General features: G+C 42.9%; 18 protein-coding genes and 3 non-coding genes across 35 annotated transcripts; 9 read left to right on the forward strand and 12 right to left on the reverse strand.

Moving 5' to 3' along the window:
- The first annotated feature begins 2,356 nt into the window (after positions 1–2,356).
- On the forward strand, positions 2,357–17,431 carry LOC125011642 (plakophilin-1). The gene is made up of 14 exons (XM_047590867.1): positions 2,357–2,713; positions 5,914–6,035; positions 8,975–9,151; positions 9,265–9,458; positions 9,616–9,757; positions 10,062–10,269; positions 10,787–10,955; positions 11,163–11,280; positions 12,762–12,926; positions 13,012–13,188; positions 13,556–13,709; positions 13,812–14,004; positions 14,094–14,178; positions 15,025–17,431. The coding sequence occupies exons 1-14, from the start codon at positions 2,530–2,532 to the stop codon at positions 15,076–15,078; spliced, it is 2,142 nt and encodes a 713-aa protein (XP_047446823.1). The 5' UTR covers positions 2,357–2,529; the 3' UTR covers positions 15,079–17,431.
- A 2,998-nt stretch (positions 17,432–20,429) lies between these two features.
- Positions 20,430–29,056, reverse strand: tnnt2a (troponin T type 2a (cardiac)). Of its 5 annotated transcripts, none has more exons than XM_047591035.1 (15): positions 28,883–29,056; positions 28,733–28,802; positions 28,566–28,576; positions 27,977–27,991; positions 26,564–26,620; positions 25,565–25,594; positions 25,296–25,453; positions 22,765–22,828; positions 22,479–22,595; positions 22,290–22,367; positions 22,097–22,207; positions 21,904–22,013; positions 21,721–21,811; positions 21,585–21,625; positions 20,430–20,678 (listed from the first exon to the last, which is right to left on the reverse strand). In XM_047591035.1, exons 1-15 carry the CDS (start codon positions 29,039–29,041, stop codon positions 20,645–20,647), a joined length of 1,146 nt encoding a protein of 381 aa, XP_047446991.1. In that variant the 5' UTR covers positions 29,042–29,056; the 3' UTR covers positions 20,430–20,644. The 5 variants fall into 5 exon arrangements, with proteins under 5 accessions (XP_047446991.1, XP_047446983.1, XP_047447023.1 ...); XM_047591027.1 differs by having other exon boundaries at positions 27,977–27,994; XM_047591067.1 differs by having other exon boundaries at positions 25,296–25,335; positions 28,883–29,039.
- A 225-nt stretch (positions 29,057–29,281) lies between these two features.
- Positions 29,282–36,383, reverse strand: lad1 (ladinin). Its single transcript, XM_047591021.1, has 14 exons — positions 36,165–36,383; positions 35,233–35,424; positions 34,514–34,793; positions 33,558–33,631; positions 32,653–32,800; positions 32,310–32,402; positions 31,915–31,958; positions 31,769–31,811; positions 31,587–31,630; positions 31,395–31,461; positions 31,161–31,295; positions 30,764–30,850; positions 30,028–30,140; positions 29,282–29,855 (listed from the first exon to the last, which is right to left on the reverse strand). The coding sequence occupies exons 1-13, from the start codon at positions 36,200–36,202 to the stop codon at positions 30,042–30,044; spliced, it is 1,344 nt and encodes a 447-aa protein (XP_047446977.1). The 5' UTR covers positions 36,203–36,383; the 3' UTR covers positions 29,282–29,855; positions 30,028–30,041.
- A 1,987-nt stretch (positions 36,384–38,370) lies between these two features.
- On the reverse strand, positions 38,371–43,771 carry tnni1a (troponin I type 1a (skeletal, slow)). The gene is made up of 8 exons (XM_047591451.1): positions 43,629–43,771; positions 41,511–41,542; positions 41,370–41,376; positions 41,233–41,274; positions 40,929–41,060; positions 39,792–39,881; positions 39,447–39,623; positions 38,371–38,859 (listed from the first exon to the last, which is right to left on the reverse strand). Exons 2-8 carry the CDS (start codon positions 41,522–41,524, stop codon positions 38,755–38,757), a joined length of 567 nt encoding a protein of 188 aa, XP_047447407.1. The 5' UTR covers positions 41,525–41,542; positions 43,629–43,771; the 3' UTR covers positions 38,371–38,754.
- A 2,972-nt stretch (positions 43,772–46,743) lies between these two features.
- phlda3 (pleckstrin homology-like domain, family A, member 3) lies at positions 46,744–49,088 on the reverse strand. The gene is made up of 2 exons (XM_047591476.1): positions 48,254–49,088; positions 46,744–47,327 (listed from the first exon to the last, which is right to left on the reverse strand). Exon 1 carries the CDS (start codon positions 48,687–48,689, stop codon positions 48,264–48,266), a length of 426 nt encoding a protein of 141 aa, XP_047447432.1. The 5' UTR covers positions 48,690–49,088; the 3' UTR covers positions 46,744–47,327; positions 48,254–48,263.
- Positions 49,089–49,819: 731 nt separating this feature from the next.
- Positions 49,820–56,230, reverse strand: csrp1a (cysteine and glycine-rich protein 1a). Its single transcript, XM_047591438.1, has 6 exons — positions 55,994–56,230; positions 53,372–53,484; positions 52,352–52,520; positions 52,136–52,265; positions 51,949–52,045; positions 49,820–50,286 (listed from the first exon to the last, which is right to left on the reverse strand). Exons 2-6 carry the CDS (start codon positions 53,478–53,480, stop codon positions 50,210–50,212), a joined length of 582 nt encoding a protein of 193 aa, XP_047447394.1. The 5' UTR covers positions 53,481–53,484; positions 55,994–56,230; the 3' UTR covers positions 49,820–50,209.
- Positions 56,231–60,334: 4,104 nt separating this feature from the next.
- LOC125011790 lies at positions 60,335–64,971 on the reverse strand. Of its 5 annotated transcripts, none has more exons than XM_047591130.1 (9): positions 64,885–64,971; positions 64,002–64,080; positions 63,701–63,910; positions 63,534–63,620; positions 62,429–62,682; positions 62,143–62,265; positions 61,520–61,660; positions 60,717–60,855; positions 60,335–60,635 (listed from the first exon to the last, which is right to left on the reverse strand). In XM_047591130.1, the coding sequence occupies exons 2-9, from the start codon at positions 64,051–64,053 to the stop codon at positions 60,421–60,423; spliced, it is 1,221 nt and encodes a 406-aa protein (XP_047447086.1). In that variant the 5' UTR covers positions 64,054–64,080; positions 64,885–64,971; the 3' UTR covers positions 60,335–60,420. The 5 variants fall into 5 exon arrangements, with proteins under 5 accessions (XP_047447086.1, XP_047447112.1, XP_047447104.1 ...); XM_047591156.1 differs by having other exon boundaries at positions 63,733–63,910; positions 64,885–64,953; XM_047591148.1 differs by having other exon boundaries at positions 64,002–64,192; positions 64,885–64,939.
- Positions 64,972–68,578: 3,607 nt separating this feature from the next.
- On the forward strand, positions 68,579–143,134 carry LOC125011524 (neuron navigator 1-like). Of its 2 annotated transcripts, XM_047590757.1 has the most exons (34): positions 68,579–68,945; positions 69,943–70,123; positions 73,908–74,788; positions 75,423–75,514; positions 83,884–84,708; positions 95,469–95,571; positions 97,728–98,054; positions 123,061–123,199; positions 125,529–125,832; positions 129,725–130,550; positions 130,638–131,159; positions 131,859–131,900; positions 132,204–132,352; positions 132,433–132,615; positions 132,731–132,810; positions 133,007–133,030; positions 133,243–133,320; positions 134,488–134,571; positions 135,547–135,655; positions 135,739–135,860; positions 136,003–136,011; positions 136,644–136,846; positions 136,941–137,103; positions 137,205–137,403; positions 137,483–137,571; positions 137,666–137,764; positions 137,872–138,043; positions 138,493–138,758; positions 138,843–138,994; positions 139,083–139,154; positions 139,262–139,467; positions 139,555–139,673; positions 139,755–139,943; positions 140,667–143,134. In XM_047590757.1, the coding sequence occupies exons 3-34, from the start codon at positions 73,914–73,916 to the stop codon at positions 140,760–140,762; spliced, it is 6,918 nt and encodes a 2,305-aa protein (XP_047446713.1). In that variant the 5' UTR covers positions 68,579–68,945; positions 69,943–70,123; positions 73,908–73,913; the 3' UTR covers positions 140,763–143,134. The 2 variants fall into 2 exon arrangements, with proteins under 2 accessions (XP_047446713.1, XP_047446714.1); XM_047590758.1 differs by lacking the exons at positions 68,579–68,945; positions 69,943–70,123; positions 73,908–74,788; positions 75,423–75,514 and adding an exon at positions 83,399–83,645.
- A 324-nt stretch (positions 143,135–143,458) lies between these two features.
- Positions 143,459–162,151, forward strand: mybpha (myosin binding protein Ha). 3 transcript variants are annotated; one of them, XM_047590918.1, is made up of 14 exons: positions 143,459–143,722; positions 145,461–145,520; positions 145,790–145,855; positions 146,348–146,482; positions 146,903–147,070; positions 150,503–150,591; positions 150,687–150,882; positions 151,386–151,525; positions 153,480–153,639; positions 154,343–154,479; positions 157,610–157,796; positions 157,939–157,991; positions 161,619–161,662; positions 161,745–162,151. In XM_047590918.1, the coding sequence occupies exons 1-12, from the start codon at positions 143,500–143,502 to the stop codon at positions 157,968–157,970; spliced, it is 1,593 nt and encodes a 530-aa protein (XP_047446874.1). In that variant the 5' UTR covers positions 143,459–143,499; the 3' UTR covers positions 157,971–157,991; positions 161,619–161,662; positions 161,745–162,151. The 3 variants fall into 3 exon arrangements, with proteins under 3 accessions (XP_047446874.1, XP_047446882.1, XP_047446890.1); XM_047590926.1 differs by lacking the exon at positions 145,461–145,520; XM_047590934.1 differs by lacking the exons at positions 145,461–145,520; positions 145,790–145,855 and having other exon boundaries at positions 143,460–143,722.
- Positions 162,152–164,275: 2,124 nt separating this feature from the next.
- On the forward strand, positions 164,276–174,176 carry LOC125011550 (titin-like). The gene is made up of 19 exons (XM_047590759.1): positions 164,276–164,530; positions 164,624–164,653; positions 165,422–165,466; positions 165,733–166,014; positions 166,098–166,361; positions 166,505–166,786; positions 167,863–168,129; positions 168,504–168,791; positions 168,915–169,187; positions 169,271–169,564; positions 170,608–170,901; positions 171,374–171,643; positions 171,759–171,873; positions 172,006–172,163; positions 172,273–172,374; positions 172,733–172,798; positions 172,974–173,033; positions 173,302–173,370; positions 173,470–174,176. Exons 1-19 carry the CDS (start codon positions 164,500–164,502, stop codon positions 173,532–173,534), a joined length of 3,255 nt encoding a protein of 1,084 aa, XP_047446715.1. The 5' UTR covers positions 164,276–164,499; the 3' UTR covers positions 173,535–174,176.
- apobec2b (apolipoprotein B mRNA editing enzyme, catalytic polypeptide-like 2b) lies at positions 173,875–176,010 on the reverse strand. The gene is made up of 4 exons (XM_047591325.1): positions 175,688–176,010; positions 174,900–175,080; positions 174,416–174,759; positions 173,875–174,300 (listed from the first exon to the last, which is right to left on the reverse strand). Exons 1-3 carry the CDS (start codon positions 175,942–175,944, stop codon positions 174,418–174,420), a joined length of 780 nt encoding a protein of 259 aa, XP_047447281.1. The 5' UTR covers positions 175,945–176,010; the 3' UTR covers positions 173,875–174,300; positions 174,416–174,417.
- A 1,907-nt stretch (positions 176,011–177,917) lies between these two features.
- On the reverse strand, positions 177,918–182,069 carry si:dkey-109j17.5 (zinc finger BED domain-containing protein 4). The gene is made up of 5 exons (XM_047590881.1): positions 181,308–182,069; positions 180,774–181,046; positions 180,392–180,651; positions 179,727–180,315; positions 177,918–179,361 (listed from the first exon to the last, which is right to left on the reverse strand). Exons 1-5 carry the CDS (start codon positions 181,455–181,457, stop codon positions 178,519–178,521), a joined length of 2,115 nt encoding a protein of 704 aa, XP_047446837.1. The 5' UTR covers positions 181,458–182,069; the 3' UTR covers positions 177,918–178,518.
- Positions 182,070–182,158: 89 nt separating this feature from the next.
- Positions 182,159–186,644, reverse strand: ccdc115 (coiled-coil domain containing 115). 2 transcript variants are annotated; one of them, XM_047591362.1, is made up of 6 exons: positions 186,335–186,644; positions 185,731–185,926; positions 185,152–185,255; positions 184,956–185,068; positions 184,679–184,870; positions 182,159–183,243 (listed from the first exon to the last, which is right to left on the reverse strand). In XM_047591362.1, the coding sequence occupies exons 2-6, from the start codon at positions 185,848–185,850 to the stop codon at positions 183,107–183,109; spliced, it is 666 nt and encodes a 221-aa protein (XP_047447318.1). In that variant the 5' UTR covers positions 185,851–185,926; positions 186,335–186,644; the 3' UTR covers positions 182,159–183,106. The 2 variants fall into 2 exon arrangements, with proteins under 2 accessions (XP_047447318.1, XP_047447308.1); XM_047591352.1 differs by lacking the exon at positions 186,335–186,644 and having other exon boundaries at positions 185,731–185,988.
- A 426-nt stretch (positions 186,645–187,070) lies between these two features.
- trnae-uuc lies at positions 187,071–187,142 on the reverse strand. Its single transcript has one exon. It is a non-coding gene; the product is annotated as a tRNA-Glu (tRNA).
- Positions 187,143–187,562: 420 nt separating this feature from the next.
- On the forward strand, positions 187,563–187,634 carry trnah-gug. Its single transcript has one exon. It is a non-coding gene; the product is annotated as a tRNA-His (tRNA).
- A 604-nt stretch (positions 187,635–188,238) lies between these two features.
- Positions 188,239–190,330, forward strand: LOC125011872 (EBP cholestenol delta-isomerase). The gene is made up of 6 exons (XM_047591338.1): positions 188,239–188,394; positions 188,901–189,201; positions 189,290–189,326; positions 189,424–189,554; positions 189,643–189,886; positions 190,067–190,330. Exons 2-5 carry the CDS (start codon positions 188,901–188,903, stop codon positions 189,861–189,863), a joined length of 690 nt encoding a protein of 229 aa, XP_047447294.1. The 5' UTR covers positions 188,239–188,394; the 3' UTR covers positions 189,864–189,886; positions 190,067–190,330.
- A 1,139-nt stretch (positions 190,331–191,469) lies between these two features.
- Positions 191,470–191,542, forward strand: trnaf-gaa. Its single transcript has one exon. It is a non-coding gene; the product is annotated as a tRNA-Phe (tRNA).
- Positions 191,543–191,869: 327 nt separating this feature from the next.
- fkbpl (FKBP prolyl isomerase like) lies at positions 191,870–194,895 on the reverse strand. 3 transcript variants are annotated; one of them, XM_047591200.1, is made up of 5 exons: positions 194,851–194,895; positions 194,724–194,765; positions 194,239–194,400; positions 193,846–194,144; positions 191,870–192,576 (listed from the first exon to the last, which is right to left on the reverse strand). In XM_047591200.1, exons 3-5 carry the CDS (start codon positions 194,396–194,398, stop codon positions 191,899–191,901), a joined length of 1,137 nt encoding a protein of 378 aa, XP_047447156.1. In that variant the 5' UTR covers positions 194,399–194,400; positions 194,724–194,765; positions 194,851–194,895; the 3' UTR covers positions 191,870–191,898. The 3 variants fall into 3 exon arrangements, with proteins under 3 accessions (XP_047447156.1, XP_047447148.1, XP_047447166.1); XM_047591192.1 differs by having other exon boundaries at positions 194,724–194,893; XM_047591210.1 differs by having other exon boundaries at positions 194,239–194,376; positions 194,724–194,880.
- An 18,493-nt stretch (positions 194,896–213,388) lies between these two features.
- LOC125011811 (protein Wnt-2b-A) lies at positions 213,389–225,296 on the forward strand. Its single transcript, XM_047591178.1, has 6 exons — positions 213,389–213,605; positions 214,665–215,324; positions 217,896–218,116; positions 220,797–221,074; positions 221,745–222,009; positions 223,972–225,296. Exons 2-6 carry the CDS (start codon positions 215,143–215,145, stop codon positions 224,199–224,201), a joined length of 1,176 nt encoding a protein of 391 aa, XP_047447134.1. The 5' UTR covers positions 213,389–213,605; positions 214,665–215,142; the 3' UTR covers positions 224,202–225,296.
- A 13,840-nt stretch (positions 225,297–239,136) lies between these two features.
- On the forward strand, positions 239,137–250,369 carry LOC125011579 (putative helicase mov-10-B.2). Its single transcript, XM_047590781.1, has 23 exons — positions 239,137–239,789; positions 239,888–239,990; positions 241,835–242,016; positions 242,263–242,359; positions 242,490–242,631; positions 242,712–242,964; positions 243,071–243,184; positions 243,563–243,731; positions 244,947–245,089; positions 245,453–245,626; positions 245,988–246,100; positions 246,229–246,425; positions 246,722–246,819; positions 247,198–247,295; positions 247,402–247,500; positions 247,618–247,720; positions 247,796–247,913; positions 248,235–248,426; positions 248,540–248,611; positions 248,938–249,063; positions 249,150–249,238; positions 249,338–249,450; positions 249,544–250,369. The coding sequence occupies exons 1-23, from the start codon at positions 239,656–239,658 to the stop codon at positions 249,609–249,611; spliced, it is 2,997 nt and encodes a 998-aa protein (XP_047446737.1). The 5' UTR covers positions 239,137–239,655; the 3' UTR covers positions 249,612–250,369.
- A 19-nt stretch (positions 250,370–250,388) lies between these two features.
- On the reverse strand, positions 250,389–268,176 carry LOC125011903 (rho-related GTP-binding protein RhoA-D). Its single transcript, XM_047591415.1, has 5 exons — positions 268,028–268,176; positions 255,918–256,073; positions 254,083–254,203; positions 253,466–253,596; positions 250,389–252,241 (listed from the first exon to the last, which is right to left on the reverse strand). Exons 2-5 carry the CDS (start codon positions 256,071–256,073, stop codon positions 252,068–252,070), a joined length of 582 nt encoding a protein of 193 aa, XP_047447371.1. The 5' UTR covers positions 268,028–268,176; the 3' UTR covers positions 250,389–252,067.
- Between the last annotated feature and the right edge of the window lie 9,296 nt (positions 268,177–277,472).

Below are 277,472 nucleotides of genomic sequence, written 5' to 3' on the forward strand. Positions count from 1 at the left end.
GCCGGCAGGCCTCTTACAACATATTTTGTTCCCGGTTGCATGACTTAACATCCATGCATTTACACAGAACTTATTACAACACATTATCACGCATTGATGAGTGATATTATTAAGACTCTCATGGTCGTAAATCCTGGATGTCTCAGAGGCTCAAAAGTGCAGAGGAGTCCGTGTTGTCACAAGCCGCTCGAACTTTCAGTACAACAACAATGCAAGTCGAGTCGCAGGACTTGATGTGACGCACAGTTGCAAAGGCTAAAGACATATTAATGTGTGTCGGATCAGATGGCGTGTGTTTCCTCACATGGGTTAAACATTCAATCACAGGCTGTGTGTGCTGTGTGTCAGTTTGTCAATCCATCTGAAAACTTTTCAGGAACTGTTTAAATACTTAGGCATTTATGTTGCGTATGTGTTGGAACCCTTCCAAGGCATATATGTAAGTGACGGAGCATCTTTACTGTGGTTTGACTTTTCTGGCTGAACTAGGAAGTGGAAGTGACGGTGCTCAGCATATATTTACCTTGATGTTGGCGTGCGCAGAGAAACATAAATGAAAACCTGTTGTCATGGTTCCACTGTCTGCGTATAATTTGAGGTTATAAACATCCAAAACAATGGCTCTTAGTCTTTCTGTTGTTTTTGGCAGACATTAGTCACACTGTTATCAGTGAAGGTTCCAGTTACCAACACCATGCAGCCAAACTGCGAACTGCGACACGCACATTTTAACTCCTCAGACTGGGTGTGGCTCTGGCTGCCAGTGTAGCATGGCATAGTTTACAAGTTACTCACAGTTTTATCTGTCCTTTTAAATCGGTAAACTACTCTGAACTGAATGAGTACATGACCATCTTCTGAAATCTGAGGGAAAACGGTGTGATTTGCCATTCTGGTGTAAAGCTATTGCATGTAATCAAACAACATCTCCTAAGCTTGCCAGCTCAGCTGGATTTGCACTGTCAGGTCAAATAAATGTTCGACTTGTTTTCCTCCCTCTACGATTTGTCAAGAGGCACCGAGTGTACATACATTGTCATAAGACTACACACACACTATATATATATATATATATATATATATATATATATATATATATATATATATATATATATATATATATATATATATGCTTCACTTCCTCAACTGAAGAGGCTCAGGGTGTGGTGGGAATATGTCACCTGCAGAAGCTCCTGCAGAGAAATCCGGTTATGCAGAGAACGTGTGCTTATACAATATTTTTGGCATTAATCATTTCATCCTCCCAGGTTTCATTATGTCTTAGGTGACAATTATCCACCATCAAGTGCATGCTAATCCAGCCCACATTAAAATGTATCTGCATGCAGATGTGTCTTGTGCACTTGTCTTATAAGAAATGCCTTATAATAAATAATAGTACACAGTTTTGACAGTATGATCAGTATTTGTGCAATACTTCTCTGCCATCTAAAGCAGTATTTCTTTTTTTCCTGATCACTGAAAACGTATTAGGGTGGAATTTGCCCATTTGTTTTTACACAGAGATCCTTTTGTAATGTTGGATACAGTGTTTTTAAATATGCCGTGGTTGTATCCCCAGATTTTGTCATTGAGATCTCTATGAAATCCTTCTAGCTTCAATATGGGACGGTGAGATTTTTAAGTAAAATTGACATTCTCTATTTGCGAAGTGAGAAATCAAAAATAAAATGATTTCATTTCACACAATTACACCCGAATAGAAGGGAGGGAGCCATCCTTAATATTGCCAGAGCCATATAACCCAAAATCAGAACTTCATGTGCACATGGCAGGCGCACCATTTCAAATCTATCATGAACAGAACAGTGTTATTTATTTATTTATAGAAAAGAACACAGGTGGGGGCAGACAAGACAAGGCTTTATTGGTCATCTAAGGGACATTTAGGGGTTAAAGTGATTGAGCAAAACGATGGAAAAATACAAGTTGGACAGACAAAGAAAAAAAAACGAAAAAAAAACATAAGCATAAATTAAATATTAATGGTACAAGGTGCACCAACACTTGTTGTTCCAAGCCTGAGTTAAGTAACAAGATACATAAAAAAAAAAACGAAAAAAAAACTTGACATCATGGAGCTCAATAGTATCATGAAAAGTGACAACTTTTAATTTTAAAAAGCCAAGGCGTGCAGCTAGTAGTGCGAAATAAACTACCATTTTTATTCCTTACTGGAATGATCACAGTGGAAACATGCTCTAAATGCAGGGAAGGCTTTTTTAAAAATGTATTTATTTTTTTTTTTCTTGGTGTGCTGCGCACCAGAATTGAGGGCGTTTGGCTGCTCGTCCCTTCACTCCACACCCTGTGTTTGTGTGTGATCACTCCTCTGTACTCCACGGGGCGCGGCTCCGAGGGTGGAGTCCACCGCCACAGCTCTGGGAACTTTTTAAGCCATCTGCATACTTGGCACCCCGGCTGCACTAGTAGCTGCGCTTCTTCGTCTCCTGCTCCTCCTGCGGGCCTGCGCTTTCTGGAAACGGACCGAGTCGCCCAGTCGGGAAGATGATGACTCGGGAACCGCTGCGGTCGGCGACGGCCACCGGGAGCGCGGAGGACACCTCGCTCGCGGTGCCTTCAGACAACAAGCGGGGCTCGAGACAGCAGCGCGTGCTGGAGCAGGTTCACTCCATCAAGAGGAGCAAGTCCAAACAGGGAAGGAACGGCACCATGTCTTCCTCTCCAACAAGTACGGAAACAGCTTCACATGAATATGTTACGACTTCCTCGACTCTTTACTTGTCTTAAAGTCTATCCTATTATAATTCGAATTACACTTGTCAGGTATTACTCAAGCTTTTCCGTGTTGTGAAAAGTGCGTCATTAAAGGTGCCGCGTAGCATCTTCCAAAGTGGCGTTACCTTTTATGCGGCAAGGGATATGCGAACTTCTGTACACATTTTAAATTCAATTCAATTTTATTTATACAGCTTCAATAACAATACTAATTGTCTCAGCCTGGAACCTCCAGAGCAAACCTGAAGGCAGCGGTGAGGTCGGCTAGGTCCACCTCCGCACCAACACTGAGTCTGACTGCTTTATTAAGTGCCATGAAGAAGCGTCCTAAAGTTGTCTGATGTGATAATGTATATGTTGACAAGTGTCTGAATCAGCACTTATGTTCTAATGGTCTACGTGTTTACATTTGTTTACCACTTAAGGGCAAGGAATCATAAATGGTGAATTTATTAAATGTTGATTTTCTGCATGAAATTTTAAAGTAAAAAAAAAAAGTTAATTTAAAAAAATGCACTACAATAGCATGCTGTGGTTGAAATTTAGAATTTCTAAGCATTTCAACGAGTGCCCAATGACGGATTAACCTGCGATTTTCCTGCTTGCCAGCTAATCACCTTCAATATTTTGTTTGCAGGCTTCAGGTGTAAACATGCAGTCTTATCAGGTCTAGTGTGAGACATCGAATGAGAAAGATGCTCATGTGGAGAACTAAGTGACAAGTGACTAATTCAGGTCGTCAAGGTGACAGCACGCACAGTGCAGTGACAGCGAGTAATATAGAGACGTGTTAGCCAGTGACTGGTAAAGCTGAGCTGAAATGTGTGAAATGTGATCCTCAGAGTTTCGAGGAGCAACACTGTCAAACTCTACTTATTTTGAGCTGTTGCTCTTCTGGTTAAAAACAAAAAACACATAGTTGTCGAAAATTAGATTTTAGTCTTTCAAAACAGCTGCGGTATTTGGCTTTAGTGCAAGGGGCTTTATTGAGCTTCAACAGGATTGAGAAACTAAATGTTTGCAGCTCGTGAAGAGAAAACAGGACCTCCTATTGAATTCAGATGTGATGGTTCAGACCTAATATTTCTTGGACTTCGTGAAGGTGTCAACAGTGCAGCAGTTAAAGGTGGTGTGGCGAAAATGACAAAGGCACGTCCAGCCTTCGTCAGAGGATTAGAAATGACAGATAGACAATAGATTATGTATGAAAAGCATAAAAAAATAATTTATTCCAGAAAACAACAGAAGCGCTGCTTGTGGTATATTTAGGCTTTGATCCAACATTTGAATTTGAACGCAACATGTGGTCCTAAAAATGCATAATTTTCTTTCAGCTTAAAAGTCTGTGTCGGGGAGAGACCAAATATTTATTTATTGGTTTATTTGTATGCACATTAATAAATGCTAAATTGCAGGAATTATAAATCGTAAATGAGCCAGAATTAGCCAGGAGGCTAGTTTCATCTGCTTTCCTTGGCCAGATGTTAAAAGGCAACCTGAAACATCAAATACAGCTCGTTAAAGAAAACAACAGAAATAGGCCAAATGACAGACAAGACATTAGGGCAAATCGAACACTCATCAACATACTTGCAACTGTTTGCAGCACGCAGTTAAGAGTTACAATTCTGCAGACAGAGGGAATCAAATATGACACATTTGGTGTAGAAAATATACTTTTAATAAATACTCTTTAGCTCAGTTTTTTTTGTTCTTTTGTTCCGTTATCATTATTGAACACACACCGAAACTTTTAGAACAAAAAGCAAACTTCTGAAATTCAGCCGAGGATCTTTCGGTGACAGTTGACATACTTTGAAGAAAAACAGCCACGGGGCTTGAGCTGCACACAACCCTGAGGTCGACAGGTTGCTCTTCACATTGAAACTGTCAAAAAAACATATATAATCGTTTGAACACCCTTCACAGCTTACTAGTCTCATGGAATAGTACTCGTTTGCGCTGCTGTGACGAACTATACCGTTATGGATTTTGCTTTCGTTAAAAAGGCCTGTCGCTATGCAAAAGAGCCGTCAACAAAATTGCTGGAAAGCCTTTTTTCTCATGTTTCTGAAGTGGCGCCAGTACTCTTATGGCTTCAAGGTGCTGAGATACTGATCTATGGCACTTCTGGAGGTGATTGCATTTTTGTACATAGCAGTCAGAGAGTCGAAGGTGGAGGAGAAGCATGTTTTCTTAACCACAAAGACGAAGCTAGGTGAGAGGCCACAGGTAGCTCTGGGTCTGCAACAAGAGCTCTCCTATCCTAAGAAATGTTTGTTTATACTTGTCATCTGTGATCTGAATTTCTATATTCCTCACAAGGGAGTTAGTTCTCAGAAGTGGGTATGCTTGCGTCTTTTGTCGGCCCTATCCAGAAACCGTCTAAGTTCAGAGAATATTTCTGTAAAGACACGTCGGTGCTGTCACCTAACCGTCATCGTGTTCGGGTTGCAGCTGCAGTTTCAGAGGCAGATGTCTGAAAAAATCTGGGCATAAAATTGAAACAAGATATGACTGTACGGTACAAAGAGCATGCAAGAGACAAAACATTAATAATTAAACCTTTAAGGCCTTTTTGTTAGTTTAGACAGTCGCTTGGCACAGCTAGACCACATGCGCATGAATCATCCTGCCCGACAGACAGAGCGCTAAAACATGATGGCTGTGTGCAGAGTCTGGGTATCCTTACGCTTAGGTGCAAAATCTAATACAAAGTCGATGCACTAGTAGCGATGTCATGTCTGCCTTGGTGGTTAATTACAGGATTGGCACACATGCATCCTATAGTATTTTTAAATGTCTACACTTTGTTATACTATACTAAACACAGAGGTAGAGCAAAGAGAGTCAGCATTTAAAATATTTTAAAGGGTTTATTCTACAGCTCTGCAACTCTCCGGCAAGCAGAATTAACGTACCCAGATATAAAAAATACCATCAATAAAAAAGTTGGGAACTTTTGTAATGCTGACGCCCTTTTAAAGACAACAAATTGTCGTTGTACAGGGTTTTGATGTGTGTTTTAGTGGAGGTGTGTTTCAGGTTTTCGTTTTGTTATATGTCCTACAGCCAACATCTTGGCTGTAGGTGAAAAAGGAAGATCTACTGGATTTGTCTGTATTTAACTCTTCCTCTCCCTTTTTCTTACAGGCCCAAATCCTCAGATGGGGACAGTAGATGGCGAGTTTCGATCGTTCAAATTCTCTCCATTCAAAGCGAATGGCACCTTCAGCCGCACCACCTCCACTATGACAACAGCAAACGGCAAATCGGTAAAAGTTCTCTCTTATCTAACAGGGTTTTGGATTGTTGATCAGAGCACAGGTTTTTCTCCCTTAAAACTGATGCTGCATTAAAGGACCGAACAGACGGTGGTTCTGCAGCGGTTGCAAATGTTTCGCAACTTCTTCTTCTTACACGACCTGCTCACAATAATCTATCACTATACGAGCACTGAGCACGTCTGCACCTTTTCCTCGCCGAATCTAATCCACACGTTCCTCCCGTTTTCAGATTTCTGTTAAACTCAATCAACCAACAGCATCAGGCTGAACGGACGTTGTGAGTGTTATTGCCTTCCGATGTTTATCTGCAAAGTAAAGACGTTTTTATTCCTTAAAGATAATCCTGAAACGCTGGAACTGGCTTCGAAAACTGGTGCCGTGCCAGTGCAATGAGCCATGGCATGGCTCTGCATGTTTAGTCCTCTTAGATTTCTGCCAACCATTCTGCCAACACTCATGCCAACCTTCGTTCCAACCTTACTGGTTTTCTTTTTAAACTTAGGTGTGAGAAATCAGATTTTGGAGACGTTATACAATCAGAGGGTGTTTCAGTACGTCTATTAATTATCCGCATGGGAGTGCCCTCAGTCAGAGGTAATTTATGACAGTTTTTTTAGGTGTTAATGTTGCCTGAAAGTCACGATGTGGGCACATGTCCTCTCATAACACTAATCCAAAACCAGTTAGGTGCTCATACGTGTGCATCGTCTCTTTGGTTAAATTAGGCTTTAACGAAGTATACACGCATTGTGTATTTTACCTGCGTGTGCGTGTGTGCAGAATGACACAGTCCTTTCAGTAAGAGTCAGGATGAGTTCAACTTATTTGCAATCTTGGCCTCCCAGCTTCTAATAGAAGTGTAATGCTGACTTCAGCATGGGAGTCATTTGTGTACGTGTGTGAATTTGCGTTAGCTTATGGACTGGCCTGCCCTGACCTACTGACTGCGACGTGAGGCATGTCTAGTGGTAATAATCATCGCATCATGAAATACGTCTCTGCTACGGTGTGAATGTCGAATTCAACCCCTGATACAGTACGTTACATTATTTTTGTCCATGTGAAGAATTCAAACAATAACAGACAATGGTCATCCTTAATTGCAGTTTAAGTTGTAACATTACCTGCAGTGGCCTGATGCACCCCCAAATATTAAAGTAATAAGATAATGTCTTTGATACACACACAGGTCTAGACATATTGGTAACCACTCCAGTTTCTGTTTGCTGAGACTTTATGGAGTGCCAAAATTATTTTAATCAGATCAAAGGTTCCCTGCTTGTGTTTAGGAAACTCATTTTTCAACCGCTACGTTAATGCGCCTGGTGCTGTATTCACTTAGTGTACGAATATGTTCATATGCCGTCATGGCAAAAGTGTGTTCCTGGAGACTTGATCTGGCACTCCCACTAGCCCAGTTCTCTGGTGGGTGGTGTCTGTGGGCAGTGTTTGTTAACACAATAGTGTTATTGGAAATCAAAATGAATGCCGTGTTGAAAGGTGTGTGGTCTGAGAACTTGCTGGCATGATTTGATTGCAAACCAGTTTCCAGTCGAGAATCTCACTTTGTTGATTCAGCAAATGTCAGAAACACAAACCAAATGGAAAACCAATGAAACTGAGTCACTGTCACCAAGGCTCCTTTCATTAGCGACACCATCATCCAAAATTGTTAGTCATATCATTTCAGTAAACAAGCATATCCTGCGAGATTTATGGACTCGTTTCAAATAATTGAAACTGCATTGAATCCAGCAATGCTGTAGTTTTTATTATTATTTTTTTTATTTTATTAATTTATTTATTTTTTTACTTGACTGCGTTCCAGGCAACACTGTGCCTTTTGTCTGTGTGCCTTGTGTTTGCTTTGCTGCATTTGCATCTTTCTCGTGTGCTGTTTGTGACGTGTGGAGGGGTCTGGTGCCTCAGCCAGGCTGTACCCAGGCGAAGTGAGCGCCACCGTAAGAGTGAACACGCTGTTCTTATAAAGCATTTGTTGACAGATACCTCCTTTATCACCATGCTTTCGTTGCTAGGTATAACTCACGTGCATAGCAGCTGAGCAACCTGTCTGGTTTGAATCAGCAAAGAGTCGGTACACAGACAGACAACTGTCTCGAATGTTTGTCTGTGCTGCCTGCTTCCTCGTTAGCCGATATCCCGTCCTGATGCATTTCCCTCATTAAAACTACAACATGTCCGCTGCTTAGAGACCGATGAGGATATTATCCTCAGCCAGTTTGTTATTTTTATTTATTTTTTCAAACGCGCCAATAGGAGATTAATGTTTGATTGCGGGAATGACTAATCAGTGACGCATTAGCAAGATATGTTCTGTCATTGTAATGGGAAAGCCTGAGTTAGTGTGTTAAGTATACACGCACAAACACGAGAACACGCATGCAAATCCAAAAAAAGGGGGAAGCAAATCATATATCGGTGGTAAATAAAGCGGGGGCTGGGCTGGTAAATGCATCAAGATTGCAGAGGCCATGTTTAACAGGAGCCCTCCCTGGGACCTGTCCACACAATGCACCTCTGTGAGAAACTGCTCGACTGCACCGGCAGTCTCATAATACAGCCAGTGTTTGTGTCCAGTGACAGATATTATGTTTCCTCAGTTTGTGTGATAGCTCGGTGTATTCTGCTACCCCCATGCAAACTGGAAAAAAGAAGAGGTATGCAGGGATTTTGTCGGCTCAAGATCTTTTGCCTTGGGGATGTCTTTGAAATCTGTCTGTGTGAAAAAAAACCTACTTTCTCCTTTTTTTTTTTTCTGCAGAGAAGCCTCAGGGTTATTATATTATATTATTATATATATATTATATTATATTATTTCAATACCTGTCATCCTTCAAAGAACACTGAATGAAAATGTTTTATTTACAGTAAGAAAACTTATTGAACCATTTGTTCTTTGTTTTCAGGCAACCAGTAAGAAGTTTCGTTCTCAATCCACTAAAGTCCCTTCAGGCAAATATCGGACTTCTGGCACAGAGGACTGGCAAATGAACAACTGGCGTCAAAGCTCCAATGGCCTGAAACCCAGTCGCAGTGACCCAAACTTGGTTTTTCCCTTTTCACCTGGCCAGGCATCTATCATGGTAACCCTTTTTATTTCTTTTAACAATTTTGTATTTATGTATTGTATTTTATGCAATACATAACGTAGAAATGCGCCAAAATAACATTGTAAACTTCTACTATTTTTTTCCAGAGACCCAAAGGACAGATGGTCCAGAACCAAAACACCCTTCAAACTCGAGTAAATAGATACAGCGTTTCGTCCGCGACCAATGGCAAACCGATGACCAACAGCCAGACGCGTTTTGTCCGATCACTGTCTGCCAACTCTCAAAACGACAGCAAGATGGGCACAGTGAAAACATCCAAACTAGAGCAGAAATCAGCGTGAGTTCACCTTTCCCTTCGACTTTCAGATACGGCTCATTATCTTTTAAATGACATCACAAAATAAGCCTGTGCTATTTGCATAACACGGAAGAGGCTAATTGCTGTAATTTTCAGCCTTCTCTTATTATCTGAATTCCCGTGCCTGTTTCCGCAGGGTAAGCACAGCAATGAGTTTCACGGACCTGACTCTGAACGAGGCTGTGGAGTACCTGTCCTCCGCTGACGAAAATTACCAGCGGCGTGGAGCCACCTTCATCCAATACGCCTCCTTCAACGAGGAGAGCGTCAAACCAGAGGTCTGAGCACTCGCTCCAAAGTATACTCTACACGCTCCTTTATGTAGACACACCCTCTAAGCATGTGCACAAACACTGTAGTGTTGGCTGTCTCACTGTGTAGTAAGGAAAGAGGAGGAGTGCACCACAAAGACCTTTGTGTAACCTACCTTAAGGGGGAAGGGAGGAGAGCATTTATCATCACACTTGGCTTCTACCTCTGCTTGTAATTTTCAGTGTCGTCAGTCTATTGCCACACCTTCGAGTCTCACGTTTTCTGTACCTTCTCCCCTCCACCGTTCTGCTCTGCTCTGCTCTGCTCCAGGTCCTAAAACTAAATGGTATCGGTCCTCTGGTGACCCTGCTGGAAAGCGCCAACCCAAGCGTGAGCCAGGCTGCAGCTGGGGCTCTGAGGAACCTGGTGTTTAAGGACAGAAACAACAAGCTGAAGGTTCAGCACTTTGGTGGCATAGCCAAGGCCCTGCGGCTGCTGAAGGAGACAAATTCTACTGAGACCCAGAAACAAATCGCTGGTAGGACATTTTATTGAGGCCGCACTACAAACAGTGTTGCGTGTTGCCGGTTACTCCAGGGTTAGGGTTAGAAGGGTATGTCTTATATTTAAACCTATATAAAATGTTTTGTTGTGTAGTCATCTGATGCATTGCATAGTTGTAACTCTTCACATGAAATCAAGTACCTGTTTTTGCTTGAGGTTTGTAAAAGAAATTATGAAGAAGAAAAAAATAAATGTGAGTGTGGTATAAAAAATTGTTCATGAGTAAGACCCCAGTGTTTCCAAACATGGTCTTATAGGAATACATAGTTTTTTACTTGATTCATTAGCAAATAAGGAAAAATAATGTAACAATAAATAGTATTACATCTGTTATTATTATTATTATTATTATTATTATTATAAGTATACAGCTTAATATACATCCAAATATCAATAAAGGGATAAGGCAACCCACACTGATGATCCATAGACGGGCTCATTCTGTAACGATCAGATGCACAAAAAACTTGTTTTCTTCTTCTGTCATGTAGGCCTGCTGTGGAATTTGTCCTCTGCCAATGAACTGAAGCAAGAACTTATGAGTACTGCACTACCCGCTCTGACTGAGAACGTGATTGTCCCGTTCACCAGCTGGTCGGACAGCACCGCCACAAGCCACATAGACCCAGCGGTCTTCTACTGTTCTACAGGATGCCTGCGGTGAGGATACTTCTTTCAGATCTGTACTTAGACCAGTGCCTAGTTCTGGATGCACTGAAGGGCTGATACGCCTTGTGGCATGAGTGATCAGTGAATGTTAAAGTGTTTTAAGTGTGTTTTCACCTAAACTGAAGGATTATGTACTTTATGAGATCAGTAATTGTCTAGTATGCAGTGAGTAGTGGTGAATTAATGGTATGTGTTTAGGAACCTGAGCTCTGGTCAGCAAAGTGACAGGCAGACGATGAGAAAAATCCCTGGCCTCATCGACTCCCTCATGAGTTACGTCCAGTCCTGTGTTGCGGAGGATAACCCTGATGACAAGGTAACCGTTTGCCACCAAACATTTTCCATCAAATTCTTTAAAATTTGATATTGTGTTTTGGATATTTTCTTGTCTAATTCCACACTGCTGTGACAAGGAAATTTACCATACAGTCTCTTATGTCTTAAAACATATATATATAATTCTGTGATACAATTGCTGTCTATTTAAATATCTCAGTTTCCACTTTTCTACTGTATTTTATTACAAGCTGCCATGCTTTGAGTTTGGACTCCGTTGGACAAGTGCAAACAAACAATCTACAGATGGGGACGAGCACTGGTTGACAAGTATAACAACAGTGCTTGTACTGTAGTTATACTTTAAAAAAAAACTGAGCACCGCCGCCTTTATAATGAAAGATTATTCATATGTTTGTCAGGACCTGCAGTTTTATGAGTGAGCAGGCGACAACTGCTACGGTTGTGTTCCTGTCTGGTGAAGTATACTAGCTTAGTTCACACGAGTCGCTCTGGATTTTAAAGCATGAATACACGTATGTGGACATGCTGCTGTGAGTGCATGTGAACTTTAAACTCGCCCATAATAATAATAATAGTAATACTACTAATGTACTGTACGTTCAAGCATATTCTGCATGTGTGTATAATTATCCTTTATGCGTACCTGCTAATTTGTAGACGTTTTGGGTATGGATGTGTCCCTAATTGTATGTCTGTGCTTGTGCGCTGTACACAGTTTACACAGTCTCCATTTACTGACGTAGTAAAGTATTGTAGTACAGAAAAAGAGGAAGAGTATGCAATATTTTTTACTCGCTGCCTCCATTACAAATAATTATTAATATTATTATCATTATTATTATTATTATTAATACAGATTCCAACTGAACTTTTTACATGGAGCTAAATAAAATGACACAATAAGACATAAGAACCCCCCGAAACATTAGTCAGAATATAAATATTGTCAGGTTTTTCCAGTTGGAAATAATTCGTTTTTACTAAAGTACTTCAGTAAACCCACATGAACAAGATAAACCAATGTTTTCTCCAGCAGTGCGGCTCATATTAATTACACCTTCGTGACCTGATGTTTATCTGACATGCGGCAAACATTTATTCTTACTGATTACCACTGAAATCCCAGTGCTAACGTTTGTCATGTAATTTTATTTTTACTTTATATTTGTCGTTATTTTTTTTCTTTTTTCAACACACTGGCAAACATGCACATGACTAGTATTCGGCAAAAAACGGCATAACTAGAGAGAAGCAAAATATTCTCATATTCAGGCAAATCATCTTGTTTCCAGAAAAAATCTGCCAATGGGTTAAGCTTTTTTTGCTTCACAAAAATTCTTAAAATAAGCACAATGTTATTAAAATGAGCACAAAGTTCTTGCCTCTGAACAGAATATAAGATGTATTTCTGTGATACAATTCCTTTTTTGCAGTGTAGATGTAGTGGATAAAAATTTGACAGTAAAGTCAAATAACCTTTCCTTTCCTGTCCTCTAGTCTGTGGAGAACTGTGCATGCATCCTTCAGAATTTGTCCTACCAGCTGGAGGAGATGTTGCCCGACAGTTTCAAGGACTATCAACCTCACAGAGGGGACAGTAACGACAGCAAGAAAAGTCCAGTCGGATGCTTCAGCCCCAGGAGCAGCAAGGCTCAAAATGAGGTGGGCTTCAAACACAATACTTTTTTTGTTTTTTTCTGAGACTCCATCAAATCATGGGCTCGATTCCTTTATCCTCTCTTTTCAGTTTCCCTTTGACGTATCTCGAGGTATGCTAGAGGACCGTGCCCCGTCAGGAGTGAGGTGGTTGTGTCATCCCAGAGCTTTGTCGGCCTACATGTCCCTGCTTGGCTCGTCCCAGAAGGATACCACCTTAGAGGCCTGTAGTGGTGCTCTGCAGAATCTCACGGCCAGCAAGAAAGTGGCAAGTACAAAAAAACATAATTACAAGGCTTAGAGATTCGCAACGAATAATACAAGTGGGATTATCTCAGACTGATTTATGACACACGGAACACAAAACCGACCGAGAGGTGGTGGCATTAGGAGCACAATGGTACAGGTCACAGCGTTTCTTACTAATGTGAGAAAGGGTGGAGTTTTTCTCTCCAATTATTCAGGTTTTTAGAGAAACAAGTAACTCAATGAAATGCGATTTAATCTAAGTGTTAAAGAGTTGCAAAGCTGGATTGTGAGGTGCTCCTGTGTTTCCGTGGTGTACATGTGGGCTGTTTGAATGAATTGAGACATAGGATCAAATATTTTTTTGTTCCCTCTTTGTCGGGTTTCAGGGTTCCCAAGTTGTGAGCCAGGTCCTAGTCCATAAGCTCGATGCTTTGTTTACCTTGGCCGTTTTGATGAAGTCGACCAACCCGACCCTCCAGAAGAATGTCATGTGCCTGTTGAGTAATATGTCTCAGACCAGCAGTTTGCAGACCACCATGGGTAGGTAGACGCATGATATTGAGAATGAATGAGTCATTCCGGGTTTGCAGGTACATTGACTTAGTGAGTGCACATAAAACTAATTTACTGTCTTCACTGCAGCAAAGCAGATTTTACCTGAGCTCACCGGCCTCCTCTCCCTCGGCGCCTCTCACATGGGAAAAAATGATGACACTATGGCAGCAGCGAACAACGTAGCACGGAGACTGATAATGGCAGACACTGAGTTCGGCAAGAAGCACATCAGTAGCGAAATGATCAATTCAGTGTCTAATTTCAGCGAAGAAGACGATGGGTGAGCTTTTATCAATATAATATCTCCAGATGTATTCAACTTTCATAGCAGTGACGAGCTTCAATGCCTGGCCCTATTTTCTGTCTCAGGACTTTTCCCAAAGCCAAGAAAGCTGCCTCGGTGCTGCTGTTCAGCTTGTGGAATGGAAAGAATTTGCAAAGCCATCTGAAAAAGGTAAAAAGTAGAACTGCAAAATGTGCGGATGTCAATGTGTTAAAGTCTCGCAATCAGCATGAACCTGTTGTTTTCCTGTGTTGGGTTAGCCCGTTTTCAAATTGCCTTGCATGAGCTGTGGGAGGCACTTTAAATGGGTGTGGGTGTTTATTATCGCTCCTCTGCCTTGCAAAGTCATTTTCCCTCCCCTTCTACCACACCCAAGACATCTCTGGATCCAGAAACAATTACACTGGAATCCAGGCCGACTGGTTTGCAGTCTTTTTCTTTTAAAGAGAACTATTAAACAGAAAATGGGAGAGGAGTGAAAATGAGGTCCAAACTGGGGTCAGAGGTGGAAGACAAGGAATATCAAACATTTTATTAAGATGCAACAGGAGTGCAAGCACCTATGTTTGTAGTATCATGAGAAGAGAAGAAAAGCTTAGACAAAGCTTGAGTGCGAGTGACTCACCGGAGGCTCCGTTAAGCTGCTGACGGATTACATTACTTCCCGAATCGAGGACAAAGTAGTCATATTTGACTTGTTTTTTTTCTCTCACAAAACTTACTTCATTTAATGGATTAATGAACTGATTGGTCGCCCAAAGTAACTGAATTGAACCTGTACACCTCTAACTCTCCAAACACGTGAGATTTTTTATTTGTTTTGCACCGAGAGTCAAATAAATAAGTGAAATGGGAGCATTTTGCAAACATTTTCCCTTTTCTGGAATGCTTTTATTTTAAGTTTCGAGCTCTAGAGAATATTTTGTTGTTGAAGTGCAAACTTTTATTTGTGAACATATGTGCGATGTGCATTTGTCCAACTCACTAAACTAATTTATTTATTTTTTTTTCCCACAGCTGGGCCTCGGGAGAACAGACTTTATCAAGAACTTGACCACAGATGTCGACTAGTTTGACTAGTGAACGTGAGCGGAATGGCAAAATGCAGCCTGTTATGTGGGAATTACTTCTGAATGCTTTCAGAGGCATTTATTCAGATTCAGGTTTAGAATCAGAACGATTAAAGCTTTTTTTTCCTGTGCCTGTCTTTTCTCTCTCTTTTTCTCCATGCGCTCATGTCTGTGCTTGCAGATGGAAACCGGCATGTTTAGACGGTGCTGCCGACACACCCTTGCAGAGGGGGCAGCAAAATAACAGTCTTCATTAATAACAGTTGAAAGAGCTTAGCAATTATGAGTCATTCACACATTGTATATAATCAAGAGTGCTTTTAATTTCATGAATAACCCCGCGGTATATGTAATTAATCTGGATATGTTTCTCTTTGTCTATGTAAATGGGTGCGAGTATTTTCGATAGATCAAGTGTGTGTGGACAGACGGTGTGTTCTGCAGAGAAATATTAAAGCAATTGTTCAGACCATGGGCTGTATAAAGATGGACGCCTCAAAAGTGTAGAACTCCCCCTGGTGACTGGCTGCAGTGTAGGAAATAAGCTCCACCTCCTAAATGTTAGTGGGTGGTACTAAAATACTCAAATATACGTGTGATATATATATATATTATATATATATATATATATATATATTATATATATATATATATATATATATATATATATATATAAATTTATATGTGTGTGTGTGTGTGTAATTTTTGTTTTTTGTTTTTTCCAAGGATGGTTTTTGTCATTTTAGGTAGTTAATATAATGTTGAAGCATGTTCTAGTGTCAATCTTTAGTAAAAGTTTCAGTTTTATTTATAACGCTATAAAAACAGGAGTTGTAAAAGACAAAAAAAAAGAGGGGGGATAATAAAAAAAAAAAACAAATACAGTGTAAAATCCAACATTTCCTTTTCCAGTATTAATTAAACGTGAGTGAGTCTGGCAGAACTGTGGTTGTGTCCTCTGTGCAGACTTTGGCTCCAAAGTTGTGCAAAGTTGGTGCCGCCCGTATCCCCGTCAGTTTAGCCAATGCCAGGAAAGATGGCGAGATGTCGTCCATATTTATACAGTCTATGGTTCAGACTCATGAACGGCATCGCTGTGAAATGTGTCTGCCCAATCTGTCATATTGTTGTGGTCTTGCGAACTTTGTACAAGAAGCTAAAAAGGGTGAAAATGTTATATTTGTGACCGGCTGAATCCAGTGGGTGTACATATCTTTTTCATACTGAATGTACCAGTCTTAAAGTAAAATTAAGAAACAAAACATTTGCAAGTTTCAATTTATAATGTTGAATGCAGTTTTAAAAAGACAAGCGGAACCTCTGCCCGCCTTAAAAGGGTAAAGGATGGTTCGACATTGGAGAAATGTACATGTACACGCTTTCTTGTGAGAGCGCGTCACGTCTGCACATTGATTATAACAGTCAGTCAGCCTCACTTTGTTTCTTCCAGAGACAGCACATCGATTTCAGTTTGTATTGGGTTTATGGGATGTGTAAACTCACAATTCGTCTTCTACCCCCGTGCCTTCTTTGTGCAGGTTAAAAAAAAAAAAAAAAAAAAAAAAAGTGTGGTTAGGAGGGTTAGTTAGTTTGGTCCTCTTATTTCCTATCTCTGTGCTGCACTGGAAGCGCTACACATCAACTCAACCCTGACTAGTTTTTGGCTGGATGGTATATAAGCATATTTACGAAACTCAATACTGGACTATTTGTTTATACCGCCTCACTGCTTTTTTCTCTCACATTTCTGTATGAAAAGACTGCCTTTTGAAATTAACAAAATGAATGTTGCATTTGTTTTTTCATTTTTTGTTATGGTTTGATTTGTAAACAGAGAAAGTGGATATAAAGAAAGACTGGAACAACATCTGGAGGCACATGAGATCACATTGACTACACCCTGAAACAGAAGTCATGAGTCATGTGTGCACCAGCCCAGGCTTTTTTTCTTTTTCTTTTTTATTTTTTTTTTTTTTTAAAAAAAGCTAGTATTCTTGCTGTTATTCATTTTAAGCTTTAAGGGGGCTTTACAGGGTATTTGCTCTCATAACCAAACTGCAGCCTTGTTCTTTCAAAACAGGTTTTAAATTTTCAGACCACTAAAATATTCCTGCCTTGCAATGACTTGGTTGGCAACTGTGGAGACTTGCCAGGGACACACGGTATGAGGCAGGTGCGACTGCTTTTATGCTTGTGACATAGCTGTGCTGAGGTTCCTTTGCCTTGCGGGGAGGATCAGTGTCAGTATTGCATTTGATGTATTTCTAGGTAAATGTGTCTGTTTGTGGCGGTTAATTGGGAGTATTCCATGGCGCTGAGTCTGTACATAGAATAAATAACATATTTGCAGACAACTTTGTAAATTGTGGTCTTTTTTTCTTCAACAATGTTCTTTAAGCATTTGGCTGTGATAACTAACATCTGAAATGTGTATGCCCATTTCATGCTTGTACACAGAGATCTGTAGTAACGAAGTAGAACTACTTCACTACTGTGCTTATGTACTAAAGTGCTGTGTCTACGCCCTACTTCCACTTTTACTTCACTACACACTTTCGATGAGTTCAATACTTTTAATGCGCAGCATCGTTGCTTGTCACTACCTTTTGCCAAACCCCGCCCCCAAACGGTCATTGCCCAATCATTGATACATAGATAGATAAAACATACGCCCTAGCAACTGTAACCATGGAAACAAGGTCCGTCAAGATGGCTGCCACCCGACCTCCTACAAGCAAAAATAAACAAGCATAAACGGTACATATGTCTGCTCCAAGGTGGCTAAAATGGGCTAATGCCATAGTGACAGCTAGCTAGCTAGTTATCGTCGAGCTAGCAAGACGCTCATACAACTGTATCTCAAAGTTATGGTTACTATTGGCGAATGTTAGTGCCTAACCTAACTAACGTTGGCTAGCTAACTTTAGCTTATCGTTGTGTTGGGTCTCAATGGTGGGAGCTCTCTCTAACGTTGTTGTTTTAAAGGTTGTTTACATCAAAGTTGAATATAGCGTCCAAACAGGCAATTTAAACTTAATTTGCTTTCATCTTTCATGTAGCATTTTGTGAAAAGACAGCCTACTCCTGAGGTTAGTGACTGTACATATACTCTGTCTCGTACATTCCTGTCCTTGTCCTGCTGCTACAGCCAAGGGATTGTGAGTGTCCTTTAGACTTAACATTTGAAACAATATAAACAACTCCAAAATTCCCTCTGGGAAATTTTGAAAGGCTTCTTACAGGGGTACCATTTCTGTCAACATGGGAATCAAACCCACAACCAGAGCTAATCAGATAGACACGTAACCATCTTTCACTGAGTACTAATATTGAGGAGCTGTAATCACACAAGTCACCTGTGTGTGTAACATAAATGTATAGGAGACAGGGGAAAAATAAAAAGGAAGAAACACGCAGTATAACAATAGGGCCTCGGTGCGTTGCCCCATGGCCCTAACGATATTGAAACTTTTGACCACCTTCTTTAATAACTACATAACACAATACTTGTACTTTTACTTTCAGTACTTTGGTAGTAAATATTAAAACAAACTATTTGCAATACTTAAGTACGAAAAATGTTGGATACTTTAGTACTTCCACTTAAGTGTGGTGCTTTACCCTCTGGAGTCCAGGTTTAATCTTTATATTTCATCTTAAAACTGGTTTACTTTGCCTTGTTTGGTTTCACTATTTTCAGCTCAACCTCACCTGTGTCATCTTACATTTTTTTTTTTACAAACTGTATTAAAACAATGGACCTAAAACCATAAAATAGGAAAAAGTTAGATTTTTCACTGTGAAAACCACAAAGATGTTGAACCACCCATTTTTAGAACTTAGAATGCAAATCTAAGTGTAAATTTCTAAAGCTTATGAACAAATTTAGCAAACAACTAAGCTATTTATAACTATTTCCATTAAAATGCAGGAAATGCATCACACATTTTTGTACAACCATTTACAAAACTATCCTTAGTAACCATTGGCGTGTCATTTCCTGATTGGTTGATGGGATACATGTTTCCATCAGTAGGAAAGGGTGTGTCATTTTTGTTTTGTTTTCGAGCAGTTGAAGCTGGTCATCGATCTCCGGTTGCTGGCGTTTTCCTTTTCACCATTTCTCTTGTGCGCACCAACATGACAGCAGTATTCAGGAAAAAGTGTGGTGTCTCATGTCACTTTTTTGATAGAATACTTGTACTTTTACTCAAATCTGGATCTCTAGTACTTTATACATGTCTGCTTGTACAGTAGAAGGACATGATGGAAGGCGCTGAAATCTGTGCTCACTGATTTCTTGTAGATGTCTGCAACGTATTTAGCCCCTGGTCTCATTCCTGAAGAGTTTTCGTGGCGTGTGTGCAGGCAGTTCTTTGACTAAGAGACAAACTATGAAAGCAATGTGAAAGCCTTCCACTTCACCTGCTAAATTTAGTGTGAAGGTCTGAATGAACGGGTTCGGTGAAAATTTTAAATCCCTAATGAATGTGTTTGTTTTTTCCCCAGAGTGAATGAAAGCAAAAAGACAAGTATGAAATAAAAAGCATTTACACTACCAGGCACGAGTATGGGATGGTGTGTCCAAACTTTTGACTGGTAGTGTATTAAAGTAAAAGTATTGTTATTGCTACGGGCATAGTTTCATATTTTGGATCTCTTGATTCCCCTGCACCTTGTCATTTCTGTTCCTTCCTAGTGACTTTGACTGGATGAGTGAGTTTGATCATGGTTCTTGGATAACTAAATAAATCACCATCTTTGTTTATTTTTAATCTTCAGAGCCATGTGACAGTACTTTTATCTTTCTTTGGTTCCGCTCATCAGGACGTTGCCAGTATCATGTCTCAAATCACCATCAACTGTTGCCCCTGCTTCATTTTATTCTTTTCCACAAGGACACGATGAACAGAACATTTTGCTTTCTTACCTTAAACATCGCCTGGGCACCATTTATAACCCACACTGCAACGCCAAATGAATTGCCAATACTCCATGGGATTTTAGAGGTAGCTTGAGGTTTCAAGTTGAAAGGAACCAAAAATAATACTAAAATAATAAATGTTAAGGGAGATTAGCTAAGCTAAAGTGACTTTGGATTTAGTTTGGCATCAGCATGTTTTGATAAGGAAGTTGGGACGTAGTATAAGGAACTACTTTTTTTTCTGTGTAGATTTTCCCACTGAGGTTCTGTGGAATGGAAATAAGGATCATGTCAGTCGTAGTCAAGTCAAAGCCTGTCTCTGAGCTGTTTTTTGCCTTAGGCTTTCTCTTACACATTTAGTCTCTTTATCTGTGCGCACGTAACTGCACACATACACACACTCTGACAGAGCAAAAAAGAAAGTGATGGCCGATGAATTGAGATGGTTTTATTTACATTCATAAATCCTTCCTCTCAGTTCAAAGGATGGGGGGTGGGAAAGGAGAAAACCACAGAGGGACATGAAGGTAAAATTTACAGTATAGGTGGTGGAATTAGGGCAATAGGAGGGGTTCTTGGGTGTGGCAGAAAAACCAGGCCTTGTTTTAAGGTATTAGTTGCAGGATGGGGCTGCTCATTTGTCCTATTTCCTCAGGCCTCTCTTAGTCCTCTTGGATCTGTTCCAAAGCAAAAAATAGGTGCAAAGTTTCAGGCACAAAAACAATGAATGTTCATTTAGTTTCCATTTTGAGCCCCCATCCCCTCTCCCTCCCATTCCAAGGTTGTCACCACTTATATTCAAACATTCTTTGAATGTATGTCTGACATGTGTGACAGGCTGACATCTGTGACCCGCTTTACCCAATTAGAGCAAGTAACAGCCTCGGGGACTCATGAGGTTTTCAAGACTGGTAAAATTAGCGCAGGGATGTCACTACGAGGTAAGCTTAAATTGAACCTTTCTATACATTGCTGCAGCATCTACCTCCTCTGTCAGGAACACTTAAAAACATTTGCCGCTTGTCTCTTTAAGACACTCTGAATGGCTGCTCTGATTGGTTGGCTGGCCCAGTCTATTTTCTTTGGTCTAAACAGAGGTGTCAAACATAAGGCCCGGGGGCCAAAACTGGCCCCCCAGAGGGTCCAATCTGGCCCTTCAGATAAATTTGCAAAAATTACACTGAAGAAATCAGTTGAAAATATTAGATAAAATAAGAAATTGCACTTGCACCCTGCACTTCTTAAGAAATTCATGGTTGTTCATTACATGTAGCTGTACTTTTTTGCACTAAAGCAAAGGGAAACATTTGGAGTTGTCCTCATTTACCAGTTAATAAGCTATTCTGTTACTGGTCTGGCCCCATTGAGATCCAATTGGGCTAAATGTGGCCCCTGAACTAAAATGAGTTTGACACGCCTGGTCGAAGACTTACAGCGTGAAAAAAAAAAAAAAAATCATTGCATTGGCGCTTGTAACACTACTTAAACAAATACACCAAAATTTCAGCCTTCTCAGGTGGCAACTCTGCCTTCTTTCTTTTCATCTTCTAACTCTTAATAATAATATCAGAGTTCATTCTCACGTTTTCTGATGGTCGCTCACACGGTTCCTCAGCACGTTAATCTGAAACAAAGAAAACATGCAAATGTCTCTCAAGCAAGGTCTTCCGCACTCCACGTCTTCCTCCAGGGATATGTCATGTCCTGTTGTGCACCCACCTCATACTTCTGCATGGCGAATTCGTACTGCAGTTCAAACTTCTCTGCCTCCAGCTGGTACATCCACTCCCACAGTTCCTTAGCTTTCTCCCTGTGAGGCACGAACAGAAAAATGAGATGGAACAACTGTGCTCGTTATAACAACAAATTCTACAGCATGTGACACGATATTTCTCCACCTACTTGAGTCTGTCTTGACTCATGTTCTCGATGTCCAGAGATTTGCGTCTTTCACTCAGGATCTTCTTCTTCTTCTCTCTCTCCGTCTGCCTCTTACCACTCCGTTTCTCTGTCTGTAAGAATTTTCAAAAGGGCTCATGGCTCTTACTATTTTAACTTCACGGAAAACTCCTCACTAAACCCTCCCCTTACTCACCAACTTCTGCATATAGCCCCCAAAGTGGAGGCTGGTCAGGGTTTTCTTCTTCTTTGCGTCATCTTCTGCCTTCCTCTTGGCCTCCTCCTCCTCCTTACGAGTTCTCTCATCCTGAAGAACGGTGAAACCAGAGAGGCCACCAGTGAAATTAAGGCAGCTGCATGGATTATGTCAAAGAAGAACACGACTTTACCTCAAGACGCTTCTGACGCTCTTTCTCTCGCTCGCTACGGATTCTGTGCTGCTCCGCTCGCTCCGAGCGACGCTTCTCCTGAATAGACAGGTCATCACATCCGGTCACAACAGATCTTAGAGCAGATCTGTAACACTGTGGTTTTGGGAATTGGTTCGCGTTTGATTGGCTGTTGTGAAGAACACTTACAATCCTTTCTTTGAGATGAATGATCTCTTCTTCTTCCTTTTTCCTGCTCTCGAAATGAACCTCGATCAATGTCTGGAGCTCCATCAGGTCCTTCTCCATCCTCTTACGATGGATGTCCTACAGAGGTAGTTACAGTTTAGCACTCTGATGTGTTAAGAGCAACACAGAATATGGGAGGAAAAACACACATTGATCTTTTGTCTCAAAAACTAAAAGGGCGCTTAAACAAAGGTAAGGTAATCCAAGGTAAAAAATACCTCTGATCTGTCTCCAATTAGTCACTTACATCAAAATCCACTTTCTCTCCATCTGGGATCTTAGGAGGAATGAGGTTTGGCATGCTAAATGGCCTGAAGAAAATATAACAGAGGAAATGGAGTAAACAACAGCGGTATTAAGAGTTCATATAAGGATGTCATTTAAACAGGAAAAGATAATATGATCACTGATGGGCGCATGAGGATCGAAATGAAAGCGTTCAAGATGCCAAACAAATGTCAACGTATTTGTCTGTGCATGCTGAATGTCAAGTCTGGACCTATATTTATTAGAACTGTCACCTTAACCTTAACGGATTAATCCGTCATCTGAGTAAAATTTTTAACGCAATTAACCCATCTGCAGCACAGAATGACTCTGAACGTCTCTGGCAACGGTTTTCGGGCAGTTTGTCCAAGTAGTGTTACTGTTGCGCATGCTCAAATGGGCGGTTGATCCGGTAGTGACAGGCAGCAGCTGATAAAGATGGAAGACGTTAAACAACACGTTGGACCTCTCCATGGGAAATTTGAGTACAAAAAAAACAACAACAAAAAAAAACAAGACGGGGCAGTCAACCAACATAAAGTATTATGCACACTGTACAGGATGGCATTTTCCAGTTTAAAATACCACATTAATGTGAAGCAAACATTTTTTTGGGGGCTTCTGCTAGCACGTCAGCTAACGCAGGCAATGCTCACTTGCAAATATCTGGCCACTCCTGCAGTCACTGTTCCGTGTGAGAAACTGTAACATGGTAAATAAGAAGCAGTCAGCTCTCCTCTTGGACAATATCAACAAGTTAATTGAAAAGGGAGGAATGTGGAGAAATGTTTAAAGACAGAGACAAAAAGTTCTGAAGCTATTTCAAGTGGTTTTGTTGAAATTGCCGAAGATTAGACAAGTGCATATATATTCTCTTCTATCTTGAGTCTGTTTGCTCATTCAAAATAAAACACAGTTATCATAGATTAAAAATTAATGATATGTAGGCCTAATTGCAAATAATCAAAAGTAACCCTGTGAGCACTAATATTTATATCCTTATGTGTCCTCTACTCGAGTAAAACCTGCTCCATACAAAGTTACCGTTTACAATCATAAATCAGAAGAAATGTCTATGATTCCATGAAATCAGATTTTAGAATCCTAAATGCAGCTACACATACACTACCACCACCTCTTAACCTCACCATTTAACACTTTGTTTCTTTAGTACTGGTTTAAATAATCAATTCAGCTAAAAGCTAATTTTGTGGCTATTCAGTGCTAAAAGCTAAGAAAGGAGATTCTCCACAAGAACATCATGGCAGATCATGGCAGAAAAAGAAACTAAAGAGAAGACTGTAAGACAGACACCAAAACAGCCTTCTTCCTGTTGGATTAGTGAGTAGTTTTTTTGCTACGTCTTGTGTGTTGGTGTACATGCTTGATGTTTGTCTGTGCTGCCAAAGATGACGACTTCCATCACAAGCCAAGTTAGCCAGCTTGGTCAAGTGTGAAATGAATGCAGAAGCAGCTTTGGATAAATGAAGTTTGATGTAGGAATTACATTTTCATTTCATTGGTGGCGGTGATTCAGTCCTCTGAAGACACGTACCACTAGTTTGTTTGTTTAACCGTTTTGACCGTTTGTGCCTTTATTGAATCATGTTTAAGTGAAGACAGGCCGTGAGTAATATGGTGAGATAGAGAGGATGGCATTCACCAATGCTGTGAGGGCTTTAGTCATGGTTTCTGACTACCAGTCAGGTGAGCTACAGCACTGGCAGAAGCCCAGCTAGGCCTTTCATTGCTAAGAAGTAACCCTTTGTGGCCTCTCAGACTATAATGCGTCTTGCTTTTGGAGTGGTCTTTGTTGGTTTACTAATCCCATGGCTCCATCTGTTCATAATCTGTCTGGCAGTGGACTCCAAACTCTTTAGCGGTGGTTTTCTGACCTTTTCCAGCCACATTAGCAGCAACAACTCTTTTTCTAACGTCCTCAGGAAGCTCCTTTGTCCGTGCCATCTTCCACATTTCTTTTCAAAGAAATCAGGGTAATGAACACCACCTTGGCATGATTACACTGAAACACTTCTGAACAGTAGGACTCAAATTTTTCTAAGAGTTGCACATATGTGTAACAGTGAGATATGTAATATTGGTAATATTGGCTTTTTCTCCTTATTTCAACAAATACACGTAAAAGTATACTATTTATATTTCCTTAGCTTGATTGCATCTACTTTGAGGACTTGTGTGAAGATCTGCTGTTTTGAATCTTTTTTTTTTTTTTTTTTTTTATGCAGAAATTCTGAAAAATTACGAAAGGCCCAATTACTACCACTCACTATCATTACCAAAGTCGCCTTTTGCTGTGGAAAGTGAATTTTCTCCAGTTTAACAAGCCAGAAACTTGGAATAAGAGAGGCCGCTGTTGCAACTGCTCATCAAAAGTTGCACAATGTTGCTCTAAATGTTTAAATCCTTCAGATGGATGAATACGTGTGTGTGCGTGTGTGTGTGTGGGTGTGGGTGTTTGTGTTTGTGTGTTCATCCATGGGCGTCACTTACTTGAATTTTGGCTTGGCCTCCTCCTCCTCCTCCTCTTCTTCTAAGAGCAAGAGAAGACGCAGATGACACATGTTCACCAAGGCCACACCAAAACATCTTCCAATCCTGCCAGGTATCTCCGGCAAGTACTGACAATGTAGTCTGTGTGTGTTTAACAGCTGGAATGCCAATTTAGCAGACTTTATTGTCATCGGCGTGACTCATGCTGTGCTTGAGTTCGCCTGTGTACAGTAGTCTCACAAACATTAGTTTAGATAAACAGTTGTTACCTCCTCCGTCCTCTGCTTCTCTGTCTCCATCTGAAACAAATAAAAACAAAGACTTTTGTGGGATTTTGTCTCTGTGTTTGATCAATGAGTGATGATTGCATCTCAGTTAATAGCGATTCAGGAATGCTGACGGGCAGGACGATATAGAAGAGCTCTTGGAGATAAAGAGAAGGACCACACTAGAGTGCTGGGGATTCCAGCATTGCTTGCTTATCTGTGACAGTATGTGTTTCAGAAGTGGGAATATATAGTCACATACTATAAATACACTTTGAAAGAGAGGCTGCCGAGAAACAGGTCTCAATAATGAGCAGTCTCTTATCAAAGCAGGCACGGTATTCGTGACCTCTAAATGACACTTTACCATAAACTGTAAACGCATGCCATGAGTTTTTCTTTCGTCATAAAGGGTTGAACAATTTCGGATGTTGTTGTGATGTTTCATGGAATGTGCTTAAGATGTATCACGTAGAAGCTGGAGAAGCTACTCGGATGAGTGGAAAAACGTCTTCCAGCCCGTTGCCTGTTTACACAGGCGATAATCGTATGCTGCCGATATGTCTAGAATTAACCTGACTAAAGTCATATGGTACCATTTGCCTATCTCACTCTCATCTGTCTATTGTGTGTTTCTGACACATCAGCTGACAGTTCAGTGGGCGTTTGCCAGTTTAAAGGAATAAATGACACGGAAAAGGATGAATTTGACTTTCCGTATGATTATCAATGTAGGGCTGGGAGGATACTAAGAAAACACGCTCATCTGAACTCCAGACCTGAACTGCTCACATACCAAAGTGAAACATGGCTGAGGTGTTAGATCATCTTACCAACTGTCGGGGACAGTCAGTTGAGCGTGACAAAATACATTAATCATCATCGTCATCATCGCTGTGCTGGGCTGTTAGGTTGACCCCGCTCAGTTAATCACTGGAAATATTCCAGACAAGCGCTCGGGGACAACCTCACAACTTGTTTTCCTCCCTGACAGCCCCTCACCTTGCTCTCCGTCAGCTTCCTCGTCTGCAGCAGGCTTGTCTTCCTCCTGCTGGGCCTCTGTTACAGAATGTAGTTGCAAAGAGAAGTGACATGACTGTGGGAAGATCTCACACTCTCAGGGCGTGATATTGACTCATTGCCTTATTTGAACAACTGGTCTTCCTTAGCAGGGAGATACAATGAGAACAGCTGCTCAACCTGACTTAATGGTCTGTTTTCTCTCATTCCTGCTGTGCGGTTGTTGAACTGACGCCGTGGTTCAGATAAATTAGACAAGAGTTTGTACAAACTCCTCTGACAGAGAGTGTGGGGCAATAATTGGAGGTCAGCTCAGAATGAGCTACCCACCTCTGGTATTTAAAGCTTGGAGCTCGAGGGCTGGTGAAGTGCTGTGTCTTTGCGTGTGTGTGCGCTGTGCGGGTTTTGGATCAGATAGCTGTGATAACACAACCCTGACTTGCAGGCGGTGCCATAAATAAAGCATGCGTTTAAGAGCAAACATCGCAAGCAAAGTAAAAAAAAACAAAAAAAATTATATTGTGGTGATGCTACTGAAATATTTCCATTACTGACAGTAGGTCAGTAAGAGTCTGACTTAGTGAACTTTTGTATTTGATGGTTGAGGAATGTGACAGACAGTCATAGTTTTATAAGGCAAACAAGGACAATTTAAAATAAATAAATAAATTTTAAAAAAGGCATATAAATGCATAGATAAAGAAATAAAATAATAAACAAGTAAATCCATATATTTTATTAATTTATGTACCTATCTACAGTAACTGTGCATGTTTATTATTATTATTATTATTTATGAATTGTATTGTATTGTATTGCTAGTTTTAGAGGATATATGGAAATAAATTCTGTGTGCTTTTGTAACCAAAGATTATTTGTAATTTATTTCATTTTTTTCTTTCTCTTCCACCCAATGTTTCTTAATAACAATGACATGTAATGTAATAATTTTGCACAGTGCATATTCACATAATAATGTTTCATCACAGTTAATTGGCTGAAGACTGAAGTGTGCACTGGCCACGTCAACAAAATCAGCCTTATATTTGCTGTCCATTCAGTCTATCTAAAAAAATTATATATATATATATAGATTTTCAGCAGTACCTTCCTCTGCCTCCTCCTCCTGTTCCTCCACCTCATCCTCTACCTCCTCCTCCTCTGCTGAGCAAAGCACTAGTTAGTACAGCCAGCAGCTAGCGAGGCAGCCAGCAGAACAAAGCACAAGAAAGAAAGAAAGAAAGAAAGAAAGAAAGAAAGAAAGAAAGAAAGAATAGCTTCCTTTCAAAGAGGTCAAGCAAAATTTCTTAAAATGTGAGTAATGAAGGTCACAGCTGATGCACTGATGACCCCAAGTGTCACAGAGCTAAATGTCAGTACTCATGCTGGAAATACCTTCAGCGGCCTCCTCTTCTGAGTCACGCAGTCGGGAAAGTACACAGAGAAAGATTAGCACATTGGAAATACAGGCGTCTGGCGAGGTTGATAGAAACACTTGTTATATGCTATAAAACCAATGATTCTAAAATAAATCGGAAGCAAAGCAAAAAAATAATAATTATAATAATAAGATGAGAATCATTAACACGTCAAGCAAAGAACTACACTGCAAGTGCTGATGCCACAATTTATGATGCGAACGCTTGATGCTGCACGTCTTAACAGCTTAGCAGTAAAGAAATACTAATTTATTTATTTACAACAGGTTTTAAGAGCCCTGACCTACAGCTATATGAATCATGAATGCTGAGCTGACAATACGCCAGGCAATTGGCATTTGATTTATAGGTGGATTTCACACTTTCGTTTACAGGAGATTCAGTTTAATTCGCGTGACGCTGGGGTGAGTCACTAACTCACCACTGTCAGGTTTCTATGTTCAGATCAGAGAGAACATTTGTCTAAACAGCAAAGGTTTAGTTTTTATCAGCACGTCACACCTGTAATGATACTGTGTATGTTGAGTGGTGATAGGAGCTCTTACCTTCCACCTCCCTGTGAAAACCAAACACGAAATTACTATGGATATCTCAAACACAAAAAGGTGACACTTTATCATCTCATAATATAAAACCCATGCGATAGATTTCAAACAGGGCAGATGTGCTCGGCGTGTTTAAACAGACACAATAGAAACAGGCTTCAACCTACTCCTCGTACTCCTCCACCACTTCCTCGTTGTCCGACATGGCGGGGCAGGTTCGGGTGTGCGGCGGTGAATCTGAACGTTAAACGCAAGCTCTGTAAGTCCACCCTGAATTCTTTTTTTGTTTCTCTCCCTTTTTGTTCTTCGACTCTTACCTGAGGACCAAGATGGAGTGGACGAGAGCAAAAGCAGAGGTCCTTTCTTTCACTAACAGGGATGCGAGGTGACCGTCCGAGGGCAAAGGAACAGAGTGAGTTGTGGAGAAGAGGCTTTAGAACCTCTTGTTGTGTTATTAATAACTTTTTAGATAGCATGTCCTCCACATTATCACCATTCCCATATAAGGCCGCCGGGTTGCAGTGCCCAAAAGATCCAGATAAAGCCACAGTCGCTCGCAGACAATGATTCACACACACACACATCCTTTTATAACATCCAGTATGGCACCTTACAGCTGACGAAACCCAGGCACACAACTCTTATCTACATCCCACCTGCTTCGAGATAAGCTAAAGAGTGTTTATTCATTTCAGAGCAGACTGTGACTGCACACGTTTGTCATAGTAAAACATTTTATTCCACAAGTCCAGATAATAACAAAACAAAGGCGGATTTCTTTTGGCAGATTACACGAAAGTCACAATTACAGCTCCGGTATTCCCACTACTGTCATTCAATAAACATACAGTAGGTATCATTAGCCTTAAGACCCTCACCTGTTTAAAGTGCTTGAGAAATTACACGAAGTTAAGGCATGCAGCTGAAGAGTTTGAAACAAATATCACCATCCTTTATCGCTGTCCGTGTCTGCTTTGCTCACCATGGAGCATTTCAGCACCTTTCTCTTGTATTTTAATGTTTGAAATAAGACGCATTTATACTTTAAGAAGCAATGCACGAGTGTATGAAAAAAACTTATAACTTTAAAAGCAGTATGTCTAAAAGTGAAACTCTCTCTTTTTATCCTGCCTGTTCCTCTCGTGCGCTTTGACACTGAAGAAGAAGAAGAAGAAGAAGGAAAAAAAAAACATGGGAAAAAACGAAACGAAACAAAAAAACAGGAAACAAATGAGTCAGTCATTGCATCCGTTTATCTTCCAGATCTTTGCGCATGCCGTACTGGAAATCCTACAAGTAAAGACACAGAGAGGATATAAATTGTTGCTGGGGGAATACATTTATGATTGCATAATCAAACAAAATAAAAAGTTCCATGGAACTGCACCTACCTTCTGTAACTGAAACTGTTTGTAAGTGCTTCCTGTATATATATAGATATAGATATAGATATCGTTCATACCTGTGGAGAATACGTCACTCTAGATTTTTTCCGGGGCTGGCTTTGGTCACGCCTTCCTCCCCTCTGTTCTCAAACAGGCTCCTCTTGCTTGTGATATCCACGTGTCTCAAATCCTACAAAGAGAATAGAATAGAATAGAATAGAATAGAATAGAATAGAATAGAATAGAATAGAATAGAATCTCCATTATTGCAATTGCAAAACACGGGCTGTACATTGCAACAAGATTTTTGTTTTGTTTTCGTATTAGAAATAATAACAGTAATAAAATGAATATATATTCCAACTTTAGTCAGAAATGAGCTTGAATGGTTTATAAATGTGTGTATGAATGTGAAGAAAACGATATAAACTGTGGATTATGACTATGGAATACACAGTTAAATAAATACAAGGAAATGAGAGATACACATGCTGAACAACTGCTGTTTCTGCTCAGATATAACAGAGGTTACAGTGCCCCCTGCAGTCACTGGTCCAACTAAACTCAACCCAGAAACTGTATGTTGTAGAAACTAGTTTGAATGTATGGATTAAACATATATATATGTCAATATAGAAAAGCTTCCGACACTACAGAATTAAAGAAAAGTTAAAAATGCCGTTGTTTCAAATTAATACCAATCATAGAGACTGCTGGAATCTTTTGCTGCCAAAACATGCCGCTGAAGGAGTACTACTGCCCCCTGGCTTCCATTTGTATAACTCTCTACGTATTGACACACGATTCACTTACAGGGCTGAGTGGAGATCCAGGCTGGGAGGTCTTGTTGAGCCAGCGGTTGATCCGGTCTGACATTCCTGAGGTGAAGCTCCTAAATTCCTGATAACGACCAACAACAGGAAATTATCAGATAATTGAGAGCACAAACAAGTCAAGCTACATCTTACATCAAACCAACTCAGTCATTATCTGACATTGTGGAACAGATGCAGCAGAAGGAATTAAATACAATCTTGCACAGCATTGTGACTTCACAGTAAAGTCAACGCTTTTTTTTGAACATTTTGAATGTAAAATGCCATTAAACTGTCCATTCTCTTGCATATGTACACTATCATAATTACTCAATTAGTTCTTTGTGACGTCACAGTGACCTTTGACCCTTTCAGCACCAAATTCAAAAACGTACTTGTCTGGAAACTCCAGGACTGGTGGCACTCTGTGCCGGCTGCTCCTTTTCAAAGATTCCTCTCTTCCTGGACACCTCCTCCAGCAGGAACAAGGTCCTCTGGGTCACATCTGGACTTTTCGTCATTTCTGACTTCTGTAGACATGTACGAAGCAGAGTCCAGAGAAAACCATCAGTGATACTGACAACTGGAGTAAGAACGATCCACTGTGCACCGCGGCCCGAGACTCTGACCTGTGCAGCCTGAGCCAGTCTCTCCATCTTCTCCTGGATCGATCTGGATGAAATCCTCTGCCTAGAGCTGGACAAAAACAGAATGCATGTGTCCAGCTGTAGTGACTCACGTTTACTTACTTGGCAAAAAAAAAAAAAAAAAAAAAAAAAAACAAGACACACAAATGCCAAAAAAAATAAATAGAAACTCACTTTCTCTGGAAAGATGACGGTTTATCTTCATCTTCTTTTTGGTCCTAATATTAAGATACAAACACAACTTTGTCACAGTAACACAACATCTATAATTTCACTTGTATGATATTAAAATAAATAAAAATATGAAGCCAAGGATCTATCAAGAATAACAAACTTGTGTAATTAAGTTATCTTACTGTGCTGCGCTCAAACTTCTTGCTGGCCATCCTCACACTTGCGCTACAGCAGAATAAACCAGTTAGCGACCAAACTGAGAAAAATGCAAAAACAAACAAACAAACAAAAAAACAGACCCAAAACAAGGACAAGAGTATTTCCTCACCTGCGCTGCAGCGGCGCACTCTCTTCTTCTTTCTTCTTCATCATCTGTGGAAAACCAAAGCCTGTGTGAGTGTCAGCAGTCCTTAACAGCCGTCCGAATGTCAGGAGCTAAAGACCTGCACTTCCATTTCTTCTTCAGTGCTGTGATGTGTCAGGGTGTTATCAGAGCATCCAGTCAGCAGTAAAAGCTGGTAAATATGGCTTCAGCTATTAGCATGAGTCCCAAGCCTGAGAGGCTCAAGCAAATTATCCTGAGCTGATAGTCCGACAGCTGCAAGATTAAACCGTGTTTTAACAGTCAAATGTGCAAAAGCTAATGTCAGCATTTAAAAGGCAGAATGTATGCATGCTTGGGTGTGTGTGTGTGTGTGGGTCTGTCTAGGTGTGTGTGTTTACCCTGAAAGATAAAGTCCTGGAGCTCTGTCTGACGAAGGCAGGTTTAGTCGTCTGTTCAAAGTTTCCATGGTCGGAAGGGCCATTAGCATTGGTCTGAAATAAAACAGAAATTAATTACTTTAGATGAGCTCCAACACAGATCAGATCAGGACTAATTATGTTTGAGCTGTGGTGGTTTGTTTCTCCTGATGCCAAACACTAACACTAGAGGATGCTGTTTCTTTTATTGGACTCAGAACTCTATTTGGCAAGCAAAGCATATAGACGAGATAATAATATTAATAATGTTGTAAATTATGTCACATAACCATGCATGTGTGTGTACATGTGTGTGCTAAACTACCTCCTGCATGTGTCCGTTCTGAACAGGGCTTTGACCTCCCCTGGGAGAGGTACAGAATTCTCGAGGCGACAAGGGGGTCGTCGGAGAGCAAGGACTCATGGGAGTTGTGCGCCCGCTGGGGCTCGTGTCGAGTGAGATGGAAACAGAACTGCAACACCAGAAACGTGAGTGAACTTACAAGACATATAAGAAAGCAAACAGTGATTCAGGCTCTATTAGCCAGATTTTTTATTGATCTGAGTCTGGCCTTCAAGGGATATTAAAGTTACTTAAAACTATGCTGTGGTACATTTACGTCATTACACTAAAGCCGTTGCCAATCAAGTCCTGACTTGACAAGTCACCAAGCTCTGAGTAAATCTAGTATTTTGTAACATAGTTTTAATTTTTAAAGGTGGTGCCCTAACTGAAGAGGGCAGCAACCATGGCAACAGACACAGAGTAGACTACAGCTGCTAGGAATTTGGTGAGGCCTGAGTAAGGTTCTAGGAAATGGCAATTAGGAAGAATGAAACTGAATCTAGGAGGCATCCAAAAATGTTTCTGATGTTTGAGATAAAAGAGGAAATCGTCAAAAGGACAATGTAGCTTTTACTTTTTTACTTTTGTTGAGTCATTCGACGAAGTAAAAGGAGTGTGGTGACAGTGTTTGTGTAATTACTCTCACCACCAAAAGGGGGCAATAAACAATCTGAAGTGCATCTTTAAAATAAATCTGAAAATATACTTTACTAGACTTTACTAAATATACTATACTACACTGCAATTTTCTCTTCTGCTTTAGTTTCCCAGTATATAATCGGTATTCTTCAGGTTTTCTTGATAAAACCTTTGATCTGAATTTCCGTAACGTCCATAATGACTAACCTACAAAGCGAACAATAGAACAAAAATTCATTGTCAACCTGACAAACTTGCGAGCCTTGCCGGATGAGGGTTTGGGATCAGGGCCTTTGCCCGACGACTCTCCGTTTTCGTGCTGAACAAAGAAACACACAGGGGAGACAACAGGCGGCATGAGCATTAAGCACACAGGCTGTTGTGGTCCAGAGACACACCTTGCATTACACAACTCAACAAAGTTATAACCTCATTTGCAGTCGTGCTGAAATAAAAAGGCCTGCACATAAAAAGATAAAGTTCAAATAATGACCTTAAGCACGCCTTATCAAAGGTTTTGAGGCGATTTGCATGATAACTCGGTTCTGAGGAAGAGCGCGACAGTAAAACACAGGAGAAATATTCACACAGTTCTTTTCCGCTCTATTTACTGTATCATGTTCTAGAACTTGTATCCTGTGGTATAAACAGACACATTTAAGACGTGTGTCAACACCATACGCTCTCTCTTGATATATTTCCAACATGAGTGCTTGGCTTTTGTTGTTTTTGCTGTGGAAAATGATTAACACAGCTCTCTGTGTGTGGCCTTAGCAGTTAACTGTGATTACCTTTGCTGCACTGTGGCACTATTGGGGGCAGTATGTTATGTCTTGGTGAGCCATTACTAGTTCGGTGTGTGTGTGTGTGTGTGTGTGTGTGTGAGTTAAAGAGTGAAATCATTTGATGTATTGCCATTTTTAGTCATGCTGGCATGGGTTCTAGTGTATTGGGCAATGTCTGGTTAGGATACCATATACCAAAGTAAAATTTATCTATGGTCCCCAGTGGATGTGTCCCTTTATCTTAGGTTAATATCTTGATAAACGCGTTGGATTTTCACTGGAGGGAAAGTGCAGGTGGAGTAATTAATGCCGACTGCATGGCTGTGACACTAATGTGATTAATACTTAAGGCGATCGAGTTTTTGACTGAACTTTCTGTCACTGTGCTGAACGGTAACGAGTTGCTCTTCTCTTACTTGTCTGCTTGTGCTGTTGGTTCTGGCGTTGCTGCTGGCGGTGGGGCTATAAGAGGCTGTTTTTGGGGGCGCTTGCGGCTTGAACACAGAACACTCCTCGTCGTCCAAGTCCCCCAGCAGCTCCACCCTGGCGCCTCCCCCTCCTCCCCCTCTGCCGGCCTCCGGGTCGTCCTCCTCCCCTTCCTCCTTCTGTCGCCGCAGCGTCTCCACGTGCCTCATCCTCCGCTTTTCGTCGCGGACCCGCAGCATCTCCACAAAGTCCAGCTGCATCTGCTCAACACTGACGACAGACAGCGCGCGCGCGTTAACGACCGATACGTGTGACGGATGGCTCTCCAGAAAGAGGCCGAACGGACCCGTCACTCCTGTGTCCGGTCAGGTTTCTCTGAAAGCCTCCTCTCTGGCTTCGAACACCACGTCTGCCCCAGGTCCTCAGCTGATGGGGTTTTTTGACAGCTTTTCAAGCTTTCTATGGAGGGTTTCAGGTGTTTTCGTGCGTTTGAAAAAGCATACAGGTGACACATTCCCGTGGGCCAAAACTGTATGAATCTTCTCTCTTGAAATTACACATTTCCTTTGATCATGCCCCCTTTTTAGTGGCTCACATGACAGAAACAGGAAAAGATAGACAAGGATGGCAGTAAAAATAGTACACGCCTACTAAAGAATCATGTTCAGACAATATATGAATCAAGCATCAGTTAAATAGTGAGAACAACCTGCTGAGGGGCTGCGACGTCTCATTTGAGGTCCCAGAGGTGCTGTCACCGGTGGATGCCTCTCTGGGTCTGGGGCTGGGGCTGGGGCTGGGGCTGGAGTCGTCGTCTGGGTCGTTGGTGTAGCTCTTCTCCCTCCTCCTCCTCTCCCTCTCCGCTTCCTCCTCGTCCTCCTTCGTCCATTGACGGGCCAGGCTGTGACGAGAGCCCAAATACCGACAAGTGTCACGGCAATTAAGGAACGTGGATGTGAAACAGAAAACGAAACGGAGGCGGAGGCCTTGGAGGCACGCGAGGGGAACATATGCGCGACAGCGTCTCGGGGAAATCCGCAGATATCCGTCCAATTAAAAGTTTGTTTAGGTTGTCGGAAAGAAGAGATTACGGCTGCAACAGCTGCTACACAGAACCTGCTTTACTTGTTAACCAGCTTTTACCTGAAGTCACAGTTTTGCTCTAAGCGGATTTAAACCATCCGTTCAGTCTAAAATTGACAACAAGTTTGTAGACACCTGTATTTATTTGAGTATGCAGACAGTTACTGAGCAACTGGAAGCCGACGTTTCCTCTCGGATGAGCACATTTACCGTAAGGTAAAATAGAGGCAACGTTTTCCAAGTAATCGCAGGACTTCGGCCTGATAAAAGCTAAACCGTGACATAGCATGTTATTTAAATATCACACCACAGCCAGGACTGGCTGTAATGATAAAGGGACCTGCGAGGGCAGATAACAGCACAAATTAGGTGAATGTTACAAGTGGGAATATTATTCATTTTATTTAATATAAGCTGCAAGTCAATAATAGTGAAGCAAAAACTCTATTACACTGACATAAAACATCAGCTGTCAGCAAGCGGCAGCTGCAGGTGCTGCTCTAAAGCACAGGTGTCACATTTTTCTTTAGAAAACCAGAGCGCCAGCGTTAATCTTACCTGGACAAGGCCGACCAGTTTTTCCTACTGATGGACATGTTAAAAGAAAAGAAAAAAATCTATATATGCGTAATATAAAGTTTCCAGGTGCACTTTTTATCCCAGGAGGAAGAAGTCGACTGACTGGAAGTCTGAGGGCGGCAGTCAAATTACAGTCAGCGCAACACAAAGCAGTCCACCTTTACCCCGCTGCAGTTCACTGAGGCGTCACATGACCGACAAGGTAAGCTTCCCACCTGACGGAGAGGAGGTGTGTGGGAGGTGGGCGGTAGGCTGGCAGTGGGAGAGAGAGTGAGAGATAGGAGAGAGAGAACTTCACCTTGTATGGTTGGAAGAGTGACAAATATGACATATGATGAGTTATGATTATGGCAATTTTACACACTTAGATAGACAAACCAAGCGTATTTAAGACTTCACGAGCGTAATCAGAAAACAATGAAGGGAAATTGTAATAATAGGGGTAATGAATAATATATAGTTACTACATATATATATATATATATATATACATAGTTTTTTCCAAATTATACAAATCATTTAACAAAAAAACATCAAACTGACAGTACAGCTATTCCAGCTGTTGACATGTTGAACTGGGCAGTGAGTGTCTTTCCTGTATTTGCTCTACTGTGTGAGGCCACACCCTGAAGCCCACTGCGTCGGACTCTGACCCAGGCTCAGTCCAGAACACGCGCACACGCACTTAACCTGCCCTGGCCTTGCGCCACACCTGAGCCCGCTGTATTCTGCGCATGGCACAACGGCACAATAAACAGGGAGAGACACTATCACCATACTTAAGTAAAGTCTAGCGTTTGATGATTTCCTTCCCTTACGGTGCAAGCGTGGGCCTCCTTCACTCATGTTTGGTAAAGGTCGTCTCAGCACATTAGGCTATCATTAAGATGCTAGCTCAACTCGTTTGCATGTCCCTCCCTGGCCAAAGAAGCTATGATGGCATCCGTGTCATCTAAAACCCTGAAGACTGAACTGTGTGTGTCTCAGTGTGGGCCTCACGTTTTCAGACCGGATCACTTAAATGGAAGTGGAGTGCATAGACATTCCCCCTCATGTTAATTTACTTACTGATCCATGACCAGCGCAGGCTGTTTGCATCCATCTGGATAAGAAGTTTTAAAATGAGAGAGGACACAGAGTGCGTTTTATGGACATGCAAAAGAGACCACAGCTAAAGAGGATTGTTTTACAGCTGTGGGAAACGATGTTCACCATGTAAGCATATCAGCTCAAATGACATGGCTCCGTTTGAAAAGCCACTGTGTGAAAGATATATTGGATTTCTTAGTTTACTTCATTTCCTTTTTTATGCTCTTTTTACATTTCTCTAATACAAGGTACCTAGGCTGTCTGTACGCCCAGTGATGCTTTGAACTAAGCTGTAAGATTAAATGCTAACTGTTTATAAAGGCAGCGCTAGCACACTCGTAGCCATGGACTTTACCAAAGAATCTTGCTCTTGCAAGGCCAGTGCAGATGGGCAGAATTAAATACAATGTACAACTGGGTTTATTAGTAGTGCGTGTATTTTTTTTCAGACGCCTGTTGCCTGTTGGACCAATTGAATGGTTTTTGCCTGAGAACAGAAGATGAACAAAGTTATAGCAGTTCATCCGAAGCGGGCACGAACAAAAGATTATAAAAATCCAACATGGCATGAGACGTTCCTCTAAAAACAAAAGCAGAAAATCATACTTATCTTTAAAAAAGTTTTATTGCGACATGTGCAATAAAGATTAACTACTGTCTTTGACTCTGAAAGTCAAGAATATTTTTCAGTACATGTCTTTTTGCTGCGGAAATGACCCACAATCTTCTCAACTACAATTGTATGTATTTAACTATTTATATTTAAATGCTTGTAGTCCTGCAAAGGGACGATAGCTGTAAAGAGGAGATCCTTCACAATTTTCTTTCCCCGAGCCCTTTTCCCTTAAGGACTCTTACTTTAAGTGTTAAAGAAGCATAAATATAATCGTGATTAATCCTGAGCATAACTATGGAAGCCAGCTATTCTCCAGTGTTGAACTTATATAATAGCGATATGCAAATTTGAAACCTCGAGTGCAAATGATCCAGAATGGAGTTTCAGTGAAGTGGAATTATTTTTAGATGAACTGGACATGAAAAATATTGACGTAGTCGCACACTTAAGATTTTCCATTGAAGGAGAATGGATATTGTATCAGATGTAATTTTTTTATTAATTTAAACACATAAAATGAGATTTTACTTGTGGCCATGGATCATCATTGAATATGGCAGCACACGTGAAAAGCAAAGAATGTTTTTTGAGTTAGTTTTTATTGGCACACAGCACAAGGTAATAGTTTTTTTTTTTTTGCAGGTTGTGTTTCTGTACAAATACTAATGTAAGCCTAAGTATCTGGGGTTAAGGTGCATTAAAAATTCAGTTAAGAGAACAAGTCCACATGGCAGAAAGAAACTCTTTCAGTGGAATGAGGACACCTCCCCACCCCTCCTACACTAAAGCACACGGTCTACAAAGCGTTGAAAAAAAAAAAAAAACAACAAAACAAACTATGATGTCATGTGACACTCTCTGGCTTCACTGGGCAGGACCCTTGGCGGCGTCGAACATCTTCTTCCTTCCCTCCATCCCCGACATGGCCTCCACATTCTTCCTCCAGTCACTGTCCTCCACTGGCCTCTTCTGCGGGGAGATAAAGTGGACAGTTGGAGGGGATTTATAAAAGACTGAGAACGGCTGTTAAAGAGGCTCGGACACAATCGCATTGTTGTGCCTGTGTCTTTTTCCGCCCATGCTTTCCAATGGGAATCCCCTGGAGGAGCGCTGAATAAACGTACTTGTTTAACTGGTTTAATTCATGTAATTCACTTGCAGATACACACACAGCCCCGCGAGCAAAACAAGCAGGCGCACATCAGAACAGGCTAATCTGCACACATACACACACACACACACACACTGACCGGTGAGCAGAATTAGTCATAAAAGCTGCTCTTCTGTGCACAATGGAGTCATTGTCTTGGGTACTGTACCTCCTCTAGCGAATGCACCCTCTCCGCCCTGCATTGGCTGACTACTCGATATCCCAAACACACCTTTCACACACACATTAGCGCGGTTTTCAGGCGTTCTTTGGCATTTTAAGCTCTGATGTCATCTGTGTATCCGAAACTAAGAAAGGCACACATCTTGCTCGGGCTGGTTCGTGTGTGTGTGTTTTTTTTTGTTTTTCGTACATGCTTTCTCTCTTTTTCCACCCGAGTACACACCTTCTCAGTGTCCTCTTTCTTGACTGACTTCAGATTGGCTCGGAGGTCCATGGAGACTTTGTGCTTGGAGCCCAGCAGCGAGCGGAGGATGGCGTCAGCAGAAACACGAACACGTCGAAGATTAGGCCTCTTGAATTTCCCCCTGAGGTCCAACACCTTGATGTTCAGGTCTTTAATCTGTTCGGGGACAGAGCATCGGGAGGCATTTACCTCCGCTAACGCGGGAGTTTCTCACGGTGCCAGCGCTGTCACTTCCTAAAAGTATCACTCACTGTTCACTCGTGTGATGTCACGTTAACAAAGGGAACCACGGGAAAGTGGACTGGGGAAATAACTTAAATGTACCTCACGGGTGTTGAGCATGACTTTGGCTTCAATGTCGTACCGCTCCTCGTCAACCACATCCACCTTAGCATGGAGCTCTCTGCAGAGATCCTATAAATTCAGCGCACACAGATAACCACACAGACAAAAGTTAAAATTTAATATATTATGAGAGAGATTGTCTGAGTGTCTCTGTGTCCTTGATCCGTATTGTGTGAGAGCTGCAGCGCCGTGTAGAGGTGGATTTGTGGTCTGTGTGCGCGTTTATTCAGGCAGTACTGTTCTGGAGGACTGGCAGCAGGGGCGTGCATGACCGTGCGCAGGGCTGGAGGAAGGGTAGGGGCGGCGTGAGCGATAACTGGCTGGCTAATGTTAACACGCCGAGATCCGAGAAGGAGATACGATCGCAAAAAAAACACAAAAGGCAAATGTTAGATAAATAGAATTGACACGAAGCATTATGATCAGACTGTAGGCCGTGTTTACATCAGTGGAGAGACCTCTGTGTTGAAAGGCCTGAATAGACTGCAGACTGCTCCATGTTTTGCTCTATTAGCATTCGTTTTGGCGTGGTCCACTGTGGTACGCTGCTGTTGTCGGGTTAGCTGGAGCAGCAGGAGCATAGTCAGAGCTAGTAGCGTCTCGTCTTTTTGAACCCTTCTCGTCCTCTCTACAGGTTCAACTGTAGCAACAGTGTACTAACACACTACTCAGATAACATTATTTTTGTTCTCTTTCGTGGATCGACACTCGGCCTCAATTAACTTGGGGTGTGTTTGTTTGAGTGCTGAGGTCAAATATCAACAAGCTTTCTGAGTAACGGCTGACGACACCTTTAATCTGAGAACGTTCACTGAATTCTTGGTGGTTTATTTAATGGCGACGTGAAAGAGGAGACTCACATGGCACGGAAAAACAAACACAAGTGTAAACTGTCTGCTGTGGCCTATTAGAGATAGAGATAGATGTCCATAGCTGAGGTGCTTTGGGCGAGGACCAAAAAGCAGAGTTGTTTCCGTGTCCACCGCTGCTCTAACAAACAAAAGTCTGCAAACTAAAGGGATTTGGAAGATGCATCTTTATTAGCAGCTTTTACTGGTTGCGAATTGCTGAGAACTGAGGGGAGAGAATATTGAAAAGTTTCTTCGAGGACGTTACCTGCAGCTGTAAAACGCTCAGTCCGCTGGTGTTTAGAGAAGAACACCTCTCGGCCAGGTACTTCTCTTTCTCCTCCTCTTTGACGAGGATCTCCTGCTCCAGTTCCTCCTTGGCCTTTGCCACCATGAGGCTCTGATGACGATATTAGAGACTACACATTGTCTTCACAGGCATCGTGAGACATTCAGGTGCAGGCACAGACGCTGAATGTTTAAAGTTATGTTATTTGAACATCTCTACTGCTCTCCTGTGGCTTAACTCCTGCATTACATCGTACTGTGTTTCGATCCACGATCTCTCTTACCTTGAGCATCAGCTTTCTAGAAGCTGAGATCTTTGGTTTCCTCTGTGTGGGCAAAATAATTCAGTACATTATCAGTAATGTGAGTTCTTTATATGCAGCTTGGAAATCTGAAGGATACTGTGTACACGCAGTCTTACCTCTTGCCTGAAAACAAAAAAATGGACATATTTTAAAAGTAAGTAAATGCCAGAGATGAGCAAAGCATAAACGCACATTTGCTTTTGTGCGTTTGTGTGAGTTAATGGTCTATAATAAGAACACAAAACCTGATCACTCACATATGCTCAGGCATCCTGCAGATGAGATCTCACTGTTGGAGAGACCGGAGAGATTAGGATCACACACTCATCACTGAACAGTTGTCACTGTTTGGTTATCAGCCTACGGTCAGATGGGCATCTTTCCGCATCTGTGTCTCCGACACTCTCGCAGCGTTCAGAGTATGTAAGCAGTCATTAGGCCGATAGCACAAAAACTCCAGAGACAATGACTTCTGCATTCCTGCAAGTTAACACTCTATTTAAACTCAATGGTAATACTTTACTGAAATGTGACCCGTAATACTTTTATGACAGCCCAGACTAGAGGATTAATTCTGTATCATCAGCGCGTTAATGTCAAAAGAAAAAAGTCACAGTTTCAGAGTGTAGGCGATGCTGAATACATGGGACAATTATGGAGCAGCTCAACTAAAAATAGATAAGGAAGATCTAAATTTAACTCTTGAACATCACATGTTGAGAGTACGCAGTTAACTACAAATACAGCTATGAAGCTGGAGTTAGATGGTAGGTGGTTTAAACAGAAATAATAAGGTAAGTTGATTATTTGGCCAAGTACAAAAATTAAATGAAAGAAAAAATAGTCTGCGTGATTTATGTGTTAAATGGTGATGGTAAAGGTAAAGGTAAAGGTTTCAAAGCATTTGGTTGAAGTCATGTAGAAATAGTTAGCTGTAAAGATTATGATTACAATAAAGTACCGCAAAAAAAAAAAATCTCTAAAAACACACTTTTATTGAAAACAAGAATACAAATCTGACTTGTAATTTTAAATACGATTGATAACAACTTCTAGGAAAAGTCTGTCTGAGATGGCAGTTATAAATAAAATGAATATTTTTTCCTTTTTAAATAAACTAAATACTTACAGAATAATTACAAAATTGCACAATACTGAAAGATCTGTCAATTACTGGCCTCAGATCATGACGCGTTCGGTGTCACATGCTCTTGTTGTACACTGAATGTGTGATTTAATCCAAAATTTGAAGTTTCAATCAGTGTAAATGATGTATTTTTTTAGTAAAATTGAGATAAAGGGAATGGTAGAAGATAGAAGAAGGTAGAAGGTCAAATATAAGATGGTTGTTGTTCTGTGGTAATGTGCCAACATGTGGTAATAAAAACCTTAAATTTAGCATCAAGTCAAGTATTGACCTTGTAGATGAGATCTGAGATCTCACGCGCTGATACGAGAATGTGTTTACTGTGCATAAGGAAATCTACGATAGAAAGAGTCAGCAGGTCTTTTTCAAAATCACTCTGTTGCTTCCTTCTCATGAAAAGTGATGCATTCAACAGGCCGTGATCTGAGACTTTAGTCTTCTTGTTAGTTCATCCCTGTGGTATTGTTCATTTATCCCTCCTCTCCCTTCGTGTCTGCGTCCCGCTCCCATTTTTAATTTTTGATTTGCGTCGAGAATGACGGCACATAAGGCCTCCTGCACAACAGGGTTACAAGATGCTCCGGCGGATTAGGAGCATTCCAGACTGATAGCCACCCCTCATCCATCTCTTCTGTGCCTCATCCACATCTTTCTCCTCAGGATTATCTGAGGGAAAGGAATTTAGAGTGGCCTTCCTCCCCAAATAGACCAGGGGACATCTGATAGACAGCTGTGCAGAGTGATTGCGTTCTGGGGTGCCCGGCTCGGATCAGGGGTTTACCACCAGTAACTCATGGATGCTTATAAACCTCTGTAGTGCAGCCAATTTGGCAATGCAAACTAACAGCACCAAGTGCTCTGAAAAGTTCACGTCAGTCTCTGATATGAATCTGCTTTGGATACAGAGTTAAACCCACTAGTATTGTTCCTATCTAGCACCTGTCCAGTGTTGTGACTGGGCCGGGTTACAGTTTACGTACATTAAAACACTTTTCATAAGTCTCCACTAGATTGACATTATACACTGATTCCATCACAAATTAGCACTGGATCTGTAGGTAGGTGTCATGTTGAATTACAACATTTTTTTCCCAAAAAAATAAATAAATAAATAAATAAATAGCTTGCAGAAAGTATCTATTCTAACTATCTTGTGTATTATTCATGTAAAGCAGACCTAACTCTGCTCCTAAAAAGGTTTACAGACAATACAGTGAAGAGACCTTACCAGTGTCAGAGGCAGGACGTGGCGCGACCACAGCAGAGGCAGGATGGACAGATCACAGATGAGCCCAGAGATTTGGTGTCCCCCTATTTAACTGCGCCACCCATTGTCTCGCTCTCCCCTTCTTTTTTGTTAGTGGAGGCTATTATTAGTCAAGCCCTCTTGTTCCGTTCATTTGTCTCTCGCAGATTCACGTAAACCAATGGGCGAACAATTAGAGTCTGGAGATTTGGCCTTGTGCGACAAGTGGGAGGACAATAAATCAGGCGATTGTCTAAAAACGAGAGCTTGCATTTGCCCTGGCCAAAGATTCAGCGACTGAACTATAAAGAATCGCTCATGACAAGAAATGTAAAAAAGAAGTTAAGTACAGACATTCATGGACCCAAGAGGGTGAACCCTAATGACTTTGGTGGTGAAAGGACTCCTCCACCAAGAAGTTTCTTTTCATAGTTTATGTGTGGATTGCCACAAAATTTGGTGCAGACATTTATATCATTGAGATGTAATGTAATTGTGTTTTCTGGGACCATTTTAGTTTGTCCATTCCAAACGTTTAAGAAAATCTAATGGATACGGTAAAGGACATATCTGCTAAACCTTCTCATGAGCATATTAGCCTCATAGCTAACATGCATGGTCAGTATTAAGCTCAATATACTGCTGTGTTTGAGCGTGGCTGTAGAGTCTCATTGACTCATACTTAAACCTACAGAAGGGCCAGACAAAATGCTAGACGCTTTGTTGCCTTATGCTTGAATAAAGTTGAATTCCATCTAGATTTTGACAACTCTGCCTGAGGGCTGCAACATAAAGTGAAGACGAGGCATCAGAGTACAAAACCATTAGAAATGACATTTAAAAAGTAAAAGCAGGCAACAAATGAGAGGCAGTGAGTCACGGTGCCTTCTGCTCTGTTAGAGCGTTGTCTTCCCAGGAGATAGCCGTACTTATCTCTTGATGCAAATACACTCCCAGCTGCATACAGTATGTAAACAGCTGTTGAAATGAGGGATAGTCGTCCTTACAAAAGTTTTTCCTTTGCAGCTGCATCACGTTCGTTTTTGTGGAGCATTTTCTGCAATGGAATGTAGCTGAAACAATCATTTTGTTTCTGTAAGAAGTGTGCACACAATTAAGTACTTCACATTCTGTTACTGTGGTAGTTTATCTGTTATCCTAACAGAATGAAAAATGTCCGGTGAAATACGGCACCTAATTTTAATTTGTGCCACTTCGCAGTATATCCTCTCATCCAAGTATCTTCTTCAGTTGTGAAAGACGTCTGTGGGTGTCGCACATCAAAAACTAGTATGACTGATGTCTGTTAATGACCAGATACTTAACTGTTGTTGAAGTAATTGTAGTTGAACCTGTTCTGATCAGTTTTTTCCTTCCCCAATGAATGGTATTCCTAGAAACCCATTCATGCTCCAGCTCCCCACCGATCTTTTAGAACCGAAGAAGCTGCTTGGATGAACGGCGAAACACCTTCAAGAAAATCCACAGGTTGTCCTTGTTTCACCTCGTCTTTTGGATATTTTATTATGTTCACTGTTTTTCTCTATGCCAACAACAGTCTGAGCATCGGCTTTATTGTGTTTCTCATCTTTAGTGAATGAATAAACCCAAGCAGCTGTAAAGAGGCATGTTAGTGTTCACTATATGACTGTTAAGTGGGCCAGAGCCCAGGGGCCCCCTAACCACCAACCCCCTGAAATTCACTTAGTGGTTAATGGTAAGTGAATTAACAGAAAAACTAAGTTAAAGTATGAACAAAGCCTGAACAAATCTCATCATGTCTTTTATCACATTTCCACAAGAGCATTTTCACCCTATAGAGGCCTCCTTATGGCCTGGCCTCTACAGACGATATGTGGGAAAAAAATGCAAATGCAAAACTGCTCACTGAACGCATTTTTATTTTTCTGGACCGCACACACGCCTGCTGCTCAAACATGAGTGGGTAGAGACGCGTCGTCCACTGAACAAGGGAGAGGCAGACCTCTAGTGGTTTAACACTCACACAGCAGCTCCATTTGTCGAATCCTACGAGGAGGTTGCAATGTGTGTGTGACACATCTCTGAAAAGCAATCTTGAGCACTTGGGGAATTCTTTCTTTCTGGAAGCGCTGAAGAATCAAATGGCTGCCCTAGCTGTGGCAACACCGGTGTTAACACAAGGAAAACACGCCGTCCAGTTCTCACAAACAAACCACTCAGCTGAACTGAACACTACCAGATGCTTTCTCTTTATGACGTCACAGGTGCGCCTTTATCTCCTGAGAAAACCTGACATCCTGTAGAGAGGTTATGATGTTTAGACGAGGAATTCCACTGAGTAGTGTGAGTACACACACACACACACACACACACACACACACACTGGACTTTATGGTTCTCCACAGCTCTCCTTCATATTCACTGATCATCCGTGTGTTTGCCCACACCCACACTGTTTAATACACTGATCCATCACTGGGTGTCTCTGCTCCGCGCAGTGCTCCCGATCCTTTGCTGACTCACGCGGTGTGTCTAGCATTGGGGTTTTCCACAGTAACGAGAGAAGTCGCAGCACAATCGGCCCTTTCTTCCTGAAGTCCTCCGAGCCACACACACACACACACACACACTCACACTCACAAACACGCTGCAAATATTCTGACGCACAAAACATTCTTAAACGAACAATATATGCTATTCCACGGTAACGAGAGTCTGCTGATGCTCACTAGGCTGAGTGGCTGAGTTTGGGTGTGCGCACATGCTCCGGTAGGTGAATATGTGTGGGTGGATGTTTGTGTGCATATGCCTCAGGCTCAGTGCGCCTCTCATTAGTCCTCCACGCAACTCAGAACAAAAGGTGTCCTGACTTTATACACGCAATAGCAGGAGAGCAACGCCATTGTGTGTGTGTGTGTGTGTGTGTGTGTGTGTGTGTGTGTGTGTGTGTGTTTTCCAGAGGCTATAACAGCAGAATTACCACACATCCGGGAACAGATGATGTTAGCAATTACTGGTCTGCACCTAAAATAAGCCTACCGTGTAGAACTAAGTGACTTTAAAGGTATGTCCCAGTGAAGAGAACTCAAGTATTTTTCATAAACAGAGACTCGGGTGACATGTACCTGCACATCAGGATTACAAAAATGTATTGTCACTTTTTTTTTTTCCACAGGTGTAATACTGTACACAGAACACAATGGTTTTATGAACGACGTACTTCATGTTTAGAAAGCCATGCAGATCTGGTTAGTCTGTAACAAAAACAAAAAAAAAATGAAGCAAGACTCAAAAAAAAGATGCCTGGTTCAGCTTTGCTTATAAAAAAAAAAAGTAACAGAATGTTGTAAAAGTATGTCCAAAATAGAAATATTTGACACATCAAGGCACCAAGGGTAAACAGAGTTCCAGCTCCACCGTTTCCTTATGTCAGAGTCTCCATATTGACCTCAAGCAATGGTGTCATGACAGAGAAAACGCTTATGTACATGGTTATCAGATTCTTCTACATTGTACTGAATGTGCTCGAGAGGGTACACAAGAAGAGTGTGACATTTGTTCTCAGTCCTTTGACCCATATTTACTGGTGGCTTTTTATCTACATCCCATCATGCTGTGCGCCGCAGAAACACGCCAGTGGACCTCGTCATCGCTGCCCTTTCCCGGTTTTCATTGGTTTGCTCCCAGGAAGCAGGAGTGCTGAAAAAAAAGGAGAAGATTTTTAATATTGACTAGTTCATTTATATATATTCCACCGTGAGGCAGCTGATGGTCCATCTGTACTGAGTTATATTACAGTTACCACGGCTACTAAGTTAATTTGGGCACTACTGCAGCTCTCTTAAGGAAGCGTCACTGTGGATTCCTGGACCGTGAGCTCATAGTTCATACTTACACGCTCGGTTCATGAACATTTGAGATTTCACTGACCAGTTTCAGTAAATAACTCGTCGCTGTAAGGTGGCCCTGAGTGTCCTCTACGCTCGATAAGAAAAGATGCAGAGGGGCCATTAGCTCTGGTCTCCACAAACGTCAATTGCATACATAAGAGAGCGTGTGCCCAAGCGTGTGTGGGTTTAAAAATACTTGGCTGCCTGGTGAAGGAGGGGCAGGCAGATGTTATTTTGGAGGCTCACATTGCATCGTAATTATGTCTTCCAAGTGAGAGAGGTTTGTGACCTCAGAGGACTGAGGTGCCATGAAGGCAGATGACCATAGTAAGGAAACTACTGACATGACTGACTCAGCGGGACATCTAAACACTGAAGTGGCACTTGTGAATAACTTTCAGTGTGAGTTTAGCTTGAGTGCTTCTTCTCAGCCCCAAGAGTCTGGTTGTTTTCATTCCACCACTGAACCAACTTGTTCCAGTGATGTGGACGCTTTCAACCTCATGTAGGGAGATTAACTGTTGAATCAGCTGGATTTATTTAGATACTCATTAGACTGAAAGGGATGGGGCTCTTTGTGATGTCTGGAGGTACTGAGCTGCCAACTAACTACTACTACAGTTTCAGTGGCACAAGTGAAAGTGTACCTACGACCAACTACAGGAGGGCGTGGTGCCACACTGTCCCACACTCACCAACATAATAGCATTTCATGTCAGCTAGAGATAAGTTTACCGTGGCCGAGTCAGAGTTCCTCGTCCTCCCCGGTGCTGCCTAGGTGGGATGTGGACAGGTGCCGCTTCCTCCCGGTCTGCACTGCCTGCCGGTTCTTGTAGCGCACCAGTGCCAACGCGATCTCCGCGTTCCACGCCGTGCCCTCCTGAGGACACCGAAAGTCAATTTCCTTTCCCGTGGCCATGACCACTGTGAAGTACACGAGCCCCCGCTTGTATTCCACGCAGTCCACCGTGGCCATGCGCTCGAAGAGGAGCTCCTTGGCTTTGGAGCTCCACGCCGAGCCCGGAGCATCGTCGTCGCCGCCGCCTTTGCAGTTGATCAAGCGCAGCCCCTCCTCGGTCAGCACGCAGCGCTTCTTCTTCCACAGCTGGAGAAGCCCGCTGCTGCGCTTCTCCAGCAGCCCGTCTCTCATCACTTTGGTCGGGGCAGACATGGCCACGCTGAGCCAAAAGACTTCGGAGCCTCGGCTTGAGATATGTTGAGTCTTCAGCAGCGGCGCGCGTCAAGACAGAGCCATTAAATGCGCGTCTCGTGTGATAGTACTACTCCAGAAGTACTCCCAAGGGATAGCATATCATTCCATTCTTAGTGATGGCCCCGTACGATAACTGTACAACACACGCTCGCACCTCTCCACAGATATCATATCATGCTGCCATAAAGTAGTCTACAGTCAGTGCGCAATGACAACACGCCGTGGAGGCTGGTAGGCTGGTCTGCCTGGATATGTTTGAACATGCCCGGCTCCTCTATGGACCTTTGCCCGTTCAGTAGCTCCCGCCTCCTCCCCGTGACGACAGGAGGAGATCAGGGCTGTTGAAACTCCGTGTGTGTGTGTGTGTGAGAAAGAGTGTGTGTATGAGAGAGATATAATCCAGAATGCACGCAGACATTTGTCTTCTCAGAACTGGTGTTTAGGTGTCTGTATAATTACTGGTAGGTGGGTTTAGGTTGAGCCACTCCCACTTAGGTAGCAGTGCACCTGTTGTGGAAAAAAACGAATACCCTACAACACTAAAACACCTGAAGAGACTAAAAATAAAACGACCTCAAAATGACAATAAAACTTTCAATGTGAATGGGAGGAGGAATACCGCAATAAGTTTGTGAGAGAGGAACTAAGTGAGAGAAAGAAATGCTTAGACTAATGAGAGTTATGAGTCAGTTAATGCAAGTATTTCCAGTTCTGAAATAGTAATTTATGAGTTTAAAGCACTTGACAGTGTTTGGGCACACTGCAATCATAAGTAATCAAAGGTCATTTGAAGTCACAGTTTTGTAGAGCACTGGTTCACCCTGGCAGATGAGGGCAGCGAAGCTGTACTTCTCCCAGATCTTACATGACATCTCATATCCTTATCTCATTCAGTCACATTAGTGTGCGGTGCGTCACTGCACTGTTATGAGTGGAATGGATGCAATGCACATGTGTCATTTCTTGAAACTTAAATACAGAAGCTCGGCCGCTACGCTGCTTCACTTCCCTGCCCCTTCCCATAGAGGGAGGGAGGGCGACAGTTTCACTTACAGTTTGGGAGTAGTTGAGAAAAACAAACACTGAAGTCATTTCTTTCAATTAGCTTTATTATCACTATCATGCTGTTTGAAAAGCATCACAGAAACATCGAGGAATTACTGAGACTGTTGTTTATCTTGTGATAGTGGGACTACCTTTTCTTGAAGGCCTCATAATTAGCAGATACCATTCATTTAGTGCATATTCTATTTATCAATACAGATTTTAATACATAATATTGCAGTATTAAGTGTGGTGTACGTGTCAGCAATGACTGTAACTGTGTAACTAACCGCCTCCGGCCTCTGGGATTAGGATGTTGGTGACATTACAGTTTAAATGCAGCTTCCTATCAAGCATATGTCTGAAGCACTGACTGTATAGGGTGTTTATAGGCGTAGCGTGACCTCTGCAGGAAGAAGGCGGTAGTGCAGCCTCTACTGAGTGTGCGCCAACGCTCCAGCTCCCAGTCCATATCCAAATCCCTTGGGACCAAAGTTTTTGCCGTAACAACCTGTTTGAAACAAAGGTAATGCCATAAAAATCCACATCATTCAGATTCAAACACTAGCTGGTGTCTACATTTCTGTCTAAGCTTAGGTTAAATCGTATTTGAAAGCAATGATTAGTTTAAAATGTTTGAGTTGTCTGTTGGCTCTTTGCTCCATTTGAGATGTTTTGATAGCCTTAAATGTAAGTATTAAATGTCCTCCCCACAGAGTTTGTGCAAGTTGTGTTATGTAACCGATTCACCGAGCTACGTGCAGATGCTGCTGAAGTCACGAATAAAGCTAATGGCTTTATTCTCAACTAATTACAGTTTTGCGCATGGCTAAATTAAAATGTCTTGCACCACACAAGCTAGTTTTCTCGTAGAGACTGGGATAATTATTACTGAATATTTTGAATATTATTACTTTCTTGTGTAGCATATTGCACTGCACCAACATGCTAATACATAGCTAGCTAGCTAGAACCTTCAGCATTGTGACCCCCTGATAAACTTCCTGTATAATAATAATGTAAATGTTTTTGTGTCACACTTTGGAAAGCACACATTTTGACATAAACGAAACAAAGTAATTGAATTTTCAGAGAGTTCAAATACATCTTATGTGGAAGTTGTGCTAATTTGTGACGTTTCCTTGATTTATGTCCCCTAGCAAGAGATTAGGCTGCACATTACCAATCATATACCAAGAGAAATATAGAAATAGATATTTTCCATGTTCATGACTGTTACTGAAGTCGTCAGCATGACACTGTCATGACACTGCTCATTAAAACAGCTTTTTATTTTTCAAATGACTGCTTCTTATGTATATTTTTATTTATCTTGATTTTGGGAAATTGTGTAAAAGGCGCGACAAGTGGTTGCAGTACATTTCTTTAATTTGAAAATAATAAATATCCAAGAATACAATTTTCCTGGCATACTCTTCAGGAGATTTAGTGATTTGAGACATGTTTGTTTTCTCTGAAGCTTTAGTTGACTTTAAAATCTGTCTCTGTGTAAGTGTGCCCTCTGCTGTTTCATTATGGAAATTACACCTAGACGCAGTTCATTTTCTTAGCAAGAGGCTGGAAATAATTAAGACTGGCATCCAGTCATGTACCCCAGTCATCTAAGTGCTGAAGTCTTGCAGTTGTATTGAAAGAAGGTTTGTTAATACTTTATGAACTGTTTCTTATGTGACTTCTCTTTCAAACTAATGCAGCTTGGGACAAAATGGATGAACTCAAATCATCTTGCGTGGCACCACGAGTTTGGACCAACATTGAAAACGGGTCTGACGCAAGAGTAGTACTGTTGGTTGCTCTACAATTAATCTACTGTAGGAAAAACAGTATCTTACAATAATGTGACTTCAGCTATTAGTTTATTCAATAATTTAATATGTTAATTCTATGTTTAGATTTATTTATTTTGGAAAGGACAACTAAAAAAAAACTCTTATTGCTACTGAACAGACATAAATATAATATAATGATTTTTTATTTAGTTAAGCAGTTTAGGGGATGTATATGGAATCACAGTTTGAGACCTATGTCTTGTGTTTATTTTTATTATTGGGTATTAATCTTGGAAAACAGTCACTGTTAAATGATTGGGCTCAGATTTTCTATGTGAATGTGTAGCCGTATATCCATCCTTGTGAAAACGGGGACGTTTTACCTTTGCAGTAGATTTCTCCATCCTTGTCGGCTAGTGTGGTTGACTCGAGGCTCTTCCCACATGTGGCACAGGTGAAGCATCCTATCTTGTGCCACGCCTGTAAGTAAATCAGACCACTTTTAGAAGTGTTTTTGCATGCGTGCACGTGTGTGTGCTGTGAATGCCTGTTTTTTTTTTTTTTGCTTACACTCCCAGCTCCGATCACTTTCTCAGCAGCGTACACAGCCTTTCCACAGCGGGGGCACTTGTCTGAACCTCCAAACTTCTGAGCCAGCTTAGACGGGTTTGGGTTGGTGGTGGGACGATGAGGAGCAGCTCTGACGGGAAAGATGGCAAAAAAATGTGGACAAACTGCCTAAAAAAAAAAAAAAGACATCAAGAAAGGTGTTTGTGTGTCGCTTACTCTTCATGTGTGATACCCAGCCCCTCTCCTTTGTCCATGCTGAGCGTCCCTGCTCCCTGGCCGTAACCGTAGCCCTTTGGTCCGTACTTCTTGCCGTAGCATGCCTTGCAGTACACTTCATCCATATGAACAGCCACAGTTGTGCTGTCCAAATTCTTCCCGCACACCACTGCACAGATAGGCGCGTTCACACACACGCACACCCACACCCACACCCACACAAACACACACACAGTGCAAAATGCATGTTATTTGTTTTCATATCTGCGCACATGCTGTTAATCATCATCGTTCATGTGCTTGGGTTGATTCCTGACTGTTTCCTTTTATGGCCCAGTTCTGTTGAAGAAGCATGTTCTCATCTAAATTCCATCACAGGAATGTTCGATTACAACACAAATAACTCCACTCGGAACTCTATGAGCCCACATCGTTATCAGGAGGAGAGAGATGGGGGACTTACTTGGACACATTTGCGGTTATGTTAAATTATGTGAAGTTATTTGAGTTTGATAGATGCAGTAGAATTTTGTAGTTTGCAGAAAATGCATGTGTATGTTTTACAGAAACAGTAGAAGCTAATTTACAAAGTGAAATTAAGTCAGTGGCCTTTTTAGGAGTTCTGCTCTCTTCAGTGTCCTAGTCAGTAATTTAAAATAAATCAAATGGGTTCAAGCCATTTATATGAAACTGGGTAACAATGCGTGACACTGTATTCCCATCTGTCTTATCTCTGCTGCTCATGTGAACAGATTTAATCTGGACAAGTGCAGAGGAGAAGGAGACGATTAACCAAGATGGAGTTGATTCGTGCTTCCACGTTAAGTATAGCAGCCTGTACACGAACGCACATATTCCTTTTTCCTTCCTACTTTTTATTCATTGACAGCACATATTCCTTGCATGCTACGTGTTCTCCGTCCACGCTCTCGTCCTCAAACAGTCTATATTAAGTCATCGTTACATGCGACCGCAGTGACGAACGTCAGTATCACAGGAAACAGCAATTGCCTTACTCACTGCAGAGGAAGCAGGACCTGTGGAAGCTCCGCCCATCACACAGCACTTCTTCTGCAAAGTAAACTGTCTTGGAACAACGGCCACACTTGTTTCCTCCTCCCAGCGGCATCCTTCTGCAAATCATGCAATGTCAACAAAAACACGTGCACTAACATTTTATGTCGTTTTAATTGTTTATGAGTCTGCAGTGTAACGATTATTGCTCTTTGACAAAGAGAAATCTGTCCAAGCCAGAGGCGGCAGAGACATGGTAGGAAGTAGTGAACAACTTGGAAAGAGACTAAAACTACATCAGAGATTCATAGATATGTTTTTTCAATGGATACGTTTTAAATGTTGTTTTCTTGAACTGGTTTTAGTGTCTGTGATTGATGTGGGGAACCAAGCCGTAAATAGAAAAACAGATGCAGGACTGGACTAATAAATTCAAACGAGCACAAACGAAAGTGGTGAGAAACGCATTCAAACATCCACATTTGGTCATCTGTAATTTTAACTTTGTAGCCAGAACCAGAGACTGTAATTTCACTGCTGCCATTTCTATGTGGCCTGTAAAGAAAAAAAGAAAAAAAGAAACCACAAGCCAGCAGTAGTAACATTTAAGAAGAATTACTTTTTTGTTATAAAGCAGGAAACGAATGCTGCTTCCACTGGAAAACTGGACGGAGCCAGTGTGGAAATAATGTGAAGATGTGACTTGCTGATCAGTTTTCAAGTCGTTTCAAGGACTTGGAAGATTGCGGCGCCTTGCCTGCTTCTAACCAGTGTGTGTCCCAGTACGACCCTCCCTGTCCATTCTGGCGTATCCACTTCCACATTCCTGACTGTGCAAACCCTCCCTCCTCCCTGACTGTGACTCACACCAACTCCTGTCTGCCTGTCTCACTCTGCATCACTCCTCCAGACCGTTACTCTTGCTCTGAGTTTAATGTCTGTTTTTTTTTTTGTATCAGACATGAAATATGTCCGATATGACGCAGCTACTGCACCAAGTTTAGCTACTTCTCTGCAGTAGTTTGATCTGAAATCTAAACACAGACTGAAAGTGTTGGGTCATTTCCTATCGCCCTTGGATACGTTTCCTGTTTTTTTAAAACAACAATGTTAATGGATCCTGTGACTAACAGAGTCACTGTTAAACTCTAAATGCGACACCCTTAAATTAAATATGAGTTGTTGACTGCCTCTAACAGAATGATATTTAATGGGAATATGAGGCATTTTAATGATGTTAAATCATAGGTGTGGTTTTCACTGTACATTAATGTATCTGTATCTAATTAGTGTTTCTCTTATTTACTGTGCAGCACAATACAGTTCAATAGTTCTATAAACCACAGCCTCCAAAATCAGAAGACAGTTGAAGAAGAAGAAAACCATTATATCAAAATGCATTTGTTTTCATTACTGTACCCAATGAACTGACAAGTATCTGTTTTTTAACAATACAATTAAAGCTTTACATATAATTTAGTCAGGATTTGAAGTGTTATCGTTCGTTTTAGCTTCAGCTCTGTGTTCAGGTCCACGTGTGTCGACGAAGTGAAATGAAACACGCGTGGTTCGTGGAAACGAGGGGTATAAGATGTGAAACCTAGAGGAAAATGAAAGGCCTCACGACCACAAAGACACCCAGGGGTACTTTGTGGGACTCTGTCATGTAAACGATTCAGTATTTTACAAGATTGGAAGCAGGGCTGAAATCCAGTGAAAGCAGAAAATGGCAGGAATGTTTTTGAACCAGGCAGTGATAGAAAAAAAAAAACACAGTGTCGGAGCTTTCTAGCAGTTAGGAAAAATATGAGTTGAAGTCTCAAATAACTTTCCAACTCACTTTCTGATTCTTGTCATTTTACATCAGGTTTGGAAGCGGTACAGTCAGCGAAGGGCAGAAGAAGAAGTTAAAAGTGTGAAAGTGTCACGATGTGAAATAATGTCTCCAGCTCCCAACTCCAGGACCAAGTTTACAAATCACAAGGTGAGGAAAAACAAAAAAAAAAACCAAAACAAAACAGGACAGAACAAGAATATGCTTAGTATTGTTGTCAGTGTCTGTAGAGATAAGTGGCCTCATATGACCGCTCATCTGGCGGGACAGGAGGGGTGACAGCTGTCAGTCACACCATAAAGGGAGTCGCATAGAGAAGTAGGAGGAAGCTGTTCCCTCTCGACAAATGAAAGTGTTGTTGGCGACGTTACTATGATTTAAAATCGGGCCACTTAAATGATCTGCAGAACCGTGTTCTAAGATGCGTTCTGGCACATCTTGATACTGATGGCTCTGCAAGTTTAGACATGTGGGGACAGTTGTGTAAGAATGCCAAAATAAATCGCTGAAGCGGTGGTAAGCAGTGTAAAATCCTTCAAATCAGGAAGTGCGTTCACGGATTAAACACATGTGACACCGTATGATTTCGGGCTAATTTCAGTCAGAGCTGCTTTATTCCACAATATGACTTTATGCAGCTGCTCAGTGATACCTGTTTACTAGCTTCAGCGCAGCAGGAAATAAATACACATTTTGCTGCGCATCATGCATCAGCAGAAAAGTAAAATAAAGATAAGATAAGACTTAAAAGAAGAGGAAACCTCAACAATCTGTAACATATTAACATTATTTACCTGCAGTTATTTGGTGTTGTTGCTCAGTGATGATGGGCAATTGAAGTATGACTCTGTGTAGCGTTAACGCAGCTCCAGGATATGTTCAAGAATCCAGCAATCCGAGGTTAGTGGGAGTAAGTGGGCTTTTAGCCTGCAAGAGAAAAGTAGGTCCTCTCTGAAACCTGAAGTGTTAGTTTGGAGCGTCGTCCCAGTGACACAATACCCAAGAACTGTGTTGGTATGTGCCTCTCCACTGTGTTCCAGATATGCTGACAGGGAGGGGCTTCAGACACAGAGAGAGAGAGAGAGAGAGAGGTGGAAGGAGGAACTTAGATTTTGACATTTGCGCACTTGATATGTTTTATACCTGAATGAATATAGGTACAAAAAATGAAAATGAGCCACTATATGATTTTGTATTTGAAATTTTGCTCTTTGCCCTCAAGCCATACATTGCAAATGTGCATGCATGATGAAGGTGTGTGAACCATGAAAGCCACACCTGTTTGGTATCAGAGTATGAGGACAACAGTCAACACTACTGGGCTGTGTGAACCGTGTGAACACATTGTTTAAACAGTTTTAAGTTCTCAGAATTTTATCATATCCAAACACAGGATTACTTTTATGCCTCCGCGTTGGGAGCCTCAGCTGTGGTCAGAAGCTTGATGTTGCATTTGTTTGTTCATCCATCCTTCTAGCCAACAATATCTCTGTATATAAAGCAGAGATGCTAAACTCATTTTAGTTTGGGGGCCACATACAGGCCAACTCCATCTCAAGCTGGCTGAACCGGCAACATAACAGCATGATAACCTATGAATGATGACAACTCCAGAGTTTTTCCATTTGTGTTAGAACAAAGAAGTACAAGTAAATTAGGATAGTATTTAGATTTAATAAAACATAATAATAAAAAAAAAACAAAATGTCAAAGGTCAACTTCCCTGCAAAAACAAGACTTGGCTACATAGAATATATCATATTAACTTGGTGGTTGTTGGTTTAGATAGATCGTTAACCAGCAGATAACTTGACTATGGTGTCGTGAAGAGCTGCGTTTCTTAACCATTGGGCCGGGCCGCGAGCGCCACCTAATGGGCCGCAAAAAAAAAAAAAAAAAATCAGTTTTGCATCTGTGGGCCGCGAGAGTCGCAATGCAGCTTCCCACCACTTGGTGGCAGTCAGGCGTCAACGTTGTTTAACACGCTGCTATAGCATCAGCAGAAAAAGCCCTTCATACACATCTGACAGGCTAGCAACAGTAACTAAGGGGGATGGGGCTTTTGCGAAAGGTCTTCTATGTATGTATGATTGGACTGTTGTGAAAGGTCAGTATTGAAGTTTTTTAATAGAAAACATGGAAATGAGAGTGATTCCAGTCCCCCGAGAATTTACACGCAAGGACAACCCTTTATTAAGTTATGTTTTGTTAATGGACAAAACGAAAAACTGAAGTTTAGCCGGCGTGTTAAAACGAAACATCCTAATAAAAGCAGCCTCTTGTCCTCTAAATGCAACTAGAAGTGAAGTTGCACTTTAATTAGACAGGTCCCGGCACATTTTATGTTTCGGACTGGCATTGTGTTTGACCAGTCTGTCGTGTTTTAATCGTTTTGTGCCGGTGTTATCAGCAAGTTTATCTGCATGTTTCGAGTATCAACAGCAGAATTTACAGTTCATTGAACTCGTCTCTCTGAAGTAGACTACCCCAGACAGGTGAACAAAGAAAAATAAGAATTTCCTGACCTTTTCCACCACGGCCTCACAATCCTCACAATTTGAGTCGGATTCATTTCAGGAACTGTGTCATCTGTCACTCTGGTACCCCTTTCATATCCAAAATCCTGACCCGGGTCGACTCGCCTTTGGTGAACTTTCACATTGCCAGAAGTCCCGGGTTGGACCTCCTGCTGTGAGAGCTGCGTGCCTGATTTTCCTCCCTCATACGTCATCACGTACATTGAAGGTTAACAATGGGCAGCATGGGTGTATGTTTTTAAGGCTTTCAGTTTGTGAATGAAGAATGGACGGTCAAACCCCCGCTCTTTCAAAAGGCTGCTGTTATTAAAATAAATCACAGTGTCCTTCACAGTGCTCGATATCTGTCTGATATCTGCTACCGAATCTCTTCGGATGCGGCTCACAGATTTCCGATTGCCATGATCGTTGAAAAATTGTGGAATATCGCTGTAAACGCTGTATATAAACAGAGTCGCACATGCATTACCCGACTGGTGCAATTTCCCAAACACGACGTAGGCCTAATTCACTTATGTGCTTCCATTAACATGTGATGTTAATGTAACAACACATTTGATTTGTTTGATTGAAAAAAAATGGACAAAAGTCTCTGCCCTCCAGAGGTGTTTTTGAGCTGAGGCTTCTACAATGATACAGTCTGTCAGGCCGTCGAGTGACAGAATCGAGTGTAACAGGCAGATACATCAACATCAGAGTGAAAAACCCGGGTCAGCAGAAGTTTGTCAGCAACAAAAAATATTTAAAAATTTTTAAGAAAAAGTTTAAATTTACCGTCTCAAATTATAGGAGCAAAATACGACCATTTAGGAGCAGTTCATTTATTTAATTTGAAACTTTTATTACTTTGAATGTATTTGTTTTATTTCCATGCCAAAAATTCTCTTCAGTTTTTTGAGCGTGTATCAAACTCTAAATATTGAGCCCTGAGCCTTTAGTTCTTAATTTGTTAGAATTGCTAGCCTGTTCAGTGTTGTATGTGCAGGTTTACATACACAGTATAAATAAATGAGACAATAACAGTGTATTGCATAATTTATTTCACAAGCTTTTAACTGTTAAACCATAAGAGGACTTGATTTAGATATTGATTACAAATCAAACCAGACTCAGATCAATTAGAATGAAAGTGTTAATAGTACTTTGTACCGGGAAAATCGGGCCCAGCAGTCATAAAAGTTAAGAAACCCTGGTACAGAGGGTGTTTGACATTGTTCATGATGGACCAGATTTTGTTGAAGGTTTTATCTGCCACCAGTGTCAGGGACTCCAGCTCTGCCCCTACCACAGACACCACCTTCTGTATCAGTTTGTCCTTCCTCTTAGTGCTGCCTAACCAGCTCACCACAGCGTGGAAGAGGACACTGGCAACGATAGCCTGGTAAAACATGTCCATGTTCCTTTAAGTCCTCACTCCCGTCCTCCTGCAGCACTCCCCAGTCAGTGGACTGGAAGCAGTCCTTCAGCGCTTCCTCTGCCTCAGACGTCCATTTCCTGAAGGAGTGTTTGGTGGTGGGTGGCCAAGTTGGAGCAGGATCAGATTGGGATTTCTGCAGCAGTGGTAAAGGTGTAACCCTGTATGCATCCTTCATGTTTGCATACAGAAGATCAGTAGTCCCACTTGAACAACAATCAAAGAAGACAGTGCCGAGTCCAATTGCATTTGATTAAAATTAGCATGAAGCATGAAGGTATCAGGCTGCTGGGTCTGAAGTCTGGCGACAGTTGTGTGGATGATGTCACAGGCAACACTGGCATCCGCTCGATGCCAATTCCCCGGGTATGTAGTGTGATCGGAGACTCACGGCTAAAAGTTCTTTATCATGGCAGCTCTACCTAGCAGAGTGGCTGTAAATGCAGAGTGGCTGCAAATGAGCATGTTCTGTGCTGAGAGCATCAAGAATGACCCTCACTTACTTTTTACTTGTTATCAAATTTAGTTTGATACTGTTTACCTTTTGAGACACTCCGAACTATCACAGTTTCAATCTGTCCAGACAATTATTCAATAATGAATTTAAACTACATGAAATATGATTCAATCGCAAATGACCTTCAGGCACTGATTGTTGAACGTCAATCAACTGGGCTTAATGGATGAGAAGGAATTCAGTGGCTGGTCAATGGTCAAGACAGATGGCAGAGTGGGTGATGAGCATCAAGCTCTGCAATGATTTACCTCTGCTGCCATCATGTGGTAATTGTGAATACTGTGAATACCTCAAAAAAGTTAGAAGTCCCACGTAGAGTGATGCTGACCTGAACGTGTCTCAACAATACTGAAAAATTTAGTTTTCTCCTTTGGTCCTTAAAAAACAAAGTGTCCCAATGAGACATATTCAGAAGTTCTTTATTCAGCATCAGTCCAAACCTACAATTATTTGTTATAGGGGCCAGCAAAAACCTTCAAGCCATTCATTCACTTTTCATTCATTCAGTTTTCATGATTCAAGCCTCCTCTTGGCTGTATTTGAATTAGCACTTCATTAAAGCTTATGTCAAGTTCATAGCATGCCATGCTTCACTGGACTAAAAACTAAGAATTGCCGTTAGAAATGCAAAATCTTATATGAACAAAAATCTTCCGAAGACGGCAAGTGATCAAACTAATTTTTATTTTACATATATAACAGTCGCCCACATGAGTTTAGTCTGCAGACATTTAAAGTGAACATGACTCCAGTTTAGTCAGAGCCAAAACTGTAGTGGTGTAGTATGCACGCACACAAATCCCTCTGAAACGTTTTGAATGCTGTGTAATGTCTTGGCAGCCTCAGCTTCTCGAAGCAAGTTAGAGCTGTGGGAAGCGTGGCCTCCACTATTTCTACCTTCATCTCCGCGGCTGGCACCTCCCACCCCGTCCAGAACTTTATGAGGTTCTTCAGCTCAGCTTGAGACGCTGTGTTGGGAGAGCAGCAGATTAGGCGACGCATGTGCTAAACAGACTTTTTAACAGCGCGTTAACAGCACTGACACGTACCACTCTCGATGAAGGATTTCAAGTAGCCAGACACTCGACATACATCCCAGACGTCAGACTCCTCCTCTTCTACTGATCTGTAGCTCCTCTCGAGCATGACGGTTATAGATGAAGGCCACGTAATGCAATCCAAGATCATCTGCAATGACACGCAACTCCCAGTCTATTCTTTTACACTCGTCAGGCATAACATTATGACCTATGCCTTTTGCCTATTGTGTACGTTCCCTTTGTGCCCCCAAAAACAGTTGTGACTGGGTGTTTTTAGTGGGAGCCTTTGATCCCCTCAACCCCTGTGGGTCAGGCTTGTTCCAGCGCATCCCACAGATACTTGATCGGTTTGGGATCTAGTGAATTTGGAGGCCAGGTCAACACCTTGCGCTGTTTGTCATGAGTTTTGGAGTTGTTCTTGTGTCTGTATCATGCGACATTCTTCTGGTGTCATTGCAATGGGGTGGGGGCGCCTGGTCTGGTCTAGGTGGGTTGTGCGTGTCTAGGTAACATCCACATGAACGACAGGTCTAAAAGTTTCCCTGCTGAACATTGTGTTGTCAAAGTTGAAAAATGTTATATGAGTGGTTTTAATGTTGTGGCTGATCAGTTTATGTCGATACTTGGGCAAAGAGGAGGAATACGGATACCACACTATATGTATTTTAAGAATTAAAACATCAACAAAAAAACAGGAAGCATCAAGTGTGTTGTTATCAGTGATTCAATTTTGGTGCTTCGTTTTTTTTTTTTTTTTTCTCTGCACAAAATGCCCAGTGTTGTTGCATTAGATGTGTGTTCTCTTAGTTCACCTGGGGCGTGACTTGTGCTTCAGACTCCTTGGGAAACAGGATCGGGATCACGTCCTTCCTGTGAATGAGAAGCGGCCACAGTTCCGTGTCCTGTAAGCCTTTTCGGAATTGATTGATTTGACGCGTCGTCTGCCCAATGACCTGCAACACACGGCACACAAAATGACTCTGTTTTGTTGCGGTAAACTGACTTGTGATTTAACAATACCAAAATCAGATGGATGGCACATGGATGATATGGAGAGTAGTGGAGTAGTGTAAAAATCTGTCTTAAAAGAAATCTCATCAGTTAAAATTTAAGGATAAACTTCTGTAAACTTTAAAATATATCTAGTGCCCTGTTTGAAGGATCAGTTCTATTTGTTGACACAATTTAGATGTCTTCTGATTTTGCCTGTATTGCCTAGAAAACTGACTTTGCTGTGGCTTTCTGCTGCACAATTAGTTGTGATTATATATCCAAAAATAAATATTGGAATGATTAAGCTTTCATGAAGAGTATTTGAACTACCGTGTCTCCTTAAACATGATTTTTGATGGATTAATGTAGGGTCTGCGTTCAGCACCAGTGTACAGAAAGCAACACGAGCTGTGAAGCTGAAGTAGAAGTACTTTGACATTACGGCATGTAACAGGAGCTTTTCAGACAGCCATTTCCTGTTGGTGGCATTTGGTGCTGGCAGATTCCACGACAGGCAGAGCTGATGGATGGAGTCACACTCTTTTAATTCGCCTTCTCCATCAAGCTGAAATAAAACATAATGAGAAGCACATTTTATTCACGCGGCATGAATAGAATAAATTCAGCAGATTGCATTTTTATGGGTCCGTGGCATCCAGCGACTAGATGCAGCTTTTGGAGGTGAAAAATAAATTTTGTGCTTGACCTCAGTTAATCCCAGGGCTCACCATTTTCACAGCGTCGCGGATGTCGAGGTCGGGGCAGTCCCTTATGGTCACAGGCGTGGACTCCAATGAACCTCCAAATAAAATGTGGATTACAGCCGGACTGAGTCCTGGGAAACAGGGGCCATGATGTAAGAAGGAATGGCCGACCATTCGGCCCGCTACGCCGAACATGTTTTTGCTTAAGAGCTGTTCTGAAACTGACGGGATGAGGTGATCGGACTCGCCCTCGAAGATTTTGGTGATTGCTGCGCTTCCTGCAACAGTGATAGACTGTGTTTCAAAAGACAATTCAGAGGATAAGGTAAATAAGAATTAATGAGAATAACGAAAATATACTTAGAGCGATTATACCCAGTATATGTTGTATGGAATAATAATAAGTGAAGATTTTGATACTTTCGTATTTTAGTTCTAAGAAGTGTTTTTTGTCAATCAAAAAACTGAAAATAATTGTTTGTGTTTGCATGTTTTGCAGATTTTCAGATTTTTGTGGTTCCCAAGATTAATTTAAAAGATTGTGTAAACAGATAATGCACAGACATTAAACATTAGACATTGAATTGGTTATGACTTTAAATAGTAGAAAGAATTGTTACAGTTATGCAAAGTTTTTTATAAGTATAGATTGCGGTCTAACTTGACGAAAAGACATAATCGGATGACTTTCTCAAGATCAAAGAAAGTAGGCTAATTGCTGGTGTTTGTGTATGATATGAATTTTTTAGGCCAAGGACCCCCAGGCTGTTGGAGAGATTAAGTAGGGACCCCCTATGTACTATATGTGTATTCAATATTAACACACACACATATATATATATATATACATTATTATAATTTTGCATTCAATATTGAGCTATCCCTTATCCTTCTACTAAAATATGTTGGATTCATGTTAACGTGTATTTAATGAAATTTAAATTTGTGGGGGAAATTTAAAAAAATATATACAAAAAATGTCTAATCAACCAACGACTTTGCGAACCCCCCTGCAGTACCTCCACAGAACCTGTAGAAGTCGTGGACCCCCTGTTAATCAGTTATCAAGTTGGTGTCATTTATATATGCGTATGCGTGTGCGTGTGCGTATGTTGTTGTTGCGTCTAACCTAAGTTTATATGGAATCCACTTATAACCTTGAAAATCACCGTTGACATCATGTGCCGTTCGACCCCACTTCCTGCGGCATCGTCACCTGCGGAGAAGCAAACACATTCGCGCGGGATTAAAAACGTCTTCCAGCCAGTTCGTACTTTGTCATTTACTAACGGCTACCCAGAAGTTTGCAGCGAAGCGGCGACGCCCACCGAACGCCTTCTCTGCTGTAGAATGCGACCAAAGCTCGGTCTTGCTCCTCCTTGTCTTGTCTGACGTCCACACACAGAAACAGACTCCTTGAATCTTTGTGCCTGTGGAGAAGCTCTTGTGAAAATAGCTGGCTGGCTTGTTTCGGGTCAGACACGGTTCTCCATTGTGGGACGGCATCTGAAATGTACAGTGAAATATTTGAACCACGTCCGTAAAACTCGAAGTGACGCTAAAGCAAAATGATCTCATTAAACAGCTCGTACTCTACCTGTAGGACTTTCCTCTGTTTCTTCCGTTTCTGTAGGTATTGACCTGATCATAATTGACAGTCCTGACTCTAGGACAGTCTAAGAGAACAGGATTTTTTAGTAAAGTGTGTGTTTTGGCATTTCCAGAAACAGGCCTGATTATAGGGCTGCTGTGACAGAGGTATGCAGCGTTGAAGCTTCTCTTGTGACCCTCAGGGAAGAGAAGAAATACTTGAGATTTGCCAACTGATACTCAGATTTTTAATCTGTTCAGATGTGGACAATTGTGAAAAAATGTTGTAAAACGTGTTAAACATGTTTCCCATTGGCGTTCTACGCTGCACAATTTTCTCTGAAACTTTTAAAATATTCCACCACCAGTCACATGTTTGGACACGCCTTCTCATTGCTTGATTCTCATAAATATTCCCTCATTTCACATTTTCTTGAATACCGAAAACTACTGTTACACGTCTATTTGGATGAAGTTGGCTTATAACAGAGAATGAGATGTAATGTGGAAAATACAGCACCGCGTACAGTTTTCAAGCACAGATCAAGAAAAAAAAATATCCAGACCCAAATTGTGGTTTGAAATAGAGCCAACATCTGTTTCAAGAGCTTTTTTTTTTTTTTTTTTTTTAGCAGTAGTCCTCAGTCTAAAATATCGACTGCATAAGGAATGAGCTGAGACTGATTATAGGAGTGTGGTCTGCTCTAAACTTCCTGTGACTTGTTTTGATTGCCCAACTCGATCTTCAAAATGTTATAGAATAAAACTTAAAAAAAAATAAACATAAAACAAGTCCACTCAGGTCTAAAATTGAAATCTGCCATTAGACCAAGAGAGAAGGAGACCCGTCAGTGAGATAAAAACATGAAGGAGGTTACAGCTGTGCTTACCTATGAAGATGTGTGACTGTCTCCTCTCTGTTCCCGGTGTTTGCTCTCAGAGCTGTTACAGGGTCTGGGTGGGAGCCTCAACTCCCAATAGTCAAAGCTGGTTTAACTTGTCAGTACAGGTGGTGTAAAAGGAGAAACAGTCCAGCAGCTTAGCCTAAGGCTGCTACTTTTCTTTTAAAGGGCACATTTTAAAGGTGACAGCAGAGAGGCCCTGTGCGATACTAATGGGTCACACACATACTAGAAAACACAACTTACAGCTTGTTGCTTCTTCAAGATGTTTTTTTTTTTCCCCCCATTGCATCAACCGGCTGTCAGTCTACGTTTAATGAAGATGTAATTTATCCGGTAACCTGTCAGTCACTCTGATCCTTACATGGGTAATTGTTCTTATACAATACTTATACCTATTAATACCTATTAATTGTTCCTTTGTAAGTGACTCACACAGCATCTAAAAATACAGATGAATATTGATACACATTCATTATTCTTCTACTGCACTGCCACACACAGTCCCACACAAATATGCCCTGATTGTAGAGGAGCTGTCTTTATGACACTGCAAACAACACTGAAATACACACCTGCATTTTTTGTAATGAGCCCATATATTGATTAATAATGAATTCCTGTACGTCTCTATGCACCCCAAGTGCTTTGACTGATTTCTGTAAATCACATTTCAGAGGAGTGGTACCATGTATCACATCATTATCATTAGGAAACACCCACCGTGTGACTATAAGCATGACAACAGTGGTGATCATTATTCGCTTTAGCATCAGCAGATGTAGGTGTCTCCTCCAGCCACGAGTCTCCCTTTGATTGTTCACTGCAGCTCTTCCAGTTTAACGCCCCGCCAAACTGTAATAATGACTCATAATTATCGCTACAGTTTTGTTTTTTCCATGAACTACTGAGTTGTTAGTAGTCAAATCAAACAAAAAGACTGACTTAGTGTCAGGTGTTATTGTTTTTTATACATAGTAGGATCTTTGGTTCTTTATGGTTTGTTTCTACATTGCAGTTTTAATAAATCCAGAGGAAGCAAAGTCAAATGACCTTACAGTAAAAGGTAAAATGTTTCTATTAACTACGATAATATAAATTGCTATTATACTTAACACGTGCGCTGCCATTTTAATTAGAATCTGACATATAAACCCAGAATTAGACCGATAGACAAGAGAGTGATGTAAAAAGGGCATCTTAAGGGTTAAGGGATCTTTATTGTACTTGCTTATCTGTGTCATGGGATCTGTCAAGGAAATTACATTACAAAGTTTTCACAAGATTTTCACAAGACTTGTTGAAAAAAATGAAGAAGTTACAAGCTAAAAGGATGAAATATATTAAAATATCTCCCTATGAAAGAATAAACGAATCCCCACAGTAGTGGCATGTTTCAACAGGCATGAGTGGCTTTCATGAGGGTCTTCCCTGACCCCTAACCAGGCCATAGGTTGACCCTGATGGAGGCCCTGAGCCAAAAAATGGCAACTTGTTGTTATATTTGTTGTGTTGTGCAGCTCTTGATCACTTCGTATTTGTTTCCCTGCTCCATGCACCTTGGAGGTGAATGAGGCCACAGCAGAAATACAGTAGAATATAGGTGTTAATTTAGGTTTAGAGTGCAAAGTATTTATTTAGAGCTGCCCGCTTGTGATTGGATAACCCAAGACACATTTTTGATATAAGGTTTGAACAGGGCGTTTGATTTAAATTGATTCCTCACAATTCATACCCTGTAGTAAAAGATGAGGCGCTCTGGCCCCATCTAGTGGCGACAGTAGTGCAGTGACACCGTGGACACAAACTTGTACATTTCAGATGGAGCACTGTGACAAGTACATATGTATTTCACAGCAAACTAGAGCTTCGTCTACACTGCACTAGCCTGTAATGTTTGTTTGTTTGTTTCCTCAATCCATCCTTCTTCTGTTTCTGCGTTTCTTTTTTTTTCGCTTAATTTTACACATCTCAGTGAATCTCCGCATCTGGGGCCCCGTGATCCAGACATACAACATGTTAGGGTTGCCCCCCCCCCTCCGCCTCCTTTCATCCCTCCATATGCCCCTCAGGGGGACAGTGACACAAGTGTCCCATTGTCACAACAGCGTCTGTCAGGGTCTGCCTCTCAGGGGGGAGGCCGTGCCTCGGGGGACATCAGACGATTAGCTATGACATTAACCCCTCCACCCTCCTATGCCCCTCGACGCACACACACACACTCTCTCATAGCAGACGCATGCACACTCTTACCCATAATCCTCTGTAAAGAGTCACTTCCCGTTTCATGAGACCCTGAGACAAAGCAACAGATCATGTGTGTGTTTTTCTGGTTTTTGTTTTGCTAGTGGTTGAATTTGGAGCGTTTATCCTCGGGTTGGGAGCTGAAAAAAACAGAGGAGCGCAACTCGGCTTTAATGTGAGTATTTGGAGGTGAGCTATGAAGTGAATGTTATCTACTACATGAAGGACATGCTGTATGTGTGGAAAAGGAGGAGGGGGGGGTTATATGTACAGTATCCATGTGTCCTGTATGTGTTGGGGGAGGTGCTGTGCTTTCTGTGCTCTCATAGCGTGCATCAGTTTATCACTGTTAGTTGGCCAGATTGTGTATTAATTATTGTTGGGCTGTTTCCCATTATTTATTGATGCACGTCTCCAGCAGAGACTTTCAGACCCGAGTCAATGCCTGATCAATATGTGATCAGGCAGAGAGCTCTCAGGCCTGTAGTGGTAACTCAGCACAAGCACAGGATGGGACAGTCAGAAATGAAACTGTAATCAATAACCACGAACTCCACGTTTATAGAAGGGATCATTAGAGACATATTTAAGGGTCTGAACCTGCTGTGGATCACAGTCCTCATTAAATATGCAGCACTGTCCCCTTGCGTCCGTATCAAACCGTAAGCCAGCGCAGCAGAAATACGAGAGGAGAGAAAACACAAATAATGGAGAGAAAGACGAAAAGAGAGAAAGAGACACTGAGACGGACATACAGTAAATGCGGCTGAGAAGAGGACTGCGATGAAAACAAAGCACAAGAAAAATCAGATTAATTTCCGTTTAACTCGAGATGAACTCAGCTAATCAAATCCGTGATGAAAATAATAAAATCTCACCTTCAATCATTCTAATGTAAAAAATCGCACGTTCTGAGCAGAGAGCTTTCTACAGCCTGTGCTTTATGAGGATGAATAGACAGTTCCTAGAAGCAGAGTTCAAGGTCAGATCTGGCGTGTAAGTGCGCTGCTGCTAATCTCAATTTGTCTGCGCATCTCGGTCCCAGCATCTGTCCTCTTATCTCCCTTATTTCTTATTCAGGCTCCCCTTTTCATTACAAGTGAGGGGCAAATTAGAGTAGTGACGGATGGACTGTCCCTCCTCCTTCAGGATGCTTGTTCATTCAAGAATACACACTCCTACGCACGCAGAAATAGACAACAGATGTGTTTGCGATGATGTGAGCGTACACAAGCGCCGTGCGCATTTTCATTTGTCCTCAGCACATCTATCATTAACATAGTGTTTTTCTTTAACTCCCGGCCACCAATTAGACCCTGAGAGCCGCATGATGTGTTTAGGCTATTCACATTTGCGGCTGCATCTGCTTAATTACCATGTATTACTCACACTATAGAGGCAGCCATGTGTAGACGCACCCACACACACACACAAACCACACTCATCCAGCTAATGGACCAGGCTTGTGTTTGCTGGATGGGGCTTATATTTCACCACTGAGAGGGAGGGACCACGGCCAACAGGTCCATTACCGAGGGGTGGTGGTGATGAGGGGAGTGAAATAAAAAAAAAAAAAGAGGGGGAAGAGAGAGGCGGGGATACGGCTGCGGGCGTACTGCGGCAACAGCGGAGCGGCATGACGCGATAGAGGAGTGGAGTGACGGACGGAGACACACAAACGCACACATGCTCGCAGCTCAGAGGACGGCCAGGCAGAAGTAGACAGAAGCAGGGGCTGAGCCAGACGCTGTCAGCAGCATACAGATAGGAGGAAAACTCACTTGCCGCTCTGTGGACCGATGGTGGTGAGTGAAGCCCTTGTGTTCGTTTTAACTGGTTAATGTTTTACCTCACGCAGTTAATTTGAGCGCTGGATCTGGTTCCTCGTCTCCCTCGTGCTCTCTTCACTTCTTGCAGAAGCTTTAAAAAAAAACAAAAAAAAAACACGTCTTTAAGAAGGAAAATGTTCATATTGTGTGATGGTCGAGTACAGAAAGAGGTTGGCAGACAAACAGGCAGCGCTTAACTGGGATGAAAAGAGGAGAAGCAGGGGTGTTCTATAACCGGGGGTGACTTGATCGACAATCAGCCCGTGTCAGCATTATAGGGTCTGTGTGACTCAGTGCAGCATCAGTGGCATGTATAGTGTGTGATGCGTGTGAGAAGCGTCAGTGCAAAGTGTTGGACGATCTGGAAAACAGGCAAAATCGTTTGTGCGCACTTGGTGTTATTTATTTGTTGGAAGCTTCTACCCTGTCCTGTTTAGTTTGTGGGTGCTAGCTTCTATAAAAAGTGTGTGTGGAGCTGACGTGGGTTAGACGAGCCTCTTTTTTTTTTTTTCCCCCGTCGTGAGTGATTCACATGCTTTGTAGAAACATTGTAAGACTCGAGTCTCAACGGGTGACTGCCTGTGGTCGTACCAAACTGCACTGGAACTCTTGTGACACCAGTTTTTGTCATATTTACGTTTTCGGTGGTCGTGAAAGGCTTTGACATCAAAAAACACTGAGAACTTGTTTCACTCAAAATTGGGCCTTAGAAGGTTTTTCAGACTTCTACTCTATGTTGTGGCATTTTTGGAGATGACAGACTATCTGTCACTGTGGGCCAAGTAAGTGGGTCACTGAGTCACAATAATATAAACAGTCTTTGGTTCATTGTTCCAAAAGATATTTCTATGGGTGTGTGGTGGAAGAAATTACTTATTTTTTTTTTCAAAGATGAGAACAGTGACTTTGAAAATGAGTCACCTCGGTGCGTCAGCCCCTGATTGGCCGAATCGGTCGTTCCTGTTTGTCACAGCTTCCTGCCTCGGTGAATGGAGAGGCGCTGCGAACCAATGGGAGAGCGGCGGTGAGGATGCGACTGTGATCCAGGAAAAAACAGTCCCATTGTTCCTGGGACGTCGGAGAAGTAGGACCTCCCTCCCCTCCCGCCGGCTCGGCCTAAAGACACACTGAAGGACTTGTTACTCCACTGACAGGTAAGAGAACTCATGTCAGAGAGCAGATCTTGACCATTTCGTCGTAAGCTGTTTGTGAGATTCAGATATGGTTATTTTTTATTAGATCTTGACTTTCCTCTTAGAAAACTGACTTTCAATGAATTCTGCCTGCACAGTTAGGGTTAGGGTTAGGGTTAGGGTTACAGACATTACTCTGTGATCAGTGTCAGCATGTTTTTGCTGTCATTTAGTCGTTTTTCTGTCATTACGAAGAGAATCACATTCTCTTATTTTAGAGTTTCCAGACTGGGTCACAGATGCAAACACAGAGGCACCGCTAATGTCCTTCAGTTAGCAGACAGAGAGGGCTGTGTTACCACCTCATGTATTGATTTTGTGATGAGTCAGAGGGTGTTCATCACAAGGGTAAGCTGAGAGAGAGGGTATACATGTTTCTTTGAGCAGATGTACAGTAACTCCGTTCAACCAGCCTGTCATGGGACAGAGCAGCTTAAGCGGTGTAATGTTATTATAAAACTGAAAGCTGGCATCTATGCTTGTGATGCAGGCTGTCGCTGTCCTTCACAAACCCGTGCAAACCTGATACCTCTGTCTCTCAGGACAGAAATTAAAAAGGTTTTTAAATCTGACAATGTAATTCAACATTTATCTATGGGCGGGAAATTAATTGTAAGAGCAGAAGTGTGGTGAAGGAAGAAGGTAGTTGCAGTTGCAAGCAATTTCCTGCAGATGTCAGCACTATCCAGGCAGAATAACTGAGGACACTGGTCAGATGTTGAGCCCCCCTCCCACCACCACCACCACCACCACACACACACACACACACACACACAACGACACACACACACACACACACACACACACACACACACAATCAGTGCATTGACTTGTGACCAAATAACTGTGATTTTCAAAGGGTTTTCTGCACCACGTTTGTGTCACAAACATCATGATGTTCTCCAAACCCCTTAAGCTTAATCACATTTACCTTCCTTACCTTCCTACTTAAACTGCGTATTAAATATCACAGTATTTTCTCTTAATGTCACTAAAAACCTAATAAATGTGAAATCACGTAATCAGCCACGAGGCTCGTATCCGTATTATCATATATATACTGTGAATGCCAGTCTGCTTTTCCTTTCATTAGTTGACAACAAGTGTGAAAGTTTATTAATCGTTCAACTGTTTTACTTTTCTTTGTAATTAAGTCACAATTTGAATCTCTTTGAGTTTTGGACAGATATAATGAAGGCGTTAATCATTGTTTGACTACTTTTTGCCATTTTATGGACTAAGTAATTGATCTATTTATCTCAAAAATAATAGTAAAAAGGTAAAAAACTACATTTAACTTTAAAATCTGATTTCTTTCATATTTGCAGCAGTTTATTAAATAAGGCTTTCATAGCCACCATTTACAACACTTTCTATATTTCTGTAACCATACCAGTCACACGCAGTTTGTCCCACAGCGAACGAGTCAACAAGCCAACAGTGCAACTATTGTAAAAGTATTTACGTAAGGGGGATGATACAGAAAGAACACATGACATAGAGAACATACCCTACAGATATTAGCTGACTGGGCTCTGAAATCAACTTATCTGTGAATGCTTCAGCCCTAAAATTCCCTTTCTCACAGCAGAAATTGGCCTCTTGTTTCTTTTCTCTCTGATTTCTGTCTCTCTCATGCTCACACACGGACATCACCATGGGCAGCTGAGCCTCTGTGTGTTCATACGTGGCCTGCTCTAGTACCGGTGTGACCCCGGCACATCCCCAGGGGAAAGGCCAATTACCATACAGATAGACACAGAGTCAGACCGCACCTGTGCTGCTGGAGATCCTAGCAGGGCTCGAATCAGACGCAGAGAAATTCTGATGCTTATTAGTGTCTGGACCTCCCAAGAGAGAGAGAGAGAATGGGATGGAGAGAAATGGTAGTTTATGGGAATGAGGAGGGGGAGGAAGTTAGCAAGAGGTATGAGAGGAGCAAGAAGGATGGATGATCACATCTGTCTGTGTTTACCTAATGCTGCATCACTGCTGCTGTGCACGACAGTCAACAGTGATGGAGCCACTAGTCCTAACCTAACCCAGTATGTCTGGATATTATAGCTTCATGGAAGCACCCTGTTTGGGTGTGTTTTGAGTTTCTAAACTGAAGCAGTCAGTCTTTTTCTCCACAAAAAAAAAAAAAAAAAAAAAAAGCTGTGTGTGTGTGTGTGTTCGGTGGGATCCACATGACACTGTGTGCAGTGCTGCGATTAGATGCACCGTTAAATAATCCAGCATTTTATCCTTGTGACTTAGACGGCTTAATTTGAGACATCTCTGCTTTACTAAAAACGGCTTCCCAAGAAGTTTCCTGGCAGCAGAATTTCTTCTCTTTGAGACGGGGCAAGAAGGCGGGTTAAGCCTTAAATCTGTGTATTTCTAAGAGTGTGTATAATTATAAAAAAAAAAAATAATTAAATCTGCCTCAAATGTGTCTTTCCGAAGTTGGAGTAGAAAGTAAAAAAAAAAAAGAATATGTACAGTAAATTAATAAAAAAAAAATAGTGCTTCATAGTGATTCATCAATTAGCTTCATACAAACAGATGGAAACTAGTCAGGTTAAATCAGCCTTTTTGTTTAAATAATACCTGATACAATCTGCTGCAGGACATCTTCATGTTCTTGCCACTAAAGTTCTTAATAACTTTGTGTATTAAGGGTCATTATCAGGCTGCAGAATGAATTTGGCACAACCTTAATCATCCTAAATCTAAAATAATTCCAAATTGCTTTTGCACAATAATACATGGACGGCTACATTTTACTCTCATTTATGTCTTATTCAAGTAATTCTTTTTTAAAAGCATTTAATACGCTCACTAACACAAAAACACCCTTAAAAGTAAAAACCTGGAAAACTAAAGCTCCTCAGCTCGTTAAATACTTTTTTGAGTTGCGGTTTGAACTGAACAAACAAACCAGTTATAAAGTTTGTGGCGACATCTCACTTACACGTCGAAGTCCTAAAGGTAGATTTGACAGAAAACTGTCATGTGACACTTTGTGAGGGAGAGCGATCCTTCTCGTTCCTCTGACGTTCACTTGACGTTTTTTCCTCCTTTTTCTCCCTCCCTCCCTCCTTGGCCGCCTCGCTTTCAACCTCACAGCCTCAGGACTTCTTTCCCTCCAGCAGAGCAGCACGAGGCAGGGAAATTAGTTTACTTAGTTACGGTTATTTAATTTTTTTTTACATATAAATGAAATGAAGTCACGCAGAACCTCGGCCAGACCTTCACAGATCTTGGAACGTTTGTCACTTTCTGTGGGACGCTGAAGACGCTAAAAAGAACTGTGACTCTCTGGAGACTAATCAGATCAGGTGAGGATGATCAAAATAAAAAAAAAAAAAAGAAAGCGGTGTGATTAGGCGGACTTGATTAGATGGCGAAATTCATTTATTTGAGAACATAATTATCCGAACGCAGCTGGTGGACGTTACAGTGAGCATGTGTCTCTGTGTGTGTGTGTGAAGCTGTTTTTGTGCTTTCAACTCCCAGCGGGCACATTTCTCCATGCCTCGCTGAAAATAAGTTTGACTCGTGGTTTACCATGAAGACTCTTGTCATATGTGCCTGATTCACATTACTAGAACAGAAAAACCTCATCTGATCTGAGTAGAACTTTAACAGGGTGTAATTAAACTCATAATGATTAACCAAACTTTTTTGGGGGACTGATCCTCTCATACTGTTTATTTTTATTTATTTTTTTATGTCTCTCTGTCCGTGTCCCTTCATTAAGGTCAGCATGAGCGCGGGAGTAAATGTGAAGTCGGCCTCCCGGGGGCCTCCCTCATCAGGAATCCCTCTTCCTCGCAGCCTGATTCCCTCCTCTCCAAAAGTAGATCCCCGCCGCCAGGCCGACAACCTGCCCAAACCCTCAACACAGACCCCTAAACACACACCCACGCACTCTCCTTCTCTTCGCCCGAGAAACTCCTGCATCCCCGGCCCCTCCTCCAGGGACAACCCAAGAGATGCGGGCTTGAAAGCTCAGCTCTTCCAGAGAACGGGCACCCTCCCCGTGCCGCAGGTGTCGCGCTCCGCCTACAGCAGCCCGCTCACGCAGCGCCGAGTACCGCCGCCGCCGCACTCCAAAGACACACTGGATCTGGGAAAACCCACCCTTGCTCACGCCCACTCGCAATTTCCACATGACGGCAATCGCAACAGAAGCGCCTTCAGCAATAAGAACCAAGCGTGTGGAGCGAACAACCAGCGCCCGTCGCTCCACTTCAGGAGAGCAGACAACTCGAATACTGTGAACACAGCAGACCTCACGTCAGCAAGAGAGGAAGAGCCTCCAGAAAACCGTCTGCCCCGATCCCCCGCGCTGAATAACGGTAACGTCCGGCCCGCTCTCACTCAGACGACGTACGAGCACGGCGTCAGAGGTCACGGCGGCTCCACCAGCCAATCAGACGAGGAGATGGGGACTCCTGAGGACAGCAGCCCCGCCTCCTCCCCCGGTCCCCTGCCGCTGCCAACTATCGCATTCGCAATGCCGGTTAACTCCAAGACGGGAACTGACGTGCAGGATCACAGCCTCCACGTGGAGGCTACGCCCGCAGAGGCGCACGCCCCCAGAGTCAACATGGCCACCGTGGCTCCCTTCAGCTACAGGTACGTGGTCTAAAAACAGAACCGCAACTCAAACAACAGTTTATCAGTCTCCCCGTCACAAGCCTCAGTTTACTGACCTCCTTGTAAATATCACATATCATTTCTTTCCTCATATCTCTTAATGACCACCCTCCCACTCGGGAACGCTAAAGATCGGCCCCAGAGGCCCGTTGTTCGGCCTGTTTCAGTCTAATTTCAGCCCTTCGTATTTCCTCCAGCCACATATTTGTGCGCACGCACACATGCGCACTCGAGAGTTTTCTGGAGCAGAGCTGATTGTTTAAGTGTCCTCTCGACAGCCTCTGGGCTGACACAGTATACTGTTGTCCACGCTCACGCACACACACACACACACACACACACACACACACACACACATACACACACACACACACACACACACACACAGTCTCTCATGATGTGGGATAAAAACAAGGACAAAGTGAATCTGATGTAGTTTAAAGTTAAAAAGCCAATGTTTGTGTTTGGTGTTTGTATTTGAGCGGTTTGTGGTATTTTAGTGAAGTCGCTGAATGAATTTGGACTGAAAATTAGACGTGTTTTTGTTGAACTTTGTGACATTACTGTAGGAGCTGCATGTTCAGTAACAGACGTGTTCATGACGCGTTGACAGGGTGCAGATACACGAGAGTGACTTTTCAGTGGATGAACTGAGCGACTGTTCCTCTGGATCCATAGAAGTTTGCTGTGACGACCTAATACCAGGTTAGACCCACACAATGACACACACCACTGTTTCTCTTTCTCTCCTCTTTCTCTCCTTAGCTAAACAAGTCTCAGTCCTGTCTGCTTACTAAGTATCAGGGCGCCAGGAGCCATTTTGGCAGGTACCAATGATGCCTACTTTCTGGCAGCCAGACATATTTACTACGACGGAGTCGTAAACGGCGTCAGACGGGACATGCCAGCGACTGACCTTTGGGTCTCATTGTGGAACCTGAATGGACTCAGTGAAGACTAAGGGACAACCATTCTTTGTCCAAATGTATATCTGTCACGCTGCTGCTCATCAGGCCTCAGGAGCCGTGTCTGAAGTCGCGGCGGTGTCATTTTGTGTGCGAGTCTCGGCCTGGGGCTCTGCAGCCTGCAGCGGCTCATCGGTGGGAAAGAGAGATGGGCTCAGGATGCTGGGATGAAGGACGATGACAGTGGTGATGTGGGTCAGTAATGGGATGAAGTGCAGCACTTCCCAACTCGCTGCCAGGCATTATAACATGCACGCTGGTTTCAGCTTCACCCAAGAGCTGCCATGGCGTTAAACCCATCCTCCTCTCGCGTGTTCTTTCCTCCCCTACCTCTTGCACTGTTTTTCTTTACCGACTCCGCTGACCTGAAAAGCCACAGTCCCAGCGTATGTGGCTTTGAGTAATGGATTGCTCTGCACCCACAGCCATAGTCATGCATTGCCGTGGTCAGTCTGTGTCCACGGATGTGGACGCGGCGGAGGGATATGACTTCCAGGGCGTAGTGAGTCAGTCTTGTGATGTGGTGTCAGTCAGACAAGAGGGGATAGGCCGCCTCGCTTTAAGATGATCTCAGAGTTAGTGTGTGCAAAGCTTTGGTAATGAAATAATTCAGCGGTTTTGTTGCACCGCATGAATTGAGTAAACGCCGTGAGAATCAGAACCTCTTCACACTGTTGTCTCCACTAACACGTACATACGCAGAGCAGCAGTTCCTTCCCTGTGAATGTACAAATCCTCAAATTAAATCCACTGGAATCGATATTTCAGCCATGCAAGCAGAGTAGCTCCGGGGTTGATCATGTCAAGGCCTATAAACTTTGCTGTATAACCTGCGAAGCAAATAGCTTCAATATCAGGCTCAACTGCACATGATGTCCGGTGGTAAATGTACAAGTACAAGACAAAGCACCTTAGCCCCCAATACTGTCACCTCTCTACCTTCCCGCACTTTATTTAACTTTATTACAGAATTATTATTATTACTATTATTATTATTATTATTATTATTATTATTATACATTTCAAATGTGACAATTGCCGTGATATATCTGGTTAGGATTAGGGTTTGTTATTTGCTTTAGTGAAGCAGCCGAGAGCATCCAGACAAAGAATAATCACTGCAAAGAAGAAAGAGAAAATTATGGTACAGAAAACGTAGGCTCATTCATATAGTATTAGTATGAATAGTATAAAAATATATAAATATCTTATTGCAAGCAATATTTAGTTTTTTGTTGGTCTGCCATGTCTGGCTACCAGAATAGAGCCATTTGCAAATAAAAGCTTTTTAAAACCTTTTTGGAGGTTTCCACCAGCTGGCTGTGGAAAGGGGGGGATGGGAACTGGTGGTGGACCAGCCCCAGTCTTAAAAGGCCTCTGGCTGTCTTGGGGCTATGGTTGTGGTACTTGTAATTGGTCCCTAGCAGGCGTTAGAAACAGAACCAAAGTGTCTTAGGCTCCTCTGAAGCTGCGTTTTACATGGAGGGTGGGCTGACACCGTAATAACAGTAATTTAGGGAGCGGAGGAAGGGAGGGAGGCTGGGTGGAACACCAAGTTTAGGGAAGGAAGCGAGAACGAGTGAGAGGGTGGAAGAGGAAAAGAGAGGACCAGTGAGGTGGATTTCATTATTTGTAAGTAAGACGTAGAACAAACACAAAATATGTGCACAGAGACGGAAACACAGATTAAACATTGGTTAAATTTTGACAAATCTGGCCTAAACATGACCTGCTTTGATAACCGTTATCCTTAGCGCTCATCTTAAAAGTGGTTTCCCATGAACATTTTCCATATGCTTGCAGCATATCGGTGGTAACATAATCAGCTCTTACATGTTCTTTTGGAGACACTAATGAAGACCCGAACATTTAATGTGACCGTGGCACCATGTGCTCTTTCAATTAGACCACAGACCTCTTGACCTTATCGCTCTCTGGAGACGTGCATTTGAGCATGTGCTCGTATCCAAGCCTGTGTGTGTGTGTGTGACAGTACACAGATGGTGTTTGAAAGACAAATTTGATGTGGACTCTGTATCATTTTTCATCTCCCAGCAAGGGGTATGGCCTGAAATTCCCAATGGACCCTCCACGAGTCCCGGCTCCTCTCATTTATTCTCATAGTAAACTTACAAACTCTTAGTCCTGTTGTCCGTCCTATTGCAGAAATCAGTAAAAAAACAAAACAAATAAGTCATTATGCATTGGTTCCTTGGTTACGTTTGTCAGCTGTGAGTGAGACTAGCAGTCACAGACTGGCTGTGACGCCGTGCGAATCCACATACTCGCATAAATCATCCGCCCACCAGGACAAATCATTTTCTCCGATTTTGGGAACCACACCCGATTACACATTAACATTAGTTCTCACTTTGAATACACGTATGATATCACTACTCTGAAGTGGGCCGTATATTGACTGACAGATTAAATGCTTACCCGTTAAAGCTGTCAGCATATACAGTGTTAAACAGCATACGTTCAGGTTCTTAGCATCTCATGCCTCACTTTGGGCCGTCCTCGTTTAGGCAAGCACATTTGGAGGCGGCTTTCACTATTGGACGAGGCAAGGAAATCTTAAGTAATGAAGGTATAAAATCAGCTTGCCGTTGATAAACATTAATGCATGCCGCCCGTTTAATGCCCTCGCGCGGTTTAGCGGGCAGCATTTCGATAACCCAGACTGCATCTACTCTTAGACAGTGCCTAATCCTCTTTGGTCAATCTAATCAGGGGAGGCATATGCCGGGTTGGCACCGGACAGTGGTGCGCGGTTTAATAGCTTTAGGAAGATGATCAGACATAAGAATGGTTTAGATTATGTCCACACTCATCATCGGGAGTGAGGCAGTAAGAACTATTTATGGTTTTGACGGAATGCCCCGCTCTGTATTTGACCTGACCTTTGACCTTTTTTCGGGAGTTCAATCCAGTGTCAGGGGCAGCCGATATTTACGGTTCAAATATCAGATTCATGTGAATAGAAATAGAAATCCACACGGACGCGCAGAGCGGCTCCTCATCGCGCCGTCATTCGCCCTTGCACAATGGAGCAGCCGAGCTTGATGTGGCAAGGACAGAGCCGCCACCTCCTCCTGTCTCCTCTCCACCCTCAGGGCCGTTTCCTTACAATGCATTAGACACCCAGTAAGGCGCAGCTGCATTACAGAGCCCAAGATGAAGGAGGAGGAAAGAGTGGAGGGAGAAGGGTGAATGAGTGCAGGCTCAAGATACTTCTTGACCTGTGGGGTGGCTCCTACCCAGGGCGTCCAGTTAAGTCATTCATGTGTGTAACCTCCCTGCTGTGTTGGACCACACACGCACACAGGAATGGAGTCTATTTGTCAAAGTAATAACACGAAGCCAGTGCACAAGCTTACACTGTAGATTTTTGGATACTTATATTATATACTATACATTTTTTTTTTTTATATATTTGCCTTCTTATCAAGAGACGCGCAAATACACAAATAAACACACACACACACACGGCGGTGATCCATTGCTACTGTCTGCACACCACGCTGTAACCAGGCAACTCCATTCTCCGCAGCAGAGTATTGTGGGATACCCCTGGGAAGTGTGCTGAGAATGTCAACACTGAGGCATCTCTGAGGGAGCGTCTACAAAAAAACACACACTACCCCTTTTTTTAAAACAAAAACAAAAACGCACACGAATTGATTTCCTCCTGCCGAGATCCCCAAGATTGCAGGTCTGATGTTTTTTCAGCTCTCAGCTGTGATGTGACTCATGATGAGTGTGCGACATTCACCCCAAGAGAGAGAATGGTGTTTGTTCTGGATTAGTGTTTGTCCCTCTTGGAGTTTGTGTGAGTAATGCTGCACTATTGTCACCCGAAGTTGAATTTCCCAAATGCTTAAGCCGGTGACTCACGCTGTGCATCACCGGCACTCAGCCAGACTGCCATAGAGGTGTCGCTGCGGAAAAAACTTCATCTCTTACTCACAAATGCAGTTTTAACTCATAGTAGGAAGCGGCGCACTGTGCGCATCGATCAGGCTGCCATCTCAGTGTTTAGTGTGTAAACAGGACATACAGTGTTGTACCAGCTTGTGTGTGAACGTGAGCCTTCCCTCGTGTGTGTGTGTGTGTCATGGTCTGGTATTCTTCATTGTGTCCTGTAGGCCCCATGCGTTAGCGTGTTAGCGGACATAAGCAAATGTAGCAGGAGTGGCGAGGCAGCGAGGCAGGATATCCCCCCTCTGTCTTACAGGCTTCCTTTGCTCCTCTGGCACACATACAGAGATCCTTCCTCACCCGTCCTCTTCCTCCTCTTCACACTCTCCTCAAAGCCTCGTTTTCTGAGTTATAATTTTCTCCTTTAACCTCATCATTATCATCCAGTAGGCTCCTTTCACCTTGTTCCGATTTGCTCCCTTTTCTTTTTTTTCTTCTCGCGCACACAGTCTCACTCGCTCTCGTCACGCTCTTCTCACCTCACCGCCCCGTTCGCACTTGTCTCATCTTTAAAGCGAGTTGTGTTTCTTGTTCCTGCGCACAAAGAGGCAAAACAAGAGGAACAAAGAGCGGGGTGCGTGACGACAGGGAGTGGGTGCAAGTGAGAACGCATGCCATCTGCTTTGGCCCGAACGGGAACGGTTCCTCTTTGAGTGGAAGGCGCTGTGATGCAATTAGTTACAACCAGATCTGCAGTGCTTCGCTCTTCGCTCACAGTACTTTTCCTTTCAACGCTGGAGACCTGGTGTAACCTCGTAAACACGCATATAATGCGCCACTCAGTGTCTCTGAGTGCGTATCCTACTGGCTACTTCACATGACCGCTCTTCACGAAACATAGTGGCCAATCTGTTCCAAGCTGTTTGGAGATGCTTGTGCAAATATGCTCATGCAAAAATACCGAGACACTGCCGCTTTCTGTCGGTCTCTCTCTTTCTATTTCGCTCCGTGCTTTCAATCTGCCCATTCATCCCCGTATCTCCTCTTTGCCTGTCTCACTTACCCCGTGATTACCTTTCTGCTTAAAAGTGCCTTTATGCGTGTGCGCGGAACTGTTTGCCTGTCATCGTAGCAAATTTCCTAAAGCTTCGGCCGCCGTGGTCAGCCCACAGATGCGCACAAACACTGAATGTAAAAGGCCGCTATGTGCTGAGAGCGTAGGCTAATATTGAGCACTGGCACTCGCACTCTGAAAGTTTCAGCTCCTTTGATGTCGGACCAGATCGCTCTGCGCGGTCCGACTCCGTGCACAGGCAGCGTGCTGTGCAGAGCGAGACTTAAAGGCAATAAAGGGAAATAATATACAGTATGTTTACATCGGCCGTATATTAAAGTGATTTGATGGCGGTGCCAAAGAGACGAGTGCTGGAACAAACAAGTAGCTGTGTGCTGCCAACACGCTCTTTAACTGTGTGTATACGTGCTTCCGAGAGCATTGACACTTTCGAGACTTTCGAGCCCCGTGCGCATCTGTGCACCGCACAGACCTGCCTTGTACGCAGCCGCTCACTTCGGAATAACCTTAATCCCTCATCAGGGAGGTATAAGAGCTGACGTACAGCACCTATTAGCCTTAAATTACATCCCTCAACCCGGCTACTGCCCTGCTAGCGAGCCCCCCAGAGCCCCTATAACTGTCACCACACAGCTCTGGCTTCAGTGTGGCATAACCACCCCAACATTGGCCCTTTATTAAAGCGCGCTGCTTCTAATGAATGGCTTTGACCTTTACACAATTAAGCAACCAATGTGCGTCTGTGTTGATGTCTGTGTTCGGCTCCCGTATTGAACGCGTTCATTCAAGTGGACGTTACGTTTGGTGTAAGCACGAGTCATTTTTAGCTTCAGTGCGCGCCGGTTTGGGTACTGTTAAAGTTGTTAAAGTGCCTCTCTAATACTGAGCGTGGAATGTGAGCAAACAGGAGACTGTTTGTTTTCGCTCTGGTTTAGTGTCAACCGATTTATGCAAATGTAACAGAAAACAGCGGGCTTGTTTGAATAGTCCTAACAGTTTTAGGCCTGATAGCATCGTAGCTACGGGCCCTGCTGCTGGCAAGAAGTGAAGCACATTAACGGTAACACAGCCAGACCGTAAACACTCCACCTGCAGGATGCATTGCTACACGAAAAACAAGTTGTACTGCAAACACTTTTCTTTTTATTGATTGCTAATGGGCCCGTGATGGACTTAAAGTTAATTTTATACCCCGTCATCCTGGATACTTGTAATGGAAGTAAAAAAAACAGAGGAGATATTATGACATCATGCCGTTTATCTTTCTCCATTCCCCCTTTGTTGTGAGGAGAAAAAATAAGAGCTGATTCTGTAGGGCAGATAAGAGTGACGGTACAGAAAGAAGGACACGAATAAGGAGGCTGAGGAAGAAGATAATCCCGTTCCTTGACTGAGATGGGATGTCCAGAGCCATGTAATGTCGTAGCTGAACGTGCCGAAGCTAACCCGGTGCCTGGGCTGGAGCGATGCCTCGTCTGCGCCTGTCTCATCAATGTGACACGCTCGTAGAGGAAGACCCACGCACGCCCTCATACGCGGAGCGCAAGACGGACAGAAATACAGACATCAACATTCATTCACACGCCCACATGTGCTCGCGTGCTCCTTTTAAATCACTGCGGTGGCATAATTATTGTGCTGATGAACGGATAGAAGGGAACGTGATGGATCTCCACCCTGCTAACTTAATGGCCTGTACGTCTGTATTAAGTAGCTGGGGGAGGGGGGGGGGGCATATTGAAAGGAAGGGAGGAAATGAGGGAAAGAGTGATGGAAATGAGCGGAGAGGTAATACGAGGCAGGTGGGGGTTCTGTGACGACCATTTGAGGTCTGTAGGCTACTAATTGAAGCTGGATGTATGTGAGGGACTGGTAAATGGGTATTCTGCTCCTCTAAGCTGATCCTGCTGTCATGCCTGTTTTTCAGATAATTTGAATCAGCTTAATCATGGGTGGGCTTCTGGTGATTAGGACACATAAGAAAATCTGAATTTGAATGGCTGAATAGAGCAGCTAATGTGATTATGACTGATTGCGCTGGTTTTATGTATGTGGGGGAGAGGCTTTCATTTTTAGATAATTAGAGTCAGAATGTAAATATGGCTTCGTCTCCTTTTTCATTTCTTCCTCTATTTAATGTGATGTCCTCTTCAAAAAGAGGGAAACGAATAAGAACAATAGGATTAACTGACAGAAAGTGGATAGGATTCATTTCAAGAGGAACCCCTCTTGTAAAGGATGCGATAAAAAAAAAAAAAGGAGAGAGAGCTGTTATTGAAACACAGGAACAAGGAAGAGCTGAGTTTATACAAGATGCTGGTAATTTATCGTCAAGCCCTTATGTTCGCACTCGCTGGTGTGCGGCATAACACAGCGTCTGTGGTGTGTGTTTGAGAAGGAGACAGAGAGAGAGAGAGAGAGAGAGGCAGTGAATCAGCCAGTGGGAGGAGAGACGGAAAGCGAGAGACAACGAGAGCGAAGAAGGGAGGGAAAGAGGAGGAAGAAGGAGAGGGAGGGTGAATGAGCCAGCGGGGGTAGAGCGAGTGAGCGAACGAGCGAACCAGCAAGCGAGGGAGAGGTGGAGGAGAGAAAGGGGAGGGGGGGGGGGGGGGGGGGGGTGTTGCTGCTGCTGCCGCTGCCTCTGCTGCTGCTGCGACCGTTTCTCCTGTCAGTCGGCTGCTGCTTGCCTGGAGAACAGGAGGGAGCTCAGAGCAGCGGAGAAGCAGAGGGGCACGCGGTGGAAGAGGCTCGTCTGTGTTGGGTTTTATTCTGGCAGCGCTATTGTCATCTGTGTGGCTCGAGAAGCCGCGGACACGCCGCGAGGGAATATATTTAGGCAGTGGACACGTATCTGCAGATCCATGGATTATCAGCAGTGAGTAGGACTGTCACTCTACTAACCCACTGTCATTTTCAGCAGAGGGGGGAACCCACAGACTCACACTGCGGGGAGTCTGGCTCCGTTCTTGACCCGGGGGGTAAAGAGGGAGAGCAAACCAGACAGCCTTTGTGCTTTTTACACATTTCTTTGTACCCGTCCTCCTTCCTTTTTCTTTCTGTCGGGCTGTGTGTATTCCAGTGTGTCACTGATGCTGTTGCTTGGCTCTCTGCAGGAGGGATGCTGGAGGCTAATGTGGCTAACATTAGCATGACGGCTAAGCCCAGAGAGCTGGACCTCAGGTCTGCTGCTGTCTCCTGCCAGGACATTTCAGCCCAGGCCATGGCCTCAAGGAAGCCACCTGCCAAGCCCTCCGCTCTGCCCCAGGGGCCGCCGCGTCCTTCTGGGTCAGAGCTCAAGGTCTACCGGCCCACCTCTGGATCTATCCCCATCCCAGTCCCCAATCCGACAGGGCTCCGAAAACAGCGGTCACTTAGCAACTTGTCTGTGCTCACTGACGCTGAGAAGAAGCTGCACCTGTACCAATCTCCCCGGTGGAACGATGATACAAGCAAGCCCAACGCTGGTACCAACAAAGCCGGCCAGACTAAGACGGGTCAGGCAGGCGGCGGGAGACAGCCGCTCTCCCGGACACTTTCGAAGTCAGAGCAGTCTCTGTTCCAGGGGAAGCCCAAAACGTTCTGCTCCGCGGCTGTGACTTCTAACGTGGGCAAGCCGAGTAGAATCCCTGCACCTGGTAAACCACGGGGACCTTATGCTGAGGTCAAGCCCATCAGCAAGGCCTCTGAGGCGGGCCAGACTGCAGACATAGACCCTGATGATCATCCAACCAAAACTAACTCCAATGGAGCTAGTAGTACTGGAACTAATGGTAAAAAAACAGGGGAGAAGCCGAAACCAGGATCTCTGTCGACAGAGGACAAGAAAGAGAAGAAGGGGATGGAAGGAGAAGAGGATAAGGGCTTTCTAAAGGTGGACCCAGAGTTGGTCGTGACGGTTCTGGGAGACTTGGAGCAGCTGCTCTTTAGCCAAATGCTGGGTGAGTCTGCTAATTTAATCACAATCTCGTTATTTTGATATCACCATTAATGCTGCACTCGTTAAAGATAACGATAGATGAGAGATAAGGATTTGACTTCCTCTGCTCTGCTCCCCTGTGCTGTCCTCTCCTCTCCACACCCAAATCTTTTCCTCCAGCTCTCGCTCTGCTCTAGCAGCAGCATCAACAGTGAATTTTAAATGAGTTCAGTCTCTATTGCAGCAGACCACAACATCAATGTGTTATTGAATATTGAAGTGGTTCCCACTATATAACATTTACAATTCTCGTTCTGGAGGTGGTGAAAATTTTCCAACAACCGTTAAGCTCTGTAAAATAGATCCTGATGCTGATAAAATAGATATGTGTACGAGCAGCGTGCGCTCCTGCAAAGCAGCTGAAGTAAGCATTTCCAGAGGGCTGACATTGTTGTGATGTTGATTCATTACCCAGCACTGGAGTGTTTTGTCCTAGTCTCATCTGACCCACTGCCACAGTGAGCTAGATTTACATTAACCGTCAAATGAGAGCCCTCTTCCGCTCCCATTATGCCTCCATCTCTCTGTTTTTCCGCGTCTGTCTCGACACCCCTGCTGGCACGAGAGCGCGTTCTAAAATTAAAAAGCAGTATCAAAAAGCGTATCTCGCTGCTGTCGCCGCATGCGCTTGTCTAAGCTGCATGTTTCATGTTTCTGCATGTGGGCTGGCTCGCACCAAAATCAGCCATTCGTTAATAAACGCCGTGTGACTGGGGACCGGCGGGGAGTGTGTTTTCAGTCGGTAAATAAAGCTGCGTAGTGCGCCAGGCTCTGGTCACAGTGGGCCACATATTTAGCCTCGCACCACTCCCTCCTCACCCTCGTCGACCCTTCTCTCCCTCCTCCCCACTGGCTCCATTGATCTCCGGGCCACTGACAGATGGTCAGTATCCACCCCACCCCAGCCCCACCTCCTCCTCCCCCCTGTTACTGGGGGCAACGCGTGGGAGGAGAGAGGGGAATTTGAGTGGGTGGTGGCACGGGCAGGTAGAGCCGGACGTATCGCTGCGGATGCGCTGGGACGCGTTGTGCGTTCAAAGTTTTCGCATCTCGGGGGGGGGGGTTGTTCTGCGAGAATGACGACTGAGTTTGTGACTAATAGGTCAAACCGGGGTTTGAATCTGCACCTTTCATCCATTATTCATTCACGCACACGCACACAGACTCTCTGCCTTCCACTGTTGCTCATTCCCTTTCTTTCTTTCTCGCAGTGGGAGCAGAAAGAGAGTGAGTGAGATGATCACTCACTCATCAAAACAGTCTCTGTCTTCCTCTGCATGCCCTCTTTTTCTCCCCTCGCCATCCTGTATCCTTCAGCTCAGCACCGAATCGCAGCATGGATAACCTTGCCCCTGCAGCCTGTGTGTGTGTGTGTGTGTGTGTTTGTGTGCTGTATGTGTGCGGTGTGTACCTGTGTGCCCTTGTTCCTTGTTGCGATGTTGCTGGCCACACCAGCAGCAGGCGGACAGGTAGGGAGGAGGGTGGAAATAATAGAGGGGAAGAAAGTAGATGGAGGAACCTGCTAAGAATTGAGATTTATAGGATGAACAGACAGAGACAGAGATGGAGGGAGAGGGAGCGCCATTGGAGCAAAACAATGGTTATAGCCGTTGACCTAAATTTCTGTTTGCCATCCCAAATACAGCCTACCACAGCCAGGGAGAGGTTTCGTCATAGAAGCCCCAGTAGGTGTGTTTGCCAGTCGTGTAAATTTGTAAATTTGTGTGTGTGTGTGTGTGCATTAGGGAGAGGTTAATTGGAACTTGGCCTGTAGCTTGCAGCTGTGGGCTCATCCTTTATTGTATCTACTTCTCCATTTCCGATGGGATGCTCGGCTAATTGGTTTCTGCTCTGTGTGCTCGGTCATAGGAAGATAGATTATGGATGTTCAATGCATCATTCCCAGCGATCCACTCCTCCTCTTCCCTCATAACATCCCACCTTCTCCTCTTCTGCATCCCGGAGATATTAAAGCTGCATATCCCCGCACTATCATGGTGGATCAACCTTCGTTTGGCCATAGTCTGCTGCTGCGGAAGCTACATGTCAGCTGCTAACTACAGGGAGTAATATGTGCTTGTCGTGTTTTGTGACATCTACCAGCATGCGCTGTGACACTGTCCTTTCGAGAGTAGCATTCAGGAGCAGACAAAGGTAACGTGAATGCCATTGCCATCCATGAAAAAAGGATAAACGTCCTACACGCTCACACACATACAATTTCAAGGTTAGGCCAGTATGTTTATATTGTGAGTTGATTTGGGATTAGTGTCAGTATCATCTGTTTCTCTTTAATCGGACATACGTGTTTAACCACTGAGCGATGATGAAGAGCTTTTCATTAATTGGATTTAGAGAATTACTTGACTTGTGTGTGTCCTCGCGCAGCCGCTCTGGACATCAGGAAGGAGTAATTCTCCCAAATGCAGCTCGTATTACACGATATCCCATTAGCGGCATTACAATCAAGGTTGCACTTATTAGCGGAGGATGATGAACTCCATTTGTGAAATTCTTGTCCACTGAAATGAGTCCACCTGAGTGGCGTCTCGTAAAGCATATACAGCGTACGCCGCCGGAGCGATCTGAAGCGCTCAACCTCGGACGCACGCCACTAATGGCGCCTCCCGGTTCCGTCCGAGCGCCCGTAATGAGGTGTGTGTGAGAGGGTAAGCTCCCTAAAGCAGTGGTCTTTCCCAGCATGGGGCAGGCACGGTTTAGAGACAATCCAGCGAAGCACCCGGATTAGACCTCGCATAAAGATAATGAGAAGATTCGACCCCCGTTCCACTAATCACAGATCTATCACCCTGAAAAAGGCCAGCGATAGAGACTAAAATGAATTAAAGATTAGAGCCAACAGGACATCTGTTTGGTTAAAGATTTTAAAGGAGTTTTACCGTACAAAAGATCGGATGGAGAATATAGATCGAGGTCAGGAGATCGGAGGTGGTCTCGGTTTTTGCCGAAGCCGAAGACTCGGCGGAACTAAATGTGACTCACTGCAACATGGATGCTCATTAATGCCGCCCTGACTACCAGTGTGCTTGTTATTTTAGTGCACTCATTGTCTTGTGTGTTGTGCGTGTGTGTGCGGGAGGGGGGGCATGGTTCCTCTTGCATCCTCATATCTGCGAAACAATAAACTTTACTGAGAAATCGACAAAGCCCGAGAAGAGAAGAAGGCCCACACAGACGAACGCGCACCCGAGGCGGTTTGAGACAACTCAACAGTGCAGCGGGGCATAGCCTCAAACCAGCGCGGCACCCCAGGTCCAAAGCTCTCACATGCTAACACACGCACATTCCCTGATACACCACGCTCCCCTATATTCATCCTTTTTTTGCCGTGACAAGGTATTTTTCATGCTCAGTTCTTCTATTGTGATGTGCAGTGCTGAGTCTCTAATGGGATGCGGGTGCGGTCGGAGCGACCAGTTTCTGCCCCGGGCTTTGCTGACGGGAGGATTCAGGGCAGTCGTCCTCCCGTCGAGGAGGTGGAGACGAGCCAAACAAGCGCTAACGCCCAGGGAAAGCGAGGAATAAAGCATCCCTCCAGATCTTTCCATCTCTTCCCCTTCCTCTCTTTCAACCGTGATGTGAGTTGACGGGTAGCGGTGTTCTGTCACCAGTCAGGCAGCAGTGAGGATATTTCTGGTGCGAGTGTTTCAGGAGGAGGACAGGGGACATCTTTTTTTTTTTTTGTGTGTGTGTGTGTGTGTGTGACAGGGATGTTGTCAGCTGGAGGATTCATAGATAAAAAGAAGTGGTTGCGTGCGCGTTACGAAGCACGTATTCGTTTTGCATTCGCTCCCTCCGTGTGCGTTAGTGTGTGCGCTTACAATGCTTTGTGGTCAGTCTCCGAGGACTTAATGCAGGAGCCATTGCATTAGTGCTGTCTGCTTCCTGCCATCCTCTTCCTAAATCATATTAGTGCTCTCTGTTTTTATCTCATCAGCTCTTACACAACAGCACACATGCACGCTGCCTATCACTTAAAGGCGCGTAACTTATTTTATTGGTGTGAGGATAGCATTCAGATAGACCCAGGCGACTATGGAAGGGCTGTATTATGTCATATTCGTGCTGATGTTTGACGGTTTAAGTGCTTATTGATGAAACCTGAGCACTCTCCCTTAACTTATCTAGAATGAGTGTCACAGCAAAATTACCCTCTAATTGCAGCTTGGTAAAACAAGCAACTGAGCAAGTGTTTTTCTTTGATAGCATGAAGAAATAATATTATATCCCCCTTTAAAAAAAAAAAAAAAACACAGAATCTATTCATGTATATGGTTTATATTATGCGGTATGCAGCACTTTTTCCACATTTTCCACATGTGATCTCAGTTATTATGTCGTACATAGCACTTGTGTGTGAGAGCGAGTGACATTTAAACAGATGGAGAGTTATGCGGGCCACCTTGTGATTGAGGAGTACTTAGTGCTCATCTATTCCTGTTCTGTTTGTGTTTTCCTCTCATGAAAGGCCTCAGATAAAAGCGCCCATTGTTGCCGATCCAGCTCCCTGCATCTTCGAGCTGCTTTAAGGAAGCGGCATCGGTCGCACAGACTCATACGTCTCAGTCTCATGACAGAGCTGTGGTCGGTGGCAATGTTACGATCAGCAATACGCGATGAAACTCAACCAACAAACAGGGAGCAAACGTAGGCGCCCCTCGGTGACCCTCGTTGTTCTTTAAATAAACATGTATTTAATTGAGCCAACTGTTGCATATTTTGCTATTTTATGCCTCCTGAGGTCAATGGCCCCAGATTTATTAGCGTACAAGCGTTTGCTTCACGACAACATTGGATTTTCAAGAATCTTTTACCATGATATGTTAGGTATTCGACTCACTGAATAGAATCATGGATATAAGCGTTTCCTCTGTATAGGGTGACTGGGCTCAGCCTGAGTGATAGGGTGAGGAGCTCAGGCGTCCGGACATCCGACCTCGGAATAGATCTGCTTCACGTCAAAAAAGGGCCTGTTGTGGAGGTTCAAGCATCTGTTGAGGACACATGCTTGGAGGTTTAGTGCGCAGGGCCAGCTGGGAGGAGAACCTGGGGTAGACACAGAAATTGCTCCAGGGTTTGAATATCTCGAATGTCCTGGCAACGTCTTGGGATTCTTCAGGGGGCACGAGAATGCTTTGGATGAGCAGATGAAAACGTGTATAGATGCCATACATGTCACAATAACAAACGACACGTACCATGACAGACTTATGCCGACGGACACTGCAACAGTTAGTCCGCCAGTTCATTAGTCTCCATCCCTGCACTTCCAGTGTATAAAACAAGAAAAGAATCCACATATTAAGTGGTAAAATCCACGATGACCCCGGTGTAAGCCACCTTTATGTGTGAATAGTTCTATTCATCTGCTTTATTGGCAGAATTTTTGCAACGTTTTAGTGCAGATACTTAGCTACTTAATTGCTGTCATCAGTTCTACTGTATCACCCATCCCCTCGTTAACACTGCAGGCTCCGCGCACAAGAGTGCAGGCTGCATGTGTGACATGTGCGAGCAGAGCTGCGGCTGGTTTTAAGTAGATTGTAAAATACAGTTCCACAGGAAACAACCCTCTTGAACAAAAATACACCCAAACACTGCCACACGTTATGGTCTGCCTCGGCTCATTGCTGGGTTTATTCAGCATGTGTGTCAGTAAGTATGTGGCTGACTGCGTGCTTCCGTGAGTGTGTGCGCGTGACGCTATCTGCATTTAGATTTGTTCAGATTTAGAATGGAGTTTCCCTGTGTGCGCAGGAAACAGAGGAGATGCTTCTTCTAGGTGTTTGAAGCTCACGAAGACAGACACACGTGTCCATCAAATCGAATGGTTGTGATTTTCCTCCAGGTGATAATTCTTTGACAGCCTCATCTGCATGCCATGTGTGTTTTATAAGTGGTGTGTGTGTGTGTGTGTGTGTGTGTGTGTGTGTGTGTGTGTGTGTGTGTGTGCGCCTCCCTTCATCTCTTAAAGCGCCTCTGACATGGTTAATCTCATCCAGCGCAGCTCGCTGCAGGAGAAGCATTCACGTCCCTCTCTGTGTTTTGAATAAGGAAAGAGGCGAGATGTTCTTTTAGGTGTTACCTCGCCAATGTCTCGACCTTATTTTCCAAGAAAGTAAACTTCTCTTAAGTCACTTCCGAGCGTCCTCATCTAAGCGGACAGCGCTGCGACTTTTAAGCAGCTTGAAGCGAGATTAAAGTTAAAACGGTTTTAACTGTGTTTTGCTAGTTGCTGCACATACGGCGTCACCCTGGATCTATATTTGATCATTTCATCTGTCCCTCCGCACGTCCGCAACTGTCTGAAGTCTAAGGCAGTTGGTGCGTTACTCATCCTTCCCTGTCGTCTCTTTTGTGGAGCGTACTCCTACACAAGGATGTCCAATTTTAAACGGATTCCAGAGCGAGCCGCGCAAACTAGCCCCGGCCATCTCCCACTGTCTTAAATGTGCATTGGCACACTAATTTTTAGTTTCACGGGAAGGTCGGCGCATCATTTAAAGCGCTTGGACCGACGACCGCTTAAATTTAACGTGCACAGAATCGGCCCTGTTCTCTGATGTGCTCATCAACCATTCATGTCATATATCAGATGTAATCTTCAAGGGTTTTAATATCCTGTTGTGACATCCCCGTGTAGCAGATGCAAACCTCAGTGCGCATATGTTTATGCATGTGTGCAAGTTTGGGGATGCACATTTGGGTGCTCTGGTGTGTGTTTGTCCGTCCTGTCCAGATGTGCAGGAATGGCTGTATGTTGTAATACTTCCTGTTTTGCAAACGGTCTAAGGTCAGCTTAGGGCTGCGATGCCAGACTGAGTCAATTCAAAGCACAGGGGAAACAATTCAGAAAGAAACTGGTCCTGTTGCAATAAGTAATCCATTTTAGTAGCTTAGTAAGTGCAAACACACATTGTTGTGAATATCATAGGCTCCGAGTTTGTCTCTTGTCACCTTGAACCTTCAACAATAACACAAACCGCAAAGGTTTTACTAGCATCCTGTTTGTGTGATTCTCGTTTGTCACTTGTCAGGAATGCTGTAATGATTGTCTTTGAAGCAGACCAACAGCCACTTAGGCTTATAGACTATTTTAAAGACGTACACCGCTGGAGATGTAGCTATTTCACCGCGTAGCGCCGGTGATGCTCCCCCACGCCCATCGATCATGCGATAAGCGTAACGTGGCCCGGAGGGAGCTCGGTGACACTAACGTATGTGCACACACGTGGACAGGACGGAGACGGATGAACTCCGGAGGGAAGGAAGGAAAGAATAGAAACGGAGGCCATTACTCAAACCCTTCGTTCATATTCCTCCGAGCCGAATTTCTCGCCGGCCAAGATACACCAGATTTAGGAGCGCGCATTTACACCCTCTACACCTCTAAATTGAACCGCCATATCCACGCGGCGCATTCGCGAAAAAATGGCAGACCGCTCCCGCAAGGACGGAGCCATTAGCGTCTCTGCGGGGAGTTTGTTTGTTTCTGATGGAGAGGAGAGTCAAGTGACCCAAGAGAGGAAATCAAGTGGACAGCAGTTTCACTCTCTTACTCACTCTCTCCGTCTGTATCAGATGTAGCAATGTTATAGCTTCCTCTTCTCGTATAGGATAAAATATGATGTTATAATGCGATTAGTAGGCCAAAAGCAACGATGCATTCATCCCATAAATTGTTATTCCTTGTGCATCTAACACATCCCTCCTCTCTCCATCAATGTTATCATTAAACTATTAAAACCTTACTGTTGCACTGTATAAACAGGTCTCTTTCATTAGTAATGGGCACAAGCACTGTCATTAGTTTTGAGTTACATAATCTGCCCTGTCGCTGAAAATATGGAGGCGAGTATTAGTCCGCAGCTGAAAATAGTCCCCGACGAACCCAACAAAACGCTGAGCGCAGTGGAAACGTCTACAGTTTCTTTCTTTAGGGTTCGGAAAAACAAGCTCTTAAACTTTGCTTCCAATTCAAAGGCCAGCGATTCTTTTTTTATGGACTCATGAGCTGACCACACACAACAAGAGAGAAAGGGAACGGATCTTTTTCTGGTGGCTGTCTGGCCATCTGTACTTTCCTCGTTTACATGCACACGAGTCTCCCTTCCTTTTAGTTTGTTTTTTAGTCGTTTTGACTGACGGCAGACTCGCATTAGCATGCAGAGATGACCCTGCGTATAGAGTGCGCGCGTGCACTTACAGCAAACACTCTAACTCCAACTTGCTGACTCTCGTTTCGAGAGTCTGAGTGGGCCATTACGAAAGGCGCCTCGGTCGGTTGCGTAGCCTCTTCAGGGCGGGAGTGCGTTTTTTTGAGTGTGCCCAGAAGAGGCAGGTGGAGGTACCGTTCCCCACCAGATACACGCGCGCAGACGCACGCTCGGTTTAAACCAGATCAGTGTAATTCGTCTGCAGCCCCGGGGAGCTGCCAGGCTTGACAGGGATATTTGCATCCCTAATTCCCTCTCCGCCAACTCTACGCTCCCTCCCCGTGCCAGCTGGGACCACCAGGACCAGGGCAGAGGCGGGACAGGAAGACAGACGTGTACACACAAACACACACGCACACAATAAAGCAGACCGTATCAAATCAATTTGACGCCAGTGTTAAACAAAGCTCTTGTTCGGGGTAATTAAAATCGCCCAGTTAAAGCCTGATTGTGTGTCAGACTGTTTCTCCTTTTGCATGTATTAGTGGTTCTTTGTTCCCGTTAGACCTTTATGTGACCATATGAACAAAGCTGAACATTTTAAAGCTGAAACGTGGCTCGTTACATCTTTCACATGAGCACCCACACAACAAAGAAGCACTATTTCTGTGTAGATATTTTTCAGCACATTGTGTTTGAGCTGCATCACAAGTTCTGCATCACAATTACTTTATCATCTCTCTATTGAGCCGCCTGTCCCCAGGGCTGCTTAATCAATTGCCTATGCGGCCATTCTCTTTAGGAAAAATCAATCCAGCTTCATATATTGGGTCTGGTGTAGTTGTATCTCAATGTGCGTGTGTGCGTGTGTGTGTGTGTGTGTGCGTGTGCGTGGACCCACCGTGGCATATCGCAGCGTTTAGTCTGCAGCTGCTGTTGAGATTGACACCTCCGGCAGTTCATGATTTGCCCCCCTCGCTCATTAGAAGGGCCTCTCCTCTTCACCTCCTCACTTGCCAGCTGGACTGATTCATGGCAGTGTTGGTTGTGAACCGTGCTCTCGTGTGTGTGTGTGTGTGGGAGTGGGATCGGCGTCATATGTGTTGGTGGATTTCTTCAGTGTATAGAATAGTTATATAAAAAAAAAAAAATCAATAATGCCTTATGGTTACTTTAATAAATTAGTTTTATCAGCATCTACATTCTGTGTATTCTGTGTTATTTATTTAATATTTAATGCAAAATGCATGAATGTAATCATAAAGGGACATACAGTAAATGTATTTCCATCTGACCCTGTACTTTGCTTACGGTAAATTTGCCATTGTTCTTATTTGTGAGTCAGCTGGCCACTTCTAATGGTCCATTGAACTGAACCTCAGAGGTTAACAGACTGACCCATGGCTTCCCATTACACTTTTATTACCAACCCCTCATCCTACATAAATACGCACCAGAGAGTTGGAGAGCGCGGGTGAAGGTCATCTAAATGTTTATGTATCATGTGTGTGTATAATATTCCTAGTTCTTAGTGCGCCATCTGAGTTATATATATCCGATCCTAATCTGAATATGAGCCCAGAATGTGTGAGGATCAGTTTATATTAATCCCAATTTAATATTGGCTCATTCCTGAGCCCTGGATACATGAATTCTCTGTCACCGTATCACACTACGGCGTCGATGAGTTCGGCCAATTTGAAGTAGCGGTGTATCGAGTGCTTCAAGATGATTTAGGAAATCTTATTGTCTCTGATTGCATCCAATCATCCGACCCCCTCCGGAGCGGTTTTTAAGAGGCACGCGTACACGTCCGTGCAAATGCATCAGCGTGGCAGGATGGCCCAGCGTGAACGGCCCAATCCGAGCAGATTACAGCATATTAGTAAGGAGTGAGACAAATGCGAACGTGTCCCCTGGTGGGTTTTACGGGAGAAAGGCTTTTTGGCTTATTCTGCCACGGAGCGATCAAGGGGCAAAGGGCCACGGGGCAATCAGCGGGCAGCGGGACATTTTGACAGAGGTTAGTAGCAGAGGAGGAAAAGTGGCGTCCATCTATCCGAGCAGGCGGACAGACAGGTGGCGGTGGCTCTGCACGGAGTGCTACTAGAGTGTGAGGCTATGTGGGTTTAAAGACTCCTTCTGTTGTTGTGTCAGCCTGCTTCATATTTAATTTATTTTGCTCCACCGCTGTCTAGAAAAACAACATTTACCACTGCTGCTACCACCGCTTGTTACTGTCATCACTTTGTCTCCACTGCTGTAGATTTATCTCCGAGGTTTTGTTTTAATGATTCGCTGAAATCCTAGATTTTCACCGGGTGAAGGGATTGAACGTTATATGATTACCAGTTTTAAGAGGTGAGCGTTTAGCATTTAGCGGGAAACTTCCACCATGTAATGATTCACATTTGGTCGCATCATTTATCATCATTAACCCTTGATATTGGAACAGGTGGTCACTGTCCTCTTTTCACTGCAAAAATGAAATATTGTCTGTGTGCATGTGTGTGTTCATGTGTATTTGTTTTGTGCCTGTGTGCAGACCCAGAGTCCCAGAGGAAAAGGACTGTGCAAAATGTTCTGGACCTACGGCAAAACCTGGAGGAAACCATGACTAGCCTGAGAGGGGTGCAGCTCAGCCACAGGTCAGCCACACACACACACACACACACACACACACACACACACACACACACAATGATAGAAATACAAAGAAGAAAAACAAAAAAAGGGAATACCGAGCAGCAGAAAGAGAGCATCAGTCGAGATGTTGAGATTGTTATTGACATTGCTAACAGTGTATTGGGGTGTGGTGGTTAACTGCCTGCAGGCAGATCAATAACAGTTTTCCTGATAGACCGGTAGCTGTTTGTCTGTCATTTCCCGCCCGCTCCGCTCTCACTTCGCGTTGGTTAATATGGAGCAGGATTAGCTCAAAGCTTACTTCAAAGCCCACCCTGCCAATGCACACACACAAACACGCGGCTCTCATTCATGCACACAATGAGACAAGCAATGATTCTGGGGATTAATTGCACATGAGCGAGTCAGCGTCCTCTTCCTTTTCCTGCATCCTCCGCTGGTTTTGGCTGCGCGCGGCGTGTCTTTAGATTTTGTCCTTGAGAGCTTCCCGTCCGCCTGCCCCTCCACGCGGCTCCCTGCAATGTACCCTATCTCCGTCCCTCAGCGGGAGCGCCCTATGCGAAGAGCAAATCAGCAGATGGTTCCCTGCTGGAGTACATTTCCTTTGCCATTCATACTTTTGCCGTACTGTAATAACCTTGAATCACTCCGCTGCTGTCCCCGAAGACATATTTAGCTGTGAGGCGCACAGGCTGTCTATGAAAAGTTTAATGCGCAAACAAGATGTCATAAATCCTGTGAAGAACGGGTGTTTGGAGTTTGCGATTTGCATGAATTAAACAAATGGATTGGTGAGCAAGCAAACTGTTTTGTCTACACATATTTTACTTGATATATTGTATATACATAACATGCAGAAAGCCTGTGAAAATCCGTCCTAACAGAATGAGTAGCGTCTCCTGTGTCAGCCTCTCTCCTCATCCTTTCAGCCCGCTCCCCTGAAAGACGCCTGTACTGGCCGTGTTTGATGATTCTCTCTCCTGCACATGAGATTAACTTTAATGTAGTAGGAGAATGCGCGCGCTGTCATGTAGTTTGAGTGCTGGTAAATTTTAATATGCTAATTCCTGTCATTCTCAGCCCAGGCGCTAAGCAGTGATGTGCGGTGCTGATTTGACTCAGGAAATGGTTTAGATGTTAGTGTTTCTCATAGACTCACAGAACTGTGTGACGGTGTCGAGCTTAACGAGAAGCACAGAGCAGCATAAAGGCTTGTTTGCTGATGGGAAAAGGCATATTACTTGCATGTGTGCAAATATGTAAGAGCATGTTATGCACATGCACATACAGTATCTGATCCTTTAGCCCTTTGAGTATGTTCAGTATATATATATTTTTATAGTTGTGTCCCACTACAGGGAGGTGTGGAGAGGTGATTGGGTGAAGGATGCACACCTTTTTAAGCAGAAACATTCACTTCCTGTCTCCTGAAATTGTGGCCAACATTTTCAGTTTGTTGGGTACATTTCTATGAACTTGTGTTATTTTTACCACCTAAAGCATAGCTCTTCAACGTTTTTCAGGCCAAGGACTGCCAAACTGATGGAGAGATTAAGTAGGGACCCCCTACCTACTATATGTGTTATGTATTAAACTCATTCTAGTGCTATTTATAAATATACATTGTTATCATTTTATATTCAATATTAAGCTATTCAAATAATACACAGGTTCAAATATTTTTTTTATATAAACGCAATATATATACATGAAATGAAAAGATAAAGAAAATAAAATCAAGTGATCCGTTTTGGCCTCTGCCAAAGCTGCACTATTAGCTTCTGTTTAGCGTAACGCGTAATATGCAGTCCCGTGATTGGCTCAGCAGCAATAGGGGCGTGGCCTACTGTCTGCAGGCAGTTTAGATTGACGGGTTTGTGCGCTGTTGAGACAGCTCCTGTGTGAGAGGAATGCTGGTTGAAAGATAACGTCTTCCGCCTTTATTTATTCCTTTACTGAAATATGTTGGATTCATGTTAATGTGTACTTAAAGAAATTTAAATTTGTGGGGGAAAATTAAAAAGACATGTAAAACAAAAGTCTAATCAACCAAAGATTTTGCGAGCCCCCTGCAGTACCTCAACAGACCCACTAGGGGTTGTGGACCCCCTGTTGAAGACCCATGACCTAAAGGATGTCTCCTCTGCTCTCTCCATAGCTGTGTGGAGGGGACCGTGGGCTACGACAGCGACGAAGCTGCCGCCTTCTCAATTTCCAGCCTGTCAAATCGCTCCTCTCCGTTGTCATGGCGCCAGGGTCAGGCCAGCCCGCGGCTCCAGGCCGGCGACGCTCCGTCCACAGGCAATGCCCACTCAGAAGTTCCTCTCCGGATCAGACACACCTCTCGCATCCACCTCATCGAAGCTCTGGACACCTCAGATCCGTCCCTCCTGAAGGGAGATTACCTCAGCGACAGCGACCTCGGCGGAAAGAGCCCTAACGAAGACGATGAAGATGATGATGATATCGATGATCTGGGGAATGGGTGAGTTTGTTTTTCTTATATTTAATTTTTTTTTTTTAGCCCTCCTTTAATTACCTGAACAAACTTATTTTACATCCTTTACATCCTCATGGCCCTGAAATATGTAGAAAACCAGACACGTGTATCTCATAAATAAACGTTTATCGTGAGGTGATTTCTTCAACCTGCCAACTGTTACAACCATAGTCAGGTCCACAGTCTGCGGTTTGCCACGCAGCGAGGCCTCGATCAGCCACAACGCATCACGAGAACCCCCCCTCATAGTGTTTGCCTTGACCTTGTCAGCTGTAGCAGCTCGTGCAGCTGGCTCTGCCATAGTCAGAGAGCAGCCCTCCAGCGGAGTCCGACAATGATGTCACCATTATCGAGCCCCCTCGCAGAGATCAGCCTGTCATTCAGCTGCGAGCCTTGCACGTGGAGGACCCCTCACCATGTTGGCACACCAAGGCACGCTGGCAGAACTAGAATGCAGATGTCTTTGGAAATCTGGTAACTTAAGCTGCCCGGCCAGAGACGCCAAGGTCAGAGTGATTTTTGTTTTCAAGTAGCCATGGGATCCTGGGATCAAAGGATTTAATGCTGGAATCACATCAGAAAACAAAACACGAGCTATTTCAGCTTCAGAAATCATCAGATATGTTTGCTGCGTTGTGCAGGGGTTGTATGTTGTTAAGGCATCGTCCCACATACACACCTTTCTGACTCATGGAGACAGCTGACTGGTCCCTGTGTGTCTGTAGTAGCAAAGACTGAGAAGGTTGTTAATCTTAATGTGAACATTTTTGGGCGTCTGTCTGGTTGCCATTGATGACATTGTGTATCAGCTGAATCAGGGGGTCAGGTCCCAGGAGTGAGCAAGCTGTTGTTCACATTCACATTGTTATTTACCAGTACGTTGTGACTTGGTGATTAGTTGAGCAGCTTCACAAGATTCTCATCAATACACAAACAGAAGAAAGAATGTTTTCTTGGCTAGTTTCGGAGAACTCGCAGCTCTTGCCCCAATAAGAGGAGATTTGACACAATGATTTTAACTGGGTTGTGGACACAGCATCAGGTTTCACCAAGCAACTCTCAGCACAGTGAACGAAAACACATGATCTCATTGTAAACTATGATTCTGGCTGTGTGTGTGTGTCTGTGTGTGTGTGCGCGCAAACTACAACAACTTGAAACTAAAAAAAGGCCTGTGCTGGCCACGGCTTGACGTCTCCATAGTAACCACAAAAATGCGCTCCTCTGTCCCCAGGAAATCAATTGCAACACTGTTTGAGTCGCTGCAGCGTTATTGTCTATCTGGTCACGGCCTCCAATTAGCGGTGGTGCAGGTTTATGTTATGGTTTGTGTGAAGAGACCAAACAAAATCAACAGTTGTCGGCAGACCATAAAAAAAACAAAACAAAAGAAAACACAAAGACAAAGAGACGAACCGAGCAGAGATGAAGACAAAGGGGAAGCATTTTTATATGCTCAAGATTAAGTGAACTTATTGTGTCAGTGTTGTGTTATGATGTCTTCAATAATCTGTACAGAAACATTGAATCCAGGGTTTGTACAAGCGGTGTCATATTGTAAACACATAGAACCTGACTGTTGTGTAGTGTAACTAATGTTTTTTTTTTGTTTTGTTTTGTTTTAATAATTAATCCGACCCATTAAAACCTATTAACAAGTGTATGAAGTATCATAAATGTCAAACAAGCTCCAAGAGACCAAGGAACCTAAAATGTATTATTTAAAACCAGGATCAAATCCACACATTAAGATACTGTAACCAGTAAATGTATGTCACTTTAGTATTTTGAATAAAACTATAGTTTCTAAATGCTTAGAAAAAATATTTTCAGTTAATTTTATGCTGACTTATTGATCAGTTTATCTGTTGAGCTGGCCTTGTAGGCTGGGGTGCAGGAGGCACACAACCGCACAACCGAATATTACCACTAGAGGGCAGACTGGGGCTTCTGTTCCCTCCACACCATAAAGGCTTGAAGTACCCCCATGTGGAATTTCTCTCCTTTATCTTATAATTTATTACACATCCCTATCCATTATGCATACAGATACTACCCCTGTCATACAGAGGTCACAGTATAGTACCATATCTCACCCCAGCATATATTATACATTGGATTTCACCTCATACATTATGCATCACAAACACATAGTCTACGTTCTTTGTTTGGGTTTTTGTGTCTCTTGTCTTTTCGTTCTAGTAAATGTAAAAGGAAACGGCGTCATAAAATGCTAATTTCTCCACGAACATATGTAGATGACCTCACTCATTCCCAAATTCACCGTGACTCACGTGAGTTAAGACATGAGTCACGTTCGTACATATAAAGGTACGTTTATATGACCTGGCTGAGCGCAGACCCTATGCACTCACGCTCTGAGTCATGATCCCTGATATCTGACTTCCTGTGCTTTTCTAGCCGGGGCCTCAGTTTGTCTGATGAGTTTCACTTAACATCTGGAAGCAGACCCCCACCATCCCACCCCTCCCACCCCCACCCCCACCCCCACCCCCACACACACTCACTCTCACTCACGCACACGTCATTCTAACCAGGAAACAGGGAGAGGGGCAACCACGGGGAGGTCATTCCCCTCAGAGTGTGTATGTGTTTGTGTACTTAAAGTCGTATTAGGGTGCGGTACGACTTAATGTAAGTTGCGGCGTTACACGGTGTAAACTGTAGCAGATTTAACGTCTCAAACATCGACTTTTATTATTGTTTTTGTTATTTTAACAATGACTTGCAGCTGCTTTTTAAGCCCGTTTTACATTTTCTACAACAAGCAGACGATTTGAACAAGAAAACTCTTTGGTAGCATGAAGAAAATTAAAAAAAGGAACATATAGGAAGCTTAACAGCTAAAGTGTTATTTTGTAAAGCCAATAAATAGCTACAGGACGTTGTTTTGTGTTTGCTGGGTGGGTGATGTCTTGGAAACCCGTGTGAAGAAGGGTGTTAAGGGAAACTGTGCCATTACAAAGAATGAAAGAAGAAGAATTTCAAGCTGCACCAGTATAGTTTCACTTTCACGTCTCTTTTATAGCTTTTAGTTTTGTTGTGAGCAGTTCAGTGTCTTGAAAAGGGCTGGCTAAATTCAGTGTTTTCTCAATTTTTATATATATATATATATATATATGTCTTCAGATCAACACAGTAGAAGTGTTGAGGATGTAGAAACACAATGAGGAGGAGATATGGAGTGTTTTGATATTTCAAACACCGGGTAATGGCTTCTTTGTGGGATGTATATAACCACCCAAGTAAAGCATAAAGTCTAGATGCGTAAGGACTCAGAAGATATTGATTTCCATTGTTGTCTTTGAAGTGGCGATAATGGCCTCTACATGCACACATACAGACACGCGTGGTGGGTGAGTGCGGGTCTTGTTTTCCGCCCCGCTGGGCGCAAACGCTTTAGCTCCTGGGCTGACGAGCTCCCGTCCTCGACCGCCTCCCACTAGTAAACGCGCAGTCTCCATGGTTACGCCGAGAGACAAGGCGGCTGGCACTGCACTAAACATCTGAATTATGAAAACGTCTGTGGCGGAGCAGGATGAACACACACACACACACACACACACATACGCAACACTTTAAGCTCCCTGATGCGTTTCAGAGCTCTCTGGTTTTAGGTGTTTTGATTTAGTGCTGTGTGCTTTCTAGTGAAACGGTAGTGAGAGCTGAGCGAGTACAGAGAAGTGAAACAGGAATGGGGATTGTTTAAATAGAGAAGTAAGATGTTTTGAGAACACGTGGTGCGTGGTATAGAGTTAGATGCCCTCAGTAGATACTTCAACCTCAGCTTACAGAGGTTATTATGTGGCCCTTATCTGATGCCCAGCTGACCACATCAATGGCCAAGCACTTTTAATTAGGTGTAACTCAATAGACCTTGTCATTACCTGTGAATCTTATCTCCTGTGGTCTGGGTGGGGGTATGAGGTAGTAAATGAAGACCATACTCCCATGCATACTCATGTGTTTATTTGTGTGTGTGTGTTTGTGTGTCTTAGTTTTTTTTCTCAAGCTCAATCTTGCTGTGCACTGGCTCCACCTACTGGCCATGAGTGAGAGCTTCATTACATACATACATAGATACATACATATACTGTACATGCACAAACACACGTGGAGAGCCTAATGCAACTTGGCACTGATTAATAATTTCTCCTCTCCCACATCTGGAACCGCCTTGTGTTACAGGTCTCTCTCTCTGTCGACGTGGTCCTCGTGGAGACACGGAGGTCTTCCCTCTTGCTAAAAGCCAGATCTTTACACTGTGACTCACGCTGCGGTCCAGTTACAGACCCCCTCCCAAAAACACAGCACAGCCCCGTTGCCCAACTCTAAATGTTATTACAACACGGGCTGTGATCAAAGCGGGCCCTAATGAAATATGACGAGGGAAATGGAATATTTTCTTATGTTTAAGACTCACCTATAGTGCACATAGTTAATTTGAGACACATGATTAAAATCGTTCACATCCCTGGAGGTTAAAAGTTGGATGTATGAGAACGTGACTCTCAGGCGACGTTTTAGGACCCAGTGCAGTTTGAACAATGGTGTTTAATTTGATCTAAATAAATGAAATCAGATCTGATATCTCTCTTTAGTATTATCTCACCTTTCATATAATGTTGTTGAACTGTTGTTGACAGTTGTCTTTCTGAGGTCATTCCAGTTGGTTTTGCATTTTGCCAGCGCACCACTGTGACTGTATCCATAATGCTGAATTATCTGGGCTTTTGTACAAACAGTGTTTTTCAGATTATGCTAGAAAGGTATGTAATGCATAGTATCAAACATCAGGTTTGCTTTAATAATTATGACGAGGAGCAGGTATTTCAAGTCAGTGCTTTTTATGTGATTGTTGTGTATCACACAGTCTCTTGAGTTTTATAACATAAGCAAATGAAAGAAAACGAATGGCTACCTGGAGATTTGGAGAGAACAGAGTGCTGAAAACCTAAAGCAACACGGTGAAGTGAAGGCCGCTATTATGCAAAACTAAAAAAGCCAGCCAGCTTTCTATAGTTCCGTACTTTTTTCCATCTTTGAGATTTTTCCATTTCTCACCGTGCCTTTCTCCCGTGTGCACACGGCAGCGTGTGTCAGAGATGCCCACGATTCACATGAAAAGTTGATGAGAAGCAGCTTGAGGTGTGTTTCAGGAGGTTGACGGGCCGTGTCTTGCTTCCCCTCGCGCTACCTGCTCTTCTCCCGGCCTCTCCGCCTCTGTAGGGTCGCTCCTCTGGCTCTTTCTGCTCAGTGCGGCGTGTAATCAATTACTTTTCCTGTCATTACGGAGGGAACTTGACTGAGCGGAGGGAGCGCACTCTTCCTTTGTTCCAGCACGTGCAGCCAAAACACTAGAGAGAACACCCACAGAGAGCACACACGCAGACACACAAAGGCACCATTTATTAATTAATCTGAGCTATTCACCACCGTCACATGAGCAGATTTAAACCGAGACATGTGGAGATTTTGTCTCCAGTTCAAGAGGGGAAAAGCACCTTACGTCGACACTTTACGCGGCACGTTACGTTTGGTTCACACCTTAAACATGTAATTTATCTGCTGGTTATTCTACTGAGAGGGGCGATGATGTAACCAGCTCCAGCTGTAACAGCAGGACACTGCTGACAAACAAAAAAGACATTAATCTGTTTGTCTGCTAAAGTGGCAGAGAGACACATCGCCCACTCATACACACATGTAGAATTATACACACACACACACATACACGGACACATTAAAAGATTTAACAGAGAGTAACATATGGGGCTTCGGAGGGATTTGCAGTCCCAGAGACCCCCCTTGACACCTCCCTGTTTCGGTGAGAACAATGTCCTTATGTACCGTATCTGTCCTCTTGTGTTTGCTCAGGCTGTTTGAGCCACGTTGGTTCATTATTAACTTTCTTAATTCACTACACGACACTTCAATGTTGACTCTGAGGTCAGACAAACTGTACTTGAATGAGCCTTTCTTGTGCTCGTCTGTCCGTCCTTTTCACTGTTGCTGGACAAAATATTTGCTTTTGCTTCTTTTGTTTCATCCTTCACTCGTACTCACGTACAATTACTCACACACTCACAGACACACACACACACTTGTGCTGGTGTCCAAGTGGGCCGCATTCGCAGGAATGCTCGACTTCTACTCCCGTCGGTCTCCATGGATATGTTTAGCTTGACTAGAGGCCATTTCATTATTGTGAAACGTGCCGATGTTGAGCAACAAACACATGTTCTGGATCGGAGCTTGGGAACGTGCAATTACATCCCTTGGACGGATTTTTCCCACATTCTCATTTGGAAGAAAAGAGAAGTTTTTGGGAAAGTGTGTGACTACAAGACAAGCGATGTTGCTCTAGATGAAATTTCCCTTGAACTCCTTTTATCATCTGCGCTTTTGCCAAAACGATTGTGCTCCATCCCTCTCGAACCCGTTCATTCCATTCGCACACCCACGAACCCCAGCGAAAGCCACGGCCACTGTCACGGCTACTGTTGCCTGGACACCCCGACCCTCCCCGTGCTGAGGCCTGGTAAATCCCTACGGAGACGCTATGGCATAATCCCTCCTAATCCCTGGCTTCCTCTTGTGGCAGGGTTCAGGAAAGCATGAGAGAACTTCGGGGACTCGGTCAGCATTCTGCAAGGACAAGGGGGCGTGGGCAGGAGTGTTATGATGACTATGGAGTGTGTGAGCGTGTGCATGTGCAAGGACCCCCGCATAGTTCAGAGGGGTGTGTTACCATGTCAACAACATAAGCAAAGGAAAGGAGCGGAGTGTGTGTGTGTGCGTGAGTGGCTTCGGCTTCTTAACTTACAGGGGTCAAAATGTCACCGCTTTTGCCCGATGACCAATTTCACCCCATTTCCTTTAAGGAAAGGGTTGAATCCTGCTGTTCCTGGAGGAGTTTTGAGTCCGCTTTGTTTTATTTTCACATGATACGTTCGCACATGACCTACAGAAGAGATGAAAAGGGGTCTGAAAACAACAACTGATGGAGAATGTGATACTAAACCAACACGCGTGGATATGAGCCACACAGACTTGACGTCACTGAGTCAACAGACGCTTGCTTTTAAGAATTTGTCGGAAGAGAGCGCGACACACAAAATCTGGATCCAAAACTGAGAATATCTGTCTCTGAGATTGCTTCCTCGGTCTTAATATAATAGATGGGAATGGATTTTTGTTTAAGATGCTCACTGTAACACCTCCTTAGCTTCAATCCTGAATAATTCACAAACTTAGCTTCGAAGAACTTGCGTGTGTGTAATCTCTACATTAGAAGCCCCCTACTGAAAAGCAAATCCTTGTTCTTAAATCCTCTGCCATGTTTTTATCCAGTCCCAGGGAGAGATGCCACAGTGACACATCAGATAAGTTTTAGCCACTCTAGCAGCACGGCTTGTCCTTAACAAAATATCTCTGCATTTCAGCCTTAATTTGTCTGGTACTTTGGCTTGTGATCATCTACCTGCAAAACTGAAGTCAACAACTCAGTGCAGCGCCAACTGGTTAATGTTAGCATAATATCCAATCACATTAGGATTGCTAATCTGTCAAGACCGTTGTGTTTTTGCACTGTGGTTGGTGTTGGCTTGTGTATTCTGTTGATTAATAAGTCACTGGAGCACTGTTTTTAAAAAGAAATTTGAAAAGAGATTTGTATTATTCACTTCACTTATTCACTTTTGTGGCAGCGCAAACATGAGACGTGTAAAACCACAGGCTTTTAATAATTGCAGTTTTATTGCACAATCTTGCTCTCATCCATATTTTACTGTACATCACCGTTTTCAATGGAAAACGAGCATTTTTCCTGCTAAGAAGAAATGAGTTTGAGGAGATGATCAGATTCATTCCTCAGAAGATTGGTTCCCACAGTACGAGACAACCTCCCCCACACACACACCAACCTTGCTAACCTCGCGCTCTCTCCCTCCCGTCTTACATCTGTACGGCCTTTAAAGAACGTGCTGTAGGGGGTAAATGAAACTGCACGGTAAAGGACAAGCTCTTTAGGAGCTTTGGACGGGAGCCGTCTCCAATCTACACTATACATGCACTACACTGCGCGCATTCAAACATACACTGTGCACACTAAGGCCAGGCCTTGGAAGTTTAACAGTGGGGTGTGATGGGGGTTTGTAATGCGCATAAGAATTAGCCCTGCTTCCCTCCCATTGACTCCCACCGTGTTATTCTCTTGAGTTGTTTCGACATTAGTCACACACTTTTCTTTCTGCCCTCCTGCCATCAGTCTCCCTTCCTGTTCTCCTCATTACTCCATCTCTTAATCTCATCCTTTCAAGTAAGCACCAGTTCTCTTCGACAGTGGACATAACCTCATTATGAGGTCTAGGCTGAACTGGCTGCAAAAACCTCTTGAGCTATATTTTATTTTTATTTATTTTTTTTGTCTCTGGAAAAAGAAAGCATCTTTGAAGTCAGTTTGTTGAGCACTTCAACTTCATATTGTTCTCATAAGACCAAACCTCAAGAGTTTTAGAGCAAGAGCCTAATAAGATGGTTTTGGTGGTCCAGATATGGAGGGTCCCTCAATTAACCACAGGAGTACCTTCTCAGGGCCGGGAAATTCTCTTTGAGGTTCAGCTTAGAGTTCCTTTCAGTAAGGTTTTCAGCATTCAGACGTTAGAAAAGAAATCGCCCCGTTGTTAAGGAACTACTAGACTGAGCATGCAGGCTGGTATGCAAGCCGCATTTTGGTCATTTGCCAGAAAATAAAAGAATGTGTGTGCGTTGACATATTGCTTGCCGCCGCACATATATATTGTACATACGAACAATGCCGCGCACATATTTCAAGACTGAGACACAGCAATTTTCTGGAGTGTCTGATGAAGGACCGGTTGAAAGCTAGTACTTAAGACGTGCTGTTCAACCACGTTGGAAAAGAAATGTGTTGTTTATAGTCATTCCAGACTTACTGGAAGGTAGAGAGGAAAACCAGTCTTTACAGAAAGGAGACCCAATATCGTTGAAAATGGGGGCATAAAACTGCGTATATTGTTTGCAGAAAAACTGCACATTCGGCGTCTGTTGCATAAATGAAAATGACAATTTCATATACAGAATATTAATAAACCTAACTGTTTTTCAACTTTATATATCTCAAAGTTGGAGTTAACCAAAAAAGAACTTGTCAGGCAAACACAATAAAAACCATACTCTCAGTGACAGAGGTCGTGGTCAAAAGCAAAAAAGAAGAAATGCGGCAATACCTTGTGTGAAATTCTCCCAAAAACATTGTGTTAATTTTTAGCACCATTGCTCACAAGCTTATATAGAGCCTTTAATTCTCCCACACGTGTTGGAGGTTCTTGTGAGACGCTCTTAATAATAGTAATTGAAGGACTTTGTTAGCGAATGTGCTTTTTAAAGACGTCTGTCAGACGATGACGGCATTGACCGCGACCGAGCGAGGGGAAACAAGCGCCGCAGTGCGAAGTGTTTTTTGATCGAAAGGGTGATAGTTAAACAGGGGTAGACGACAAGCTGATAAAATAACAGAGAAAAGCGTGTTTGTAATAATGTATGAGTGTTATGAATCTGTGTGAGGGGTTGCTTTAGCTTTGTTTACATTCTGCACGCGGCTTGGCAAGCGTTCGCATGCGCATCTGTGCGCGCGTGTGTGTGTGTGTGTGTGTCTGTGTGTGTTCCTGGTCTGATAAGAAGGGACGATCTTTCCCAGGTCTCTCGTCTCTTTCATCAGCTGTGGAGTGACGGGTTCCCAGGGTCGTACGGATGACCCTGCCTGTGTGCTGTCATTACACAGTTACATCACCGCCTAATTATACCGGCCTACCACACCAATACGCGCACTCACGGAGCTTGAAAACAAGCACTGTGGTCTTGTCAGATGAGTGAAAAGGAGGTGGAGGTGAAAAAAAAAGAGCCCCCTCTTTGATGAGGGAGAGGCAAACACACACACAGAGAGAGGGGAGACGGAGGAGCATGTCTGGACATGAGTCAGCGGTCGAAGTAAAAGCTGGCCAGACGGATGCGGCGCCCCGTCCAAGTGACCTCTCCAAAAGCTTGGACGAGGGTCGGCATAAATAAAGGCAAACGCTCTTGCTGCCTTAAGGAGGGATTGTGAGTGTGTCAGTGTTGTTGTTCTGCTAGGCAACAACGGTGGCAGAGGCTCCGCACACCTGCGGTTCAGCGTGCCAACGTGCCAGTCAGACCTTTAACGCGCGCACACAAGCGCGAGCACTGTGCGCCCACCTGGCCCTGCGTGGTACGGGCGAGCGGTGGCCTGAAGAATCCCGCCGTTGTTCCCTCCTCACTTAAAAAGGGTGCGTAAATGGTCGCTCTTTTCCCTCTCTCTCTGTGGGTGTTTGTTTTCCCATCTCCTTTTCTCTTACACTAGAATTCACGCATTTTCTTTCTCCTGGCTTTGGAACTAAAAAGGACACTGTTAATTATCTCCATCTCCCCCTCCTCCTCTTTCTGTCTGTCTGTCTGCTTGTCTCTTCTTTCTCGCCCTTCATTCAGCCGCTGAACAGAGCCAGCAGACAGGCAGATCTATTCACTGGGGTCCACTCAGTACTTAAAGTCTTTAAACACCACTGGAGGGATGTGAGGGTGCGGAGATTGTGGGGAGGGGGGGGTGGATACATGATACCCACTCTACTCCTCTGCAAGTCTCCAATAGCCAATACACGCTCTCTTACAATAGAAACACAGGAGTCATTTACCCTCCCTGCTTCATTACATTCTGATTGGGGCCTATTTACGCCACCAATGGTTTGGCTCTTAGCCAGGGCTGTTGAAAGAGACTGATGTAATAAATCAAAGTGTGTAAGAGTTGCGTGGTTTTGATGACATTTCTGAGAGATATTTACAGTGTGTGATGTCACGGTCGCTGTTTAACTGGGGAACATCATTCTTTTTGGTGACGGTTCACGTCACTGTTGTGGTTTTTATCTGTTGTATTCATCGAACAGCTGCTCTTCCTGGTTATGGCGCAGATTAAGGTTCTGCGTACAATGAAGAAACCATGACCCGTTATTAATGATTTACACATGTTGCGGTAAGCTGTGGGTTAGCAGTTTGATTAAATAGAAAAATAGATGCTCTATAGATTTTCTTTCATATGTTTTGGACTTTGAACAGTTGGATTGTCTTTCTAATTCAGCAAAGACTTGAAAAGGCTAAAGGAGGATTACTTGGTAAATGATTTACTGGGGGGGTGTTTAGTCGGTGTAAGTGGTGCTGAGAGACAGAAGGTTAAACTTGCATGAAGGAAGACATGGAATGTGATAAAACAGTAGAAATTGGTGCTGGTTTATAAATGTCCAGTAGTAGACTGCACCTTAGACTGAAAGGTAAAAAAAAAATATTTTATCAAGGTTTGTACAGAAACCTTTGTGAATACTGTCGGGCTGTTATGGGAGTGAAAACTTTGTGTTATCGATACTTAGGAATAAAGTGTGCAAACCTACTTATTCCACCACTGAAGTGGATATTAAACGCCAGCCGCCTCCGTTGCATTGGTGGCTATCGGCGTTGAGTGAGTGGGCGCCTTGCGCGCGGAGCAGAGATTTTAAGAGTGCGAAAATGCCTTTGACATGTCGCTTTGGGGAATTTGATGACTGTGCTTGTGCTGCGGCTGAATACGGCTTGATGCCTCTGTGCGCGTTTTGGTAAAGGCGCAGCTGCTCGCGATCAGCGAAACGGGGCCGAAGGAGGTGGAATTTGGGGTGTTGCCTTTTCATCCGTGCCTCCCTCCCTCCCTCCCTTACTCATCGCCTCACTCCCTTCCTCCCTCCGCAAACGCGCGCGCGTGTGTGTGTATGAGAGAGAGAGAGAGAGAGAGAGAGAGAGTGGAAGCACTGCGGGTAGTGAGTGGGTCAGTCAGTTGACGCGGCTGACTCTCACAGGCGGCTCCCCCTTTGGTTATCAGCGGCGGAAAGCACCGGGTGGATACTTTCTCTTTCCGTGTGCATCTCTACTGCCTCGGAGCCACGGGAACGGGATATGCCAAGCGGGAACAAAGCGGCGTGAAAGCTGGACGGTTGTAGAATGAGCGGGCGCGTGCTGAACGGGAAAATGCTGCAGCTCCCGGCTCCGCAGCGCGCTGGGAGGACAATGCACTTTCTGTCAAGGTAATGGACGAGCTCGTGTGTGACTGAGGATGCAGCGAGGAGCGAGAAGCTGACTGACACGCCGACGGCACTGGTTTTGATTTCTTAAACGTGATGCGACCGAGCGGCCGGTCGGATCGCTGTCAGCGTGGCGCAGAGTCTGTGCGTAAAAATCAGCAGCGCGTCTCATTGATAAAACTCCCAACAGCTGCATGGTGGCACGTTTCGTTATTGTGAGTGGCATGCGCGCAGATCCAGCCGCTGCGGGATTGCGTGTATCAGTCTGGAGGCTGAGTAAAGAATGGGCTTTTATGGATGGAGCTGCTATACGTTACTGTGTGGCCTTTAGGCAGACCTCAATGCGCATAGCCATATGTTGAATCAGCATTGTGTTCTATCGTCGGTACTGTCAGACTGTTAAGCAGCATCTCGGGCAAATGTGGAAACCAAAGAGTCATTGTGTACGCGCGTAAAGTGCCCGCATGCCCTGAGTGTATGTATTCACGCTTTGCTCTCATCTCCATTGTTTTAAGCTGTGTGCGGTGACAACTGGTCGCCGGTGTTTGGCGTGTCAATCAGCAGCCGCAGGTATGTGGGTGTATGTGTGTGTGTGGGTGGGTGTGTTCGCATCGATCCGCTGCGGGACTGGACCGCATTCTACCGAACGGCTGACCTACATTCTGACTATACGACGCCTTCTCTCCCTATATGTGCTGTGATTGGGTGGAAAACCAGCAAGCCTCCTCCATATCATCTTCACGCCTGCCATGTGAGAATTACTTAGGTATTTGTCTGGATGTGTGGGCTAATCTAGGCCAATTAACATGTACACTGTTGATGGTGGCAGAGAGAGTGTTGTTATGAGGCACAGGCGCATATTTGGTTTTATTTATTCTCAGGAATAAAGCAGGAGTCCACCTAATTGCTTTACAGAAGCATTATACAACGTGGGCAGACAGAGATGCTCTTAGGGTATTGATTCGATTTGTGGTTGGGGTGGGGGAGTGGTTTGGGGGGAGGCTGATGTCAACTTTGCTCTTTTTGGTGGAGTGACCCCTATAGCTTCCATTGACCTTTTATGTAAACCCATTAGAGCAGAGTGGCCTGATATCAGGGCTTTAGTTGCACACAAACACACACACACACATAACAGATACCAGTGGTTTCAGTGTTTTCACACACACACACACACGCACACACACACACACACACACACACTTACTTCTGAGTCCCCCAGGACAGTTTTTATCTGCGTGTTTGCGTTGGACATGTGTGCTTAAATAGACTGGCTGTCAAAAGACAGATAAAGGCTCAAATACATAACAATCGAGGCCAGAGGTGGTGTTGGTGCGCGTGTGAGTCGCCGCACGTGTGAGCGAGGGGGTGCGGGCAATCAAACATTAAACATGCATCACGAGCGAAACCAAGTCCAGCCAACACAAAGATTTAGTAAACCTTAGTCATACTGAAGTCAATCCAACATCAACCCAGAGTCCGTCTCTTTGCGTGTAGTTTGTGTATGCGTGTTGCCGTTGAGCTGGACAGCCTGCTCGGCATGACTTAGCTCTATCTTGATCCTCCCCTGGTTCACATCATCACCCAGGCTGCACTTTTTCAGGGCCGGTGAGCTCACTCATTAGCGTGAATCACACCCAAATCCTCTCAGTTTCTTTTCATCAAATAAAAACGGGAACTCCAGTCGCCGCGATGGAGGCCAGGCTCGTGTCACGGATGATGTCATTTAGGTGTTTACGAGAAGTTTGGTCACTTGTGAAGCAGCAGAATATAGTTGTTATTGTAACACCAGCCATGGCCACAGCACAGTGATTAATAAAACCCTTGTCTATTAATATGTCATAATTAACTGATCTGCATGGAGGTGCACAGTGTTACTACCTGTTGAAGACGCCTTCAGTTTACAACAACAACAGGGTGAAGTATCTTTATGTATGAAAGTTGATGAAAGTTTCAGCTTACAAACATCACTGTTTTCGTTGCACACAAAACCAGATGTTGTCTGTTGTGCTGGAGTTAAGGGTCAAAGCCAGATTACATTGTTGTGGAAACACACCTTGCTGACTCAGACACTTGATGTATTGGTAGGGTCAGCGGCATTACGCCCTCATTAATCACGACGCATGAACAGAACCTAATGCTCAGCACACAAACATGTCCCAGCAGGCGCTGATAATCTTTAATAATGCCAATTAAGTGACATGAGGGTGTTGTCTTTTTTACTTTTAATCTCTTGTTCCTGGGCAGTTGACAAAGGAGAAACCCGTGACGGATTATATCTGAAACCGTCAAAAAGACACAAAGGCCTGGTGTCATTTCACACGGCCGCTCACTCTTGATGTTTTCTAATTGGGGGAATAAGTTTACTTTCCCTGCCTTCAAGGTCATTAGGGAGACCTGGGAGTGAAACAGCAGATGCTTGTAACCTGTGCTTGTAAGACACATGCGCCTACATGTTTTTTTATTGTACACACAGGAGCCAGCGTTCGCAAACAGAGCTCATATTTTCACTGCGTGGTGCCCCCTGCGGTTTAGTGAGTTACTCTGTTACATCAAAGCCAAAGAAGGACTCACAGCCAGGCCACAGTACACCTTAACAAGCAGCTGGGGACGAAAGGAAAGTTAAAATGCTAACAACAGTGGCCATGGAGAGTAATAAGCGCAGGATGTCATTTCCACTTGATACTAAAAGGAGTTTTCAAGGAATTGTAGAAAAGCTCAGTCAGTGTCTTGTGTGAGTTCTTCTGGGTTCAATGCAAAGTGAGATGATTCCCATGGTTTGCGTCGGATCAACAAATAACGACGCTGCGGATTTCGTTTTAAAATTAAACCTCCGGACCCGTCATTTATATGCCCGTGAATGCACGCGCGTCCATGCGGTGGTATGCGTATGTGCGTCTGCATATGTTGGAGGATTAGGGAGTGGGACCTCAGAATACACTCGCTGGAATGTGAAGTGTGTGTGTGTGTGTGTGTGTGTGTTTTGAGCGGCCCGAGGGTAAGGAATGTCTCCCAAACTCACTGTAACTACTTTTAAGTGGCATGAGCGCAGTGCGCGTGTTATAAGTGACAGCAGGTGATGGGTGAGGGCTGACTCCAGGGTGCGCCTCCAGGCCCGATGGCCACATATCTCGACGCACGCGAGTACAAAAACAAAATCACAACGACTCGTCTGTTCCCCTTAACAGCATGGGAGTGAAGTGTGTGTTTTAATAGGTGTCTGCTTTATCTCCGCCAGCAGAAGTGAAAGAGTATCCCTGCTCCACTCAATGGGCCTTTCATTCATTTCTGCTCAGGTGGTGTTTAGACAGCCTTTGGCAGGTGCTTAGTACTTTAGCTAGATTTGTAGTCTCTTTGTTTTGTCTGATATGATTTAAAGAAAAGCTGTTTTTTTTTCTTTTTGCTCTGTCTTATTTTTTCTATATGTCCATCTTTCTTTCCAAAGTATTTTCATTCTGGCTACTCAAGTGTCATAAGCTCACAATCCAGGGCAAGTGGTGGAATTATTTGATTTAGGTGTTGTCAGTTTCAGACAGGCAGTTTCAGTGTTTGGGCCTGTACCAGTTGTTCTAGCCGAGGCATTTGGTAGCCGCAGCCCTTTTCGCATTAACAGCGTCTCACATGATGCTGATATTGTAGTCCCTCCATCTGCTGCATGTACATGACAGTGTTTATTGTGGCAGGATGCTTCCCTGTTTTGGCACATTGGATAGTATTCCAAACAATCTTCCGTACTGTAAATGAATACCTAACTCCCTCTCTATTTGGGACACCGGCGGTGGTTTGTGCAACGTTTTCCCTTCCCAGAACTCAACTGGTTACCTGGATCACATTTCACTGTTGTCAGTGTTATCTTTGACACGTTTCATTGAATGTGTGTTTTCAGCTCATCCCCGCACACAGCTGTCTGCTTGGTTTAAACTGCTCCAGGCCTCTTTTTTGCTTTACTATATTCTGTTGATCAAAAGGCAGCTGTCAGTGGAAGTGCTTGTATATGTGTTTGTGCTGTTGCACATGTCTGCAGCCGCACAGCTGCTTCACGTTAGCAGCAACCTGGACGGAGTGTGCTCCATTCAAAAACCGGCACCTCCCTCTCTTTCTCCCCGTCCTTCGCCTTCCCTTTCGTCCTTTCACTGGTCCCCCTCTTTCAAACCAAAACATCCCCTGTGCGCAGTTAATTCACACAGCCGTTAAGTCAGCTGACGTGTCTGGAGGGAGGCCAGAGGTAATTCTACCCCAGGATCCAACCCCTGTCCTGGGCCTCAGAGTGCCGGGGTTCCCCTTGTGAGCTCCTCCCCGGTTCTTAGCCGTTGAGTTGGGTCTGGGAGGCTCTCCACACTGCACCCCAGACTGAAGTACTTATGAAGGTGATTTAAAAGGCCATTCCACCTTGTCCCAGGAGTGCTGTCCCTATTCTGCTTCCTGCTGCTTTCTGAAGAAGAGAGGGACTTCGGAGGTTAGAGTTTATTGGGTCACAGTAGAGCCCTGCCAGTCACCATTTAAGGTTCATTTTTGGACACTCTTTGACTTAATTAGTTGTTCTTTACACACACGCTTGACAATTTCCTTTACGAGCAGCTTCTGTATGTTAAATAGGGTTTAGTTGATGCATTGGTTTTTATTGTGACTTCTCTGAAATTCCCCAGAGCAGCTCTGTTTAGACTGGAGGCGGGTAACCTTTAATCTTTAACCCTGTCTGTGGTGACTAAGAAGAAGCCAAGGACACAAAGGAGACAAAAAGGAAGGTTCTTGCCTTTCAAGGACTCATCTGCACAGATCTCCTCACTCCTGCTGCTTTCCTTTTTGGGGCTTCCAGCGTGAGAAGATCAGGATGACCCAGGGGCGTCAGCGTGATGAACATTCACACATTTTTTTTTTGTTCCAGGAGAATTTCTCCACACGGCGTTCCTTATATGAAGGTTGGAACCTGCTGTTTGAAATGTCCTGTTTTATTTCACAGGACTGAAACGGTGCAGAGCCAAGTCACGTTTTCAGAGGCAACGTGTTGAACTCTGAGCAAACTTCATCCATCCACCCCGGGGGAGGTCACGAGGAGAAGAGAGATTCAGAGATAAATTCATTGTCTGAGGAGGATCTCGCTGAAACAATTCTCTTCTTAAACGGAGCAGCCACCTCCCCCACGCCAAGACAAAGGAAATATAACATTTCACTGACCAGGATTTCTGATGTATCCTCCAAGTGCTTTTTTCCAAGTAAAAAATTTCCATCCATAAAGCCCCGAGCATTTGTAGAATGTGTCACCGTCCTTGCTTGGAAAACTCTTGGAAAAGAATGATTTACCTCAATATTCTTCCACACACACGCGCGCACACCTTGGAGCCGGTGACTCGTGGCCTGGCTGGCTCAGCCTAACCCTCAGAGGAACGGTGACTTTAGCAAAGCTACCGTTCCCACCAGCTACCGACATTTCACAATTCTGACAGCTAATTCAAGCTCCACTCAGGGGACGGTTTCAGTTTAGTGCGTCTGATGCGTGTGCGTTTCGTGTACGTATGTGTGTGTGCGTGGCCGAAGCCCCGAGGCCATTTCCGTCAGGTGTGTGCCTGTCAGATGCACAGCGGAGTTTTTCCCCTCTGCTATGGCCATTTAGGGGCGTGACCTCTTATTTCTTTGTGCACACACACACACATTTATACAGACACGTTCAGCACCTTTAGCCGAGCCCCCCGGCCCTTCTCTGATCCTGGTGGCAGATGGAATTAGCAGTAATTACGAGCTCATTAACTCCAGCCTGTTCTGTAATCCCCTGTAATGCCCAAAATACTGCTGTGTGTGGATGTGTGTGTGTGTGTGTGTGTGTGTACACAAAAGACTGTCCATGCAGCTACTGCACATTGTTCCCCTCCACATCATGGAAACCAGACTGAGAGGAAATAATAATTAATGCCGAGGAAGAAATTAAGTTCTCAGTTTTAGAGCGCACCCAAAGGTGGGCTGCTTGAACAATCAAATTTTTTAATTGGGCCTCGTCCATGATTTACTGTATGTGTTTAACGATACAACGCAACGGAGGGACTGTTCTGGGTGGCTAATTAAAAGCCACTTTCAATGGCGGATTCGCTGTAAATTGCCCTACAAGTGCCCCAAGCATCCAGACAACCAACACCGTCGCACAGTTAAAAAGTGGTTGAATCAGTTATTTATCAGTGAGACCAAATGCCAGCGCACCCGCGTTTTATAGCGGCGCGTCTTTGATAAGAGCATATCGTGACACCGGATTGCGGCAGATGGCTTCGTAATTTATGGAAATAAGTACATGAAATAACGTCCACAATAAATCTGTCTGCAGCTCAAGTACAATAAAGCGTAGTCTTCAGCGGACGCATGTTCACACCGTGTTGCATCTGCACGGTCTCATGTGTCAGACTATCTCGAGGCTTTAAAGATATAACAAGTGCCTGCGGAGGGAATTCTTCCATGGCCCTATATGGTTCTGCGGTGGTGGATAATCCTATGCAGGAGAACCCATCTTAAAAACCTTTTGACCAAGTGTTTTGAATGTTCAGTCACCCGAGAAGGATATTTTCAAAAGCAGCTCAGTCTCCGCTTTTTTTTTTCTTTTTTTTTTACACACACATTCGAGTGGAAACTAACGATTTTATTGGGGCTGTTTGCTATTATCCACCAAGGTGATTCATAGACCTGTGTGTGTGTACGAGCATGTGTGTGTGTTTGTTTCCCGGTGATAAGCTGTTGAAGTGGTCCAGGAACCCACATTGTTAGCCATCTGTGCACACCAACCGTTTCTCCTTCATTCAGTCTTATCAGGTAGATGCTGAACCACACACGTTTAACGACAGCTCATGAGCGTAGCTTGATTTTTTTATTTTTTATTACAACGTCTCAGGGTTCGGTTTAAGACTTTTCGTTTCCCACATGGCCAGCGCCTCTGCAACTGTGTTGGTAAAAAGAAACACCGACGATGGGCGTGGCAGGTCACGCTGCACTGCGCCGCACTGCAAAGTAATCACTCAGTTGAGCGAGAGTGTGCGCTGATATGTGTTTACACAACTGTCATTGTGCGTATTTGTGAGAAAACAGTCGGTTGAGTTTACATCCTGTTTCATGGGACCTGAATAAACCTGTAGAGGATGTTGAAGCAGACAGCCGGTTGAGTTCCTCTTTTTCTTTTTGCAGCTGACCTTTTAGTTTAGTTCGTGTTTTATTCTGGCGTCAACATTCAGTCATCTTTACACCTGCTGCCACTGAAATGTGGGGATTTGAGGATGTGTCGTCTGATGAGTTTATTTTACCTGTTATTTTTTTATATATATATTTAAGCAGATGTGTCCACTCGCTGTCCAATTCAGTTGCCTCCCCTGCAGCTGTTTGCTTCCTCTACATGCTGATCCGAGATGTATCTGCCAACAGTGAGCTGAGCTGTAAAGACAGACGCACAGGAAAAGACAATGCATCTCAACCTATTGCCATCTTTCAATCGGAGCCTCAGATATTTAATCTTTAGAGGATTTAACGATTTCAGCAGCCCTTTCATGCGTTGCCCCCTCTCGTTTCTGAGCCGACTGTCCAGTGCCAGTCTGGCAGTGCCCTACTTTCCATTTGCCTGAGAAGCCATCCCTGCGACCAGCAGCCTGTCTGATTTAGCCATTTTGGGTTCTGCCATGTGACGCTGTGGATTTTAATAGGAACGGAAAGTTCCTGTCCACCGTAGGGCTCCAGACACACTTTCCATGCATTTACACAAATGGGAGAGACTTTGTCCAAATATCACCCTGGACAGTACGCATTTAACCCCATGGAAGGGGAAAAAAAATGTCGAACCATTTTATTCCAACGACATCTGTGTTATATTATTCACTAGACCTGTTAATGTTCCCGTATCATTGTGTACAAACTAACACCTCCCAGCAGTCCAACCATCCCTCCAACAAGTTTAATAGCTGTTCCACGCCAGCTCCTGATTGGCCACATTAGCTGCTAATGTTGCTAATTAACAGTGACATAATTAAGCATTCACTTTCACTTCAACTTGCTGATCCAGTGTAATGTGCCTGCAAAGATACGGACAGTATAATTGAATACCAAGATTGATAATGACATTTTGCTGCCTGTTGTTATGGATGTTATTGATGCTACTCCTTGGCTTTGCATAAGTGCACCCACATTCTCTGTAATGTCTATTGGCTATTCATCCGCTAATTAGTTGATTGTTTTTATCATTAATTTGTGTGAAGTGCAGTCTGCCTCCCTTTGCCATTTACTTCTCGTAAACAGACGGTGCAGCGAAGGCAAGAACTACTTTTTTTTTGTCTGTAAAAGTTTGACTCCACTCATCCCCAGCAACATTCCTGCAAATGGCCTCCCATGCAGTTTTAACAAATGTTTGTTTAGATGGCAAGCTTACCAACTGATACCGTTAAGCGCACGACTGGCAGGACTCCAGCTCCCAGCGAGCACTGCCCCCACAAACCGCAGGCAAAGCTGCTTTGTCTCTGCAGTGGGTTTTTCTTCCTTATGGATGTACCGTCTTTCTCGCATCACTCAACCTCAGAGAGGTCAGACAGAGGAGAGGAAAGGAGAGGAAAGGGTAGGAGAGGAATGGAGAGGAATGGAGAGGAGAGTGCTCTCTTAGCGAGCTGCTAAAAAGACCATTCACGGCGAGATCAGAGCAATTAGCTCCACAGTCTGAATGGAGGAGGAACACAGAAGCCTCTTAATAAAAGCCTGCCATTTAGCTCTGCACCAGCTATTCAGATATTCTCTTGATAGCTCGCGAGGCTCAGTGTTTGCGTGGGTGTGCCGACACTCTCTGCAGACCACTAGGAACAAAGAAGTCGTGTTTCTGTGATAGGAGGATGCTGTTTATATTGACCATCACGACCTCTATCAAAATGGCAAATGACACAGAAATATTTAAAATATTTTCTATTCCTTACTGTTTTTTTTTTTTTTTTTACCAGTGCAGTTATAGCATGAAACCACTTGTGCGCAGCTCCGGTTGACGTTACACAGTGCGGACATGTGGCATATTCTCTGCTCGGTGGGATGCTGTGGTTTGCACATGGTGCACTGAGAGGAAAAAAAAAGAAAACTGTCAGGTGGAAGTGAAGAATGAGCTTAATCAAGCGCATTCTTCACTTAATAGACATTTATTGCGGCCTAAATCAAATCAGCATTGATATTCGTTTCGCTTACAGAATTACTGTCAATAGAAATCATTTTTCAACGTCCCAATCTGTTTATTTTCCCTCCGGGGGTGTTCTTTTAGCCAATCCAAAGTCACAAAAGGCCAATGAAGTTTAACATCTGTCAGCAGGACATGCAGATGTGGCTATTGCCACGGGTTATAACCTGTATTTTAACAGAATCATCCATAAATTTTATTTTTTAATTGCCTTAAGTCTGGTGGTGCCTTGATTTAGGTTTGGATAATTAAAAGAGTGAAAAAAAAGTGATAGGGAAGTGATTCGTCTAGAATAGTGCTTGCTCTGAGACACCAGCTAATATGCAAAAGAGGTGACGGAGATGAATGTGGTGCTAATATTATCCCTCGTTCTCTGCAGCTGCTGCTGCAGAATGAAAACGATAAGGCGCGGGGAGATGTATAAGATGATCCTCTTCAGCGAGTGCATCATGTTCCTATGAAGTTGAAGAAGTTTTTTTTAATGTGCCATCCGCAGCCCTTCTCTTTCCACCATAGCGCTGTCTTTTTTTTTTTTAATGCCCCCCCTACACACACGCCTCTTTGCCCTCTCGAGTGTCCTTGTATTTCATCGCCCTCTTTTCGAACTCCCTCTTACTTTCATCTCACAGAGTAGAGGACCATAGAAGTGGTAAGAAAAGCTGAATGACAGAGGATCTGGCTTAGCTGCTCACTGGCCCACTCCTGTTGAGAATATCAGGGTTTTGGCGAGGGAATCAGAAAACTCCGTCTCAGCCAAAAGCCTTTGGACTGACTTCGGCAGACAAAAAAAAAAAAAAAATCACTTGAAGCTTAAGATCTTCTACAGATATCTCCTAAGCTTTTGGATCTTGGGCTTTCCTGCTCGCAGATCTGAGAACTGTGAGTCATTGACTCATTAAACATCATTTGTGTGGATCAGACCGACTGCAGTTCAGCTCATTGCCAAGGAGGTCTCACACACGCACCGAACGATCATTTTTTATGTTAATTTTGGCCCCGACATCTTCTCAAGTCTCATTTACTCTGAGGATAAGAGCAAAACAGCTTTTAATGAAATGTCCCTCCACGGCCTGATAGATCTTAGATTATTATTTTATGAAGCAATGCAGAGTTTCTTTTGTATGATTAAAAGACATGTTTTTTTTTTCCGCTTCCCTATCCATTATCAACACACTTACTTTCAAAAATCAGATGAAACCCTCTGTTGTAAATCCTGTGCACTCATCTATTTAACATATTTAGCTGCTGCTCTTCAGGACGTTTGACCTCTGACCGTTTCGCTCTCTTCTGTGGGTTCCTGTTTTCACATCTGCCCGGCTGAGTGACACCAAACCCAGAGGAGACGGTGTTTGTTCTGTTTTATTTTCAGTTCAGAGCTGAATTATTCATCAGTGAGGATGTTATCATTCACAGAGCCGCTGGTGGACAGACAGATAGCTATGAGGTGAATAACTGGATATGAAGTGTCTCAGAAGTGGAGACGAGCGGAGTTGATTCAAGGATGAGTGACACGTGCTCGAGAATGGTTCGAAGTTTACTGGTGCCATTTTTGCCCTCGGGGAAATCTAGTCATCAAGATCAGCTTTCATGGAAGGATTATGTCCGTCTCAGAATGAATTGTAATCGGTTATTGAAATCATGTGCCAAAATTAAAAGACATGTTTTCTGCATGCAACAATTTTCATTGTATGATCTACGCTGCTGTTTTCGCTCATAAAACAAACAAAAAAAACATCTTAAATCTTGAATCGAGTCATAAATGTTGCAGTGCAAATGTAAATGATCAAAATCTGTCTTTTCTCTTATGCCACATCTGATTTGGTTTACTTTTTTCGTAATGGTTTGTATTGAGACAAAAAAAAGGCCTAGGTCTGCTCTAGGGATGAGTCTGTCCTAATCTTGAAAGTCGCCCTTAATCTTCGCTCTGGCATTTAGACAGAGCTGCCTGACAGCCACTTCAGACGCGAAATCATGTCTGCTCTTTTTTGTGTCAGATTTATCCACAGGCTAGACAGCGAGGGCTCCCCCCGATTCCTGACATCAACTCCCGCAGGGTGCAGCGTGACCCATACAGGCACCCAACCGGAAGGCCCTCACGGCTTTCCCCCCACTCCGTCCTCCCGTCCTCCCCTTGTTTAACTACATATATGACCTCATTAAACAAGCCCATGCTCTTAACTTGATTTACAGTGGAGTAACAACATCAGTCTGACCTATTGACCCTAATGAGAGCGGATCCCAGCCGCCTAACTTCCTAAGGATGACCCATATAACGGATGCAGGCGCATGAGAATGCACATCCACGTACCCCAACACACCGCACACGCGTGCCTCTCCTTCTCCGTCCCTGAAAAGATCTGATCAGTCATTTCTTTATATGAGCAAAGTTAGCAAATGGCTGCATATTCTGTATCTTTCACTTTCAGGCTGAAAATGGGGAAGCATCATATGATACCTGTGTAAGAAAACGAGGCCACAGTTCAGTTACAAGTTTAATGAGCATATAAGAAGATGAAGTAAATTGTTACAAAAATAAGAAAGTAAAGGGGTACGTGAAATAGAAATCCAATAAAATAGTAAATATCCTTCTTAAAAACAACACATATACTGATTGCAACAATTTCTTTTTGAAAACTAACCCTTAATTTTTAGTCTGAATTATAGTAGTTTCATGAACGCACTCCTGAAACACACTAAACATCACAAATGGCTGATATGTAACAGTCCGCAGCACTGAAATACAAGTAGGGTGTTTACTGATTCATTCTTACTCTAACTAATAATAAAACTAGCCCACAACCTGCCTGTGTGAGGCACTCTCAGAACAATTTCTCCTCTGCCAAGTGGACAGACTTCACCGTCCCGCCACGGCGCTGGATGCACTCGTGGGCGCATGCATCGCTGTATATTCTCCTCGTGCTATTTTCGCATGTGTGTGGGGGCTGATATGATGTCAAGAGCACTCAGAATTTCAGCCTGCCCTAGTGTTTCAGCTCGTGCAGAGTGAAAGTTGGGTATTTAGAGCAGACAGCGTTTACTAAATGAGGTCTCTGAATGTTTAATCAAAAAGACAAACTGCGAGCCAAGCCCCTGGCGCTAACGAAGCTGCGGTGCGGTGAAATATCCACTCAACAGTGTTTGTTGTGCTCCAGTCAGATATTTGATACTTTGAGTGATCTAAGCTGGGGAAGACAATAAGCTGCTGTACGCCCTTGGAGTTAAAAAGGCTGACCAGTCGGAGGGGACTCACAGACACAGCCCAGATTTGTACACCAAAAATAGGAGCACACCTCTGTCATTGCCTCGGTTCAACCTAATTAGTGCACTATAGTAACTCATGCATTTAACATAAGCTGATGAACCCGTGCCTTTGACCACAGATGGCAGTGTATTTGTTAGATGGGAGTTTGTCTTCCTCTTACCTACTATACGTGATGTTATAACACACAGGTTCCCAGCTGTTTATTTAAGACCCACTTCCACAGTCTGGTCAGTTCAATGACACCACTAACCAGTGTTTATTTTCCTGTATTATCAATTGTGTGTCAAATATGTTGACCCATGATGTTGCTTTTAATCATGAGGTCATTTCTACCCGTGCAGCTACTCGTCTGCATTTCCACATGCTTTGAATTGTTATCTGATATGTTTTCTTTGTCCCGGTTTCTTTCAGTTGGGACGAGAGCAGTTCCATCAGCAGTGGACTGAGTGACGGCTCGGACAACCTGAGCTCCGAAGAGTTCAACACAAGTCCCACTCTGAACTCCCTCCCTACCACTCCCATCGGCTCCCGCAGAAACTCCACCATTGTGGTGAGTGACACACATTCTCACGCGCGCACACACAAGCCTAATGTAATGCGCACACACTCCGCTGTCGGAGATGGATGGATGAGAGGTGTGTCCGTGTTGGTTACAGAAGCATTGATGGAGCTGTTAATCCACTCAGGTGCTGATGAGGAGGTTGAATGATGTGTCGTACACAGAGGACACACACGCATACACTTAACAGGCAGCGGAGACAAAGGCCTGATTAAGTATTCTACACACACCAATAATATTTATCACTCTGCCGGGATCAATGTTTGCTGCAACAGATTCTCTGCAGACGGCGCAGCTGCACTGTTCCGGGAAGCTTTCGGTCTTAAGTGGCAGCTTTGAAAAGAGCGTGAAGATGATGGACTCGTGGCGGTCAATGATCCACCCAGCACATAACAGCCATGCCAGAGCTTTTAGGAGCTTCTATTATGCCGCTTATTTAGTCAATTGGAGGCTCTGTTGTTTAAAAGTCCTGTTCACAACTCCGCTTGAATCCTTTAAGATCCATCTGTAGCTACATGGGCTCCAGTTTGAGGGTGTTTCGGCAGACTGTCTGATTTAGGTCACACCTCCGCAATGTGGTATATGTGACTAATGTAGTGGGATTTTAGAGGGAGAGGGAGACAGTGAGAGAGAGAGAATCAGTGTAACCATAGCAACCGAGGCACAGGGATGCTGAGAGTGTGGGCCTTTGTCTTCTCTCATGTACTGAAGGACAGGTCTAAGGCAAAGCCATCTGCACACACACACACACACACACGCACACACACACACACACACACACACACACACACACAGACACACATGTGCACACACAGGGCCATCTGCAGTCCTGCATCCGGGCCAGCGAGCCGGAAGAACCGGGGCACCTCCCTCCACGCCTAGATGCAGGAGTCATGGCAACCATTACACCCCATGGCATCATCACCATGGCAACCGACCAACCATCACATCATCATGCGCCCCACATTGTCTGATGCACATGACTCCGTGTCTTTACCCCCTTCTGTGCTGATGTTTTTTTTTTTCCTCTGTCTCTTTGTGTCCCAAAACCATTTACCCCCCCCCACCCCCCCCCACCCCCACACACACACACACACGTCTGCATCACTCCACATTTTCTCTTTTCATTTCTGTTGATTTTTTAATTCCCCCTCATATGCAGCTCTGGCTTTGCATGCACTCCCACGTATCGTATAACATATTCAAGAGGGATGTGAGGGTGGTGAAGAGGAAGATGATGGGACAAAGGGAGCGCAAGCAAAGACGACAGTATGAGAGAGCATCAGATTAAGAGTGTAGCATACTGTGTGTAGGAGAGGGATCAAGCGCTGAAGTCATTACACCTTGTTTTACCTTCTCTCAGCTTCTGTCTGTTCATTGATTACACGTGTCGTGCCACACTATGTGACCATATGTGCATCTCGCCCCCCTCTGCTTCAATAATGAGGGAATGTGTGTGAGGAAATTGCAGTGTTTTATCTACAAGCTCTAACAGGACACACACATGGCCATACAGTGCACTCCCGCGCATGCCTCCTCTTTATGTCATGTGAACCTGCCCATGGGGTCTATTGGTTTTAATAAAAACAGGAATTCATCATATGAGTGCTTATGAGAATCACTGGGTGCAATGTCACAAACACACACACACACACACACAGCCTCATGTCCATGCCCCTTCCTGATGCATTGTGTAACTGTTGCCCCCCTACAGAGGAGAGAATAAGCTGCCTTGTGAAACTAGTCATATCCGTCCTCCCTTGGTGTCTCTCAGAAGACCTTGCCTCCACCGTAACCTTATTTTCACATTTCCTTTTGTGTAACATTTGACATTCTTCCTTATTGGATTATGTTTAGCCTGTGCTGTCTATTGTGTGTGTTTCATTTAATATTGCGTGGCGTATGTGTGTTTGTTATTGCTGGGCTGTTGCTTCCCCTGCTGTCTCAGTCCACTTCTCTTTTGAAGTTCTCCAACATAGCATACAGTAGGGTTTATGTAGACGCAGAGGATGAGACGTCAGTGAGTGAGTTTTAGGGCTGTGCGTTCCTGCTCGGATTCATGGAGATGAGGCATGGCCCGCTGATCGGTCTGAATCAACACGTGTAAAATGCTTACATAAAATACTCCGTTTTGTATAAATGTACCATTTTATGTCGATTATGAGAGTGTTAAACCCCATTTAAGGGTTTGACTTGCAAAAGCTAAACAGCCTCCTAGAGATATACAAGTAATTGCTCTCTCCGTGTTGTGTGAGATTACACACACTCCCTTCTCCCTTTGACACAGCGCATCTAATAGCCTCTGTCCGTCTCTCTCTAGATGCGGACCGATGCGGAAAAGAGATCTCTAGTGGAGAGCGGCCTGTCCTGGGACTCCGATGATAATAAACCCGGCCGCAAGAGCCAAGGCGGCGGTGTCTACGATACAGGAAGTCTGAAGTCTGAATCGGCCAATAAATGGAAAAAGACGCGGCCGCACGGGGACGGGCAGGAAGGAGGGAAGGGTGAACTGAAGAAGCCCCAGGCCCTGGGTCAAGGAAATGTGTTGAAGAAAGGAAGAAACCCACCGGTGGGAGTCACTTCCCCGATCACACACACCTCTCAGAGCGGCCTGAAAGTGGCAGGTGAGTGGAGACATTTACACACACGCGGTGACAGTAATGTGAAACATATATATATGTGTGTGTTTGTGTGTGTGTGTGTGTGTGTGTGGAATAGATATAGCTACACTTGAACTGATTTCATAACAGCAACAGAGTGACACATTGCCCCCGCTGTCTTTTAATATTCCTTCGCTCTCACAGTCTCACACCCACACACAGTCACAGACACACTCTCTCTTTGTCGCACACATTCATCCACAGCTGCAGCCCACCCTCCGGGCTTTTGGAAAGTGGTGCCATGTATCAAACGCCCATCACCACCCACACCCTTCCTGCCAGCCAACCACACACACACACACACACACACACACACACACACACACACACACTGACCAACAGTGTTTTTTCTTCCTATCCGAGCTTTATTTATGTGTTGAACAGAGTGAATTTATAGCACTAAAATAAAGGCCTTTAGAGAGTGAGTCTGCTTCTCTTAGCTTAGCTTAGTGTGTGTGTGTGTGTGTGTGTGTGTGTGTGTGTGTGTGTGTGCGTGTGTGTGCGTGTGCGCTCAAACCCGTCTGAGATTGTGCCAGCCTTGGTGAGAGTGTCACCCATCACACTTAACTAACACACACAAAGAGCACAATGATGGTGATTGTGCAGCTGCATTTTAAGCACACCATCTGTGTGCTGTTTACGTAAGCACGCACACACACTTACACACATATAAATAAGTGAAACAACAGGATATTATTTGTGGCGTTGTGTGCCAGTTTAGATAGTCGGGGTCTGTGTAACAGTCCTCTTTCTGTGGGACTGTCCCGTGTTTGCATTGCCAGCTGTTGAAATGACAGATATGCCAAACAAGTGTGTTGAAGCAGCCTGTGATCGGTGTGCCGCACTGTTATTGTTGTCGACGTCAGCCGTATGATTCTGTTATCGTGGCTACCCAGTCCTCCCCAGAGTTTGAGACTGGAAATTAAATCTGTTGATGCGGTGAAAACATGTTTTTGTAGAAAGTTTTTTGTAGTTCATCAGCGTGGAAGAGATGGTGAATTCAGCCTCGTGAGGCGAAGACCTTCTTAGAGCTGAGTTGAGTTGAGTAGAAAGTTGGTGTTGCTCATGCTTGAGCTCAGTTCATCACTGAGGTTTGGCTGTGCATCTGCGTGCGTCTCATTTCTGATGTGTCTGCATGTTTGTGGCATTATAGGAGACAGACAGTGTGTGACATTTATGAAGGAGCAGCAATATATTGAGTAGACGAGGACCGCGCTCAAGTTCCATATGTCTGCATGTAGAAGACGTACTATAAGCATGATCCACTATAAACCAACTATAGTGTATGTTGCTGTAGTTAGTCTATGGGATTAGTGAATAATTTTCATTGTGGTTTGACCGACTGATTATTTATGAATCTCACTGATGAATCATCAGCAGATAGACAGCGATAAAACTTAAGTGGTGTTAACGTCACTGAATGTCGCGTTGTGTCTGACAATCATTTCAAATTAAATATAAGAGAAAGGAGAGCAGCAACTCTGTGTTTCTGAGGAGGAAACATGCTAGCTGGGGAGCATGCTAAAGGTAAGGCTAGCTGAGTGGTTTTAGTAGTTAGTACTAAGGCTAAGCTAATCTCTTGGTTGAAAGTCACACGGTTGTGCGGTGGCAGCATGGAGGGGGGTGACTCCAGGACGCTGTTACTCACTGTTAAGCCTTCTTGAGGTGTCGCCGGCCTAACTTAACGAAAAACCCAATGACGTGCGGCATACGTACTGCTGTTAGCTAGGCTAGTTAGCCTGTGTCTTCTTGTTGGTTGCTAGTTGTTAGCTGACTGCTAGCCTGCTGGTTGGACTGGGCTTCTTAATGTGTTTGGCTTTGGATATTGGCACAAGGGGTTGTAACATCTTATCTTGTGTAATAATGAATGTGTCCATATGTTTATTCAAATAATTATAAAATAAATAAATACTGAACTTGTTCTTTGGTCATTGAATGAATTTGTTACTGCTGTTTCAGTGCTAGTCTTTCCTGGAAGAATAAACTCTTCTCTGTTGCGCTATCCTCTCTGAGGGTACTGTATGTAGTTGAATTTGTGAAGCAAAGGAATTTGAGTCATAAAAAATGGAATGAACTCAACCTGAGAATTAAGGAGTTAGAAATTAAATAGATTTTTTTGTCCTCTGAGATGTTGTTGGATTCTTGGCTCTGCTGTGTTTTTCTAGCTTTGAGTGTTGCCTCAGAACTAGAGGTGACACTTTATGGCTGTTTTTTTCAGTTTTATTTTTTGGATGTGTGGATGCACTACCTAGCTGCAGGTGTTTGTCATCATGTCAGCTCCGACTGTCAAATCCTTTCCTCGCATGAGTTCGAAGAGACTCACACCTGCAAGTGCATCCAGCCACCCTCTGCCACCGACGCAAACCCGTGACTCTCACATACACACACAAATAAACACTGCTACTGTGTCTTAACAACCACAAATATGGTGACACATGGTGACGTGTGATGGGAGGCCATGTCAGCAGAACTGTTCTGTCTGCCAATGAGGCGGTTAGCGTTCTTGGGAAAAATGGTGAGAATTATAGATGGGAATATTGGTGTGTGCGCTTCTATATGTGCGCATGCATTAGCATCTTCATTCCCTCTTTCCACTACTCCTCCCTCCCCTTCGGTGGTTTTGGAGTAGGAGACGAAATTTTGTGAAAAATGATTTCTCTGTCTGCCACTCTGTCTGAATTTCGCAATTTAAATCTCAGTTTTATCCGACACGCAGACCTCTTGCGTCGAGACGTGTCATGATTCACTGTCGCTTCTACACAGCACGTCGAGCTGTGAGCTTCACTGTCTCCAGAGCCGGTGTCAGTAAATCAGGCTTCATTTATGTCAGAAATGAACACGTATGGCGTCAGTGTTTCACTGCCAACATTTGTGTTTTTTTTTCTCTTTTCAGCTTAATATTTTTGAAACTGGCAACGTTGCGGTTATACAATGGATTGAGTTTGCGACTTGACATGTAAACCCAATTTTCACATTTAGAAAAGAACTCAGAGCGTAATGTGTTGTCAGTGTCACATTCCTATAAGATCCAATCACTGAGAGCTGTCAGACGGTGAGTGTGTGTGTGGTATATATGTGTCTGCCCCTATGTGTGTGTGTGTGAGTGTGTCTGTTGCGGCCTTATAAATACTCTTAAGTGACTCCAGATGTCCCCAGGCTGCACGCCGGTGGGTCTCATTCAACAGCAGTTCTTTGACTCTGTTAATGCCTTGTATATAAACCTCACATAACAAGTCCCATTAGATACAAATTAAGAGCGTGGGTAGTGTGGACTTGTGTGGGCTGTGCGTACAGTCCACATGTGGCTAATAGACTGAGACTGTTATTCCCTTAATAACTTCCAAACAAATCTAATTAATTTGCCAACGTTCAGAGCGGGACAAACTCCCACCCATTTCACCAAAATATCCCTCTTACAATGCTCTTTATTATAACACGGAGCTTTCCAGAGCGGAGAAGTTCAGCGGTACTACACGTTTTGCGCCCGCAGACGCACTTCGTGAACATGAATACCACTTTTCCAGAGCGTTGCAGCGCACGTTAATCTCAGCACTCCACAGCTGTGACACGGACACGTGCATTTACTGGAAAGCTAAAAAACTAACTGGAAAAAGAAAACTGTTTTAGTTCATTGGGATGGAAAAGAAGAGTAACTGCGTGATAACAGTGTGTGATGGTAAAGCTGGCTGTGAACCCGGTCTATTAGCTGCCTGTCTCCTCTGGGATTTGTTTTTATCAGCAGACAGTCAGACCTTGTAGGTGTTCGGATAAGATATTGTGTCTCAGCAAAACCAGACACTGCTTTATACTTTTAAAGTTCTCATGAGTGTTTTCTTTTTCTTTTTTTTGGCTCTAGGTACAGTGAAATCAGATGGGAAGCCCATGGATAAGTCTCGGTTAGCGGTGAAGACTTCAGGTCTACAGCGCTCCTCTTCTGATGCTGGCAAAGAGCACCGAAACGGCACTGGAGCTGGTGAACAACGTAAACCTCCATCCGGCCTGGTCAGGCCTTCGACCGGTGGAAGCTTTGGCTTTAAGAAGCCCACCACGGCTACCAGTAACGGCACGAGCAACGCCAGCGCGACCTCTGTGTCACATACAGGCGGCAGCACCATACCCAGTGGCTCTGCGACAGTGGGGAAGATTCCCAAAACATCGGGTATTCCTGTCAAGCCGGGGGCCGGCGGAGGGGGACGTAAGACGAGTCTAGATGTTTCAAGCAGCGACCACAGTGGTTTTCTGTCTCCGAACGCCAGGACGTCTCTCCAGTACCGCTCCCTGCCTCGCCCGGCCAAGACGAGCACCCTGACTCTGACCCGACCGAGCTCTGCTCGCCCAGTGAGCACCACCATGGACGCGGGCTCTGGGCTAATGAAGCCCTCCGCCGCAGCCTCCCAGGGCTCGAGGCTCAAAGAGCCCGCCTCGGGGTTCAGCTCTGGAACAGGGCTGAGTAAATCAGCGGGACGTGGGATCCCGAGTCCCAGTCCAGTCAATCAAACAGACAGGGAGAAGGAGAAAGAAAGAGCCAAAGCTAAAGCTGTAGTGTCTGACTCTGAGTGTGGAGGTGGGTCTCTGAAGGCCAGTCCTGCTCAGACCCCCTCAGAGAACGGAGGGAAACTACACGGACTAAGACCCCCCAGCACTGGCAAGAGCTTGGATCTCCCTTCACCCAACACACACAGGTATGAATATTCATATTTTAATTTGCCCAGACTCAAACTAAAGTATCAGTGTGTTTTATCATCTACATCGTCTCTGTGTGTCTTTAGGTTATCTGGTGTGCGTAGCCTGGCAAAGCCTCCATCAATGGCCCAGCTTGATAAGCTGAACTCCAACAGCCTGGAAGTGGGGATTCAGGATGCCCTTCCTCCTAAGATTCCTCCTTATTCTAAACTCCAAGAGCTGTCTAGTTCCGGAGGCGGCTCCAACAGCCCTGGCCTGACCCCCAGCCCCGCACCTTTACTCAATGTGAACTCCTCCGTCTGCTTTTCCAGCTCGGGCATAGGGTTAGGACCCAGGCAGGTCACTTCCCTCGGAGTTGAAAGGAGCGAAGGGAGCACCTCTCCCCTGCTTTACCCCCGTATGTCCGGGCTCCATCGCAGCATGGAGTCCCTGCCACTCCAGATGAGCCTGGCTCCAGAGCCGAAGGAGAAGGAGAAGGAGAGAGGGAGGGAGAGTTTAGTAAGAGGTTACACCACCATAGAGTCCAGGGACAAAGAGCGACAGGAGGACAGAGGACCTCCGTCCAGCTGGAGCTCTGGAAGTAGAGTGTCGCTGACTCTCGCAGACAGGTCAGTTCAGTCCTGCTTTAATATGATCTTTTCATGCACAGGCAGTACATCAGCCCAGCCATATCAAAGCAGCCACATAGCTCCACCTTCTGGTCGGACGAGGAACTGCATCGTTCATTGCCAAGGGATGACATGAGCGATCAGAAATAGATTTAGTCACACACTCCCCTCCTCTTATTAAACCCTGCTCATTCTGACAAAATAAATAAATAATAATAAATAAACAAGACCAACAATTAATTTTGCCAATGGAGACCAAATCTATTGGAGCACATTCGTATTTTTTTCTGACTGCAATAGCGTTTAGTGAAGCTTGAGTTTTTAATGAGGAAACCAGAGACAAAACATCCTAAATGAGATGCTTTATTTCCACAAATTATAGAAACATAACTAATAAGTGGAACAGTTCATGCAGTTGATTTAATGAGAAGGCAAAAAGTGTATTTGCATATAAACTCAAATGACTAGTAAACCACATTAACACACACACACACACAGACTGAGGGGTCTAGCTGGTCTATTATTACTATAGACCTGTTATCAGAGTTGCACCAGCCCCGCTGACTGAAGTCATAATTACGGGCTGACACCAGCTCTCTGCCAGTCTTACTGAGCTTCTTTGTGCCTGCTGTCTGTTCTTGAGAGTTTAATAACTCCCTACATCAGTGCTTAAATAATGACTTTGTTTAATCTCCACAGTTCCCAGAGAGACAGAAACACACTGCCAAAGAAAGGTTTAAGGTAAGTGGGCACACGCTACACACACACACAACACAACATCACCTAAGGCTGTCAGCCTCTCCTACTCTGATGCATTTTTTGGCACGGTGTTTTAATTGTACACACACAGAGACGTCACTGATAACATTGTGTTGACGCTGGCCGCGGGGCTACAAGACATCATTTTCTGTCGCGCGCAATCTTCAAAATTGGATCTAATTGCGTCCTGCTGGCAACATTTCATGTGTTTCTCCGCTCGGTGTTTTTGCTGGAGATGCTCCAAACCGACCACCTTGACGCTGACATTGTCCTCTGTTTGTGTAGTTTCAACAGTGCCTCCCAGGTTGAGGAGGAAGGGAAGGAGAAGGGAGAGAGGAGGCACTCTCATACTATTCTCAGCATGACCGACTCGCTCACTCTTCCACTGCTGTCCTCACCCACCTCCCTGCCCCGCACCTCTAAGACCAGTATGGGTGTGTATGCAAAGACTAGAATAATTAAAGCTTCACATTTACCTCAATCAGAACTGTAACTCTCTTTCCTCTGACCCCAGTACCCAGCCCTGTTGGCGGACCTCCGAGGATGACTCGATCCAACAGCATCCCCACACATGACGCCTCTATGGAGCTGTACGGGGCATCGCCACTGGGCAGCACTCTGTCGCTGGCTGAACGTCCCCGCAGCATGGGAATGGTTCGCTCCGGATCCTTCAGGGACAGGGAGCCCAATGATGAAGGTGCGATGCCTGTCAAATCTTAACCTTCTGTCACGTCTTGTGGTTTGACTCCATCACGGTCTCTATATCAGCTGCTTATTGGTTTGTTTTTTTGCTGTCAATGTTTACCCTCCAGTTCATGGGTCCGTGCTCTCGCTGGCATCCAATGCCTCGTCGACTTACTCTTCGGTGAGTGTGGGCGGCGTGCATACTCAGGTAGCTACAGCGTGTATGTATGTGTGTGGATGGATGAATGGATGGGTGTGTGTACAGTGATGCTTTTCTCTCTTTTCTCTTTTTTCTCCTCTCCTCTCCTCTCCTCTCCTCTCCTCTCCTCTCCTCTCCTCTCCTCTCCTCTCCTCTCCTGCATCTTATCTAACATCTTGACTTTTATTCCCCCTTTCTTTCCAAGGCTGAGGAAAGGATTCAGGGAGAGGTAAGCGGTTTCCTTTCCTGCCCCTTTCTCCTTCTCTCCGTCTCATCTCTTTCTTTCCCTTTCATCCATCACTGTCATCCGTGCCGTCTGTGGGAGTCTGTCATTCATCTCATTTCATGAGCACCATCCACTCTGTAAAATATCAGCCTTGCCTCTTCTGCTGCGGTGAATGTGGCTATTTCACAATGCACCGTCAATGTTTTTCTTCACAGCAAATCCGCAAGCTGAGGCGAGAGCTGGAGTCTTCCCAGGAGAAGGTGTCCAACCTGACCACACAGCTGACGGCAAATGTACGTGCACTTTGTCTTTTACCTCAGAACTTGACAACTTCCACTTATTTTTTTAAATTTCCTAATTAAATTTCTTACATAAGATTTCTTTAGACACATTTAAACTATGGAAGGAATTCCCTAAACTCATTCCTATAAAACAGTAACTGAAAGTTTTGTTTTTAAAACACTTGGAAGTCCACCTGCCAACCTTTCACCTCAAGGCGACCGAAGAATTAGCAATCTCATTTTACACCCTCAATAATCGCCGCTCACCTTGACGAGCTGTCCGCCTCAGCGCCTTCGGGGCTGGAGTAACCGATACACGCAGAGGCGCCACAGATGTTGAACAATCTGCGGCAGAGGAAGAATGAACAATATCTGAGCAATATCCAGATTAGAGGTTGGAGGTTCCAGCTTGAATAAATCAAATCATTAATCAGAATATATGTTTTCTGACATGTGTAGCAAGGTCCCCTCCTTCGTCGACCGTCTAGTCTGCCAGAAATATAACAGAAGGATGTAAATATAATATATATAATATGAAACAGCGTTGTATGTCGGTCCTGGATTATATCTGTGCTGTCACAGCAACTTTCTTATCAATGCTTCGTATTGCTAACCTCCTCATGAACTACACACACACGGGTATCGCACACTCTCTTTCTCTACTCTACGACATTGTGCGACCCCCTCGTCAGCGGTTTCATTTGCCCAGTTGCAGCATTAAAACATAACAGGCATTACGCACGGCTCCATGCATCAGTCACGTCTATCTTTGTGCCTTCCTATTTTTCATTACATACTGTTTGACCTTATTACCCGAGGGCGGCCAGCGGGTCAACTCAGATGCGCCAAACAAAACCTGATTACGTGCTGGATTAATGACTGGGCTGAATCCATTATTTCACTGTATTAATACGTTCTGTAAAGAAGAATAGAAAGTAATTTTCCCGTCCTCCTGTGGGCTGAAGTGGGCGTGTGAGAGCAAGATAAGGGAGGATGGAAATTTCCTACAAAAGACGTCTTGTTCGGCCCCATATATGAGGGATAAAAGTTGAACAGTTACAATTACTTGTTTAATTCGTTTCTTAATACCTTATCTTCTTCCATGTTGAGTCCCTCCTGCAAATTAATGTGTCGATCTCTTGGTGATTGTAATAAACCATTTTTTTTTTTCCCGAACAGGCGAATCTGGTGGCTGCCTTCGAGCAGAGTTTGGCTCTGATGACAACTCGGCTGCAGAGTCTTTCAATAAGCCACGAGCAGAAGGTACAATCACAGCCACACTATCCTGAATTCCACCGTCACGCATGTCTTATGAGCGGTCAGCTGAGCGCTAACGTGGATCGAGGTGACTTTGATCGCCGCCCGCAGCCGGAGCTGAATGTAGGTTAGAGGCCCGGGCTGCGGTCACATAATGTGAACTGGCGTGAGAGGACAGAGAAGATCAATGGACGAAAACCTCTCAAGGCTGAACGATAAGCTCAGTCTGCACGTGCACTCAGAGCGAACATCGCATTCCTGGATTCTTCTGCCTTTGTGTCTGTTTTGGTGTGAACGACCTGCTCGGAGCCCGAGGCGGCGTTCGGTGCGCGGAGGAGTCTCTCTCGTCGCTTCATGCTTTGCTGCTCCCTCTGAAAGGCCTGTCTAGACCGCCCCAGAAAATGTCTTTGTTGTTTGTGCCAGCGCACTGACCTGTGCAGCTCAGCCTGGAGCGCACACTCTTTAACCTTGAGGAGATGGGCCGGGTGGCTCCATTTAGAGCCGAGTGGGATGGACTTTAGCAGACAATAAGCAGTGCAAAAGAGGCTCTGTTGTTTTGAACTCTGTGTCCTTTTGAACTGTTCACATTGTTAGCAGGGATCAAGCCCGCCGGGTGTGTGAACTCATACTGTTAGTTTGAGGGTTTTTTTTTCAACGTCAAACAAAATTACTGTCACATCCGAGAGACCTTTAGTTCATACATCTGGAGCAAAAATGGGAAAAATCAAATAATGCTGGTGATTTAGAAAAAGACTAATTCACAATCTGGATTCCTCTTATAAAATATATCATTATACATTACTATAATGAATATTAATTATAGAAAGAAGAATTTAGTACATATTAAATACTTCAGCTGAGATGGGCTGAGATATATGTGAACTTGACTATTAATTGTTTTTAATGGATCTGTTTTTTTCAGTAGTATATGTCTTACTCAAAAAAAACAGCTCGATGACATTTATCTAACTGTCTGTGCAGGACTCAGAGCTGTCGGAGCTGCGGGAGACCATCGAGGCTCTGAAGACCAAGAATGAAGAAGCTCAGGCAGTCATACATGGAGCCCTAAACACCCCAGATAACATGAAAGGTCTGTGTGTCAACCAGCTCTTTCTCTCTCTGCACATCTGCCAGCACTGCAGTGCTGATTATTTTTTTGTTTTTCATTTCCAGATGTGAATATGCGCCGTCAGAACTCATGCGAGAGCATCTCCAGCCTGAACAGCTTGACCAGTATGTCGAGTTTGGGCAGCTTGAAGGACCAGGACGCCAAGAAGAAGAAGAAAAAGAGCTGGGTAAGAATGAACGGAGTCTGTTTGTTATCATCACGGCCGATGAATGTCAAATGTTTGTCTCCTTAATGAAAATGACAAAGCAGCGTGGATGAAGTATGACCAGTCTTTCCCTCCTCTGTGTTGTGTTATTTTGCTGTTTCAGGTCTTTGAGGTGAGTGCAGGCTTTGTGGGATCTTTAAAGCTTCTATTATTTAAAATCACATATGCATGATGGACCGTCTGAGACCTCAGTGCAGTCCTCGAGTGCCCTCCATTTCTGCTGATTGTGACCTCCTACTCTACTGAGTGGCTGCCTGAATCGTGAATTATTCATTTGAATAAACAGCGTGGCAAACAGCAGACACGATGTTCCTTTAAAAGCGCGCAACTTAATCATCAACGTTTAATACATGCAATCTTCATTTTTACCATGCTTTACTGTGTATTTGATCCCTCCGTATGAATATGTTTTTTTAACCGACATCCAGTTTGACTTAGTCTTTACTGACCCTGCAGCGCGGCACTAAATCCAGAGCAAGTTGCGGAAAGCGACTGAAATCTTAAAGGAATAGTTTTTAATTTTCTAGACCAAAGTAACATCCCTCTCATATTTATATAAAAACATACTGTAGTTATGGAAAGTGTTACGTGCTTTAAAAACTGAAAAAAACTATTCCTTTAATGTTTAGCATGTGTTAAATTAACATTTCTAACACTTCCTTTTCGCCTCCTCGTGAATGCTGTGATCCACTGAATTATGGTTTAACTCTCAGCTTATCCGTCTGCTCTCCTGTTTCTGTGCAGCTGAGGAGCTCCTTCAACAAGGCGTTCAGCATTAAGAAAGGCTCGAAAACCTACTCAGACATTGAAGAGATCGCCACCCCAGACTCCTCGGCTCCCAACTCCCCGAAGATGCTTCATGAAGGCGGAGAAGGAGGAGAAGGAGGTGAAGGAGGAGAGGACCTGCCTCCATCTCTCAAAACCTCGGCTTCTGCCATCTCCTCCGTGTAAGTGCAAAATGGCCTAAGCTCGATAGTGACATTTTATGAAGTAAGAGTTTGTGGGTGTCTCCCTCTGACAAGAGCATCTTGGCCCTTTCAGGATCATGGAGAGTACAGAGGAGGGAGACAATGAGGAGACGGCGGTATCAGATTTACGCTCAGAGCTCTGGGTGAAAGAGAGGGAGCTGACAGACATCCGACTCGAGGCCTTAAACTCTGCACATCAGCTGGAGCAGCTCCGTGATGCCATGAACAGCATGCAGGTTAGTTTCACCCATCTTCTGTAACATACATCCACACATGTGTGAGTAATGCTGTGGTTATGTGTCCAAATCCAAATTAAAACGTTCCTCTTGTATTCTAGTCAACGGTGGAGAACCTGAAGGCAGAAAATGACCATTTGAAAACAGGAAGTCAGCTCCACCTCCCCAGCTGTGGCCCCACCTCCTCCACCTCCCAGCCTTCGGGTCTGGCCTCTCTGATAGGGCCGTCACTGAGACAGCCGATGAGCATATCCCTCACCAAGTCCTTCAGCCACAGTCTGAATGATTGTAAAGAACCAGGTAAGAGACAAACAGGACAGTCAGCTGTGTTTACCAAACACACGTGCAGCACGCATGAAATCCTTGTGTCCTCTTCCAGAAGCGTCTCCAGCCGACACGTTAAGTGCGTCTCCTCAACGGGATGAGGCGTCGGCACGGCTGCTGGTCCGTATTGGAGATCAAGCAGAGGTAAACGCAGAAGATCTTTTAAAACATCCAATCATATCCAACAGCCTCAAATCTTACACAACTTTTAAATTGTGTCCTCTTCCTGTGTCTGTAGGACAGTAAACAGCAGCAGGAGTTCTACCTGGGCTCAGTGGCGGTCAATGCGAGGACCGACTGGGCTGCTCTCGACTCCCTCGTCGCTAAGACCTTCAAAGTAAGTTCTTGTCTTTCACTGCAAATTGGTTGGTTCAAAACGGTCTGATTTGATTGCTCAGTTTTCTTACATCTTGATTGTGCTTATTTTGCGTCTCTTTTCTTCAGGACTACTTAAATCAAGTTGACCCAACAGCCAGCCTCGGTCTGACCTCTGACTCCCTGCACATGTACCAGCTGACCCAGGGGGTACAGAGGTTGATAGGAGGAGACAAGCCCCAAACCTCACCTCACCGATGCTTCAGCAGTGGTCCCGCTCGAATCTTTGTCACCTTGAAAGGTCAGCAGATAAATAACTAATGCATACGATGCTTATATTTACCTGACGTGAGTCTGTACGCACTTCACAGTTACTGGTAAACATAATCTCTCATAACTTCTACAACTCAAAATAATAGTTTATTTTATCAAAAAGTACAGAATTAATATAAATATTATAAGTGCTGGAAGTAGATGGAAAGAATTATTATCTCAATAAGGTAATTTTTCTTAAATTAAACATTATTTTGCACAATAAAATGGTAATTTTGATTGTTTAACAAGCTCAAATGAACCTTTGGTAAAATGTCCAAAATTTCCTTAATGTAGATGTAAGGACAATTAGAGCTATAATTATATTAATTATAATTATACAGGACTCATATATTTAATTGAGCCCTGCTTTTTCATGTACTTAAAAGTATTATATGCTAAATGCTTCTTTTTCTGCTCCTCTTTGACACTTCCTAGGTCTCAGAGAAAAATGTGTTGACTCCCTGGTGTTCGAGACTCTGATTCCTAAGCCCATGATGCTGCACTACATCAGCCTGCTGATGAAGCACAGACGTCTGGTCCTGTCTGGACCCAGCGGGACAGGGAAGACTTACCTAGCTCAGCGTCTGGCCCACTACCTCCTGCAGCGCAGCCGCACTGACTCATCTGAGGCCGACCACGAGTCCTGTCTGCTGGGCCGCAGCGCCACTGTCACCTTCAACATGCACCGGCAGTCCCAGAAGGTAAAAGCGGATTTCTGTTAGCCCGTTTTAACGCGAAGTCTTCTGTTTCCTTGAGTACGCATTCGTCGCTCTTCGCTTTCACAGGACTTGCAGCTGTATCTGTCAAATCTAGCAAATCAGATCGACAGAGAGAGCGGAGGAGACGTTCCGCTGGTTGTTATCATAGACGACATCAGCGATTCAGCAGCCACCACTGAGCTTGTTAACGGAGCTCTCACCTGCAAGTATCACAAATGGTAAGTGAGTCAAACTTTAAACTGTTACTGTATTTCCCTAAAGAGTTAAATTCATGGATATTAAACGTGATCTACTCTGTTGTTTCAGCCCGTACATAATCGGAACATGTAATCAGCCAGTGAAGATGAGCTCCAACCACGGGCTGCACCTGAGCTTCAGGTGAGTCAGATTAATCTCACAATATGTCCTCTTGGCGTTTACACTATTTAAGGACCGACAAATCTCCCACGTCAAGTGAAATAAACATTTCTGGCATGTGTCCACAGGATGGTGATGTTCTCCAACAACGTGGAACCAGCAAACGGGTTCCTACTGAGGTACCTGCACCGTAAAGCCGTGGAGGCCTACCAGGAGGAGGAGCAGGACTCCGCACGCCACCAGGCTCTCCTCCGCGTTCTCGACTGGATCCCTCAGCTCTGGTATCACCTGCACACTTTCCTGGAGAAACACGGCACTTCAGACTTCCTCATCGGTGAGAAAAGAGCAGACACGCAGAGAATAAACGAGGGCATTCTCAGTAAGAGAGTGGGAAGTAACAGGAGGGTTGTGTCTCCTCCAGGTCCCTGCTTCTTCCTGTCATGTCCGGTGTCGGTGGCAGAGTTCAGGCAGTGGTTTATTGATCTGTGGAACCACTCCATCATACCGTACCTGCAGGAGGGAGCCAAAGACGGCATCAAGGTGAGCACGCAGACATCTCACTGAAGAGATTCCCCCTTAAAATTGTTCCCTTTTTCAGTGGGCTTGTGTCTGTTCTCTCAGGTGCACGGACACAAGGCAGTGTGGGAGGATCCAGTGGAGTGGGTGAGGGGCACGCTTCCTTGGCCCGACGCACAACACGACCAGTCCAGGCTCTTCCACCTACCTCCTCCCAGCATAGCTCCACTCAGCGAGGAGAAGAAGGCCCCCAAAGATACACCCCCACCCAGCACTTTGGAGTCAGACCCACTGGTGAGCAAACGTTTTGTGTGGAGATGAGGACATATTTTACTAGTGGGAGCACCTACTCAATACACACACCTTGTTTCAATAAAGACATAAATCCCTAATTATTCACACAACACGTAGAGTATCTGTGGACTTTTCTCCCTGAAGAATTCAAACTATCATAAAGAAGTAAAAATGGACTTTTCACTGTGCTTGTTCTGGGCTGGTGATAGTCCTGGTTTTAGAGCTTACTAACTTACTAAGAGCTCAATTACTCAAAACACGCCATACAACAAAACAACAACTAAAAAAAACACCTCACAACAATCTACAAAACAAAAAGGAATCATATCATACATATAGTACGTATAGTACAGGACCTAGTTCCAGGTAGCAGTAACACTGGAATGTAGTTCTTCACATCATTCAAAAATGGCCGGAAGGTCAGTAATATATCTACTTATATTAGAATTACAATTTACATTAGAGTCTTTGTCTGTTCTTCGTAAATCATTGCATTGCTATTTCATATTTATTCATTTCATTTACTCTCACACTTTGACCTGCGGCATCAGTTTTTTGCTTATTAATTAGACAAGTAGGTAATAGTCATTAATACAAAAAATACTTGAAGTCAGGGTTAATGTAATGTAACACCAACATAAGTCATATTTCATATACCCAAATCTACGTCTGCCCGTGTGCAGTTTGACTCACTCTGCTCCTCTGCCTCCTCCTGTTGCCCAGATGGCCATGCTGCTGAAGCTCCAGGAGTCGGCCAACTACATCGAGTCTCCAGAGAGGGAGGGCTGTCTGGACCCCACTCTGCAGGCCACACTTTAAGTCCACTGTCAATTAAGCTAAAGGATCTACGGACTCCTCGTTGCGGCCGAGCTGTCCCAATGAGAATTCAAAGACTCAATAATGAACTGTATCGTGTGCTCAGTGAGCAGTCACAAAGCTAAATGTAAAGGATCTACAGAGACAAAGACAGAGAGAGATAGCTTATGGACAAGGGGTTTGCTCAGCCCTGCTGTCAGAACATCGGAGAGACAATTGCTTTCACAGGAAGCTGTGACGATCAGGGAAAGACTTCCACTTGTCTTCTCTCTGCCCCTCAGTCTGTCCCAGATCTGTTGAATCTGCAAGTGCATGGTGACCGGAATAGTATGATGCAAAATATTACCTATAATCCTGTTGATCAACACCCATTTCTTTCTTTTGTTCGACTGCCATAACCTTCACTTCCACTACCGGTGCTTATAGGTTTTATCTTCGAAGGCACAAACTTCTTTTCAGACAGATTGAACTATGTGCCCCCCAGCAGTATGAGCATCATTCGACAGCCAGCCAAAATGCACTTTATTTTCTACTTGTCGTAATTGGATTTCAAGAGGCTGCCTGTCAGTGATTGCATATCAAATGGGGGGGAGGGAGGCAGAGAGGGAGGGGACCGTCAATTTTGCCCAGACCATGCAGTTCATCAGTAAATCCTCTAGATGGCAGCATTTATCGATGGCTGCCTCAGTGCTCTCCTGGTGTGCTTTCTGTCTTAACCAAGGTGCTCAGTAGAATTATAACACACGCTCAAAAAACACCACAATAAAAATGGCCTTGAATGTTTTTAGTATCAGAACTGTGAAGCCGTGAGATGCATGGGCAAAAGGAAAGAGAGCGTCATCATCCGTGGACTCAGAAACTCAACGCGCTGTCTTGTAAACACACACTGAAAATAATGATTTAAAAAAAAAAACTGCTCGTTTATCTAGTCTGCCAGATCGGGCTAACATTTCTGACTATGCTTGCCTATAGTCTGTATTTAGATATCGGTTTAAAAAACAACAACACGAAATCCTCTTGTAACAGCTGAGGATGCAGCAATCAAAGTCTTGATTTTGTAGGATTTTGTACTGAGTTGTCTTCACTGATCGCCTGTACACAGCAGTCATCACCTAAACCCGACATGACATTAAGTGAGGTACTGAGGAGTCTCTCGTGACTGTTCATCATTCATCATCCAAAAAAAGGAAAAGGAGAATATTATTTAAAAAAAAAAAAAAAAAACTGTCCTGATTACAGTTACTCTTTATATCGTCGATTATTTTATAAGTTCTCAACTCACATATTATTTTAAGTTACAGCAAGGAAAGTACGATTGAATCGGACATTTAAGGGGCCTCCTCCCCGTCTTTTCCTTCAGTGATTTGCACATAAAATATCTTAAAACGTAGTAGATTGCAGTATTTATTGATCACATGTTGACTGTTATTGCGAAGAAGAGCAAGGAAGAAAGCATAAGAAGTAACCCACAGGTAGTAGAGACAAACCTCCCAGCTTTGTGCCCCTCGACCCTGAAGTACCTCAGACTGCCATATTCTGTCTACTTTCCTGAGAAGGTGCTGGTGTAAAGTAGAGTCGTGATGCCTAAGTCTATCTGTGCCTGAAACACAATTTGGCCTAAAGCTGCTTATGAGCTGCCGCCACCCAAAGGCCTCGATTTAGAGGAGACGCGATGGCTTCCTCTGACCTGCTCTGATGTCATTTTCACCTTGATGCCCAAATCTGGGTGTAGAGTGGGTTCTCGATGTGGACCTAATGGCAGAGAGTCGTCGTGATGAGTAAAGATGATGCGTGTGTCGGTTAACTGAATGAGAATGTGTATCGTAACTGTGTGCGACGTGACACCGTTTTAAAGGCTTGTCGTCGTTGTGTGGAAGCAGCGCAAGGACGGATATTAGCCTGGAGATGTAAAGTCGACGCATGTTAAGTCCCTGCTGTGTTCCCAAAGTTTTCTTTCATTGGACCTACCACACTTACCACAGGAGGGGTTTTTAATAACTGGATATCTTCCTCTTCTCACATCGTTTTTAAGAGCGGACGTTTGTTTTTGTTGTTGTTTTTTTTTCTTCTTATGCAGATATTTGTAAAGCTTTCCTTCTCTTTTGTACATGACATCGCTATTGTAAACACTGTAAATAGTCACTGCATCTGCGACAACAATCACTAAAACCGAGAGAGATCTATGAGAAAGCCTGGCCTCTGTATGCAGAAAACGTCCCTTGCGGATTTTATTGTCTTCCTCCGGCAGGAAGGAGCACTTGGCGCAAAAAGCGGGCTTCATAACGGTTGTGTGGCATGTCTCTATAACCACATCAAATCCCATATGTCTAACATTGCGCAATGGACACAATAAAATCATGCCATTCTTCACATCACTGCTCGGCTCTGACATTTATTCTTTGTCCACTGGAGGCCGCTGTTGCTACTGTATGAGATCATCAATATGTTTGTCTTATTTGAAGCGGTTATTTTTGGGCTTAAGTGTGAGTTTAATTGTTAAAAATCATACATATAGAAAGATGGATAGAAAAATAGATGTGTGTTGCTGGCTTCAAAATGTGGCTCCATGACTTTGCCCAGTGGTCCTAGCACCTACCGAGAAGAAGATGACCGAAGTAGGAGGCGGGTATCAAAGTGAGGGGATGGGTGGAGTTGGCTACGAGCCCCCAACTCTCACTATATATGTTACCAAAGACCCCCCCAAGCTCCTCATCCAGAGGACTGGCCGTCTGTTAGCACGATGCCGGGAAAACCTGCACCCATCAAGAAGTCCCCCGCCAAGAAGGCTGCGGAGAAGGCGCCCGAGCCCGCCCCGGAGCCTGCACCCGCCCCGGAGCCTGCACCCGCTCCACCTGCGGAGGCCGCACCTGCGGAGGCTCCACCTGCGGCGCCCCCTGCAGAGGGCGAAGCTGCTGCCCCCGCTGCAGCAGAGGACACCCCGGCTGCAGAAGGAAGCGCTCCAGGTATCGGGAGAATACCTCTAGGAAACGGAACAGGATGTTAAACTAACGTTTATCAGTCGTATTACATTTAAAGCTTATATGGTTATTTTAATTTTTTTTTTTTTTCTGGAGTTGCTGAATCAACTTTTGAGTTAAATTTCTTTAAGTTGAAGACTGCGAACCCAGCTTTTAAGGTCCCACTGAATTTAGGCTGATTGCCAGAAACATAACATATAGATCGAATATAGTTCAGTTCTACAGCACCTCAAACTTAGATGACTATGCATGACCATAAATATGAATCTAAAAATAATTAAATAAGAATTTATATATATATATATGTATATATATATATATACTCTTTTTTATTATTATTATAGTCCACTAACTTTAATTAGGCCCATCCAGTAAAACTGGATGTTTTGTGATTTTCCTTTTTTTCCCTTTTCTTTATTTGCATGCACCTGTTTAGTCGCAACACGTGGGGTTTCAGTTTCCAGAGTGGCATGGATTGCAAAGAAATGTGGACCTATGACGTGCTGTCACCCACTTTGTCACATAACATCATGACATAATTTGACCATGACCGCAAAATACAGCTTGTAACATGAAGCAGAAGATTGGAATATAACGTGCTCTTTGCACAGTGTTTTGGTGCAATGTGTGAACAGTGATGCTATGATGATTCTACTCAGTTTTACTAGAAAGTCGTAAATGTAATCTCCGCGCATGCTGGAAATAGAGACTCAATAACTCTAATCTTGACCAGCCTTGAGAACAAACTGTCAGTTTGTTCACAGTGAAGCTAAATCCAGAGCATGACAAGGTGCGATCTAAAACTGACATATAGGTTTCGTTAGCAGTTCGTTAGTAGCTGAGGTTTTGTGGTTTTGCCACATTTGTAAACAATACTGAAGGGGATTTTAAACAACTGCAAGTTTTATGCCTTTCACAACTCGAGCAAGGGGCTAACTATCTCCTGCAGGGCTCATCCTGAGCCAGCATGTCAATGAGCTTTTAATGTAAATCACAGAGATATTTAACATATTCTGGCAATTAACTAAACAAGTTGCAGCACCGTGCAGGAACTTGATGTAAGAACTAGATTGCAAGACCTACCAGTTATATCTACCGCCCACGTACTGATGTTTAATCTGTCTGTTTTTTTTTTTTTTTTTGCCTTATGTCATTCCTCCTGCATGCAGCACGAGTCTCTTCTGTTCCGTTCACCAGACGTACGTCAGTGGTGGGTTTAGCTGAGTGGTCGATATTGTTTTTACTTACTAACCTTGACATGCAACCCGTTACTTCAGCTGAAGCCCACCCTGTGACAGATTCATAGACTGACAGTAAACACATACCGCTGATGGTCCACACACAAGCTGTAATGCAAGATGTGTGTGTGTGTGTGTGTGTGTGTGTGTGTGTGAGAGAGAGTTACACCGTGTTCATGACCTGTTGTGTTGACTGATTTCTCTGTCTGTAAACCTGTCATCTTTCTCTTCGAGGAGATTTCACACATCTGCACATGGTTCCAAAATTGTCTTGAGGACTGTTTTGTTTTGTTTTTTTTGACGCTCAGATCCTTCTCTTCTTGTCCTTGTGAACATAGAAAGCTTTGCCTTCACTGCTCTACCCTGCGGCTCGCTTCAGTGGAGCATATCTTGATTGCATTAGCTAGAAAGTGATTGATTACCTGCACGAGTACAGTCACGATGTACACCACTAATCGGCTTCCCTAATGGCATTTCAACGCTAGCTGCTGCTCCCGCTGCTGAGGACGGTGCCGTCGCTCCCGCTGCAGATGCTCCGGCAGACGGTAAACATAAACCACCACACACCCCAGCATTAAAATACACTTGTGCTATAAACAGTGATTACTGCCAAAATGCCATCACTCAAGCCCTTCCCAGCTGCGAGGGCTGGCCGACGCGCCACAAATTTTCCCTGTTGTCATTTCAGCTGAAATTTTAAAATGTAACTGAAGTTCTGAAGAGTTACATGCTGAAATGCCACCACACGGAGAAGATACTATGCATTTCAATCAGTTTGTTTCTAAACATTAACCTCATGCTTGTTCAATGGCAGCTGCTCCAGCAGAAGCTGCTGTGGTTGAGGAGCCACCAAAGGCGCCCACTCCTCCACCACCCGCAGGTAAAAACCTACAGCACAGCTCTTATAGCTCAGCCCCGCGTTGTACTGCCGCTCAAGGACAATGAGGTACAGGGACTTATTCATGCAATTTTACATTTTAAAGCTCTTTTAAGATCATGTGTGACATGGGAAAGTATCAAATGTCTTTTTTTGAGGAGCTGTAAGCAGCGAATCGGTGACATTTTTGCGTGAGGCAGCTTCATGGTGTTGCGCAGGCCTCCAAAAAAGCTTAAAAGCGCATCACTTTCAATTATGATTTTAGACTGTTTTATTTTAGATCACCATTTTTGCAGTTTTTGGTATTATTTTTCTTTTTTTAAAGGAATATTTAGAGTTTTTGACTTCTTGTTGGGCAAATTCAGAGTGTTTTCTGTTGTCTTCCTGAGGCTGGTTAATTATGAAAATAACTGCACATGAGTCATGTGGCAGAATAAAAAGTGTGTGCATTTTCACATTTCCGCTCACCTCTTGTCCACATCATACTGTAACCAGTCCCCACCAGCGCTCCTCTGGAGGTGTCTGTGGAGGATGTGAACGACTCCAGCCTCACCATCAAGTGGAAGGAACCGGAGACAATAGGAGACTCCGGCTTAGACGGATACACCATCGAGTACTGCAAGGATGGAAGTAAGTCTGCATGTATATGTGTGTGTGTGTGTGTGTGTGTGTGTGTGTGTGTGAGGCTGCCGGCGAGGCTGCACCTGTCCCCAGAGTGTCAGAGGGCAGATAGACTCGTAGCCGGGTCCAGGCCGTATACGGCAGACATCAGTTCGCCGGCTGTCACTGTATCTCCTCACACCGCTTTTAGAAGCACTCGTTTGCTCAGATGACAGCATGCCTTCTGTGGTTTCATCATGGTGGCCAAAGTGTCCTTCTTATGGGCAGGTTGTTTGTAAACTTGTGTCGACAGATGATAAACCACTGAACGCATCCAGTTTACGGGTGTTTTACAGTTTGGAGACTGAAATGCACAAACGTGTTTAAAATAAAATCGTATGAATGAATGTATTCTCCAGGGTGTCACACGAACTCTGTGTTTCCCTACAGCTACAGATTGGGTGGTGGCTAACGAGGAGCTGACCCCAAGTAATCGTTACTGCATCAAGAATCTGACAGCCAACGACCTGCTGCGTGTGCGCGTGGTGGCTGTAAACCCCGGCGGACGCAGTGAACCTGGGACTCTCGCCGAGCCCGTGCCCATCCGCGAGATTGCTGGTGAGTGGCAACCAATGTCAAAATGTTCACCGGACCACTTCCAGGGCCGGGTCTGCTTACAGGGAAACTCCACAGAGATTAATGACGCAGATAAAAACAGGCAAAACTTCAGGTTGAGCAAGACGCCGTATAAACCACGTAAAAAGTTCTTGTAATTACCGCAAATTGTGTCCAAATTTAATCTGTGGTTATTCTTAATATGGAAGTGGCTGCGACTTTGTCTTGATTGAAACTATTTATTTCACGTGCGTAACTGTGTCCAACACATCCAAAAAGTTTCTTTGCAAAAGTCTGCAAAGCTTTTTAAATGTCTGCCTCCGAGCTCTTTATCAGGAGCTCTCCGATGGTTGTAACTTATGACCTATCCTTAAAATACTCATGTTGCATCCAGGGCGGTAGAGGGGGTATTAAGAGCTGTGGCCCCAGACGGACTGCGCAGACGCATGCACATAAATCCCCCAGGTGCTGACAAGTGCTTTCATTAGCTGTAAATCATGATTTCACTTGTTCCTACGGACGTCGGCGGCGGGGCTCACATCATCGATATGACAATCAAAGACTGAAAATTATTCGTTTTCCTTGACTAAATTTTCTCGGCATTTCATACAAATGAACAATTAGAAAATGCCTACGCTAAATATACATTAGAAAGTAATATCCAAACTCTCTGGCTTCTCGCACAACACAGTGATGTTTAACATGCATTTAAAAACGCCAATAATGAAACTGATTTAAATAAATAAAGAAAGAAAAGAAAACCTGATGTGTTTGGAGTCTTAAAGCACACGATAGAGTGAAGGCACCATACATCTAGTCCTCAGCATGATTTAATGGCCGTTTCAAACTGGCAGAGGGAAACGTTTGGCTAATGAGCCATCTGGCAGCGGTGTTATTTATGGACATAAACTCAGTCACTGCAGCCAAACCGTCACGTTCGTTTAATTTACGACACTGCTGCTCCGGCTCCTGTTGTCTGACGCAGGTGTAGCTTAAGGACGTCATAATACACATCAAACTGAAAAACTAATTGGGATGTTAACGCTCTAGAAGCCGGGAGATTATATATGCTAGATATCGTTGAAGAAATAATGACGTTATGATTTGACTCTAGTCTCTGCTGTGCTTAAGTAGAGTACAGCATTTGAGTTGAGAGTTGAGTTGAGTTTGAGAAAGTCTTATACGGACAAGGTGTCTCCTTCTCAAATGTGAGCTAACTGAACACAAATGGCGGTACAAAAACTTCACCTCCACCCTGCAGGTCCTTATAAGGGCCGTCAAGTACTAAAACGTTAATGAAAGTTAATGATTTTTAAAAGCACTTCAGTAAGTTTAGTTACATCCTAAATTCTGATATATGGATGCGGCTCAAATTGAATTCAGAGTAAAATCTCACATTATTATTAAATTCTTTTTACAGTATCAAACGGTAGAAGTATAAAACACAACAAATATAACCAGACATACAATATCAGCTTTCATTCCTGACTGTCTCATATGCGGTTACAATTAAATACCAATTTTACTCCATAATACATCTTTTTTTTCCCTGAATGCATACACAAATTTACACATTTTTGGTCATGCACACTGCAGATTTTCCTAATTTGATTTTATTGGCTGCTATTCCCGTTGTGCTGAGTACAAAATGTACGCGCGGCCTCAATATTTAACGGCATCTACAAAAGCATTTTGCGTATCGCTCCTTCTAATCCGGTCGGTGTTGTTTTTAGGGTCAGGATTTTCCGTCGGGGCTCGCGCTCGGGACGCACTGACAAGTCAACCTGTCAACCTGAGCTGTTGGCCCCAAATATCCACTTCCTGAAACACAGCTTACTGTCTCCCGGGGTGATTCCTGTTTCAGGTTCAAACTGCTGTAAACAGGAAACACTCTGAAGGAGAAACGCGGTCATGCAATCAAAACCACTGGTCGGCCGAGGGGAGGGAAACATGAGCCTAATTGATGGATTGTGGGTGGCTTGTTGCTGGTAAATTCAGCTGTGTGTCAGTCACGTATACAAGCTCCTGGTGAAAACACACTGAAAGCCTCCCATAAAGACACTTTATCCAGAGATTATATATGGTTTGCAGGCGGCATGCTGGATGCGGCAATACCAGCGACACTTCTGGGCATTGCTAGAAAGTGCGCTCATTAGCAGGGATTAATGTTTGAGCCAAATTTGGGGGCGGGCCTGATCTCCTTGGGAACCGATGGTTCAATCAAAGCCTGCACAGCAGCGACGTGTAAAGGGACCAGGGAGGATGAGACACACTGGGCAAGACACCAGGTCAGATTTAGAGTACCACGGGGAGAAAATGCGACAGTGTTTCTGGAGGAAGATGGACAGGAGGCTGATGGGGCCTGAGATAAGAGGACATTCTGAGTGGATGATGAGAAGCGGGACGCGGCACGGCGAAAGAGGGAGGGGGGCAGCAGCCTGGTGGTTTTATGTATCCTCTAAACCCAGAGAGCTTTTCAGACATTTGCTGCTTATGCAGAAACATGCGAGGGATGCTGTCGCTGATACTTAGCACCTGGCCCGAACGAAGCCGTCCAGCCTCGCAAATCCCCAACTACGATGCAATTTCACCCATATGGTATGATTTTAATTACAGCTCGAGCCCACCAGCAGGATATAGAGTTGACCCTAGATGTGATGCTGGACTCCTTCGCTCAGTGGAAAGTGTCGACATCTTCCTGCCATTTCTTTTTGCACGACAGAGGGGAGCACGTGTCAGGGTTCATCTCAGATTTTCTTGTCACCAGAGCTATTTTTAGGCGGAGGGTCTTCCTCTTTCGCCCCTCTCTGCCCAGATACTGTACCTTTCCCCCTTTCCCTACCCATGTAATTTCTGTGATTTAATTTGTGAATAGTGAAAGAACTGTGTCCGATGGTTTACTCCGATGTGCAGTGACTGACTAATAACTGGAAGTACTGTAATCAATTTAATAATTATTATGATTATTAAACACATAGACATTTTGCTTAGTTTACATACTTTGAAGTATTCCTAAAATTTAATGAAAAAAAAAATCTACAGATTGATTATCAGTTGACTAATTGGGAAGCCTTAAATCATACATCCTAATCATCACATTTTAAAAGACTAAAATTAAAATAAATACTTATACCATCTGTTTCACTGGCACAACCACTAAAATAAGTTTTTCTCTTATGAGTTTGCTTGTGGATTATATTTAGCCTATTCGGTCATGTTCTCTCCCAGCTTTGCCTTGCAGTGGCCGGTCTATTTCCATCTTGTTGACCTGCCATTTTGTGTCCAAGTGACCCCACGTTGTAGTTTCGTACAGGACGTGTTTGTGAGCCTGGCCGCTGGGTGATTTATTGAGTTAGGGTTACACGGCCTATGCGGTAATCAGAATACAGAACTCAGATGGGGCAGAAAATTAACGCGCTTTGCTCGACTTTTCAGACCGTCCCAAGATTCGCGTGCCGCGCAGTCTCAGGTCCCGTTGTGTGAAGCAGGTTGGAGAGCAGATCAACCTGGTCCTCCCATTTCTTGTAAGCTGACACATCAAACCACCTCCCTATACAAACCCAGCCTCAGTCCGTCTACTCTGACTTCTGATTCGCTTTTGTTTTTCCCAATTCCCCAGGGAAAGCCTAAACCTGTAGTGTCCTGGCTCAAGGACGGTCAGCCTTTGGATGCAAAGAGGGTCAACATCAGGAACAGCAACAAAGACAGCATCTTGTTTATCCGCACCTCTCAGAGGGAGGACTCTGGTGATTATGAGATGTCCGTAAAAGTGGACAGCTTTGAAGACAAAGCCACCATCACCATCCAGGTTGTGGGTGAGTCCCTTGCCCCCCGTGGCAGGATTATGACGAACAGACGAGCGCCAGATACATGTAAACAGTGTGCAGCACACATGCTCCGACAGAAATTCAAAGCATTAGTCAACATAAATGACACCTCTAACAATGGTGCCCTTTGACCCGGAGTGACAGCTGCTGTGGGTTTAATGTATGGCGCACTGTTCACGGCATTACAGTCAGAATATCTGGTTCCCTTTGCGCCTTGTGTTGTCGGGTGCAGACACATGTCAAGCACACTAGTTATAATTTATTTATTTTCTTAGATCTGTATGTATAAATGATAAATAAGACAACACCAATAAAAGAAAACACACAGGATGTACATTATCTGCATGGGTGCCTTTTGCAGACACAAACACAACCAGGACAATGCACTGTAAAACAAGAACAGCAAAATTACTTTGCTTTAAATGTGCTACATGTAAAAATAAAGTGACTTCAATATTTTATGCGATACTTACAGTAACGTGTCTCCTCAGAGCTGCCCGGTCCTCCTGCCAGTGTGAAGCTGGTGGATACCTGGGGCTTCAACGCTGCTCTGGAGTGGACTCCTCCCAAGGATAACGGCAACTCCGACATCACTGGATACACTATCCAGAAGGCCGACAAGAAGACAAATGTACACATTTTTACACCAAATCACTGCAATACATACAATAGTGGGAGCAATAACAGTCCAGTTGGTTCCTCACATGACACTAGACAGACATGTAATGTACAGCGGGTGAAATAAGTATTAAACACGTCACAATTTCTCATAGTAAACATATTTGTAAAGGTGCTATTGACATGAACCATTTTACCAGGTGTTGGCATCAACCCAAGTAATCCATACATAGAAAGAAACCAAAACAAATAAGTCCAGAAATTAAGTTATGTGTAATAATGTGAAATGACTCAGGGAAAAAGTATTGTACACACTTACTGATATTTATTTAATACTTTGTACAAAAGCCTTTGTTGGTAATGAAGCTTCAAGACGCCTCCTGTCTGGAGAAAGTGGTTGCATTCATTGCTCAGGTGTGATTTTGGTCCATTCTTCCACACAAACAGTCTTTAAATCTTGAAGGTTCCGTCGGCCTCGTCTATGAACTCTGATTTTTAGTTCTTTCCATAGATTTTAAATTGGATTCAGGTCAGGTGATTGGCTGGGCCATTCTAGCAGCTTTATTTTCTTTCTCTGAAGCCAGTTGAGCATTTCCTTGGCTCTGTGTTTGGGATCATTGTCTTGCTGAAATGTCCACCCTCGTTTCATCTTCATCATTCTGGTAGATGGCATCAGATTTTTCTCAAGAATGTCTCGGTACATTTTTCCATTCATCCTCCCTTCAGTTATACGAAGTTTGCCAGTACCATATGCAGAAAAACAGCCCCACACCATGATGTTCCCACCTCCAAACTTCACTGTCAGTATGGTGTTTCGGGGTGATGTACAGTGCATTTTGTCCTCCATACAAGGTGTGTGTTATGGCATTCAAAGAGTTCAGTTTTGCTCTCATCTGAGCAGACTATGTTCTCCCAGTATTTTACAGGCTTGTCCAAATGATGTGCAGCAAACTCTAAACGAGCTTCAACATGCTTTTTCTTCAGAAATGGAGTCTTGGGTGGTGAACGTGTATACAGGCCATGGCTGCTGAGTGCGTTGCTTATTGTGTTCTTTGAAACAATTGTACCTGCTAATTCCAGGTCTTTCTAAAGCTCTCCACGAGTGGTCCTCGGCTCTTGGACAACTTTTCTGATAATTCTTTTCACTCCTCTGTCAGAAATCCTTTGAGGAGCCCCTGGTCGTGGCCAGTTTATGGTCAAATGATGTTCTTTCCACTTCTGGATTATGGCACCAACAGCGCTCACTGGATCATTGAGAAGTTTAGAAATCCTTCTGTAACCAGTGCCATCAGAATATTTTTGCAACAATAAGGTTGTGAAGGTCTTGCGAGTTCTTTGCTTTTACCCATCATGAGATGTTCCTTGTGTGACACCTTGGTAATGACACACCTTTTTATAGGCCATCAGTTTGGACTGAACCAGCTGATATTCATTTGCACTGACAAGGGGCAGGATGGCTTTCTGATCACTGATAGATTTCAGCTGGTGTCTTGGTTTTCCATGCCTGTTCAATACTTTTTCCCTCTGTTACTTTACATTATTACACATAAATTCTGAACTTATATGTTTTGGTTTCTTTCTGTGTATGAATTACTTGGGTGGCTACCAACACCTGGTGAAAATTTCATGTCAATAGCACCTTTAGAAATACATTTACTATGAAAAGCTGTGATGTGTTCAATACTTATTTTACCATCTGTATGTTGAACCATTCAAGCAGTTTATCACACACAGGAAGGTAATTGAAATTCAAAATTACATAGTTTTTGTCAGCATGTAATATTTACAGATCTATTTATTATGTCATGCATTATCATAGATATAAATAGCATTTTACTTCAGGTACCTAGCTTGTTAGCTGTGCTAAGTCTGGGCTCAGTAGCTAGAATTCTTAACTGTCAGCATGAAGACATCAAGCTAATGTTTCCTGCTCTGATGTGACCAGTCTGCTCTGTCTGCGCCTGCAGGAATGGTTCACGGTGCTGGAGCACTACCACAGGCTAACTGCCACCGTCTCAGACCTCATCATGGGCAACTCGTATTCCTTCAGGGTGTTCTCCGAGAACCAAGTGGGCATGAGCGAAAAAAGCGCAGTCACCAAGGAAGTGGCCACCATCCAGAAGACAGGTGGCCTTCTTTGACTTCTCTTGAGTCTAGTTTGTTTATATGATGAAGAGTTTTAGCCGCATTGCTGCGGTATGAGTGGACACTTAAACTTTAATGAGCTGCAGTGAGTCTGTGAGTCAGAAGACTTAAGTGGAAATGGCTTTGGCACTGCTTTAAAGTGGTAGCTCTCTTGGCCAGAGCTCAGATATTACTGATATACACTTTAAGAGGCTGCGAAAATATTAAGACAGCTGGCAGTGCTGTGTGTGCTTCAGTGTGACTGTGTGCGCACACATGGCTGAGTGCTAGAGTGTGTTTAATATATACCTGTACCAGCCACTTGAACAGAATACCAGTAGTGATCTTTGTGCAAGTACTTACAGAGCACAGAGAGTGGTTAACATGTAATGTGGAAGAGCACAGATGAAGGCAGAACTTATGTGTAGTGTTTACTGGATATTATACCTGCAATCTGTGTGTCATCGAGACCCAAATGCTTTAGTTTTCTGCATCCTTGAATGTGAAAGTGGCAAAGTGAAGCAAAATCTAGGTGGAGTTACTTAAAAACAGAAGAGTCTTTGAGCAACCAGTGCTCTTGTGCCTCATATCTCATATCCGCAGCTGCAGTGCGCCCAGACATCATGAGTCATGTATTACTATCCTGTCAATAGATAATTACCAACCGTCACCACTGAGATCCTCATGTTGCATTGCATGTGTGCAGGCATTGTCTACAAGCCTCCTGAGTACCAGGACCGCGACTACAGCGAAGCACCCAAGTTCACCACAATGCTCAGCGATCGCGCCGCCACCGTGGGATACACCACCAAGCTGCTGTGCTCTGTCCGTGGGTGCCCCAAGGTCAGGCATATATTGCTAACACCCCTACTGATCTAAATGTTTCTCATCATCAAATATCATGTTCGTGTTGTGTTGTAATGGTTTACTTCCATGGCGCGGCCAAAAGCAGAGTTGCAGCACAAAGACAAACGCTTTGCTGAGATGTGGTCTGAGACAGCTAAATGACCTTCCCATTGCTCGAGAACAGCTTTGTTCTTACTTGTGACCCTCAATAAATCGTTTAAGGGTATGGTGCACTGCATTAAATGAGGTATTCATGTCGCAGCTAAAGAGATCTGCTCCAGGACCAGGGCAGGGCTTGCTGAAGTATGTCTATGTGAAGTTTCAGTATGTCTCTCACTGTTCTTGGCGGCCACTCCTCTGGTTAAACTTATCTTTACAGTTGTCTGACCGATGCAGACAGATTAGGCGGCAGGCCAGGGTGGAAATGCAGCTGATTATTCGTCCTAGTTGTCCTTGGCTTCTCACCAAGCACAGCAGTGGCCGGGCAGCCCAGGCATGCCAGACCAGTGTAGATGAAACAAATCCAGCAAACTGATATGGCGCACCTGATTTGATTGCGCTCATGTTAAACCAAGGAAAGAAGGATTGATGTGTAACGGATGGAGAATGGCTCATAGAAAGTTGTTCGAAAGATAGATGAGAATGTTCGGAAGCCAGAGTAAGGACCGGGTTTTTATTTTTACGCTAAAGCTCGTCACACCCAAGTGAGTCTTTCTTGTCCGTCCCTGTGGACCGTCCTGAGTTCAGCAATCAGAGCAACAAGAGTAGCAGCTGTGTGAAAATGTATCCACAGATCATCTGCAGGGGTCCATGGAAAAAGAAGCATGTAATGTTTCATACTCTGAATGTACATACATATATATATATATATATATATATATATATATATATATATATACACCTATAACTGCTGTCACAGATATCATAGGTGTCGCATACGGTAAATATAATATGCACACAGTTTCATATCAGTTCCTTTTTCCAAAACATTGCCACTCACTTACTGGTGCAACCACCTCCTCTCCGTTTTCATCTCTTTAAATAAGTACTGTAAATGAAATCATTTCGCACTAATTGGGCTGTAAGTGTTTTGCAGCATGTGTTTATTGAGTCACTTTCTCTTCCTTGGCGTGGGGTCCGCGGCTTGTTAAGAACTGTCAAAGAGGTCCTGCTGAAAGGCATGTCCAGCAATGTGATAAGTTCTCCTACTGGCTGCGATAAAGGGCTGCACATATAGAAGCAGACACCGCATTAGGAGCCGAGAGGGGAGAGATAAGCAGGGAAGACGAAGAAGGGACATCGATAAGGAGTATGGCCTGTTGTCCTGTCATGGCTAAGTGGAGATGTCGCTGTATCACAGGAGAAGGTCCTATTTTTGCCACCCATCCAGACTGCGTCCCTTATCAGTGTAAATGACTCTCTCTGTGACAGTCACACACAGATGCCCAAAGACAAACATGGTCAGACAGAAAAGACACAAAAGGGAGGATTAACTAACATGTACATGTCCTGGTATATCTACACAACCAGCAAGTACAGCTGCCTTTGCTTTAGCCTGCACCAGAGAGATGAAAGTTATCTGTGCAGCATGCGAGCATACAGTAGCCGGTGATCGGATCTAATTGCAAACATGCTATCAATAGAACTTTTTTTACGCCAGATATCACTTGATCACTTGATGTAATAGCTTCGTGCTATTGAGGTCTATTTTCTGCATGTTAGTTCTCTGTTGTGTCTTTCAAGAACATGCAATGGAACTAAACCTCATTGATATTACCCACTGTGCCAAAAATATCTGCAGAAAAAAGGGTCTATGCTAACATGGTGATGTATAGTAACGTGTAATCCCTGTTAATTATCATTGTTTAGTGTGTTAGGAACCTCACTTTTGGACAATAGCATTAACACAAAGAAGAACTGAGGCTGATGAGAGATATGCAGGTATTTTGTTATGAACTGGTTTCAACTTTGACCAGATACATGTGTTTGATGGAAAGTTCACTGACGATGTTAATCATAGGAACATGATTGTCTGAAGCATCTTGCCATCATCAGTTGCTTTAGTCATTGTCTGAGTTTTATAAATGCATGTAAAGAAATGCATGGAAATGCAACCGATAGTTTTAGAGATGTTTCAGTGGTGGTGGGTTCAGCTTCCTTTTGTGTCAATCATCATGTTGGTCTCTAGTTCTGCTGTGCCTGTCCTTACAATGCTCTCATAAAAGAAGTTAATGAAAAATGCCTGCGCCTGTCATATAAATCCCCAAGTCTCCAATAATGACACCATTTAAATGCTCTCAAAATGTTGATTTGCAAAGACCTCAGCAAATATTCAGTACTTGTTATATGAGCAGTTGGCAAATGCACCGCCCTCCTGCTAACTTAATTAACAAACTACTTTGCAGTATTTTCTTTCATCATTCACCTGTTTGAAATTCCTGTCGGCCATTAGGAGCCATTTGGAGTCCAAATGCCTTCGCCATGCAGATATGAGGAGCTGCACACCAAACTGCCAACCCTGCAGTCACCAGATGGTCCTCTCAGGGATGCAGTGCAATCATTGTGATCATATTAGAGATGCAGCTGACTCAGTAGATAACATTAGTTTTCACTTTGTGGATTAGTTTTACTTCACAAAAAATAAAAAAATAGGTCTAAATGGAAATATTATGATGTCAAAACCATTTCAATACAAGTCACTTTAATGTGTGAGCCTTCAGTCTTCCTCACCCAGCAGTGATGACGGTTGGAAACAAACATTTCTGAAATGTATCAGCTGAGGTGTAACTCAGTAACCAGAGTCTCCCCCACATGGAGCTGGACCAGAGTAATACATACGAGGTCAGGGAAAGGACTTGTGTTACTCCTACTTTGCCCAACTGTCAAACTCAGCACGGACAGTCTGAGCTAAGTGGAAGATGAGTTGTCAGCAGATTCTACTCGTGTGAAGCTGTTGATCATACACAAAACTAATCAACAGGCTTGTTGTTGAGATTGTGACGTCTGATTGATTTGGATGTCTGATGTGATACGGAAGGACTGACTCCAACTGTCTTATTGTGTTTTTGTAAACACACAAAAAGCTAGGACTAACTGAGTTTATAAATGCCTCCTCTCCTCCTCTCAGCCTAAGATCGAGTGGCTGAAGAATCAGATGGTCATCGGTGACGACCCCAAGTATCGCCAGCTCTCCAACCAGGGCATTTGCTCCCTGGAGATCCGAAAACCCTGCAGCTTTGATGGTGGTGTGTACACCTGCAGAGCCAAGAACGCCCAGGGAGAGGCCACCGTCTCCTGCAAACTGGAAGTCAAGCGTATGTATCTGCGGACAACCAAAAGACTTTAATATTGTAACAAATGATTATAATGGCTCACAGGAGCTGTAAAAGCACTCTGGTGTATAAATACACTTGAAAAACTGTTGTTAACTGAGCCTTCATGTTCATCTCCCAACAGAGGTTTTCCTTGCAGAGGAGAAAGGCAAATAAAGTCATCACAAATCTACAGAGGTAAGGAACAGAACAGCAAAAATAAATAAATAAATAAATAAAATAATGACAATTAATTAATAAATAATTACAAATGAAACAAACACTGAAGCAAAGGTAGAAAACACATACGGATGGAGCAAGGACCGTACTGCACTGTGGTTTTCAAGCTAGCGTAGCAAGTTTATTAGCATTTAAGGATCATCGATGTTCAGGAGGAGACTTTTTCTGAACCCATGTAGCATGCAGTCTAAACATCTCATCTAACCTGTGATGTCAACCAGTGTTGTAGAGTGTGGATTGAACACAAAGTCCTCCCCTGTTCTTGGGTCTACATACGTGTGTTGTCTGTGTCAATTTGCTGCCATTGCCATTATGGATGTCTGTTTTGTTCATACTACAGATTAGACCATCCTTTATGAAGCATCTCTGGGTTCATAAATCACCACTGTAAATTAAATTATATCCTTTAATCTGATTGCTACGATCACTGTGGCAGACTGATAACGCTCCTGCTGCTGAATAACCATCAACTGTACGTTTAATTAAATATCATCAACTACTTGGTCCATCCCTCCTACTCTTGTTTTCCCTCCCCTGTGCACCTGATACATTGCGAGCCCTGCTTTTGGATGTGATAATGTGCCAAAGATTAATGCGTGTCAGAAAAAAAACGCAGAATTGAATGTTTTTACAGCTTTCGTGTTTCTATTAATACCCCTCAATATTGCGGCAGCCACATCCATGTTTCAGCGTTGCCCCGTTTTGAATGCTCGAGTGGTGTAGTCTTTCAAGGAGTGCCGGCGGGGCTTTGTCCCCAGTGTTGACAAGAAAGGATTCAGCAAAGTCTTTTAAAAAGCACAATGTGATGAGAGAGGGCAGCAAGAAGGGAGAAGATATTTGAGCGGGAAAGCGTGAGATGCAATTGAACATGACGTACAAGGTTGTAAGCATTTGAGAGTGGAGGATAATGGTTTACTGCAAAGGCCATACCGCTGGTTCTTTTTCCAGCGCTGTGAAACACAATCACGTTCCATAACTACCTGCTGTACATTCAGAACATGGAAGCGAGGGGCCACTTACATTAATAATTTTTAGATTGCAGGTTCTCTCCTCCTGTATTAGCATTTAGTGTTTAGCTGAACCTCTTTTGATCACCGGCCAATCAGAATTTCCACTAGCCAGATTTTTTCCGGTGAAAATAATAGGGTTTTAAGAACATTTAATTTCCTTTTCATTTTGATCATTTCCAAGTTTGGGATCAAAAAAAGTCAGACGCTGTCTTGGACTTTTACTGCCCTGACTTTAAAATCATTAAAGTTGAGGCAGTAAGTTATTATTTGTTTTTTTCTTTCACGTACATGCGTACATGCGTACATGCAATCCTTACAAAACATGACAACATTTTCGTGATCAAACACAAACAGGACCCGTCTGCTATTTAGCGTTTCACATGCTCTGTCGATATTCTCATCCCCTGCCTCCTTCCACTTCTCCCCCCAGATCTCTGTACTACCACCGCTGTATTTAGTTTAACTTAACTTTTTACTTTACTCTTTAGCATGCTTCCTGCTCTCACTCCTAATCCATTCATTCTTCTTCTTATTCTTTGTGTTGTGGTAGACACTCCATTTGTTTCCATGGTTTCTCGTGCTGGTTGCACTGCAGACTGTCGCTTGCCAATGAGCGTCTAATACGTAGCATTATGGTTGTGTTCATGAGAAATGTAGGAAGTACTGCCAGGGGGACAAATGACGGAGAACAGTGGACTGACATGATTGCCTCGTGCATCACGTTTTTATTGACATACGCCAAAATACATTTTTACTCACTAATTTAGAACCCTGATTGCGACACATTACAACGAAATTATAAAGTGCTACTCCATATGGTGTAGAAAAACTAATCTAAAGATATATATAAAAACAGTACACATACAATAAGACAGTACATAGAGATAAAAATCAGTGAAGCGCAAACTTGTTATTTCACATATGAGTGTTTAGTGATTTTATGGCCCTAGGAAAGAAGCTGTCCCTGAATCGGGATGTGCCTGTTCCAATTTGTCTTAACCGCCTTCCGTCTCTTAAAATACTCGTCAGCAAGTGCAACAACAAACTTAACAAGCCAACTCAGCGTCTGTCTTTAATTTGCGCAACACAGCAAGATTTAGCCTTGTCCAGCTTTTCTTTTTCTCCACCTAGCTTTCAGCGTCCATGTCCTCTTTGGTCTCTCGTTCCCTGCTACAGTGTCCATATTGACAACATCCACAAAGGCTCCTCTTACAGTCAGCTGAAGTCCCAGAGTTGAGGGACAGTTCAGACAGCACCAGAGAAAAAATCCATGTACTATCAAAAAATATTGCAGCATGATAATGATTTGCATTTCTACTACTATCTTTACTATTTTTTCTTTATACTGGAGACACTGATGTACAGCCACAAACAGGGCACTAGTCTGTTTCCATTCATATTGACACTATATAGAAATTTGGCTTACAAATGACCAAGTAATAATCTTTGCATTTTATTGGTTTATGGTTCAATTGTGAACTTGAAAATCTGAAACATAAAGATTTTAAAAACTGTGGTATTTTATTTATTTATTTAATTTAATTTAATAATATGTACCAGGATTTGACCTTTTATAGAATAAATAAATTGTTGGTTTAGTCCCTAGGTGGGATTTGTTGACAGTTGACATCAATTATAGTTGGAACCCATCACCAGAATGCATCTCAGCGAGACCACAAAATTATGTCGTGTGACTCACACGGGATGTTGTCATTGCAAAACATAAGAGGAAGTACATTTTGCACTCAGGCAAACCCCAGCCGCCACAGTCAGAAGAGGACGTTGGTGTCATTTTGGTAGTTAACCTTGGATATATGGCTTCAGATCGCTGTTTTAGTGGTTTGACATTAACAAGTAAACTGGATGCGGTTGCCGTGCCGCATGCATGCTGCCAAGCTGACCTTCAGTGCTGTCAGGGACACAAGTGTGTTCACACTATACTGTAAATGGGGTCACATGCCTTCCTTACCCACACCCCCACCCACCCATCCTCCCCACCTCCAAATGAGTGATCAGATCTTAATGCATCCTCTATGTCTTTGGATGCATTCAAACAAGTATTTACAGCTGTCCTCTTGTGATCACATTACCAAAAGAGCGTTATCGTGCCAAGTGTAAGTGGCACCCTCCGAGTGACGTGATCGTGCTTGTGATTCGGTCGGGATGCAGTCCCGTAAGGAAGCCATACAAGGAAGCGTTTTCCCCTTGGGAGGGCCCCGCTCAAGGGGAAAACGAGGGATTAGGCAGGGAGCACCTTTGGGTGGGTGGAAGGTAGTGGTGATGTCAGCGCGGCACTCCACAGCTTCTAAAAATTGCTCCAGATGATATGACACGCAGCCAAACTCTTCACATTACCATGAGTCAACACAGCCTGTGAAGTCCTGTGAGAAGAAGGGAGAATGGGCTAAGAGGGCAGAAACCGAGCCAGATAATCCTCAACGGAAAATACACGGTGGATCTCTTTCTCCCTCGCCTACACAAATGCACACTCGCATTCAACCAGGACATTCCTGGTTGCAGTGATTATGAGCTCCTCGTGACCCCATTTAACCTTCTTGTATGATCTTTCCATCAGTGCCTTTTCAAGGACCAGCAGAAATCCAGGTCTTATATTTTGAGGTGAGTTTGTGTGTTAAATTTCGTTTGTGTGCGCACCCCCAGAAATATCATAAACCCTTCTAATCCTTTCTGTATGTCTCAGAGTGTCTGAGGAGGTGAGAAAAAGCTGTGGCTGGCTGTGCAGCGATGTGTAAATAATGAAGCAAAGGACGGAACGACTCGCGGACATCTCCATATCCATTTCCTTCACTCCTTCGAATATTCAGGGAAGACTCACACCATCTCACCCATCCCAGCTAGCCAAACGTTGTATGTTATTTTAGTTGGTTAGTTGTACGTAAGACTGCATTTGCCTGTTTTTTTTTTTCTGACTGCGTCCATTTGCTGTTTGTTACAGTATATGTGCTCAATAAAACAGTGAATCCTTGGATATGCTATTGCAATGATTGTATGGATGTTTAATAAAAGTTGTATTTTATTGTATAGTATGTGGATTTCTGCTGAAGTTTCAAAATGCCTACAATAAAGTGACATGTGGTTTTAGACTTGGCGCTATTTGAGGATTTATGCGTTCTCCAGCGTTGTTTTCAAGTGGCATGCTTGATAAAAAATAAATAAATAAAAGCAAAAAATATATATTAAAATCTGATGCACAGCCACACGGATAGGTTTGGATTCATGACGTTTCCAGATATTCAACCCTCGCTGTGGGTTATTTACAGAGTTGGAATTTCATTCTACTCAAGATATGATAGAAGTTAAATGCCATTTAAAACCAAATATGAACTCACAAATTCAACACTGGTGCCTCTGATGTGGTGAACTTATCTTTTAAATGAATATTAAACACCATCTTGAGACTTAAACACTGACATTAAGAGGTTTTTAGCATCTCACATTTATTTGAAATATATTCACCCTTTAACTCTTTATGATGTGAGAAACCATATATGTTTTTTACTTTACTGTTCTTGAAGTGAAATATTTTGAAATTTTTCACAAAAGTAAAAAAGCGGTATGCCCTATAAAAACAACTCTAGGGTTGAAATTTATTATTTCCAAGTATGAGTTCGGTGAGTGCTATAAACAGTTAACAGAGTTAAGGAAGGACACTGGGAGGAGGGACTGTGTATGATTGGACGAACTTCACTCTGATACCACAAGGGACTGCTGTGAATTCGGAGTCTCACGTTCCTTAAAGTGAGTAATTAATACCCAAAACATAGGTATGCAGATGAGTGCTCCTTTAGAAAGCACATTATTTCCCCACAGATGAATGAAATTTGCTCGCCTGTGTTGGCAAACATCCACCTTCCAGCCACCAAACGTCAGTCTGGAGCCTTCCCAGGCTTTCTTGTGTATTTTTTCCAGCCATGTTGCGTAACTTGTAAACGAATGTGGTGCAGACTTCTTACATAATCTGACGTTTTAATGGTCAAAATAGTGTTTCTTCCTTTATATCACTGGTATTACTATTGAAAAACAATGCCGCACAAAGATACAGGAAGCAGCAGCTTTAATCATGAGGTGTCAATGAGTAACATCCATTTCCTTTAAAGGAAATATTTATATTTTTGTCTGTTCATCACCTGACTGCTGGAGGCTTGAGGTTGACAAATTTTGTGTAATTTTTATAGTCTTTCAGTTTTCTAGCTAAATAGGATATTGCCCCACCCAGTGTTTATACACAGCCACATCTATTGTTTTGGAAAGACTATGAAATAAAACAATGGTAATGCTTTTTATTTTTATATAACCTCTCATGTTGTGCTCATAGTGTAAAGAAGTTACAGATATGACGATAAATCAGAAGACTGAATCGTCAGTATTCAGTCTTCGTCAGCGTGAAGATCATTTTTAGAAGCTGACGCATATTTTATTTTGGGGTCGATAAAACACGTGTGTCGACTTAAATACGCAGGACGAGATTAATTCGCCATTACACTATTTGTGTAAAACAGTTGTGCAGACTCTGAAGCAGGACTGGAGATGAAGTGATTTGCTTTTGTTATACTGACACCCTGTGGCCAGAATGTTAATTAAAAACTTCTGTTAAATTAAAACAGGAACAGAAACCTGTTGCTTCAGCTAACGCAGTTTGACACAAGAACCAAGCCGTAACAGGTTTTTACCACAAAGAAGAGTTTGATAGTTCTATAATTGAATTGTGACAGTAAATGACGATAGCTGACCATTTACAATAATCTGTGTGTGCATTTATATGAGTGAGAATTAAGTTCCTGAGTTAAGTTTCTATTTGCATCTCTCTAGAGAGATAGAGAGACAAAAAGACATCTTTGTCACTGTTTGTGGTTTGTAGGTTGGGTTCACACCAATGTTTGAAAAAAAAAGAAAAAAAAAACCCTGTAGCTTCCACCCCAATGCCACAATCACGCCACAGGTACAGTCCAGAGCACTTCACCAAAATTAAATGGAAACTTTGGTTTCAGAAATATCTTTAGTTCTTCTAGTTCTGTCGCGAGAGAGGACTAATGTCTCTTTACAACATAAAACACACAAAACAAATAACTGGATGGAAAAAATCCACATTCACACACACTCAGCCTGTTTTTTTTTTTTTTCTACAGTCAGTAAATAATAATAAACACAATTCGTTTTGCATGTCCTTTCCTTTCCTTGAACTCTCTGTCATTTTTCAGCAGAACTTCTGTTCAAACTAAATGAGAGCAGCAACATCTGAGTGTGGTTTACCAGCACATTTCCTGTTGCTTCAACACACACACACGAAAAGCAGACGTCAGAAAGACAGGAAAGCTGCAGCCTTGAGGTGAGTTTAGAAATCAACTTGTCACTCACACCCATCGACGCTTCACAGCGAAGCACATATATGACTCAACTCGGCAGCACAGCCTCTACATGTGCAACTCAATTGGAAGATGTGGCTTTTTGAGGTCTCCTGTGTCCTATGTAAGTTTTTCAGCGTTGATTTTATGAAGAGTATTCAAGTATTCACGCAAATTCAAGTCCATTTTAACCGTTCATTTTCACCTCTTTTGACAGATTTGGCGGCTGTTTGTGCAGCACAAACTGGTAAGGAAGCGATCGCAGCACACGGTTAAGACATCTTCATGTGTGTGCGAACTTTAGTTTAGCATTTCTAAAGCATTCTTAACAGATTTTCTTTTTGACTACGTTTTTTGTTCGTGTCTGGGAACATAAACTGCTGTGTTCAATACACGTTTGTACAAGATAAAAGCTGTTTAGTAACTATACTAGGTTTATAATAAAGGAAGTAGCATGAGTTAAATTTAATATGAGGAACCTGAAGTACTTCATTCTCATGAGTTTTGCAGTTCCCACATTAGATGCCCGCAATTTGCAAAGTTCTATTTCATATCTCAGCATTCTCTAATGGCAACGCTAGGTTTTTCTTTTAAATTTTTCTTGTTTTGAAGTTCTTGAAATTTCAGTTCTTGAAATGTAAGGGACTTTGTACTAAAATGCACTTTATTGTCATGCCTTCCTGTTATTCTCTCCACCCATTACATCACCCTCTTATGTAATGTAACACAGGCTATTTTAAACAGACATGCGACGTTTGTTTAAATGGGTATAGACCTGCACACCCGTATGGTGGTTTCATACAGGAACACTCATTTAAGACTGCCGTTAACGTGTCATGGTTGCCGGCAGGATGTATCTGACTGACAGTCATGTAAAAATGAGGACAATATTGCTGGTTTCCTGTGCATCAGTTCTACGTGCAATACAGGCCGTTTCTGCTGATTTCTCCACTTCAGATGTAGATAAAAGCTCACATTTTGATCAGATCTAAATTTGACGTTCTTTCCCCCACAGTCTCTTCACCCACTCAAACACAGGCAGTGACGACAACCCCGATTGGTGAGATATTAGTTCCTGAAATCAAGTAACACATTTTGTAATGCTGCAAAGAAACACCATGTCTGTTAATAATAACGTAGTGGTATTCCTTTGATTTTAGATAGAAAAGAAAGTGTAATACATCCTCAATATATGAAGTGTATTTCAATGTGGAAGTTTTCTTTTTTGCTTTACTTTTTTTTTACTGATATACATCAGTGTGGTGTATTTCTTGTTGTTTCTGGTTGGTGCCATGTGTGAGCAATAAAACTCTCTAAATCTTTCAGTTCCCCCCAAACCGGAGCTAAAAACGCAATGGCTTGATGTCTTCGCCTATGAAAAAGTGACGTTCAGATGTACTATCAGTGAAAGCCTGGATCGGACTTTCGTCTGGAAGAGAGATGGAACAGAAATAACTACAGGTTCAGATCCAAGTTTGTCTTTGACTGAAGATGGATCTGTGCTTACGATCACTGCGACTCCGCTACATGCAGGAAGTTATTCCTGCAGTGTTAGATCAAAAAACGTTGAAGGACCAAGTAGTGAATCACTGACACTCAATGTTAATCGTAAGTTTTATTGCCATTGATCACCCACATTTTATCTCTATTGTTAAATGTTTGACTTAATTTTGTTTCCTTTGTCTGGAAAGCGAACAAGCCCAAGCCCACTATTCGCAGATCTTCAAACTACGACGAGATGTTCCCCGGAGAATCTATCAGTTTCACATGCAGCATCGAGGTGTCCACTGGATGGGAGTACCTGTGGTACCATAATGGACAGAAAATGGATACAAATGGAAACACATATCCGATATCTACTATAAATGATTCTAACAAAGGACAGTACCACTGCAAAGCTAGTAGAGGATCATTCTATACGGACAACAGTGACAGTACATCTCTGAAAGTCTCTAGTAAGGACATTTGCCGTCATCTGTCATGTTCCAATATGTCATAGCCAGTTCTTTCACACTCATCTATATTTTTGGACGCATTGCATCTTTCATAATGCAGCTGATTGACTGAATATAGTTTTAACTGGACTTTTTCCTTTCAGACCCACCCTCACCAGTTCTGAAGCACCAGAACCCCTGGCTAGATGTGTTTGAAGGGGAGACGCTGGAGTTCCGCTGTGAAGTTGAAGGCACTGGCTGGACCTACATCTGGTTCCGCGATAAACACCAGCTTCAAAATGGCCCGAACATAGATGAAGATAAAGGGATCCTCAACATTGGTTCAGTCTCTCAAACGGATGCAGGAAACTACATGTGCAAAGCTCAAATTATATCCCGGGGAGTCATCACTGAATTCAGCAACTCAGCCAGTGTCATAGTATATAGTGAGTTTTCATACCTTTGTAACTTATTACATTCATTTTATACAGAGCAAGATGTCTTAAAGTGGCTATATTTGTTGTATGAAGACACGGCGTTGATGGGTGTGAAATCTAGCTTCAGCTTTATATCAAGTTTGGCTTAAAGGTCATTGATCAATGTATTCAATCCCCCACCGGTCAGCTAGCTTGCTTTAGATCAGTGTAAACACCTTGGGGCCACACTTAGAATCTGTCACCTTTTGGCAGAGACAGGAGAGCTGTGTTTGGTTTTAGTTGACCAGCTGCTGGGTAGCTTGGTATTTACAGCACAGACACACAGCATCAGGGTGAGACCAATCTTCTCACCTCTCTCCAAGGAAGAAAGACAGGAAGCTTAGTTTCCTCTTAACTTAGATGTCATGATTTGAGCGGCCAAGGTGATTTGTAGACTTTATGAGTACATCTGTACAGTCTATTGCTATTCTATACAAAGCCACTCTAACACAGTAGATGACACATTTAAATCTGGATTCATTTTCATTATCAAAATATTTTAGTAAACGTTGTGATGTAGCAGTTTTCACTGACAACTCACAGCAAGAGGCCTTCCTGTGTGGAGTTTGCGTGTTCTTCCTGTGCTTGTGTGGGTTTTGTACGGCTTCCTCCCACTGTCTTAAGTGCTCGTTAAATTAACTGGTCCTTCTAAATTAGCCATAGGTGTGAGTGTGAATCTGAATGTGAACGGCTTTGGGTCTCTCTGTGTTAGACCAAGGCAAAAGAAAATGTCAGCGTTTGATAAACGTGGGACAAAAGGGTGAAAAGATGGAGCGGCAAAACCTACGTGACTGACGCGCAGGAGGTGTTTGCTCAGTGGTCGCTGACTATCAGAAATGTGTGAATACGTGTCTGACGTCACAGAGACACCTCTGCTACAACATTACTGGCATCCAGAAAAAAAATAGCATTTAGGACAGAAGAGTTCTATTTAATCGCAGCAGTTTGCACATGTGAACCTAATAAAATGAGTGTATATGACTGCACCCCAAGCTCTGAGGCACAGCGTTAACAGTAACATGCCATGAACTGTCCATCTGTTTCAGAAACCATACCGACTCCAACACTGAGCAAGGTTCCAGCCTTTGACAAGATGTATTTCGGTGAAATGGCGACATTCACTTGCAAAGTGGATGTGGCAACTGGCTGGACATATTGGTGGTACTTAGACGGAACGCAATATCGTGATGACAAGGAAGGCAAAGAAGAAATATTGAGTCTTGGGCCTTCAGATGCAGGCGATTACACTTGCAAGGCCACCAGAGGCAAAATATCAACAGTATTCAGCGACAAAATAACACAAGTCGTTGTCGGTAAGTAAAAACAATTAATATATTTGATTGCACATGGCAAACAAGTTCTTATGAAGTTGCTATTTTCTTACTGCCATAAAAAAAAATCAAATGTTTTGAATCGAGTGAAAGAACATTTTGGCTGCGCCTTGTTTCCGTTATTTTATTTATTTTCGGTTGAAACAGGATGCTGTGGTGTGCCTCTGCAGTGGGCAGTGTATGTATAAAGGTTGAGTTCTTAAAGATAAAAAGACAGTTTGCATGAGGGGCTATTTATTAGCGCAAAAAATTTTACTTGAAAATAAAACTTCTCCCTATTTAGAAGAAAACACTCTAATATAGGAAATAACTGCGGCCTTATACAGAGGATGTGTCATCTGTCCCTCTCTCTTTAGAACCCCCTGTCCCAGCTCTGAAAAATGTGACCCAGTGGTTGGATGTGTTCCCCACTGAAAATGTGACGTTCAGCTGTGTGATGCCAGAGAACAGCCCCTGGACGTACTTATGGTTTAAAGACATGGTGCAGATCCAGGCTGGTCAAGACTGGTCTTTTAACCCGAACGGAGCTCTTACCATCGCCTCTGCCTCAGCTAAACATGGGGGAAAGTATACATGTAGAAGACAACTGCAAGACAGGGCTGTCATCAGCAATGCTAGTTCTCCACTTACTCTCAGAGTATATGGTGAGTCTTTTTCATGATTTTTGTGTTTTTTTTGTGGCTAACGCTTCTTTTTTTTTTTTTTTTTTTTTGCATTACATTATAATTTTGCACACTTACGGCAACAGCATGTTTTCCAACCCTCAGATCAGAAACCCACTGTCAGTCTGACGAGGGCTCCCGCCTTAGATGTGATGTTTCCTGGAGAGCAAGTCACCTTCAGCTGCAACATTGGCTCGTCATCTGGGTGGGAATACCTGTGGTACAAAAACAGCATTCCGGTCAAAGCATCAGAAAGAAGCTATTCAATTAACCTTTCTGGAGCAGCAGACAGTGGACCCTACACATGCCAGGCAAAAAGAGGCAGTAATGCTGTCTTCACCACTGATTCGAGTCAAGTTAGCCAGCTTCAAGTTAAAGGTGAACTTCTGTTGACTTTTTGGCTATTTTATGCCTAATTTAGAATTAATGTCGTTAATGTGTTTCTCTCACTCTCTCTTTAGAAATTCCCGTCCCAGATTTGGACAGAGATAGCCAGTGGCCGGATGTGTTCCTAACTGAGAGTGTGAAACTGAAATGTGGGATGAAGACTCACTCTGAATTGTGGACATATACATGGTACAAAGATTCACAGGTCATTGAGGCTTCTAACCATGTGTCTTTTGACGAGGACAGAACTACGCTGTCCATCAGTTCTGCTTCACCCGAGCACAGTGGAAGCTACAGATGCTCAGGAAAGCTGAAGAGGGGACTTGTCAACAGCACGTCTAGTTCAGAACTACGACTTAAACCTCGTGGTGAGATATTTTTCTTCTTTTTTTTCCAGTTCAATTCAAATAGTTTGACTTTCTGCAAGGGAGTCATTTTCAGGAGTTCGACAAAACCCATGCTTACGTGGACACTAGTATTCCACTGATCTAAATAATAGCAAAATCTGAATCAAAATGCCTCATGTAACCACACCAATGGTATTCATTTTTATTTTAGTATAATCTTACCTTTCTTTTCCCTTGTGGTGTTGCTTTCATGTGCAACTAAGCTACTGCGACTAAATAATTTCCCCCATGGATCATTAAAGTCTATCTGAGTCTAAGTCAGTCAGGCTCGGCTGACTTCGGCTATTGGAGGTTAATAACCACACTTCATTTGGTCATGACTGTCTGGTTGACCAAAACACATTATTCCCTCAGGTTTCGCGAGGAACCGAAACATGGCAACAACGAGTTGTTCAAATAGGTGTTTAAAAAGATTAACTCGGAAAGGATCTAGTGTACGTGTTTGCTGAAAACCTGGGTCCACCTTGGTCTCTCATGGTCACCCTTTTTCTATCGAATCAGTTGTCAATAAAGTTAGGAAAGTTCGCCCTTTGTATTAATGCCAATGTGAACACTAATAACACAACTCAGTGCATGGAACCACTTTGCACGTGTCAGAGGAGTTGCATTCTCACTGATGTTGGCTCTAATTATTGTCCATGTAGACACACACACAACAACAAGGCCAATGCCACTTTTATATCTGTCATGTTCAATCAGAAGCTACATCAAGGAGATAGTTGATTTGCAGTTTCTGAGACAGAGAAATATAATATATATATATATATATATATAAATGTGATAAATAAATGTATATGTATAAGTATACAAATGTAGTAAATGTAGAGAGTGGATCCTACACATGCCAGGCAAAAAGAGGCAGTTATCCTGCCTTCACCACTGATTAGAGTCAAGTTAGCCAGCTTCAAGGTGAAGGTGAACTCCTGTTGACTTGAAATTTGTGGCTATTTTATGCTCAATTTAGAATTAATGTCGTTAATGTGTTTCTCTCACTCTCTCTTTAGAAATTCCCGTCCCAGTTTTGGACAGAGTGACCCCGTGGCCGGATGTGTTCCCAAATGAGACTGTGAAACTGAGATGTGGGATGAAGACTGACTCTAAATTGTGGACATATACATGGTACAAAGATTCAGACGTCATTAAGGCTTCTAACCATGTGTCTTTTGACGAGGACAGAACTACGCTGTCCATCAGTTTTGCTTCGTCCAAGCACAATGGAAGCTACAGATGCTCAGGAAATCTGAAATACAGATATGTCAGCAGCACGTCTAGTTCAGAACTACCACTTGAAGTTTATGGTGAGATTCCTTCTTTTTTTTAAAGTTCAATTCAAACAGTTTGACTTTCTGCAAAAGGGAGTAATTTTCAGGAGTTCGACAACATCCATGCTTACATGGACACTAGTATTCCACTAAGCCAGAGTGCCCAGCATAAAGGCCTCGGTACAAATCTGTACCAAACGTTTTAACAGACAAACTGTGGCAAATATTTAGAAGATATTAAAGTTTTGTTTTCTGAAGCTTTATAGTGACAGACGAGCATAATATCAGTGCGTCAGACAGCATACCAGTTCTTAGAATAATTTATTTATTTTTTTGTTTTCTGGGAAGGAAGTAGACTTCAGCTTATGCAAATAGTGGTTTATAACACTGTGTGCTAGTCTAAAGCCAACTTCTCTTTACTCTGAACTGTGTGATGTGATTAACGTTTAAATGCTTTTACATTTCTTCTCATTATTGTTGTTGTTTGTTTTTTTTTATCAACCCTCAGATGAAAAACCCAAGGTCACTCTGATACGGGAGCCTGATTACGATCAGATGCACACTGGAGATTCCGTCTCCTTCACCTGTCACGTTAATGTCTCCTCTGGATGGGAGTACGAGTGGCATAAAGGTGAAAGTCTGTTTCCCACATCTGGAAACCAACACAAGATCGAATCTGTTCAGAAAAAAGACAGTGGATCCTATACCTGCAGAGTTAAAAGGGGGTTGAAATCCATCTTCTACTCTCGGAGTCAGCCTTCAGTCATTAATGTTGAAGGTGCATTTTTTTTTTTATTATTATTTTTTGGTTTGTTTGTTTGTTTTTAAAATTCTCCTTAAAATGTTACGGTGTTGAATGCGTGTTATGACGGTTCGTGTTGTGTTTGTTCCAGAGCGCCCGCAGGCTAGTTTAGTCCTGTTGACTGGCTGGTCAGAAGTCTTCTCCACGGACAGCTTGGTGCTGAAGTGTGAGGTAATGGAAAGCCAAGACAACTGGAACTACACATGGTAATTGTACTGCTACTACTACTACTACTAATAATAATATAATAATAATTACCTGTCCTGTGTGGATTGTCACCTTTTCTGAAAATTGATCAGCAACAAACCATAAAATTCAACGACATCAAATTAAAACAGGTACAAAGAAGAAACAAAAATTGCTGACTCGCACTCCGAGAAACACACAGTTACACCCCAGAATGACCCAGATCAGAGTCACTACGTCTGCGAAGGCAACCGCGTTGGGAGACCTTCATATTCAAAAAAAAGTGATTCTTTCAAGACCAAGAACCTCTGTGAGTATTACTTAAGTCTGTGACTTTTTTTGTTTTTTTCAACAAATATGCTGTCAAACTTTAACTCTCAGGTTTTCCTCATAAAATTGTTTTTACTCATCATTTGTAGTGTTGAAGAGGAGGGTGCTCCTTTCCATCTCTGGCTGTCTCTTCTTCGGCATCATCGGCGTCTTTCTCGGATGCATCATCCTCCGAGTCTTCCGCAAACCAGGTTTTGCATTAGATCTGCAATATTATAGTGGCTATAACCAGTGTTATTGTAGTTATAATGGAACAGTGGCAGATGTGTCAGACATAGCTCGATGGAGCCAGATGATCAGCTACCTGTCTGGCCGCCAGCTTTAATATTTAGGTCCCCTCACTCTGCTCTTATAGCGTCTCATAAATATCTCACAAATGTCCACTGTACACTATGTGATCAACACCACACAACAAACAGACAAAGTAGCAACTAGCCAGTTAAGTATTTTGTGGCTAAAGAGCAGTTATTTCCTGCGGGTTTCAAATAGCCTTTTTCATCTAAAGTCGAACCCACAATGAATTTACATGTTCTTGTTTTGGTCACGCAGCCTCGAATGATGATAAGAATGAGGAGGACAACCTGTTTCTGACTATGGCTCAGCAAAAGGGCTGTGGTATGTTGAAACCATCTCTCATTTTGGTCATCTTTTCCAATTGAAAAACCGCATCTATTGATTTCTGACGTGCTTCAGAAATACGTCTGTAAAAATAAGGGTGGCCGTTCGAGTCTGGCATTCATCGCTTCCCGTTAGTGCTTGTATTTATGCTTTTTGCTTCCGTCCCCTGCAGATGCACCGTGTCCCCTGGCTGTGTACATCACTGATGCGTCACTGAACGCACCAGCTAAAGGTAACAAACTCGCAGATAATTAAAGCAGATGACTGAAGAATAATTAGATGTACTGCTGCAATTGATATATTTTCTAAATTAGTCAATTATTCACTGTTCTATAAAATGTCAGAAAGAAGAAACATCAAACTTAATTGTCTTGTTTCTGTCAATAAAAAATAAGAAAATCAACAGGCAGCCGATTTAAGGAAGGGACTTTTTTAAGTTATTTGCTTAAACAAGAATTCAGTGGTCACTTTAGACGTTGACAATTTCTTCTTTTCTGCAGAGGGAGACGAGAATGGCACAATTTGCAGTGAAACAACGCCGTTACCAATAACCACGCAGGAAGACCAAGGTAATTAAATAACTTACGAGTGCACTTTTTTTTTTTTTTTGTAATGAGTACCTTTCTGCCACGATGCCTTAATGGATCCATCTCTCCACGTCTCTTTAGCTGTTACACCTGACAGCCAGGAGACGACGGAAACCAACGGCGGTCTGCTTTCCTTTCAGAAGTGAGTCATCGCTGTTCACAAGTCAACGGCCCTGTGAGGCTTTAATAATAATTACACATCAGGGAATTACATATTTGGTCTGGGACTCAGTTGTACATGGTCCAGCTTTTGGCCTCAGCTGTGCTTTGACCTGAATGCTAACCAGGGCCTTTAAGTATTAGGAGTCATGACTTGTATGTGGACAGGTGAAAACTTTGAAACTTTGGAAATTTTGGAAACTTTCCTGCAGCACAAGATACAATGTAATTAATTAGAGAACTTATGAAACTGCCTTTGATATATCACAGTGTTCTTGACCAGCAGACTTGTTCTGCACACAACATGACTTGACAGCACAAAACTGATCAGGAATTGTACATATTTTAATTTGGTGTTGAAGACACTTGAGTAGGAGGTGTTATTTATGTGTTAAGTGTCAATTGTAATCGCTGCTTTCAGTTACTGTGCGCATTGTACATATGAGATAACGTGTTAGATTTGTTAGTGTTTCAATACTCTGCACAAACACCAGATGTCAGTAGACAGTCTTCTCCAAACTTTTGTCTTGTCCCTGTAAAACAGCCATTTGCATACTGTGTTTATCTAGGGTTTCATTTGCGTCTTCTGTATTCCTATGAAATTATCAAAATAAAAAGTATAAAATGAAGCCACTGGTGTTCATTCATACTAATATCGGTCTGCACCATCAGATGAGACTGTGAGAAACACGGGTTCAACCAGTGGGAATTTCACAAGCAGGCCCATTCAGTCAGTGAGGAAATCTTCCGCACCTGCAACAGTAACAAAATCCACAAGGAAAACTGAGTTACTATCTTAACAAACCTTTTATTGACCCTAGAACAAACTCGTATAGGCCCACTGCAAACACAACTCTCACTGACTCACATCTACTTGAGGATATCATTCAGTTTCTCCATATAGTACTCGTAGTTTTCCTGACAATCCTCCCACGGCGTGAAGCTCTGGTCTTCCTTCTCCACATACATTTCCCAAACGAGCATGAAGTCGGTCGGCTTCATCATCCGCAGTTTGCAGCCGGCCCTCACCAGGGCCCGGAGCCCTTCGACTATCTCCGGTTGCTCCCACTCGAAGAGACGGGAGCAGAATATGCAGAGGCGAAGCTTTTTGCGCTGCTGGAGGATGCTGGCCAACTTGGCTGCGCAAGCTACACAGGGACTGGATGATACGTACCACGTGACATCATACTCTTGGGAGGCGTTAGGAAGCACCTAGAAGGGAAGGAGTGGTCAGTAGCCAGAAAGGAGAAAACCTGACTTTATTTTATTAAGAATGGTGCAAACCAACACAAATCCCACCGCCCTTGTGCATAACAGGATACCATGAACAGCTGAGTGAGAGCCTTCATTACCTGTTGAAAGAAGGCCTCTTCAGCATGAGCTGTGGCATGTTCATCCTCCATGTAACCTTTCAGGGGGTCTGCGGTGCCTCCTGCTGTGTCCACTCTGAAGCACAGTAGGGTTTTGTTCCTCCCTGACGAATACTCTACGTTCCTGAACTGAAACTTGAAGTAGAACGGGCTCATCTGTTCCCTGGTGGATAGGTACAGCGAAAGTTTTCACAAATCTAACATCAAGCAGCCTGTTTTTCTTCTCTGCGAATGCAAAAGCATCAACGGCGTTAGCGCGGTGTGCACAAAGCGGCCTATCGGCTGTCGCCTCTCATCGCGGTGTTCACTTTGATGGAAGGTGACAGAAGTGGCTATCAGAGGGAAAAGGCTTTGAATGTTTTGTCGCAGTGAAAAGTAAGGAGGTCTCTATGAATATTGCAGCCTAATAAATCATCCCCGGGCCTGTGAATGTGCCAGGCTATTTATGATTTAAGAAAACACATGTTCCACCTGCCTTCCTTTCTTAATCTATTGTTGTACTCCTGATGAAGAACCACACGGGTGACACAAATAGATCCTTTGTAGCTTTGGTATCAATCAGTAGAGACAGTGTGGAACAGATGCTAGCAGGAGACTGATCTTTCTCTGACTCATTCCTATTCTTACCAGTGGGTTAATAAGACAGGCAGCGGAAAAAGCCATTAATATCTCCTGAACAGTATTAATACAAATGCATGACAGAACATCAAGTAAGGGTTTCAGAACAGGTAAGAAGGACGCAGTAACTCCATTTGTTTAATCTTACCCACCCTGTGATAATCTCAAACGGTGGTAGTTCTATGGGCTCAAACTCTCCATTTTCGCCGGCCTTCGCCTCTGCTCCTGTCGCTTCTGCACTTTCCCCATTCGTCTTCTCCTCGTCTGTCTTGGCCTGCTCGGGGGTCTTCTCTGGTTTCGTCACAGCTTTTTCGGGCTTTTTCGTGGGCTTCTCTTTCTCATCGTTCGCTTTGGTTTCCACCTTCTTCTCTTTCTTCTTAACACTCAGCCGGCTGTTTCTGTCCGCCATGATTTTGTGCAAGTGGGTTAGAGCACTAGCCGAGCAGAGGGGTTGAAAGAGAGAGAGAGAGAGAGAGAGAGGGAGTTGGGGAGGGAGAGAAAGAGGGGAGTCAGTGTAAGTGGAGTGATAACCCTAGCGCACGTACAGAAATAGATCCTATTGTGTGTTAGGTTGGAAGTCAAAACATGTGCATGGTCTGGCTTGGGCAGGGGGTTGGGTGACTCAACACACCGCCTCCACTTTCCATGACCTGGTTATTAAAAGGCCAAAGTGCAACCTGAGATTCAAAGCCAGCCAGAGAAATGTGGAAGGCAGTGGAAGGCTATACTTAAATGTTTATCCCCACTTGCCAGATTAAGAAAGAGAAATACTATGTTCTGTGCATAAATGTGCAGCCTCAAAGACTGTAAGCGGTACCTCTTTAATCCATTAGGCCTTCAAGCTGTCATCAGGCCAGCAACAGGCAGGTTATTAATAACGGTACTTGGCTGTGTTTCTCTGTGTATGGGGTAACCAGGGCTTTCTAGATACTGAACACCACTTTTGTTTGTGCCAACATGTCCCGCAGCCCATTAGGCACTAGGAAGGCCAGCTAAAGGGCACCCCAAATAGGGGAATATTTGAAGCCGGGCAGCGCAAACAAATGTAGAGTGTAAGTGAGCATTAGCCTCTGTGCTATCAGAAAGAGTGCAAGGGTGTAGCGCGGTCTAGTGTGCACGTGCCCGTGAACAATCAATCTGTGAAATCACCCTGCATCAATATAGTGCCGAGGCCATTTTGTGGGGGAGGGGAGCAATTGGTTTTGTGAGGGCGTTTTTTTTTTTGCGTGCGTGTGTGTCTATGTGCGGATGGAAAATGGCTTTCTGCACTGGAGATGTAATAACTTGAGGCGTGAGGGAGAGGACGGGAGGGGGGAGAGGGAGAGGGAGGGAGCAGTTCAATTACAATTTCCTCTCCTCCCTTGGCCTCCCTCTCTGCCAAGTAATTCATTTCAGAGGCAATTACCAATAGGACTGCATCCCAGCCCGGTCGTCTAACTCAAATGGATGAGCTGTCACAGCCAGGGGGAGGCAGGGAGAGGGGGGAGGGAGGGACGGCGAGATGCCTCAAGCTGCTCCATATAGGCGCACAAACAATAACACACCCATGGAGTGAGCAGAAAACACACATTACGGAGATGAACGCGCTGACGCTTCCACACAAATATCTGGCAACGCATCCAAATCCACAGAGACTTCCTGAGGTGATAATCATTAAGATCACAGCAATCACTGATAATTATGATCTATGAGGGAAGTCTTGCTATATCTCCCACAGATGGATGCACTTGCTCTGAAGTGGTTTATAATAATAATAACAACAAAGACAGTTCTATGAATCTGTTTTTGAGATCGGTGAAAAAGACCCAAAAGTCTTGAGACAGTCGTTATTAACTGTTGCGCTATTATTACAAGTATTCATCTTTAGACAGGCTCGCTGTTCCTTATTACTTCCAGATCAGTGCATTAGAAAACAACCGTGCAGTAGATGCATATGTGCAATATATCTGTCAGGATGCTGACAATAAGGTTTGTTGAGACTAGTTGTCTGTGAGCAAAAAAGGCTGTGTAGGCTGTGACTGCTGCCTGCCTGCTGACTCAAATTTAACTGTAATGGAATTATTGCAATTACCCTGCCTCCCCACTGGCCCAGCCCAGAGAGTAACAGAAACATACACTGCCACGTTCTGCTTCAAAGTGGTGCCCGGTTTTAAAATATTTCCGTGAGGTCAAGCGGAGCAGCTGCGTAACCAGCCCCCGTTCTCTGCTCGTCGTCGCGGCACACACACACACAGGGTCAAACTTATAATTCACGTCCTCGGCATTCAGAAGCGCACATGAAACGTGAAGTGCCGGTAATGCAAAATAAAAAGAAGGGCTGACTGTGTGTAATATAAACGCGTGTGCACAAGTGAACTAACGTCTGCGAACTGCACAAACCTCTGCGTTAGGAAGTGGAACTCATTTATTATGAGGCACACGTACATAGAGAAAAACAACAGGTGGGTGATGCACTAACGTACTGTTTAGCAGTTGACGCCTTCCTTCTAAAACAACATCAGATGCATTAATTGCATTCATCTTCTATAGTTGTATAGCAGTGAAAATAAATCAGATGCTACAGTGTTGACCATTTGGTTATTGTTGGTAGGCTGGTGCAGACTGAAGCTGTGTATTGGGTGGGGAAAACACAGAGTGCGGTCTTGTGGTTGTCCGGAGACCATAATCAGACAAAATAATGTCAAAGTAAATGGTTTAACATTGATCTGCTTCCAGCCCCCTCGGTATACAGCATGCAGTATGCAGGCTACACGGTATGCAGACAGCAATCCACACCTACTATAGTCTGGAAAACCCATTTCCAGAATGGAAGCTGAGTCACAGTCTTCCTCGTGTCAAATGATGTGCAGTATGAGGACTATGTCATGTTGCTAGCTCAGTTTCCATAAAGCGGAACAGAGGTTAGTATCCAAGGAGAAACTTTTACTGCAGACGTAAAATCTTCATTCGCTATTAAAGTACAAGAATAGCTCGACTTTTAGTTTTAGGTCCATAATAATCTGTAGTTGGCTTTGAGGTAGATGAGCGTCTCCAGGTTCTTTGGTAAGCCACAGCCTCTCTCTGGAAGCAGGTAACGCCCAGCGGTAGTGAAAATGCTCTCAACTACAGTGCCACAAGCAGGTATGGTAAACGCCCTCTTGGCCACCTGTGCAAGCAAAGGAAAGTCAATGGCCTTGCGCCGCCAGTAATGCAAAGCCTCCTCGTCCGTGGGTTCCTCGCGCAGGTAGACGGCCAGCTCCTGTTCGAGGCTCTTAGCCTGCGTCGCCGGCCTCTGCTTGATGAAAGAGAACAGCTTGCAGGGCCGAGACAGCGAGGAAACTGGTGATGGAGCTGAAGCGGGAGGAGTCTGGGACTGAGGATGAAGGTCCGTGTTGGGGTCGACGGGGCTGGAGGCCGCTGAGTGTTTGGATAACTCCTCTATGAGAACTTGTCTGTGCCAGTCAGGGTTGCTGCTCCAAGTCAGCTTGAACTGGGGGTCCAGGGTGGTGGCAGTGATGTAGAGGGGGTTCTCCAGGATGGGGACCAGCAGGCGCTCTACGGCCTGGCTGAGCCCCACCACGAGGGAGGGGCAGTGAGGGGTGGATGTCTCAGAGAGATGCTTACGGAGGCCAAGAACACATGGAAGAGCCAGGCTGACGGATACGTGTCTGTCAGCCGGCATGTCTGCCTGCCTGTCGCCGTGCACCATGTCCCAGGCCTCGGTGAAGGGCTCCAAAGTGTCAGTGAGCTCCCTCAGCAGGGCTCTCTCTGTGACACCCAGTGCCAGCTCTCCTGGGCCACTCATCTCCTCCAGGAACTCCATTGAGTCCAGCAGCCGCCGAAGCACCTTCATCAAAACAAACGATAGCGAAATAGCTCTTTTAAATGTTGAGAAACACACTCTTCTTTTGGTTTTAGCAGAAATACCAGCATTTCTTAGTCAAATAACTTGGAGGTTAAAGAAAAGTCTATGGGAGCTTTTAAGTAATAGTATTTTGGATGCCCATTCTATACAGTTTCCAAATACCCTTCCTATTTGTAAGTATACATTGGGAACTGTGTGTCACTGTGTCTGTATCTTGATAAGTGGTGATAAGTTGTTATTATAGCATGTAATGAAGTGTCTATATACTGGTTACAGATTCAAAAAATGGAGGATTTTAGCTAAAAGTGTCACCTGCATATTACACATGATTTAATAATATTACATGCCTTCAGCTGAGCAGCCCAGTCTCTTGCTGCATCAGGACCATTTCCCGGTCCTCCCATCATCAATCCCGAAGCATCAAACACCTGGCTGAGTTTCTCAGGGGGGACAGCAGAGGTAATGTAGTTGTAGAAGCAGGCAGCCTTGGTCAGAGTGGAAGAGAGCTGCGGACAGGTTCGCAGGCCTTCTTTGACACACTGTTCGAGAGAGCGAGAGAAACAGTCCACCCGAGAAACGCCCAACGACTCCTCCCATTCCTCTTCCTCTTCGCGGTCACCGTGGCCGTTCTTGATGGCGTGCTCCACGTCGTTATCGGTGTCCACATCCTCGCCATCATCTCCGCCTTGGCCGTTAGCGAGATGAGGCGAAAGTAGGAAGCCGGGAAGACAACACGGCTTTACCGTTCTGCTTGCCAGGAGGGGGTCCGCAACCACACGGAATGCTCTCCCCGACACGCCGTGGGAGTGACACACTTCATCAAAATCTGAAAGCACACGGGTCCCGGAGTTGCCCCCGTTCAGTGGAAGGCACGCCAGCAGAGCCGAGCGCATCTGCCAGTCAGATGTGAGAAAATGGCAGGTGACACCGAGATACCTAAACAGAGAGAAGATGATTCATTAGTGAGGGGTTCAAAGCGAGCAGGAACTTTTGGTTTATTTTCCCTCCTCACCCTGAGCTGGCTCCAGATAAGCCCCTCCACAGATCCAGGCTGAGGCTGAGGGCGTGTGCTGAGGCCAGAGCCTGACGGGTGGCCAGCTGGGCCTGGTAGGCATAGGCTGGAAGGAGCTGGCTCTGGATGTAGTGCTGGGGTTCAGGAGTGTAACGTGGCTCTAGGAGCTGAAGCAACTCTCTGAAGCCTTGATTTTCCACCATGGACACTGGCTGCAGGTCACGCACAATCATCTTAGCTATAGCCTCAGAAATCAGAACCTACGAGACAAAAAACAAATAAAACCATGCTTATTATAGCATGTGCCATGACAACCTATATGCAACACTTGTTGTAGGACGGTTATTTGAGTTTAAAGTGTTGATGTATGCACAGCACACACCTGCCGTGGGTCATGTCTGTCAAACTTGGTCACCCCTGCTCCAGAGCCTCCTCCTACTCCTCCTTCAAGAGTTCCCATTCCTCCAACGCCTCCTCCTCCTCCTCCTCCTCCACCACCTCCTCCTCCTCCTCCTCCCACTCCAGCACTGAGGGGCAGATTGTAGCGAGCATTGCCTCCGTTGGTGGTGAAACTGTGCAGTGAACCAGAGGAGTAACCCTCTCTCTTCATGTCCTTCCTTTTCACAAAGTCATCATACATGGCCTGGTGCTTACGCTGAATGGGAGGGACAGAGGGGCAACAGGGTACTTAACTGAAGTGTATTCATCTCTGCATCATGTTGTTTTGTGTACATTTCTGTGGAAGAATACACTATGTGCAACCCCCACCTCCCCATGCAGAGAAGCAACAGACTGTCTCTCCAGTCAGTTTGATCCTCCTGTATACATAGCTGCTTCGGGGACAGCTGTTTCATCTGATAAGAGTTGGTAATTTGTCCCTTTAAATCTTGCACACATTTTGTTTGGAAATAATTACCTTGAGATGCGTGACGAAGTTGGACGTGACGCTCCTCTTCGCCTGGATCCTGGTGCCACAAGCCTTACAGTTGGACTCGATTTTACCATTTTCCCCCTCAAACACAATGTTAAAGTAATCCAGGATAGAGACCTTCGAAACTGACGCCATCTGATCCCACGGTTCCTCCGCTCCGGACTGAAATTAACTTGCGATCAAGGGCAATCTGAGGTTGAGGTATCAATCTCACCTCGCCTCCGATCATCAGCGCAGGCCGGCGTGTTTACTCGCCGATCCCTTATCAGACATCCAAAAATGTTGCTGCCAGTTGCGCAGACAAAAGAAATCAGGATTGCAAGCAGGAGTTGCGTCGCCTGCGCGTCCGAAATCGGCCACAATCGGGGGCTACGCTGGCTGCTGCTGCGGATGCCTGGAAACATCAATAATGTGATAGTGAGGCCACATCCGTTTGTTCTGCGCTCCCATCCGTCGTTCGGACGCAAGTGGAGGGGAGGCAGCGAGGTGTGCTTCATGGAGACATATGCACGGTATTATAATTGGACCAGGAAGTAACACAATAAACGGGAGTTTCGTTTCCCATCTCGACAGTTTCCGGTAATGTTCGGCTGTCCCCAGCACAGCTGATTGAATGAGAGGGTGGTGGCGCTGGGACAAATGTTTTCAAATTAACTCATGTCGGTATCATGAGGGAGAACGGTTTCCTCCCGATACTGTAACACGTCCAAAGGGAATTTGTTGGAATAAAAACACATATTCTAGTTGCCTCTTGTATTTGTTCGCACAAAACAGACAAATAAAAATACCAACACAAATTTCACACATTTTAAAAAGCTTTTCCGCAACAGATTTAAGACATTGCAAGTAGTGACTTTATTCATGCGAGTGACGTCTGGTTTAACTTGGTTTATACAGAAGAAACAATTAAACGCATAAATTAAATTAGATGAAATCAGATCAAAAGGCAGATGATTATAAAAATGTCTTACAAATAAATAAAATCTGACATCTTGTCGGGGGAAACCCATAACGAAACTAAACCAGCCTCCTGAAGAGAGACATTTTAAAAACATACATGTATAATGTAGGATTTAAAAAATAAAAATAAAAAATGCTATGAAAATTTAAAAAAAACATGAAACATTGATACTATATAACTACTACAATATAATACTATTAACCTGAGCTTTGCTAATTTCTTCAGTTACTCCACAGACATGCTACTACTAGTTATTTTAATTGGTTATTTGGTTTACTTACTTATTATTGTACAATTTGGGGTTTTATAATCAATGTCTATGACCGCATACCTCGTGGAAAAGCAGCACCATCAAAAACTAACAAATATGTTTTTTTATGACTACATTATTACCCTTTTACAGCAAGCATACAAGAATTTAGGGAAGATGGAACTCACATTTTTTTATACTTCCTAATTAAAACCATCGATAAAGGCCATATTATCAAGTAATGAAGCCAGTAGTTAGAGCTTATTAAAGGGGCTTCTTAATAGAAAGTGATACCCAGCACATTTATTAAAAAAAAAAAAGTTTGTCTATGATTCTTTCTGTTGCGGTCTACAACAAATTCAGAAACACATTCAAACCAAATTAGCTACACATTTACCAGCACAAGATGAAACATGTCACTGTTAAATCACAATGCAGGAACTGCTTCGTTCGAGCTCCATTTCCAGTTCCACCAGGACCATTGTCGTGGAGTTCATTGGACCCTGACACAGAATCTACTAACTCTCTGCGGCTGCCGGAAGCTTTTCTCCAATCGCCTCCTGCTTTGACTCTTTAGCCTGCCAGATTGTCCAGCCGAGTCTGTGATCCGTCTCCCGGAGTGTGTTTGCTTTTCAAGGCATGCTTCAGCTCCTGTCTAGTGTTCAAAACCGCGGTCTGGAGAGTTGCAATCTCAGCGGACAGATCTATCACTGTAATACGACAGAAAACGAAAGAGAAAAGAAAACGACAAAAAGGATTTGTCAGCAGAGAATAAGTTCTCCAGTAAAACAGTAAAAACTTAATAATAATAATAATGATTCTTTGTATACACAGTATGTAATATATACACACAAATTGATTTTTTTTCTGGACCTCAAAAAAATATTTTAATTTACTTAAGCGTTTTAGTACACTTCTCTGCAGAGTGCTAAAGCAGCAGGAGAGCTCTTTCTGGCACCTTCCAGAAATAATTATAATATAATTAAAAATAATAATTGTTAATAATGCTGTTGCATGCTCTCTAAAACACTGCACCGTGAAAAATATATGCAAATAGATACCACACGACAAGAGCAAACCTGAACTGATATGCAAAGCAAAATGTTTTCAGGGGACACAGAAGACTAGTGAACTTTTTTTTTTTTTTTCTTAAATTGCTTTCTGTGCATGTTGCTCTATTGGTGCAGACAGTTTCAGTGCTTTTCATAACTGCATTTGTTGTTGAGGTCCCAAAGCCCCTATAAAAATAACTTGAGGTCATATTGCAGGTAACGTGCGTACGTGTTGGTACATTTGTTTTGTGTCTGCAGTATTTCACTGGCAATATCTAGCACATGAATATTACATCATTTCGGTAATAGCTGCACAGTTTTATATTGACATTTTTTCCTTCTCTTAAATTTAACAGAACGATGGCACTCAGCTTGCGGTGCTCAGTGGGCCCAAGAGTACAATGAAATCCACAGTAAACTCTCTTCTCAGAAAACACGCCCTCGGCCTAATTCACCGATCTTATTGAGAGCAGAACTGCTTCCTGTGTACCAAACCACAAGCTGAGGTCCGTCTAGCCTCATTGTATTTGAGAGAAGGGAGAAATCTCCAGTGTCAGTGTGTTCAAATCTCTCACACTAAACCAGTCTGGATGAATCAACAGCTGCAGAACAGGGGTGTCAAACCCATTTTAGTTCAGGGGCCACATGCAGCCCAGTTTGATCTCAAGCGGGCCGGACAAGTAACACAACAGCATAATAACCTACAAATAATGACAGCACCAGATTTTTACCGTTGTTTTAATTCAGAGAGGTTCATTGTGAAAATGTTCACATTTAATAAACTATTTTATCAACAACCTGAGATTTCTTAAGAAAAATAAGTACACATTGCTGCCATCTGTTGTTAGTTCTGGGTTTCAGTGTTGTGTTACGTCCAAGACTGTGACAAGAGTGGTGTGACCCCAAGCAGAAAAAAATCCAAATAGGTGCCAATTTTATTGAAAAAAATGCTCTTAATGCCAAATTGGACACTCTGGCGGGCCGGTTTTGGCCTGCACGCTGTATGTTTGACACCCCTTCTCGACAGAAGTATCTTAAAACCCATATCATAACATAGATTAATATAAAATTGCTTGGACATATAAAGTCATACCTTGCTTGAATGATGACTGTGCTTGTTTAAGAGACTGTGGCACCAAAATCCCAAACCATCTCAGTGGATCTTGCTGAGGATTCTGGTCACTCTTTTGTACTGGATTTACTTCAGGAGCTTTCTCGCTACTTGTGTTCTCACTTGCGTTTTTCTCTGTTATATCCTTTTTTGATTTATTTCTTCTTCTGACACCTGTGAAATCAAATAATATTATGAGTAAAACAGTTATTAGTTTACCATAGATATTAACTGTGTACATTTTTAAACACTACATCACCTTCTTCTTGAGGTCCAATATCCTCTACAGATTTTAAGTCACTTCTAGACTCTTTACTACACTTTTGTGCAAGTTTTTCAGTGTTGAATTCCACCTCACCATTGTCCAGCTCTCTGAAATATAAATACAAGTCACAAAAAATTCTTTCCAAAACTGAAAATGCAGCTTCGCAAGTGGGAGGCTTAGGTTTGCTCACTTAGCATGAACACAGACAAGTGGCTCCATTTCACTCGCATACTGAAGAGCAGAGACTTGTTTGTTTCCCATGGCATATCGCGCCTTAGTCATGGAAAACCATCCCTGTGGGAGAGACAAAGTGGAAACTTTACATATTGCAGAAGTGTAAAAATGTGTATACGTGGAAAAAAGTACAAGGCCTCAAACTTTAAGAGTGTGGAACAGAGTCAGATTAAACTTCAACCATCAGCAGAGTCTTGCTAATAAATATGAAAATAATTAATAAATAAAAAATTGCCAGTCCAGAAGACTTATTAAATCTCACTCACAGGTGACTTTACAGATAGAGGCACACATTTATTTATATTCCAGAAGCGCCAAATTAACTAATGTATACACAATATACACAATATGTAGATTTAAGGATACATTTGTTAAGATCAACGAATTATAAACATGTAAGTTAACGATAAAAATCTACACATCTGAAAAATTAAAATCCGTTTTTTTTTTTAAGCAAACATCTATGTGGTTACAAAAACCGATTGTAGGCAAGCAACAATTTCCAATCTAATTCAAAATAAGCTCTCGGCGATACCTGCTCTATGAGAGAGTTGAAGGTGGCTCGTTTCTCCTCCAGTAACTCGAGCTGATCCATGAAATGAAGCAGCTTTTCATCCAGTAACCGAGAAGATTCTTCCGCTTCTAGCACACCCATGGTGAGTATTTACACTATCCCAAATAAAGTCTCTTCTTTCTTTCCGTCCGTGTAGCAGTTTGATATCAGAATTAACCTGAAATAGATCCCAACAGATTATAACTACTTCCGTGCTACGCATCACGTGACACAAGATACACGTGACTTTCGTCACACGTCCCCAAGACTTCCGTAAAACAACGAAAATTTTAAATAACATTATATATTATTGATCATACATTTACAAGCTATATAATATATATTATATATATATAATATAAGTTTGAACATCTAATATGTTTATGCACTTTCTATGTATTTCCATGTACTACAATACTAAAAGAACTAAACTATTTGGAAAAAATGTTAGCTGATAAGTACCTTCCTGCTTCCTAAGTGTAATAATTTTTTGTCAAGCATTTTGCTCCTTCAAAAGTTTTGATATTTAAAAGTGCTATTGAACAATTTATGAACATAATACAAAAGAAAAGAGAAGTTCCCATACCGGGAGTCGAACCCGAGCAGCCTGGGTAGCGGGAGGGCGAGAGTCTGTATCTTCCCCTCCAATCACCTAGTCCCGTGTCCATCTTTGCGCTCGGCCAGTCACTGTAGCCATTGTCCAAAATTGCCGGGGCGGACCAATCGCCGCCCGCCGTCTCCATCTTTGCTCTCGGCCAATCCCTGTAGCCATTGTCCAAAATTGCAGGCGGACCAATCGCCGCCCGCCGTCTCCATCTTTGCTCTCGGCCAATCACTGTAGCCATTGTCCAAAATTGCAGGCGGACCACTCGCGGCCCGACATTTCCATCTTTCCGACGGCCAATCACGACGGCGCTTCTCCAAAATTCAACCGGCCGGCCTTCACTGCTACAGTTGTAAGAACATATTCTACTACACAGGAGCTGCTCTTGAGTAGATGGTTATCATATCTCTGTATTTAACTTTATTAAAGTTGTCGAGAAGACGCTTGAGCGGAGGAATCCTAACCGCTAGACCATATGGGACCGTTACACATTCTTTGAACACAAATATTTTTAATGGGTGTATTTATTGAACTCAATTTCACTCGCATACTTCAAACTTTAAGAGTGTGTAACAGAGTCAGAATAAACTTCAACCATCAGCAGTCTTGCTAATAAATATAAAAATAATTAAAGTTAAAAAAAAAAAAAACTTCAAAATTGTGATATTTAAAAGTGCTATTGAACAATTTATGAACATAATACAAAAGAAAAGGGAAGTTCCCATACCGGGAGTCGAACCCGGGCCGCCTGGGTGAAAACCAGGAATCCTAACCGCTAGACCATATGGGACCGTTACACATTCTTTGAACACAAATATTTTTAATGGGTATGTATTTATTGAACTGTAGCGAAGTTTTTAATGTTGCTTTATGCATATTTTCTCACTTTTTATACAGGCGTATGCTATGCTATGTTACACATAGCTAACTTTTAGATTTGCTCTGCTGCAATGTATCTTAGCTCAAACACAACTTTTACCTTTGACGAAAGTGTACCGTTAGTTTTGCATCGCAAATGACATCACATTTTGTCAACTTTGCTGCTTAAATCTACAACGTTGGTCTACAATCCTTGTATTGTAGACCAGAGTGTGATACTCTTTAAGTATCAAGCTGCGCATTTGCGTCAACGAATTCCTATGTAAAGCAGCAGCCATCTCACTTTCATAAAACATTCTGAGGGTCTCGCGCGTATGTCTCCCGGTAGCTCGCCGTGATCGTATAGTGGTTAGTACTCTGCGTTGTGGCCGCAGCAACCCCGGTTCGAATCCGGGTCACGGCAGGGATAAATCCCTGGCACGGCTTGGGAGCTCATGTTTTTCTTTCTTAAAACACTAAAGACGACATATAAAGTTGTACTGTTTATTTAGCGGTATGCTGCAAGCGCTACTAACAGCGCCAGGTCTCGATTTAGACTATTGGTTTCTCTGGGTGTGTTACCCGAGTATTTTAGTCTCTTTGCTGTTATACTATAATCACACAGTTCATGTCAAATCACTATTTATTCGGTTTGCCTTCATTTGGAAGTTTAAGTTATCCTACGTTAATTTAGGTGTATATATCATTGTGAAGATGGGACAATCTACTGCAAAAACAGTTTTGTTTTCCCTGCAGAAAACAGAGCAATGTCTCCCATTTATCTTTCGTGTATTACAGATATATTACATATAGCGATTTGGTTACTGTTACCATTTTATTTCAGAAGCAGTAGAGATTTGACTTTGCCCACTGAAAGTGTGGGTGGGTGGGGGCAGAGCTTTGGCGTTTGAGGCGTGTGCTCATTGGTGGCAGTCCACGGGAACGTCCATGTTCCGAGATGAACAGCCAATCACTGAGCCAGGATATGCCACGTGACATCACATGGCACCAGGTCTATAGATACAGATGTTTGATTGGTCGTTGTAATCACAAGCTATTCCAACATATTGGGGCGAACCCTTAGTTTTACCTGCCACCTGAACGTGTAGTTGCGGTACTATTCGGTACAGAGTATCGGACGTTGCACTGTGTGTAGCAAGACATCTGTTTTAGACGCATCACTGGTAAGAAGAAACGCATCTTTTGCTCTTAAACTTTAGATGCTACTTCGTCTTATTGATTGTTTATTTTAAATTTATTGATACTGCACATGCGCAGCGAAAAATGCATTGTAGTGAAGTGTAATTCAAAGATCACTCAACTATCAAATAAAGCGTTACTTCCTCCCCAGCTGAGCCCGACAGCTGTGGCCACACTAAACCGGGCTTTGTTTTGCCTGCTTTCATCTCGTCTTTTCGCCACAATCTCATATACTCATAATAAGTCGCAGTGGAGCTGTCATGCGTTAAATAATATTTCTCTTTCTGTTGTCAAACTGAATGAATGAAACGTGACCATTCAACTTTAGCAAACAGTCACTTCCTACTCCTGCTGCTCTGGGCAGCTAAAATCCTGATTTTAGACAAGATAAAGACAATGGGTGTACTGCCTTTCCCCTGTTTATGTACACTTAATTTCTTTCTTTTCTTTTTTTTTTTTCTTTTTTGCTGATTCTCTTGTTTTCATACAGATGATGGATGCCACCGCAGATAAAGTTCGTCATCCTTACTGGCCACGGAATCTTTTGATTCCCACCTACAGGGCCAATGATCGGTCTATGTCAGAGATTCTGGCCTTCCTGTTTTCTGTGTCTGGTGTGTTCCTGCTCGTGACCTGGCTGATCACAGGCCGCTCCGGCAGGCTGGGGACCGGGAGGCGTCTGGCTCTGTGCTGGTTCGCCGTTTGTGGTTTCATCCACTGTGTCATAGAGGGCTGGTTCTCTGCGTATTATGATGTCATACCAGGAGACCAGAGCTTCCTTTCACAGCTGTGTGAGTATTAACAGGCAAAGGTGCATAAAATGTGATGCAACCTTGAAGTTCATTTTGGGTCAGTGTGGTTTATGTTTTTCTTTCACAGGGAAGGAGTACTCTAAAGGAGACAGTCGATATGTGATGTGAGTTCATATTTGCACAGAATTATTTTTGAAACTTTGTATAAAAACAAAGCTTTGACTTATTCTAATAATTTATTTTTTTTTTTTCCCCATCTAGAGCTGATAACTTTACTGTTTGCATGGAGACAGTGACTGCTATGTTGTGGGGGCCATTCAGCTTTTGGGTCGTGTACGCCTTTTTAACTAACAAGCCGTACAGGTTTGTTCTGCAGTTGATCATTTCAATAGGTAAGAGCATGTAAATCCAACCAAAGCCAGCTGTTAACAGCAAGCTGTAATCATTTTTAACTTCTTTATATGTTGTTTCTGACTTCAGGTCAGCTGTATGGAGCCGTGCTTTACTTCTTCTTAGAGCACAGAGATGACTACGCTCACAGCGAGTTTGGGCATCCGATCTACTTCTGGTTCTACTTTGTTTTCATGAATTTCCTTTGGATCGTCATACCACTGACACTCATTGGGGATGCATGGAGACAGCTGTCAGCAGCTCAGATACACACAGACAACACCAAAACAAAGAAGACTAAGAGGAACTGAGGTGTTATGTCCTGCAGATACAAGTATGTACCTGCACTTACTTAAAATAGCATGTCTTACTAATTACATTAAATGCTGACATAATAAGATAGAAAATGAACCACACCAGATAAGATTATGAAGACGTTTTAAAGATAATTATCATTTTACTATATGTAATAAAACTAAAATGACTAATCATGTTTTCCTCTATCAATGTGTAGGAGTCACTAGGATATACCAGACCTGTAAACCTCTTTGCACACCTGTGAGCTGATTGTTCACCAAACCTGTGGGGGACCGAGTAAAAACAAGAACAGATACCTCTCATTCTTCTCAGTGTGTACGTACCTGTGATGGACTCTGTTGGATGGAGGAAGTTCGTGATCTCCTTCTCTGCCTTGATCTTGGTGGACGCCAGGATTCATCAGTGCTGCAGCTGCAAAAAACAAAATATTTGGTTTTCATAAATGTCATTTTTTGGTCTATTTTGTGTCTTCTTTCCAGAAGAACTGGAGGTGATTATTGTAAAAGGAGTTATTTGATGATAACAGACGGTTTAATTGAGTGCAATGTGATAAGGTTTGGGGAGAGTACAATCAAAATCTGCTGAAACCCTATTTTGACATCATCATTGTTTGTGTTTTGATCACTTCTTAAGTAAAAGTGTTTAAAAAAAGCTTTGAATTATCCGATTACATGTGTTCCAACCTTTATAAAATATGCTCTATGCAGGTCTGACAGTCATTATCTCATTCATATATATATAAACCTGTGTTAAAGCCTTTTGGCTGCAGGTTATCACAGACGATCTCTAGTCTCCCACATATGAAAAATATCATTTTCACTCAGACAAATGCATTCTGATATAAGCACTAAATTCCAGCTTCGTGAAGGTTATGGTATTGAGCATCTGTTTCAAATAACAGAGAGAGATGGTGATTTAACTGTGTTTTCATTTTGGAGGCTGAGGTTTGAATTGAATGGTGCTGTGTTGTGTGAACACGTTTGTTTATGTTGGGAGATTTAGTGCAGGACTGTTGTATTAGAATTAATTTGTTCTGGGTAGTGTTCTTATTTACTTACTTACGTTTTGAGAGTATACCTTTTTATTACACCACCTGGCATCTGAATTTATTATATTTTACCAGTTGGCGTTATCATTAATGTAAAGGGGGGAATTTGGTCAGGCAGCTAGTTGGACGACTAATGTTCTCTCTACAGGAAATGTTTCTACGATATAGCGCTTTTCAGTAATGTACTGTTTGACTGTGTGACCGGAGCATATTACATTCCCTGGATTTAGTTATCGACTAAAAACACTCTCGTATGTGGCTCCGATCACGTTATCCATTCAATTGAGTTTAATCCCCATTCTCCGTGCGCATTTGCACCACCGCGCGTTACAACGTTTACATGTTGCTCACTATCTTATAGTTCTTTATAACATTTCACATTATGTCTTTCCAAGATCTGACAAACTAAAACGCTTTACTTTGTATACTTGCCAAGTATCCTGGTAGTAACGTGTCAGGCCATTCTAAGATCAAACAATAACTGTGTCCTACATTACGCCACATTTCACTAGAGTACATTTTTAAAGAGACAGTACAGTTACAGTAATCACGCCGAAATAGCTCAGTTGGGAGAGCGTTAGACTGAAGATCTAAAGGTCCCTGGTTCGATCCCGGGTTTCGGCATTTTGTCGCTACTACACAGTACTCCGTGTACTCTGTGTACTCCGTATGGCGAAAGGGCGACATCTTGTGGCTGTCGAGCGTTCGTGCAACCGACTCAAAGGTGCCCTGACGTTGCTAAGACACATACAGCTACATACTGATGACCTTACTTTTAGGCCCATTCAGGTATTATTGAAAACTTATATATATATATATATATAAACATACACCCACAGATGTAGGAAAAGGGCTGCCAGTGTCATGAACGACTCTACCCACCCTGTTTATGGACTGTCCACCCCAACCCTACAAAGCATAAGGTCCACAAAAAACAGAGTCAGTAACAGCTTCTTTCCAAAAAATCGACTGAATTTATTTCATCTTGAGCTGAACATTTTGCTGAGCCTGAGTCCCAGCTGTGCATTTGTTTCTTTTTCTCTACTTGCTATGTCTTTAAGTGCCTTTAAAGCAGCAGGAAATTCTGGTTGTAGCTCCAGTAGTTTCCTAAACGCTTGCTTGGCCTCCTCCAGCTCATTCAACTTCTGGCACGCTTGGCCCAGTCGGTACCAGGCTTTAACAGCACCAGGTTCCAGGTGAGTGGCTTTCGCAGCGCTGGCCTTAGCCCTCTCTGGTTGGTTCAGTTTTAGCTGGCACAGGGACATGTTCGAGTGGAGTTCTGCTTTGATGGTTTTGAATTCAGTAGCTGACGGTATCTGTTGTGTTTCAGCGGTAGTGTTTGTGTCTCTGTGCTCCTCTGCTTCAGGTTCGTGTCCTTTTTTCTCCACCTCTCTAACATGGCCAAAGAGGGTGATGAGGAGTTTAAGGGCCTGGCTGTAGCTGTGCACAGCTCCCCACACATCTCCACTCCTGAATCTGACTCCACCCCTCTGCTTGTGTGACTTCGCCCACTCCCATTTTTCACCAGGAGACATTTCCCAGGATTCCTTGCCTGGTGTGAACGACTGGAGTTCCACTGTGGCGCATAGAGGAAGGTTTTCATCGGATGTTTGGGGAACAGAGACACTCGGTCCATGTCCCACTGGAGAAAGTAATATCTGAGCAAAAGAGAAAGATTAGACCCGCTGTATGTTTACACTTTTACATGATTGAGGGAAACAAATAAAAGCAAAACTTCATACATATTATTAGTATGGACCTCATACATCTTGATGTATATCAAAAGCAACTAAAAAAGAATGAAGTGAATTATAGACATGGAGGTCGTGACAAACAAATGTTACTGTCTATTTGCTACGACTTGTGAAATTCCGAAAGAAAACTGCTTGTTATACTGTGACGCACTTGATAAACAAATAAATTACTGACAGTGCGAATACATTTTATACCAGGGGTCGGCAACCTTCAACACTCTGTGGGATCCGTTTCCCACAGAAAAGAAAACACCGGGAGCCACAAAACCGCTTTGACATCTAAAATGAAGATAACACTGCATATATCGTTTTTACCTCTATTCTTGGCCTATGTTGCATTTATGAAATGAAATTACTGCTACAGAGAAAACGAAATTGCATTTACGTAACATAACAGGGATTTATCCACGGTTAGCTTACCTGAGGGACGAAAAGTTCAGTAAATAGCGGACTGGACCTGCCGAGGGGTGTCGCACGTCGGCAGTTGTGACGTATATTTTGAGCGACAAAAAATTAAATACATTTTATTTTAATGTTAAAAGATCACCATCAATTCAAATTTAGAATTATATTTAAAAAAAACTAACGCACTAAAATAAAAATACATTTGACTTAAATACTCGATAGCAACTAGTAAATGTGCTGCAATGCACTGTGGGAGTTCAGTGTTTTTTGGTTGTTTGATGTTACGACCGTGAGCGTGGTGTGGCATTCAGTGTCATTCAGTTGTTGTGTAGCTCTCGCTCGTTCACTGATGAGTGACTAGTTGCCGCTATTCTGAGGCAATTAGCGTAAAAAAGTGAACGGCTTTGATCAGTGTCCTTGCTCCGCACCGCTCGCCACAGAGAGCCGCAACAGAGGAACGAAAGAGCCGCATGCGGCTCCGGAGCCGCGGTTGCCGACCCCTGTTTTATACTGAACATTTTTTTTTTTTTTACATTTTTAATAAATTGTGGACATGAATGGATCCATTATTATTATTATTATTATTATTATTATTATTATTATTATTAAATTCTGTTCTATGTGATAAAGCTAATGGACACTGAATTTCCCCTGGGATAAATAAAGTATCCATCTACTCTAATCTAAATTAAACAGACTTTACAGACAGTAAAGCAATCAATGCAATGGGCGATTTTTTAACCTTGTCAAAACATGATAAATTCTTACCTCCCATTCCTCTCCGGCTCTCATCTGCTCCAAACATGCTTCTGTGATATCGCACTGACCCTCTCCCAGCCTCACCGTTGTCCACTCACCCAGTGGGAGCTGCAGCACTGACTCTTGACACCTCAGTAAGGGCGTGTCCACCGGTTCTCTAACATCTGTGACCGAGTGGTTTGGTTCGACGGATGGCTTCTCACCAGATTTTTCAGATCCCGAAGACTTTGCCTCATCCATGTTATTTGTGAGCTGCACCCTGACTCGACACAGAGAACCCAATCTTGGACAGGAGGTGGCTGAACATGCTATAAGAGAGAGAAGACATTGTGAGCATATGTGAGCTTCATCACCAGATAAATAAATAAAGGTGCTAATTCATATTAAGTAGTAGGATCATACCGGTAACATCTCTAGTATTAGAAACAGTCTGTTGACTGTCATCACGTGTTCGTTTTTTCTGGACCTTCCAGAGGCCGCTGGGACACACCGACACCCAGGAGGTAACTTCGACACCATCATCATTACCTCGTAGTGTTTCTATAGGGTGAACAGGTTCCATTTCTGGGTTCATAAAAACAGTCAGACACGCATAAAAGATAATCTTCTGTTCAGATATCAATCTTAGAGCAACAAGACAATAAATACTTCTTTACATTAGGAATTAGCTTTTAGCTCTAAGCGTTAAATCACGTCACGTTACTGTTATGAATATTTCGTTAAGATACAGACAGTTAATGACAGTGTCATTTAATTGTGTTGCTGCAACACACATGTAGCTATAGCCAACATTATTATGGTTATATAAGTATACGTAAAGCCTAAATAAACACATAAACAGGAATTAAACCAACGTTAGTTACTCTACATAAGAGAGTCTGTCTTACCTCACACACATGAAGGATAAGAACCATCAGGTGTAACAGCAGCTAGAGAGTAGTGAACAGAGAGGTGGAAGTGGTGGGTAGAGAAAAAACAAACAAACAAACAAACACACGCTGAGGACTCACTTACTTCCTCCCTCTCTTCTTCTTCTTCGCTTCTGTCCGCTAGAACTTCTTCTTCGTTGTGTTTAAGGAGACGTTCGAAGCTACTAGGCACATTACTGCCACCTACAGCACCACAGCGCAAGAGCCGCTGATTCAACTGCGACACACGATTCTATTGCTTTGACATTTAATCGGTGGGCTAGGCGAATAAAAGAAGCACTTTAGTGTGACTTCATTTATATTTTTTTCACTAGTGTGCCTAATGTTTTGGCATGTGAGTGGGGAGGAGAATATAATTAACTTCGCCCACAAAACCTTATTTCTCTGACATTATTATTACAATGTACTGTCTCTTGTCTGTAAACTATACATCCTGTCATAATTCGGTTTGATATACAGTTTGTGTCCTGCCAACTCTCAAGAATAAAAGGGTTTCCAAATTATATCTGTGGCGATTATGGGATTAACACACAGGAGTTAGAGCACAGTTTTGTATCTGGCTACAGATTACTAGAGCTGTTAGTCTAAAAGACACAGACGCACATAGAGAAACAATTTACACCTCTCTGTGTGTATTGACCTCTGACTTGTACCACTCACGTTTAAGGCCCGTGTGTTAATCTGTCCTGTCAGTATGAGTTAGGGCTCTATCGTTTGAACACTGGAAGCCATTAGGTCTATCAGAGGAGTACAACGCTGGGAAACCAACCTGCCAGAGCAGGAAACAGAGAGAGAGGAGGACAGTTGGCTGAGAAATATGAGGCCTGTTTGACCCTTAATGACGATGAGACGAGGCAATAAATGTTCTGCTGCTCAGATTGCATCAGTGGATAAGAAAGAACCTTGCATGTTTGTTTTTTTTTTATTAGGTTTTTAGAGGTAAAGACTTCACATACTTCCAGAAAAGTTAGAGTTCGTGAAACAAACTTAAAAGAGGCTTAAATCTCGGGGAACAAATGGAAATAATCACAAATATCACAAATAAAACATGAAATAAAATGTGCCAAAATACAGTGGGAGCTAATCATGTTACTTGATAAGAAGAAAAGAAAAGGGATATTTTCTCTGCAGGTGTGGCATTGAACTTAAGACTATTAAAGTTTTATTACAGCTGAAATATAATTTGAAGCATAAGTTAAACGCTTAAAACTAAACTCTCCAGTAGGGGTCTCTCTCTCCCAACGATAGGTAGTTGTAGTGGCCGGCTAGTAGATGTAACCAGTTAATTAATTCACACTGTGAAGCGGAGTCCTTTTGGAATATGCTTAAACTGCTGCGGCTTTTCAATATGTTTACTACCCAAACGTACAGTCCAGACTCAGCAAGGGACAGATGTAAGGGAAAGGAAAAAAAAAACATAAAAGTAAAGAAATACAGATCAGGGATATAATTTTTTTTTTTTTTAAATGTATATCTTTGCTTAGTCTTAATTACATTAACTTGTAGAAGTAATAGTGACGTTGAAGTCTGTGTAAACAATGTTGGCTAAACTTTTTCTAAAACTTGTGACCATAGACCTCAAATTATCTGAAAATATAACTCATTATTGACTGATGTGCCTTTGGTTATAATACAATAAGACAAAATACAGTATAGGCCTGCAAAGTGTATGTATTTCTCCCTCTCTCTCTTTTTTCTTTTTTTTTTTGGAAATATGAACCGCATCTTTCAAGCACATGTTTCATTCTTCTCTTTCATCCTGCAAGAGAATTTGACATTTGAACATTTTCAGACGAGAGCTTTATATCCTTTGAAGAAACTGTCCAACAAAGACACCGACCTTTCTATTTTGGGCCTCTGTTATGCAGCCTTGTGTATCATTTCCACGTCATAAATAGTAATGTAAACAAACAAACAAACAAACAAACAAAAAACAAATAAACTCAATCCATGCAACAACAACCGAAAGAGTGAAATTCTTCTTGCACTTTTGTTTCGTATTTGTTAGGTTTTGTGTGATGACTGATACACTTTCTGGCTGGGAGACATTACTGTCAGTACTCTGGTATGAGAGTTGAGAAGAATTTGATTTGAAGAGCCAGTAGAGAAAACAAAGTGGATGGTTTAAAAAAAGTTAAAAAGTCAAAATCTGTATTGAAGAGAATGTGTTTCAATCAAACAGAAAAAAAGCTAAATTCAACCAGCGTGGTGTAAGGTTTGCTCTAACCTCTGTGGCCACAAGTGCTAGTTACAACACTGTGTTAAAGTCTGCGCAGTGAAGGGCAGCAATACACTACTATTAAATTAAACTACTAATAAATTAAACTGTTATAAAAAGGATTTCAAAGCAAGACAGATGCATAAAGTACAAACTCTATAAAAAATATATATATTTGAATGTAGTTAAATTAAATTAAATGTAAGTTTCATCTATTGCAATACTTACCGTTGCAGGTCTTGCTATGTTAACAGTTCAGTGTATAAACATGTACTTCTCAGTTGTGGTGCGAGTGGTTAAGAATTCAACACAACACAAAATGCCAAAACAGTTTCTCTCTCACACACAAAACCAGGACATCCACTCACGCTTTAATCGCTCTCCATGTGCTACCCATATCACCTCGTCCTCCGCAGCTTCTTCTATCTACCCTCTCCTTCAACCTCATCACTTTCCTCTTGGCTCCTTCCAACTTCCCAGCTGGCTTCTTGTGAAACATCACTGTGGGTAAGTTCAGAAGCATGTATCCCAGGGCCGGCCGAGCTGCTCAGCGTTGGCTAGAAGGCCGCGCATCGCAACCTGCCAGGGAACAGCTGCGGCGTCGTAAGCCAGGGCTCCGCGCTGGTGTAACCTCCACTAGCCTGTCTGAGAGGTTCAGCGTGCGTCATCTGGGGAGAAGGTGGAGTGTGACAGGTGAACCAAAAAGACAAATGTAATGGAACGATAAAGATAGATAGATAGATGTCGATAATGTCTAACTTTCTACCCGTGTTTGTTTTTTCCTCCTGAAAGCGCTCCTAGCTCGCCTGTAATCCCTCTATCACACATTCCCTAACACTAACGCGCACACACACACACACATGCACACACACACAACCTCCACGACCCTAGCCGGCCAGAGGCTAACTCATAAACAGATCGGGCCACACGACAGGGTGTTTATCCCTCACAGCGAGACGGACTGCTGCACACACCGCCGTCCCTGCGTGAATGTGTGAGTCCGTCGGCTAGTTTTACTCCCTCTGGGCCGGTTGTCGTTTACAGAGAGCAACACTGACAACAAACTCAGGCTTCTCACTGTAAACTGAGCGCGAATGCAGAACTTTTATCCTAAGGGGTTCCCACACTCCACATTAGATAAATTAAAGGGTCGCCAAAACTCATTAAGCCTCCTCCGTTGTATTGCGCTCAAAGTTGAGACGTCAAACGTTAGCACAAACTGAAACCCCCACAAACAACACTGTCAAAAACTTGTGAAATTGTATCGGAAAGTCTTAGAGATGACACGGTAAAGTGTAAATGTTTTCAGAGCCAGAGAAGGGTTTGATTTATTGAGGTTTTTGACTCAAGTGGAGATCAAGGCTGATCCTACGACTGATTAGAGACATTGAGACAACAATAGGGTCAAGAGAGACAGATGGGTATCATTTCATCACTACACCAATATATGTGGGATATTGTTTCTATCACTGTCATACGCACGTTGCTTTTACAACAATCAATAAAAAAAAATAAATAAATCTGAGCCGGTCTCAGTGCATGGCTTTGTAATTCAGACTGACTGCCAGCGAAGTTGCACAAGAAGTAAAATATGACTTTTCTCTTCCATCAGCGGTGATGGAGCAAGTTGCCAGGTCAAGGCCATTTATCTACATTATAATGTCATGATGAGATTGCTCCAAATGCATGGGAAAAGACAGGCTCCAGGTTTTAACTCTCGGGGTAACAAGACAGGCCGAGCGTTGAATCATTGTGTGGCAGACGCAGCGTTAACATGCGAACATTAAAAAAAGTCACAAAAGCAGCTGAGACATGTGCATCAACTGCCATTAAAAATGAACGCATCCACTCCATGTTAACGTTTTAATAATTAATTCTGTTTAAGTGTCTTTGCTTTGTTCCTAAACCAAGAAACAACCTCAGTGCCAAAAACTGCACTTCCTCAAATGGCCACTTGAGACTTACACCAAAAGAGAGTCAATCTCTATAGAAATAGAGCAGAAATAAACATGTTTCACAATGGAATTTATACAAGAATAAATGATTTACGTATACCTCATTTAAAAGCACTGTATATTCCTCCAACTCAAATGTTTCTATGTCACATAATCTTATATGATTGCATTTTACTGCCTATTAATTCTGCAAATAAGTGTCCAATGTATGTTAATTAGTTGAAAATAAGTTGGTTAACCACGTGTAACACCAAATTAGGTGATACATAGCCAAACAGACCAGGTCAGGACAAAAGCTGCACGGTTGACGGGAAGACAATACAGGGGTTTAATTAAAGGAATACACATTTCAAGGCGTGGTTGCTTGGAGTGACAGGTGTGTGTGCCGTTGCGAGCTGTCTGTCCAGAAACATATCATAAGCGCAGAATGGGACGAAGATGGCAACAGCTGGAAACACCACACTGCTCAGCTTCAAAACAGCTGTGTCCTGAGTCATCTTACACCTGAATTCAGATTAAAAGGAACTTGTTTAACTTGCGATTCAGTGTTTGTGATACACATAGTTTCCTCTCCTTTCGCCCCTTTCGTGAAGTGAAATGATTAAATCTGCTCCCTCCCACGAACAAACACACATGCACACATTGTGTGCCACGATGCTGCCATTACTGAACACTTTTGAAACACAGCACGCTAATATGAATGTACCCACCAGCAATATGGGGAATCTGGCATTAAGTATGGGTAAATTAGTTTTATCTGGAGCATTAAGTGGCTCTTTAACTCCATTATATTGCTTCTCTGGGGGCCACTTATGGAGTTGGACCTGCAGAGCTTGAGTAGGAACCCACTGAGGGGAGGAGATGGCTATCAGGAGCCACGGGGCAGATGGGGGGACCGTTTTTATCGACGCACACGATGTAATGGGGTCTTCCTGTGAGGAGGCCTGAGGAGATTCTTTTGACTGTACTTTCATGTGCTCATTTGCAGCACTGTGTGTGTATGTGTGGTGTGTGTTCGTGTGATCAGAGAAAGTCACTGTGAGCCATTAGACCTCCGCACGCATACTAGCACACATCTGGATATACTTCTCCTCAAACTATTATACCTACATACAGTTTGGCAGTCCACGTGACCTTTTAATACCATCTAAGATAAAGCCACCTCATACACCACCACCAGTTTATTGATGTTCGATACCAGCGATTTCCTCTCTGATCCGATACTGAGCAAAATTAAGGCTGGTATCGGCGATACCAATCAAATACCGATACTTAGTGTACATACACCAACCGGCAACCTCCCGGTCCGAGTGATGAAGCCAAAGCGAAAGTGCAAAAAACTGCAGTTCATCGAGTGGCCGCTTGAGGCTGCCTCCAAAGGGGAACACATCCCCATAGAGCCCCATGTTAAATAGTCCAACTTTACAGCAATATTAAACATGTTTACAGACCGGTACAAAAAGTGGTCAATAGTTTATTTCACTATTCATGACAACTGTACGGGGGTAAATGTTTTTCACTCGTTTTTAACTCATTTGTTTATTTTTTTTTATTAAAGTTTCCAATTCTGCAAAATTAAGTGCGTACCCACCAGCGGTAACCTGAGCCAACAGGTAGAAGAGAATTGGGTGGGCGGGTCTCAACGTCCAACATGACCTTCCACGTCCATATTTGGAATATCCGCATGTGGGTGGAGTTAAGCTCATCCACGGGCTCCGCCCACTTCAGGCTTCATTTTTGAGGTTCAGAATCCAATGGGTGACGTTACGATGGGTTTGTCCAAAGTAGATATAGAGTCAGTGAAATACACCCATGTGTCTGGTAAACCTAAGAAAAATATGCATTTCAAATCATAGCGTCATAAATAATAAAACACATTAGAGTAATTTATTTGTTTATTTTAAACTCAAAATGTAGTGGCCTCATTTGCTATACAGCCAAGCTAAAACAACAACAGAAAAACAGAAACAGGACACAATCATACAAAATATGTGAAAGTGGTGTTTCAAAGACTAAAAAAATAAATAAGCTAAATAATAAGACAATTAAAATAAATTACTGTTTAACTATTAAGAAGTACTATAAAATTAAAACGTGCATCTTGATTCTGTGCCTCGTATTCTGTGTTGTGGTTTAACCGGAAGCGTTTCACAAGGTTTGTCGAGTTGCCAATAGCTTAGTTACTCTCCACTGTGTTCCTACATTACCTGACTAAAGTATCGAAAGTATTGATATTTTGATTTGAGAATGGATATTAGATCATAAAGGCTTGGTATTGGAAAAATCGATATTTCAGTATCGATCCGGACATCACTACCATCACTATCTCCATGCACACTTGTCATCATGTCTTGTCTCTAGTCTTACTGTGTCCATGACCAGTAGATAGCAAATTCATACGGATAAAGAGTGTTATTTTGGCATGGTTTATGCTAACTATTTGGTGAAAGTAATCAGTAGACTGAACATCAGTCTCTAATAATGCAGCCTGTGAGTAATGTAAAGGTTTAGTCGACACATTCATAAAGATTTTACAGCTGTGTTCAGGTGAGGCCTCGTCTCTGAGGCCTCCAGAGTTAACTCTGTGCAGGTGGGACATGCCCACCTGCATGGTTAACTCTCTGTGGTTTGAGAGACAGCAAATGGCGGAGAAAGAGAGAGTGAGAGATGGGCTTCAAAAGAAACAAATTCAGAGACTCAGAAATCTCTTGGCCAGCTGTTTGGATCAGGGTATGAGGTCCAGTGAAGGGGTGAGGGCCTCTAATTCAGACCAGCCCGCAGTCAAAGTAACAGTTAGCATTTCTGTGGTCTGTTAACCGGTGGACCGGAGCATGTCCTGTCATGTGTGTCTGTCAGTTACACTCGGTGGTGTCTCTGTGTGGTGGGACAGACATGGGTTGTTTGTCTTCTACCTGGAACGTGGTGGCACTAAAATAAATAAATACGTTACTAGCGGTTATAGAGAAGGAAAATGACTTTAATGATATTGTGAATATTGTTGTTATTGCTATAAAAGTTGTCCAGCACAACAGGATAGCAGTGCGACTGAACAAAGTCCAGAAAAGCAGTTGGACTGAATTATTACTATCATTTAAGCGTATTTCTTTTCTGATACATCATCCCATAGTTTCTCCTTCCCCACAGTGTGCGAGAGAGAAAGAGTGATGTGTCTACTGTAGGTGATCCAGGTCGCTGCTTTGTTCTGTGCACTTGAATCTAATTATTTTAACATATAAAGAGTCCTGCACTAAATCTTAGCTTCATTAAGGTCCTGGTATTCAGCATTTGTTTCCAGTAACTGAGAGAGCTGTTGATTCAATTGTGATTTATTTTGAAAGTTGTGGTTTGTAGTACTATTGAATTGTATTGTGTTGGACTAACAGAAGAATACTAAAAATGAGAACATTTTGTGTTTTATTCAGAACAGCACCGCAATTCTGACCATCCTCCAAAACGGTCATACAGTTGAATTGACACCCTTCCTATGCTGTTATCATGACGGGGGACTGAAGTGGGGAAGTGGTGCCATCCGTCTGATGGAGAACTTTGGTCCTTCAGATTGTCAGGGCCAGTCCCTGAAATTGAGCTGATGCATTGATTGCTTCTAATCTTCCCCTGAATGGGCAGTGTCTTAAACAATAGTATGACCACCAGGCATGTTAGCCCTCAGTGGTTAAAAAGGTTAATCTAATGTGGAAAACGCTGGGGGGGGGGAAAAAAAACAGTCAGTCCCTCTGGGCCTTCAAGTTAAAATGTCCAAATGAATTTACAGCAGAAATAAACACAGCCTAGTACACAGAACTGTGTTGGAGTTAGCCAAAGTCAGGCACTGCCAAGATGGCGAGCTTCAAAACCTCTCTTCAGTTTCACAGAGCGTTTGTTGATCTACAGTTTTTTTTCACATTTTCCTCTAATTTAAAATGAAATAAATCAAATCATCTACGTTGAAATTAAGACCTTTTCTAAAAAAATTTCAGTATGGACGTAGCCTGGTGCAGAAAAATATAGGCCAGTGTGAGGAGAGGGCAGTAAAGCCAGCACGGGGCAGCCCACCCATTGCAGTCCAACATGCGGAGGGCAGATGTATAGGCGTGTGCACAGGGCTTCTTTTAGAGTACAAAAGGTTGGTCTAAATAAGACCCAGCTGATGTTGCCGTTTTCTCCTCAGACCCGGCCCTCTCGTTCTCCGGTCCACCATCTCTCACTCGTCTCTCTAGGCCTCTATTACTAATCCTCTCGCACCGTTTGACCTATGACTTGGTGCCCATACTTTTTCACATCTCTCCCCCCTCATTTGTTCTGCTCTAAGCAGGTGTATCTGTGGCAGATCTCATGGGAACAGGTAACATATAAATCCATGGCAGCTCTGACATCTCACAGTCTCTGGTTCCCATTTGGTCGGACGCCCTGCAATCAGTCACTCCTCTGCTCTTCTTCTTTACTCTCTTTCCTGTTCATTGTTCTCATTCTGGAGACGTTTCCAAAGCCTTGTGAAGAAAAAATATTAATATCATGTGTTTCACAAACTCTCACGTCCAAACCAATGATATCTTGCCTGATCTTCCCTCCTTTGTATTTTATTCTGCAGTGTTAAATTGACATACAGATTTAATGGTAACATGAGCAGACTCGGTGCGTATTATTACTGACAGCTTGCAGCAGCAGCAGCACTGGGAGGGACGAGTTCCCGCTTTGTTCTTTCATCTCCAGTCATATCAGCCTGATCAGTGAAACTGCTTAATGTGGACATGTGTTTTTCCCTGCTAACAACCTGCTACAGGGCACAAATACACACATGCACACTGAGCGGGAAAGAGAGCGTCTGTTTTAAATCCCACACAGAACAGACAGATAAGGCAGCCTGTGGGATTTACAAGACCTTTAATTTGATGTTCCTGCAACGTCATGTAAATTCTCTTGCAGCCTGCCTCTTGTAGCGCAAACACCTCTCTTGATATTCGATCCAACCGGACGACGGGGGCAAAACTCAGTTTAAGTAGATCACTGGTGACTTCCGAAGTAATGCTACAAGGGTCAACTGAAATAAAGCGTACAAGCTGTAACGCAATTGTACAAAACATAAATGAGCCATAAAAACACGCTGAAGCTAAAAGGAACAAAGGGTTAACTATATAAAGGTAAAGTGAAACCTGGAAATGGGGGGAAACAGGTTAGTTTGTCTCTGTCCAACAGTAAAAAATACATGCCAAACTCCAAAATATGTACGTAAAAGTGTATTGTGCGGATAAATCTCAGCAATAAAATTACTATTTCTCAAAATGTCAAGCAATAATTTACATCATCATTGTGGATCTTAAACCTAGAGTTGATATATTTCACAATAATATTTAATGTAGGCTTTAGGGATGATGTTTTAACGGACAAATGATCTTTAAATTATTAAAAGTAGCATTTTGAGTAGTATAGTATGTCAGGCACCAGTTAAATGGCTGAGTGAGGTTTGGAGGTGAACAGAGGGGGGTAAGGCCAGAAATAAGAAATTGCTGAAGTAGACTGAGTGAGAGAGCTCAGTGAAGAAGCACGGAGAGGAGCCCTACGACCACCAAGGAGGACCCTGGAGTTCAATTACAAGCACATGGTGAGATGTTCAGGCATTGAAACGTTTGTGTATGGGGACTGGGGTTGGTAGACGAGGCCAGACAAGCATCAGAAGACTTCCTGGGGAAGCAGGGCTCAGGTATCTACTGTAGAAAGAGCAGTTCTTGCAGGGCTGAGCAAGACATTCAGCCTCCAAAATGAAAGCTGCATTAAAACAACGCGCAAGTCTCCACTGATGGTCGTGACAACAACAAAACTCCAGGAAGACCTGGTTCACATCATGGTTCATCATTTTAAAAAAACAATATTGTGGAGCAATATGAAGTACTTAGTTATACTTAGTTGATAAAACTAGCTTGACCTTCAGCAGTAACAACAGTAAAATGCGATTTATAATGTGTCAGTATGCAAATGATTTATAGTTCGCTCACAGTTATTTAAAATAAAGCAGTAATTATTTAAATACCGAAGTCTTCTTAGTTGCTGTCTACAAGCCAACAATGATTGTGCTTATAGCTTTCAGATGAAAAGTACAGCAATGTGTAGCAGATGTCTGGATATGAATTCAGAATGCCATCATCAGAAGATTGCTGCTAATGCAAACCGAACATCTACAAGTCAGTGTTTCTGGACAACGTATCAGTTTTAAATTTTCAAAGGAAGTAAATGTACAAGAAGGAGCACAGAAATGCAGGCAACGGTGTCTCTTTTCACGGTGCCCTGCTGAATAATATCGGATCATGTTTGGTGTCTGAGTGATGCAAAAAGTTTGTCTGACTCCTTTATTTAAACAAAAAAAAAAGAAGTTTGTTTTCATTGCTTAAGAAATGCGTTACCGCCAGCAACAACAGTTGTCGCCAGATCAACAGGACCTGAAATGATCGAGATTGACACTTGGTATTAGATAATACCTATGCTAAGAATCTAAGTACTTCCAGCAGTGTCTAAAGTACATTGAAACCAAGTGAAGGAATCAAGCCTCAAACTCTGTGATCTTCACCCTCTTCTGACACCTGGCAGCAGCAACCCAAGAGAGGCTTCCAGGTCTGATCTAAGCCTCCGTGTATCTTGCTGTGTGTTAGATCTCAGGAGACCACGAGAGGGCCCGTCCATCACACTGAGAGAGCATACTAAGAGCAACATTTCACTCTGACAGGCCAGGACAAGTGCCAGCCTGCTGCCAGCAATTGGCCGGCTTTTACTGGACTGCTTCAGGTGGCCACAACACAAGTATTGATAAAATATGGCGTGAAATCTGGTGTTCTTCACAAAGAAAGTGTTTTCATTTTGGTGCCAGTGGTCTCTTGCAGGTTTTTGACATTAGCTTGGCATGAACAAAGGATCATGGAGCTAGTAAGCCAGTGTCGCTATTTCACGCAGGTCAGTGTGTGCAGCAAAGGCTGTAGCCGGGATTGAAACTGTCAAGTGTGTGGTGCTTTCTTTTGGTGTGTTCTTTTACATTACGGTAAAATCAATAATGCAAAATGTATTAAGCATCTTCCATCCCAGCCAAGCTGAACTCGAGATAGATGTTTAGACCAGGATTTGAAGTGGCAGGAAATTGAAGGCAAGAGACAGACTCACACAGTCTTTCAGACATGCCTGCTGGGCTTGAAAGAACACACAGGATGAGCTGGCTTTGACCTCGGTGACATTTACAGAGCAGAAAAATGAAGAAACTGCATTAACATTCAGCCGGGCTGAAGAGATGCCTTAAACTTTTTCTCCTAATGATGCTGTCAACCATTACATTCACAGAGATACACAGAGCAGATCACATGCTTTCAGCTCTGTGTCAGCGGTTTCACTATCGCCACCGGGGACAACGATGGCTGTTTGATCAATGAGTCACTGTTTCAGCGGCGCATCGTACGGCCATGCGTCACCAAGTGTACACAGATTTGTTTGGACGTCTGGGATGTCGAGGTAGTCTGGTCCAAGTTCACTTGCTCGTTCATGAGTGTCTGTTTATGCAACATAAACTATCTGTTACATCCTGTTGATGAACTCATCTTAGATTCCTCATTTTGTACAGTAGCATGCTTTCATATTTCAGTTTCTGAGTCAAGGGCTTGTGTATGCTCCACATACAATACAGAGTGTCACTCGGCTGAGACTGAGGAGAGATATTTTGTGAATCCGTGAACTGATTTCCCAGTGGCACGGTTACAAATTCAGTTATTTTTTTTCATTTCACAACACAATTGGATACCAAAGCATATTCATCACAAATATGAGAAACAAAAACCGAGTTGCAGGAGACAGATATCTGTGACGGTGGCCTTTTTCAAGTTAATCTTTTAGTATTTTAGAGTTTTGCTGCATATGGGGAAAAAATGACTCCAAGTCCAAGAAGTCCCCTTCTTGACTTGATGCTATTATGAGCCGATGAAAGCATAAAACAACAAATACTTTTGAGTGAATGGCTGGAGGTCAATTTGAGATGTGGATGGTGGACCACGAGTTTCCGTGAAGCATAATAATATGTGGAATAAATTGATGACATGTCTGCTTCTACTCTATTGAGTCAGTTCCTTTCTTTACATGAATTAACATGTTTATTTTCCGTCAATCAAATAAACAATTGATCGAAATGTGGTAGAATTCTGGTAGAAATGTGTAAAGTATAAAATTCTCATGACAAAGTGTTTGGTATTCGTCATTTAGTTTTGTTGAAACGTGTTATGTTACCACAGCTAGAGCAAGTTTATTTTTTACATTATTGACAATGATGGAAAGCTAGCAGAAGATACCTTTGAAGTTTTAAAGGTTAAATGTTTTTTTGTTTTTTTGTTTTTTACTGAAGCTATATGTATTGTTACTGTTTGTGCAGGGGTAACTAGTCTCTGTCTGAGCCCCTTGATGTCTGCTGAGTCCACTGAGACTGAGAGATTGGGACGAGTGGGGGTGACCACCATGTCGGACTCCTACCTCCCAGCGTGTGTGTGTGTGTGTGTGTGTGTGTGTGTGTAAGTGTGTCTGTAGTACAGAATGCCTGGGACTAAACCACATTTGATTTTTATACGCTTGTGGCTAACAGGAGCCAGATGTAGCTGGGAGCTTACCATCGAAAAACAGTCATTTCTTCCTCCGTTTCGGTCTCTTTAATGAGATGTACGTGCACGCTTTGCATGCGTAAATATGTCTAAATTAATACATTAACGTCATTTCTAATACTCTGATACTCTGTCAGGTCGTATGAGCTGCGTGCTTGTGTAAGCAACACCAAAGACAGGATGTGTCCTGTGTGACTGAGAGGTTGCGAGAGTGACGGGATTCATGATTTCATCACACGAAGATAAATGAAAGACAAGAGATCAGATTGTCAGAGGACTTTCAGTTCTCTGGACGCTCAACCTGGCGCCGAGACACAAGAAGATTCATGAAGCATCGTTGAGAGGTGAAGCAAGAAAATTACCGTGTACTTAGATGTTCACATTTCTTCTGAACAACAATCCTGATTTCTTTTGTTCCTTTGGCAGTGTGGGTAGAGTGCTGTTGTAACACATGAGGGACCTTCAGTGGCGTATGTTTAAGTGTACTGATGGAACACATGACTGCACTGCAGTTTTAAACTCCTAAGACAGTTCTTAACATTAGCCTTAAAAAAACAGAGAAATAGATCCATAAAGAAGGGTTTATCAGGTTTATACGTATGCAGCATGTCGCTATGCCAACTGCCAGCAAGCTATGTCTCTTCAGTGGTTTTGGTGGCAAATAGAGGGAACAAGTCCTGGAAGGTGTGTAGTTCTGGGGAAGTTAACGTCAGGATGCCCCCTGAACTTCATGGTCCATCATTGGATCATTAGGAAGAGTCATCCAGTTGTAATGAAAAACAGAATATGGACGGTATTGCACCACAATGTCAAGGTCGGTCTCTTCTGAATGTATTCATAGATTAATACTGAAAAACAACAGAAAGCGAAAAATCAGCGATTGAGAAAGAAGGGAGAGTGTTAATTGAAAGCGAATGTGTCTGTCCTGGCTGCTGGTCAGAGATGGGCTGGGGTCCCAGTTGGCTTCCACTTCAAAGGCCCTGCCCGCCTGTCTCGAGCGCACCTGCAGCCGGTTAAACCCTGCTCTCATCACTCAGGGCGTGGAGGGACCTCTCCTACAACTTAGAGCCCTCAACACACATCCTTTTGCCAAGAGGCCACGATGGCCCACACTCAAGAATTCAACCAAAGAACCAGATAGCCTGTACAACGTTCACTACAGAACTGACCGTGAATCTTTCTGTGTGACTGCTTGCACAGCATCCCACACAGCAGGGCTACTGCAGCTTTAAAGAAAAGCTCCATGCCACCTCCATTACAGGCCACATAAACCCCATGTAACCTCCAACACAGAGAAAATATGTATAAGTTGTAATCCACAGAGAGTCACTAAAAAGGGCATTTTGTTCTCATCAAATAACAACCCTAATATCCCTACGTGGATAATCTCTCCCAAAACACAAATTAATATATGATCAAAATTATCAGATATATTTGTATTATAATTTAGACAACTTCTATATGGTTTATTCTTATGTAAAAGCTCCCCAACAGGAAATTTGTCCTCACATATATTGTGAATAATGTATAAATTAGTTAATCATGACAGAACAAATTATAATTTCATCAATGGCAAATGTGTAAGTGCAAAGAGAATTGCAAAGAGCAGACACTAAGAAACTTTAATGTCAATTTGCATCTGAAGGAAATGCCTTGTTCTTTAGCTGCAACAAATCAACATTGTCCTGTTAGCTGCCAGTATCTTTTTTAATCTGTCATTTGGTGGCAAGTAGTCAATCAGAGCTGAGTTCGCTGATACATCCACCTGTTGCTGCTAGATATAAGTTGATGAAAGTGACATGAGAGAGACAACATGTTGACCATTGGATCCTTATAATATGTACAACAGGTACAGCATACTATATATTGCAAAAGGCAAAGAGAAGCATTGAAACTGTACACCAGATGAGCTGTGTCTAAAATGACAAGCTTTTATTTGCATGTGCGAATACACAAGTGCACAGCCTCAAATGAAAGGTAAAAACCCCTGACAGTTGTAGTAAATGATACTGATACCATCTTGTGACAATGAAATGTTCTGCCGGGAAACGTTTGGACCTGGCAATCGTATGGATGTTGTTTAGACATGTACCACCCACAGAGACCAGACCAGGCACCCTCACCACGTAGCAATGACACTCCTTGATGGCAGCAGTCATCCCCCAGCTGGATGCAGCCTGACACACGCACAAAAATAGTTTAAGAACAATTAAAAAAAAACATGAAAAACAGCACAAGGCGTTGACCTGGCCTCCAATTTCACTTGATCCCGAAATGATCAAGTATCTGTGGGATATACTGGAACAAGCCTGATCCACAGAGGCCCCTCCCCTCAACCCACAGTACCCAAAGACCCCCACTAACAGCATTCTGTTACCAGACACCACAGGACATCCTCAGAAGGTCCATGTCCATTCCCCGGTGAGTCATAACTGTTTTGAAGGCACAGGGGAGACACAATTTTAGAAAGGCGGTCATAATGTTATGCCTGATCAGTGAATTCACAAGGTTTGACTCGCTCTTTGTTCCGAGCAAAAAGTCGACCAACAGAAATGTCTGAATGTCTGATTCAGAGTTCAGTTCACCTCAGCTAGCCACCATGTGACCAGCTGCCCATGACCTGCGGAGCACGTCACGCAGACAGTTCCCCACTAAAACAGGAAACTACTCAGCACAAACTCAGTTCCACTCAGAGGGAGAAAGGACAGTGTCTGTGCTGCAAATCTGACCAGCATCCATTGAGGTACATTTCAGCTTAGATTATTTTAAAACATTTGATTCTTTGAAATGTTAACGCTGTGAACGGATAAGGAGAACAGATATAATATGAGTATTTCTGTCTGTGAGTGACATAGTCCCTATCTATGTATCTCCAACTGGGCTCGACTGTTTCCCACAGAAGTGTTTGAGATGTGTTGAACGTCAAAGAGGCCAAGCTGCCCTGGATATCCCTTTGATGTCGTCCGTATCACCTGCTGTACAGCCATAGTCTCAGTCAATCTTTGTGTCTGTGCACGTTCGTGTGTGTGGATGTTTCAAACCCATCCAGCATGACGATATCTCTCATGATCTCATGATATCTCTAGTTCACAGGAGCCATAAAATCTATTAATGACAGGCTACCCTGAGGATCAAGAAAGGAAGAGTCAGTATGCAAGCGTTAGCCCTGTAGAGGCACACCGTGATGTAACATGAGGGTATTGCATTGCATAGCGACGGTTACGACTGTGTGTATTCTTTACAGCACAAACTTTCTCTAAGTGTGCATGCCTTTTGCTGCACCTTTTGCACTGGGGGAAAGTGGATGACAGCGGGCTCTGACACCTTCTCTGAGAGCCAGCTAAACATTTCAGAAGCTTGTGGTGTTCCAGTGCCACTTTGTTTGTTCAAGGCAGTTCATCTCTGTCCGCAGATCTAAATTTACAAGACAATAAATTATCACAGATCTGCTCCTCTGGCTTGCCCGCATTCATGTGTGCACACAGGCATCGTGGCTCGCCTGTCCCTGGGGGACTGTATATTTTTAGGGCCCATGTTGTAGTCTGACCTTTCATTAGCTTTCAGGATAATGCTACGGGATTTTCAGATGATTATTATCTAAACAGCCACCCACGCCTAGTCTTTTATGTCCCCACAGCTATTTAACATGAGGAAACTATGGTAGTATTTAATCCATCTCCAACAGCTCATACTGCAGGAATTAAAACATAATCGAGACAGTCTGCAGAAGACATTACACGCATCACTGGTGTTGGGTCAAATATTAAAAATGTTGGAAGTTTTAATCACAGGCGACCTCTGGTGGCCGTTTGAGCAATGACAGCTTTCATATAGAACCACAGGAAGAAACTGTTTGTAGGGAGGAGGTTGGGGTGGATGGCTGGGTGTACAAAGAGCCCAGTTCTCAATCCAACCCCAATAGTCAACTTTTTGGCCATAATCATGTCGTTTTAGTTGCATCAACATAAGCGCGATGTATCTAAACCCAAGAATTGAAATACTCCTGAGTAACAGCTTTCGTAACTGCATTGGAAAGAACTGTCAAACTGTGTCACGCTAGCAGGGAACCCGGACGATAAAGTGTTCATAAAGAAAGGTGGTGATAAACAGCGAGAATGTCTCAGGGGGGACAAGAATACGAAGATAGTACTTTCTTGTGGTTTTAGACGTTTTAAAATGCACATTTTTATAGAGCATCCACGTGTAGAGGAAGTTGGGGTGAATGAATGGATCAACAAAACATTGAACACAAACATGGTTTCCCATCTTTAAGTGAACTTGTGACCAATCGCTAACATTAACTGGTTATTTATTTACTTTTCTCTGTCTAAACCAAGACAGACCATAACCATAAACATCATAAAAGTGATTTATACACACGGGTCGTCTTGTCAATAGGAGCCAGATCATAAAATGTGTTCGTGTGTTGGTCTAGACTCTAGAGGAGGTAAACAAACATAGCACTTAGTTTAGTATATTACGAGCTAGAGATATTGAGAAATACTGTTGGAAATGATATAACTCCCCAACTTTAACTTGATTGAGTGCACCTCCTATTTGTCTTAGTCCCTTTTCCACCTGTGCCCCTTTGTGTCCCATCGGTATGGGAACTGGGCCAGGCTTGGTGACAGGCTCCCTACTCCAACCTGCCAGGGGAAGAGAATACACACTGAGCTCATCGCTGGGCTGTCTGACTGGTGGCAACCCACAGCATAAATCAGATTCAGAATCAGATCACTTTATTAGTCCCACAAATGCAAGACGTTTTTGCAATCGACCTGTCAATAACAAACCAATACATTATAAAAGAGATAAACAGTACACAGAATGAACACCCACAGTCGGGCATCATTAGTCATTACATCAGTAGCAACCGCAGCCAGTGATGGCCCAGCGGGGCAAGATGCAGGATAAATAGTTCCCGGTTCGTTCTGCATATGTGCATTTAGCAGCCTTATAATCCTCACAAGACACACATTACTGGGCCATTAGTCCAACTCTTCCACCTACACCGCATGCCATTCAACTGATTCCCTTTTCTAACTGCCACCTCCCTGTCAGAAATAATCCTGAGTAATTATAATGTATCAACACAGAAATCAACTGGATTAGCCCAAAACCCCTGCCTCTGTAAATCTCACCTTTATCCCTCGTTCACCCCAGTTCAGCGTTTAAACATAGCCCCTGTCAGTACTTTTCCTCGGAATAGACGGTTGCCAGATTGGACCCGGTACATCAGGGCAAACTTTTCCTCCAACTGACAAGGAGGCACTTGACTCTGTTATTGTTTATGAAGAGAAAGCTGGGGTCAAGTTCACAGGCTGGGAATGAGAAAGAGAGAGAGAGAAGGTTGGTTCCAGCTCCAGCCCCAGGAGAGAAAGCATAACTCAGCCGTGTTTGTGCTTCCCTAATTCCTTTTGATTTAGCAGAAAATTGTGAGTAAAGCTTCAGCGCCAGAGAGCTTAACTTCTTTGCCTCACCTCGCAGCCACTCAGAAAACCTGTACCCGCTCTAGGTTTCAGTGTTTTTGCATGTGCTTGTCTCAGAAAACAATAAAAAACGTGTCTCATTCTGAGCAGCAGCCCGTCTGGCGAGCTCTAAGCAGAAATACAAATGTCTCTGAAAGGAGCTTAGCTTTAACGGCAGCTTTGCCATAAACACTGGAGCTGTTTTCTCAAGCGTTTGATGAAATAGCACTTTGCAGCAGCTACGGCTAATTCTAATAGTTTCAATTCCGACAGGGATTTTCCTGATTTGTTTACTCCTTCGTTAGTATTAATGGGGTCAGCTGAATCAACTGAGGCATTCTCAGTCCGGTGTCACAAACTCGCTGAAGTTCAGCTCCGTGCTGATAAAAACTGCTGTCTCTCATCAAGCCAAGAAGCGTTTTTTATTTTTTATTTTTTTATTCTGTGAAAGGTCTGTGGATACTGAAAAATATATATATTTTTATATCTGTCAGGACCCATTCAAGGACTGTGGGAAATATCAGAGATTTCATGATGAAGCCTGGAGACAACAGGAAGAGACACAGAGAAACTTGGGAATAAATGTAAGGATGGTTTAAATCCAGAGACAATACTGCATTTGTGTGTGTGTGTCTGCGCACGTGTGTGTTGGTGCATGCTTTATTCCAACGCTGTCTCAGCACTCTTGCTCGCTTTCACATGTGGTTCATATTTAAGCCACAGTCCTGTTCCACTGGACTATTTGGCTCTGTTCTTCTGGTCCCGCATTCCCTGCTTTTTCCTCTGACTTTCACTTGTAATGCGCTTTATGTGATGCACGGCTACACAGAAAATCCATATTCAATTCGTAAATTTTAGCCAAAGTAATCACTATGCTTACTTCTTTATCAGGCAAAGCATGTGTTAATATTAATATGATGTTTGGAGTACAAATTCATGTTAGAAATTATGATCTATACCCCTTGAATATTAAATGTTTGGTTAGAATTATTAATAACTGACAATAACGCTGATTTCATGTCTGACAATTTGAATTTTTTTGTATTTGAAAAATAACATAACCTCACATGTCAAAACTTTAGGTGCGCTAGTGAAAACCAGTGCATTTTAATGCATCAGTCTGCACTCGTTCACTGAAACGAGGTTTTCAAAATAACAGGAAAAATGTTGGAAAACAACACAATACAGTTAAATAGTTAAATACAAACAACAGCCTCCAAAACAATTAAAACACAGCTGAATCAACTGCTCTCTCAGTTATTTAAAACAAATCCTAAACACCATAACCTTCATGGAGACTTTGTTCACGACTCTTATATTAAATACGTTTTCACTAGTGTACCTAATGAATTGGCAATTGAAGTCTATATTGTTATAATATATGATAATCATAATGTTAAGTCCATCAATGATATGAATTTCTATCTGTGGTTATACACAGACTGTACTTAATACCATTGTCTCCACATCAATAGCATCTTTCCAGCACCACACACACCTTTCCCCATCCATCTCCTTTTAATATCTCCTTGCTAGTCAAACTCTGTAACCCCTGCCTCTGCCCAATGAGCGAGAGGAGCTGTCAGCAGCGAACCCTCCCTCATCCCCAACCCCCCCTCTCCCTCTCTCTCTCTCCCTCTCAGCTCGGACTCTGTCCACCGTGCACTAATAAAGGAGAGGTCCGGCGTGAGCATCTGATCCAGCAGAGAGCCACTCAGCCGACAGAACCGCTGCCGGTCCCGCATCTAACGCTCCTTGACTCCAGCTGCGATTCGGACCTTATTTATATTTCAGCCTCTGCACTGAGCGAAACCTAAGGATAAGAGTTCGGGGGGAGAAACTGACTGCAGACACTTGTTGCTCGCCTCGTCAGGTAAAACTCCTCCCGGGGGCAGCCAGAAGAGAGTCTGGTGCGCACATGGCACCGAAAACGCGCTCCTCACTGTGCTGACAGCCGCGCATCATGGAGCCACACACTGGATAATGAGGCCTACCTGTATGGGTGCTTAACTTAGGCTAGATATCACCATCTCTACTGAAGTAAGGACATTTCTTCAGATTTTTTTTTTTCCTAATATTTCTGTGGGTTACGTTTGGGGGCAAAATAAAAGAGAGGAAGCCATGCTGGGGTTCAACAGAATTCTCAGCCTACGGGCAGCTCGGATTCAGCGCTGTGGTTCGCAGGGAGCCAAACTCTCACCCCGAACCTCTTCTTGCCAAGGCGCCGGTGCCAGTTCGAGGATTTATTGTGCGTGTCTGTTGCTGCTGCTGCTCGTGACACCTCGGGTGGACACTTCATGGTGGTGAGTCTCCATCCATCCATCTCTTTCTCTTTCTCTCTCTCTCACAGACACAGGCCTACCTGCCTACCTAACGTGATTTACTGAGGCAGTCCATTTTATTACAGATTTCTTTAAAAAAAAAAGATATATGTATTACTTACGCTTTTTAATTATTAATTTAAAGCGGTTATTATAATGCCAGAATTAACAGTTCTAACTCTACAATAAAGATACGGAAATGGCACAAAAAAGTAAAATTCCTCACCGAAACGAAGTTGGGACTCCTGCCTAATTTTGGGAGGTTTCGTTTGAAACTTTAAGGACTGAAACTGCCAGCAAGTTTTGACAACTACATTAATAACTCTCTTTTTTTATTTTTAACAAATAAAAATTTTATTGAATTCAAATTCAATTCAGTTCAATTCAATTTGGATGTTCCAGACAGATAAGCCCAGTTTGAGGGCTGTTTAACTGTGTAAATAAAGTAAATAAAATAAATTTCTCATAAATGTTGCTGCGTAAAAGTGGTCAAAACTTGGTTAGTCTTTATCTCATTTCTACATATAATTTTGCAAATAACTTCAATGGATCGGGGTTTATTACAGACCTTCTATGCTGTTATTTGTAATTATGATGTAATGCCTGCAAATAAATGTGTTTTTTGCCATAATAATTTAATTAAATTGACTTGGTCCTAAAAAAATCAGCAAAAACCCGCGGGCTTTGCCGGTTAAACGAACATGAAATATGAGTTTGTGAATGGGATTTGTCTAAAACGCATTTTCTCTGTGTCAGTTTGTTGGCCTGCCACGCTGAGCAATAATAATAGAGCGATAAATGTAATTTATGTCGGCGCTGTTGGCCGAGTCCGTGTTCGGCTCAGCTGGAGCCCGCTTTCGACGAGGCAGCGCACTCATTAATTCACCAGGTACCCCCTCACTCACACACACACACACACACACACACACACACACACACACACACACACACACACACACACACACAAATGGCTTCACTACGAAATAGCCCTGAAGCAGCCATCTAGAGCAATAGGTGAGAGGTTGAAAATATCTGCGCAGTAAGTGAAAATGTCCGTGTGTGTGTGTGTGTGTGTGTGTGTTTATAGGAGGTGTCTGTGTGTGGGCGGGTATGGGGCTGATGGAATGCCTCATAGTTGGTGGAGATTAAAAGCAGTTATGGGGAGTAGTGGTGAGAGTGTGTGTGTAGCGGCTTTGACGGAGCATTACTGGCTTTGAGGGGAATTTAGTGTAAAGGAGATCCACTACTACTAAGTCTAGCTGTTCCTCAAATGATCCGAGGGCAGATGGTGAAGACGTGGGCTGTAACACCTCAGGGGTGGGATGTTATAGCCACTTAGGGAAACGTGAATATGACCTAATTTAACATAAAACACAAACATTATTGTTTAAATAACTGCATTACACATTAAATAAAGAAGGCACATTATTCACGAGGGTAACTGAAATAATGACTGTGTAATGCTGACATGTTCTCATCACATCTTAATTTATTCTACATTTGCACATCAATGTGACACGATTTCTTCCTAATGAAAATGACCAGTTCATTAAATGTTTGCGGTGCGCCTTGTGTGATCAAGTGAGATACATGATGAAACATCAAGAAGCCAGTGGCTACGCAGCAAATAGAAGAGTTCAGTGTCCCTATTTGTCTCCCACTTGTCTTCCTCCGGGGCTTTTCAGCACGTTGTTTTAGACCCGCGGATAATGATTTACTGGCATACGAGAAAAAAAGAGACAGAGAGAGAGACAGAAAATTATGTGTGAATTGCTGCTCTGGCACTTTTCTTTGATGAGCACTCTGTTCTTTTCCCTCCTCTCTAATCCCACTCTGGGGAGCACAGCGTCTCCAGTCTTCTCTCGTCCCGGCCTCATAAAACACGACCACACAGCTACACGCTCCCCGGCCTCCCCTGGCTGACCCGCCAAAGCCCTGCAGCCACCGAGCTGCTAGAGGTCTCGTGCACGTAGGGGCGCACTGGCAATCAGAGTTTATTTTGGGTCGAGTTCAACGCTGCATTTATCTTGACAGGACTCTGTAAAAGTCGGTTTTATTAGGGCGCGGAGGAAGATTGGAAGAGGAGCGCAGGACAACTGTAAGATGAGAGCAATCAGGAAAAAGACAGAGAGGAGTTAAGTGAGTAAATGGGGTTTTAGTTTGACAGGGTTATTGGAGGCCCCAGACTTCTTGCTCTGATTTGTGACAACATGATTTTGACGATCCCGTTGGGAAACATTTAAACACACATACACATGCAGGTCTTGTGGGGAGAGGTTAAGTGCTTATTTATTTGGAGAGCGGAGTAAATGGTTTCCACTCCCCTCCTTCTCGCAAACCTTAAACTGTTAAGTGTAGTGAACTCTGACTCACAGAGGACTGTTACTGCGGCTCTCCTTCATGCCACTCACCACCAATAAGTGTCTGTCCACTTGTGGACGCACTTCTAGAAGGGCACCTACCATCAATCGCAATATACCACCAACAACTGCTGACCACTGACTCCTGTGTGTAATCCATCGGTAAGAGTCACTGTGTTTTCGCCACCAACAGGTACATTGGTGCGCTAGGGGCCCGTGTAATCTGTGACAACATCCCGGGCCTGGTGAACAAGCAGCGCCAACTCTGCCAGCGCCATCCAGACATAATGCAGGCCATCGGCGAAGGCACCAAGGAGTGGATCAGAGAGTGCCAGCACCAGTTCAGGCACCACCGATGGAACTGCAGCACGCTCGACCGCGACCACACCGTCTTTGGGCGCGTCCTGCTGCGAAGTAAGTCCTCACATGTTTGCCTGTCTGATAACCGGGTTATGTTCATAGAAGAGCACAGAAAGGGACCTTGAGTGTGAGCCACGTCCGTTACCATTTCCTTCCTCATTCTCACTTTTCTGGTTCACTCTTGTCTCCTTATCTCTCCCTTCTCCCCTCTGTCCTTTTCCCCCTCGCTCTGTTCTTTCTCCGATCATTCTTTCTCCCACAGTACGTATGCTGGTGCTCCGTGTTTATAGTCACTAATGGACTGTTGTAATGCCTTATGCCTCGTCAATAAACACACAGCCTTCAAGACTTGGGCTTGTCGTCATTTTGTTTTTTTCCACTCCTGCCAGGCCTCTCGCTTCGTAAGACAGTCATGCATATACACGCGTACACTCAGGCGGACATGCATGTTCACATACATATTTTTCCCCGGTCTTTACGGCCAGTGCATGTATAAATCCTCCTCACGACAAATTTTAGAGGTCAGTCTGAATCATGGCCATTTGTTAACTCTACCATAAATATACCTGACAGCCAGTCTGCACTGCGCTGGTCTTTAAGTTATCTGGATTAAATAATAAATAAGTTATACTTTTCTTTTGCAGCGACGCAGCAGTAGTCAGTGGTAGATCATTCCTGTTGTTTTTTTAATGCACAGTGTGTCTGCAGCACTGCACCTGCAAGTCACTGATGAACACGTGTAAATGTGATGCTAAATTTTGAACACCATTAATGCTTCTAACACGCGTTGGATTTGCGCAAGTCATGCTACAGAATTCTTCTTCTTTTTTTTTTTGTAGTAGCAGCAGTTCATTGTATCTGGATACGGGTTGCATAAAAAGGTGTTTGAATCCACAAACTTTGTTTCTGACGTCACTGACTTTCCATGGATTGTTATTGTGTCTCTTCCAGCCATCCAAAGCATGTGTGGGGGCTGACAATGCATGGAAAAAAGTAGCAGATATGGAGATACAGCCTCTGTGTGTGTACGGGGTAGAGAGGAATAAACAGTAATGTAGATGTAAATATTTAGAGAGATATTCTCACTGTCAGACAAACAGCGCAGGTTTGAAAGATGAGCAGCAATGCCCTCCACGGTCCTCTCCCACACACTCCCCCTCAGCGCCCACTGCTTCCATCTCTTCACCTCACGGATGAAATGAGATCTCCACCGAAGGGTGGATCGCGCAAACTCTCCTGACCCAGGCTGGTTCTGGTTTGCAGAGTGAAGGCATACCTTGTTTCCAGAGACAAAAGTCTCCCACTGTGCGGCAAGCTTTGTGATATAATTTGAAGTGCTGGTACTTGAGTATCTTAACCTTGTACTCCACATTTCAGAAGAACATATTGCTTCACTTAAGCTATGAAGTTATAGGCAGCGCAAGGTTTAAATGGAAACTGAAATTCATAAATGTGTGTGTTATTGATTTAACCAAGCCTGCAGACAGGCAGACAGCCCGTTGTTCAAATGGAAGTGTACAGCCATTTCTGCAGCGCGCACACATCCGAACACTGCGTCTGTTGGAGATGTTGTTGACGTTGCTGGAAACTAATGAGAGTGTCGGGGAACAAAGCTGCTTAAGTGCATCATGAGTCGTCAGGATTAAAGCTGAAGTAGCTTCGAAAATGACTGCAGTGCATTTACTACATATCTGTAAATGCTGAAGGAAGAGCTCGAGCGAGGCAATGCAATAGAAATGCTTAATCATCTGAAGAGCATGAGAATAGAAAGAATATTTGACAGCAGTTTAGATTATTAAGTGTTGATGCTTGTTGATTAGAAGTTAAATATGTGCATTGCTGATTTCACAAAAGGAATTCATGCTCTGGGAAACGGTGAATATCCAGATTTAACAGAGATTCAGCAAATCATCTTTGAGATGATTGACGTTTGTTTCAAAGCATTGGTTCCAGATGGTTGCTCAGGGGCCAGGTTGCAGCCTAAATTATTACGGGACTTCATTAAACTGCATTGCTGATTACTGAATGATTAAACATCTTGCTCTGGGTACACGGAGAGACCAAACAATCAACTGACTGGGCCATATACAAATGGACATGCTTGTTTGTAGTTTACAAACTGCAGAATTTTGTGGAGAACTTCCCAGAATTTTCTTCTGCTTGATTTTGACTGTGGGTATAGAGATGTCAGCTGAAAGTCATTTGTGTTTACTATGCCTGAAGAGGAACTTGAAATGATGCTCATGCCGCGTGCAAGCAACTTGGCTAATAACTATATCCAGTTCTCTGTCTGTGGCCGTATTGTAGAAGAATATCATATTCTAAGAAACTAAAGAGACCAGAAAAGAACAGATGAGCACAGCAATGGTAGATAATGTTGTCATGACATCACCCTGGCGCTGATTAATGGGGTATCACTGTGTCTGTATTTAAACAATTTATGTGAGCAGAGGACAGCCCCGCAGCTAGGATTATTTCCATGATAATATTTAAACAGAGCTGGTCTATACTCCACATTAGGCCTGATATGCCCCGTCAGCTGCACCTTCATGTCCTGATGGCTCACGCCCAGGCCTTGTCATGGCATTATGTGTATCTGGGAATGCATGCTGACATGTGCAGCACACATGAAAGCCATGGGCTTGTATCATGCCATAGTACTGCATGGTGTTATTCTAACTTTTACATTGGTCCTATTTTAATTTTGCTTTTTCTCGCTGTCTCTACCACTCAGGCAGCCGTGAAGCTGCATTCGTCTACGCCATCTCCTCAGCTGGGGTGGTGTACGCGCTTACCCGCGCCTGCAGCCAGGGAGAGTTGAAGACGTGCAACTGTGACCCGCACAAACGTGGACGAGCGAGCGACCAGAGGGGAGAGTTTGACTGGGGCGGCTGCAGTGATAACATCAACTACGGGATCAAATTCGCCAAAGCCTTCATAGATGCCAAAGAGAAAACTGTCCGAGATGCTCGGGCTCTCATGAACCTCCACAACAACCGCTGTGGCAGAGCAGTAAGTGTGTGATTATCATTATTGTGATTTGCAAGTATACAAGCAGCTTCGCAGGCTGAAAGTGTGATCTTTCAATTGGTTCCGGAGAGCCTTCCCAACGATGTAACTGAACTATACAGATGATGCTCACATCTGGCTGAGATCCAATCTTAGTGCAATGGCCAAAATCTCCAATGAAATCGGCAAATTCATCCATAGATATGAATTGGTTATGTCAGCTTGAATTCATTCGATCTTGATTTTGAATCCAGGTACAACGTTTTATTAATCTACTCTTCTTTAAATGGGAACATTATGTGTCAATGTGGTAGCCATGCTAACACGTAAATAGCAGCGTAAATAAATATCCTCCCCATAATTCTGGATAAAAGAGACCTTGTTGCTATTGTAAACCATTTCTTTTGCAGGAAGTAGCTAACCCATACCTAAATTTTATTCATCAGCCTTGTATTTGAGTTGAGATTAAAATATTAGAGGCAGATAAACTACCTGCAACCTTCACAGACATATCTGCAAAACTATATACCCCAAATAGGTTTAAGATATTTATATATCTATATCTATATCTATATCTATATATATAATTTGGGTAATACAACACTTTAAAAATGTCATCATAATTAAAATTTATGGCTGGAGCAACCTCAATAGTCTCCATTTCTTCATTTAGGCAGTGAAGCGTTTCATGAAGCCGGAGTGTAAATGTCACGGAGTGAGCGGCTCATGCACACTGCGGACATGTTGGATGGCCATGTCGGACTTCAGGAAGACTGGTGACTTCCTGAGGAGGAAATACAACGGCGCCATCGAGGTGACGATGAATCAGGATGGGACAGGTTTCGCTGTAGCTAACAAAGCCTTCAGGAAGGCCACCAAAAACGACCTGGTCTACTTTGAGAACTCTCCGGATTATTGCCTGCAAGACAAAGCGGCAGGTAAGACAGAAGGAGGAGAGAAGGAGGCTGAAAGACGGAGAAGCAGATTCTCATGGCTGTTGATGGATCGCCCCGATTCTGTTGTGTGCGTGTTGTGTGTATTTTCATGCTTGACTGGTGTGTTTGTGTGTGTGTGAATGTCGGCGTATGTGTGTGTAATGGTAGTCAGATAACACAGCAGGCCTCCTGTGTGATGTCTGTGGAAGCTAATATCCTTGTACCCTGGGGACTCGGATGCTCCGTGACCACCTGACCTCTGTCAGTCTCTGTCAACACACACACATAAACACACAAGGCGATGGTCAGGGGATGTCTTAATCAACCTTTACGCAACGCACCCAATCACTGGTCACAATCTCTGAGTTGCTGATGGATGGATTAAACTCAATCGGATGCATTTCATTGGGATATCAACACCTGCAGCATTGAGAAGTTCCATCCTGTTGTTTTTTGCTGCCTTTGTTTGCGACTCTCTTCATCCCGTCATCCATCCTCCCCCTCTTTCTCACCTTCCCAGTGGAATCTACAGCCTAGGGACACAAGCAGCTAATTTAAAAAAAAAAAAAAAAAAATCACTTCTTTCTGTCTGTCACTGTCTCTCTCCCTCTGTCTGAACTAAGCGTAGCCGGAGGGCAGAGAGGGCCTCAGAGTGTGAGAGTCTGTCTGTCTGTCACGCTCCACTGTCCATTTAACCCTCACACACACACACACACACACACATAGAGTGGCTTCAAAGGGAGCAGTGGCTTGGGAAAGGCAGTGTAACTATAGGCCGCTCTACCAACACTGCATAGTTGTGTGTGTGGGTCTGTTGTTCTATGGTGAGCTTGTTGTGATAGGTAGCAGTTCAAACAGGGAGCTTCTCACACCAAACATGAGCGTTAATCTCTGTGGGGATGACATTCACATAAGACACGGACAATATGCCACGGTATTAGGTAATGGCCAGACTGCTAAACACGACAATAAATTCAGGACCAGTGACTAACTATCAAGTTACAACAGGCCAACATCAAACCAAACTGAGCTAGTATAAAATTTGAATAATGCTAATGTCTCAAAGTCATGCTAACGCTGCAATCACACTACCAGCAACAAAGGTCACACGAAGGTTTAACCTGGTGTAGTCAAACTTAACTCTTATCAGTATATCAAACCTGGTAAGATGGCATTTGTATTTCATTGTGGGGCATGTGAAAAGAAAACCATCTTCTGTCCATCACCGCATAAATCCTGTCAAGACAATTTAATTGGCCCCAAACCTCTTTTCAAGAGCATAATCAGTTCCTAATAGACCAGTTCCAGTCAAACATTTCTCTAGACTGGGTTCCAGTCTACCAAATTCATTGGGATGTTGAAATCAATTAACGCAAGCTCAGTGTCAGGGGGTTACAGGCATCAAATTGCCAACTTCCATTAAAAATGACCAGTAGCTTGTTGAGCACCATTGAAGGTTCACTCCGTTTGTCTTGACAGACATGTGGACTTCACAAAAATATCCCAGATTTAATTTTTTAGATGCATTTAATTAACACACACTGCCACCACCCAAAAGGGGCTGATGCCATCTTCAAGTGCAGTAGAAATCGTGATTATCTCTACTTGAACCAGTAAAACCACTGACATCTGACCATGATGTGACAACATCTCTTGGTTGATGAAAATAAATGCTTATATGCTTATATGATAATGTTAATAGAAGTAGTAGTAGTAGATTTGATTAGCCCAGGAACACTTAGAAATATAGATTGCATTGAGTTACAAATACTGATTCAACAGCAGTTATCCCCAAATTCTGCCTCATCTAATGAATATTTTCATTATTTATTGGTCTATAAAACTGTAAGGATATTGTGAATAATACAAATTCGTTTTTTTTTTTCTCAGAAGGAAGTGGCATGGAAACATAAAGCTTCAGTTCCAGCTAACTGTTTGGCATTTCTTTTATACACTTTTGTGCAGGTTCCCTGGGTACAGCCGGGCGGGTCTGCAATAAGACATCCCGAGGCACAGACGGCTGTGAGGTCATGTGCTGTGGGCGTGGCTACGACACCACGAGAGTCAAGCAAATCACCAAGTGCGAGTGCAAGTTCAAATGGTGCTGCGCCGTGGAGTGCAAGGACTGTGAGGAAGCTGTGGACATACACACATGCAAGGCCCCCAAACGAGCAGAATGGTTGGACCAGACCTGAGGACACGGCCCGTCTGCTCCCTGTAACGCAACCCCACCCCGTTTCCCCCCTTTTTGCACTGTGGAAGATGGAATTCTGGGAAAGTTAGTCCAAAAGTGCTCTGCGTCTCCGCCCTCCTCTTCCCCCACCTCGACTCATTGCATGGCTTTTCTACCTGTCTCTGTGAAAGCACTAGAATTCAGTACCCATCAATATGAATTAATACCAATTAGCCCCTGTTTGTGAATGGCCCTGCGGCTGAACTGCTGGGATCAGATGAACAGTGATACCAGTGATACCACCTTGGGGGTTCAGGTGGATTAGGCATTTATTGAGGATTCAGTCCAGACGGCTTTCTTTTTTTTTTTTTTTTTTTTTATTAGCACGTTGTTCTGGGTGAAAGATGGTTTGCTGCTTTCATGATGCTTTAAAGACAATTTTTACATTAACTGAGCCTTCAAACGTATCCAGTATTATTACAACTTCATATACTCACATAATTTTATTTCATTTTCTTGGGGAAATACACTTTTATCTACCAAAAAGGACACTTGTTTGGAGTTTGGGAAGTGGCTTGGTATGTGCAATTTCAGAAGTGGACATCTAAGCAAACATTTGGCCACGTGTGGCCAAACAGGAGTCCAAGCAGAGGACTACCAGAGGACAGGGAGATGGACGCGAGAAGAATAAATGGACGGATGAGTCATTGGAACTTTGAATGCAACTGTAAAAAAAAAAAAAAAAAAAAAAGAGAGAGAGAGAGAGAGAAAGAAAGAAAAAAAAAGCTGTTTAAAAGTGATTTATTTAAATTGTAAAGTGTTGTTTCATTTCTCATCTGTGGATGAGACTGCACTATTGGCTGCCACTGGGAGAGACAGAGAGAGAGAGTACTCCTGTTACTGTCATTATACAGCGTACTCTAGTTTCCATTAAGACGACAAGCTGCTGCTGAGACGAGGACACAGGAAACGAAGGCCTTGACGGTCATTCAGTCACACGTAACCACAGCATCGGATGGGTTTTACTTCTCTGCTCTCCAACTTGCTTATAACATTGTGTATATTGCCTTATCTAAACAGATGTTCATATGAAATATATACATTAGTATGACACTGGGATCATTGTTTTTTGTTCAAGGGAACAAACATATCGAGGGCAAATCTAGTCGCTTACCATCACTAGCACAACGTCATTGTTCCTTCCCAGCACGAGCCGAGAGACACCGGTGCACGAATAATACAATATATGTCAGCAACAAAGGCTGATTCTGTGTGGATTGGGGTGGGGTCTGTTATATCAGTCGAGGGGAGGGAAGTGTTTGATTAAAGGCCTCGTCTAAACCCCAACCCCTGCTGGCCCTATCCCACCCCTCGCTATGTGGAATTCCAGGTGGGTCCCAGGCTAATGACTAGATGGCTGTAATTACCCGGGGCTGTTGATAGCTGGTGATTGGACATGGTCGTGCCACAGTGGACCTAGTGTGGGCTCCTGCTGGGACCACATTTAATCAAAGGCTTCTTGGCCGGCTTATCAAAGGGAATACTTTCCAGCAATCTTCTCTGCCTCGGCCCCCTCTGCTCCCCAGACTCTCGGTCCGGTTCAGTCTCTGTTATATTAGACTCCTGATAAAAGGAATTCTACAGGGTAACATTTAGACAAAAGCGCAGTGTAAACACCGCTGCGCAGATACATTTAAATCATTACCACTTCACTGAGCACACTTGTCTTATTGCAATTTCTTGCACTATGCCGCAATGGCCTCTGTGGTAAGATCACGTCTCTTTGTCCTGATTTAGGACAGGATGCAGAAAGCAAACACAAACACCAATTGACAGTATCAAATAACTGCTAAATTCTCCCCTTAACTGCTCAATTTCTTGTGACACTATTCTGTAATTAAAAGGTTTGAAAGATTCACCTTTCAGTCTATCAACCTCATCTCCCCCCCCAAAAAGAGCCCTAAACATCCTAGGAGTGCTCTTTTAATAGCCATGGAAGGCCAATATCATTAGATAAGATAAGCTTTATTGTCCCTCAGGGTAATATTATCAAGCTGCTTCAGTCACTGCGACTATTCTAGTGCCAGTGTCCTGTGGCAGAGTCTATCTGTGTCCTGGATGCCAGGCTGAGAGCATTCCTGACACAGAGTATCACAGAGAAACCATTAGTCTTCGCAGCTGGCAGGCACAGTCACGGGCGAGGAAGAGGAGACCGATCGGCTAACTGGCAAAGAGGACGGTTTAAAGGGTGGCTCTTGTATTTTTTTTTTTGTGTGTGTTAAGTCACCAAATTAATTGATGAGATTTAATAATTTCACAACATTGATAAATGATGGCGGACAGGACAAAAAAAAAAACACAGGCAGCCAGATGGCTACAGAATAAGCTGAATGCAGAAAATACACAAATTATCACCATAACTTTATAAACATGGATCATCTTTGACCTGAAGAGGTGGTGCATAGATACAGTTATCTGCTGCAACAAGGAATTACATTTAACTCCACTTGACTCCAGACATCACAGTTAACTCATGTAATGAAGTGGTTTAGGACTCATCTGTAAACCTTTATTGCTCATATTTACATCCAAGTTGTAGAAATGCTGCCAGATCTTTGCAAGGAACCAGTATATACAGTGACCAAAGCTACAAAATAAGATGGCAACTGTAATAAATCAGAGCCATGATTTAATTTCACATTAAAGAGTAGTCTCTGTTGGAGCGATGTTGCTTCAGTGTGCAGACAGTGCGGACAGTGTACATGGCTCCAATCATTTATTAAGCATAATTATTCTTTACTGTGTCAGCCTTTTGTTTTGACACTTGTTCTATTTTCTCCCCCTCTCCTGACTCCCCCCCTTTCTCTCAGTCGTGACAGTTACGAAGATTTATCAACCTTATGTCCAAGCTGTAATGCGTGTCAGTCTGAGCCATTGCTGCCAAATGACGACAACCTTGAGAATAGAGAATGAACTTCGCTCCGATTACAAAGAGATCCATGCATGCAAGTGCGTGGACACATGCACACACACACACACACATGTTGAAGGTCCATGGATACAACTGGGCCCACCATGTAGATCGAGTTGATTGTGACATTTAGCCCTAAACTGACTGAGCTACAGAAAAAAAAAGAAGAGGTGTGAGACAGTGAGAAGGAAGACAAACTGTGGACGTAAGGGAGAAAGAAATGTATAGGGTTACTTAGAGACCTGGCGGGCGTGTTTATCAGCAGATCTTAATCTGAGCAGAACCGTGCTCCCCACAATTCATCATCATTACCCGCCCCATCTGGCACATCTCTCTGACCGCCTCCCTCCACCTCTCTCCTCCTCCCTGCCTCTGATTCAGCCGCCTTTTGGTGGGAATCTAGCTAAAGAGCCACCTCGGGGTGGTCCGGGTGTCAGCCATGCGATCTGTTTTGCACACATATTCACATGTACATACCTGTAGGCTAGGATAGCACCCCCACAGTGCCCCCCTGAACTCACCTATCACCTGTCTGGTAAAACCCTCAGTATGTTGCCAAACTTTTCTCCTCTGTCACTCATAACCAGAAACTGCATGCGGTTACACAAATGTGTTTGTGTGTGTGTGTGTGTGTGTGCAGTGGGATGAGTTTACCCCTGAGGGCCGGTGGAACCCGGATAGAAGGGGGGGGAGGTCTGGTGAGGTCGGGGGTCATAAAGTTTAGATGTATCGACAGAGCACCTTCAGCTATGAATGACCAACCACTGATCTGGCGCCTGTTGACACCTCCTAAACTTTAACAGCTAGCTGATGCAGCTAAGCTCTTCCCTGGCTGGCCAGACATGAGGTAAACCTATTCAGAAGAACACCTGCTTAGCTGGATCTAAACCTGGCATAGAGTGAGCTGCCTCCAGTGTCAACTCTTCCATTCATCTTTCATTCTTTTTTTACTCCGTCTTGAAGTGATGTGCCAGCCGTGAGGTATATGATGATGTAGCTTGGTTGGAAGCAGGTTTGGGGTGAGAGGCAGCGGGAGCAGCAGGAGGCACCAATTTGTTAAGGAGCTCAAACTAATATTTACGTGACCTGCCAAGGGGGTGTAGAGACAGAAGGGGAGAACACGGTATGAATTACATCGTCTGCAATTCAGTCATAGTTTCCTATGATACTTTACACATGTTGGTATCATCAGTAAATTGTCTTAACTCATTTACGTCCATACACACCTGTGCCATGCACTGCGACCTGCTCAAGGACACTTCGGTCATGTGGTCCATGTGTGTGATCCCCTCCAATACTTTTGTAATAAAACTTTGGTAAAACAGACCAATTATTTAATTAATTTCAAATTTCCCCTCCACTGTTTTGCCTCTGATTATGCTTCCATAATCTCTCCAATTACCAAAACAGAAAAGTGATACAGGTCAACCTGAATGGATTTTCCATACGTTGAAAGCCTGCGTGACCTGACCCAGCTAGACCAAGAAGTGAAACCGAGCAGAATATTCAGCGGGTTTGTTTCACGGACATCTGCCGTGAGGGTTAAAAGACAAAGAGTGCGGGTGCTGAGCCAGAGACAGACAGTCAGATGCGGCAAATTCTTCGCCGTACAAGGTGTGGGCTGCAATGTGATGAGGTTTGTATATGTGTGTGACATCGTGAGTGTGTTTATCTCCCTCCCTGTGTGGGAATTTACAGACACACCTCGCAAGGCACAAACAACGGTGACCTGGAAAAATAGTCGAAATTCCACCAAAATACCAGGGAATCTGGGGGTTTGGGCTGACAATACACATGCGAGACAGAGGTGTGGGAAACAGGAGAGATACAGGGTCAGGGTCAAATTGTGTAGGCCTCACAGACACAGATACCAGTGAGTGATACCAGCTGACACACACTGATGCTGACACTAACAGTGATACCATAGCTACCTGAGTGACATTGATAAATAGCACTGAGGCATCCCAGCATGCACACACAAACACAATCAAACCAAACCTCAGCTCATTCTTCTTAGCATATAGTGAGCCTCAATCCTCAATCTTCTATTGTTGGGGAACAAATGCACCTAAAAGTTCATGTCTTCAGAGGTAAAAGGATGAAAACCTCAAACATCTTCTGGAGTGTCTACCTGTACTCAAACATGTTCACAACTGTGTGTTTGTTGTTGCTTAGAGTGGAGTAGATGTATTTATCACATCACTGGAGCCAGTATTTTACTCCCAGGCTCCTAGACTCCTCACCTTTAAAAACACAAACCACTAAAGAGATGCACAAATTCACTCCTACGACAAATCCCAAACATACACCACGCAAACAAACACTCTCTGTGTGGAATGCGGGACACTGTTTTGTTTGTGTTGTAAGATGCAGCTTTCCCTGCTGCTCATTTCCCCGCTCGCCTTCCTGGGATACGCTGTATATTCTCGTTGGCGCGTGGAACAGGCCGAGACATAGAATTATTTGAGATCGTCTTCATGCATTCTTCTCCAAATCGGTCTGCTGGCATTGACAAGCTTCCACACTTCCACCCCTCACTACAGGCTTCACCTTCCACCAGCGCTGAGGCTGCTGATCGTGAGCAAGGACACAGTACAGTAGCCTCAGTCGCTCAGTAAACAGAGGTAAACAGAGCAAGCGCTCGGCATGAAATGGAGGGATACCGCGCACAAAACATTTACACAGAGCTGCCACGGGAACAATATCATTTCAGTTTTACAATAAAGTGCTGGTGTAACAAAAACAACAGAAGAAAACTCATCTGTCCTTCTCCATGTTCAGGGCGACTTGTTTATGCTCCGGCCTCCCACTCCGTGTGAGGAGATGATTCAATCAAGTGTAATAGAGCTTTCACACAAGCTTAACCCAGCGTTAATATTAATGCTACAAGCCTGATCGCGTATATCTATAATTTTATTCCACTCCCTGTTATTTTACTGTGACTGTTGATATCTGGGCACAAATGTGGACTTTTATTATGATATTTATTATGGTAATCCATCCAACATATAAATACTATATAGAGTATTCATTCTTCCAGGAAACAGCCACTAAGATAACAAAATAGCACAGATGAAATGATGTAATCAAGCAAATGCGCAACATTGCAGCACAATCATCTGGCTCCCTGCAGATAAAAGCTTGGGAGAGAAGGGAAGCTATTGTACTGCATCGGTGTCTCAGTTCCTGAAAGAATTGTGGTATTTTAATTACACCCAGTCAGCCAGAAAGGCGGGAGGGGGGCACAGCACCTTATTTTGGCAATACCCTCCAGTGTCCACATCTTCTTCCAGTAACTATAGCCAACTGCTGACAGTGTTTTGATGCATCTCAGAGCGGAAAACTGCTCTGAGTGTGGGGTCGCACAGCAGCACCCGACGCTGTGTTCACGCATGAGCATATATAAAAAAAAAAGTTATAAGCATGAATACACTGCACATGCTAACATTAAGGTCCGCCACATACATGCAAACACGTACATGTGATAAAACTAAAAATCACACCTCCTGTAGAGACACGCAAGGTTACAGCCCAACCAGCTGTTCATTTCAAACACACGCACTGTACGCAAACACTAAATCTAGCTCATTAAAAGCTATTTAAAGTTTCTTCATGATAGATGTCTTGATGGTAAAATGAGCGTGTGCTGGGAAGATGTGGGAAAACTACTTAAGACATGCAGAAAATGATTTCCGTCATGGCTGTCTAGTGCTGAGATGACAAGGCATTTTATGCATGTTTGTGTTAAATACAGCTTGGCAGCAAAGCATGATGTTGTCCTTACTTTGTTCACTCACACAGCGCTGAGATGATGCTCACATCTTCGTTACTGGCTCAGATCTTCAAATCTATCAAGTGTTTGAACTGGGATAGTTTAGAGGAGAATAAACAGGGGTCTAATGTGTTTATCAGACACTAAAGCACACACCAATAGCTGTTTACCACACAGAAAGCCAAACCGCATTCAACAACAACAACAGCACGAGGAACATGCAATCTGATGGAGCTGTAAGGGGAAGATGATGTTGAAGTGGGTGCGGGGGACTCATGTTTTGGAGTTGCTGAGGGCATCCGAGAGTATAATCACCCTGAACGTGTATGTCCAGCTGCTGCAGTATACTCTCTAATGCTATAGTTTAGACTGAGAAAGGGAGAGTGACGGAGGGAAAGACAGCTGGGTGTACTCAAAAAGTTTTCTCCTCATGGTATGACTCAATCAACAAATCAACAAACACGGTTTCACAAAAATACACATGACTGACAAAACTTTGTGCGGCAAGGGAAGACTGATTGAAAAATGGAGAATGTATACAGTAAATGCAAGGTTACTTCATCCGTTAACCACATATCGCAAATCATTTTGTATGGACAAATAGAAGTACAGTGTCTGATCTAATGGTAAATATTTGCAACCCACTTTTTACAGATTCAGCCATATCAATAGCTCAATACCCGTTGCCCCTCTCTCTCTATCTCTCACACCTAATTTCCTGTTTATCGCTGTGAAGGCCAAAATGACCTCCAAAAAATAACAAATTCCTCTATGAATTTGTTACAAAGCCAAAACAAGACAAAATACGACATAAATAAGATAAGATATTAATTAAGTAAATATATATATATGTTGGTATATATTGTCTCAGTGTCCTCCAGTCATCACCTTTAAAGTTAGTAGTCATCACATTACTTCTTCTTGTTCATCTAAACAGTAAGTATTTGAAAATAAAAGTGATCTGTGGTTTTTAGTGGGTATTGTGTCGTGGCCAGACAATAACTCCCTGTAGTCTCAACTGGAGGCCTGACAACATGGCTTTTGTACAGATTAAACAGGATTTCTGTTTATATGTAATATGCATGCGGGTAAAACAATAGATTTTGATACTAGTGTGGGTTTAACTGATCCTGGATAATTGTGATGGAGCATTTTCTGGATACTAAAGACAATATGAAAGAAAAAAAACTTTCATATTCATATACATCTATATTGTACATCAGAGCAATGTCTAGGTCCAAAGAAATTATTAAAAATGACTCAATTTCAGACAGAGCAATATGAACCCTATTTCATAAATAGCTTGCGTCTGCTCCCCGAGCTAATGAGCAATCTGTACAACTGCCAAGTAATGGAAAAGACGATTTCATTAAAAGTGAAGCAACTTTCTAATAGCCCCATATCTGCTCTTGAGCATATGCAGATAATTTAACTTTGTATTGAAAGATTGGTTGCTATAGTAGCAAGCAGACAGGATTTACACCTCTCTTCCTGGTCTTGTGCCAACTTGGAATTAGCAGGATCTTTAGCAGTGGCATCAACTCACGCTGTCCTCACGCACAAGATGATTACCTTGAGAACTGTGTGGCGCTCTTCCAACAGTAAGGATGTTTGGTTGAGAGGGTCTGGGCCCAGAGGAGAGAGGCCTCTCCAGAGTGCGTAGGATAGGATGAGTGTGGCGCTCAGGCCCTTGTCTGGATCCTTGTCTGGATCCAGGAACGAGTGAGATGTGAGAGGGGATGGTCGGAGATAAGTCCACTTCAGCAAAGTCAATGGGACACTTCAGTGCAGACGCGGGTCTCACCCTGAGAACTGTCTGTCAGTCTGTCATGAGAGAATCAGAGACATTAATAAAAGTTAGACTGGGATTATTGATTTGATTGTGACAAAGCCTAAATGAAAAGCTAAATTCAGTCATTTCAGTCATTTTAGGTTCATGTAGTTTCATACACTGACATGGCTTCTAGCAAGGGTAATGTCACTGAGGCTGCAGTTACCTTAATATATGCCAGTGCAAACACATTGGTGTGTGTGTGTGTAAATGTTTGTGTAAATGTGTGTGTGCAGGCTTCATGAACAGTGACAGAGACAGATTAGGTGTCTGAGAGGGACAGACGGCCTTACAACCAACCTCCACTCACTCATTGAGTGAGATAAAGAACAACATTCACTCACACACGCACACACGCTGACACACACACACACACACACACACACACACACACACACACACACACACACACACACACACACACACACTCATATATATACTCCACCACTGGCATCCAACCAATTGTGTTGAGAAATAACTCAACCCTTAACATGGACAAATAGGTGTGGATAAGGCCTGCGTTGGGTCTGCTGAAAATTGCAGATTCATCACAAATTTCAAACAAACAGATTAGAAGAAGACTGTTGTGGTATTCAAATGGACTTATAGGATTTGTCCGTGTATACACTCTGCCGTGCTGTGTGAGATTCAGGAGGGTATACGAGTATGAGAGTGCGCGAGGGTGCCAAAACAGTGACAGGCCATTCTTCTACAAACAGGTTTTCAACAAGCTGTTATCTCTCTTCTGCTCTCTCCTCGTCCATTCCCTTGTTTCTTCCTCTCGTCTCCGGGAAGAAACGCCTTTTGATTACATTTCCATCACAAATATATTTGCAGCACGCGGTCTATTTGTCAAATAGGACAGTGCTTTAATGGGTTGGAGAACGTAACATCGCCAGAGAAACCAGAGTTTCTTTTTCAAAGCAGCGTTATGGGTTTGTGTGTGCATGAGTAGAGAAGTCTGTGTTTCCGGGTGACCTCAGTGGCCCAGGCTGCCTGTCTATTAGAGCAGGGGCTATTAGACCATCAGAAAGTGGGAGCATCCCCTCTTGCCATGGTGATAAGATCAAGGCATTCCGACAGCCAAAGCGGTCATTACCCAGTGCTCTAGCCCATAATGTCCTTCCATTAAAACACCCCGTTGCCATGGAAATGCAGCTGCGGCCGTTTAAGTAATTTCTTGGCCCTGATGATTCTCTGGGTCATTGACACACAAACACACAATGCATCGACAAGTCATTTACACATGCACACTACTATCAGGGCACTGTGTCTCACACACACACACACACACACACCCACACACACACAAACACAGAAACGCACATCGCCTTGCTATCAGTTTGTCTGGTTCATGTGGGGTAACGGCAACCAGGACGGCAAGATGGTTGACTGAGTCACAGCAGGATCAAGATGACAGTACAGTAACCGCAAGACCGTCTGTAGAGCTGAGTCATTGTGCGCCCTGTCGGAAATTAGCCTGAGACACAGACACTGTCAGGGGAACAGATAGGAGGCTGACAGAAACACATGCACAAACAAGACACATGCACAGCACAAACATGCATCAGAAGAAACAAACACCACCAGTTCTTCTGAGGATTTGATGTCAAACAAACCTGCCCCCTGTCACACTAATCCTTAGGCCAATAACAGACTTTCTTCAGAGTCATCAGTAGACACCTCCAACGCCCAGACAAACAGACAAGCGAACACTTACACCTGAACCTCACAATCGGCATAAAGACTGACTCACATTTCATACATGTAATTCAGTCCTCCTGGTCTCAACACATATTTTTATTATTTATACATATTTATGGAGCAACTCTAGAGGTCTCTCATTTAAATCCTGAATCCTATAATCATAATTGCAAAGTCATCAGATCCCTTCATGGTTTAGCATTTAATGTAACAACACCAAATGACATCAATTGCCAAAACATTAGGGGTTTTAATGCATTTTAATATAACAGATCTGCACATAAGCCTCCTTACAGTGTCAGATGGGTGGAAATTCAACTTTATGATCATTTTAGAGGATGTAGTCCTGCACTAGTCCTCCAGTGCATGACTGTAGTATGGAAACGCATTTGTTTTCTTTAGTGTACCTAATGAACTGGCAAGTGAGTGTTATTGGTTTGCATGTCTTGTGTTTTTTTTTTCTGCCATTTTCATGATGAGGCTTTACAGTTTGGTGTGCTTGATTTTTACAGCTGCCTGTAAACAATTACATCAGCACCCAACCTCTTCACACACAAGTAAAACCTGACAAATCTGATAAAAACATCACACGAAATTACCTCAAATACTGTCAGAAACATTAAAGTGGTGCCATAAAGTTGCAATACAATTACTCTAACCAAATAAATGAATATTGGTCAGTCAACAGTATGGCACATACAGACTGAGCAAAAATGAGTCTGTGTTTCCTCCTAGTGGCTGAAGTCAGAATGAAAAAGCTGAAATATGAGTCAAACATGAGTCTGCTGCTGACTCAGGATGAGTCATCATCACAGCGCTTTCTGTTCAGCATCATCAGGAAGTGCTGAATTTGTGGTTTCACAGGAAATCAAGGCCTCTCCTTGTGTTCTGGTTCATTCTTAGTAGATTAGTTGTCCCTATGATTTTTTTTAACTTCATTAACTGCACCAATACATCGGAATAAAATAAAACGCTCCTTTTTCAACATTAAAACTTGACATAAATAAGAGCAGCTATCGGCTATCAGAATGAGTAAAATATAATCACATTAGTATCTGCGTTATGACTGGTCAAACTATCACATTTTAGGAAGTTTAATCTAAAACAATGGGTCATGTTTTTTTCATACATTTGAATGTATAATCACTTTGTAATAAGGTTGTTGTTGTGGTTTATCTTACAAGTCGAGTAAGGATTTTGGGCCCCGCCCTGTGAGACACTGTTCTAGTACGCATGCGCGGGCCGTTAGCGCAAAACCTTGATTAGTTAAAAAGTCGCAGCTGTTGCGTTAGGCTTGTTTAGAAGATGGATTCGTGTCTCATTTGATTTCACCCTTATGCTCTTATGCTACACCCATCCAATCGACTCTGTCACACTTAACCACTTTATAACTTTAGCTAAAAATCACCGAGAGTAACGAGACGCTGCGGGAAAAGCTACCAGAATGGTAAGCTATGTCACTGTAACCATAGCAACCAAGATAATTTCCCCTAGTTTATCGGAAGTACACTCAAATGCCATAAAATCGTTTTAAAGCCAGTTTTAAAGCAGTTTTTAGCTACTGTTTGCTAAATAGTTCAATGGTGCCGAGTGTTTGTTACGTTAGCTCGCTATTTTCATACCGAGTTGCCAACATTACAAACTATAATACAGCGACTAACTGCAATTTACACTTAAACCGTTGAAAATAGCTCGGTCACGGACTACATCAAGTAGTTTTAGTGCCATACTTACCACCACACTCGTAATATTGATTCAGACTGGTTTCACACTTGTCATCTCCTTTGCAATTTTCTCTACAAGTTCCCCGTTGTTATTACAAGGTCAGTTAGCTCAGTTTATGCTAACTAGCTAGCTCACTCAGAGCCGTATCTCACTAATATGCGGCTCCCTGTTTATACACTGCCACCTAGCGCGTAGTTAACTTCCATGCAAAACAACTTTAAATATTTAAATACAGAAAAATATAATATAAATAAAACTAGAATAAAAATTAGGACATGATAAAAACGCAAAATTGTAGGACAATCAGAAAAATGTAAACGGTAGCAAATTGTAAACGATAAGCGTGAACAAAAATAAAGAACTGTAAATCTCCTGTCAGTCAGACTCAGGCAGTGGTCACTGTTCTCGCCAAGTCTAATCATTCACTTAAAAGAGCCATTCAAAAGGCTGAGTCGTTTGCAAACATCACATTACTAGTTGAGGTAACAACTGAGTTTTCTGTCTGCATAACTCTTGTAGGGTGCATTCATTTACTCGTGTTTATGTAATAAACACGGATGTGAGGTGTCTCAATCATTGTCTTTTGATGTAGCATAACCTCGATGACTGATAATCCTAAAACATTTAATATTTTGCTTTTCTGGTTTTAGGTGTACAGTAGATTTTGTTGATGCTACCTCATTTAGAAGCTGTTAGGTGTTTTGTTGGAAGTTAAATTACAAAAAGTACTTGTGGACTTTCCTGTAGGTGTAACTATGATTTCATGGAAATTAACCCAGATGCCTTCTACAGTGAATGTAGGTTCCTCTCTGATTCTTTCTTTCAGTTCCATCACATCAAAATGGGCCAACTTAACCATCAGCTCTATGCAAGGCAGATGATGATCCAAGTTCAGCTTGTGTGGAAGACAGGACCAGACACACATGATTGCCTGCGTATGACATAAGGTATTGCAGAGGTAAGAAATTCTGAAAACTTTGAAAGAGATTCACATACTGCAACATATGTTGAATACATATATTGTGCATCAACTGAACTTTATTAACAATAAAATAATAAAAAGGACACTGTGTTCAATAAAAGTAGTTTAAGCATTCAATAATGACTCACTTGTGAAGTAGTATCACCCCACCTGAAATAAATATTTAGTAGGCATAATAAAAACGAAGAGTGCCTGTTTGCATGGAAAGATTAGTTATCAAGTAATACATTCTTTCCACTTCCTGCTTCAAATTGAGGAAATGATGACACAGAGTCAGAAATGCAATCAGGCTGGTGTGCCCATGTTCAGCACAATATTTTTGTTACGCCGAGTTACTGGAATTCTTTTATTAATAATTACAGAGTCACTGGAGTCTCTTTCAAAAGTTTTGCTTGCAGCAAGGAGTCAATACATGTACTATAGCAGGTACAGAATCGACTGATAATAGGTTACATTCACTCATACGGTAGGCCCCGCCTTAGATATGATAACAGAGAGATGGTTGTGTGAAATAAATTAATATAACAAAGGAGCTTTAGACTGGGTGCAGCTGGACCTGTGTCTTATCTGTGGAAGGTTCCCTCTCCTGACATATCTGTGACTTCGAAGCTTGAGAGTAATATTTAATTAGAAATAGAGAAAACATCTTGTGAAACTGTTTATCATACTATTTTTCCAACATTTTCTCTCCTGTTTAAACAGTTTACACTGCAAAGAATACATATTTGATAAAACGTCAGGTGCGATTATGTTAAAAAATATATATAACAATCATCCCACATTCTAAGGACAAATGCAAAATATTAGAAAACCATAAAACATCGACTTGTCTGTGTTCATCCCGAGTAACGTCAACACATACCACTTCAAAAGAATTCTTATTATGTGCATCATGGGTAGTTCACTTCAGTGCTGTTAAGGCACAGCATCCTTAAGCCTGGATTTGTTCAGCATCTTCATAATCATCCATCACCATCTGCTGGTACATGGTTTGCGTCATGATGGTCTCAATCCAGTCCTCTCATGCCATTTCTTGTGTGATTTATAAATCTCTGTTATAATACAAATAGTTAATCCAATCAGCATTTTTGTTTATTGTAGTGTAGATCACCAGAAAAGGAATGACTCAAACCTGGCTGTCAACTGATTACTCATCAGGAACACCTCTTGGTACCCCAATAGCATCAATGTACACTCTGTCATCAAACGCACCATCGCCCAGCTACCGTACTATCTTGGAGACAGTTTAGATCTCAGCTTCCGGTCTCCGACAAGCTGCCAGAGGCAGCTTGTAGTTTTACAAGCCATGAGACAGAGTGGTTGTTAGCGGTGATACTGATAGTATTGGATCAACACTAAAGGGTTCTTACGTCCATGCCATTTCCTGGTGTGGGGTTTAACACACTCTGACGTGTATGTGGGGTCCGGTGTTTTGCAATCCTCCACAATCCTCTGACCTTTCTCAGTTGTCTGAAGTATCCGAATCGGAGATTAATCCCGTGGTCCGTGATGTTACAATCATACTGGTTAGACACCAGGTTGTTTATTTCCTTGTGTCCTTGTTTTTCCTCTTTCCTCTCTTAAATTGCTTTCCTTGGTACCAGGTTACTGAAGTGGAGGGTGTGATGGCGAGTGCTAGAGGTGAATAAAACCATCAGGTCGGGGGGCGGGGTCCCTGGGGAAGTACCTCTACTGAATACTCTGTTGTGACCACCACCAGTGTGTCCAAGAGTTATCAGTTTGGTCTGTCCTCTCAGACAACACAAGTACCTTTTTACAGTGTGAAAGGTAATCCTCGTAGATTTTTAGAGCAGTTGGAGTGATGAGGACTTGGAATGGGACTTCCCACCACGTCTTTCTCCTTATGACTTTGATCACCACCCAGGCTCCAGACTTGGCAGCTTGTTTCTATGTATGCTCAAATTTAGATTTGGAGGGAGGAATAAGTAATGAAACCTAAACAGCAATGTTTCATTTTCCTATGCATCCCATATTAAGTCCTGTGAGGAGATTAGAGGATTAGTAGGTATGTTGTGAATAATTTTTAACCCATATGAAACCATCTTTTTCTGGATGGACAGTTATTTATTAGACTATTATCATAAACGTTAAGTAGTTTTTGCTGACGCATTCATTGGCTGACTCATTCTAATGAGAGGTTTTTCGTGTTTGATCACATTTGTTTACGGTTTGTCTCTGCAAATATACCGGTAGGTTTCAACGCGCTAAGTTTCGTTTCTCTGACTGTGACGATGTGGGTGCGCCTGCTTTAATTACCAGAGCAGGACCTGTTGTAGTACTGTACTACTATTACAATACTCACTGAACGACACCGCCCATGTTGACTGTCCAGGAATCGAAAGCGATCAAACGTCTCCGGGATTTCCTGAGAGACGCAAAACAACAGTATCCACAGCTGATGAGTTATATCCGTATTCAGACGAGTGTCCTGGACGAGTTTGGATACATTTGATAATACTGATCATTGATCATGGCTAATGCGAAGCTGCATAAACACTGCCAAACTGGACTGGACTTCTTTGAGTTTTTGAAGGAGACACATCGAGAGTCCATCACAGATAGACTTGAACTCAGAGACATTTACAACAGTGACTTCAGGAGCAGGTGATTCTTGGTCGCATACACGATCTGCGTAAATATAAACGTATCCGCAAATTATTTTCAATGTTAACATAATTAAATTTAAAATGCTTTCATTTTAGGAATCCGGGGACCAAGGATCCAAACTTTGGCGCTATCCTCTTTGCCCTGAAAAGGTTAAAAAAAATAACCAGAAGAGGAGATACTATTCGCTTCAACGCATCGGTAAGGTTTTGTACTTGAAATATGAGCGGCACTTTTTCTTTCGCAACACTATTTAAATGGTGATTATGAGTAGACTAAAACCCTTTTTAAAAAACAAACAAACAAAAACTATTAATTTAGTGTGGAATAGGCTCACATCTTTATAACACTAAGTTCCTTTGAGTTGCGGATAAACTCATATCTTTCCACATAAAACAGATATGCTGAGATGAGTTCCTGGTGGACTAGTCGGACTAGTCGTCATGTGCACCAGCTATAAAAAATATAAAGATGTTTTGATGACGTCATTAATAAACAACAGCTCATTTAGATTATGCAGTTGTGCACATGTCGTTGCCATCTCTTCACCCTGTGCTCTCTCCTCGAGGGAAGGACATGTTTTTCTTTGGATCCCAGTAGAAACAATGAAAGTCTCTTTTAAAGACCTATCATGTTGGCTTATTCTGCAAACTGTATTATCAGTTTTTGTCACTGAAAGGGGTAAAGCTTTTATAATTAACATTTGATGTATAACAATATTAAGGATGGTTTGGTTGGTATCGATTTCTGCCAAGCCAAAAAATAAATAAATAAAAAATTCAATTGCACATACCACCTATGTAGTTGTATATATGTATATATACACACATACACGCATGTATGTATATAAATAAATTGCATTCATAAAGCTTTCACATGAATTTTCTTTCTCCAGCATAAATGAGATGTAGTAATTTATTGTTTATTCAATACTGAAACCATCTGACTTGCAACAGGAATTATAACTTTGGTGAATGTAGGGACTGGGAATTTGCTGTTCAGATAAGCGATGACTCTGACCTTGCATTCGTGCTTCTGGGGAGGCTTGTGGGGGAAGGGATAGGAAAGCACCTTCTTTTCTGTTTTCAGTTTGTGAAGTCTCTTCCAAGACAATGTTTCTTTATGTAGTGACAGATTTAACTGCATCTCCCTATGAATGAAGAGTCGGCTTGTTACATAATACATTGGTTGGCTTGATCTGCTTCTGCCCATTAAGACTAAAACACCAGACAAAAAGAAAACGTAACGTTAAGGCAAAACATACTTTATTTGTAATTCCCTAAGTCTGCTAAGGATAATTATAATATTTTAGTCATTGTTTTGATCTGCTCCTGTTAGTTCAGTAATAAACCTCTTTACTGTTAAAAACACGACAACTTTGTGATGTTTCAGTGGACTGCAGCTCAGAAAGGGGTGTTTTTGTGTGACACTTTTAGAAAGGGCTTTACCTTACAGTGCGGATGTTGCCCCACCTTTAAGCCATAACTTATGAAACTAAAACTAAAGCTATCAGCCCACGTGACAGCTTAAGATACCACAGACTACCTCTGCTTTTATAACATGAAGCAAATTCCTGACGATGACTGTTTGTTGAGTTGTTCCTAAATTGTTTGTGTGTGTTTGCCTGTGTCAGGCTGCATCCTGCTTGGGGTGGTTGCTGCCATCAAGGAGTGTCATTGCTTTGGGATGAGGTGCCTGGTCTAGTCTAGCTCGTGGTACATGTCTAACATTCACGTGAATGTCAGGTGCAAAAGTTTCCTAACAGAACACTGAACTGTGATAAGATGGTCAATGTTACGTTTACTTCTCCTGTCAGTGGTTTTAATGCTGTGGATGATCAGTTTAACAATATTCACTGGTAACAAACTCTCAAACTATGCTGTTCCAGCATGGTGGTAAGAACAGTTGAGCTCACAGTTATCCTTGCATTGTTTTGCTTACATTCTGTTGTCTCTTTTGCCAATAGTATTAAAATTCATGCCATTTTTATATCCAAAGCATTGTCATCCAAATATAAAAATGACATGAAGTGATGATTTTCACAGGTCCGAGATCTTTATCAGGACCAGTGGCACACACCCAGGGCCCGTCAGCCACCGCCTGTCCAGAATGGAGCAGCCAGCCCTGGTGCACCACAGAATCACAGCTCCGCAGATGAAGCACCGTCAGGAGTGAGAGCTCGTAGAAAAATGGCCAGTCTTCTGATGAACCAACTCAAGACAGACTGGTACCAAGACAGACTCCCCTTTTTGATTTCTGTGTGCATGTTTGTTTGTGTCTGTGGTTGTCGCTACAAGTCTGCTCTGTTTTTATACCTTGTAAATGTTACTATCAATTCAGCTACAATATTTTAAATTAGGCTTTTAGCTCCTCTATGCTTTTATACTCCCAACATCTATCCTACTCTACTGCCTGTATTAAAGAATACACTTGAAGCTGGTAACTAAGAAAGTTTACTCTTTGGCATCCACAGGTCTCAGTTAAGTGCTAACAAGCATGGTGTCCGCATCACCAGCGACCAGCTGTTTGAGAACGGAAAACTAAGCTTGTTTATGGAAAACACATATGAGGTATTTATGCTATAAAATTGCACCCCCTTTTCTGAGAGTCATCAACTGAAACATAGAAAACAATTATTAGTCATGGTTTGGACTCATGATCGACTGCATGCATTGTGTTTTCATTTTCTTTACGTTACAGGGCTTGATAACTCTGAATGTGGAGAACACTGGAACACAAGTGGTGTATTTCACTTACTACACTCTACTGTACTGGCTCAGAAACTTCAAGCTGACTGACGAGTGCAAAGTGACCAAACAGAACCCTCTGTCACTCAAACCTGGTAACTGTCCGTTAGCTGACACACACACACACACACACATATTTAACCACGAAGACACTAAACTCCCAGTCTGTTCTCAGGTGACTCCTATGAAATCCAGGTTCACTTCAGCAGCAGTTCCGTTGGTTTCTATCCAGCTACACTGGCCTTTGAGTTCAAACCAGACCTGGAGCCCTCCTCCCCTGCCTTCTACATCGTGCGCTATATTGAGGTCAAATGTCGAACTTCTCTGGGGGTAGAGCTGGCACCTGTAGCCCCTTACAAGCCTCGCTCCATCCCTCCTTGGACTCCACAGGCTCCTTGCATGATTGTGGAAGGACTGCCACCTGAAGGGTGATAGAAATTAACATACTTCTAAACATACACATTAAATGTAAAAATATAAAGGCTGCATGCCCTGTAATTTGATAACCTTTTAAATGTTTTCTCCTCTTCTCAGGCTGTCAGTGATGAGGCTGGAATATGTGGTTAAAGTAAAACAGTATGACAAGCCAAAATACATGGACCAGCTCCTCAAGTCACTGAATCAGCCTATCGCCTTCTCTGAAAGAAGGTAAACTCACTTTAGATTCAAGTCAAAGCTAAATAGATGGTTGAAAGATAAAAATTGGTCTAATAATAAAACATTATGACCATTATATCCATTATATCACAGATAATGTGGTTCATGGCACCTGTCAGTGGGTGGAATATATTAGGCAGCAAGTGAACATTTTGTCCTCAAAGTTGATGTGTTAGAAACAGGAACAATTTAGTGACTTTGACATAGGGCAAATTTTTATGGGTAGATAACTGTGTTGGAGCTTGTTCAAAACCTCAGAAGGCAGTGAACTGGCAACAGGGTCATAGGCAGTTGTGGCTCACTTACATGGGGTGTGGGGGGCTACTTCCAACTGACTTCCATATACTTTTTATGTGGTCTATTTCAAAGGACCTTGCTGGAGAGTCCCCTGAGCTGGGAGAACTACTCCGAGAAGTTCCACATTCTGCTGTATCTGGAGGAGCATCAGATGGAGGTTGACATCACGAAATACAACATCCCCAGCGAGGGTGAGGAACCCGCTGTCATGGAAAAAGACAAGAATCTCTTCATTCTGGAGGTATGGTATCCATTAGTGTCTCTGGTTGTGAAGAGCATACACCAGATTTCACGTTAATATTTAACACAAGGAAAAAAGTACACAAAACATTATGGGGTAACGTGTCATTTCCAGCATGGTCTCATGGAGGCAGTGTTGTCTCACGGCTATAGCGTCTAAACCCACATACAATGATGCACAGTTGTGTGTGGCTTATCGTCACAGTAGTGTATTTTTTTCCCCACAACATGTCTTTGGACTCATTTATGGGGGATGCATTCCACTTGGTCTGAATACTCGGTTCCCTTTAGTGTCCCAGCAAGCTATGACAGTGACTGAGTTCTTGTTAAATACACCTATGACAACATGATGGGCGATAATTTATTGTACAGTATATACCACCATAAACAATCCCCACATCGAATTTGCCATCTGGCGATAAATATGATAAATGCAAGTTGATGACATAGGCGTGTGCGACGTACTGTACATCCTCTCAGCCGCTCACAGCCGTAACTCACCTGTGGCTAAACAAGATTTCTCATTAATAATATGGACTGGTTCAGATATCATAAGGTGAATGTGGAATAAATTTGTCCCATATGCAAGGTTTGCAAAATAATAATAATGATGACTACACAACAAAGCAACAACAAATTTATTCCACCACCTGAAGTGGTGGAACAGTGAATCACCAAGCCATGTGATGGCACACACACTCCTACATTAGTGAGATGTCTGACCCTGAGGAGAAGAACAACAACTTATCTCACATTGAATGAATGGATGTTGATGGGAACAAGCTGCACTGTTAGCTTCTCTTCTGCTCATATAGTAGTGTGCCTCTGGGATTTCACCTGGGGACTGAACAGGCTCTTGGCCAGTTACAGGGAACCCGTCAGAGTCGGAGTGTAATATGCGATCTTGTGGGGCGGGGCCTCCTCTGTACAGGTCTAGTGTAGCGCGCTGTGTGAAACGAAATCACTGAATGAGAGAAGTGCTGACTGATAACATCTTCTGCCTCCATTTATCACCTTCACATATATAGTTTGAGTCACAAGCTTGATTAAGAAAATAAATAAATCCTGCATTCCTGAGGTCAGGTTATGATGTTGTATGATAAATTATGAACAAATTCTACATCAAACACTGGACAAATAGGAGAAAGACATTACTCTGCATATTCACTGATATAAAATGTAATTAGCTTTTTTTCGATTCCTATTCACCTACCAGGTACTTGGTGTGTCTGAGAACCGCCCGTCTGTGCTACGAGGAGATGCTCTGATGGTGTATCCTGAAGGAGAGAAAAGAGTGAAGTACCGTGGCTACGTCCACAGTGTGAACCTGGACCGTGTCAAACTGGGCTTCAGCTCAGAGTAAGATCAAGACACAGTAACACAAGGGGGGGAGTTTGGGAGATATTCAAAGGGCTCTTTCTAGTGCTGTAAAAGACAAATAGTTCAAATGTGTAACTATTGGAACTACAGGTCATATGTGTCCCTGTATTGTCCCATTAGAGCCTGTTATGCTTTTTTTTGTCAGCGATTTGCTTTAAGGAGCTGAGGGGAGAGTCCTGTGGTGTCCTCCCTGTAGTCATAGTTTCAGATTGGAAGTTGTCAGCAGGAGAAGGCAAAAAAACACAATACATAGCAGAATAAAAAAAAAGAATTGCAAATTTTTGATGAAAACATTTTTTTTTTAGTATCCAAGATTGAAACCGTTTCATAATGTCATTACAGATTGCAGAAACGCTGGATCAAAGGCATGAAGTTCCATGTTGAGTTCACTATCAGCCGCCTGATCCTGCGTCTCCAGCACAGAGCAGTAGAATTTGCTACAACGTACAGACTGAGGGATGTGCTGTTTCCAAGTGCACCTCCCTTCTCCTGTCAAAAAAAGCTTCCCCATCTCAGGTGATCACTGTCTGTTGTATCTCTTCACCTACGTCTGAGTATGGAATGTGACATAATAACTGGGCAGCACATGTGACCACACCAGTCAGCTACGACCGGGTCAGGACTCGTGTCAGGAGGAAGATTTAAAAACAAAAACAAAATCCATGCCACCACGGACAATGTTGAGAAACTCTAAACTCTTTCCAAAGAAGCATTTTCCAGCTTTAACATGACATGAAAGTGGTCTCAGTTACTTTTCACTGAATACAGGGTAAAATGAGGATCTCAACAGTAATAATACCCCTACACAGGATAATGGAGTCGTTTAAAGAAGTTTAAGAAGTTTCTTACCTCTGTTCCTCCATTTTTCTGTTGATAGTCTTTTTGACAGGAAGCTGGAGAAAAACCCAGAGCAGTATCAAGCGGTACAACACATTGTAGCCGGGTCATCCAAACCAGCCCCGTACCTGGTGTTTGGTCCACCTGGAACAGGTACTACACATTCTTCTTTGGTTGTCTTTAGAGAGATGTGTAAGCAAATCAAGTTTGACCCGCCCTCCCTTCAACATCTCAAAAAGCCAAAAATCCAACTTTATTCTGAAGTTCATTGTTCTGTTCAGGCAAAACTGTGACTCTGGTGGAGGCCATCAAGCAGATAGAGAAGTCCCAGGCCTCCTGCCACATTCTGGCCTGTGCTCCTTCAAACAGCGCTACTGATCTGCTCTGCAAGAAGATTTTGGAGCATGTGGAAGGACGTAAAGTGCACCGCATGTATGCAACCAGCAGGGATCCACAGCTTGTCCCTGATGAACTGAAGGTCGGTACTCTTATATTACAAGTGATAATGATTGACACTTCAGTGCGCGAATATTGTTTTTGGTATGAAGCATTTCTGTCGTTCAGAAAGCGCCTCTCCATTCACATGACATGAAATCATTCCGTTAGATTATCTTACCCTAACTGGACTTGATGATTGATCAGTGCCTGCGCACGACACAGTGAATCAGGATCATTCACTTGCTTTCCTATTGCTTTAAAGTTGTGCTTCCTGGAGATTTATATGTTTGATGAATTTGTAAGCATTTGCGTTTGTGACACTGTGGCACTTCACAGGCATGCTCTAACCTGGAAGGTGACTGTTACGTTTATGAAGCTAAAGAGAAGCTGATGGAGTATAAGATCATGGTCACCACATTGTTAACAGCTGGACGGTAGTTAATCACTCACACTGCACTCTGCTTACATGCATGGCACAAAAGTAACAGGTTGCATAATATCATACACCGATCAGGCATAACATTATGACCCCCTGCCTAAAATTGTGTAGCTCGGTTTCGAGTCATCTGAGGTCTGGTCTAGGTGAGTGGTACATGTCTAAATAAAAACCACATGAATGCCAGGTCCAAAGTAGAACTGACTTGTCATAAGATGGTCAATGGAATTTATTTCTCCTGTCAGTGGTTATAATGATGTGACTGATCGGTGTATTTACAACCTAATTGTGCTTCCCATCATTCAAACTACAGAGGAAACAGATAAACGTTCAGACGTGTGTTTATTGATTTGTGTGTACTTTTTGGTGTCTGCAGGCTGATCTCAGGAGGCATTCCTGCAGGACATTTCACTCACATGTTTGTTGACGAGGCAGGACATGCTGTGGAGACCGAATGTTTAATTCCTCTGGCAGGTAAAAAACACAAACAAAAAAAAAAAAACGAAAGAGGAGTATAATACGTAATTATATTGCGCTTTCTTTACACAATCGCTGATTTTCTGCTGTCCATGTTACAAAGGGTTGCTCGATGCAGAGTCTGGTCAAGTTGTTCTGGCTGGAGACCCCAAGCAGCTTGGACCCATTCTCAGATCTCCTTTTGCCCTGAAATATGGCATCGGTAAGAACAGACACACACTCATGCTCCCATGTGCATGATTAATAAAATGAAGATTTTATTAGTCACTCGTGTGTGTAGTACACTGCTGTTGCTGAGTGTTGCCTGTGCTCTCTGCAGGAGTGTCACTGTTGGAGCGCTTGATGAATGATTTCTCTCTGTACCGGAAGGACAACGACCAATTCAACAAGTCCTTCGTCACCAAACTGCTACGCAACTACAGGTGCCGACCGCAGAGATGGCTTTAGGTCACTGACTGACAACAATGATGTACTGATTGAGATTTTCTTTTTTTCAGGTCCCATCCTGCCATTCTGAAGATTCCCAACGAGCTCTTCTATGACGGAGACCTGGAAGTTTGCGCAGATGAAATTTTACGCAACTCCTTCTGTGGATGGGAATGGCTCCCAAAGAGGGTAATGACTCTTTTAGCCAACACATACTGTTATAGTGCATGTGCATGGGTCTGATTCAGAAATTGAAGCTTAAATAGTGACTCCCAATACGAGAGACATACTCTAGTTATAATCTAAACCATTTCTCCACAACTAATACATATTGATGCAAGTTTCTTATTCACTGAATTCATCACCTTAATTCCTTTATTGAATAGGTAAGTGAATCAAGATGAATAAGGATGTGATGGTGATTTTTGTTTTGTTTAATAAGTAGTTTATTCTAGCTATACAATTATTCGCACACAAATCTGAGTAAAATATTTCCTACGTACCTTTCAGAACTTCCCAGTGATCTTCCACGGGGTGATCGGTGTTGATGACCGTGAGGCCAGCAGCCCTTCATACTTCAACATAGCAGAGGTGGAGGTGCTGATGTACTACGTAAAGAAACTTCTGGAGACACATGGCAAGAAGGGACAGCCCACTATTACACCAAAAGACATAGGCATCATCGCCCCCTATAGGAAACAGGTCCTAACTATTTCCACCCATTACATCTTGAATAACCATAGTACAAAAGGTGTGTTTTCAATGTTTAGATCAAAAGCTGAAGCAGTTTTGTTTTTCCCTTGTGTGTAATACAGGTGCAGAAAATCCGCAAGGCCCTGGATAAAGTTGGGAAAGAACTTAAATCCAAGAACATGGAGCCCCTCAAGGTAACTATTTCACACTGAAACAGTATGAAACACAGAACATCCAATGAGTCTTGAATATACACTGGTCAGCCACAACATTAAAACCACTGACAGGAGACGTTAATAACATTTACAATTCAATGTTCTGCTGGGAAACCTTTAGACCTGTATTTGTGTGGATGTTGCTTAGACATGTACCACCCACCTAGATACCATAGGACACCCTCAGAAGACTCATGTCCATTCTCTGATGAGTCACAACTGTTTTGGAAGCACAAGAGAGACCTACACAATGTTAGGAAGGTGGTCATAACGTTATGCTTGATCAGTGTAAACTTGTGTGTCAGGTTGGCTCAGTGGAGGAATTCCAAGGCCAGGAGAGGATGGTGATCTTGGTGTCTGCAGTTCGGAGCAGCCCCAAATACCTGGAGAAGGACCAACATTTCCACCTGGGATTTGTCAAGAATCAGAAGGTACACAATGAAAACACATTCACATCCCTGTATACGTTTACGTACCCTTCCGACAAGTTTTTTTTTTTTTTTTTCCCCTTGTCCAGAGATTCAATGTGGCTGTGACTCGAGCCAAAGCCCTGCTGATTGTTGTGGGAAACCCTGTTGTGCTGAACACAGACGTTACATGGAACCGGTGCGTATCAGATTTTTACCTCTGCTTTCAGCGTTCATACATCAATAAACACATGAAGAGTCCATGTTAACAGCATCATTGTTCTGTCCTTGTCCGCAGCTTCATCCAGTACTGCAAAGATGAAGGAGGATACACTGGCTACAGTCAAGCGGAGGAAGAGGACGACATTGAAACAAGACTTTCACAACTCTATATTGGGATTAACCCTCAAGGTACTACACAAAGTTTATTTTCATGGGTAAATCCCTTATGCTTCTATTTTGAAATTACTGTCCACTTTACTTTTTCCCTGTTTGCTTTCTCAGTGGAGGTTGAGACTGAAGAGAGCGTAGTTCAGCAGCAGCTGGATCCTGAATGGAGGAATGACCTGTGAGCAACTGGATACCTTGGACTTCCTCTAGCACCTGAAGAGACATGTTTTGAGTTTAATTAGGTATTTGTTTTCACCAGACATTAATCAATTCTCCTAAAAGGGATCATCATGGTGTCTTGTGCCTCTGCACCCATGCAGTGGTCCCTGAGGACACAAAAGACAGCATCTAGAAACATGGTGGTCATGTAGCTGAGACATTTTTAGCTTAGCTTTAACAAAAACACAATGACCAAAGTTATCTTCAACTTCTGTTGATATGTCATCCTAAATCCTGAACACTGCACTGTTAACAGTATAAAACACTGCCAGTATTTACAAGGCATGACATTTTAAATACAAGCAATAGGATATAGACATGAAGTCTAATGTTTGTTTACATCTGTAAGTGGACTCAACAGTTTCACATAAAACAGCTGCAATCACTGATTTAATTCAACTTGAATGTTCAATTTTAAACTTTTATACTTGAAGATGTATTTTGTCAACACAGCCTCAGGTTTGTTGTTTAGGTCTGTCCGTACAGCTGCTTTATTCGTATATACACCAAATGAATGAATCATGTATGTAAGCGGTATTTTCTGAATAATAACAAAAAAAAAATCACATATGGAATGCAAGTGCACCAAATTCCTTCTACTGGATGATCAAGTTTGGATTGTTTACAACTTGTTCTGTGTGTTTTGTTAAATCCCATTTTGATACCAAGAAAATGGTAGTAATTTGCAATAAATTGACTTGAGTATTTAAAAAAAAAAAAAGAAAAAGGTAACACTTGTGTAGTATTTCAAAAATACTTTATTAACATGTTTGTCTCATCCAGATTTTCAACACATCCCACTCCTGTTTACAAAGCATCATCACAATCAACATTTTCTCTTGGAATATGGGGTTTGACATTTAAGACGGAGGCCCACTACACTGATCTGTGTAGATCTGAATGCAGTGGATAAACAGAAGCTCATCACAGCTGTAGCTTGTGATGGTGGAATGGTCTATTTAATACACCATATATAAACACAGGGTGTTTACGGGTCTTTCTATGCAAAACTGGATAGAGACCATGTATTACAGCTCTTTACTTTTGCCTTGAAAGAAATCCTAACTGCAGAGTTCAGTATTTATTTATTTTTAATTCTGTTAGGAAGTAGATTACATTTCTCTAGAAACTATTCTAACCAATGACGAACTTGGCTCTGGTTACATTGCAGGTCATTAAGAGCACATGACACATTAGTGTAAAAGTATTTTTGAATTAAGGGGTCAGTTTAGAGCCAAAAGACACTATTTCCAAAACACATGCCCTCTGTTGATACTTCTCGATCTTTAACGGCCACTAAAGAGAAACTATGGCATGGCATTTTGACTCAATCACATTTTAAGGAATGTCCCCGTAGTGTCAAATAAAGGGCTGTCACATGCAAACAGGACGACTAGTCTTTGTGAGGCAGAGACAGGAGATGGTGTATTGATGAAGACTGTTTGAGCTGCTAGTCTAGTTGGCAGTTGTGTATTGTATTAAAAAACCTGTAGACATATTAGACCTATATTATTTAATCCATATGGCTGTTATACAGTGTGCATTCATCCTCAGGAAAATCCAGTACACAGCCACGAGTGATACTGATCTGAAACCGAGTTCAGACAGGAGGCAGGACTCGCTGGGGAAAATGTTGGCGACGTCTATCAGAGCCGCAACTACAAGTATTGTGTCCACAACAATAGGCCACTGTCTCCAGTGCCAGTTCAAGCCATCGCCACGGAGGAGGGACAGACCAAGGTGCAGTCCAAAACCCTCTACATACAAATAGTCAGTGCTGATTCAGTCTATATAGGTCTCAGTGAATAAACGCAGAGTGAACAGGCTCTAAATTTAGTCTTTTGTGTCGAGAGAAAGTGGTGGAAAACAGAGCTCTGCTGACACAGCACTTGGTGAAATGGAGCTTTCGGGATGTAAAACGAATAGTGGTATAACTATATAACAGAAGAAGGATCAGGGCTGGAACTGGTAGGTGCAAGTTAAAGAGAAGCCAAGAAAGCAGCAAATTTGAGTCTATCCGCAACTCATAGCTTTGAGAGGAGGAGTCACTGGGCATGTAGACTGAGAGACCCTCCTCTGTAAACAATCAGAGCTCAGAGGCAGATGCATGACACATTTGTAAAGTATATGCACATATAAATACAAACATACATTCATACATATAGAGGAAAGAGTGCTCCTTTGCACAAACAGGTTGGTGTGCTGGTGGAGAAAAACACAAGAGGAAACAAGCAATAACTGAGTGAGAAACGGAGGAAAGAGTTTTTAAAAAAAGGTTGATTTGTTTTGCTTTAAACAGGTGTGTCAGTCTTTCATATTTGCCTGTGACGTATCTGCATCTGTGAAGTAAGTATAGTCCATGGAAGCCATTGATTTTAGGTTTCTCTAAGTTTGCTCTGAGTGTCGGGGCAGTCCGTCCTCACAGTAGCGCGCAGGCGCCCCTCTTCTTACGCTTGCGGACCTGCAGTGCTGCTCTGGTGGCCATCTCGAACACATCACGCACGCCGTCCTTGGTCTTGGCTGAGCACTCCAAGTAGCCAAAGGCACTGATGCGGTTGGCCATGTCCCTGCCCTCTTCAGACTTAACTGGCTCCTGGAGGTTTCGTGGACAGACAATTGGTTAAAATGTCAATGTGTATGGACTAATGATCCACGGCCCACAGCTATATATAGGGTCCATGTAGGTTAATTCTCTTAAATGTAAATATTTTTATTACTGGTGAACTACACTCACTGCATTCAGCAATGTAGGAGGAAATGTGAGGGAAAATAAAAAACTTAAAGCAAAAACAAAAAACAAGGCAAACACTAAATGCCACTGCTGAGAAACGGTGTATGTATGTATCAGTGGTATCCAATTCTTTTAGGTCATGGGCCTCATGCAGCCTAATCTGATTCCAAGGGGATCAGACTGGTAATATAATAGCATAATAACCCATAAATAATGTTGTTTTACAAAACATTTTATGGAAATGTCTTAAGAAAAGAAGTGTATTTTAGCACAGTGTTGTCATCTACAGTTTAGTTCTGGATCTCACTGTTGGGTTATGTCGCAACTCTGATTAAAACAGTGAGACTCCTAGTGGACAAGTTAGTATTAGCAGTAACTATTATGTAATTTTCGTACTTTGATCCAGACCAAAGTGGACCTCTGGCAGGGCGATTTTGGCCCCCAGGCCGTATGTTTGGCACCCCTATGGTATGTAATAGTCACAAAACTAGCACCTCAAAAGTGGTACACTGTGTGTGCTTAAGTCAGAAGACAATCAAGTCAGATAAGTACCATAACCGCGTATTAAGAATGAGAGTAATGCTTATGTTTATGTGGGACAGTGCATCCCTGTTTTTATTTTGGAAGTTGCAATGACACGTTTTTTGGTTGCTGAACGTGTCATGTTTTATACATTTATTTTGGGTGGGGGCCAGCTGTACAACAAGCCACTTATAGTGCTTATTTGTGTTTGCGGCAGTTGTAGTGACATTCAGAGTTTTGGTTGGCATAAGTATGTCTTCAGGCCATGGGATGAATTTGAAATAGTTTTTGCTGCTGCCATACTCGACGTTTTGCTTTAGATAAATGTTTATCTTAAACTAACCTACTTCACAGTAAAGTTCCCATCCTATTATGTTTACATACTCTATGCTCCACTGAGAATGATGAGTGAGTGGGTTCAGGTCTCTAAATTGGAGAGAATTATTTTAATGGGGTGGATGATTTACGAGTACCTCCCCATTCAAATTACATCAGAACCAATCCATGCCATAAAACAACGAGGTAGATAAGTTCTATGAGTTCTACGTCAGCAGTAACACACACCTGTTTCATCTTGGTCAGCTCCCTGCGTGTGTGTTCGTCATTCCTAAGGTCCTTCTTGTTTCCCACGAGGATGATCGGGACATTGGGACAAAAGTGTTTCACTTCAGGTGTCCATTTCTCTGGAATGTTCTCTGGAAGAATTTAAGGAATTCCAATTTAAAAAAAGCCACTGCACAGTACAACCCAGACGTTTTCCCTACAAGGACAGTTGAGAGAGAGTTTCCCTTGTGACTATCCAGACCAACATCAAAAGGTCAGTGACCCCTGGACTGAGCATGTGAGCCAAAGCCAGCAGTTTTCTCTGGAAAGACATGCCACTTTGAGCTGGAGTAGGAACAACATCTCTGTCAGTGCCCACATCAAAACACTGGGAGAAAGCTAAAGTGTTATCAAACAACACATACATGAACTTGATATTTAAGAGCTAGGTCATATTCTACCAATTAGTTTGGTCATTTTGTTTACTGTTAAAAAAAGGTGGAAACAACTAAATCATATTGATGTCGACATTGTTCAAATAGTTTTAAAACCTTTAACTGTATCTAATTCATGGCTTGTCATACAAGTATCCAGCAGTGTAGTTGGCAAATAGTCATAAATGTTGCGTGTAGTCTCACCTAAACTGTCAGGGCTGTCTATGGAGAAGCACATGAGAATAACATCTGTGTCAGGGTAGGAGAGAGGCCTCAGTCTGTCATAGTCTTCCTGACCGGCTGTATCCCACAAGGCTAACTCCACCTAAAAAACAGAAAACCAAGCATGTTATGCAAGTTGCAGTAATGATAAACTGGGGGTAGTACGAGGGGGAGAAATAGAAAAACAAAACATGGACAACAAGCAAAATCGAGATTTAGAACAATTATTCTTCCACTGGCAAGAAACTACCCCCACGGATGGAGGCAGTTCCCACAGGATTTGGACTGTTAATCAAACTGTTTCCAGTCCCAGCATGTCTGACCTGCTCTAGATGAAACAAACCCAGGACAATGATTTCCTCAGAAAGTGCTGCAGCACTTGTTTGGTACACAGCAGCCTAGAAGTGTCATGTTATGCAAAAATCACGGCTTTCTTTAGAACCTAGCCATAGATTTAAGCTTGACCCATTTTATTCTCCTACATCCTGCTAGTTTATTTTACTGTGCTCTGACAGACCAATACAATCACTGCTGGAGGACTTTACCTCACTCTTAACGACTGGATACAATCCTTTATTAAGAGTCCACCAGGCAGCAGTTCCAGCATCTTGGCAGTTCATCGGGACTTTTCTGATATCGCACTAAGCTCACGACTTGCCAAGTGTCACTTTTTGGCTCACAAACTACTAATGTTGGCAAGACTGGCTAAATATGGAACCTTTTGACTTATAATATACCACAAGCAGGGCATTTTCTGAAGTACATGAGCTATAGCACATCTTCTGTTCACACCGTGTCCATAACCTGCTGCTGTGGATTCTTTTACCACCAGGTGTCTCTTAAGAGTCAGCCTCTTGAGACTCCTTTTATTTTATTGTTTTTACCTTATCTTAGTATATTAAAAGCCATATGTTCAACACAGACACCGAAATATTTCAGTGCATTAAATTATAGCGTTTTAAATCTGTGTGCCACAGCTGAGGCCTGGAGCCAGCTTTATTAGTAGCTGTGCAGATCCTCAGCCACCTGATCCCAGACTGCGCAGCACAGGAAGCAGGAACAGGAAATGGGACATTAGTCATGATGTATGAGGATGGGGGCTCCAGCCATGCACAGGAAGGTGGCACTGATCCATTTCCTGTTGTTGACTCAAGGTTTGCTGCTGTATAACAATGAAATGGCCCAAGGATTTACTCAGAATACACACTTAAAGCCATCAATCTTCATGGCACGTGGTTCCCACACACATAAAACTACCTGTTTTGATGAATATATTTTTTTTTTATTATTATCAGCGATGAAAGATATACTCCGATCACCGATAGCACCACAGCTATATAAACATACTTAATTAGAAGATTGACTGATTCATTTAAAACCCTATTGAAGCAAAAGTAATTGAGAGTAAAACATAACAATGGTGCAGCTTTTTCACAGTGTGTGCAGTTAGTCAGGTTCTCTAGTTTAGTCCATTTCTTCAGTCTAAGGCTCAAGCCAAGGGGAACGAACTTTTGAAAAGATTGTCCAACGTTTTTGGTTGTTTATTTTGTCATGAATGTTAACTAGCTGAGGTTACTAGATATGGTTAAATTAAATTAAATTACAGATGGTCTGATGGCGGATCCACAAATCAGCTGATCCTTCACTATAAGTCTGCAGTGTAGTGAAAAAATAACTGAATACCCAAATTGTCATTTTACACTTATAAAGAATGGATAACTTCATGAGTAAGAACATGAAAATGACTGTACTTAATTAAAACGCACCACTGGGCTTTTCATCACTGTTAATTAACCAGTCATCCAAACAAAACAAACCTGTTTGCCGTCAACTTCAATGTCAGCGATGTAGTTCTCAAACACGGTAGGAACGTAGACCTCTGGGAACTGGTCCTTACTGAAGACAATGAGCAGACAGGTCTTTCCACATGCACCATCCCCGACTATCACTAACTTCTTCCTGATAGCAGCCATCTGTGAACGGAACACACATTCGTCAGTCTGCGAGTTTGGGTTCGACGCGCTCGATAAAGCGAGGAGAATCCAGTCATTTCAAACAGTGGCGGCAGGTGAAGTAATGAAACCATAAACAGAAGGACTGGGACTGAGGGCGAAAAAGGATGATGAAGTCTGTTTTGGAGCCACGCCCTCTTCCCTTTCCCGGACTGTGTCATGTGTGTGAGGTGAGAAAAAAAAAAAAAAAGAGTCCAACTGAGGGTTAAGCGCTGCTCTAGAAAAGAACTGGGAGGGAAGGGACCAGGCAGAGAGCTACACTGCAGCATTAGTGCTCCACACACTGCTGAACATGTCTGACCTCTACCGTGCAATCACATTAATAATGATCTTTAATGTGTCACTCCTACATGCCTGTGGCCAAGTGAATTACAGCTCATACTGGTTTTGTCTGACACCTCTAGATTGCACACATTTCTCTCCACGTCCCCGCTTGTTTCCCTTGAAAGGTGTGTATATGTGAGTGAAATATGGCCAGAGAGAGAGAGAGAGAGAGAGAGAGAGAGAAAGAGAGAGAGAGAGAGAGAGAGAGAGAGAGAGAGAGCACAAACACACACAGATCAATAGCCATCTCCCACAGGCTGACAATAATGGAGAGAAGGCAGCAGGAGATGAGACAACACACTGGCTGCCTGCCATGCAACATCAGCTTCCACAGATCTCACACTACCTGGACTAAGACAAAGATCACAACCTCCGCTGTCACACACACAGTGTTCAAATCATAACCGCTTAAAGGACACACAGACAAAATGAAATAAAAGACACCGCAGTTATTTAAAGCAGATGAACCGAGAAATATTACTTTAGCAGAACTCAGCTTTTATGAGCATCTTTCAACTCATGGTTTTGGTTTTACAATCTACAACATTTGTGATTTGACTCGGTTATTTGCACAATTTTCAACAAACAGTCTGAAAAGCTGAGGGTTATTCAACCTGCTCAGCAGCAAACAGCAGATGAAGTTAGCTTATGAACACAGTGGAGGATTTTGCAAGAGAGACTAAAATAGCAGTGTTGTATACATAAACATAAAATCCTTCTTAAAATTGTAGCGTTGCAATTGTTTTTCTGCTCCCAAACAGCTAAACAAATAATTGACTTCAGGTTTAAGGGGGAAACACTAATAATGGTATTTCTTATTGAATAACAAGCAGAAAGTATTCAGAGACTCATCGGTACACATCAACCAGCCTCTCACATATATTAGTGTCAGTCATTCAATGGTGATGTTGTGCTTTGGGATGGTAAACACAATTTGCTGCATTTGCATGTGTAAACAGTTGTTTCCCCAGAAATGGGCCGATGTGTGGGCTGCGAGAACCCTGCGGATACAAAACATTCATAGAAACTAAATAAAGCAAATTAAACAAGGAGCAAGGTGTTTTTTCCAGATTATTCTGGAGTTTTGGAAGGAGAACACATATTTTCTCTGGCTTAGTAAAGACGACCTCTAAAGAAACCGTCGGTCTTCAGGCCTCAGTCATTCACCTTCACTGCGACAGCATTTACACACAGAATAAAAAGGAAATTGTTCCAGTTGCTTTTTCTTCCGCACGTTAAATCAGGCCAGTGTGTTGTCAGTTTTCTCTGGAGAGAGCCACCTGTTTTCTGTGATAGCAGGCTGCTGCTACTCCATACATCAAACTGTCACTGCCGGAGGGAAGATGCACACAAACACACAAAGGAACACACACGCGCACAAGCGTCACTACAGTAGTGGCTACAGAAAGCTTCGGAAAATCGGGCTAGTCCCGCAGATTTGCCATGATAAAATACTGCAGCTTATTGATGACAGTGGCTCTCGTAGCAGGCTCCCTGTTCAGAGTGGCAGCACATGGAGCTGAGTGAGGATAATGGCCCCTTTACTTTGCATTAATGTGTCCGTGTGCACACTGCGCCAAGACAAGGACGTCCACCAAGGACTTGTTCCCTAAAAACATCATTAGACATTTTCTGCGCCTCTTGAAATGTGGTGTGCGACAGTTCACTAGAACGCTGGTACAATAACCGCAACACGCACTGAATATTTTTACAATTATTTCCAACGTCAACATTGAGCATGAGTTATATGTTATTTAACTTTTAACCATTCTAACTCTACGCTACAGGAGTTTTGTTAAAACCCAAAAATGCCGAAAAAAGTTTTAAGACACAGAGAAGACGAGTTTAGTCACCTTGAAAAATAATGTTCTGTAACCAGAGAGGGAAATTCCAACAAAAACTTGAGGTGGTAAATCAAATCAGGACATTACTAACATCTTGTCCTACTCACAGTGAAAGACTCCCAGAAAAGACAAAAGACTTATGCAAAGCAGCATAAGGTTCAAGCTAGAAACTCCGTATCATCTTACAACAAACCATTTGTTAGATGAAGGGCAGCAGGCACTGATGGATTTTCCCGTGTCACTGTCGTCCTACTTTACCTTCCTTTAAAGTGACTTTCTAGTAAGAAATAAATAGTAAAAAAAGGTGAAGGAGAGAGGAAGGAGGAAATGTTGCTGGACTTAACCAGTTTTGTAATTATTTTTAAGTTTCTCCACTTGGTTTAGTTAAAACTAGTTTTATTTGCACAAGAAGCAGTCTAATATAAACAGACCTCCTCTTCCTTCAGCCACCAGACTGCCCAGGATTCAGATGGAGGCTTTTTATATTTTTCTAGATAAACACTGTGTGACGACAGTGAAGAGCAGACTCGCAGACTCTTAATACTACATGGGACATTTTTACATGCGAGGCTTTTGAGTGAATATTTCAAGATATTGGAAACGCGAGGGTAATCATATCATATTGATCTCATGTAAAGTGAATGAACTGATAGATTTGCCAATTGGTTTTAATTTATGACAATGTATATTATGTCAATAATTAATATTTAAATGCGGTTTGAACCTTATCCTGTAATAAGTCCTCCATCAACACGTGGAAATGAACCAGTAAAAAATAAAAAAAAAAGAAGTTAGCTAACCATGTATAAATCACTCAGAACAACCACTGAGAAGATGGGCCACCGATTGTTACATTAAAAAATAATTCTGAGCGGCATCCAAAGCAGGGAGCACCTTCACACACACAACTAACGACCTCAAAGAGGTTACAACGGGAGACATATCGCACGTGTCTTGGGAAGAACGACAATGTTTGCTGCTGTGTGGAGCAGCAAAGGACAAAGTCCTCATTTCCAGCACATGCAGCACAGATGCTTCTTTCTCCCACATCTCTCGTCTCTGGCGGACTGACTCACACATGCAGTCGGTGACACATTAGCCAGCCGTGTTTATTAGAGGTAGCAGGGTGTAAAAGCAACAGAAAACGTCTCTGTGAGCTCTATGAGGGATAGCATGATAAAAACGTGCTCCTCGTCTTGAATTATCAATCAACCTTTAATCGCATAGAAGAGCAAACACGAGGCATTTACACCAACCATAAAACTCCAACAATAAATGACCAGCGGGTTTGTACCAGTCTAACACCAGCTAAAAAAAAGATTGCACTGCCAACGCAGGAGGTTCAAGTTAACAAGTTCTAATCTAATAATTTGTTGCCCACACAATGACTGTACACTGGCTCATTATATTGTAATGGCATTAATCATGTTGATAAACAAAACTGCTCCAATCAAGAATATTGCTCATTAATATAAAAGCTGCTTTGGTTTAAAAAAAATGTTTCAGTAGACATTTACAATATTGCTAATTACGAAACTCAGTATTTGATTGTTTCCTGGAGAGACGTCCAACCTTCTTGCCACTAACGACAAGATTCTCAGGCAACAGAACAGGCCAGATAATACCATCAGAAACCACTTTTTGTCGCTGCATTCAGTCCGACATAAGCCCTGCACGGAACAAAATACAGCTCCTCACTGATCAATCCGTTCTGGGAACACAGCGGGGGAGCGAGCATAAAGAGTTCAACCTGGCTCAAATCCTAGAATTTGCTGCACAATATGTAATCGTCCAGGAGGTGGCTGTTTTGATCGATTACATACATGGAAGCGCCCGATACCACAACAGATTACTTGGGGTGTAGAAGTGAAGACACAGCCAACATTCCCACCAGATCTGGCAGCAAACGTCCTCTCCTTTGTAACATAAACTACGTTTCTGTTGATCAAATAAAAGGCTGCAGAAAATCGTCACTACTCTCTGACGAGTTAATTAATAATAATTATTAACTGAATAAATGATACTTTCCTCATGCTGGAACCTGTTGGAGGCTTTAAGACTTGTAACCAGGTCAAACAGCCAGGTCGACAAAATACAAGCACTCAACACAATACAAGCCTGAAAATATTCAGACAAACCTTAATGTGTCATTTCAGTCAGAAATGTTTACATTCAGTGTGATGCACTCGCACAGGAGAAACTTCCTTCCTTCCTTCTTTACTGTTTAAGGACAATGTTTTCATACACTGGTTAAGAAAATGAGTGTTTCTAAACCAGCAAATCAGACCACACACACTCCTCCCTGTTTTCTATACAACAATAACAATACAAGCAGTTCTTCTTGGATATAATTAATTGAAAGCTAAATGTATGCAGGTCATGTACAAACAAAGAGTTGTTTACAAACTTATTATGTGCGCGTTAGCTGCTCCGATATCGACACACTGATTGGTGAAGGCAGCAAAGTGCATTCCATGTGACGATTAATAACGGGTCACTGGGCACTTGCACACAATCCAGTCCGACTGTGTAAAAAATGTGGGAGGACATAAACCATGAGGAATCTCTCACCAACTTTCAAAAGCCCTCACCCTTTTCTTCTGAACACACCACAACCGTCTTTCTCCTACTAGTAATACTCAGGACAGAACAGGAAGCGCACACATCAAGTCTGACGGTTTCTTCATAATTCTTTGATTTAAACTTAAGCATTTATAATATAGCATTGCACTGAGTCTTTAACGTTTGAGACCGACATCAAGCAAAGATACGACGTGAAGTTTCAATTTCAATTATGTTCAGGGTGGAGCATCTCACAAACAGGTTATTTTGCTTTTACTTCAGCTATACTTACACCGGCTCCACCTGTTCAAATGCTGCCAGTGGTTGGACACTGTGTCTATACTTTGTTCATGCTGGAAAGGAGAGGCTGTCTGAATCATAAAAACATTCCAGCCAGAACCAGTGTCCACACATTACCAAGTTTATTTCCATTTATATAGCACCTTAAAAGCAAAGAGCATTTGCACCAAAAGTGCTTCACATTCAACATGTCATATAAAACATGTAAAACACATATCAGCATCAATGTATCAACAAATGAAAAGCTATTAACATCTAGGGTGACCAGGCACTAAAGGTATATAGTCAAAATGAGGCGTCCTTAAAGCAAAAACGGAAAGACAATTCAAGTTTTTCATTTGTTAGGATCATTACTACTTTTATATATGGAAAACTACGATCACAGTTTGTCAATAACTTAAGGTCCTGTTAGAAAGTTTCTTGTTTTGGTCAGTTACCAGGAAACATACAGGCAATGTTTGACAAATGTTTGCTTAAAAGGACATTAATTAGAACTTAATTAAGCTCTACCTGACTAGCAACCTAAATGTGTCTCAGATATTTGTTATGTAAGAGTTTGTTTCCAATTAAGGATAGCTAAGTTAAAAAATATATATATAAATTGCACTTGAGTATTTTCCACACAGTTTTTGTCAAAACCTAGTGCCTACATTACCCACAATCCAACTAGTCCACAACCATAGTTGAGCTGGAAATTTCCTGGTAGCTCGTGTGGCCTTGAGCTGCTCTCTTTAAGCACAGATAAGGAGTGGCCTATGGAAGTCCAGGACGCTCACTGCTTCCATTTTAATTCTCTGTCTTCAACACTCATGTGCCACCACTTGCTGCATGAGATAGTGAACTGTCCCTCCTGAAGTCAAGGCTTAATACAACTTTGATCACATACGAAGGAGCGCTCCTCAAGGCCAGTAAACAGACTTTGTGTAAAACCTGTAGAGTTCCCCTTTAAGAGAAACCATTTACAGATGTGCAGGCTGCACTTAATAGAGAGCAGTTCAGATGATTAATGTACGACGACTGCTTTATTAATTTTAATGTAGACTCTACTTAAGGCTAAGTGAACACTGCACAGTTTTATACAGTAAAGAACAACAAATAAAATATATAACTAAAAGACATACAAGATAAAACTGGAGTTGTGGCACAAAAATCTGATTCAGATTTAGTGAGAAAACAAAGCCAAGTTGGAATTTATTTTTCGTTGTTGTCCTGACACATCATGGATTAGACAAATAATTAAAGGCTGAATCAATCTGGAGATCAGAAGTGTCTGCACAAGATCCAGGCCAGGGAAGCGGCAAAAGTCAGAGAACCTAGCAGCAGAAGCCCAAAATAGGACAGAGCCATTGAGACTCCTCCAGCCCAATTTATCACAGTGAAAACAGCCCAGCTCAGAGCAGAGGACGAAAGAGAGAAATATCACACAGAATTATCCTTCCATCCACCGCTGAGCCTTCTGGTTGCAGCACAAACAGACACAGAAGTCCAACAGACGGAGGAGTGGTGGTCAAAACTAGAACACGCAGCAGCAGCAGAGCCAGCCACTGTAGAAACTTAAAAATATTAAAGGGTAATGAGCAAGTCTTTGATTAATATTCCAAGAGTGTGAAATAAATAAATGGAAGAATTAGTCATGGGGTGACTTGGGAACAGAGCTAATCAAAACGTGGCCTGAAATGAGGAACAATTTTTTTTTTTCTTCCTAAGTCTCTGGCACAGGCTGCTGTTAACTTAAAAATTATGAAGTGTTCATATGCACAGACACACTCTGTCTCAGCTGGACACGGCGAAGCAGCTGACTTGACTGCACCCTGTTCTCTACCCCGTTCGCTCCCTCTCTTCCGCCCATCCTCCTCCGGGCTCCTGTTCTCACTCCGTCCTCATCTCATCCCTTCCCCTTGCGTTTCCTGTGTTGCAGTGTGATGTCACCATCAGGGAGCTAATGTTGCATATCCTCGGGGTGCTGCATCCCATCCTTTTCCGATTCCCCCGCACACAGCACAAGTGAAAGCTGAAAATAAAAGCTGACATACACGCACGCAACCTCGATGGAGTCACCGCGTCCAACGCTAACGCCGTTCCCCCATCTGTTCAAGCCGTTCAGTGGAGCCAAGAAACAGTTTTAAATCAGAAGCCTTTGGAAATGTTTATCAAATCATGTAATGTTTGCATTTGCCAGTAGCATATGGCTTTAATAACTACCAAAGTTGTTGAATGACATTTAGTTACCTGAAACTAAAGAAAGAGACACATTTACACGGTTCAGTTAAAAGGCTGTGGATTTGGTTTTGGTAAGATGCTGCACGGACTAATCTGTGCATTATAATATCAACACATAAAAGGGTTGCAATTCAATAAATGCACTCCAGATTCCAAACACAATCATTTGTTAATACTGTGCATAGACAATGTAAAAATTAAGATGAACGATTAAGAAGCTGTTAAGAGTGTATACTCTGCTTTATTTTTGCTTCTTCGATCTTTCTTCTTCACTTCAAAGCTTAATTCAAGGTTGATTATTGAATATATCTGATCCAGTCCATTGGCTTCACAATGCAATTGCAAATATGCACACGCGGTAAAGAACATGACGTGACTTGTATATGCGGGATCTTCTACCTCTTTGGGCAAATATAGCTCTTGTTTTGTTTTCTGGTTCCAGCATAACTCGCTGTAACTTCCTGGTGAGAGAGTCCGGGCCACCCAAAAATGTTTGTACGTTAAAAACAAAAGCATGGTTCGCTTAAAGCAGACACCTCTTTTCGTGTAACCAAGGAGAGGATTCAAAATAGTAAGTCAGGTTCGGACTAAACCAAACAAGATAAAAGGCGTAAAAGGTTACTTTAAACAACCAGGACACACATTAGCCAAACCTTAAGTGTAACAAATACAGAATGAATCAATTAAGTACAGACTATAATCTGCCACTGATGGCGTTTGTTACTATAACCACCAACAGCAGCACATAAACAGCTCCTTCTGATATCTTTTCTGTTTATCTTTTCTAATGAAAATAATGAGAAGAGACAAATACTCAGAAAAGAAAATAGGTTGCTCCAGAGCTTAACAAATCTGCATTTTTTTACCATCCAGGAGCAGGATCCACATGAGAAGTGTCTATCAGAGTATCTTTTAGGGGTGCCGTAGCAAATGTAACTTAAACAGAAATGTTTAAATGATCCCTTTAAGACTTCCTGAAGCTGTAAGACCCAAGATCCAAACAGGAAACTCTCCCTCAGATTAGTTTTTTCCACGAGGATTTACTCCTCTGCAGCTGCCTGTGTATGTGACCCACCCCGCAGCACACAGACAGTATTTTCCCCTCCGTCACCAAGAAACAGTTAAGAGGCTAAACTCTGAATTTTCCTGTGTTAAACGTGTGAAACAAGCTACAGTTTTTCAGAAGCAGACTGGCCTGCGTGGAAATCACTTCTGATGGAAAGCTGCCCACACTAATCTGAGACAGGATACAGTGGACCATTGTGTTTGAACACCTTGGCCGATAAGCACTTATAGCTTAACAATGAACAAACTCGTGGATCTCCATGGAACTATGACCAGAGCGGACGGGAAAGAAACATCTGATCAATCATTCTTCTGTCCGCAACGTACTTTCTAAAGCTTTGGTGTCGGTTAAGAGGTTACAATCAGTAAAAGGTAGAATTTCACTGTAAGTCAGTCACATGACAAGTGAAATGGCTTCTGGCTATAAAAGCATGCATGCAACTTTTAATCCGTAACAGCCTTTCATAAAGGCTTTCACGTTGACCTACTGAGCTATTCATCCGTCTGCATGACCTCAATACTGCAAGAAGAAAAAAAAGCTCACATTCTGAAGATTGATGATACGAGACATCGTGTCTTCATGGCTTGTCGTAGGAATTCAGCATATTCTGTGGTCCGAATCAGCCACTTGGATCCTGATGTATCTCATCTTCAGTTAAGTTAATAGATGTTTAATACAACTTTTTATGAGCTTGTTCGTACAATAAGTCTGTTCTTTGCGAGTACCTTAACTACTGTATAAAACACGAAGAACACCGCGATGTTTTAATACTGTACATGTATTAAACAAGTCAGGAGACCAGCCGATAGTTTACTCATCCATAAACTTTCAGTGGGGGAAAGTTGGTCTGGAGTCAGAATGGCCAGGCCAATATCTGCTGAGCCAATCAAATTGTTTGGCGAGACTTTATGCGGTGTCAGACTGAAAAGTAACACCTACGGCGTCAAACGCATCATCCGACCACTGCCAAGTTGATTTAGTTTACAGCAAAATGGCTGCCGTCCATATTCCTCTTTTTCCCCACTTGAAAGAACAGTGAGCGGAGTTTAAGTCGTGCACTGAGAAGCATACCTGACATAATGTCATCATTTAATAAAACAAAAGATTTATGAAAAGAATCTCAATTAATCACTGGTCCCCTGAGCCCTAGCTTCAACCTCCTCGGACATCTGCATGTTTTTGTTTTGATTAAATAATCCTACATTATTCAGAGGTGATTCAGCAAGACGTATATTTAATTTAGGCCATCTTGTTTGTGCATAACTCACAGTTTTATAATGGATTTCTGGTATGAAGTTCAGTAGCAATAAAGCTAAAACATTTATTTGCCTCAATTAAGTGCGCCGTTGCTTCATTGTGTATTTAAGTTGACTCATCCATGCAAAGGAAAAACAGTTAATAATTTAACATTTCATAATTTGTTCTCTTATTTTTTTTTTTTTTTGCACGCATTCCCATGTGCAGAAGCCCTTTCCTTTCTGCATATTAATGTTTGCCTCACCATCTGTAGTGTCTGCAAGCAATACTATACACGGATACCGATACTTCTACGACTTCCACCCAACAGGTAAAAATGGTAGCAATGTCCCGATCGGTATCAGGGCTGATCCGGGCACTTGTAAATGATTGGCTGGAGTCCTGCCATAAACCAAAACCACGCCCCCTTGGAGCAAAAACATTTTCTCCTTCTGTTTTAGCGGCGGGTGGCTAGCATCAAAGCTGCTAATAATCAAATGAAAAGATTAGCTAAAATCCTGTGACGCGCATCAACACGTCTGTTGTGTGTATTTTACTGTGGAAAGTGCAGTCGGTCAGACTGAAATTTGTAAATTATGCGCAATACGGTATTAAGGGTCTTTTAAAAATAAAAAATATGCTATTTACACTGAGGCAAGGGCTACATTTAAAAAAGTTTTCTACAAACAGCGTCATGGTGAAAACTATTAGAGAGGGTTTATGGTGTAAGATGACCAGCCCATTTCTGGACTGTCTGTTTGAGCTCAACTCTGACGAATATCTAGAAGAATACAAGTAACATAAGAAAAGTCTTTACAGAACTGCAGGAGAGGACTTTTTTTTTTAATAAAGATCAGATTGAAACTCTGATTGGTTGATACCGATCAGTGTCGTACGTGTATCGAAACTTAGAGTCGCACTGTAAGATCCCTAACATCAAATCTACTTCTTTCTGATGTCACTGACGGTCATCAGGGCTCCCACTGTACTCCCCTCCTGTACACTGGCTCTGATTTAAATACAAACAGTGGGGTGATCGTCCCTTGTGCCGTCGCTGCTCCCCGACTGTGGAACAAACTGTCCCTCGACATCCGCACCACTGCTCATCTCGTTATTATTTAAATCAAATCTGGAGACCTGCTTTTTTTAAGATTGGCGTTCAATTATGACTCAGTCAGTCTCTTTTTTTTTTTTAGGTGAACTTATTTTTTTCTGTTTTATGTACTTCTGGAAGTATCAGGGTAAAGCTGGGGGAACACTTCCACTTCTGTCCACTACCTGCTGGGTCAGCAGTCAGCTGCTCAGCTACAATGACATCATACTTTCACAAACATATTTTCGCGCACACAAAGACACGCCAGGAATGTGTAAGAATAAAATACGAACAATGTTTGAGTGCGCTCCGATCCTGAACTCTTTTGCTGCCTTGCAACACCCTGCGCATACAGTACGTGCATGTGTGAGACAGCTGAGAAAATGGGAGTAGTCCAGTTGAAGCATTGTTTTCGCAGCTTTGACTCTGGCTGACAATAAACACAACCAGAGCTGTTCAGTTATGGAGAACATGCCAAGACAAGGGGGGACGAGTGTGATGTGTGATGCGAGGGTCTGGCTACAGAAGCCGAGCAGCACCAACCAGGGTGTGGTGACTCCGAGAAAGGAATTTCCTCAGCGCAGACACAATGTTTAAACTGTTATTTAAAAACAGGCAGAGAGGACAGACTGTTTCCTGTCTCCGCAGAACCAATTAAATATAAAAAAAAAACACACCCGGTTCCCGAAAAGTGACGTGATTTTTTTTTTTTTTAAGGTTTTCCTTTACAAAAATTCCCGTCTTAAGGAAAAAGAAAAAAAAAACACACGATACTTGTCGACTAGAGATTACTGGTCAAACAGGTTCCCAAAGACAGAAGTTTTTCACAGCGACTAAAAAGAAACACGGAGACTTTCGTTTTATTCGCTTCACAGCCGAATCCCACATAATTAAATTACGCAGTAAAAAATATATTATGGGGCTAGTTTCAGGGCTGTGGTTGAGAGGAATTAACACCGATATGACTCCGGCCCCTTCGACCAGGATATACCGGTAGCTAGAGAAAACAAACAGGCGTTTCCCCCAGTTTACAGCCCATTTCTTTACCATTTTTTGCCGACCAAACCTCGAAACTGTGCTAGAAAAACTTCGGGAGCAGTAACAGGTTTCCACACGGCGAGACGCTGCCGCCTCCTCGGCTCATTAACGTTCAACCATTAACCAACTAGTCTCCTGTCAAAACTCGCGTTACAGTGTCCACAGACCCCTCGACGCTTCACTTTAGAGAAAAGTGATAAAAAAAAAAAAAAAGAAACACGGACGCCCTCACCTCTGTCAGAAGAGTGTGCTTTCGAAAACAGAAGAGATCCGTGTATCCCTCTTTACTTTCCGCCCTTTCCTTGAAGCAGCTGTAATCAGAGTGAACGAGAAGCACTCCAATACTCACAAGACCCTCCCAGTGTGGCGCGTTCAAAGGTCGCTCGTAAAACTCAACCTTTTCGTTTTCACAATATTATCAAAGCTTCTTTGGTATCGAGCTCAGCAAAAATAAAACCGAAAGTTTATTAATCTGCCGACTGTGGCCTCGAACCATTGTCTTTTAATCTTTTGGCTCTGGATTTGATGGGAAGAGATACCGAGTTATCAAACCCAGAGCTAATAACCGAGTAAAAAACAGCCTGTACCATCAAGCTTAAATGCTTTAAATGCTGCTATTTCCCCTCATTGTACCAACTACTTATTCTGTAGATATTGTATTTTATTGTGCATAGCTGCTATACTTATTTTAATTTTTTGTAATCTTTATGCTGCTATACTTTCTGTTTTCAATTGTTCTCAGGCCAAAGAGCTGCCAAACTGTATTCGATTGTTTTTTAACCAAACAATGACAATAAAAACTTCCAACTCTTTAAAATATTAAAATAGAAATAATACTTTTTACCATACATTTTGTAGAATATGCCAAACATTTTTATTGCATTCTTGCATAATTTGGATTTGTTTATTTGTTTTTGCTGTGTTAGCAAATAGTAAAATGTACATAGATTGAAACAATACCATAACTACTATTTAAGGTTAATTTACAAGCAAAATGTTTTTGTTCAATATTCAAAAACACTCACTCCGTGTTGTTGTAACATTTCCTACATTTTCAGTATTTCTCCGTTTTTATTAACATATTGTGAAGGTGACCAATAATCACGACTTGAATCTTAAACGCTGTGTATTCAAGTATGGGATAATTCCCAACTGCACTTGAACGCAGCAGCAATGTCTTGGCCGTTTGAGATTCTACCGCCTGCACGCTATTGGCTGAGGATTTAACCGTTAAACGACTCCTCCCCCTTACGGTTAAAGACCAATGACATCATTTATTTAAAATGGTTCTATTATAATTATTATAATATAACAATAATAATTATTATTATCATCATTATTATTATTATTATTATTATTATTGTTGTTGTTATTAACAGCAACAACAATAATGATAATAACGTAATGTTATTGTTGTTATTCCTCCTTGTTGTGTAAGGAAATGGACTTTGACCCAAGTGCTTTTCTCCCACAGCGCAACAGGAAATCACACTAGAGGGATTTGAGCTTTTTAACATGCCATTCTCTCAATGAGGTCGTAAGTTCACTCACCCCAGAGTGCAGAACACTGTAAAAACACAACCGCAGCTCTGTGGTAAGATGAACGGTTCACGGGCTACAGTAGACATAGACAAGCACTCACACACTGAAGGCCAAACCAGAAAGTGTCATTGTATCCAAAGAAATATATCTAGCGGGCAGATTTTGTGATTTAATGTCAAAACAAAGAATTAGTTGTTGCAAGGCACAAACCACCAGCTTCAGCAGCATGCTGAATATGTGTGACTTCTCTGCATCCTGGCTCTTTGACAATAATTTGGACAGTCCTCTGCAGTTTCCATGGTAATGCCCACATACTAGTACTTTGAGATAAAACGGTGCACATTGGCACCTCCCAGTGCTACAGAGGTACTGATGCTATTTCTGTAAATTGTCAGGAAGGAGAGATCAGTGATGCGTAGTTACAGGGGAAAGATAAGGATAATTTTTGAGAAACCGTGCGTGTGGATTGATAACAACGTTGCACTCTGTTAGCTTCGTGCTATCCCTGCGCACGCCGCCATTTTGACGCTGTGCCCCACAGTTAATCGTCTGACTCCTTTAATTTAATGGTCCGCTCGCAATCGTCAATCTAGTGCTGGTAATTTAAAATGTTTTTGAACACAAACACGGTGCGTTTGAGTTTAAATGAGGGTTTTCGACTTCAGTGACATGTGACTAAATGTCATCAATCAGTTGTAATTCATCTTAACCTCAGACAGAGCCAGGAAGCTAACCCAGGAGGAGCGGATGCTGTCTGATTAGTCGAGGTCACTACATGAACAAGCTTCTGGCCCCAGTTTCACAAGGAGAGAAACACATCAGTAATCTGCAGTTACCCACAAATCTTCAAAAATATGCAGAACATATTAACATCACTGACAAGGCTATTAAAAACCTCCCCAAATGCAAGATGCAGTATCTGATAAACGATGCGTTGAGCCTAATATCACAAATCACAGAGTTATATAACAGTCTTTTGAAATCCTTGATAAGGATAAAAAATAATAAATAAATAACTATCTTTCCAAAAAGAAAACTTCCAAAAAAGGGAAACTTAAAAACAAGCATAACTGATTGAGTATAATAAAGTGAGCAAACCCAAATCATTCAATAAAATGAGATATTCAAGTCAGGTTGACCTTCCAGTGTGGGCTCAGTACGAAGTTTACAAGCGACCTTATTACCAACCACGCTGCTTAAAATAACTTTATCTGTGCATTGTTTGTGGCACTGAATGTATTTACTATTGATACTACTATCACCTACAATGTGACACCGGTGGTTGCTCAACTGCTGCATCGTAGGTTCCTTACTGTTGTATCAAACTGTGCGCAAAGACGACCGGCATCACAGTCAAATACCAACCAGCAATACAAACACTCCTCTTATTCACATTCAAGGGGTAAGCTTTAATGTGTGCAATGTCAAAAAACTAAACAAAAAGTCAAATGTCCAGCTGTACAGTTGTGGTGGATTCACATGTACAGCCGGACCACAGAACAATCCTCTGCCGGTGTCAATCTGAGGAAGGAGCTGCAGCTTTGTGACTGGTAAAGGAGAACATGTCAATCTGCAGGATTTAAAGGCTGCTGTCTTGCTCTTGAATGCGGATGCATTTGAAGCAACTGTGAACGCAACTAAGTCACGTGGTAGCAGATATTACGGTGACCTTGTTTCCAAACAGTTGCTGTTTACACAACCCGCAGATATGAGAAAGTCTATCACTCATTTAGAGACGTGTTTCTGTCCAGCTGGCGACTGCGAATCCAACATGCTTTACCTTTTCTCTCTCACAACTCCAGAGGGAAGTTGTGAGTTCCCTTGTTGCTAAACGCTTCAGCTGATATGTGTGGAGGTTGTGTTAGGCAGGTTTGAAGGGCTGACAATGACCAGAGACAGTAAAGAAAAACAAGACAGTAAAGTTAGACTAGACTGACGACATTGATTTGGTAAGAGATGCTGGTCATCATGAAGAGACAGACTGTGGTGATAATTCTTTGCAGGTTCCTCGCGATCTACCACTTTTTCATCGACACATTGTTTTCACATCATTTGATTCATTGATACTAGGAAAACATTGTTGACAGATGAGGGGGTTGGATAAATTGAAGTGTAGGACTGTATTGCCAATTGATGTTCGATTTTTTTTTTTAATTAAAAGGAAATTACAGGGCACTACAGTGTCATGTGTTGCATATAAATCTTTAAAAACAGAATCACCATCTAGGTGCTTTTCCTGCTAAACTGATTTTTATTGTACCAGAAGTTACACAAACAAAGACCTAACCTTCTCACAGATTTATTGATTGGGGCAATCCAGTATTGTGGTCAAGTAGGTAGAGCGGATTGTCCATGAATCAAAGGGTTAGCTGTTCGAGTGTGTCATATGCCAAAGTGTCCTTGAGCAAGACACTGAACCCCCAGTTGTTCCCAGTGCAACTGGCAGTGGTGTGTGAATGTGTGTGTGCTTGTGTGAGCGAATGGGTGGATGTGTCTCTGACTGTAAAAGCGCTCTGAGTACCTTTGGGTAGGTAGAAAAGCGCTATATAAGATGACCATTTACCATACCTTCTCTCTCGCGACATCAAAATATGAGTGAATGACACAAATGGCATTCCTCATTTTTTACTCACTGCTTGGATCAATGAACATCAAAATCAGTGAATTACTGAGTCACCCATCATGTCTGAAGAGTTTCACTCATGAGAAACTGTCCTCACTTCACCCGTCAACACGCCCGACTGCTTAAATATGTGGAAACAGTGACATCTTGTGGTGGTACATACACAATGCAGTCAGAATCCATTTCGCCGCCTATAAAAGAAAATATCCGAAGAATGCAGATGACAAGGAACAGGGAAGAATCACATCTGCCTCGATTAGATGCTGCTTCCATTGTTTTGTTTGGCTGTTGATGAAATCTTTAGACAACCACTCCAGGTGGTTGAAAGAATCAAGCCGACACCTGGGCACGATTTCATAATAAAATACGGTACGTTGTTGGCACATCACACTGTAGAAAAGTACGTTTCAATATTAAAGTCACAGGCGGAGACAATGAACACATAATTAGTAAAAACAGCCTTAGAATTTGTTAAAAAATGTATAAAATGTGAATATTCTCAGTCACAGTGAGAGATATATGTATATATTGTCATTTTGAAAAGAATCCGGGCTTTTTAAGCATTTTTCACAACTTTTGCCACAAGACTTAAGAAAATTCAGTACTGAAAACAACCATTAGATACGTCTTTACTCACCAAGAAATGGTCATAAACAGGCATCAGATCAGACAAGTCTCTTCATAACCTTGAAGAGAAGAAAAAAAAAATAATTTACTAACAGCTGAGAGAAAATGGTCTGATATTCTACAAAATGTCAAACAAATATTCCAAGTAAAAATTAGGAATTAAATATCTGAGGAAACATGACATGCAACCAAGGGGGGTCCCTACCTAATCTCTTCATCAGCAGATAATGTAATGAGCAGAGGTACATGGATTAAATATTTTTGTCTCTAATAAACTGTAATTAAATTGTAATGAAGTATGCTTCATCCTACATTCCTAAACTCCTCTTAAATTTTCTGTGGGAAAGTTAAGACAGTTTAGGGGTCTAACTTTTCCATTACTGTGCGTTCAGGTCTGACCACTAGAGGGTCCTCAAATCACACGGATGGCGATTTAACAACTCCCCTCTGGCTGCCTTTCCTTCTTCATGACTCCATAATCATTTTTCAATTTATATAAAAGTTGTTTTACGAGGACTAGCTAGAGGACAGCATTGAACCACCACTGCCTGTTATCACTGCTCATCCAACCCTTCAGAAGATAAGTTTAGGATTTCTTTCAGTGAGGCCAAATTCAAACAAATTAATATAATTTTCCCCAAAGACTACGTCTGCAACCAGCATCCTCATCTGCCTCCTCCTACTCATGCTCAGAGCTGACTCTTCTACAAAATGGTGCTATTAGTAGCGGGGAATGTGGGCTCACTTGTTCTCTCCTCTCCAAAGTGTCTTTTATCTTGGCTCCCTCTGGTGTCTTTTTCCTCAGTAAGCTGGAGTCGGTTGAGTAAAAGACACATCTGGGAGCGGAGAAAGAGTGAGTGAAAATCCCCCCTGCTGCCTCTCATAAAGAACGCTCCCAAATCGCAGCCAATGGCCGGCGTGGATTATCATTAATCATTAGTCGCTGTTGTCATCGGGGAGGGGGGAACCAGGAGGTCGGAGGGAAGAGGAAAGGGGTGAGCAGGTGGGAGAGCAGGAGTGAGGGAAGGCTGAGACGGATGAATGAATGCAGTGTAGTCCCACTGGCAGGGTACACAAACAGACTGAACTGCTTTCAGTGGCCGTGCTTTGCACAGTGATGCCTCTATAGACATAAATCTGTATGGACGGGATGCTGTGTGGCTGTCATGCAATTTATGTCTGTATGGATCTCAGATGGGGCACACTTATGTTTATTATTTATGAGAGCATCATCAGAAGGGAAGCAGCCACTCCCTCGTGTCCTGTAAAGGCATTTATTGGGATAAGAGAGTTGTGCTGTTGTAAAAAAGAGCAAAAGTTGGCCAAGATATCCAGCTGCCCAAATATGTAAAGCTAAAGGATTGCATCCATGCCTGTGTTTGTGTCAGACCTTCTTATCCAGCTTATGTACACTGAGCCACAGTGTAGCAGGGCGACTGAAGCAGCGATGGGTTAAGGGCACAGTATCTGCTAATACTTTTCAATGCAAGTGGAAGAACGGGCCTCTAAACCCTCGGGAACTCTGCGAGTCCCTCGTTCTCCTAACTGTACTACAGCGCACAGCATAAACCTGACAAATGCATCAGCAGAAAACTTTTCTCTCCAAAATTGAGCCCTTCCTCTCTGATCCCATCCTGATAAGAGCTAAAGCTGTTTATGAGATTTAGAGAAAGAAAGACAGGAAAGGCTGCGAGAGAGGAAGACAGAAAAACTGAGAATGTGAGAGGATTAAAAAAAAAAAAAAAAAGAGGGAGCGAGAGATATATATTCCTCTCCTTGAACTGGTAGCGTGGAACAACATAATCCCAGATTTTTATGGCCATTGTTTTTCCTAAAAAAGCTTTCGGATTACGAGTGGCTGTTGCATTATAGAGCCTGTATCTCACTGCGCCCTCCCCAGGCTATAGACATGGCCGTGTTGCTCAGACGAGTGGAGTCGAGAGGTCAAGATATGAAAAGTGTTAAGATATTTGAGTTTTCCTAAGTAGTGAAGATTAGACGTTTTCTAATAAACTGAAAATACACATTAAAAGAACACGCAACGCCCTCTCTTCTGCTTTCTTGGCCCTGTGGCAATAATAAAAGTCAGTGGATATCATACTGCAATTAAAAACGAGCCTTTGCCTGCACTGCAAGAAAGCCCCGTAAACATGTGCCATAACCGTCACCTTCCCCCCTGAATATTTTAAAAAGCCATGGAAACACGTCTCGTTACACCCTCTCCCGTTGCACCACGAGAGCTTTGCAGCTGGTGTGCACATCATCATCTATGTATGGGATAACTGACTCCCATCCACACATGGACATCTGATAAGTTTAAGGATCACTGTGGGTCCTCCTCTTGTTCCAGAGTGTGTAACAAAATACACAAAGGTTTGGACACACCTTCTCATTCAGTTCAGTGAGAAAGTGCGCCCAAACCTTCGACTGGATGTGTAGGTGTCACTGCATCTCTTGTCTGCAGTAACTCTACAGTTAGTGGAGTAAGACGATTGTCTGTTTTAGAATAAGAAATGAAATGACAGTGCATCTGTACGACCTTGACGTCACTATCAGCGTCTCATAGCATTGTTTTCAGATGCATTATGCATTAGGCAACTCAAAAAGAAATGCCAGTCAGTCAGAAATAGCATGAAGCCAGTGAAGATAGTGGAGCCTTTAGTAAAGACAGAGTGTAGGAGATGGTGTAGACCAAAAGCAGAGCCAAAGTAAGAATAATTACGTTTCCCAGGAGGATGGAAACATGCCTTTTGAAGAAAAATGTTGCTCTCTAACGGCAGGGTATTCAAATAGCTTGCCCTAAATTGACCAAACTTTTAAATGTGGGCAAATAAAAAGTCTGTAGTTAAAGGCAACCAACATAGAAAAGGGAGAGAATGTACTCGTATCTTGTCAAAATGCTTCTACATACCACCGGCTCCAAACATTCTTCTGTATGAGGACATAAAAGGAAATGAAGTTTATTTTATTTCTGCAGAGGACTTGCTTCCAAAATGTCCCTGCTGCACTCCTGTTGTGTCTGCGTTAGTGAACAGCCCGACAAGGTGACATAAGGATGTGTCACTTCGAGAACAGAGGAGAGCACAACATCACTCGGAGACAGAATTCGCTTCCTCCTTCGAGATGCGATGTGCGGGCCGACTGCAGTGTTTATCAAAGTCAGTTGGATGCGAGGAAGCGGCTGTCCGGGAAGTCTGAAAGCTGACCGAACCACTGAGCGAATCTGGATTTGTAGAGGAGATTGTGTTGACGCTTTGTGCAGGGACATGAACATCTTTAACCCCGCACTGGAGACTTGTCATGGGGCACCCTGCTTCAAGACCTGAAGGCCATCACTGACTCCTTCATGGACAGAGCCAACAGATCTGCAGACGGTGCATTAAACATGGTTCTCCACCTCATCCTCCACAACCACATGGATTTCCCAGACTTCATAGCGGACAGGAGGCAGCACATGAAGCCGGGAAACCTCCACCTCACAAATCAACAGTCTGTCAAGCTCCTGAAGTTCGCAGACGACACGCTCCGCAGTGGATTCATTTCTGCCAACAACGGTCATAAGCTTTAGGAGGAACGCAGAGTTACCCGCCCCCATCATCCTGGGTGACCTTCCGCTTCCTGGGAACCACCCAAACACAAGACCTCAATTTGGGCACTGCACACCAGCTCTCTAATTAAAAAGGCTCAGCAGAGGATGTACTTCCTGCAGCAGCTGTAGAAGCTGAACCTGCCAAAGGCGATGATGGAGCACTTCGTCACCTCCATCATCAAGTCTATCCTCACCTCCTCCATCACCATCTCGTACGCTGCTGCCACTGCCAAGGACAAAGCAGACGGGGGCGTATTACTCGCTCGACTGAGAGGGCGACTGGCTGCAATTTGCCTTCTCTTCAGGACCTGTACGCCCCCCCGGGCCCTGAGGTAGGAAAGGCAGGAAAGACTGCAGCTGATCCCTCTCACCCTGGACACATAACTCTTTGAGTCGCTCCCCTCTTGTAGGAGTTTGGGGTCTGTTCTTTCCAACGGCAACTAAATTGTAAAAAGATTCGATCATTCTGCAGCATGTAAAGGCCGTGACACGCCAAGCCGACAGTCTGTTATAGTTCTGCACTGTCACTGAGCATCTGTGTCCCAGTTTTGGGAGTGTGTGGCAAACTATTGCAACTACTATCAGCCCTGCAAGAGGATTTTCAGCAGGTTCAGCGTGTTCAATCGACGACTGTTAGCTTAGTGGACATATGCATGAAGACGTTTAGAGCATAGAGTTTAGCTTCTTCATCTCATATGAACATTTAAACACAGAAGTATTTTCACAACAACACACCATCTTGAAGGAGTAGCCTATAGACCAAATAATCAGGTTAATTCAGGAGAGGCCAATCAGCCACAACATTAAAATCACTGTCAGGAGAAGTAAATAACACTGAGCTGGCATTCATGTGGATGCTACTTAGACATGTACCACTAATCTAAAAAGGCCCATGTCCATTTTCTGATCGGTCACAATTGTTTTGGAGGCACAAGGGAAACCCACACAATACTAGGACTTGGTCATAATGTTATGCCTGATCGATGTATATGACAGTTTGTAGCTTTTTCTAGCTTCCTACCCTCCAAGTTAGCAGCAGTTCTTCTGACTAATACAAACTGCTACTCGCTGGTGTCTGTCTGTGTCGCTGTGACATGTTCAAGTGCAACTTTTTGTAGTAGCAGTGGTTACGTTCATTGATGATGATAAGAGACTGATGTTTCCCTTCAAAATTAGAGGACATGGAGGAGACCAAAAACAGAAGGAGATGTTTGCCAGGAGGAACTAATTATGTTGCTCTGTCTGTGCTTGATGTGTAAATAAGCAACTGTTTGTGTATATATGTGTTTGCGTACA

Source organism: Mugil cephalus, chromosome 1 (assembly GCF_022458985.1).
Source record: "Mugil cephalus isolate CIBA_MC_2020 chromosome 1, CIBA_Mcephalus_1.1, whole genome shotgun sequence".
Lineage (NCBI taxonomy): Eukaryota > Metazoa > Chordata > Actinopteri > Mugiliformes > Mugilidae > Mugil > Mugil cephalus.

Bases quoted from the DNA above. Each gene is read 5' to 3' on its own strand.
- LOC125011872 (XM_047591338.1), top strand. From the start codon at position 188,901: ATGATGGATGCCACCGCAGATAAAGTTCGTCATCCTTACTGGCCACGG. The intron at 189,202-189,289 runs GTGAGTATTAAC...TTTCTTTCACAG, and splicing joins GAGCTTCCTTTCACAGCTGT to GGAAGGAGTACTCTAAAGGA. The intron at 189,327-189,423 runs GTGAGTTCATAT...TTCCCCATCTAG, and splicing joins GGAGACAGTCGATATGTGAT to AGCTGATAACTTTACTGTTT.
- phlda3 (XM_047591476.1), bottom strand. From the start codon at position 48,689: ATGTCTGCCCCGACCAAAGTGATGAGAGACGGGCTGCTGGAGAAGCGC.
- lad1 (XM_047591021.1), bottom strand. From the start codon at position 36,202: ATGTCCATCAGTAGGAAAAACTGGTCGGCCTTGTCCAG. The intron at 33,632-34,513 runs GTAAGAGAAGAG...TTCTTTGTTCAG, and splicing joins CCAACAGCACAAGCAGACAA to CACGAAAACGGAGAGTCGTC. The intron at 31,631-31,768 runs GTAAGATAACTT...TCTTAATATTAG, and splicing joins AGAAGTTTGAGCGCAGCACA to GACCAAAAAGAAGATGAAGA.
- LOC125011811 (XM_047591178.1), top strand. From the start codon at position 215,143: ATGCTGGGGTTCAACAGAATTCTCAGCCTACGGGCAGCTCGGATTCAG. The intron at 218,117-220,796 runs GTAAGTCCTCAC...TCTACCACTCAG, and splicing joins TGGGCGCGTCCTGCTGCGAA to GCAGCCGTGAAGCTGCATTC. The intron at 221,075-221,744 runs GTAAGTGTGTGA...TTCTTCATTTAG, and splicing joins ACAACCGCTGTGGCAGAGCA to GCAGTGAAGCGTTTCATGAA.
- tnni1a (XM_047591451.1), bottom strand. The intron at 39,882-40,928 runs GTAACGTCCTCG...CTGAATTTATAG, and splicing joins TGAGCGTTTTACAGCTGCAG to GATCTCTGCAGAGAGCTCCA. The intron at 38,860-39,446 runs GTGTGTACTCGG...ATCTCCCCGCAG, and splicing joins AGAAAGAGGACACTGAGAAG to AAGAGGCCAGTGGAGGACAG.
- si:dkey-109j17.5 (XM_047590881.1), bottom strand. From the start codon at position 181,457: ATGGCGTCAGTTTCGAAGGTCTCTATCCTGGATTACTTTAACATTGTG. The intron at 180,652-180,773 runs GTGTGTGCTGTG...TTTGTCTCGTAG, and splicing joins ACAGACATGACCCACGGCAG to GTTCTGATTTCTGAGGCTAT. The intron at 179,362-179,726 runs GCATGTAATATT...GTTTTGATGAAG, and splicing joins ACTGGGCTGCTCAGCTGAAG to GTGCTTCGGCGGCTGCTGGA.
- LOC125011903 (XM_047591415.1), bottom strand. From the start codon at position 256,073: ATGGCTGCTATCAGGAAGAAGTTAGTGATAGTCGGGGATGGTGCATGT. The intron at 253,597-254,082 runs GTGAGACTACAC...AAATTCTTCCAG, and splicing joins AGACAGCCCTGACAGTTTAG to AGAACATTCCAGAGAAATGG. The intron at 252,242-253,465 runs GTGTGTGTTACT...CGAAACCTCCAG, and splicing joins AGCTGACCAAGATGAAACAG to GAGCCAGTTAAGTCTGAAGA.
- LOC125011550 (XM_047590759.1), top strand. From the start codon at position 164,500: ATGTGGCTTTTTGAGGTCTCCTGTGTCCTAT. The intron at 165,467-165,732 runs GTGAGATATTAG...TAAATCTTTCAG, and splicing joins AGTGACGACAACCCCGATTG to TTCCCCCCAAACCGGAGCTA. The intron at 168,130-168,503 runs GTAAGTAAAAAC...CTCTCTCTTTAG, and splicing joins AATAACACAAGTCGTTGTCG to AACCCCCTGTCCCAGCTCTG.
- mybpha (XM_047590918.1), top strand. From the start codon at position 143,500: ATGCCGGGAAAACCTGCACCCATCAAGAAGTCCCCCGCCAAGAAGGCT. The intron at 145,521-145,789 runs GTAAACATAAAC...GTTCAATGGCAG, and splicing joins TGCAGATGCTCCGGCAGACG to CTGCTCCAGCAGAAGCTGCT. The intron at 157,797-157,938 runs GTATGTATCTGC...ATCTCCCAACAG, and splicing joins CTGCAAACTGGAAGTCAAGC to AGGTTTTCCTTGCAGAGGAG.
- LOC125011524 (XM_047590757.1), top strand. From the start codon at position 73,914: ATGAGCGCGGGAGTAAATGTGAAGTCGGCCTCCCGGGGGCCTCCCTCA. The intron at 74,789-75,422 runs GTACGTGGTCTA...ACGCGTTGACAG, and splicing joins GTGGCTCCCTTCAGCTACAG to GGTGCAGATACACGAGAGTG. The intron at 125,833-129,724 runs GTGAGTGGAGAC...TTTTGGCTCTAG, and splicing joins GAGCGGCCTGAAAGTGGCAG to GTACAGTGAAATCAGATGGG.
- LOC125011642 (XM_047590867.1), top strand. From the start codon at position 2,530: ATGATGACTCGGGAACCGCTGCGGTCGGCGACGGCCACCGGGAGCGCG. The intron at 2,714-5,913 runs GTACGGAAACAG...TTTTTCTTACAG, and splicing joins CATGTCTTCCTCTCCAACAA to GCCCAAATCCTCAGATGGGG. The intron at 9,758-10,061 runs GTCTGAGCACTC...GCTCTGCTCCAG, and splicing joins AGGAGAGCGTCAAACCAGAG to GTCCTAAAACTAAATGGTAT.
- csrp1a (XM_047591438.1), bottom strand. From the start codon at position 53,480: ATGCCGCTGGGAGGAGGAAACAAGTGTGGCCGTTGTTCCAAGACAGTT. The intron at 52,521-53,371 runs GTGAGTAAGGCA...CTATCTGTGCAG, and splicing joins CAGGTCCTGCTTCCTCTGCA to TGGTGTGCGGGAAGAATTTG. The intron at 50,287-51,948 runs GTAAAACGTCCC...TGTTTCAAACAG, and splicing joins TGGAGAAATCTACTGCAAAG to GTTGTTACGGCAAAAACTTT.
- tnnt2a (XM_047591027.1), bottom strand. From the start codon at position 29,041: ATGCTATCTAAAAAGTTATTAATAACACAACAAGAGGTTCTAAAGCCT. The intron at 22,829-25,295 runs GTAAGTGACGCC...TATTTTCTTCAG, and splicing joins GAGGCCAAGCCAAAATTCAA to GCCATTTAGCATGCCAAACC. The intron at 22,208-22,289 runs GTAAAGTCGTGT...ACCGTTCTTCAG, and splicing joins AGCGTCAGAAGCGTCTTGAG to GATGAGAGAACTCGTAAGGA.
- apobec2b (XM_047591325.1), bottom strand. From the start codon at position 175,944: ATGGCGGACAGAAACAGCCGGCTGAGTGTTAAGAAGAAAGAGAAGAAG. The intron at 175,081-175,687 runs GTGGGTAAGATT...CCTATCCACCAG, and splicing joins CCGTTTGAGATTATCACAGG to GGAACAGATGAGCCCGTTCT. The intron at 174,760-174,899 runs GTAATGAAGGCT...CTTCCCTTCTAG, and splicing joins AAGAGGCCTTCTTTCAACAG to GTGCTTCCTAACGCCTCCCA.
- LOC125011579 (XM_047590781.1), top strand. From the start codon at position 239,656: ATGGCTAATGCGAAGCTGCATAAACACTGCCAAACTGGACTGGACTTC. The intron at 246,820-247,197 runs GTAGTTAATCAC...TGGTGTCTGCAG, and splicing joins ACATTGTTAACAGCTGGACG to GCTGATCTCAGGAGGCATTC. The intron at 249,239-249,337 runs GTGCGTATCAGA...CCTTGTCCGCAG, and splicing joins ACAGACGTTACATGGAACCG to CTTCATCCAGTACTGCAAAG.
- LOC125011790 (XM_047591130.1), bottom strand. From the start codon at position 64,053: ATGATCAGGTCAATACCTACAGAAACGGAAGAAACAGAGGAAAGTCCT. The intron at 63,621-63,700 runs GTAGCCGTTAGT...GCTTCTCCGCAG, and splicing joins GCTTCGCTGCAAACTTCTGG to GTGACGATGCCGCAGGAAGT. The intron at 61,661-62,142 runs GTAATGTCAAAG...CGTGTGTTGCAG, and splicing joins AAAAGCTCCTGTTACATGCC to GTCATTGGGCAGACGACGCG.
- ccdc115 (XM_047591362.1), bottom strand. From the start codon at position 185,850: ATGGGTGTGCTAGAAGCGGAAGAATCTTCTCGGTTACTGGATGAAAAG. The intron at 185,256-185,730 runs GTATCGCCGAGA...TCTCTCCCACAG, and splicing joins TCAACTCTCTCATAGAGCAG to GGATGGTTTTCCATGACTAA. The intron at 185,069-185,151 runs GTGAGCAAACCT...TTTATATTTCAG, and splicing joins CTTGTCTGTGTTCATGCTAA to AGAGCTGGACAATGGTGAGG.
- fkbpl (XM_047591200.1), bottom strand. From the start codon at position 194,398: ATGGAACCTGTTCACCCTATAGAAACACTACGAGGTAATGATGATGGT. The intron at 194,145-194,238 runs GTATGATCCTAC...TCTCTCTTATAG, and splicing joins TAATACTAGAGATGTTACCG to CATGTTCAGCCACCTCCTGT. The intron at 192,577-193,845 runs GTAAGAATTTAT...TCTTTTGCTCAG, and splicing joins GAGCCGGAGAGGAATGGGAG to ATATTACTTTCTCCAGTGGG.